The following is a 288,358-nucleotide window of genomic DNA, read 5'->3' on the forward strand; positions in this document are numbered from 1 at the left end:
TTTTTTTTAAGATCCTGACACTAGACTAAATGCAATTTTATCTGCAGATGACCTAACTCTGACTGCAGAGAATAAAGATGACCTTAAGATGGTGGAATATAAGTTGCAGCAGACAGCCGTAAACTTAATATTATCTGTGGATAAACCGAAGGTGGATGGCATTTCAGGGTGGACAGCCATAAAGATCTAAGACGGTCTCGAATATGAAAATCTTGGAGCAAGCAAAACATTTTATATATCCAGAATGCGACATCACTTACGAATATAACTATGACAATGATTACAAATTAAATAAATTCACTTCCATCGTAAAAAGTTTTCAGAATAAAGCCAGGAAACAAACCTAGCCGAAAATAAAACAATAGCAGTAACAATATTTACTTACGGAAGTGAATCATGGGTAACAGTAAGACACCAAGAAAGTAAAATACAGGCTCAAGAAATGAGGCTAAACGAAAATATAAACAATAATAGGAGCAAAATGAAAGTCAGATGTAGGCTGTATGGGTGGAGAAAGATTCGCGATGAAGGCTCTCAATTACAAACACATTGGAAGAAGAAATGTAGGAAGATCATACGAGAGATGGGGTACCGTAACAGGCTATATACCTAATACATGAGGTGGAGAAGAAGAAGGAGGAGGAGGAGGAGGAGGAGAAGGAGAGCGTGGGTGAGAAAGCATAGAGACTCAACGTGGTTGAGCGAATGCCGGGATGGTTCCTTCGAAAGGGCACGGCCGCTTTTCTTCTCCATCCTTCCCTAATCCGCTCTTGTACTCCGTCTCTAACGACCTCGTTGCCGATGGGACTTTAAACACTGATCTTCTTCTCCTCCTCCTCCAACGAGGTCGACTTTAAGGCCAGTTATCGCCAGGAAAGTGTACACGGCCGTTCAGAAGCTTTCTGATACGTGGCGGCGATATACTACATCTACATCTACATCTACATTTATACTCCGCAAGCCACCCAACGGTGTGTGGCGGAGGGCACTTTACGTACCACTGTCATTACCTCCCTTTCCTGTTCCAGTCGCGTATGGTTTGCGGGAATAACGACTGCCGGAAAGCCTCTGTGCGCGCTCGAATCTCTCTAATTCTACATTCGTGATCTCCTCGGGAGGTATAAGTAGGGGGAAGCAATATATTCGATACCTCATCCAGAAACGCACCCTCTCGAAACCGGGACAGCAAGCTACACCGCCATGCAGAGCGCCTCTCTTGCAGAGTCTGCCATTTGAGATTGCTAAACATCTCCGTAGCGCTATCACGCTTACCAAATAACCTTGTGACGGAACGGGCCACTCTTCTTTGGATCTTCTCTATCTCCTCTGTCAACCCGACCTGGTACGGATCCCACACTGATGAGCAATACTCAAGTATAGGTCGAACGAGTAATTTGTAAGCAACCTCCTTTGTTGATGAACTACATTTTCTAAGGACTCTCCCAATGAATCTCAACCTGGCATCCGCCTTACCAACAATTAATTTTGTATGGTCATTCCACTTCAAATCGTTCCGCACGCATACTCCCAGATATTTTACAGAAGTAACTGCTACCAGTGTTTGTTCCGCTATCATATAATCATACAATAAAGGATCCTTCTTTCTATGTATTCGAAATACATAACATTTGTCTATGTTTAGGGTCAGTTGCCACTCCCTGCACCAAGTGCCTATCCGCTGCAATTTTCTAATGCTGCAACTTCTCTGTATACTACAGCATCATCCGCGAAAAGCCGCATGGAATTTCCGACACTATCTACTAGATCATTTATATATATATTGTGAGAAGCAATGGTCCAATAACACTCCCCTGTGGCACGCCAGAGGTTACTTTAACGTCTGCTAAACATCTCCGTAACGCTATAACGCTTACCAAATAACCCTGTGACGAAACGCACCGCTCTTCTTTGGATCTTCTCTATCTCCTCTGTCAACCCGACCTGGTACGGATCTCACACTGATGAGCAATACTCAAGTATAGGTCGAACGAGTGATTTGTAAGCCACCTCCTTTGTTGATGGACTACATTTTCTAAGGACTCTCCCAATGAATCTCAACCTGGCATCCGCCTTACCAACGCGCCGCTTTTCTTTGGATCTTCTCTATCTCCTCTGTCAACCCGACAGACGCAGTTTTGCTCCGAAGGCACCCCTTCGCTGCAAGAACGGGACCTTACATTTTACACGAGGGGAGGAAGGTCGCAAAGTAATGTGAAGCTTTTTTACTTCTGACAAATATTCTTCATAGAGTTGGAGGGTACAACGCTAGGCAAGAGTCAGTAATTAACTTTATTTAACTCCCTAGGTACTCACAGGAAGAGATCCAGTCGGAATAGTAGTTGTTTTCTACATCTACATCCATACTCCGCAAGCAACCTGCGGGTGTGTGGCGGAGGGTACCTTGAGTACCTCTATCCGTTCTCCCTTCTATTCCAGTCTCGCATTGTTCGTGTAAAGAAAGATAGTCGGTATGCCTCTGTGTGGGCTCTAATCTCTCTCATTTTATCTTCATGGTCTCTTTGCGAGATATACGTAGGCGCGAGCAATATACTGCTTGACTCCTCGGTGAAGGTATGTTCTCGAAACTTCAATAAAAGCCCGTTCCAAGCTTCGGAGTCTCTCTTGCAGAGTCTTCCACTGGAGTTTGTCTATCATCTCCGTAACGATTTCGCAATTACTAAATGATCCTGAAACGAAGCGTGCTGCTCGGCGTTGGATCTTCTCTATCTCTTCTATCAACCCTATCTGGTACGGATTCCACACTGCTGAGCAGTATTCAAGCAGTGGGCGAACAAGCGTTCTGTACCTACTTCCTTTGTTTTCGGATTGCATTTCCTTAGGATTCTTCCAATGAATCTCAGTCTGGCATCTGCTTTACCGACGATCAGCTTTATATGATCATTCCATTTTAAATCACTCCTAATGCGTACTCCCAGATAATTTATATAATTAACTGCTTCCAGTTGCTGACCTGCTATATTGTAGGTAAATGATAAAGGATCTTTCTTTCTACGTATTCGCAGCACATTACACTTGTCTACATTGAGATTTAATTGCCATTCCCAGCACCATGCGTCAATTCGTTGCAGATCCTACTGCATTTCAGTACAATTTTCCATTGTTACAACCTCTCGATGTGCTACAGCATCATCCGTAAAAAGCCTCAGTGAACTTCCGGTATTATCCATAAGGTCATTTATATATATTGTGAATAGCAACGGTCCTACGACACTCCCCTACGGCACACCTGATATCACTCTTACTTCGGAAGACTTCCCTCCGTTGAGAATAACATGCTGCGTTCTGTTATCCAGGAACTCTTTTTCTCTTTAAACTAAGGGGGTGATTTGTGGTATTGCAGGGAGAAGGCATTGAGACCGGGCATCCGACGGAATCTTGTATGAGCTCCACAAAACCAACAACATTGCTGAAATACATATTGTGAAGTTAACCAAGACAAGAGCTGCAGAGAAGCTGCCAGACTCTCTCTCATGCACACTGCACAGAGGGCATCTTCAGCGCCGGTGAATCATCACAGAAGCTCCTGTCGCCATGTCTTGGTGTTAGCGGTGGCGACGCACCTCTGCAACTTGCTTCTAAATTTCCGAAGCGCTATCGCTTTGTGTTTGCGTTTTAGTGACAGTAACTAAAATTACTGAGGGCCGGTGGCCGTGATAAATAACGTTATGTGTTCTAACACTGGAGTGGCCGTGCGGTTCTAGACGCTGCAGTATGGAGCCGAGCGAACGCTACGGTCGCAGGTTCGAATCCTGCCTCGGGAATAGATGTGTATGATGTCTTTAGGTTAGTTAGGTTTAATTAGTTCTAAGTCCTAGGCGACTGATGACCTCAGAAGTTAAGTCGCATAGTTCTCAGAGCCATTTGAACAATTTTTTTGCTCTAACATTCAGTGAAATTTTGAGAATTATGAAATAAACTGTAAGACCCGCATGGCAGGACTAATATTTGACTCTTTCTGCTTTGGTGTCAGGTACAGTTATAATTATGGAAGTGCTTTGTACAGGGTGACTCCAAATAAAGGGAAATTTTTGAATGGGATTAATGAAGGAGCCTAATTACTTGGCACATACTTATTTATATCAATGTATAGTACAGAGTATGCCATTATTGAACGTCACAAGCATTTTTATTTCTTGAATATCACAACCGATAGATGAGCTCCCCATCGGGACACACACATTCCTGCAGCCTGCTAGGTACGTTATGCATGGGTCGCCCTATCATTTCAATGGGGATCTCGGAGATTTCTTCTCGTATTCTTGCTTCTAAGTTATTCGCAGGTAGCAGTTCGAGTACGGAAACTGCGCTCTAAATATGGTTCAACAAGAAAAAATAGCGCGCTTTCAGCTTAGGCGATTTTTGGAGGCCAAGCAATGTCATCGTGCATTGAAATGACAGTGCCGTTTCCCCGCCATGTTGAAAGCAACTGTTGGCAGGCAAATGGGACGGTTCTTGCACAACAAAACTTTCCATCATGGCAACATTCCGAAAAGACGATACAGTGGTTGCGCATCCATCAACATCTTCAAAGAAGTAGGGGCCTGTAACGTCACCCGATGACATGGCGCACCATTGAGTAACCTTGCTGCTTCGTAAAGGACGCACGTGTAGCTGACGTGGATTTTTCTGAGACCAAAAGCGAAAAATCTGTCTATTGACAAAGCCAGTGAGAACTTCGTCCAATATCGACAGGTTGTCAATGAAACTGTCATCGTCGTGCACTTTTGCTACGTTCGGCAAATTGTCTACACATTAGCATATCGTTAGGCTGAAGTTGCTGAACGATCTGCAGCTTATGCAGATGTAACTTTAAATCCACTTTTAGTATTAGTTGAACACTCGTAATTGTAGAGGTTCTGAGTGACGTCGAAGGAGCGCTGTGGGCTTCTTACGAAAGCGGTTGGCACAGCCTCGATATTGTCTCCTGTTCGATCGGTTCGGTGTTTACCTCCAGATTGCTTCTTTAATGCAGAACCCGTTGCTTTAAAATTGTGGACCTAGGTGTTGACTGAACGCGCTGAGGGAACTCGACCATTCCGTCAGATGTTGAAATTACACCATTCTTGTTATAGGCTTTTATTAAATGGCATGGCAGTGCGAGTAGCGTTCTATATGTCATCCGGCGCCACCTACCTCGCAGCGTTGCCACAAGTTTCAAAATTTCCCATTCTTTGAGTCACCCTACGCCTTCTATGGCTTTAGGAAGCTATCGCGCTCCACAGTGAATGGTTTCATATCAAAAGATAAATTTATTCTGATTGGCCCATCGGTCCGTAGCGAAAGCATGTGTTTTCCCCTTCTTCAACAGTGTTGCTTGTGCTTTTTGAAAACGACAAGCAGGTAGACGTCGTATGACTCCAGCTCTGAAGTCAGTGGAATGATACAGAATGCCAGGTAAATGTGTTTAAGTGGAGGCCGATTACCACGCAACTTGGGCAACATCAAAAAGGTGAAGTTGTGCGATTTATGCACCGATTCTACCTGCCAAGACGAAGCACGCTACGGTGCAAACTATCCTAGTTCTTTTCGTGAGACCAGAAAACAAGTATTTAGTCGTGTTGATGAGTTCTTCCGTCGCTGTTTGTTAGAGCATTTTTTCATTACCAGTTAAAACGCAAATTACTGATATTCTGTAATAAGAAATCGTTTTCACAATAGGTGATAAAGCCGACAACTGTAGATCTGAATAAGCGCGATTCATTTACGGAAGTCAATGAGTTACTGATTCCCACAAGCTTCCATATCCTTTCCAAGAAATCTTATGGAATTATTTAACGATAAAACCACGAGTGTAAGAAGGCAGGACTAAGATTTAACTGAATTTAAAGAAAAGTTATTAACTAACATGAACTCAGTGCCATCCCTATTCACAGCTCCATGCCAAAAGCTAGTTAGCAAAACGAACTTTGAAAGTAAGATCAAGACAATATTCAAACCAAAACAAGCAACTTCAGATTCAGTAGAAATTGTTAATAAAATTAAAGACTTACAGCTTCCACTGCATTCCTCTCCTTGGATATTTCTAGTTTATGTTCAAATATGCTTTTAGATAAGCACATGGACGTTCTAAAACAGTTATTCTTGTTCAGAGTTGGACAACATAAAATTATTTCCTCCCAAAATGGCTGTTTTGACCACAACTTGCATAAAAAATAAGCTTATACACCTCTTCTGCCCTCCCCCTAAAGTTGCTTCCATTGTTTGCAAGAAATGATTTTCTACCCCATACTGAGGTATACTACCACAGACAGCGCTCAAAGCTCTATCATCTTGCAATTACAAAATATTATATTCTGTTGAGAACACTACAGACCAGTATATTTTAATAGGAAAATTGAGACAGGTCTACTAGACAACTATGGGGTGTATAAATTACAGGCCTCGACTGCAGAAAGTTTTTGGAGTGGTGAGTTAGGCAGAAACATAAAAATTACTGAAGATAAGCTGAACATGAGTGTAGCTGGGGGTCTGAGAAGTCTGTGTCTATATTTTCTGAGCATGTACTGAATGAAAGTCACATCTCTATTTGGTAAAAAACGGGTGGAAACTTAGGAAACTTACTCTGCTGATAGCCCCTGAGATCAACAGACATCTGGCGAACAGTCCCCACTCGATTTTAAACGGTCATCCTGAGCTTACCATCTCCCCTCATTTGAACTTCACTCAACATCTCATTTCTCTACTCTTCCCACACTCTATGCCTCTCTTAATCATCAGTTTCATTTTGCATTTATTTTATTTTCAATGACTTAAGAGTCTATTGTTTTGTCATGCGCATTTCTTCTCTATGACTATGTGGAATTTCTTTATATTTGTGCAAAAATTTATATTATTTATATTTATAACACGTAGGGAGTTGCTATGTTAAAAATTATGATTTAGTTTCGATGTTTTCCATTTTGTCACGACTTGGCTGAAATATTAGTGTGACATACGTTGTAGCTTAAACAAAGACCAAATGCTTATTAATTTCTTTGATAAGTTGTAGCCAGATGTTGTCCGATCATGGCCTAGTAAGTCGAAAAGCATTTCACAAATTAACAAATAAATATTTCAGAAGCCGGCCGGGGTGACCGAGCGGTCCTAGGTTCTACAGTCTGGAACCGCGCGACCGCTACGGTCGCAGGTTCGAATCCTGCCTCGGGCATGGATGTGTGTGATGTCCTTAGGTTAGTTAGGTTTAAGTATTTCTAAGTTCTAGGGGACTGATGACCTCAGTAGTTAAGTCCCATAGTGCTCAGAGCCATTTGAACCAATATTTCAGAACATCAAGTGTTTGTGTTTTAATAAATACAGTCGATTCAATGACAGCAACGTTTATGCGTTATGGGAACTGCTTTCGTCAACGATCATCCGGAAAGAAACGCATTGTTCCGAAGGCCTCAGTAGGTCGAGCGTTAAGATGTCTAAGACGTCGGAAAAGTCCGCAACAAATGAGCCACCTAGGAAAATTCTTCCATCGTCAAAATGGCTACAACCACCAGATAGCCGGCTGCAGCAGAGACACAGCATTATATCACTCTTATGACCTCCAGCAAAAAGTCGAAGACTCATGACACCAGTGAAGACTTAGAACGCACCGTTTATGCAGTGTGAATCACCCCAAACACTTATGAAGTGGAAAGTACTTTGTGCTGTTTTCACAGAAGTGAAGTGTAACCTGGACGCACATTTGCAGCCGGCCACGGTGGTCTCGCGGTTCTAGGCGCGCAGTCCGGAACCGCGCGACTGCTACGGTCGCAGGTTCGAATCCTGCCTCGGGCATGGATGTGTGTGATGTCCTTAGGTTAGTTAGGTTTAAGTAGTTCTAAGTTCTAGGGGACTGATGACCACAGATGTTAAGTCCCATAGTGCTCAGAGCCCACATTTGCAGCTCACACATAGATTTTAATACTCATTGGAATGCGTATTTGTTTTATAAAATCACTTTTTTAAATTTAACAATGATCTTTAACTTTAACAAAATGAAAGTATATTAAATTTGAATGTCAATAGCGCTTTTTCGTGATTATGCTTTATGTAATCAACGAGCAGTCACAGTTTCAAAATACTGGTAGTCATTTGCTACCTGTGTCAGCACTAACGTAAGGGAAAAACGTGAACAAACGTTTGCTTTCGATTGTTCAGGAGAAAGAAAATTGGCCTTCAAAGTTGATGTTCATAATCCCGACCACTAGTTTCAATACATGCATCAACTCTGCTATGTATAGACTGATGCACATGTTCTGGCATTTCATCAGAAATTACAAAGCAGGCAGCAAAAATTCATCGTTTCATATCATCTGGTGCTGTCAGCATGTCTTTGTAAACACTGTCTTGTAGCTTTCCCCAGAGACGTGTGTTGTCGCATTCGGCTAGGAGGTAGCCGGTTCGAATCCACGTGTTGGAAGAAATGTCCACTGCCGGAACTGGGATGTACCCTCTACCTTCTCTCATCATACTACACAAACATGAAATCGCGCTATACACACTTCCATTACAGTTATGTACACTCAACGGATACACTTAAGCCACGACTGTCTCGGACCGCGACGAAAGGAGTAGTTGTGCTTGGTGAAATGAAACCCTTTCCCGTTGTTATGAATTAAAAAACATTTGCACATTACTGTCACATTAACATTTTTAGTCAACCTTAGTCTGGAAGTCGGAAGGGTCTTTCCACATATCACTCATGCTTTTAGTAGCTTAAGCGAATATAAAATGAGCTGGTATGCAAAACATAAGGATGGAAGTAACTACCGTGTGATGTGTCACTGGCAAGTAGCATAGCTTGATTAAACTTGGTCCGCACATGGAAAGAGCTGCTACAGTATAGCACAGAGGATAACTAAGGGAAATGTGGAATGAGACGAACAAAAATGACACTTTTATTCAAAGACAATAATTACATTGAAGTCATCGCGATTTATGATGGTCCCCTGGGCATTAAAAAAGCATGGGCATGGTTTTCTAAATAGGGTGTGTGATCTCCTATAGCTGAACTGCGAGAAAGGATCTTGTAGCCAGAAGCAGTGTTTTAATGTGGCAAGACGTCGATATTCCGTAACGAGCTCCCACGCTAGGCACGAGGTTGGCCTCATGGGGTTGGGTTGGGTTGGTTGGGGGAAGAGACCAAACAGCGAGGTAATCTGTCTATCGGATTAGGAAAGGACGGGGAAGGAAGTCGGAAGTGACCTGTCAAAGAAACCACCCAAGCATTTGCCTGGAGCGATTTAGGGAAATCACGCAAATCCTAAATCAGGATGGCCGGACAGGGATTGAACCGTTGTCCTTCCGAATGCGAATCCAGTATGCTAACTGTTGTGGTTGGCAGGAGAGCCAACCCTTGGTACTAAAGGACGCCGAAATGCACGCGTTTAGCTCACGCAGGCTGGCGTGAGGTCTGGAACAAGACAAGGGAGTTAGAATTGAGAAAAACGGACGTAGCTGGAAGAATACTTAACTTTAATCCATTAATGACGAACGTCGCTCTTGAAGGTACATGATTTACAATATCAGTAGAAACTGATCATGGCGCCTTGCTAGGTCGTAGGAAATAACGTAGCTGAAGGCTATGCTAACTATCGTCTCGGCAAATCAGAGCGGTGAAGTCAGTGAACCATCGCTAGCAAAGTCGGCTGTACAACTGGGACGAGTGCTAGGAAGTCTCTCTAAACCTGCCGTGTGGCGGCGCTCTGTCTGCAATCAGGATAGTGGCGACACGCGGGTCCGACGTATACTACCGGACCGTGGCCGATTTAAAGGCTACCACCTAGCAAGTGTGGTGTCTGGCTGTGACACCACACTAACCACTGCGCCACCTCGCCCACTGACGAGGTTGGTAAGGAGTTGTTGTGGTAGCACGTTGCATTCCTCTACCAGCGTTGTTGACCTTGTAGTCCCAAAGAGTCGAGCTGCTGGATGGTCGTTGATTCATATGGATGTGCTGCAATATGTTTTCCCACCGCACTCCATATGTGCTCGATGGGATTGAAGTCCTGGAACAGACAGATCATCCATTCGCCGAATATCCTCTCGTTCCAAGAGCTCCTCCGCCTATGCCGTTCGATACGGTCGCTCAATGCCATCCATAAAAATGAATTGAGGGCCGAATGCGCACCTGGAAAGACGCAGATGGGTAATCAGTGTAGTGTCATAACAACGTTGACCGGTGAGTTCACCGTGCTGAAGGATTTGGAGGTCAGTACGCCAAGGCAACATTATGCATTCCCACACCATAATATCTGGGCCACTAAAACGATCGATCATATTCGACAATGTTCCTAGCTGCATTATGTGTTCCCAACTCTCGCCATATAATGGTGCGTCCAGAATCACTAATCGGACTGCTCTCATTTGAGAAGAGTACGCAATCCTTTCCTGGCTGGTCCAGGCCCTATGCTCTTGGCTCCATTGCAAACGGTGCTACCAATTCGTGGATCTCAAACGAACACAGCGTAATCGTCGTCGGGCAAAGAGACCAAGCCCATGCAGTTGCCGTGCCTCTGATGATCGTGAGATTTAGTCCTGTTAAATGTGTTCGCAGTAGCACCCGCTGCCTCTTCTTGCCTGATGCACAAAGTAGTCTTCGTCTGCTGCTGTTCTTGACACTGGTCGACTGTATTCTCTCCTTTGAGCAACAGAACCTGTGGTTTGGAACGCTCCCCATGCACGTGAAACAACGCTGAGAACAATACCAAACTCCTGGGCCACACTCATTATTTCGTCCTTCTTCCAGTTTCCCTATGATTCTTCCCCTTGTAAAGTTATCCAGATGTACCCGTGCCATGTTGTACAGAACATCACCACAATGCGGCCGAGCGGTTCTACGGTCGCAGGTTCGAATCCCGCCTCGGGCATGGATGTGTGTAATGTCATTGGGTTAGTTAGTTTTAAGCAGTTCTAAGTTCTAGGGGACTGATTGTAAGTAGGTTGTTTAGGTGTTTTTATTGGTAACGCCACATAGCGCTCTGTATGAAAAATCACTGGCTGTGCTGTGTGCAGTCAGTGGCTGGTTGGCATTGTTGTAATACTCGCCATTGTAGCGTTGGGCAGTTGGCTGTTAGCGGCGCGTAGCGTTGTGCAGTTGGAGGTGAGCCGCCAACAGTGGTGGGCGTGGGAAGAGAGATGGCGGAGTTTTGAAATTTGTAAGCATGGATGTCATGAACTGCTATATATAGTATGACTATTAAGGCAAATACATTGTTTGTTCTCTATTAAAATCTTTCATTTGCTAACTATACCTATCAGTAGTTAGTGCCTTCCGTAGTTTGAATCTTTTATTTAGCTGGCAGTAGTGGTGCTCCCTGTATTGCAGTAGTTCGAGTAACCAAGATTTTTGTGAGGTAAGTGATTTGTGAAACGTATAGGTTAATGTTAGTCAGGTCCATTCTCTTGTAGGGATTACTGAAAGTCAGATTGCGTTGCGCTAAAAAATATTGTGTGTCAGTTTAAGTACAGTTATGTATAATTTTTCTAAGGGGACGTTTCATATGTCGACCCTTAGCTGAGGATACCTCACTGGAATCTTCTGATTTTTTCTTGTAATTTGTGTAATTAGTGTAGCTTTTGTACAGTAAAACAGTTGTGGCATGCATTTAGATTCGCACCAAGTATTTCGCAGCTGCGCTTGCAATTAACTAGATATTATTTTCAGTGCTACGTTAATGTGTTCTCTTATTTTGCTCTTCAAATTGTGGTTTTCTGTGTTGTTGTGTGAAATATTGTGACAATAATGGCGTGTGAAAAACGTAATACTAGGCTCCAAAGTAAACTGAGAAATGACGGTGAAGACGAAGGCAGTGTGTTAGCGCCACCATGTAATAAATTAACTAATGTTCAAAGTAGTAATTTGGTAATTGTGCATAGGGAAATGGAGCGGGCTGCAAATAATGGCGTAGGCAGTGAAACAATTAGTGAACAGGGAAGCATTATCGATCGATCGGTCGGCAACAGCTCGCCTCAGTATTCCGAAATGACAGGACACAATCTTGCAAACACTGTAGATTCAGGTTTTGCGTCCTCAGCGTTTTCTCAAATAAATCAAAACACATTTTCTGCTTTTCAAAATGCGAATATTGTCGGTACAAATGCACTGCCAAATAGCAGTGAGGAACATGTTTCAGACACCACTGCACTGTTATTACAGTTAATGCAACAAATGGGACAAAGGCTACAAAAGTTAGACACAACGCTTGAACAAAATCAGAAACAAATGGCACAAAATCTTCAAAAGTTAGACACAATGGAACAAAATCAGAGACAAACAGAGCAACAGTTAGACAAAATGGAACAAAAGCTTCAAAAGTTAGACTCAGTGGAACATACGCTTGAACAGACACGTGAAGAGTTAACTGCTGAGTTACATAAAATCGAATCGAAATGTCAAAAAGTCTGTAATGACGTAAAAACACAAATTTGTGAGCATTTTCAACCTACTTTTTCGCGGCATGAAAATGCATTACAGAATCACGAATCACCCATAAGAGAACTGCAAACTATTGTTCATGAAAATCATGAGACCTTGCAAGCTAAAATTGACCCAGTTGCATCTACCGATTCGGTTACGCAACTTGCAAAAACTCAGGAAAACTTAAAGGACACAGTAGATACTGTGAAAATTGGTTCAGAAAGACACATGGAGGAAATCAGTTCATTATCAGAGAAAGTAGTTGAACTTTCAGCTAAATAATTTATCTACGAAGGTAGACGATAATCTGAATGACACAAAACCGGTAGTCTTTAATGACACAGAAGAGTTCGAACAAATTAGGAAATTCAAACAAAATCAGAATCAAATTAATACGCAACCCCAAAGAGAAATCCGGGAAGTACAAGACCAGCTTACACAGGTAATACAAGAATTACGTATTTCAGAGGACACTCGCGCTCCAATAGGGGAAGAGGGACATAGAAATACGGAACAGCCACAAAATAATAACAAAGGGCACTTCGAAAATTATTAAAGAATTTGCAAGGTACGCCGAATTTTGAGATGGAACCGCCGAAACGATGTAACAATGACCGACATGCGACTCGCCGACATGATGATTTTGATTATAAGTTGTTCATTGCTACACGAAATTCAAAACATTTAAGAATTCTGGCAACGACATTCATCCACAAGCGTGGCTCCATCAATTCTCTCATTGTTTTCCTCCTAACTGGTCATTAGAGCACAGATTAGAATTTATGTGTGGCTACTTAGAGAATGAACCAGCTGTAAGAATGAGATCGGTCATTCACGATTGTCACTGTGAAGGAGAATTTTATCTTGCCCTCCTCTCAGGATATTGGTCTCAAGCTACACAAGACCGAGTAAAAAGATAGCATAATTATGATGAAACATTTCGAACAATCTGAATTTTCCAGTCTTGTCAAATATTTTGAAGACATGTTACATAAGAATCAGTATCTTTCAAACCCATACAGCCCCTCAGAACTCATCCGCATTTGCTTAATCAAATTGCCTGAACATTTACGACATATTATTTTGGCAGGACGTTGCAAAGAGGACATTGAAGCTTTTCAGGGACTCTTACAAGAATTAGAAATTGACACTGACAATCGCGGAACGCGAAAACAGGAACACAACAATTACAGATCACATCCGTCGTAATTCCGCGATGAAAGAAATAATAACTGGCCACGACAAGGCTATTCTTACAACGTAAATCATGACCAAAACAGACACCATCAGTATGACAACCGTTGGCAGAATAATAGTTACAGAGAAAGATCGCTTTTCCAGAGTAATGAATGTGACAGAGACAACCATAGAAACAGACAATATGGGAACCAAAATAATTATTATCAAGGGAGACAGAATAACTTCAGACGCAACGGTCCACCACGCAGTTACGATTCCTGGAGGAATTCTCCACTACATGACCGACAAACAATAAACTATGTAAACTACCGACAAAACGACAGACCTGAATTCCATCAGAACTGGCGAGCTTCAAACAGGTCAGGGCCCTCTCGGCAAGGTGAATTTGTAGAAGTTAGGTCTCCTAATCCCAATAACGACGCGCCCCAACGAAGGGACAGACGATGACTCTCACCGCAGGCAGCCACGTGCGCCGGCTGGCTCAGCGAAAAATAACATAGACGCTAACCTTGAGAAAAATTCCAGTATTCTTTACCGACGTATACCGCATGATAATTGCGTTCAAGTTGAAACTCTGAGTACTGTGAAGAGTAAAGGTTTACTCCACATTTCACATGTAAAACCGTTTATTGAGAGATAATCTGCTTTTTAACTTTGTCTTTGCCATAAAACTTTTCACTTCACATTTCTAGTATGCTTTGTCAGACTTAAGAAACTGTTAACATGGAACCATTTTTTAAAGTTAAATATCCACTCAAGAACCAATAGAACTTATTTTTAAACAGAAATTACGAATGCATTGTTATTGTGAACAGACCTCACAGTGTTATTGTGCGTGTACATTCTTGCTTGTTAGTTGCACGATTACGTAACGACCATAAGGCTTACATACTTAGAACATGTACTGGTACTGCTAATGAGCTTTTAATGCAACATTTTGGTTTACTTGAAAATACATTCTGGATTTAAAGTACTTTCTGTGAGATACCAGATGACACAGTGGTTAGTTTATGTGACAGCTACACGATTATATCACGACGCTACTAATGAGTGACAATTTACACTGTTGCTTTTGCGGTGTTTCTGTTTTATATCTGCACAGTTTTTCTGAATTCTTCTGGAAAGGAAAACATGTTCTAGTAGTAACTTTTGTGGTATAGCTACAATGAGGCAGCCTTTTCTGTAGCACAACAATACGTTACATTATAGTACTTTCTTGATCACGGTAAGATACGTAATAACTACGATATCTATACGGAAAGCATTTCACTTTCGTTTATGATGAGGTAAGTACATTGACTTCTGCAGAACTTTACTTACAGAGGACGATAACTACGACAGTTCCACAGAATTATCTTACAGCAAAACGCACGTTTAGCACTACAAGGCACGCATTTGAGTGATTAATTTGGTACTTAAACCATTTATTTTTCAAGATTGTTGAATTACAAAGAAAGTTTTTCGTGATACACTTCATTCCATTGCTGTAATCTGTAACACCTGAGGGTATAATTACATTAATCCTCAGGCGGATACACGCTTACTTTGTGTACCATGTGTTTGGCAAGCACAAGGAGCCCTAACTAATATGGTATTTGCTTATACAACTTGACACATCGGTACCATATCTCTCTAACACAGAATTACACAGCTATCTGATCATTTAACTGAGAGAGACAAATATTTATTTTACTACATCAGTGACAGATGTTTACGTAATTACACGGTTGGGTAACTTCACACTTATGAAATTAAATTTTGTCTGTACACTGTGAAATTTTCATATTTTTTCGGAACCATTGTGATACTATGAGAGCTTTGAAAGATGTATTTGGTATGGGATCATGATTTTTAAAGTACGTTTGAGGTAGATGACACTTTTGACATGAGGAGAGAATTTTTTTTTAGGTTTTGAAATTATTGGAGGAAGCTACGACGATTTTGAGAGTTGACTGAGGTGTTATAATGTTATTATTACGATGACTATGTGTATTATGCTGTTGCGGTATGTTTATGATCAATAAGCTGATGCTATATGAGTTATTTGATTATGCTACGTATCTGTTATGATGAAATATTGAAGAAGTGTCGACAAATAAGGTAAGGAATAATGAGTAGTGGTTAGGGACTCTGGTTTGTGAAAAAGGTTGTTGGAAACCAAGAATCGTACTTTAAGAGTTATGAAATGTATGTAAATGCGTGAATGTATTACAATGTCGACGAAAATTTTTTGGACACTTATATCAATAGGATTTTGTTTCTACAGATGTGTAACGCAAATTCTCGACCTGTGAAATATTTTTATATGAGACTGTCACTGTAGCGGAAACTGCTGTTGTAAATATTTCAGTAAGAAAGGTAAGTGACCACCTGCAGGTAATGCGTCGTGGGCACCCAGCTGCGTGACAGCCACCTGACAAAAGAAAGCCATTAGGTTAAAAAAAGAAGAGGCCATTATCCTCGCTATTGACATTCCTTTGTAGAAAGCATCGCAAAAACGACATGCTCATTACTTGGAAAGATACTTTCTTACATCTGCACACCTGATAATGACAAGCGTCTTTCTACGAGAGTTGAGACAATTTGTACTAACTTATGAAATGTCACATGACTATTGAATGATATTTTCATGCTTTGCCTTTCATAGTCGCTTATTTCATTTGATATCTGGTTTTCCAGTTGTGTTACATCATTGGTTTTATAAAATTAAATGCATTTGCAAATGTGAACACTTTCTGCCAACAGATCTATTAAATAACCATTTTATTATCCACGTTTTTCGAAAAAGGAGCACTTGGAAGGGAAAGAACAATAAGAAGGGATTAATAACAGTTACTGCATACTTAATTTTCTTTTCAACTACTTGGTAATATCTTTTGTAGAATTAGTTTTGTGGCGCACCACTTTAATGACATAGATATTAATATGTGAATAGACATTTCCTTTTTCTGCATTGTTGTCTTTACTGTAATATTTTTTCTGCTTGAGCTTTGTCATGTTTAGATATAAGTTATTGCATGTGCCGCTGCTGTTTGCCAGGCATAGTGTTACTAAATTTCACTTTGTATTACTCCGTTAAGCCAGTTTTACTAGGGATTTATTTTTCTTGTTTGCTGCACAGCGCCTTATATTAGTTGTAATATTGCAATTGCTTTACCAATTTCTATTTTTTGGGTCATTGCTGTTTGTGTTAATTTGTTTTGTGCTGCTGCATTGCCTCGTCCCTTAGTTTAGCATCTGAGCTCAGTAGATTTAAGTTAGCTTAAGAGGGGGTAGCCTATATAAAAGAATGAGTTGCGATGAATTGGAAGAAATGCACTGAGAGGTTATACAAAAAATGTACAGAAAGCAGGTATAGGTAGGATTTTCTTGGAAATACATGATGAGGTAAGATACTGGAAAATAAATAATGAGGTAAGAAATATGTGAACATATAAATACAAAAAGCATGCTTTGATAGGATTTTTTTGGTGGAAACAAATTTTGAAATAAGACGAAAGATCTATGGAATGAAGTTTTGGGTTGGACTGCAGTACCAAATGTTACCCTGAAAACAAACCCTGTCCCTTCCTTTTGTGTTATCCCACTATGTGTTTATGTACCCTTGTGTATTTATTTTCTTCCTGTCTCTGTGTAGTGTTTCATAGCATTTTTTCTCTTCTAATACTAAGCTACCTTCACTATGATGAGGAATACTGTTATCGTCAAATATAATTTGCATTAATAACATGTTATTTACTTCGTAAAGATGTTTACACATTATTTATTCTGTTTTGTTCTAATGCTCATGTGTGAAGTTGAGGTTTCAAATGTTATTCTGATCTTTTATGTATGTATTTATGTCATAATTTTTGTAACACTGATGTATTTGTTATTTCGATTCTTTTGTAAAGCCTGTATTACTGCAAATATTATCTGTACTATTATGTTCCTTAATGATATATTTTGTTCCTTTGTTATTGTATTCTCATGTTATAAAATTGTAATTGACACCAGTTCATCAAATTAAGTAACTTGTAAGTTACATTTCACTGCACACATTTCTGTTGATCGTAGTATATGGACAATATGTGAGAAGTAGGGACTAACAGTGTTTGCACATGTGTTAATAATTCAGCAAGGGACTGGATAACAGCATTGCTGGTTCTAAGGACATTTCAAAAAAAATTTTGTGAGTGCACAAGTCGTGGTTCATGAACTTGCTATATCCTCCGCAAGACTCTTCGATGGTGATTGTGCACCTGCACAGTCGCAACAGATGGCTGCTGGTCGTCTCTACAAGGACTATAGTGGGTCTGCATCTTTGATGGCCCACCAATACCATTATTTCTACAAGGACTGCACTGCGTCTGCACCTTTGATGACCCACCAATACCATTATCTCTACAAGGACTGCAGTGGGTTTGCACCTCTGGTGGCCCACCTATACTATACACTCTACCAGGACTACAGTGGGTCTGCTCTGTGATGACCTACCTACCAATTGTCTTCAACTTCGACTGACTCTGCTGTGGGTTTGCTCTGTTGTGGCCCATTACCTGTCTGCATGTCAAGAGTCAGCACTGCCTTTCTGTTGGAAGGACAACACTACTTCTTCAAGACTGCTTAGAAATCCGCTACTTCCGAGTGCATTTTCTTTTATTGCTCAGTCTTTGGAAAAAAAACACTGTTATTTTACTGTGATGAATCTCAGGACTGCCTTTATGGACTGTGAGAAAATTATAGCTTTTGACCAACATTGTATCAATAAGTGTGTGCATTTGATTTTTTTGTTGTTGTAATTGTGGAAAAATTTTAACAAATATGTATTGGCCAGTGCCCAAAACAATTTGCAAAATTTTTTGTGGGGAGCATGGAGGCTATGTAAGTAGGCTGTTTAGGTGATTTTATTGGTAACGCCACATAGCGCTCTGTATGAAAAATCACTGGCTGTGCTGTGTGCAGTCAGTGGCAATACAGCGAGCACCACTACTGCCAGCTAAATAAAAGATTCAAACTACGGAAGGCACTAACTATTGATAGGTATAGTTAGCAAATGAAAGATTTTAATAGAGAACAAACAATGTATTTACCTTAATAGTCATAATATATATAGCAGTTCCTGACATCCATTCTTACAAATTTCAAAACTCCGCTATCTCTCTCCCCACGTCCACCACTGCTGGCGGCTCACCTCCAACTGCACAACGCTACGTGCCGCTAACAGCCAACTGCCCAACGCTACAATGGCGAGTATTACAACAATGTCAACCAGCCACTGACTGCACACAGCACGGCCAGTGATTTTTCATACAGAGCGCTATGTGACGTTACTAATAAAAACACCTAAACAGCCTACTTACATGATGACCTCAGACGTTAAGTCCCATAGTGCTCAGGGCCATTTGAACCATTTGAACCACAATAAGCTGTGACTGCTCGCTGGCTGACACACACCGTCTTCTGCTGTTTCTTCAACTGCCTCGTGTTGCGCGGTCAACCCCATTTAGTGCTACAGCCATGCTGAACTCATGCCATGTGTCCTCCAAATTTCTGTGCGCGACTGAGAGACCTCTGGCAACATGCTCCCGCATTTTCATTCACTTCCACAGAGAAGTCAATATGTGGTATCAACGTTCGACACCACACTTTTTAGGGGTTGCAGTTATCGACCTCGGTCCGTATTAGTATCGTTGCACCCACGAGTCGCGACCAGCGCCGCTAACGCCGCTCCACGGCTTGTATCAAGTTTCTAGCGAACTCTCGTCCACTTTTGCTCGGGGTGTCAAGTAGTAAAGTAGCATTGCCTTCAGCTGATAGCAACCTCTAACAAGGGGCATAGTAACGTGTGGCTCAAGTGAGGCCTCAGTTGTTACCTGTTTATAATTATATGCATTCAGCCAAGAAGAATCCTTTACAACCAATTAAGTACAATATCTACTATTTTTTATCAACGACTTCTAATTATTTTAGTCGTTGCAGATCCAGACCATGCAGCCAGCACCTTATCGACGTTACTGACAAACCTGCTGTGATTTATATGTTTCTATTTGGCATTGGCCACCAGTCAACATTGGCGACGACTCGTTCGTCGCCATTATAACACAATATATTACTTTTCCACCTCGTCGTTAAGTTTTGCAGAGCAGCGTATTTTAATGACAAAATATCAGTATCTGAAGATTCCTGTGACTTATTCGAATGATTTTATTGTGCCATTTACACAAATGCTATGATATTTGCATGTAGAGGATAACTGTTTATTACCTTATCGAATTAACAGAACGCACAAACTGATATATAAATTCAAGGAACTGAAACGCTAACTACTGCAAGACTACTTAAGAATCACTAAAACATACGTTTTTATCACTGCATCATCAGTTCTAAATGCTACTTCTCAAGGTGATACACTCAACAAGAAGTGCAAAGGACCATAGCCACCGAAGAGTGACGTTCCAGATATATTGGAAATATATAAAGGAAATAGAACTGGATTTGTTTCGAACCCAAACTTTCCCAACAATTTCGACAGAAACACACCCAAGGAACACTAATTTTAAAGCCATTCCGTGGTTAGTACTCATTATACATAAGCGTGGTCCACGACTGTGTTTAATTGAGTATTTTAATAAGTCAGCTTCTTGCACAAAACTACGCCAAATATAAATGTGTTGTACACTTACATGGTAGTTACAAATATGGATACACATGTAATAATCTTGTTGCAGTTTTTACGAAAAATTATACGGTTTTGCAAAAGTAATTAAATTAATCAGCTCTTGATTCCAACATAAAATTCCGTATTTTACCTTCAAATTTCAAGTCTGCAAGAATCAATAAGATAGTAAAGCTCCATTAAAACATTCGCTTGCGAGAAAATTAACTGCAGCATATTAGTGTTCGATGTTCTTGGCTATTGATCCGACTGGCGTCGTCCCAATGTGATATTTCAACAAGCTGAGTTGCTGGCATCTTCAGGCCATCCTGATGTTCAACTGGGCGCAGTCTTATGCCTGTACCCCTTCCTTCACGCTATCGAACTCACGCTCATAAGTATCTGGTCGCGGCTCCGCTGGCGAGGTGCGATATGCGGTCCTATGTCGCCATCGTACGAGTCAGGAAGTGGGGCGTCTACGTGGTGTTATCCCAGTTCTTAAGATGGTGTGGTGTGAGAGGATCTTCGCACAGACCGTCGTAGTGACAGGAAACCGCTCATGGCTGGGCACCATGCATTACTCAAGAGAAGAACACGACAAGTGCCGTAAGTGCCGTAACCCAATTTCCCATAAACTTGGCTCAGTGGAAGAGGAACCAAAATAGGCGAACACGGTCTCGGCTTAACCGTAGATACTCTAGCGTTACTGAGAAAACGACGGTCAATGGTTCAAAATGGTTCAAATGGCTCTGAGCACTATGGGACTTAACTTCTGAGGTCATCAGTCCCCTAGAACTTAGAACTACTTAAACCTAACTAACTAAGGACATCACACATATCCATGCCCGAGGCACGATTCAAACCTGCGACCGTAGCGGTTGCGCGGTTCCAGACTGTAGCGCCTAGAACCGCTCGGTCACCCCGGCCGGCGACGGTCAATGTTTTCGACGCAATTTAGATGCGTTTTATCGCGCAATACGCTTAGCGAAAGTGGTGACATAGTGACTGGCATTACGACGTCTAAATTTTGCGTCCCGTTTTCGAAACCTGGTTACTGTTTTTATTTAATTTATTTTACTTTTTCATTTATATGCCCACGTCCGTAGAAGGTTATTAGACGAATATTTCTTATCAAGTAAGGGCATACAAGGGCGTTATATTAATTGTCCAAAAGATTTCACAAAAATGTCACAAATGAATAATACAGTGAAGAGCCAAAGAAAATGGTACACCTGCCTAATATCGTGTAGGGCCCCTGCGAGCACGCAGAACTGCCGCAGCACGATATGTCTGAGGCAGTGCTGGAGGGAATTGACACCATGAATCCTGAAATACTGTCCATAAATCCGTTAAGAGTGCGAGGGGGTGGGGATCTCTTCTGAACAGCAAGTTGCAAAGCTAAATAATGTTCATTTGTGGGGAGTTTGGTGGCCAATGGAAGCGTTTAAACTCAGAATAGTGTTCCTGAAGCCACCCTCTAGCAATTCTGGACGTGTGGGGTGTCGTGTTGTCCTGCTGGAATTGCCCAATTCCATCGGAATGCACAATGAACATGAATGGATGCAGGTGATCACACAGGATGCTTACGCGTGTGTCAGTCGGCCGCTGTGGCCGAGCGGCTCTAGGCGCTTCAGTCTGGGACCGCGCGACCGCCACGGTCGCATGTACGAATCCTGCCTAGGGCATGGATATGTGTCATGTCCTTAGGTTAGTTAGGTTTAAGTAGTTCTAAGTTCTAGGGCACCAATGACCTCAGATGTTCAGTCCCATAGTGCTCACAGCCATTTGAACCATTTTTTGAAGCTATGTCCCTTCGCTCGTACGCCGACTATAACACCACGTTCCTACTCACTTACAGCTTGATAATCTGCCATTGTAGTAGCAGTAGTTGATCTAACAACTGCGCCAGACATTTGTTGTCTTACAAAGGCGTTGCCGACCGCAGCGCCCGGTCTCGAACATGGGGTGCAAACGTGCGAATCGTGTCGCTAGCCACTGTGCTAGGCAGAAGTGAAGCAAATAGTTTATTTTACAAAGTACGTTTATATGCCTTCAATATAGTCTTTCTTGTTTTTCTTTGGCTCTGAGCACTATGGGACTTAACTTCTGATGTCATCAGTCCCCTAGAACTTAGAACTACTTAAACCTGACTAACCTAAGGACATCACACTCATCCATACCCGAGGCAGGATTCGAACCTGCGACCGTAGCAGTCGCGCTGTTCCAGACTGGAGCGCCTAGAAACGCTCTGCCACACTGGCCGGCCCAATATAGTCTTCATGCTTGTTTATGACAGCTTTACGACGTTTTGGCACCTTCTACATGCAATATAGGTTACCTTTATTATTGAGTTGCCTGATTACACTTGTCTCACTAGAAGATTTATCAACTATTTAAAAAAGTTTTCCACAGAGTATGGGAAACAATGGGAAACAAATCAAAATCTCCTGGGCCCATGTCAGGAGTGTATGGTGGCTGGGGAAGTACACTGAAGCGCCAAAGAAGCTGGTATAGGCATGCGTGTACAAATACAGAGATATGTAAACAGGTAGAACACGGCGCTGCGGTCGGCAACGCCTATGCAGGGTGCTACGAAAGGTACGGCCAAGCTTTCAGGAAACATTCCTCACACACAAGGAAAGAAATATCTTATGTGGACATGTGTCCGGAAACGCATACTTTCCATGTTAGAGCTCATTTTATTACTTCTCTTCAAATCACATTAATCATGGAATGGAAACACACAGCAACAGAACGTACCAGCGTGACTTCAAACACTTTGTTACAGGAAATGTTCAAAATGTCCTCCGTTAGCGAGGATACATACATCCAACCTCGGTCGCATGGAATCCCTGATGCGCTGATGCAGCCCTGGAGAATGGCGTATTGTATCACAACCGTCCACAATACGAGCACGAAGAGTCTCTACATTTGGTACCGGGGTTGCGAAGACAAGAGCTTTCAAATGCCCCCATAAATGAGAGTCAAGAGGGTTGAGGTCAGGAGAGCGTGGAGGCCACGGAATTGGTCCGCCTCTACCAACCCATCGGTCACCGAATCTGTTGTTGAGAAGCATACGAACACTTCGACTGAAATGTGCAGGAGCTCCATCGTGCATGAACCACATGTTGCGTCGTACTTGTAAAGGCACATGTTCTAGCAGCACAGGTAGAGTATCCCGTATGAAATCTTGATAACGTGCTCCATTAAGCGTAGGTGGAAGAACATGGGGCCCAATCAAGACATCACCAACAATGCCTGCCCAAACGCCCACAGAAAATCTGTGTTGATGACGTGATTGCACAATTGCGTGAGGATTCTCGTCAGCCCACACATGTTGATTGTGAAAATTTACAATTTGATCAAGTTGGAATGAAGCCTCATCCGTAAAGAGAACATTTGCACTGAAATGAGGATTGACACATTGTTGGATGAACCATTCGCAGAAGTGTACCCGTGGAGGCCAATCAGCTGCTGATAGTGCCTGCACACGCTGTACATGGTACGGAAACAACTGGTTAGCCAGTAGCACTCTCCATACAGTGATGTGGTCAACGTTACCTTGCACAGGAGCAACGTCTCTGACGCTGACATTAGGGTTATCGTCAACTGCACGAAGAATTGTATCGTCCATTGCAAGTGTCCTCGTCGTTCTAGGACTTCCCCAGTCGCGAGTCATAGGCTCGAATATTCCGTGCTCCCTAAGATGCCGATCAATTGCTTCGGGCCGGCCCTGGTGGCCGTGCAGTTCGAGGCGCTGTAGTCCGGAACCGCGGGACTGCTACGGTCGCAGGTTCGAATCCTGCCTCGGGCATGGATGTATGTGATGTCCTTAGGTTAGATAGGTTTAAGTAGTTCTAAGTTCTAGGGGACTGATGACCTAAGATGTTATGTCCCATAGTACTCAGAGCCCTTTGAACCATTTGAATTGCTTCGGACGTCTTCCTGTCGGGACACCTTCGTTCTGGAAATCTGTCTCGATACAAACGTACCGCACTACGGCTATTGCCCCGTGCTAATCCATACATCAAATGGGCATGTGCCAACTCCGCATTTGTGAACATTGGACTGACTGCAAAACCATGTTCGCGATGAACACTAACCTGTTGATGCTACGTACTGATGTGCTTCATGCTAGACTGTAGAGCAATGACTCGCATGTCAACACAAGCACCGAAGTCAACATTACCTTCCTTCAATTGGGCCAACTGGCGGTGAATCGAGGAAGTACAGTACATACTGACGAAACCAAAATGAGCTCTAACATGGAAATTAAGCGTTTCCGGACACATGTCCACATAGCATCTTTTCCTTATTTGTGTGTGAGGAATGTTTCCTGAAAGTTTGGCCGTACCTCTTTGTAACACCCTACATATTCAAAATAAGTCATGCAAGGATAGGTGTTTTCTTCTCTACAACATTTAACAATATTATTATTCTCAGACACATCCCTTAACCTGAAAAATTTGTGTTTAATTCCTGAACCACTGTTCCACCTACCATTGTTCTCAAAATATAGTCGAATCGCCACAAGATACGAAAACAGTTTTCGGACAAAAATGGTTCAATGTTGACACCTTTATTCCGCCATGCTAATTTCCGACTGTATCCGATCACATTCCTAACAATGTGAGGTTACTGCCAAGTTTCTCCTTAATAGTCTGTCTAAAACGAATTTCATTCTAAAAATGTCGCGTCTTCCGTGATGGAAGAAAGAGATGGTGTGGTCATCTGGGATATTCTGTATGCAGTACCCTGTATAAGACAACAAGTGTCTGGCACAGATGTTAGATCAGTTACTGCTGCTACAATGGCAGGTTATCAAGATTTAAGGGACTCTGAACGTGGTGTTATAGTTGGACCACAGCATCTCAGAGGTAGCGATGAAGTGGGGATTTTCTCGTACGACTATTTCACGAGTGTACCGTGAATATCAGGAATCCGGTGAAACATAATATATCGGACATCGCTGCGGCTGGAGAAAGATCCTGCAAGAACGGGACCAAGGACGACGGAAGAGAATCGTCGTTCGAAGTGACAGAAGTACAACCCTTACGCAGATTGCTCCACAAACCTTTGAACAATCTGTTGGACATCTGATACGTAGAATCAGCCATGTATTTCGTTCGAAAGACGGACAAACAAGCAATTAAGCAGGTGGTCATAAGCTTGGCCCGCCAGTGCATGTTTGACTCAAGGAAAGCAGGAGGCCTAAGGTTGACTCATTTGCTGTGCTGCTGAAAAACTCTTTTTATAACCGAAGTAAAGCTGCATCCCATGCTGCCTTTTGCTCTATGCATAAATAACTGAAAAGCGTACGTTTTGGACTCTCATGTTTTTTTGGCTAGGCAGCTGTTCTGAAACGATTACAGTTAATTGGTTGTCACTTAGGCACCTTGCTCGTCCCTAATTAGTTATCAAACTGGGAAAAGAGGAGCTGCAGTGTTACTTGAAGTTCGTGCCTCTTTTCGTTTCTGGCGAATATCCGCATCATTGTGAGTAAATCCTAGGTTAAAAGGCGTAGTATAAAAACAGAGTGGGCCAGGATTCGATACGGCATCCTTTCGGTTGCGCTCTACTACTAGACCATCAAATCAGATGCCAATCCGGTCACGCTTTCTACTAACGCAACGCACTGTTGCTCTTTCGAGTTATGGCCGCTGTTCGGTACTCTGCAGTGGGACCGTTTTCACAATTTAACTGAAATTCATCGTTACTCAGACAAATTGTACGAAATGTTTATAATTATAGACAAAAACCTTCTTCGTGAATCAGTGTAACTACTAGTGAAAACCGGATTCAAATCCCTACAGCAGTTCCTGAGAGTAGCCTGGACGTACAGACGGACGCTGGGAGGCGACTTCAGTTTATATATAGGGAGATACAGGCCTAAATAATGATCTGACGAACAAGGTGAGCAACAATCTGTGGCTGTTTGTTCATGACCTGCGGAATATGTGAAGTGTTGTCGTTGAGGGTTTGTAGGAGGATACAAAAGGACTTAGAAAAATTTCTAGTTGGTGTGATGAATGGCAGCTTGCTCCAAACGTAGAAAAATCTAACTTTATGCAGATGAGACGAAAAATAATCCCATAATGTTTAAGTATAGCGCTGGTAGTAGGTTGTTGAACACAATCACGTCAATTACATATCTCGGCGTAACGTTGCAAGGCTAACTGAAGTGAAACAATCACGTCAGGTTGGTAGTAAAGAAGGTCAATGGTTGACTTCGGCCTATTCGGAGAATTTCAGGTAAGTGTAGCTCAGCTGCAAGACAGACGGCAAACAGAACACTAGTGCGACCAATTCTTGAGTACTGTTCGGGTGTTTGGGATCCCAGTCAGGTCGAAGTAAAGGAAAATCAGTTTGGCGGCGTGCCGCTAGATTTGCTAGCGGCAGGTTCGATCAGCACAAAAGTACTACAGAGATGTTTCGTGAACTCAAACGGGAATTCCTGGAGGGAATTATTGAAGAACGTTAGGGAACCGGAATTTGAGTCCGACTGCAGAATGATTCTACTGCCGTCAACGTACATGTCAAGTAGGGATCACAAAGATAAGAGAAATCAGAGCGTGTACGGAGGCTTATGGAAAGTCATCTTTCCCTCGCTCTATTTGCCAGTGGAATAAGAAAGTACGAGGGCATTTCGAAAAGTACAGATACAATGGCTCGCAGTCCTCAAATAGAACATTTATTTAGAAAACGTCAGTTACATCTTATTACCTGGATTATTTGTAATTTTTCAACATAATCACCCCGTTATCGGTTACGAGCGCTGTGTGAGGCCGTGCGTTGTCATGAAGCAAGCGGACTCCACTTGCCAGCTTTCCCCTGCGTTTTTTTGAATTGCGCCACGAAGACGTTTCAAAGTGTGGCAGTGTGCAGCAGCATTAACTGTCGTTCCAGAAGGCATAAATTCCAACAGAAGAATGCCTTGTCTGTCCCAAAAAACAGAAGCCATGATTTTCTTCGCTGAAATCGACGTTTTGCCTTTCTTGGCTTTTGGTGAACCCGAATGGCGCCATTGCATTGATTGTTGCTTGGATTCAGGTGTATGGTGATAAACCCACGTCTCGTCACCTGTCACAATGTGATCAAGGAACTCATCATCTGCTTCAGCGTAGCGTGTGTGGAAGTAGAGTGCAAAGCCCATCATTTTCTTTTTGTGTGCTTCCGTTAACAGTTTTGGAACCCAGCGAGCACACAATTTCCTGTACCCTAATTTGACAGTCAAACCGTCATAAAGAGTTGTCATTGACACGTCCGGTATGATCTGAAGCAATTGTTTCAATGTGAGACGTCTACTCTCACGAATTGCTTCCTCCGTTCTCCGGAGAAGGGCATCAGAGATCACAGATGGCCGACCTGTTCTTTGTTCATCATGAACATCGGTCCTACCTTCAGAAAAATGACGACACCATTTCGTTACATTTTGTCGATTCATAATGTTCCCATAAACAGAAACAATTCCTTTATGAATATCCGCTGGTCGCTGACCTTTTGCACGAAGAAAACGTATAACGAAGCGCACTTGGCATTTGGCGGGATTCTGAATCGGCGCAGCCATTTTAAACACGACCTACTCCAACCAGAAGCAACGTCTCAACAGCCGAACGATCGCGAGTACAAAGCTAACGGTTCAAGGTTAATACCAGTGTTCCCAACTTGCTCGCCAAAACTCTACGGTTCCTCTGGCCTACGGTGTATCTTTACTTTCCGAAATACCCTCGTAAATGACTAATAGTGGTACATTGCAGCTTCCACCATCCATATAGATGTAGAAGCATAGTAGAAACTGTTTGTGTTGAGGCAGCGTGACTGACGACGTGCAAATAAACAGACTGTATTCACCCAGTCACACTTCGCGACTTCCAATAAACTGTATACACAGTCTCGAATCTTTATGAAACTTATTCTCGTTGATGTACCCCACAAAATGATGAAAGAAAAACATTTTCGTTGCTCATGCAGTAAATCTTCAACATCAGACATGGCGTTTTAATTTATTACTTCTTTACTATTAACTCTATTCGCTACATACTTTGCAAACAGTATCTACATGTCTCACAGAATGTATCTGAAAATTATGTCTTGTAAGACACATGGTTCAGGAGATACGACGTCATAAATATTAGGATGCGTGAAAAACTTGTTTTTGCTTAAAATAATCCAAACTATATTCATCCAGCGTTTCATAATGAGAGCGCTAGCGACTTCCAACAAACTTAAAGCATAATTTCAAACCTTTCCTAAAGTTCTTCTCGCTTTCATGTTTAAAGTCAGACGTTTGAAGCTACTTTATACACGGGAGTTCGATTCTTTAGAATCGGGAGTTCACTGGTAATAGTAAATCTAGGCAAATCAATTTCCTCTAACATTACTGATAAATTCCACGGTAACATTAGACAACTTGATCTGAAAACCGAAGTCGTATGATGTAAAATCAAATTAAGTTATTAACAATAAGACGGCACCAAAATACATTGATAGTGACACGTCCCAATTCCTTCGTTCTGTCGGTTGCACGATATCTATCGGTGGAAGGTGCGAATTTCGTATATACTGGAAACGGCATTACATGAGAAATTCAGTTCGTCACTGAACTGGATGTTTTCCCCGAGCTAGTTATCACAAATGGCCTTATGTATCCATCTACAGAAGTTCCTTGCTCGTCCAAAGCTACAAGGTTTTGGCGTTGGGATGACACGAATGGACATCTGTTTCCTTAATAGTGCCAGAAACAAAAGGCGAGACATCCACCCCGTATTTTTTGACAGGCATCTAATGTTTCATGGCCGGGGGAATAGGTGGACCTCTGTCTTACGCAGCACAACCTCTTTCTTTCCCAGACTTCCTGGTTCGCGGACATGTGAACGGTCGTATCTCCTCTTAATTCCTGCTCATAGCATTTGGGAGCCTTCTCTTCTTGGAACCTTTCTACATACAAACGACGCGCAGAGTCAGAATCGTTGTCTCCTAGGTCATACGTGAAGCGTGTGCCTGTTTGTCGACGCACGAGAACGCCTGTATGAGAGGCCTAGGCGGCAGTTCCTGGAAAGCTGAAGTTCTTCCGCTCGGGCTCGAGCCCAACAGTCAAGGAGCGTTTGTGGTAACGCGCCTAGCAAGTCTGCTGTTTCCAGACATGACACTCGCACAGCTCTTCCACAACAGAAATATCAAGCGCATTTTGCGACCAAAATTCTACGAAGCATTTGCAGAGTAATAACGGAAAGCTAGCTTTTGATTAGTTGTACTAAATGATACATATCTTTTAGATTTCTTCTGGCGTTGCATACAGAATATCCCAGATGGCCACACCATCTCTTTCTTCCATCACGGAAGACGCGACATTTTTAGAATGAAATTCGTTTTATACAGACTATTAAGGAGAAACTTGGCAGTAACCTCACATTGTTAGGAATGTGATCGGATACAGTCGGAAATTAGCATGGCGGAATAAAGGTGTCAACATTGAACCATTTTTGTCCGAAAACTGTTTTCGTATCTTGTGGCGATTCGACTATATTTTGAGAACAATGGTAGGTGGAACAGTGGTTCAGGAATTAAACACAAATTTTTCAGGTTAAGGGATGTGTCCGAGAATAATAATATTGTTAAATGTTGTAGAGAAGAAAACACCTTTCCTTGCATCACTTATTTTGAATATGTAGGGTGTTACAAAGAGGTACGGCCAAACTTTCAGGAAACTTTCCTCACACACAAATAAAGAAAAGATGTTATGTGGACATGTGTCCGGAAACGCTTAATTTCCATGTTAGAGCTCATTTTAGTTTCGTCAGTATGTAATGTACTTCCTCGATTCACCGCCAGTTGGCCCAATTGAAGGAAGGTAATGTTGACTTCGGTGCTTGTGTTGACATGCGACTCATTACTCTACAGTACTAGCATGAAGCACATCAGTACGTAGCATCAACAGGTTAGTGTTCATCACGAACATGGTTTTGCAGTCAGTCCAATGTTTACAAATGCGGAGTTGGCAGATGCCCATTTGATGTATGGATTAGCACAGGGCAATAGCCGTGGCGCGGTACGTTTGTATCGAGACAGATTTCCAGAACGAAGGTGTCCTGACAGGAAGACGTTCGAAGCAATTGATCGGCGTCTTAGGGAGCACGGAACATTCCAGCCTATGACTCGCGACTGGGGAAGACCTAGTACGACGAGAAAACCTGCAATGGACGAGGCAATTCTTCGTGCAGTTGACGATAACCGTAATGTCAGCGTCAGAGAAGTTGCTGCTGTACAAGGTAACCTTGACCACATCACTGTATGGAGAGTGCTACGGGAGAACCAGTTGTTTCCGTACCATGTACAGCGTGTGCAGGCAATATCAGCAGCTGATTGGCCTCCACGGGTTGAATTACAAACCCATCGATTTGCTGTAGAATTTTGGAACATATACTGTGTTCGAACATTATAAATTACCTCGAAGAAAACCATTTGTTGAGACACTATCAGTACAGACCCAGAAAATATTGCTCGCGTGCAACACAAGTAGCTCGTTATTCTCAAAAAGTAATGAGGGCTATCCACAGAGGATCTCAGATTAATTTCCTGTTTCTAGATTTCCAGAAGGCTTTTGATACAATTACTGACAACCAGCTTCTAATTAAATTGTGTGTCTATGGAGTATGTCTTAGTTGTGCAACTGGATTTCGTGATTTCCTCTCAGAGGGGTCACAGTCCCTAGTAAGTGTGACGGGAAGTCGTCGAGTAAAACAGAAGTAATATCTGGCGTTCGCCAAGGAAATGTTAGAGGCCCTCTGCTATTCCTGGTCTACAGAAACGGTTTAGGAAACAATCTGAGCAGCCCTCTTCGATTGTTTGCCCATGATGCTGTCATTTACCGTCTTCTAAAGACTTCACATGTTAAAACCAACTGCAGAATCGTTTAGATAAGATATGTGCATGGTTCGAAAAGTGGCAATTGACTCTAAATAATGAAAAGTGTGAAATGATCCTCATAGGTACTGAAAGGAATCCGCTAAATTTCAGTTACATGATAAATCGCACCAATCTAAAGGCTGTCAGACCAACTAACTATCTAAGGCCCATAAGGCTTACAGTAATGAACGTCTTAAATGGGAACCATCTCATAGATTATTTTGTGCAAAAAGCGATCCAACGACTGAGTTTTATTGATAGAACACAAAGAAGATGGACGAAATCCACTAAAGAGTCTGCCTACACTACGCTTGTCATTCCTCTGGTGGGACACTGCTGCGCAGTATGGGAGTTTTGCCACATTTAAGACGTTCATTACTGTAAGCCTTATGGGCCTTAGATAGTTAGTTGGTCTGACAGCCTTCAGATTGGTGCGATTCGTCGTTTAACTGAAATTTAGCGGATTCCTTTCAGTACCCATGAGGATGATTTCACACTTTTCATTATTTAGAGTCAATTGGCGCTTTACGGGCCATACACATATCTCATCTAAACGATTTTGCAGTTGGTTTTAACATGTGAAGTCTTTAGAAGAGGGTAAATGACAGCATCATCTGCAAACAATCGAAGAGGGCTGCTCACATTGTTTGCTAAATCGTTTCTGTAGATCAGGAATAGCAGAGGGCCTATAACGTTTCCTTGGCGAACGCCAGATGTTACTTCTGTTTTACTCGATGTTTTGTTTTTTGCATTATGTAGGTATCAAAAACAAACAACATCTTAACATGTTTTGTATAAATCCTCTCACTAACGTCATTTGGTATTTTTTCTGGAGTAATCCGTAATTCCGAAAGAGGAACTGGTTGGATAAAACCGAGCAATCAGCTTTCTCGGAAAATTTGAGTACGGGCAGTGTCAAAGACAGGGTACATTTCTATCCCATTTGAGATGCGGGCTGACACGTTCCACATAATTTCGATAGAAATACTGTAAACAAATTAAAGAACACGGCATTAAGTTATTAACTAACTAATTCTGTGTAACAGTATTTTTCACACTAGTTTCTATGTCGAGTCTTGGAAATATCCTTTTTTACCTCATAACCCTGACAACTTTCCCATTGAAAGTTCTGTCTACCTATAAGTTGGACTTACCTCAGTTTTCACACCACAGAGGTAAGAGACTTGACTCTTACTGAAGGATGACATTCAAATCCCCCGTTTGACCACAAAGATTTCGGTTTTTTGTGGTTTCTCTAAATCGCTTAGGGCAAACTCTGGGATAATCCGTTTGCAAAGGACATGGCGTATTTTCTTGCCAGCCTTCCCTACCCCTAACTTATTCTTCGTCTCCAATGACCTCGTCTTCGACCGAATGTTAAACCCTAATCATCCTTTCTTCCGTCAATCTTTAATGAGGACCTCGACTCCAGCCACAAATTACTTTAATGACTTCTTTTCTAGATAATCTATTGCGGCTTCTGTTCCGCATAAGATGCCTGCATCTGGAACCCTCATACATCACAAAAACTGTCGAATATCACGTTTCCAATAGCTGGATACTGCAAAAAACCCTTATATCATGTATGGCGTTCCAGCTTTGTATTCCAACTTCTTTGTTATGCGCATCCGCTCAGTGTTGTCCTTTCCCACTAAGTTTGCAACTGTAAAAGTACTCACTGCTGTGTTTTACAACCAATGCCAGTATTTTCCAAAGGCCTGCATTTCACCGTTCCTTCATGTTATACAGACTTCCCAGAGCCATTACCCATTTTCTTCTACCCCTTCTTGCTCAATATGCCATCGGTACCACATTCAGGGCTGTACACATCATTCTTCGAAAATCCCAACGATCCTCTTAACTAAAAAAATTCTGATAGTGGAAGAAATTTTCAAGACTGTTATCTGCCAGGCAAGGCAAGCAAAGATGGTGGCGTACAGTGCCCGACCATGGGACTTTGTAACAACGTTTACGTTTAAATCCTGTCTGCAGCAACTCAGGGAGTACGTTCATTGGTCAAGCACCTGTCGCCTAAGGACATGAAAGTCGGCAAATCCCTTGATGTTACTTGAGAGGAATATTCTGTGTGAGGACTAAATTTCACTCCCTCCATTCCTGTAATGCATTCACAGTCATCCATATATCACTGGCATAGCTACGGAAAGAAGAGACCTTATATCACAGTATTTCAGGGTGTTTAATGCCCTCAAATATCAGGGCTCTACCTTGAATTTAGAACTAATACCTAGGAAGGAATCCTTCTAAACCCCACCACTGTGGTTCTGTATGCCTCTGGCAACTTGCCGAATCAGTCTGTTCTGTTGCTTTTGGCGTAAACGGCTACACCACTACCTGCGTGACCAAGAACAATGAAGTACTGCATTACCATGATTAGCCTAGACGTGTGGATAGAGTGGTGCCGGTTGCTATCAATAAATCGATTCGAATCCTTAGTGCGAGGCACCCACTTCATCTGATCAACTCCATGCCGGTAAAACTTTGTTATTAAGACGACTTACTTCCTGACGGGATATGAATACTTCCACAGCGACAACGCACATGTTACTACACCCCTGTAAAGACAAGGCCGTACCGTGAGCAGGAGAGAGACATCTCGTGCCACGCTGTATGTAATGAGGCAATGTATGCCAATCAAGTTATCCAATATTATTTCGGCACAACGGATGAAGCGTCATGATGCTAAGGTCAACTACCTTGTTGTTGGCTTCTCTTAGTGCACCTCGTGTCATTTTGTCCGAGCTCCATCGCCAGACAGCTCAGCTGCTAGGGAAGCTGGATAATGTGGTGGTCCCATAAATAATAGGTAATGCAGTTCGTGAGCACCTCAAAAGGACTGCCGTTGTTGCGCTAAGGTGACAGTGTCCATCCAGCAGGAAGAGGCCACAGAGACCTACGTAATAATGTAGAAGACGTCTGCTCATCATCTGCCGCCATTACCTGTATGGAAGTGTGACAATATTACCCCGCACAATGCTGCAATTTGGCGTAGTATGTGCGTCCGACTTTCCTGTACTGGGGCTCCACACATTTTTGGATCCAGTGTCCGACAAGCGGAACTGCTGAATACGCTATATTTTTTGTTTCTTCGCCTTTAAGTCTGGAATTCTTGTAGATGCCAAAATACTCATCTGTTCAGCTCTTTTGATATGTAACTGGTTGGATGACAGTGAGAAACGTGACAGTTTTACTTACACAGGGTGTTAAAAAGTGTCGAATACTTTGAGAGGTGGTAGTACTCATCAAAACACGAAAAATAAGCCCAAGAAGCATGGACACAGAAATGCTTACTTTCTGAGATAAGTCCAATAGACATGGGGCCAGAAATGCATACTTTCTGTGATATACGCGGGTTTACACTAGGTGTTCAATGTGGTGTCCATTCATGACAATGCACCTTTTTGCCCTCCGGCGTAAGGAATGACGCACTCTTTGAAGTACACCCGGTTGTCGCTGTACCAGTTGGCATGCATTGAAGACGCGACCTGTAGTGTCCGCACATCGTTGATTGGCATGGCGTAGACCAATTCATTCAAGTGTCCCATTACCAAAAGTCTAAGGGATTGAGGTCTGCGGAGCGAGCTGGCCAAGGTGTGCCACCCCGCCCTACCCCCTGCACCACTCATTCCCCTCCCCTCCGACCAATCCAGCGATCCTCAAGTATCTATGTCAGACGGTCGCGTACATTGTGAAGAAAGTGTGCTGGTGCGCCACCGCTCATGAACCACATTTATATTCGCTGGTGCAATGGCAGAGCCTCCAGCATGGTAGGAAAGTCCAGATAATGCGCCCCAGTTAACCTATGTGGCAGCACGTGCGGCCCTATTAATCTACCGCCAAGTACGCCTGCCCACACGTTGATTGAGAATCGATGTTGATGCAATCTTTCCTGAATTGCGGGATTTCAATCTGCCCATACATGCTGATTATGAAAATTCACAACTCCATCTCTTGTGAACCCTGCCTCATCTGTCGCGCACACCTTCCTATAATCATCTGTTTACCTTGAAAGTGTGCGCTTCTGGACCCGTTATTTTTCTTGTTTCGATAAGTTTTACCACATCTCAAAGTATTCGACACCTTTCTTTGAACACCCTGTATACTTTACACAGTATGGCAGTGTCGTCAATAATGATGACTTAGTAATCACGTTAGCGCTGAGAGGTGCGACAGCTGCCTTTAGTGAACTGTACTGTTTCAGATGGATGACTGCCAGAAATTCTATGCAAACGAACGAACGTTGTGCACTCAAAGCAACGGAAATAAACCGCGCAAACAATGCGTCCGGTAGCCCAAGTTAAGCTCAAGTACTCTCTGGTTAGCATAAGAATGTATAAATATAAGATACAAAGAAATTGTATAAACGTACTAAATTTGCAACGAATATAAACTCTATATGTATGTATTTTTCCAGGTGTGCCTTTCTAATTGTTTATTTCACTTTCTGTACTAGATGTAGTTTAACATGCCTTCTAAAACATATGAATGTAAAATAAGTAGAATGCCTGGTTAGATGTAAGAGAGGGCCTGATGGCCCTAATCTTGCCAGGTTAAATAAATCAATAAATAAAATAAACAAAAAAATAAATAAACTACTGAAATAAAAGGAAATCAGAAGGCGTATGATAAGGAGCTTCAAAGCGATCTCGGCCCGATAAAGAAAACATAAAATTTAAGAGATTTTTCAAGTTAATTATCTGGTAATTCAAGACATTTAAATCAACTAACTTCCATTTTTTTAATTTGTTTGTCTAAACGAGCAAAATATGCAGCTATTTCAGTTTGAGAAGCATATAATGTCACTCTTCATCCATCAAGCCTTTTGTATAGGTTTGGAAATAAAAAATAATGTCTGGAAGACAAACAGGGTGGATTTGGGGCATTTCGAAGCGACACTGGTGCGACTTTGCAGCAAGGATCTGAGGTGTATGTGAGGATCCTTGACTGTGATGGAAGTTAATAAAGTATTTCCCAGTGATGGCTCTACCTTCATACAGTTGAACATAATTGATAGTGTCTTGAAAAGAGGTTGTAAGATGAACATCAACAAAAATAAAACATTAGTAATGAAATGTAGTCAAATTAAATAAGGTGATACTGAGGGAATTATGTTACGAACAAAGACATTAAAGTAGTAGATGAGCTTTAGTAAGTGGCAGAAAAATAACTGATAATGGCCGAAATAGAAAGGATATGAAATGTAGACTAGTAACTGCAAGAGAAGCGTTTCTGAAAATGAGAAATTTGTTAACATTTAATATAAAATTAAGTGTTACGAAGCTTTCTCACAAGGTATTTGTCTGGCGAGTAGCCTCATATGGAAGTGAAATATGGACATAAAACAGTACAGACAAGAACAGGATAGATGCTATTGGACATAATGATACAAGTAAGTGCTGAAGATTTGTTGTGTATGTCGACTGACTAATGGTGAAGCAGTGAAGCGAACTGTGGAGGAAAGAAATTTATTGCATAACTTAACTAAAAGAAGAGCCCAGTTGATAGGATACATCAGTAGGAGGGCAGGGCCAGTTCTGGATGGATAACGATCTTATCTCAGCATCACTGATAAGACAAGATGTTACATATCCGATGTCAGGTTACACCAGAGGCAAACACGAAAGGTACCTTCAACGTCGCTTCCTCCCCTCTCGCCTAGGCCTGCTCACTCACATCAGACACTGCCAGCTCTGGTACAGAACCAGTTATTACTGATTCAGTTCTGCCCACACACCTGAGCTAATTTTATGTGATACCTTCAAGGTCACCCCCACCCCACTATTTCTCACTAAATAGGAATCTAGCTCCTTTCCAAGTTTTAATGCTAGAGCAACTGTATGGGCTCATGTGAGGTCTATACACTGCAGTGAGAGAATCGGATTTGTTCAAAGGTAGAGTAGTTATTGAAAATAAGGACAAGAAATTTAGATACACGAGTTTTGTCAATCGACGCCTGAACCCTGCAGTGAGAGGAGCACCAGTGCCAAAGCAAACTAAAAAAAATGGAGTTGAATGTTCCAATAATTTACGAGGTAGGACACTTTGGAATTATACTAGGTATATAAATGAATGACATCATGGCATATTCTGCAAAATGGCGGTTAACATTAACATAATTTATGATATAGATACTTTAACAATACAGAGTATGGCTGAATAACTGCCCTACTGCTATAGCCCTACAAATAGAAAGTAGTATATATGCAAATATGTAACAATTCCACCAGATACACTATGGTCAATAAGCTGTTGTGAGAACACCTACATTTACCCTTCATGATTGATCTAATCTATAATACTGGCGCCGAGCGAGATGGCGCAGTGGTTAGACACTGGACTCGCATTCGCGAGGACAACGGTTCAATCCCGCATCCGGCCATCCTGATTTAGGTTTTCCGTGATTTCCCTAAATCACTCCAGGCAAATGCCAGGATGGTTCCTCTGAAAGGGCACGGCCGACTTCCTTCCCCATCCTTCCCTAATCAGATGAGACCGATGACCACGCTGTCTGGTCTCCTTCCCCAAACAACCAACCAACCTATGATACTGGCGGAATTAAAGCTGTGAGGACGGAACTTTAGAAGTGCTTGGGTAGCTCAGTTGGTAGAGCACTTGCCCGCGAATGGCAAAGGTCCCGAGTTCGACTCTGCACATAGTTTTAATCTGCCAGGAAGTTTCATACCAGCGCACACTCCGCTGTAGAGTGAAAATTTCATTCTAGTAATCTATAATTGCACTACTGGCCATTAAAATTGCTACACCAAGAAGAAATTCAGATGATAAACGGGTATTCATTGGACAAATATATTGCACTAGAACTGACATGTGATTACATTTTCACGCAATTTGGGGGCATAGGTCCTGAGAAATTAGTACCCAGAACAACCACCTCTGGCCGTAATAACGGACTTGATACGCCTGGGCACTGAGTCAGACAGAACTTGGATAGCGTGCACAGGTACAGCTGCCCATACAGCTTCAACACGATACCACAGTTCATCAACAGTAGTGACTGGCGTATTGGGACGAGTCAGTTGCTTGTCACCATTGACCAGACGTTTTAAGTAGGTGAGAGATCTGGAGAATGTGCTGGCCACTGCAGCAGTCGAACATTTTCTGTATCCAGAAAGGCCCGTACAGGACCTGCAACATGCGGTCGTGCATTATTCTGCTAAAATGTAGGGTTTCACAGAGATCGAATGAAGGGTAGAGCCACGGGTGGTAACACATCTGAAATGCAACGTCCACTGTTTTAAAGTGCCGTCAATGCGAACAAGAGGTGACCGAGACGTGTAACCAAAGGCACTCCAGACCACCACGCCGCGCGATAGGTCAGTATGGCGATGACGAATACACGCTTCCAATGTGCGTTCACCGCGATGTCGCCAAACACAGATGCGACCATCATGATGCTGAAAACAGAACCTGGATTCATCCAAAAAAATGACGTTTTGCCATTCGTGCACCCAGGTTCGTCGTTGAGTATACCATCGTAGGCGCTCCTGTCTGTGATGCAGCGTCAAGGGTAACCGCAGCCATGGTCTCCGAGCTGATAGTCCATGCTGCTGCAAACGTCACCGAACTGTTCGTGCAGATGGTTGTTGTCTTGCAAACGTCCCCATCTGTTGACTCAGGGATCGAGACGTGGCTGCACGATCCGTTACATCCATGCTGATAAGATGCCTGTCATTTCGACTACTAGTGATACGAGGCCGTTGGCATCCTGCACGGCGTTCCGTATTATGCTCCTGAACCCACCGATTCCATATTTTGCTCACAGTCATTGGATATCGACCAATGCGAGCAGCAATGTCGCGATACGATAAACCGCAATCGCGATAGGCTACAATCCGACCTTTATCAAAGTCGGAAACGTGATGGCACGCATTTCTCCTTCTTACACGAGGCATCACAACAACGTTTCACCAGGCAACGCCGGTCAACTGCTGTTTGTGTATGAGAAATCGGTTGGAAACTTTCCTCATGTCAGCACGTTGTAGGTGTCGCCACCGGCTACAACCTTGTGTGAATGCTCTGAAAAGCTAATCATTTGCATATCAGAGCATCTTCTTCCTGTCGGTTAAATTTCGCGTCTGTAGCACGTCAACTTCGTGGTGTAGCAATTTTAATGGCCAGTAGTGTATTTATCACTTCCACAACACGTTTTGGGAAATGGTTCGGATTTTTAAGTGCGTTTTTTCACGGCGTGTTACGGTTATTGCTCATTATCTTAATACTTTTAACCATGTTGGAATAGTAGATGTGGGATGTTCGTGATGTCAGTTTCACCTGTATGTCTGAGCCGTTACTGCTCTAAACATAGGAACACAACAAATGGGTAACACGAAAGAGGAATCAGTGGAAAGTCTTGACATCCAGAAACTTAACACAGTGACAGCCACACCCTTAGTGATGAATGTTTCACTGCGAAGCCACGCCAGGCTAGGCCAGGCACATGCTGCTAGGTGTGACGTTCCGCAGTGGCCACGAGCGGCCACACGGCGTCAAGCGTGCGGTAGGAATCGGAAATGAACTCCAAAGAGTCACATTAAATTCGCCTGTGAGTGCTCTGACTTCATCTGCAAACTCGCTATCTCCGTGTTCTCGGAGACTCGACTCGTCCATCACCGCTGCTGCCCATATATTAGGTGCGTATGTGCACTTCACAAGTGTAACTGTGGGCCATCGGCATTCTGCTACATACACAATCATTGGTACGGCGATAATTATATGCCAGTACAATGACAGATTTGCTAGCAGTGAATATTATTCTGTTTATTCATAGGTTTACATAGATGTATGCGTATACATTATTTGTATATACAACGTGAGGCATTTAAAACTGTTTTTGGAAATATCTGAAAAACTACAAATTGGATTTAAAAAAAGGTTGTCACAAAAGTAGTTCGTCCCAAAAGGGGACATCCAACGACACCACACTCGAACCACCTGTCCCAACACCCAGGGGACAGGAAGGGGTCAATTTTGAAATCTTAAATAGGAACCCCCATTTCTTATTGTCGATTCGGATTCTTTTGTAAAAAATGCGTTACTTTTTTATTTAACTTTTTTCCTTGCAAAATCAAACTGCGTTAAAAACCGTTGAAGAATGAAAATATCCCAAAAATATACATCAGATTGGGATCCCAGGAGGTTATGAAAGCAGTTAGTCTAAAATCTTTAACGAGAAACGAGTTTTTTACAGTGAAAGAACTTGACTCTCCAGCACGTCATACATCACTTTGTCTTCATTATTGGTGTAATTTCTTTCACAGATATCATTGTAATAGAAAGCAGTTGGAACTGTTCATTAGTTTGTTTATCAATGAATTGAAAACTAATTTTAGTGTTACTTGAGAACTGAGAAAGAAATTACACCGATAATGTGGACAAGGTAATGTATTATGTTCTGGAGAACCAAGTATTTTTTGCTATAAAAAAAACGATATTTCGTCAAAGGTTCTAGAATAACTACCTTTCTGACCTCCTGGGGTCATAATCTGATGTTTATTTTTTGAGATATTATCATTTTTTAAAGGTTTCAGACCGTTTTGATTTTTCTCGATCGCCATCTATCAAGCAACAAAAAATGGTTAATACAGAATTTCCTAGAGAACCTGAATCTGCAATAAAAAAAATGGGTGTTTCTATTTAAGATTTCAAAATTGACCTCGTCCCCGGCCTGGGATTGCGTATGGGAGTCTATTTTGGTGTCATTGGATATCCCCCTTTGGGACAAACAAATGTTATTGATTGGCGACTCCATGGGGTGTTCTGAGCACCACGACCAAATAGTGGATAGAACTGGAAGGAGAATCAGCATTGGTCGTATTTTTTTGTTTTATTGTCCGCAAAATCGATTTTCGGTCACTTAGTGACCATCCTCAGTGCTGTAATATACAATTAAAATTGGAAGGCACTGGTATCAACAAGCTTAGAGCGATCACATAAACTCAAAAAAATGTGATCGCTCTAAGCTTGTTGATACCAGTGCCTACCAATTTTAATTGAATATTACAGCACTGAGGATGGTCACTAAGTGACCTAAAATCAAATTTGCGGATAATAAAACAAAAAATACGACCAATGCTGATTCTCCTTCCAGTTACAAACAAATTTTATTACAACCTTTCTGTATATAGTCCAATTTGCTATCAGACCTTTCTGTCATCCCCTGTTCTCTCTACCCATTACCTCCTCCCCCTCTCTCTGTCCATCTCCTCGTCTCCCTTTTGTCCATTACCCCCTCTCCCTCTCGCTGTTCTCCTCCTCCTGTCCCCTCTCTCCGTCCATCTCCTTCTCTCTACTTTGTCCATTTACTCCTCGGCCTCTCCCAGTCCATCTCCTCCTTCCCCCTTCTCTCTCCATGTTATCATCCCTACCCCAGTAGCAGGTTGCTTACCCCTGAAGTATTTCTTACCAGTTAGTGAGTAATATATGTACCACATTTGCCAGAAATCGGTCCAGTGGTTTAGGAGAAGATGTGGAACATACATATGTACAGAATACAGAAACATCGCGCATCTTGGGTGCAGGGACATAAAACGATGCTGCTCTGTGCCCAGTTTTCTGACGCTGGAAGCGGAACGAATGACAATACATCCACTTGCTTTGCATCGGATGGAATTCGAATGTGTTTCGTCTATAGCGTTGACTGTGCCATCGAACTCAATCCAGACAAATTTGAATGTTTTTCGTCTGAAGCGTAGCACGAAACTTATTCTAGACATCACTCCTCTGATGGTACTCATTTGCAAGTGTGTATACTGCATTACTGAATTTTCCCCTTAAAAAGCAAAATACAGCTTCATTACATTCAATCTGATCCCAACAGTTGGTCATTTCGCCTTGTCAATGCTACTTCACAACTGCAACCTCGTGTACTCAACTTCCTTACGAAGTCACATCTAGTCTCCTGCACGCGTCGACGAGTATGCACCGCTAGCGTTCTCAGACTAGTCATACTCGTGGATCTACAACGGAAACGAAAGCAGACGGTATAGCACTGAAGTACCAGCAGCTCCTAGATTTGTAAGGCATGCAACCTGCAACATTCGCCTCGGACTCCCTCCGTTTCTGATCTGTAGCATTTGGTTCTGCTGTGGCCACTGTCAGCCACACGGCAGTCTTTGTGTTAAACCCGACGATCTTATTGTAGGAGGAGGAGAGCACAAACATGATTACATATCAAAACAGTTCACCCATCGTTACAAATCGCCTGCCAGGTACACGTAACAGTGTACACTGATAGGCCAAACAATATGACCAATGCCCACCGTGACGTTGGATGCTGCCTGGTGACGTTGTGGGCATGTGACACCATAACAAAAGTATGTAAGCGGAGCACACATGAACGGGAGATCACCCTAGTGATGACATGTGCTGCAAATGGGAAAAGCTATTGACATAAGCGACTTTGACAAAGGACAGAGCCTGTGAACAAGTATCTCGCAAACGGCGAAGCGGGTCGAATATTCAGGTGTTACTGTCGTTAGGATCTGTGGAAAGAGGTAGAAGGACAGTGAAAACACTACTACGTGCTACATGGTTGAATGTCCCCCGACCCTTCACAGAAAGTGAGGATCACAGACTTGTCTGCTGTCTAAAGTAGGATAGATGGTGATCTGTGGCATCTCTGCCAAAAGAGCTGGCGCACGCTCAAGTGTTTCGGAACACACCGTTCATCGTACATTGTTAAACATCGAGCTCCGCAGCAGACCACCCCGACGTGTTCACATGTTGACCCAATGACACCCTCATTTAAGTCTGAGCCGGCCGGAGTGGCTGTGTGGTTCTAGGCGCTTTAGTCTGCAACCGCGTGACCGCTGCGGTCGCAGGTTCGAATCCTGCCTCGGGCATGGATGTGTGTGGTGTCCTTAGGTTAGTTAAGTTTAAGTAGTTCTAAGTTCTAGGGGACTGATGACCACAGATGTGAAGTCCCATAGTGCTCAGAGCCATTTGAACCATTTACGTTTGCAGTGGGCACGGGACCATCGAGATTCGACCATCAATCATAGGAAATATGTGGGCTCTTCAGGTGAATCACATTTTTGCTCCACCAACTCCGTCATCGAGGTGAACGGTGGCTCAAAATGTGCTATGGGAGACATTCTCCTGCACTTGTATGTGATCTGTGGTAGGAATTGAAGACACGCTGACAGCTGCAAACCACCTGCATCCCTTTAAGACTATGTCTCCCCTGATGGCAGTGTCATCTTTCAGCTGTATGTCCATGTTTCGCAGCCAGAACTGTGCTAAATTGGTTTGAGAAACATTTTAGTGAACTCACATTGATGTCTCAGCGACCAGATTCACTTATGGAACCCATGCTGGTTGCTATTGGGTGCCATCACCGTATACGCAAATCAGCAGGCCATTATTTACGCGAATTACGTGACCTATGCGTCGTCATCTAACGCCACATACCTCCAAAAACCTACCAACAAATGTCAGTTCCCTTATATGAGAAGTCGGTGACGTACTTCGTTCCGAAGACGGACAAACAAGCTACTGAGCAGATGATCGTAATGTGTTGGCTCTTCAGTGTAGTTTACAAATGTATACGTGAACATGAGGCATATTTAACGTTCCTATAACAGTGGTCAGGCTGTCACATGACACAAGTGATGTCGGGCACGAGAGCTGCCAGTTACATCTACGAAAATGTGGAGTATTTTAACAGTAGCGCTATGCAGGAAACAAGACGCAAAATTAAATCTTTTTAATGCTCTCGCCTACAAGATAATGGAAATCGCAGAAAATTAACCACAGAGTAGTTCAAAATGGCTCTAAGCACTATGAGACTTAACATCTGAGGTCATCAGTCACTTAGAACTACTTAAACCTAAGTACATCACACACATCCATGCCCGAAGAAGGATTCGAACCTGCGACCGTAGCGGTCGCGCTGTTCCAGACTGAAGCGCCTAGAACCGCTCGGCCACATCGGCCGGCTACAGAGTAGTATAGTGATGGATGACTACTCCTCTCTGTGGTGATTATTTTAAGAACGACACCTTACTGGAACAATTCTCGATATTTAGAGAAACGTCTACTAAAATATTTTCAGATCACCTGCATACCGTGTCCGCTAGCTGCTCTGAAAAGATGCAACCTGCTAGCATTATCAAGGCTGCTTCCTGTCACCAACTACAAACTAATGTGACCAATTTAGGAAAGTATCTATATCGTTGAGAGGGCGATCTGCAGGGGAGTATTCGACCATTGGCCAGGGCAACACAGGGCGATGATTCCCTATCTCTCACTGCTGTGTAGAGTCCTTAGCCAAATGTTGATGGCTTGTGATCACTGCTAGGGTGTTGTTCGCTTGTCAAGAGGTAGTGCAGAAAAGCTACATTTCTCTATGCCTAGGTGTTGTAGTACAGTGGTAGGCTTGGCAGAGTCTCCTGTCACCATGGGGAGTTGATGATTTAGTACGTAGAAATGTTTTATTAGCTGCACTGCGGTCATTGCTCAGTCTTATTTGGATGGCGAGGACGTGTGTATACTTCGGATTTTCAGTTCTATGACAGGTACTATAGTGATATTATCGCTTTAACCTAATATGACATCACTGATTTTAATACTGGTGCTGATAATTGCTTACTGTGTACATTTAGTGATATATTGTAAGGGCACATACTTCGATTTTTTCCATAGTTATTTCAGTCTTATAGCAACGTCGCGCACTAATTATGCTGACTTGGAACCCAGCAACGTCATTTTTATTATGCTGGTGGTGAGGGCAATTGTTTTCACAGTGTAAATTAGTGATACCATACTGTGAATTTTTAGTTGTTATTTATAAGCCTATTAGTGATGTCTCACACACTGATAATGCTGGTAGAATGTAGACTTAGTACTTAGCAAGTGCATATTTGTTGTTAAATAAAGCATTGCAGAATCTGTTAAATTTTCAAGTGTCTCGTATTTACACTGCGGGTCAAAGATCATGAGACAGCGATATCAGTGTATACAGAGCACTGCAGTATCGCATACACAAGGAACAAGAGGGTAGTGCATTGGTAGAGCTGTCATTTGTACTCAGGTGATCCATGTGAAAAGGTGTCTGACGTGATTATGGTCGCACGGTGGGAATTAACAGACTCTGAACACGGAATGGTAGTTGGAGCTAGAAGCATGGGTCATTCCATTTCGGAAATCACTAGGGAATTCAGTACCCCAAGATCCATAGTGTCAAGAGCTGCTGAGAATACCAAATTTCGGGCATTACTTCTAACCACGGGCAACGCAGTGGCCGACGCTCTTCACTTAACGACCATATAAATCCATGTGGCACAAATGATGAATGTATCTGTTAGGACAGTGGGTTGTAATTTGGCGTTAATGGGCTATGACAGCAGACGTCTGACGCGAGTGCCTTTGCTAACAACGCAACATCGCTTGCAGTACCTGTTTGGTCTCATGTCCATATAAGCTGGACCGTATATGACTGGAAAACCGAGGCCTGGTCAGATGAGTCTTGATTTCCGTTGGTAAGAGCTGATGATAGTGTTGGAGTGGGGCACAGACCTCACAAAGCTATGGATCCAAGTTGTCAACAAGGTAATGGCTCCATAATGGTGTGAGCTATGTTTACATGGAATGGACTCGGTCCTTTGCTCCGCACAACCGATCACTGACTGTAAATGGTAATGTTCGGCTACTTCGAGATCATTTGCAGCCATTCACGGTCTCCATTTTACCAAACAACTATGGAGTTTTTTGCGAATGGCGATGCACCATGTCACTGGGTCACAACCGTTCGTGATTAGTTTGAAGAACATTCTCGACAATTCGAGCTTTTCTGCCCAGATTACCCAATGTGAATCCGTTGAACATTTATGGAACATAACCGAGAGGCCAGTTCATACACAAAATACTCCACTGGCAACACTTCACGATTATGGGTGGCTATAGAGGCAGCATGGCTCAGTATTTCTGTAGGGGACTTCCAACGACATTTTGAGTCCATGCCACACCGAGCTGCTGAACTACACAGGGCAAAAGGAGGTCCAACACGGTATTATTAGCTATCCCATGACTTTTGTCACCTCAGTGTATGTATGTGTTTTGGTATACTGGTTGAGGTCATGCTTTGTCATGCTTACAAAAGCCACCACATTATTAAATTATATTAACTCTGCCGATAGGAGAACACACCCATTTTAACACACACAGCAATAATGTAGCAGTGACGATACTGGATATTCAGCGAGAGTTTATTTGTTTAAATACCGTGTTCTGGTAGATTAATGGTACTCAGATGTCTTCTTCTTCTTTTTGTTCAGCCCAGTAACACTCGCTGACCCCTGCTGTCACTTCATGAGAATCCTCTCTCTATGGTGAACAGAACAAAAATCACGCCACCTACACAATTTCTCTAGAAATAAAAGTTGGAGGGGAGCTTAATTCTTATTGGTGCAGAGAGAAACTCAGGGGATGGGAGGATTCTAGTGTGCAGTAGGCACCTGGCAGTGTGTTTCACGTTGTGGCAGTCTCTCATCAACCATCTAAGAAACCAATAAACAGTAGTGGAGGGATGTGATCATTCATCACTGTGCTTCCAGGAGTGAATGGACTAACATTTTTCCATAATTTTACAGAATGTGTCAAGACACTGTATTTGCTTATGTATCTTAGAATAGCACACAGGCATTGGCATGGGGGGGGGGGGGGGGGGGGAGGAGGATTGGTCTAAAATGTAAATGGCGATGGGAGGTGGAGTGACTATGCCTTTGTTTTTAACAAACTCATGGGTCCACATCATCAGTGTAGACGTCAAGCTGGAGGTGCTGAAGCAACTTCCACTGTTCATGTACAAGGATTGTGCTCCACGATGCCTCCTGGTTGGTGCAGACAAATGTTGCATGCGTTAGTTGATGGCACAGTGTGAAGTGCATCTGCTCCTAGATACGCCTATGAAAAACGTCAGCAGCTTGTGCCTCTCCTGCCCATCTTTAAAGAAAACTCCAGGCTAACCTTACCAAAGTGATGGGAGCACAATTCGCTTAAAAGAGTAGATAGACTAACATTTTCTGCCATTTTTGCAGAACTTAAAATATAGAACATCTCGTAACTCATAAGAATCAAATTTAGAAACAGTGTCATACTTTATAACGAATATGTTGGAGTCGTCCACCTTACTGGACAAAATTTTCCACCATTTTGCAGAATACGCCACAACACCACAAAAGCAAAACGAGGATAATGGAATGTAGTCAAATTAAATCGGGTGATGCTGAGGGAATTAGATTAGGAAATGAGACACTTAAAGTAGTAAAGGAATTTTGCTATTTAGGAAGTAAAATAACTGATGATGGTCGAAGTAGAGAGGATATAAAATGTAGACTGGCAATGGCAAGCAAAGCGTTTCTGAAGAAGAGAAATTTGTTAACACCGAATATAGAAAGTATTTGTTTGGAGTGTAGCCATGTATGGAAGTGAAACATGGACGATAACTAGTTTGGACAAGAAGAGAATAGAAGCTTTCGAAATGTGGTGCTACAGAAGAATACTGAAGATAAGGTGGATAGATCACGTAACTAATGAGGAGGTATTGAATAGGATTGGGGAGAAGAGAAGTTTGTGGCACAACTTGACTAGAAGAAGGGATCGGTTGGTAGGACATGTTTTGAGGCATCAAGGGATCACAAATTTAGCATTGGAGGGCAGTGTGGAGGGTAAAAATCGTAGAGGGAGACCGAGAGATGAGTACACTAAGCAGATTCAGAAGGATGTAGGTTGCAGTAGGTACTGGGAGATGAAGAAGCTTGCACAAGATAGAGTAGCATGGAGAGCTGCATCAAACCAGTCTCAGGACTGAGGACAACAACAAAAACAACAACAACAATTAATATACACACAAACTGTAATGTCAAAGCATCTTGCGTGATAAATTGTGATAACATTCAACTCTATTTTTACAGTAGACTTGTGCTGGTTCTCCTCTCGCTACAGCATACAGACCTTGAACGACAAAATCCAAGTAACTGGATAAACAATAAATTAAATTTTTCTTAGTGTTATTGTTACTGTTATTATTATTATTATTATTATTTCTTTCTCTTCTCAGACGTTATGTCTGGTCAAAAATGGAAAGTGACGCGGGCCTTGATCAAGCTTGACTTCCTTTTAACTGTTCGGCATATGTTACATTGCATTTAGGAACTTTCGGGTAATTGAACATGTATCAATAATTACAGATTTCCGTAGTTGTATATATATGTTTGAATGTAGCTGTATTGCGTTGATGTACTGGTGGATATAGTGTGGTGTGACTCCTGTAGTTGATAGTATAATTGTTATGGTGTCAACTTTATCCTGATGCCACATGTCTTTGACTTCCTCAGCCTGCTGGATGTATTTTTCAATTTTTTCTCCTGTTTTCTTCTGTATATTTGCTGTATTGGGTATGTATATTTAGATTAGTTGTGTTAACTTTTTCTTCTTTTTATTGGTGAGTATGATGTCAGGTTTGTCATGTGGTGTTGTTTTATCTGTTATAATGGTTCTGTTCCAGTTTAATTTGTATTCATCATTCTCCAGTACATTTTGCGGTGCACACTTGTACGTAGAGACGTGTTGTTTTATTAGTTTATGTTGTATGGCAAGCTGTTGATGTATTATTTTTGCTACATTGTCATGTCTTCTGGGGTATTCTGTATTTACTAGTATTGTACATCCGCTTGTGATGTGATCTACTGTTTCTATTTGTTGTTTGCAAAGTCTGCATTTATCTGTTGTGGTATTGGGATTTTTAATAATATGCTTGCTGTAATATCTGGTGTTTATTGTTTGATCCTGTATTGCAACCATGAATCCTTCCGTCTCACTGTATATGTTGCCTTTCTTAGCCATGTGTTGGATGCGTCTTGATCCATGTGTGGCTGCGTTAGATGATACGGGTGCTTGCCGTGTAGTGTTTTCTTTATCCAATTTACTTTCTTCGTATCTGTTGATGTTATGTGTTCCAAAGGGTTGTGGAAGTGGTTATGAAATTGCAATGGTGTAGCCGATGTATTTATATGAGTGATTGCTTTGTGTACTTTGCTAGTTTCTGCTCGTTCTAGAAAGAATTTTCTTAAATTGTCTACCTGTCCATAATGTAGGTTTTTTATTTCGATAAATCCCCTTCCTCCTTCCTTTCTGCTTAATATGAATCTTTCTGTTGCTGAATGTATGTGATGTATTCTATATTTGTGGCATTGTGATCGTGTAAGTGTATTGAGTGCATCTAAGTCTGTGTTACTCCATTTCACTACTCCAAATGATTGGGCCAACATTGGTATAGCATAGGTATTTATTGCTTTTGTCTTGTTTCTTGCTGTCAATTCTGTTTTCAGTATTTTTGTTAGACTTCGTCTATATTTTTCTTTTAGTTCTTCTTTAATATTTGTATTATCTATTCCTATTTTTTGTCTGTATCGTAGATATTTATAGGCATCTGTTTTTTCCATTGCTTCTATGCAGTCGCTGTGGTTATCCAATATGTAATCTTCTTGTTTAGTGTGTTTTCCCTTGACTATGCTATTTTTCTTACATTTGTCTGTTCCAAAAGCCATTTTTATATCATTGCTGAATACTTCTGTTATCTTTAGTAATTGGTTGAGTTGTTGATTTGTTGCTGCCAGTAGTTTTAGATCATCCATGTATAGCAAATGTGTGATTTTGTGTTGGTATGTTCCAGTAATATTGTATCCATAATTTGTATTATTTAGCATGTTGGATAGTGGGTCCAGAGCAAGGCAGAACCAGAACCGGAGCCCTATTTTTTCCCGGGCCTCCATGGGGTTTATTATTATTATTATTATTATTATTATTATTATTATTATTATTATTATAAATAACAAATACCTACACCTAACCTATAAAAACGCGATTCTCTCTCTACAGTGTACAGATCTTGAATGATGTAGCACATGCAGTTGCTCTAGTATTAAAAGAGGTAGGGGAAGTTTGATTCCTATTGGTCCAGAGAGAAATGGTGGAGGGGCTGTGGGAAGGTATGACCCTAAATGTACCATATACAACTCGCTCAGGTGTGTTGGGAGGATTTTATGAGTGGACTGAACAAGTAAAAACTGGTTCAAAACCAGAACCAGCAAGCCTCAGGTTCATGGGCAGACATGAGGGGTAGGGGAGTGCAACAGTGACCTGGTGACCTTGAGTACACCTCGCCCAAGTGCCTCAGGTGTAACCTGAAATTGGATGTGTAATATTATACCTCCTTATCTTATCACTGACCTTGAGATACAATCGGACCTATTTTAAGACCAGCGCTGGACCCCTTTTCCATCCTGAAGCATGAAGGAATGGTCGTTTCGATAGTGGACGGAATTGCTGAAGGAGACTAAAGCTTAACTACAGTGAGCAGGTTCAAATGGATGCAGATTGCAGTAACTATGCAGAAATGAAGAGGCCTGTCCAGGACAGACTACATCTACATCTACATCTACATCCATACTCCACAAGCCACCTGACGCTGCGTGGCGGAGGGTACCTTGAGTACCTCTATCGGTTCTCCCTTTTATTCCAGTCTCGTATTGTTCTTGGAAAGAAAGATTGTCAGTATGCCTCTGTGAGGGCTCTAATCTCTCTGATTTTATCCTCATGGTCTCTTCGCGAGATATACGTAGGAGGGAGCAATATACTGCTTGACTCCTCGGTGAAGGTACGTTCTCGAAACTTGAGTACCTTTATCGGTTCTCCCTTTTATTCCAGTCTCGTATTGTTCTTGGAAAGAAAGATTGTCAGTACGCCTCTGTGAGGGCTCTAATCTCTCTGATTTTATCCTCATGGTCTCTTCGCGAGATATACGTAGGAGGGAGCAATATACTGCTTGACTCCACGGTGAAGGTACGTTCTCGAAACTTCAACAAAATCCCGTACCGAGCTACTGAGCGTCCCTCCTACAGAGTCTTCCACTGGAGTTTATCTATCATCTCCGCAACGCTTTCGCGATTGCTAAATGATCCTGTAACGAAGCGCGCTGCTCTGCGTTGTATCTTCTCACACATCCACCATACAACAGCCACATACCACAGCATCATCCGCAAAAGGCCTCAGTGAACTTCCGATGTCATTCGGAATTCTCTCCATTGAGAATGACATGTTGCGTTCTGTTATCTAGGAACTCTTCAATCCAATCACACTATTGCTCTGACAGTCCATATGCCCTTACTTTGTTCATTAAACGACTGTGGGGAACTGTATCGAACGCCTTGCGGAAGTCAAGAAATACGGCATCTACCTGGGAACCTGTGTCTATGGCCCTCTGAGTCTCGTGGACGAATAGCGCGAGCTGGGTTTCACACGATCGTCTTTTTCTAAACCCATGCTGATTCCTACAGAGTAGATTTCTAGTCTTCAGAAAAGTCGTTATACTCGAACATAATACGTGTTCCAAAATTCTACAACTGATCGACGTTAGAGATATAGGTCTATAGTTCTGTACATCTGTTCGACGTCCCTTCTTGAAAACTTCCTTTGGAACGCTACGCTCTTCTAGGGACCTACGGTACACCGCTGCAAGAAGGGGGCCAAGTTCCTATGCGTACTCTGTGTAAAATCGAACTGGTATCCCATCAGGTCTAGCGGCTTTTCCTCTTTGAGCGATTTTAATTGTTTCTCTATCCCTCTGTCGTCTGTTTCGATATCTTCCATTTTGTTATCTGTGCGACAATCTAGAGAAGGAACTTCAGTGCAGTCTTCCTCTGTGAAACAGCTTTGGAAAAAGACATTTAGTATTTCGGGGAGAGATGCATTAATTCAGCATTCGGACTTGGTTCATTTTCCCTTTCTTCGTTTACTGTTCTGACTGCTTCTTGACCTACAGTGAGTAAAAATGAATCCTAATTAAATCTGCTGTTGTGAAAGTCAGAGAAACTCACTGAAACTGACGTTAAAAATTTCTAAACAATTTTCACTCGAACGATTATTTTCCTACAGTTAACAGACGCGCATTCGTCGAGGGGAATTCTTTATTATACTCAGAACTTTATTCAATTGGGGCAATAGTCTGCCTTGGTGGCTGCACGGAAGATTGCTGACCGAAGTGGTCCGGGTTCCATTCCTGGCTGGGTCAGAGATTTTCTCTGCTTGGAGACTGGGTGTTGCGTAGTCCTTACGATCGCATCGTCGTGACTGACACTCCACTATTGAAGTGAATTTATGAACACATCCCGAAAGCCAATAAATTACCAAAAAATGCTATGGCAGTGTTGCCCTGTCGAATTTTAGCGAACTAGCGTACATGCCGTTATTGACCACTGAATCCGAAATACTTAATTTTTCCGTAATCTCATCGGTTCGAAAAGCTATTTTAGGCGTCCTTCAGCGCTCACCATTTTCTCTGGGTATGCGACCGTACTTAAATTCAGCAACTCACTTCTAAACCAGCGAAAAGAGGGAGAAACAGCCTTTAACTTCGGATGTAACTCTTTAATATTCTCTGAGAATGAAACGTTTCAAATTGAAGCACCTACCTCATCACGGCTCTCAGTTCAATTTTATAGATCTTTCATGACGGTCATGATTGTTACGCTAAGGTCAAAAACGAGTAACCGGACGTACGTCTCAAACGACACACGAGTTTCCTATAAAATATCATATTTTCTTGGACGTTAGGGCGGGCAAAATAGTACTATAGGTGGTATTCAGCAACAATGCAAGGGATGCTTTAATTTTGATAGAGTTATTTACTCCGTTACAAGTCGTTCAACATGGGACTTTGCCGAAAAATAATATCGTATTCCTAAAAAAAAAAATTCATTCTGCAGAACGATTTAAATTGGCGAATGTGAATGACAGTTTTCGGTCTCTTAGTCATAAATGTTACACAGAAATCGTAACTTCAACGCACTCGAAGTTAAATATCTCTCTCTCTCTCTCTCTCTTTCTCTCTCTCTCTCTCTCTCTCTCTCTCTCTCTCTCTCTCTCTCTCTCTCTCTCTCATTCATCCACCATACCCCCACCCCCCACCCCCCATACAGACAGACGGACAAACAGACAAACAAACAAACAAACAAACAAACACACACACACAAACACATACACACGACGTTTCTTTTCTGCCATGGATCTCTCCCAAAATTTACGTGTGGACCTATCGAGCTACTGATTTTCTCAGAGCATGAAAGAGAGGGAATTCCATTTCACAAATTTATTTTATCCATTTCAGCGAAGTGAGGTTGAAGTTTAATATCTCGTCGAAATAGTAAGCATTGTAAATGGAGAACTAACTTAATCTGAAAAGAATGCAAAAGGAAATTGCTTGTGAGCTCCTTAAAAAAACCATAGCAACCATTCACAAGCTGATTTTAGAAGACGGGAAAAGCTAATTTGATCGTGTTCCATTCAGTCCTTTCAAAGAGGAGCAGATTGAATTAGTATGGTGACAATACACACATACGTGGACTATTCGGAAAGTGAGGTCCGACTGGTCGCGAAATGGAAACCGCTGTGAAAGTCAAAAATGTTTTATTTGCCACAATTAGCCAAACCTTCCAGCTGTTTCTCTACGTAGTCGCCACTACGACTTAGAAATTTGTCATAGCGTTGTACTAACTTTACAATACCCGCGTCATAGAAGGCAGCAGCCTGTGATTTCCACCCATTCTCTACGCTGCTCTACAGCTCGTTGTCTGTACCAAAATGTTGTGTTCATTGGCAGCGGTTCATGTGAGCAGAGATGAAATCTAGGGGGAGCCAATTACGGGCTGTATTGTGGGTGAGCAAACACTTCCCATCGAAAACGCTGCAGGAGCATCTTTATTGCCCCTGCAGAATGCGGCCGAGAATTATTGTCATGAAGAAGGAAACTCATGACAGTTATGTTATGTGGGCTGCGTTTCATCGGGCGAAATCTCTCACCAGTCCCTCATACTTGGCAGGAGACACTTCGAAAATTGGTTCGATGCAACTCTCCACGTTAGCCTATCATGTACACGCCCCGTCACCTCTGCGATACTAATTTAACTTACACCCATTTCAGCATGCTAACTGCGTTCATCCCTTAGGCTCCCTCCACAAATTTTACCTCCCCAACGTCTTTTCATTACCAAATTGACAGTTTCTTCATGCCTAAGGATGTGTCCTATCAATCACTCTCTTCCTTTAGTCAAATTCTGCCATAAATTTCTTTTCTACCTGATTTGACACAGTACTTTTTTCGTTAGTGATCCGATCATCCCATAAGAACGTCAGCATTCTTCCACAGCACCAAATTTCAAAAGATTCATTTTTCTTCATCTTTGAACTGTTTGTTGTCTACGTTTTGCTTCTTTAAAGGAAAATCCAATTAATACGCAACAGGTATCCTAAATGAATTACATTTACTCTGTCAATGACCATTAGTACACTGCTGGCCACTGCAATTGCAACATCGTGACGGTGGCATGTAACAAATGTCAAATTCGGATGAAATGTCCTGGCATTTCAGCACAGCTGCACAAAGTAAGTAGAAGGAGCGTCATCTAGAAGATGGCACAGAGGATTTCTCATTCAAAAATCGCATCTGAAAGTTCTTTGTTTTGTGAGATCATCATGATATGTGCTGTGTAACACGGGGAATGTTTACCAGCATACGTCATATTTCAATAGCGGACCGATCATGGCCTACTGAGACAACTGTATATTATTCCACAATATTGCTGTTCACATTGGTCAGAATTCTACGAGTGTCATGCGAATACGGAGTTGATGAGTTCTAAAGGGCCCTATGCTCGATTTCAGGACCGGCTGGGGTGGCCGAGCGGTTCTAGGCGCTACAGTCTGGAACCGCGCGACCGCTACGGTCGCAGGTTCGAATCCTGCCTCGGGCATGAATGTGTCTGATGTCCTTAGGTTAGTTAGGTTTAAGTAGTTCTACGTTCTAGGGGACTGACGACCTAAGAAGTTAAATCCCATAGTGCTCAGAGCCATTTGAACCATTTCAGGGGGCAAAGCGACTAGCACCTGAGAGGGCAAGGCATATGGTTCACTCAGCTGTGCTAGATAGTACAGCCGTTACACCTGCCTTGAGTCAGAAAATGGGATTGTTAACAGCAAGACAAGTACCCACACAAACAGTGGGAGGTCTTTAGTAGCAGATGGTCTGTTCAAATGGTTCAAATGGCTCTGAGCACTATGCGACTTAACATCTGAGGTCATCAGTCCCCTAGAACTTATAACTACTTAAACCTAACTAACCTAAGGACATCACACACATCCATGGCCGAGTCAGGATTCGAACCTGCGACCGCAGCGGTCGCGCGGTTCTACACTGTAGCGCCTAGAAGCGCACGGCCACTCCGGCCGGCAGATGGTCTCTCAGCAAGGCGAGAATTGTTGTAGCTTCCGTTGACACACCACCAGAGAGAGAGAGAGAGAGAGAGAGAGAGAGAGAGAGAGAGAGAGAGAGAGAGAGATTTGTTGACAACAGTGTGCTGAACAGCAATGCTCACAAGAGTGGCAGCATGCGTCTTTCCCCCCCCCCCCCCCCTTCCCTCCCAGACGAGTTCCAGCTCTAGGTACAGCATAACGATGTAAGTATCCATCTGAGGAGGGTCCAACGAGAACGGACGTTACCAGATTGCATTTTTCCAAAATCTAATGTGATAGTATGGGGTGTCTTTACGTACAGAACGCGATCACCTCTGGTTCACTGATGACTGACTGGCTAAAAACAAGCCAACATTAAATTTGAGCAGCCAACAATTTGTTGGGTTGAGTCTCTTGTTTGCGATCGGCCCAATCGGCGGTGGCACCAGCTTGTGCTCGCCACGCTGCGTAAACAACCCTCCATGCCGCAGAACCACTTTGTTAAACAGGCGGCTACACAGGCGACCAGAATTAAATCTTGCCCTAGGTGTTATTCACGGCACAAACGCCAAGACTGCCCCTCCTGACAAGCTGTGTTATGCTTGTGGTAGGAAATCCGTATGTTTGCAATGGAAAAAAACATAAGACTTCAGTCCACTCACTAAAATCTAGTCACAAGACCCACGTTATTAATACAATATACTCAAAGTCTGCAACAGGCGATCACAAAACTAGCACGCGAGCAGTTTCTTCAGAGATACACAGGTTGAGCAAACTTTTTGTTCATTAACTTCTTTGTGGGAAACGTGTGAAATTTCAGTTGGACAAGGATGCTTCCATCACATTGCTAAATCGTCACACATGTAACTGTTAGACTCCCCAGGCCCGTTTAAAACTAGCACGCAACTGACGGCTTATAATGGACTACACATTCCCATTCTCGGAAAATATGCATCGCCTGCCATGTATTGCTTGCGTACGTCAACAGTGACTTTTATGGTGTTACAATTATGAGTGTGAGAACATATTTGATCTTGATTCATTTGATTGTTTGCCTTTAATGTTCAGGACAATGTGTTGTCTGTCTCTGCATTCAATGCAAAAGACAGTGTAGCTACATTGCTAAAACAACTCCCGGAACTCTTTTTCTGAAGGTTTAGGCAAGGGTAACAATGTTGTTGCACGTATTACTCTGAAAGACAATGGTCAGCGAAACTTTTGCCGGGCCAGAACTTTTCCCATTGCATAGGGGACAAAGTCGTGGGTGAACTTAAAGAATTCCAAGTTACTGCGCCCATATCAGCTAGTCAGTGGGCAGGTCCACTGGTTATGCTCCCCAAGCCTTCAGGTCGCATTCACCTCTGTGTTGACTTTAAGTCTACAGTCAACCTACAAACTGTAATTGATACTTATCCATTGCCATGCCAGAGGATCTCATGGACACATTAGGTGCTGGACGCTAGTTTCCAAAATTGATTTGCGCGACACGTATCTTCAAATACCGCTCAATGAAGAATCTCAAAAAGTTTGTGTCATTAATACTCATTTGGGCTTGTTTAAATATCTGCGTTTGCCTTTTCGTAGTGATTCTGCACCCGCCATTTTCCAATGGCATTTGGAACAGATGACTGCACAAGTGCCAAACTGTTCAAACTATTTGGACGATTTTGTCGCAGCAGGTCGTACACCTGAAGAATGTATTACAAATTTACGTCCTTTGTTTAGTGTATTATCTGAGGCAAGACTAAAGTGTAGACTGGACAAGTGTGATTCTTTTAATTTTTTTCTTTTTTAAACCTGATTTGCAGTATCTTGATCATGTCGAACAGTCAAGGTGTACGTCCTCTTCAGCTGCATTTTTAGCCATACACAATTTGCCAGTTCCTCGCAGTCTCACAGAATTACAGTCAGTTTTAGGGAAAATGAACTATTATATTCGGTTTATACCAAATGCTGCACAAATAGCGGTTTCATTGCATCGCTTGCGCTGCAAGAATGTTCCTTTTGTTTGGACAGGTGAGTAACAAGTAGCTTTTCAAAAACTTAAAGATGCATTGCTCAGTGATAGGTGCTTACTTCCCCTTGATCCTAACAAGCCAGTTGTATTGTAAGTTGACGCTTCCTCTTACGAAATCTGTGCAGTGCTTTCGCACAGAATTGGTGATAAAGACAGGCCTATTGCTTTCGCATCAAAGGTGTTGCCCAAAGCTTAGTGTAACTATCCACAAATTGAGAAAGAGGCTTTGGCTATTGGGTATGGTGTCACCAAATTTCACCACTATTTGTACGGCAGAAAATTCTACTTAGTAACGGATCACAAGCCTTTGCAGTCCTTGTTTCAACCGACGAAGCGGGTTCCTGTACGAACTGGCCAAAAATTGCAAGGATGGGCTTTGTTGTCTCAATACCCGTGCCAGATTGTGTATCGTTCGACAGCTCAACATGGTAATTCGGACGCACTTTCATGTCTTCCGATTGGCCTTGATACAGACTCTGACGCTTCTGCTGCATCTTTTTGTCACATCGATGCTCAGGAATCTGAATTGCTTCAATCTTTTCCGCTGAACTATAGGAAAATTGCACAGGCTACTGAAGTTGATTCAGATTTAAAAATTTAGCTAACATACATTCGCACATCTTGGCTTCGCTCCTTGCATAGCACGAAGAACACTGTAATGCGCCGATACTTTGCACGTTGGAACAGCCTCGCTGTACAGAAAGATGTGATTCTTGTTCGAATGACAGTGGCCAGTGACGTGTGTTGATTCCAAAAGCTCTGTAAAAAGAAGTGTTACAGTTGCTACACCTAGGACACTGGGAGATTGTTCATACGAATTAGTTAGCGCGTCGACACTGTACTTGGCAGGGTATGGACACCCAAATAGAACAGATGACGTCACAGTGTCACGCATGTGCGGAAAATCAGTCCACTCCACCTCAAAAATTCTCTACTTGGCCTAAGTCGCTATCACCATAGCAATGTGTGACTTTGCGGGACTTTTTTGGAACACTCGTTGGTTGATTGTGCTTGACTCCTATAACAGGTTTCCTTTTGCTGTGCCAATGCAATTGACAACGTCACGTTGCACAATTCAGGTGCTGTCATCGATTTTTTTTGCCTCGAAGGCTAGTGTCAGACAACAGTCCTCAGTTCACGTCAAATGAAGTTCAAACGTTCTGTGAATGCAGTGGCATATAGCATCTAACTAGTGCACCGTTCCATCCAAAGTCAAACGGCGAAACGGAACGTTTTGTCAGAACCTTCAAGCAGCTGATGGCAAACTTCGCTCCACACACACCAGGGATCAAGCAATGCAATTGTTTCTCGCCTCCTATCGTTCGCACCCACGAGATGACCATCGCCAGTGGAATTGCTTCAGGGCTGCCGCCATCGGACACTGCCCCACTCTCCTCAGCATCCGGCGCCAACAGAAGGCCGCAAGTATTGTTTCGCGACACATGATATTGCCTTTTACAGGTTTTTTAGCAGAAGCAGTCGGTGGGCGCGAGGCGAAATCGTCCATCGACTTGGCGTTTGCATGTACCTTATTTCAGGTCCAGATGGCTTGGAGCGCCGCCAAATGAACTTCGCCACTGTCATGTGCACGATGATCTTTCAGCGTCTCTTCCCCCAAATTCACTGATCCGGACAGCATGGCCACAGCAGCCACCAGAGGGTGTTATCATGACACCGCAGGACGACCCCATGGAGATGGCGCCTCCACTCGTCCTACCGAAGGAACTGGACCCGCCCACACGGCAGCAGTCGCCACCTTCATCTGGCTCGTGGCATCTGGAAGTGGACGCATACCCTTCTGGTCGTTTTCCGGGGTACGTTTCCACCAGAGTGGAGGCCGGATGGCGGAGTACGACTGGTACCTTGACGTCACCTGCAGCCACAACTTCTGGTCTAGCGATGCGCCCCCCCCCCCCCCCCTCCTGTTGTCACACTCCTTGTACGACGATAGTCCGTCGCTTTGATGTGTGTGTGTGGGGGGGGGGGGGGGGGGGGAGGGGGGGAATGTTCCGGCGTAACGACAAGCGCCAGCATGACGATCAAGAATGTAACCGCAGAGAAGGCTATGAGAACGTCCGCCAATGGTACACCAACTAGGACCACACCACGAGAGGGGTGGACTCTATCCAAAGAGAATATAAGCGCCGCTCCTGCCAGCCTCGGCCGGACAGTAGAAGACGCGCCTAACAGACCTGGACTAGAAACCACACTCTAGAAGAGAGGCACAACATGCCCCGTGATTAGTGATCCATGTGAACTTGTGTGAATTACTCGTATGGACATTGTATATAGCGAGAGACATTGATTATTTGCATCTCGCAAGCTGCTTGCAACACAGACTTAAGTATTGTTAATATACTTTATTGTAATAAAAACCATTAATATGATTTGCTTGAATTGTTGTATAGCTGTCCAAGAAAGCAGCATCTTTTAGGCGCCCTATAAGAGACGATTGGGCAGGACACTACAATTTCTACGATTAGAGATAACAACCAGGGCTGTCCCATGCTTCAAAATAATGTCTTAATCAAGGAACCTTGCAATTTCTGGATATTCAGCAGTTGCCAAAGCTTTGGTGACAGCATAGCACAGGGCAGTTGCAGCATGGTGGGGATTGAAGTGAAACGTGCACGCAACCGCGGACGAGATAGCACATGACACGCGCCGACTGTGAAATGGGGGGAGGGTCAGCGGAGCAGCGAAGCAGCAATGGGTAGTCACCATTGCGTAACACTGGCAGAGACTTCACATTTCATTCTGCAGTGGGAGGAATTTTCAGTTTCACAAGGTGCTTTTATCAAAAACAACAATCGTCCATCACATACATGATACGGCAGACGTCATTCATAATCAGCTTATAAATCTTTGTAAAGAGAGTGATAAGACGCAGCTGGCCATTTTTATCATATTGGTAAACAGTGGACTACAGGCTGAGAAGATCTTCCGGACGGGTTAATAGTAAGAAAGAACACACTTAGCAGCACAGACGAAAGTGTAGAAAATAAAGGTTACTAGTTTGTGTGTCTAGAGACAGCTCACCATCCACGTTGTAAATAAATGAGGACTCTTAACGCAACTGAATGAGAAAAAGGAAAAACTTCCAGTGTCCGAGGAAATCGGAGGAATTCTCTGCATGACTCGCCAGTAGGATCTATGTGCAAAGAATGTCACTTTGAAAAATTTAATGACTATAGATTGTACAATTAATAGTATACATCATCACGAACTTCAGCAATGCCAATTATAGAACTTTCTTGAAGATACCGACAGCAAGCAAAGAAGTCTGCCTTATTACAGTAAGGTGCACTTGCTTAATATGGGCTGGTAGTTACATCTTTTTTTTATGAGATAGATGTGTTTATACAAATGAGTGTATGTGTGTTCCTGTACTTAAAAATGATTTATGGAAAAGCGACCTTGCCTTACTGAGCGATACAATCAACTATACACATCTTAACAGTTCAATCATACAAGAATTCAAATTGAAATTATGTCTCAGGAACGAATCAATTTATTTCTACAAGCATTTTCCTCAGGGTTGATTTTCAAAATTACACTAAATCTGCAGGCGTCACATCAGTGTTGCAGTTCACCTACCTCTGTAAACAAATGTTTTCAACAAGAGGAACAATAACAAACGTTTGAGAAATTCGCTTCCAGATTGTACCCGAAAGTGCACGCGCGCGCGCACACATACAAACACACACACACTTTTGTAAAAGTGAAAACGAGCAAGAAGCTCGAGAGCTGATTAAAAATCTTTACATGTTAATGCCTGATTAGGAAATATGAACCCGCTGTATCATGAAACGTAACAGCATTACGTTTTTAGTTTATTTGTTTAAGGTATAGCAGTGAAACCTAGTTTTCAGTGACTTACACACTTTTGGTTGCAAAATTAATTAGCCTGAGAAATATGCTGTGTCTCCTCTCAAGTCTCCACAAAACTCCTCCTTCCTTTCCTGTGTTGTGCTGTGCTGCGACAGTGGAGGGGAGGGATTATGGCACTGCTCGCAGCCCTGTTTTCCCGATCTACTTGCAGAGCGCCATAGAGGTGAAGTGTTGTTGTGGGTGCCATAGTCAATGCAGACTATTGTCCAATGATTCCCATTTGTTGTTTTCAGGAACCTTCCCAAGAAGTCGAGATTCCGATGCGGGAGAATGGCGCCGTTGCATGACGAATTAGTCTCAGATGCCCCAGTGGCACTTGCTGCACAACTCCTGTCATTGATATTCCTTGCAGATGCACACTGTATCTAACGGATCAGTTGAATCCTGACCAGTGATAAGTGTCATCTTCACGAATCCCAGATGATCAGCTGTTGGAGCAACGTGGAAAAAACTTCAGGATAGCTGGCTATAGATGAGCTTGCATGACACAACCATTTGTGTCCCATTGGATCATTGTTTCTTTCATTAATTGGAATTCTCCGTTGGTCGATTCTTTCTCCAAGACCTGTATGGATTTCAGCAGTGTTAGATTTTCCTCTGTTCAGCTGCAATGGCTGAAGCTACATCCACAATGCTGTGCTCCAACACCCTTGCGTTAGCGTCGGTTTATATACACCACTGACATGGTACTCCTGAAGCCTCGGTATCAATCACCAGTCGATCCCATGGATCCTTCAGGCAATACAAAGAATGGTGGTACTCCGAGACAGTAAATGGTTTCCCAAATAAACACGGGCAGAATTTTGTTTATAGCCCAAACAACTGCAAGGCATTTTTTTCTCGCTTGTAGGGTAGTTCATTTCGGACTTTGAGAGTACTGTGCAAGCATAAGCTATCACCCTTTCGGCACCGTCCTGAATTTTCACTGGAAACGCCCGTATGTCATACCCACTAGCGTCTGTGTGAAGTTCTGACTCAGCATTCTCGTCATACATTGCTAGGACTTGAGAAGACGGTAGCACCTCCTTGCAGACGACCAATGGTCTTTCTTGCAGCTTGTATAAGGACAATTTGGCAAATAGCATGCATTCGCTACAGATGACCTTCATGAGGCGCCGGTAGTATAAGCACATTCAGAAAAAAACTTATCCAGAGTGTATACGCGGACAAGAAAGAAAATTTCTCGGGCTTTTTCCCGGTTAAAAGTATACTTTTTCCAGGATGAAAATACACTGGAAATATCTTAGATGTGTAGCAACATGTACGCATGCATATTTTCGTATCACGAAAGTATATATTTGAATTCCATCAAACACAGCACGCTAATTTCCGAGGCACTGAAATCGAGATTGCGATGCGATTTTGTAAATCAATCGTAGCTCATGTCACGTGATCTCGCTAGCCGGTGACAGCAGATATTCATAGCACAGGGCACGCGTTTTTTGTTTTGTGGTTTTAGGGCGCACAACTACAGTGGTCATTAGCGCCCAGACTAAATTATGAATGCGCTGCGAGACACAATGTTAAAACAGCAACTAAAAAGGACAACACTATAAAAGGCACATGAACAGGCAAGGGATTAAAAGAAAACAGCATAATCAAATGTCCTTAGACAGGTTCGTCAAGCGGATAAAACGAAGAACGCGAGCAGCTGCTCCCGGGTCATCCGCTAAAATTGCATCCAGAGTGCATGCCAGGCCAAGATCAATGCGCAGTGCATTACAATTCGGACAGAACGTTAAAATGTGGCCTACCGTCAGCAGTTGCCCACATGGGCGAAACGGCGCCGGGGCAGCCGTCAGCAGATGGCGATGGCTGAACCGGCAGTGTCCAATCCGTAACCGAGCCAAAACGACCTCCTCCCGCCGAGAAGGGCGTGAAGAGGTCGTCCACGCCGTGGGGAGAGGTTTCAAGGTCCGAAGCTTGTTTTCAGTGTCGACCAATCTGCATGCCACAGCGATAAAATGCGCTGACAAATGACCCTGCTAAAATCAGATGAAGCCGCACAACAAGAAGCTGTCCGAGGCTGGAGGACCGCAGCCTTGGCAGCGGCATCTGTAGCTTCGTTCCCAGGGATACCGACATGGCCAGGAACCCACATAAAGGTAACCGGAGAACCGTCGTATGCCAGCTGCTGAAGAGAGCGTTGGACCCAGTGCACGAAAGGGTGAACCGGATACGTATCACTGAGGCTCTGGATGGCGCTCAGGGAATCAGAGCAGATGACATAAGCAGAGTGTTGGTGGCGGCGTATGTAAAGAACAGCCTGATAGAGGGCAACTAGCTCAGCTGTGAAGACCGAACAATGGCCATGGAGCCGGTATTTGAAACTGTGTGCCCCGACAATAAAAGAACACCCGACACCGTCATTGGTCTTAGAGCCATCTGTATAAATGAAGATCGTATTAATGAGCTTCGAACGAAGTTCGACAAACCGCGAGCGGTATACCGAAGCTGGGGTAACCTCCTTTGGGAGCGAGCTGAGGTCAAGGTGAACGTGAACCTGAGCCTGGAGCCATGGTGGCGTTTGGCTCTCGCCCACTCTAAAGGTTGCAGGGAGTGGTAAATCAAGGTGCTGAAAGAGGCGACGAAAGCGAACTCCAGAGGGTAGCAGGGCAGATACATGCAACCCGTATTGACGGTCAAGAGAGTCATAAAAATAACAAATAAAGGAACGGTAAGACGGGTGGTCGGAGGGCACGTAATGTAGTCAGCCAATACCAATATCACTGTTAAGTAGCGCGAACCCACAAATAGGAAAATTTAATAGTTTAAATTAAAACAGGAAGTGTAGCTACAAGAAAAGCTAAGCTTTCATATACAATTTTGGTCTTTTTGCTTGTGTGACACTAAGATACATCACACAAAAGTGCAAGTAAAACTTTGAATTACGACATAAATGTCTGGTCTTCTGGTCTTGAAATTCTTCCAAGTGGCTGGTCCTCAAAGTGTTAAGCTTTAAATGAGAGTCAAGCACACGTAACATAATTCGTCTTGCGTAAAATGAAATTTACTTAGTAACTCTTTTCAAACCACCATTCGCAATACTATCACGCGACATGTTAGAATTCGTTTCAGCAGTTGTCCGAGAAGGCCAGAAAACAGGTTCACAGCTACGATGACGTAGGAAGTCCGTGTGTTCGTACATATACAGCATTACGCGATCTTACATTACCTCATAAACGAAACAGGCTCTCAGAGGATACCCTGAAAGCATCGGAATTTCGTAAACCTTATTAAAATGCATGATTCTGCTTAAAGTGCACATTCGTATGTCCAACTTCACAAAGTGGACCCCAACATGATATTAAGCTTTTCAGTGTGGTTTTCGGGTTGCTGTTGCTTTTTTTTTTTTTTTTTTTTTTTTTTTTTTTAGCACCAATACTCGTTCTTTATAGTCATATTTGTCAGATCGTGAAAGCGTGCACTTCAAATTTAGCAAACAGTTGAAACCAGCCAATAGAGTGGAACGAAACACTTCGTTACAAACAAATTGACTGCCTCTGCGGGAAGGATTAATAAAAGCCAAATTTCTTTACAAAATCGCCAAAAATAATTTCATTGTTATGCAAGGCTATTAAGGGTTGACTGCCAAAATCTTGGAAATGAAATAAGGTCAGAAAACATAGTAACAACATATTTTAGCCTTCCGTAATTGCGCGAATGTGTTTAATTCACGTTACAGCTCCCGGTCACAGAAATCAGTTTTATTTTCATTTGAGAAGAGAGCTGTAAACGAGAACGCGGGGAACGTGGAGACTACCCACTCCCCACTACAACTCAGACTGCTCTGCGCATGCGGGAATCTGCTTGTACGGGCGCGACAAAATTTTTTCGAGGTGGCATCTAGCTGCTTGTTGCTACTGCTGATGCAGCTAACAGCGACACTTCTTGTAGCCAGAAGCGGGAAAAGGTAATGCTCATATGTAGCTCAACTGCGCATACCCATGAGCCCGTTGGCAACAGCTCAAACGAACCGAGTGCAAACAATTGGAACGTTGCACTGTTGGGAAGGAGCTTCCTGTTATGACGTGTTGTGTAGTCTTAGTCTTAAAGCATTCTACACATTTTGCTGTTGGCAGACACTTCGGTGCACTATGTTTTATTGTTGTAAATGGCGCATTTCCTGTGCAACATAAGGTTTTTTTTGTCTCTCGCTTATGTTTTATTGCTGCAGTATCATTATTATCCGTTTTTACCAGTCAGAATAATAAGAATTTAACATAAAACAAATACAATGAAAAATTCCCGGAATTCTAAAACATTCCGAGGGTTTTACCGATTTTCTCGCGTATGAAACAATTCCAGGGTCTTTCCCGGTTGTCACGGGACGTTCACACACTTATCATATCACGTTGTGAAAAGGAGTAGAAAAATCTGTAGCTGTTCTTACGTTCTCTGGATCAGGACGGCCTCCGTAGTCATTAACTACATGCCCCTAGAGATTTATTTCCTGCCTGACAAAGAGGCACCTTTTCAGATTCAGGTAGCAGAGTGCACTCTTAACACACTTCAACATGGTTTGCAAGTGACGTAAATGTTGTTCTGATGTCTTTGGAAAAACAAAGTCACATAGATTGCAACGACAGGTTGTCTATCGAACACACTAAGGTGGCTGGAATGTTACAAGGTCCAAATGGGACAAGTTTGATTTCAGAGGTCATGAAGTGTTATGAACGCAGTCTTTTGACAGTCAGCCTTAATTTTCCAGTAGTTTGTCTTTATCTTCACGGACAAGAAATACTTTGTTCATTTCAAGCAATCTAGTGTGTCAATGCATAGCAATGGTTAGACATTTATTTTCGTGATTTTCTTCAGTCATCTGCAGTTGATGTAGAAATGTCATGTGGTTTTCGAAAAACACTCACCACCAAACAGCTTTGCGGGTATTTCATTGGGTGAGCAACAGTGTACCAAGACCGCTGTCAAATAGACATTAATTGTAGACTTAAAATCCCTGTACAAACAAAGCTTAAGTAGGCTTATGAATACCCACCAGAGTTGTAGCCCACTAGCTGGAATGACCATGTTCACTGATGTCCATACTGGCAGCCTGTCCAGCTTGTCCTTGACAGCAAGTCACAGAGCAAAAAAAATAGGCCGCGCAGTTCTAGGCGCTTCAGTCCGGAACCCCGCGACTGCTACGGTCACAAGTTCGAATCCTGCCTCGGGCATGAATGTGTGTGATGCCCTTAGGTTAGTTAGGTTTAAGTAGTTCTAAGTTCTAGGGGACTGATGACCTCAGATGTTAAGTCCCATAGTGCTCAAAGCCATTTTTGAGCCAAATAGGCTGAGCATGACAAAATCTTGGAACGGCCATAGGTTTAAGGGTAATGTGAGCCCCATAGTTTTTGTAGCAGCCAATCCAGACAAAAACATATCCGAATTCATGGCAGAAAATGTCCAAGTCTGGAACAGGATGGAGTCAGAAACGAGATGCACAGCATCCAACATCCGAAACCAAAAAAAAAAAAAACCGTGAATGTGTCAAGACCGAAAATGTTTTCCGAAGTTTCACTGTCGACAGCCAAAAATGTAATCGCTTTCATGACATGCAGATATTCACTGTCTATCATGAACTGGTTTTTAATAGGGATTGGCTGACTGCTGCAACTGAGTAAACAATGATTTGCAGTGACCCAAATGTGCAGCGCGATATACAAGGATGCAAGCAAAAATGTGGAAACCCCATAAAAAACACACTTTATGACCAGATTTTTTCCTAGCATATTTCTAACTTGTAGAATTCTTGGGTGTCCGGCCAGGTCACATCATAATTACTCCACAATATTTTGGTAAAAAGACTTGTTGCCATCCTCATGTGGTCCCTGAGGACTGCTGATCTGCTCCTGTCAGCATCCTATACGTGCTGGCCATTACCACTACACCACCGGACCCACTCCTATTGCTATCTGTGCAGTTGCTGTGGTGGATGGTAGCAGGGGTGGGGCTAGCAGTGCCCAACTCTGAACTTTGGTCTCCAGTCACTGCGCTATCACTGTCTGGTTCTTCCTCTAGGCTCAGTGCATGGTTCCACACGGCTCAACTGTAGGCTGAAATCTTTATTAATTAGACCATCTTGGACCTTGATTTCAAAGGTCCTTTCAATCATGCAATCCTAAGAGGGGGAAGAGTGCTTAAGTACTTTGGTAGTGGCGTTGTCCATAGTGTTGTCAGTTTTTATAATGTGTGAAAAATAGTAAAAGTTTTAATTTTAAGTAAGGATGAGGACAATGTCTACCTGCATACCCCTTTAAGCCTATCTTCTAGACACTTTTCCTATATTTCTGGAGAGAAAATTCAATGCAGCGAACTGCAAGCACAGAGGCCAAGTATCTGGAGCATTCTGAAACTGGCAATGTAGCGTTTGGCAGGACATATGACCACACAGCTACCACTACATTTCTAGCGAGGGTAGGTGCGATAGAGGTTGTCGCCTTATTCAGTTATGGTAAATTATTGAGCTTGGTGTTGTGTACTAGCATGTAGTCAACCTTATGCCTCCTGGAATCTTCTCTGAGCCTGCAAAATGACAACTCAGGTGAATTTTAACTCTCGCCCAACCCTGCACTGATTGAAGCCTACTCCAAATCTATCACTGATTCGACCACATGTAATGACATTCAAATGCGTTTTATGTGAAAACTTGCTCCCCTAATTCTTAAATTTGTGCATAACAACCACTGTACTCAGGATGTCTACCCATATATATAAAGTTGCAGGCACACTAGCCAGTCTCCTACTAACATGTCATTTATGTTAAGTATTTCTCCATCATAGTTCCGATAGCGTTACTATGGACAAGTTTCTTCATGGTTGTCTAATATCTCGTAACTTAAGTATATGAGAATAATATAATCATTCTATGATGGCCTGTTGCCTCTTTTCCACATCCGTTTCACCCTTACAATAGTAAAAGCACCTAATGTGAATATATTGTATAGTGCTGCAGTTCTATAATAACAGGGTGTTCTAGTGTGTTATCAGAATATTTGAGGAGGGATGCTTTGGCAGTTCAATGGCTCTTACAGGTTGTAAGATCGACTATACCCTAAATATTCTCTCAGCTTTGCTGAGCATTCATTTGGACGAGTCTGTCTCAAGAACATTATTCGTATAATGGCTGTTGGAGTGTGCTTTCAATCAGAAGTATCTGCAAGAAAAACACACACGCACACACGCGCACACACACACACACACACACACACACACACACACACACACACACACACAAAATCACTATCACTACAGGCAGGCAAACAGCAGGATAGTTCCTCAGGAAAGTGCACAGCGAATTTCCTTCCCCATCCTTTCATAATCTGAGCTTGTGCTCCATTCTAATTACTGCACTGTCAACAGGAAATTAAACTCTAATCTTACTTCCTTCTGACTCGACAGCTGGGCCAGATATTACAATAAAATCAGAGCAAATGTGCTCTACAAGTCTGCTAGGAGGAGAAATTGATCATACAGTTCCTTGCTTAGGTTTGAAGGCCAATGGACCAAGCAAAGAGTAACCCCACGTTGCCTGGAGATCACAGGTTAGATGAGGAGGTACAGAGTGGTAATACTCTCTTCACAGTTACTGTCATTCTACCATCAGCAGCGTTACTACAGAGAGTGTGTCCTTTCTTCGAGAAAGTAACCATTTAGTTCATGAGACCCACTTTCTTCAAAATGCTTTTCTTGCATACATGTGCATAATTGTGTGTTGTTCAGAAATTCTGTTCCTCCAAATGGCTCCTGAATCCAGTCATATTTAAAATGGGTATGGGACACTTGTATTGCCTAACTTACCCCTACCACTGTTCCATTCCAGACAGAAAACTTTTGTACTGACAGGAAAAATTAACAGAATATTCCAATGTTCCTTACACCGATCCACGCTTGTCATGCCAAAGCCTTAGCTATTTTAAGTTACTGTGGTTGTGCATCTGATAGCCTCTTTTTCTTTTCTTACTTTGTTGCTTCTTTAATCCCTTCTCCATTTATGTTGAAGGGTCCACTGGATAGGGTAAATGTTGAGTAGTTGTTTCCAGTTGACACTGATGACTTATTATTTATTCACCTTTACATGTTTAGGGAAAACTATTTCCACAGACAAGTGCACAAATTTGTTCTGAATGCTGCTACACTGACTTTTCTAACAACTATTAAGGTTGGGGGAAACAAAGAATTAAATGATTGAACTGTTAATATATTTAAACATGGGAGTTCAATACATTCTATTTTTAGTTCTTGTGCACCTGAACAAAATTTCCTCTATGTTGCCCAAATACTGCATCACACAGTAGTAAAATATCTTTACACAACCACTCGTCAGGAGTGCTGAAGTCGAAGGGCCCGAAGGCAGCAGAGTCGCCAGTGGCAGCATTGGGATTACAACCTTAGGCGACAGCTCATCCGTAGCTAAGAGACCACCACCAGACATAGAAAGGCGGTGACAGTGAAAAATAGTTACGCAAAGGTCAGAAGCCCTGCCCGGAGGCCTACTTGATCAACCATGCAGAATGAGGTGAACAGCTTGCCACAAAACTGGATCGGCAGCGACAGCAGCTGTGACCCAGAAGCCTGTAATAGGAAATGCTTCCACTGTATATTGCAGCTCAAGTGAAAACAAAAAAGTTCACTCTGATTAAAAGTAGGGTCTGTCCCCATTGGAAGCCAGGACAACACATCGGCATTAGCACATTGCGTGGGAAGCTGAAAATGTATTTCACAGTTTTAGTGAGACAGAAACAACGGCCAACATTTGAGTGGATGTGGTGCCTTATTGAGCAACAAAACAGTAGAATTAAACAACAAAATCAAGTGCTTTTGGTAAGTAATGTGGTGGAACGTAAGAGAGATACCAAAAAACACTGAACGTTTTGAGGGTATAAAGAATAGCAAGCACTTCCTTTTCAACTTGGGAGCAGTGCTACTGAGCAGAGTTGCATAAACCATCGTTAAGTTAGTTTAGTTCAGAATCATCCTCATATCCATGTGTGAGAACAGCTCCAAGTCCATACTGACGTGTCCATAGCCTAAAACCAGGCAGTGGCTAGGAACGAAAGTAGCCAAACAAGAAGCAGAATGTAATTTAGATTTCAAAAGTGTGAATGTGCACTTACAGGACGAAGTCCACTGAAAAGGAACCTTCATGTAGTGTAACTCATGGAGGGGATAGGCCAACATGGGCACACCCAGAATAAATCTGTGATAGTAAGCAATTTTACCTAAAAATGCTTTGAGTTCTTTGACTCTTGTAAGGTGAGGCATAGTTGTTACAGCAGTGACATGATGACATAAAAACTTAACACCATCCCAAGAAACCTCTAACTCCAAACACACAATGGATGGCTGAAAAAAGTGAGAGTTGACCGAGCTGCACTTCAACCCTGCGGTATGAAAGAGCATGAACAAGGGGCTTAAGTTACGTAAACGCTCTTCCGTGCATTCCAGTGAGTGGAGTTGGAAATCCTGATAGGGGGAAGTAAGATACATTCCAGTCGCCAATCCTACTTGTGGGTGGTTATCAGGAGGGAGACATCCCTTGTTTGCAAAGAGGACAGGGTACACAGGATGGTCAGGGAATCAGCGAATGGTGATATTGACTAAGAAACTAGGAGTTGGCTCCGTGGTATTTGTAGAAAGGGAATCCCCACTATTGCGAGGAGACTGTCAACAGGACTAGTGCGAAAGGCACTAACAGCCATACACACTCCACAATGGAGAACAGGGTCAGTATTTTCAGAGTGGAAGGAGCTGCTGAGCCATAAACCTAAACTAACATAATCTAGTCTGGACAAGACCATAGTGCGGTAAAGTTGCAGAAGAGTAGCATTGTCTGCACCCAAAGATACGTGGGCCAGGAGGTGGAGGGCATGGCGCTTGCGCATGCATGTAGTCACCCAAGAAGAGAGACGAGAACTCAGAACATACAGAATCTAACTGCTAGTAAGTAACATGGTCAGAAATGAGGTGCACAGTATCCGAAAGGGAAAAACCAAAGGCACTGAATGCATCATGACCGAACAAATTCGCGGTACCAGCATCATCCATGACTAAAAAAGCCAAGCTACGAACCACAGATTTATACATATTGGAAGCCATCATTTTCCCCACAATTGGACTATGTTGCTTCTTGTACCTCACCACCTGGAGATGACACCTGATATCCCAAATCCCCATAAGCTTGTGAGTTCAGTGAAGTTGCAGCTGTACCCACAACCATTTGTAATACGACCACTTTGTCCATCATTCACATTTTGATAAACAGTTCTTTATGATCATAAGCACTGGAGACAAAAAATTGACATCCATGTCCACATCGGCAAGAGGTGACTGGGAAGAGAGACAGATGCCATATGCTCTTTTTCCTACAGTTGTTGCTAGTTGCCCAGCACTTATGGCACACAGTCCTGTCGAGTTGTACGAAACGGAATGGGCAAAGTTGGGAGCATGGAGCGCTGGTGTTGCTGTTGTGGTGGTGGTGGTGGTGGTGGTGGTGGTTTGACACACAGCTGTGGGGAGGCTGCATTTATGACTGACACATCGCCGACTCCCCATAACTGATTAACACCCAACCACCAGGAAGAGGACACAATGCGACGATGTCACACTAAGCCTAAATCTGATCACCAATAGCATGAGATACATCGAAAGACTGAACCATATTTAATACTTCAGACAAAGAGGGATTCTCATACTGTAGTGCACGATGATGTACCTAGTGAGGAGCCAACCAAATTATGGTATCACAGACCATATATTCAGCACAGACACCATGATGACCGAGTTTGTGAAGTTCAGCTTCTCAAGCCTGGTAGGACTGGTGGGGCTGTTAATGACAACAATAGCACTCTACACACACATTGCATTGACATGCATGCATTTACTGTGATAACTGGACAACAACTTACACATTTTGTTGAACGAAAGCAACGCAGGTTCCTGGAGTGGGGCTAACTGGCACAACAACTAGAAGATCTGAGGAGAAATTCAAGAAAAGAGCAGTGAGGAAGTGTTGACAAAGTCAGTTCCCCTAAGCCTCCCAGTCTTCAACCACATTGCCTTATGGGGGTAAGGGTAGTGGGTACGACAACGGCATGGAAGACTGCATAGTCAATGCAGCTTGCAAGTTTACGATAACAACCGTAAGAGCTTGGACTGCACAAGGAGAGATTGGAGCACTGCCCCCATGGACAAAAGAACTGAAGGAACAACCAAATTGACTGAGTACACAGAAGTGAACACAACACTTGTCACCATTTGTATCATACAGTAGTACACCAACACCAGCATCGTCACCATGAACTAAAGTTTATTATTTTTGCATGTACAAGCAAAATAGGTTGAATACTTCAACACAGGAACAATATATGTACTGACACAAGCAGTTGCTGACAATAAGTATGAACACCATAAGAAAGCAAGTGCCTGCTGCATTGCACTTATAGAGAAGGGCTTTGGTAGATAGCAAGGTGGATGCCATGCCATGCTGTGTGCACGTCATGTGGCTCACCACAGACAGCTTCTGGTGGGCAGCATGCACAGATGCTGTTGACAGGTTATTTGAAGTGTAGTGTGCCAGTGGCCTAATGCTGCTGCGTGTATCCAAGTTTTAAATACCGAGTTATAACACTTTTTCCCCCTGTTTCCTTGCTATTTGTCCATTCTTTCTCAGGTGCATAAGATCATAGAAAGTTAGAATACCCCTTCTGTTATCGAGTTAACTGTACATATAAGTTACTATACAATGTTCAGAAACATTTTGAAATTAACATAGCAGTTTCATGATAAGATTTAGCATAAATGCTGACAACTCGTTTCATTTCATCATCATATGCAAATGCTCCCTGTCTACTGACACTAATTTCATTAGCAAGCACTACTGTGTTGTTGGAGGTAGTGTCATGAACACACTGGGGCCAAACAGCTCTAGTTAACAAGCTGGTGAAGTCAGTGAAACCTTCTGTCACTCTGAATTGATGGAAGCTCCCCTCCCCACCCAAAATTAACACTAACCCTTATATTTTCCCGTCCAGGGGACTCTACAATAACTGGATTCCATCTTATTCCTATTTCAAAAAGGTAAATATATATCCTGAGGTCTTCAGTACCTTTGCAGTACACTTTGATGGTCACATACATCATATGCACATCTTCTGGGTATGATGCCTGGATTGTCTGAATACCACCTTTAATTCACTTTACTGGACATAGATCTATAGTGACATGTAATAAAACAATAAACACTGTCACTAACATTAAATCAATGCTGAAAAACATTTTTATTTAAAAAAATATAAAAATAGCTCCACATTCATTTTCAGTACTATAAAATTCATTACATGATTTACTAAATCTGAACTTTAAAATATAAACTGGCACTGCATCCAAAGTGTAAAATGCTTCCGACACTGAACTGTGAACTATATTATTACAACAATTCCCGCAAATATAAATAGTGCCAATATTCAACAAGCACTGTTTGAGTTCCAAATATCAAATATAGCTAGAACTTCTTGATATTCCAACTCAATGCACAATAGCAGTTCCAATAAATGGAAACAGTCATTTCACAATATTCACCACATTTTCCTTGAAATTCATGTATCAGTCATTCTAGAATTTCTTGTGTAACTTGATTTTAAAATAATTGCCGATTATAATATACTGTAAGTTTCTGTTAAAAGACATTTTGCTGTGCATCATCAACTGCATTTACAAATACTTAATTGTCAGACTGGAATTTGGGTGGATGCCACTGGTGATGGTGCATTAATACTGGTCTGGCTTCTTTTTATGGAGCTCATAATGCGCAGCATGATACCTTTTAACAAATACTTACAAGCTGCAGAGTACCACACATGTAACAGTTTCAATGCCATTTTCTATTACAACCCAATTGTTAGGCATGTTTAAAATTTTAAAACTAGTGTACACCATTAAATACTAATTCCATAAACACTACACAAAGATGGCACATGATTAAAAATGCATTACAATGAACAGCAAAAATAGATCAATTCCTATTTTCACAACATGCATTACAAGTGGCTTCTTAGTTCCTTTGTGAGCTTTCATCTTCTTCTGACATAGGAAAAACCGAACCTGAAAAAGAAACATTAACAACTTGCTAAAACATTATTGCTTTATTGAACTGTATCACAAAAAGTTACAGTAAATATAGAACAAAGAACATCAATTCTGGAAGTACATGTAGCTTTGATGAATTCAAAATACACTGATGGGGAAAAAATGTTTCATTAATATTTCACATTACTGGAGCTGACCATTATGAAAACTAGCTGAGAATATGCACCTTTAAAAAAAATCACAAACCAAATAGGAGTTGAGAGACATGAACAAAATGTGGTATGCATGTTTCTACATCTGGAAGATGTCTATTCAAATTTGTGCCAATCACATAAAGAGTGGTGTTAGTAGTGCCACTATGAGGTTGCAATCAGGTTTGCTCTACCCACACACTACAACAGTCATGAGCATTAGTTACCGCCAAGATTGGACGTGCCGAGTTGATGTTAGTCAAGAATGCCTTCAAGATGACAAAGATGTCACTAGCAACACCTCACTCAGTTTGAACAAGGTCCTGCAGTACGGCTACAAGGCTGGCCGTTGCCAGGAGTCCTGATACCCCAGGAGGATAGGCATCTACTCCTTGGCATACGAGGGGAGTTAACGGCGCAGGCATCAGTAGAGCGATCCCTGTGTTGTCAGGGGGCTACAACCAATGGGGTACATGGCAGCCCCACCACAACGGACTGGCTACCGTGCTGGATGTTAGGTAACATGTGGTCCATGGTCGCCGTCGGTGCAGAAAGAGGCACTGCACAGTGCAAGGTGTAATCTGCACACTGAAACAGAGTCATGCGCAAGAGATGGTGAGCGGGCAGGACTGCAATTCAGTGACGAATAAGCTGGTGAAAGGTCTGATCGCAAGATGGACACAATGCACTAAGTAAGGCGCCCTTCCCCAATCGGCTCTCTCTTCGGAAGTATTTTGATATATGGAGGTCAAACTCTACAGGGGACCATCACAGAAGGCCGAAACTTTTGAGACTCCTTTTAGTCGCCTCTTACGACAGGCAGGAATACCGCGAGCCTATTCTAACCGCCGAACCCACAGGGGGAGAGTTGATGGTATTGAGAATGTACGATTGCAAGAAGACCAGGCTCCAGAAGCCCACTGGGCACTACCAAGAGAGATCATTGTGTTGTGTATGGCTCTGGCACATCGTACTACATCTGCAGCAGCTGTTTGAGTAACAGTTGGCACCCCAGAGACTTGATAATCTGCTTCAAATCATTTACTTCAAGGACAACACCAGCAATGACCAGTGAGAGCTCATTGGATGACAGGGTGGAGGATTGCTGTGTTTTCTGAAAGAAACTGGTTTTGCCTCAGGGCCAGTGATGGTCATGTCTCAATTAGGAGCGGGCCAGTGGGATACCTGGTTTGGAGTGCAAGGTACTGAACTGCAAGGTCATGAGCCCCTTAACCCTTTAAGTGGCAAATCGGAAGTGGTTGTCGAAGGAAGGAGGCGTAAAGCAACTTCTGGAATGTCAAATAAAAAACAGAGATAAAAGCCCGGGAAACAACAGTGCAGACAAGTTATTAAAAAATCTGTCAAGACAAGGCATTAAAACCAAAAAATTAGAGGGGGTCACCAAGGGAATCCTGGAGGGCGGCGGGGGGGGGGGGGGGATGTGGTTTGCCCCACCAACCCCTCTGGTGGTAAATGAGGCCAAAAAGCCCTACCTTACAGGGAGGAACAGAAACCACCAGATCAGTGGGGGGTCATCTGTTAGTAGCAGAGGGAGCATGTCAGGAACATTAAGATACTGCCTCAAAGCAGCCAAATTAGGGCAGCCGATGAGTAAGTGGGCAGCGGTCAGGTGGGCTCCGCATCGGCAGTGGGGGGGGTCCACATATCTGTGGATGTGGCCATGGGTCGGTTAAGTGTGGTCAATGCAGAGTCAACTGAGGACAGTGCATTCCCTCCAAGAAGCACAAAGGGAAGACTGCCATGTGGTCATGGTCTCCGTAACTGCCCTCAGTTTGGAAAGATCAGAGTTGACCATTCCGAGATTCAGACTTCCAACAATTGATGACGTATAAATGACTGAAGGTCTGGTTCTGCGACCCCCATTTCCAGAATCAGTATCCTGGTGTCCAGCTTGGCCAACCAGTCAGCTTCTTCATTTGCCCCGAAATCCCAACATGACCATTGATCCAAACAAAAACAACTGATCCCACAGCTTGATGGAGGCCAGAGACAAGATCCTGGATATCCATAACCAGAAGGTGAGTAGAGTAGCACTGGGCTATAGCCTGAAGGTTACTGAGAAAGTCACTACAGACTGGGATACTCTTGCCGATGCAAGGACAAAATGGCTGAGGGCTAATTTAATGGCGATCAATTCAGCAGTGAACACACTGCAGACGTCTGGCCTATTTGTCGCTGAATACCTCTTCTGAAACCAAATGTGTCCCCAGGACATCCAAGAACAGGCAGCAAGAAAATGTGGTGTCAATGGAACCTTTAGCACCAAAGACAACTTTGAGGCAAATCCGAAGTCATGGTACACACTAGGGGGGTAGATGTGATGTCTCCCTGACCAGAGGCGACAATGGACAAAGTTGCAGTTCTAAACATAGACAATGGAGGTGTGCACAGCAATTGTAAACCCAGTTCTGGGTCGCTGTTCTGGGAGGTGGAACTCCCTTCCATGGAAAAGGATACAGTAATTGGGATGTTCAGGGAAGTTAAAAACATGTATAGTGTAATTCAGCAGCTGTTGTTAGCACCTGACTGGTAATGGAGAGACTCCGGCCTTGATTAGTAGGCTGTTCACAGGGTTAGCTTGCAAGGCTCCTGTCACAATGTGTGTGTGTGTGTGTGTGTGTGTGTGTGTGTGTGAGAGAGAGAGAGAGAGAGAGAGAGAGAGAGAGAGAGGTTTACGGGCACTAAACAGCCCGGTCATCAGCGCCCAAGCACATAAAACGGGAACACATGTAGTGACGGGACTAAGACGAACAGCGATTAAGGAGAATGGCTAAAAGACGCTGACCTGACGCAGTTCCTAATCCCCACATACAGAGGCAAAACAAGAGGAGAAGGAACACACTAAAAAAGGAAAGGAAAGACAAGGAAAAGAGAACAGAAACCGAAGGGAAACAAGGAGGTAATCGTGACTGGCAGACCTCTTACCTAAAACCTGGGTGAGCCAGTTACCCAGCAGTACATTAAAACCCTCTCCCTAAAATCCGAGGCAATAAATTGGACAGGACACAAAACCGTAAGACCTTAACCACAGTCGTTGCGTCTTCTTGCAAAATAGAGGGCAAATCCGGTGGCAAGGAAACCACCGCCCTCTGGTCAGAGAATAAAAGACAGTCAAGTAAAATGTGATGGACAGTAATCTGGACGCCACAAGCACTGCAGATTGGGGGGTCCTCCCGCCGGAGTAAAAAACCATGTGTTAAAGGACTGTGGCCGATGCGGAGGCGAGTGAGGAGAACCTCATTCCGCCTGCATGACTGGTAGGACGTACGCCATGGTCGCATAGTGGCCTTGACCAGACACAGCTTATTGTCACCAACTGCCAGCCACTCCTCTTCCCATTGACGCATAACAAGAAAATGCAAAAGGGAGGTAACAGCATGAAGGGGGACGGCACATTCAACAACGTAAGAGAGAGAACACTCATCTTTGGCAGCCACATCTGCCAGTTTGTTTCCCCTAATACCCACGTGCCCCGGCACCCAGCAGAAGGAAACCTCCTTCCCCTGCCGTTGCAGGTGGAATACAGCATCATGGATGTTCTCGACGATCGTATCTGCTGGCTACAAGTGTTGCATGGTCTGAAGGGCACCCAGGGAGTCAGAACAGATGAGGAACTTAAGACTGGGAACACATCTCATCTGCTCCAATGCCCGCAAGATCGCAAACAATTCGGCATCAAAGATGGTAAACGCAGCAGGAAGCCGTAACTTGACGACTCGATCAGGGAAAACAACAGCACAACCAACAGAGTCCCCCTGTTTAGAGCCATCCGTAAATACAGGTACATGGTCCGGATGCTGGTGTAAAATAAGGAGGTAAAAAAAAAACGCTGGAGGGCAGCTCCTCCGGTACTCCGACAAGTCTAGAAAGATGCTGGGCCTCTGGAGCAACCAGGGAGGCAGGCGAGTAAAACCTTGTCGTTGGGGGGCCACACGCTCCACACCAAGGGACTCAAGCAAATGCTTGGCCCGAATCCCAAATGGTCTTGTTGCCCTGGGACGACTGGAAGAGAGACGTTCCTAGGCAGTCGGGCAATGGTAGGGTACGCAGGGGAGGTAGGACAGGCAAGGAAATGACACACCCGTCGCACCATGAAGAGTTTCTGCCGGATGGCGAGCGGCGATTCCCCTGCCTCACCACACAGGCTGGGGATGGGACTGGTACGGAAGGCACCCGTGGCCAGCCTGATACCCTCATGGTGTACTGCATCAAGAATCTTCAGATATGAAGGCCTTGCTGACCCATACACGGTGCAAGCATAGTCAAGACGCAATCGGACGAAAGCCCTATAAAACTGCAGCAGATGCGCCCGATCTGCTCCCCAGGACTGATGGCTCAGACACTTCAAAATATTCAGTGCCTTCAGGGCCCGCACCTTGAGGTCTTTAAGATGAGGCAACCACGACAACTTGGAATCAAAAGTGAGGCCCAGGAACCTCACAGTGTCTCTAAAAGGAAGAACGGTGTCCCTCAGACGCAATTCAGGGGAGGTAAAAGGACGCCGAGAACGATTAAAATGAACATACACACATTTGTCTGCAGAAAAGGTAAAACCCGTCTTCACAGTCCATGCCTCTAAGCACTTTATCGTAAGCTGCAACTGCCGACTAGCAGTGACAAGACTGGGGGAAGAACAGAAAACAGCAAAATCGACCACAAACAAGGAGCATTGGGCAGGACTCCGGATAGTGGACGTGATACTGTTAATAGCGACGGCAAAGAGGGTGACACTTAAAACACTGCCCTGAGGAACACCATTCTCCTGCATGTACAAATGAGACAGCACATTACCAACCCAATACCGAAAGAGGCGGTGAGAAAGAAAGGACCGAATGAAGACGGGGAGACGGCCACGAAAGCCCCACTCATGGAGTTGATTGAGGATAAGGCGGCACCAAGTAGTGTCATATGCCTTATTAATGTCAAAGAATATACCTAGACAATGCTGATTACGTAGGAAGGCCTGCTGGATGGCCGCCTCAAGCAGGGTCAAGTTGTCTATAGTTGAACGACATCTCCGAAATCCACACTGAGAGGGGCTAAGGAGCTGCCTGGTCTCGAGCAGCCAAACCAGGCGATGGTTGACCATGCGTTCCAACGTCTTCCCGACACAGCTCGTCAAAGCAATACTTTGATAACTACTGGGATGCGTTCGGTCCTTCCCTGGTTTGAGGAGGGGAATCAAAATCGCCTCCCTCCACGAGTCAGGGTACGTGCCGGATAACCATATCATATTAAAACAGTTTAGGAGAACTTCCTTGGATGGCAGCAACAAGTGCCGCAGCATGCTGTACCGGATTTGATCATGACCATGCGCAGTATCATGAGCCACAGACAGTGCCGAATCCAGTTCCCACATTGTGAAGGGGCAGTTGTAGGGTTCAGAATTTAGAGACCGGAAGTCCAAGTGACCCCTCTCGATGGCAGTGCGGTAGTGGCAGAAATCTGGATCATACTTAATAGTGATGGTAGAGTCTGCAAAATGCATGGCCAGTGTTTGGGCAATGTCTCTCTCATGCAGCAATGCCGTGACAGGTAGATGGCTGAGTTTCCCGGAAATCCTTCTGATGGCTTTCATAGAGCTAGTGGAGCGAGAGATGGAGTTCAAGAACGATTGGCATGACCGTCATTTGCTCTCTTTCATCACTCGCCGCGCTTTGGCCCTTGCCACCCGAAAGGCCACAAGATTGTCAGCTGAGGGACGGCACTTGAAGCAGCACAGAGCTGCACGGCGGACTCTGATGGCTGAGCAGCACTCAGTGGTCCACCAAGGGACAGGATGCCTCTTGGGATGACCGGATGACCGTGGGATTGACAATTCAGCAGCATGGGAGATCACAGCTGTAACATGGTCAACCCATTCATGGACACTGGCACGGTGTTCCAAAACAGCCAGTTGGCTGAAAAGTGTCCAGTCAGCTCTGCAGAGGTGCACTGGTAATGCCACAGCCTCATCCAGGAGGCGAATCCAAAGGGGGAAGTGGTCACTAGAATGGAGGTCAGCAGCAGCCTCCTACAGAGCAGAATCCGCGAGTGCTGGAGAGCAAAAGGAAAGGTCAATAGCCTATGACAACCCGGAAGCAGTACAGAAATGAGTGGGAGCACCAGAGTTGAGGATGCACAGTTCTTCAGACATCATGAGGCTTTCCAGAATGCGACCCCTGGGGCAAGTAGTCGGAGAGCCCCATAAGACATTATGAGCATTGAAGTCCCCCAGAAGAAGAAATGGGTGGGGGGAGTTGGCTAATAAGGTCTGTGAGAGCCTCAGAGTCTATTTCATCCTGAGGCGGTAAATAAACTGAAAAGACTGTGAGCCTCCGACCCACAAGAATGTCAACTGCAACTGCTTGCAAGTCGGTGACGAGAGGGAGCTCAGATGAGGGGTGCATGTCACGGACAAAAACCGCAACACCACCCTTTGCCCTTTCCCCCGTCAGACCATCTATTCGATATAGCCCCCTAAAAAAAGGAGCATCAGTGGCCCGAAAATGTGTCTCTTGGAGACATAAGCACAAAGGGCACTCTCATACAAGGAGTTGTAATTCGGCCACATGCGTCCTGAACCCATTCAGGTTCCACTGTAATATGGGAGCCAGTGATCAGAGTGGCTGAACTTTCACCCTGCCTCTGTGCTTTGGAGGAGAGCCCGTACTGGCCGGAGATTTATTCCTGGGGCGAGAAGATCGCCCACGGTCGACATCAATGTCCATAAGATCCGATGACGACCCACGGGAGATGTCAGACAGTACGATGGCCTCGTCATTGGACCGATCCTGACTAGTCTCCTCAGGTGGCAAAACCTTCACCTTCGGCGTCTTTGTCTTGGGGGGTTTAGAATGCACAGCCTTGTCAACAGTTGGAGCTTTACTCGCCTGAGCAGAAGGCGCCATATGGGGAGAGGCAGGAAGTACCCCAATGTCAGCAACCACGGCCTTGTCCGACGCAGCAAGGAGAGCCGCAGGTTGCAAAACAACTGCAGCAGCATAAGTGCACTGGCAAACGCTGGTATTAGTGCTAACACTAGCAACCTCCGTTTGCGTAGCAACAGTGGCCATTTGTACCGGTTTTTTCAGAGCGGAAGCGAAAGATGTTGAAAACACAGGAGGTTGCATGACCTTAAAGACCTTCTTGGCCTCACCATAGGGGATGAGCTTAGATGTTTTAATCTCCTGTACCTTCCGTTCTTCGGGATAGATGGGGCAGATCTGGCTCCAGACAGGGTAACTCCCAGAGCAATTCACGCACTTCACAGGCAATGAACAATCGGCTCCGTCATGGGCAGGCTGGCCACATTTACCACAAGTGGCTATCCCATTGCACCCCGACGTAGTATGCCCAAAGCGCTGACATTTAAAACAGCGCATTGGGTTGGGGAAATATGGCCGTACTGGCAAACTTAAGAAACCCGCTTTAACATGCTCTGGGAGTCTCGGGCAACTGAACATGAGAATAAACGAGTCAGATTTGACGAGTTCCCCATCGACTCGTTTCATAATATGCTGCACGTCAACAATACATTTGTCAGCCCACTCAGATTTTAACTCGTCTATGGGAATATCTACCAAGTCCCTACACGTCACAACACCCTTAATATAATTCAAAGTGGAGTGGAGCTCGGTCTCGATAGCGTACTCTCTTAGACAGGTTGCTTTCCGAAGGGAAGCAACTTGACGGGAACTAGAAGTCTCAACTAACAGAGTCCCATTGTGTCGCTTCACATATTTCAGTGTTCCTGCAATTCCCTCAAGACCCTTGTGGATGTTAAAGGGAGAAACCCTCTCAAAGCTACCCTCCTTCTGTTTAATAATCAAAAACACATTCTGATTATCAGCATGTGCTCCATTACGACAGTCTGTTAAATCTCTAGCAACACCAGGCGCTGGAGGACTCGCAGTGCATTGCCGCTTTTTCGATGGGGTGTGTTCTCCTACCAGTGGCCCACCCAAGCCACTGGTAGGGGGAAATGTAGAGGTCAAAGGGTCCATTGCAGTCCTACGAGCAGCTAGGGAACTAAAGGTCCGCTCAGACAGAGCCCCGCGTGCCTGAGTAAGCCTTATACAACTGGGGTGCGGCAGGTGCCCCAGAGGTTGCCCACTTGCGACTGTTCCACCCCAACAGCCATACATCTTCTAGGCGTGCAGCACACCGAAAGATTGAGGGGTTTTTATAGAGGTCGGCCTTCCTCGCAATCCAGGCGGTCAAGCCAAGATTACCATTCTCCGCAGCACACAACATTGCACCGCTGCACCGTACGGTGGTCGCTGAAGCATGTCCGAGGGTTACGATGACAGGAGACTGGCGGCGCTGACCAGTCCCCAGCTCAGGACCCCGGGGTTGCCAAGCCCGTACTCAGCAAGTGAATGCTGAGCCCTTGGGGGCTCCTGTCACAAGTTGGACTCCATAATGACGCATTATGTCCAGTATCCACAGTGCCAAGGATGATGCTGAACCATATGGAAGACTCCCACAGTCAATATGGGGCAGAATCAGGGCTTTGTAGAGCCACAAAGGGGTAGAGCGATCTGCACCCCAGCCAGTATTACTGAGGCAGCAAAGGGAATTGAGGTGTCGCCAGCTCTTTCACTTCTGTTGGCAAAGGTGGGGAAGCGACGTCAGCCAGGAATCGAAGACCAGTCACAGAAAGTGGTACATATAAACTAAAGGTAGTAATTGATCGTCTAGGTAAAGCTCTGGGTGTGTGCATGACACAAGTCTTGATAGCTAAAAATTGAAAGCCATGGGTGACAATTCATGACTGCACCACTTGTACGGCACCCTGAAGGCAATGATCGGTGACACCCATACTAGAGGAGCAATTATAAAAGCAAACATCATAGGCATACAAGGAGGGCGATACCAAAGACCCCACAGTCGCTGCAAGACCATTGATGACAGCCAAGAAGATAGGGACTCTCAGTACAGAGCCCTGGGGGACCTTGTTCTCTTGGATATCAGTACTGAGTGAAGCTCCAAATTGAATGCAGAGTGTATGGTGTGACAGGAAGTTCTTGAGAAAAATGCTGAGTGGACCCTGAGACCGTACTCATGAAACATAATAAGGATGTGATGATGCCATGTTCTGTCTTACGCCTTCCATAGATCGAAAGAAACATTGACGAGGTGCTGACGAAAAGCGAAGGTCATTCGCATGATGGACTACAGATGAACCAAATTATCAGCAGTGGGGGCAGTCTTTCCGAAAACTGCCATGAGACACAGCCAATAGGCCCCAAAACTCAAGCAGCCAACACAGCCACTTGCTCACCGTGCATTCGAGCAACTTGCACAGAATTTCATTAAGGCTGACTGGGCGATAAATGTCCATCTCTAGGGGGTCAGGGCCAGTTTCAGCACAGGAACTACCGTGCTTTCTCATCACAGAGGGGGCGAGTATGTGATGCTGACAGTGCACAGAGAGATGTTTCAGTATTTGATTGTGGATACGGTATGGCCCTCAGGTCATATCAGGGCAATAAGCTTGGGCACCGAAGTTCCCATTCACTGAATGGAGAATTATACAGCTACAGGTGGCTGGTAGTAATTGATAGGCACATTTACTCCACCTGCTGTTTAATGAGCCAGAAGGCTGGGTGGCAGTTCTCAGACGCAGATGCGTGGGCGTAATTCTCAGCAAAATGTTCAGCAACAGTGTCTGGATCAGAGTAAATGGTACCATCTACGAAAATACTTGGTACACCTGCAGGGGACTGGCAACTGTGAAGGTGTATGATATTTGGCCACAGTTGTGATGGAGAGGTACATGATCCAACGGTACAAACGTACAGTTACCAGAATTCTTGCTGTCATCGTTTTATGAGGCAACAGATGTGGGCACAGAGCCATTTAAAGGCAATGAGGTGCTCCAATGAAGGGTGCCATTTATGGTGGAGAGCTCACCTACGACCTCTAATGGCAGCAGCAATCTCTGGGGTACACCAAGGTGCTGTCTTCTGAACGGGGGATCCTGAGGAAACAAAGAGGGGATATCTTGGGTGGCAGCCAAAAGAATGGCTGGTGTCATACACTGAATAGCCACATCAATACTGAAACTTCCTGGCAGTTTAAAACTGTGTGCCCGACCGAGACTCGAACTCGGGACCTTTGCCCTTCGCGGGCAAGTGCTCTACCATCTGAGCTACCGAAGCACGACTCACGCCCGGTACTCACAGCTTTACTTCTGCCAGTATCTCGTCTCCTACCTTCCAAACTTTACAGAAGCTCTTCTGCGAACCTTGCAGAACTAGCACTCCTGAAAGAAAAGATCTAGTGGAGACATGGCTTAGCCACAGCCTGGTGGATGTTTCCAGAATGAGATTTTCACTCTGCAGCGGAGTGTGTGCTGATATGAAATTTCCTGGCAGATTAAAACTGTGTGCCCGACCGAGACTCGAACTCGGGACCTTTGCCTTTCGCGGTCAAGTGCTCAAGTGCTCTAGAGCACTTGCCCGCGAAAGGCAAAGGTCCCGAGTTCGAGTCTCGGTCGGGCACACAGTTTTAATCTGCCAGGAAATTTCATATCAGCGCACACTCCGCTGCACCTAGCGCGTCCAATATTTGTTGGAGACAACTTTAACCTGCCACGTATAGCCTGGGACCTCTATGGATTCATTAAAGGTGGTAGAAACAAACAGTTTTGTAAGGTCATTTTGAAGATGTTTTCCAAAAACTGTTTTGAGTAGCTGGTTGGGTAGACCACACGCGATGGAAATATTTTAAACCATGTAGCTACAAACAGGCCTGAGCTCATCAACAGTTGGTACAAAGATCATGTGATTATATCTTATTATCATTACTGTAGTTAATAAAACTGCCAAGAAGGCTATGCGAGCATTTCTCCTAGAAACAGCAGATAGGAAGTTGTTAGCACACCACTAGGACAATGAGTTGACATCATTTAGTTCCAGTACGATGAATGTAGAGGAATTATGGGCGAAGTTTAAACTGATTTTTAATTGCATTCTGAAGAAGTATGTGTCAAGCCAGTGGATTAAGGATGACTAAACCTACTGTGGTTTAATCCTGATATTACCATATTACCAGGTTTTTGTTTCACAGAGTACCACTGGTGTCGTAAAGACTCCAAGCAGTTTACATGGGAGAAATTGACAGTATTTTAATGAAATAACATAAAAATATTATTACAGCTCTTCTATGTAACAGTCAATTATAATTTCATAAATGTTGCATTTAAAACACAAAAAGAAATTAGATTGTGGGTCACATAATTCAGTGGAAAAAATGAATACATTTTTATCTGTTGTAAATATAAAACTGGACATAAAATCATTGGATACAACTGACTCGGAGGGAGACTGTCATATTTTGAAAACAATAGTTTTGGAAACAAGGGATACACATATTATGGGTGTGCTTATGGGATCACATTGACCTCTGTGATACTGGAAGGGTTAGTAACAGAATTCAGAAAATGCTGATGCAGCAGCAGACTATTGCACACTTTGTTCTGAAAGAACACACTAATGACAACAGGCAAAACTTAATGGAAATTAAGTGAATCTGTAAAACAACAATGCGTGAAGTATACAGCAACATCCACTATCATACCTTAGCAAAAAATATTGCCAAGAACCCAAGCAAAATCTAGTTCTACGTAACATCACTAAGTAGGTTGAAGGCTTCTATCCAGTCTGGTGCCACAATAGATGCCAGCAAATGGTAAGCTAAGGTTTTAAATTTTGCATTTAAGAAATCATTCACACAAGAAGATAATACAAACATACCATTGTTTGACCACCACACAGACTTTCATATAGAGGACACAGTAATAGGTATTGATGGAGCAGAGAAGTAACTACAAGACAACTAAGTCACTAGGTCCAAACTGAATCCCAATTTGGTTTTACAGAGGGTACTCTATGGCTACGACCCCTTACTTAGCTTGCATTTACTGCCAATTTCTTGCTCACTGCAATGTCCCAAGCTAAGGGAAAAAAAGTGCAGATGACTGCTGTACACAATGCTTGACAACTGCTATGGAACAGACACATTGTTGTATAGGAATAATAACAGGCAATGACAAATGACAGTGAACACAGTAAGTATATAACAGAGTTGGAGTGGTATATTTACTATAAAAAATGGGTACTTATTTCACCACAGGGGAAAGCAGGATAAAAGGCATAAATAATGTTCATTTTTGACACAGGTCAGATTCCCAACATGAAGGTTGATATTGATTTCTCAGTAAGGAATATGGCCTCCTCTGGCACTAATGCACATTTTGCACACAGACTACCAAACAGCTGAGAGATCATTGGGGATATTGCCCCACTCCACTCTCAAGGCAGTTTTCAGTTCTTACACAGTTCAGAGAGGGGATGTCCATTGAGGAATGTGTCTGCCAAGAACATCCCAGATATGTTCTACAGGGGCCATTCCATACATTCAATATCCTCACTTTCCGATGTGTTTGACACCACAGTGGTCCTGTGTGGACAGGCACTGTCATCCATAAACAAAGCTGGAACTTACCACACCCTAAAGAGGTGGACATGATCCAGAATAATCTCCCAGCAATACCACTGTGCTGTAATGGTACCTCGCACAATGATATGCAGAAATGTTCGGCTGTTATGCATAATGCCTGCCCACAATATAAAGCTGAGGTCATACCGATGATGTCCATGAGCATTCTGTGGTGTGTAATGTGTTCCCACCTCTCTCCACATTAACTAATAGCCAGAGTCATTAGCCACAGTGAAACAGAATTTGTTGGAGAACATCACTCTGGACTATTGCTGCTGACCCCAACCAACATGCTTCCTATGCCAATGAACTCTTTCTCGACAATGACGTGGCTGAAATGGGATACATTTAGCAGGCTTCCGAGCATATCAACCAGCCTGATTTAATCACCACAATATGGTTCTGACAAACACTTGTGTACTGGTTGCAGTCCTGCAGTGATCTGCCCATGAGTGAAATGTGTGTTCCTTTTCCCCACTAGGATATATGTCAATCCTCTTGCAGTGTGATGGTCCGTATACGACCACCGGCATACTTGCGCATAGCATTTCCACCTTCAGCAGCCTTTTTTAATCACAAGATGACACTTTTGGAAACACCCACTGCTTTGGGAACAATAGTGACATTCTTACCATCTTCAAGTCATCCAGCTGATCTTTTCCACAACCACCTTTGTCAAACACCTTACTGCGTTAACTGTCCAATGCATACAGTGTGTTCATGCCCAGACTTTGTTGCAGTTAACACATCCCGCCCTCTAGATTTCATTTTACTATGATTGGTCAGGTGTTCCACAGCAACTGTCACTTGTTTCGTAGCAATTAGTAATTTTTCCTTAGCAAGAGCCAGTTGTTCCTTCGCAAGTGTCGAGCAGTGTATAGGGTGTATCAAAACGAATTATCCGATTTGGCAAGTATATATTTCTGTAACTAATAAGCATGTACAACAAATTGTGGTTTTTGATGAATGGGAAACATAATTTTCCCCCCATACCTTTTCATGTGTGTTTAATATGGCCCCCTTGAAATACACGGCATATGTCAATGAGGTAGTCAAACTGTTCCCACACTGCAGAAAGCATGTCTTGAGTTACAACTTCCACAGCTGCTGTTATGCGATGTCTCAGTTCATTCATTGTTGTTGGTAATGGAGGCACAAAGTCTTTTATAAACCCCCACAAGAAATAATCATACACACCCAGGTCTGATGCTCTTAGAGGCCAGTAATATAAGGCTGAATCATTTGGTCCAATGCAACTGATCCACCGTTTAGTATCCTTTGATTTAAAATTTCCCGCACTTCCAGATACCAGTGTGACGGTGCCCCATCCTGTTGGTGAATGAAGTCATTTGTATCAGTCTCCAACTGTGGGAAAAGAAAGTTCTCATGCATTTCAAGATAAGGGTTTCGTGTAACAGTGTTTTTGGTAAAGAAAAATAGACCGTACACCTTTTCCCGTGAAACTGCACAAAACACATTAAATTTTGGAGAGTCCCTCTCATGTTGTACAACTTCATGTGGTTGTTCTGTACCCCATATTCTTGCATTATGACACTTCACCTTTCCACTTAACTGGAATGTTGCCTCGTCATTAAACACTAAGCGTAGAAGATAACTGTCATCCTCCATCTTTGCCAAGAACGAAATTACAGAACTGCACATGATGATATTTGTCACCTTCATGAAGAACTCACAGTAGCTGTATTTTGTATGGTTTCATGTGTAAACATCGACACAACACATGCCAGACTGACATCGGAGGCATGTTAAGCCACACGATGAACGGGTTTCTGCGGAGTCCTTGTGAAACTATGGCAGAAGTATTCAACGCCTGTGTCGGACACTCAGGGATCTCCCAGCGATTTGCTGTTACACATACAACCTGTTTCTCGCAATTGTTTATCCCATCATCTAATGCTCTGTCCTGTAGGAGGATCCACACCATACCTAGTACAAAAGTCATGCTGAACAGTTACTATGACCTGCACTGCGCAAAACGTAGAACCCAAAAAACCTTTTGTTGTCACGACACCATTTTTACAAGAACTGAAGTGGGCGCACACTGCTGCTACCTAGTGGGAACTATATGAAACTTTATAGTTTCGTCTTTTTAACAGTACGTTGTTCACGCACATATTTCAAACAACATAGTAGTTATGATTATTTCTTTTTCTTTTTTTAAAATCAGATGATTCTTTCTGATACACCCTGTACAAGAAAGGTAAAAGAATTAACCCACATAATTACAGACCAATATCCTTAACATGAGTTTGCTGCAGAATTCTTGAACATATCCTCAGTTTGAACATAATAAATTTCCTTGAGATGGGAAATTTTATGTCCAGAAATCAGCATTTATTTAGAAAGCATTACTCAAGTGAAACAGCTCGCCCTTTTTCTCACAATATCCTCCATACCATGGATTAAGGACAACAGGCATATTCCATATTCCTACATTTCTGGAAAGCATTTTACATGGTGCCTCACTGCAGACTTAATGAAGGTCCAATCATATGGAATAAGCTTTAAGACTTCATGAGTAACAGAACACAGTACACTGCCCTCATGAACACCCTTGTCTTATGGGAGACAAGGGTTTCATGAGTAGTACACTAGGGAAGTGTGCTAACACCACCCTTATTCTCTATACAGCCCTACATAAATGATCTGATGAACAGTGTGAACAGCAATACGTGGATGTACAGGAAGTTGTTGTCATTAAGGGACTTTCGGAGGATACAAGATGACTTAGAAAAAATTTCTAGGTTGTGTGTTCTAAATGTAGAAAAATGTAAGTTAATGGAGATGAGTAGGAAAAACAGTTCCATAATGTTCAAGTGCAGTATTGGTAGAGTGCTGGTTAACACTGTCACATCAATCTCATACAGATATCTCAGTGCAACAGTATCAAATGAACAGAAATGGAACGAGCTAGTCAGATTAGTAGTAAAGAAGACGAATGGTAGACTTTATTTATTACTTGTCTATTAGGGAGAACGCACACAGAACACTAACCTGATCTTTTCTTGAGTAATGCTCAAGTGTTTGGGATCTTCACCAGGTCAGATTAAAGGAAGACATCAAAGCAGTTCTGAAAGGAAATGGCCACTAATACAAGATACCCAGTACCATGTACCTCATGGTGGCTTGTGGAATATGTATGTAGATACAGATGATTGCAGATTACATACATAATGCAAAGCACACATTTTAAATAGTGAATAGCAAGCACCTAAGACTGACCCACAGTTAAGTCAGCACTAAAATCCTTCGTTAGTGAAAAACATTTGAAAGGAAACTGACTACTTTTTAACAATAAAGAAATATTCCCCCTTTAGAATCAACTAGCTGTAACAGAGTGCAAGGAAGAGTTAAAGTATCAAACACACACAACTCAGCTGCTGAATTAGTGAGTTGCAATTGTTAAATTATAGCACAACAACAATAATGAGCCCTCTGCAAATTATCTATGTAACAACAACAAATCAACAAATGAGCCAGCAAAGGAACATAAACAGCATAAGCATATCTTATTTGGACTAGGACACAGAACAACAGTGTGTGTTTGAGCCAACTACTCCATTCCTTATAAAGTAATGGTATGCAACAGATAAGTCTTATGCTCTATAGGACACACACACACACACACACACACACACACACACACACACACACACACACACCTTACCTTTCAGTTGCAAGAATGCTGGAGGAGACATTGACGATGCTCTCTCAAACTGACAATTAACAAAATCCAATTTTGATAGGAATCTGTTTGCCCTTGAAGGTCTTGCAATAGGTGACACACCTGTGGGTGATAAAATGTCACCCATTGGGGACCCATGGTGTCTTAACCTGACAGCAGCACACTGTTAACAGAATTAACACCATATCATTTAGTAAACATTATATTGTTATACATAATTTTTTTGGGTTAAGTGACGCACTTAATACTAAACATTTTGTATTTGTTCAAACTCTGGTAAGGAAAAAATGATTAGTTCTTTATCTTAACAAAGAATCCAATAATGTTCACATAAAACCATTTAATGTTAAGACACGAAGAAATTAAGAACACTAGAGCTGTGAATGGCCATTGATTTAAATCAATGCCTTCTGGGTCAAAGAAAGAACACTAATGGGACAGTCAATGTACGCAGAAGTTAACGTACAGATAAACCACAACATATTGCATATTATTTGCGTTATTACTAATGTCACTCTGCAAATAAAAGCATCTCCAGATAACCATTTGCCTGATGGTATCACTGTACAGGTTCAAATTTCCACTCTGCATCATGTCTTGAGGATGATGAGGATGATGATGATGATGATGATGATTGAAGCTCAACATGTGATCATCAGGGCAATCAATAGGGGAGATGCTCTCGTTCATAGGGTGAAACTATTAATACAGCAAATAATATGCAAACTGTATGGTTTAACTTCATATTAATTCTCAATGGTCGTTGTGTACCCTGAAGGCAATGACTGCATTTGCTAAGTACACTGAAATGCCTATAGGTGCCCATGAATGTTAAGAGATTAACATTTATAAATATGGAGCCACCCCTATCATGAAATACAATTTTGGGAAATGACTGAACAGTCAATACAAGCAGAAGGATCAGTTGTATTAACATACTAATCTGCATAGTTAAAATTACGAAGAGGCAGAAAGACATCCTTTAAGAGGCACAACTCCCAACACCATTAACACTAACACTTGAAACTGAAATTATGTTTAAGACACACAATGTGCATAGCAACAGAATAAACACACTGACGCCTTTTCAGTGGAAATTTATGGTAGTAGATAAAAACAGTACAAAGAAAAAAAGCACTCTCCAAAACAAACAGTATGAGTATTTGAAGCACATAACTTTTATTTCATTGTTTACAAACATAAAACATTAGTCATTTGACTATAGTACGATGTCAGACCACTGAAAACTGCACTAATTGGGTGAAATCATTTCAGCACATACCAAGAGAATTTGCTACCAAATATGAAGTAGTGGTTTAGTGAACTCTGCCACTATCAGTCAAGGGACTGTATCTTTACATTCCATTATCCAGATGCCACTAAAAGTAGGGTGTATTAGTAGCAGACTCATAAAAAGTTCTCATTCATTTGTGTGTACAACTAGCATAAGGGAACAAGAATAAAAGAAAAACCTTCAGCACATTTAATAAATACAATTTTCAATCTCCCAAAAATCTTGAAATGTATTTGCAGTTGTGAATACAAACCACCTCCAGCTATACATTTGAGTAACAACTACGAAAATCTGTAACCAAGGCTTTGTTAAGGAATTATTAGAGAACATGGACCTGAAAGCTAACACTTTAACTTTTGCACTTTATATTCTGATATACAAAGGTCACTCAATAAATAACACCAAATTTTTTCTCTGAAAATATTTAGTCTTAACAGTTAGAATTTGGTGATAATATCAACTAACATTTCTTTTACATGTATTATTTTTCTACATAGTCTCCTTCACATTTACAGCCTTATGCCAGCATTGTGTAAGAGCATGTATTCCCATTGTAGAAGCTGTTGTCCAGTTGGTTGGTTGGTTGGGTGTGGGATTGAAGGGACCAGACTGCTAAGGTCATTGGTCCCTTGTTCCACGATAAAATCACACGAAATAAAAACTGTCAGTCGTTAAAAACGGAGAACTGAGACAAGGGACGACACAATACAAGAAAGACAAAGACCAGACAAACGGAACTAAAATCACACCGAGTGTGAAGGTGGTTGGCCGACCATGAAAATAAGGAAAAGCCAGCCACCAAGTGACATTAAAACCCACAGTTTAAAACCACAGGCCAAAGGCCCAAGTCAATACAGAAAATAAAAGGACAAACACTCAAATCATACGATAAAAACCCCCTGCCCGAATAAAACTCAACACGAGGTCTGCCATAGCAACGTCATCACATAAAAGGGCAGGGAGGGTATCAGGCAGCGCAAACGTCTGCCCGAGTCCTGTTAAAAGCGGGCAGTCCACCAAAATGTGGACCACCGTCAGAGCTGCCCCGCAGCGACATAGCGGTGGGTCCTCCCGGCGCAACAAATGGCCGTGCGTCAGCCACGTGTGGCCAACGCGCAGCCGGCAGAGGACGACAGAGTCCTTCCGAGAGGCCCGCATGGAGGAGCGCCACACACCGGTCGTCTCCTTCACCGCCCGAAGTTTGTTGGGCGTGGGCAGGGTGCGCCACTCGTCACCCCAGGCACCAAGCACTTTCTGGCGCAAAAGCGACAGGAGATCACACTCCATAAGGCCGAGTTCCAGAGCCGGTGAACTCACTGCCTGTTTAGCCGGCGTGTCAACCCGCTCATTGCCCAGGATGCCGACATGACCTGGGGTCCAAACAAAGACCACGGAGCGGCCGCAACGGGCAAGAGCATGGAGCGACTCGTGGATGGCCATCACCAGACGGGAACAAGGAAAGCACTGGTCAAGAGCTCGTAAACCACTCAGGGAGTCACTAAAGATGACAAAGGACTCACCTGAGCGGGAGCGGATATACTCTAGGGCGCGATAGATGGCAACCAACTCGGCAGTGTATACACTGTTCCCGGGTGCCAGCGACCGTTGCTCACAATGATCCTCTAGAGTAAAAGCGTAACCAGTGCGACCAGAGACCATCGAACCGTCGGTATAGGCCACGGCACATCCGGGAAACTCGGCAAGGAGAGAAACAAAGGGGCGGCGGAGGGCCGGAGTAGGGACCGAGTCTTTCGGATCCTGTGCCAAATCCAGCCGAATGCATGGTCGGCGCACACACCAAGGGGGCAGACGGAGATTGGCCCGGAAAACAGGCGGGAGAGGAAAAATCTCAATCCCACACAGTAGAGCCCGGATGCGAACCGCGATCGTACACCCTGACCGGGGCCGCCTGTCTGGAAGATGGACGATCGAGAGCGGGAACAGGAGACGGTAGTTGGGATGCCCTGGCAAGCTACAAACGTGGGCAGCATAAGCGGCCAGAAGTCGGTCGCGCCGGATCCGCAATGGAGGAACACCAGCCTCCACAAGTAAGCTGTCAACAGGGCTTGTCCGAAATGCTCCTTCGGCGAGTCGGATCCCGCAGTGATGGATGGGATCCAGCAATTGCAATGCTGATGGCAATGCCGAACCATAAGCCACACACCCATAATCAAGGCGGGACTGGATCAGCGCTTGATACAGCCGGAGAAGGGTGGGCCGATCGGCACCCCATCCGGTGTGGCTAAGGCAACGGAGAGCGTTTAAATGCCGCCAGCATGTTTGTTTAAGCTGCCTAATATGAGGCAGCCAAGTCAACCGGGCATCAAATACCAGTCCCAAGAACCGATGCGTCTCTACCACAGCAAGAGGTTCACCGTCAAGGTAAAGGCGTGGCTCAGGGTGAACCGTGCAACGCCGGCAGAAATGCATAACGCAGGTCTTAGCGGCCAAAAACTGGAAGCCGTGCGCTACAGCCCACGACTGCGCCTTGCGGATAGCGCCCTGCAGCTGGCGCTCAGCAACTGCAATGCCAGCGGAGCTGTAGTAGAGGCAGAAGTCGTCTGCATACAACGAAGCTGCGACGGACGATCCCACCGCCTCAGCGAGCCCATTGATCGCAATTAAAAACAGGGAGACACTGAGGACAGACCCCTGTGGGACCCCGTTCTCCTGGACGCGGGAGGAACTATGGGACGCAGCAACTTGCACGCGGAAGGAACGAGACGACAGAAAATTCTGAATAAAAATCGGGAGCGGGCCCCTAAGACCCCACCCATGAAGTGTGGCCAGGATGTGATATCGCCAAGTCGTATCGTACGCCTTCCGCATGTCGAAGAAGACGGTAACCAGATGTTGGCGGCGTGCAAAGGCTGTACGGACGGCAGACTCTAGGGAGACCAGATTATCGACGGCAGAGCGGCCTTTACGGAACCCACCCTGAGACGGAGCCAGAAGGCCTCGAGACTCGAGGAGCCAACTCAACCTCCGGCTCACCATACATTCTAGCAACTTGCAAAGAACGTTGGTGAGGCTTATGGGGCGGTAGCTGTCCACCTCCAGCGGGTTCTTGCCAGGTTTCAACACGGGGAGGACGATGCTTTCTCGCCATTGAGACAGGAACACACCCTCAACCCATGTGCGGTTTAAAACATCTAGGAGGCGTCGCTGGCAATTCACAGAGAGGTGTTTCAGCATCTGGCTGTGGATGCGGTCTGGCCCAGGAGCCGTATCAGGGCAAGCAGATAGTGCACTCTGGAATTCCCAGTCGCTGAAAGGACCATTGTACGACTCCGCGTGGCGCGTGTGAAAGGAAAGCCTCCAACTTTCCAACCGCTCTTTCCGGGAGCGGAAGGCCAGTGGGTAATTCGTAGATGCGGAACACTGAGCAAAATGCGCTGCTAACCGGTCCGCAATCGTGTCTGAGTCAGGACACACCACTCCATTCAGCGAAAGCCCAGGGACGGAGACAGGCGGCCGATAGCCATGGAGTCGCCTAATCTTAGCCCAAACCTGCGATGCAGAGGTACGGACGCCAATGGTGGAAACATACCGTTCCCAGCACTCCTGCTTCCGTTGGCGAATAAGGCGTCGGGCACGGGCACGGAGCTGTTTAAAAACGATGAGGTTCTCCAAGGACGGGTGCCGCTTATGGCGTTGAAGAGCCTGCCGGCGATCTCTAATCGCCTCTGCAATCTCGGGCGCCCACCAAGGCACAGTCCTCCGCCGAGGGGACCCGGATGAACAGGGAATCGCAGATGCCGCCACAGACACGATGCCGGTGGTGACCGACTGAACCACCGCATCAATGGTGTCATGGGAAGGAGGTGCGATAGTGGCGAGAGAGGAGAACAAGCCCCAATCAGCCTTATTCAGAGCCCATCTGGAGGGGCGTTCAGAAGAGTGACGCTGTGGTAGTGACAGAAAGATGGGGAAATGGTCACTACCACATAAGTCGTCATGGACACTCCAGTGGATGGATGGTGAAAGTCTGGGGCTGCAGATAGAAAGGTCGATGGCCGAAAATGTGCCATGGACTACGCTGAAATGTGGCGGCTCTCCCGTGTTTAAGAGGCAGAGGTCAAGCTGCGAGAGAAGAGTCTCGACATCTCTACCCCGGCTAGTAATCGCGGCACTACCCCACAGGGGGTTATGGGCGTTAAGGTCGCCCAGTAACACAAAAGGAGGAGGCAGTTGTGCTATCAATGCAGCCAACACATGACGCGAGACATCACGATCTGGCGGAAGATACAAACTGCAGACAGTAATAGGCTAAGGCGTCCACATCCTTACAGCGACAGCCTCTAAAGGTGTGTGAAGAGGTACACATTCGCTGTAGACAGAGTTAAGGATGTAGACGCAGACTCCACCAGATACCCTCTCATAAGCTGCCCGGTTCTTGTAATAACCCCGATACCCACGTAGGGCAGGGGTCCGCATTGCCGGAAACCAAGTTTCCTGTAGGGCAATGCAGAGGAAAGGGTGACTGCTGATGAGTTGGCGAAGCTCAGCAAGGTGGTGGAAAAAAGCGCTGCAGTTCCACTGGAGTATCGCTTTGTCCATGTCCGAAAAAGGCGTGAAGGGACCGAGGAGACAGATCACGCCACTGGGTCACCTGCTGCCACCAATGGAGGACCAGTACAATCTGCTTCCATGGTGTCTGAGGGTCCGGCGAGATCCAGGTCCTCAGCGGACGCCCGGATCTCCACCTTATCCTCGGACGCAGAGCCTGTAGGGAGCAGTGGGGTGGATGCCACCGCGTGTTCCTTGGCCTTAGAGGTCTTCTTCTTCGTCTTGTCTCTCTGGTCCTTGGGTTTCATTGGCTGGGAGGGCTCCAGCGAGTCAGTCTCCGGGACGGAGGAGGAGCGGGAAGCCCTGCAACCAGCCGCTGGTCTGCTTTTCTTCCATTGGCTGACGTCACCCTTCCCAGAGGCGGAAACCTGGAAAGGAAGGGACCCAAGGGACCCTTTCCGTGCTATTCGAGCCGGGGAAGTTTGAGGCTTCCCCAGCTTAGAAGTGGGGACTGATGTCCCCGATGGTTGGGGGGTTGCTGCTCCTGAGGCAGGTAGTGCAGGAGCAGCAGGGAGTGAAGTGCCCCCCCACCATCAAGGGGGCAGGTGTAGCATTCCGGCTCTGAGAGGTGGCAGTCTGAGGGAGAGCTAATGGGGCCATAACAGTAGTAGCCGCGGCGTAAGAGGCAGTCATTCGAACAGGATGGAGGCGTTCGAACTTCCGCCTGGCCTCAGTGTATGTCAGGTGGTCCAGGGTCTTATACTCCATGATTTTGCACTCTTTCTGGAAGATCCTGCAGTCCGGCGAGCAAGGCGAGTGGTGCTCTCCGCAGTTTACACAGATGGGAGGCGGAGCACATGGAGTATTGGGATGTGATGGGCGTCCACAATCTCGACATGTGAGGCTGGAAGTACAGCGGGAAGACATATGCCCGAACTTCCAGCACTTAAAGCACCGCATCGGGGGAGGGATATATGGCTTGACGTCACAACGATAGACCATCACCTTGACCTTCTCAGGTAAAGTATCACCCTCGAAGGCCAAGATGAAGGCACCGGTGGCAACCTGCTTATCCCTTGGACCACGATGTACGCGCCGGACGAAGTGAACACCTCGCCGCTCTAAATTGGCGCGAAGCTCGTCATCGGACTGCAATAGAAGGTCCCGATGGAATATTATGCCCTGGACCATATTAAGACTCTTATGGGGCATGATTGTAACCGGAACATCCCCCAGCTTGTTACAATCGAGTAACCGGCGGGACTGGGCGGAAGACGCCGATTTGATCAAAATCGAGCCCGAGCGCATTTTGGACAAGCCCTCCACCTCCCCGAACTTGTCCTCTAAGTGCTCGACGAAGAACTGAGGCTTCATGGATGTAAAGGATTCACCATCAGCTCTCGTACACACCAGGTAGCGGGGCGAGTATGTTTCGCTGGCATCCTTAGTCTTTCTTTCCTCCCATGGTGTAGCCAGGGAGGGGAACGATTTGGGGTCATATGTAGTTGTGTTGTATTGAGCCCTGGAACGCTTAGAGACTGCTGGCGGCTGGCCGCCAGCAAGAGATGATGTACCACGCTTCATTGCGGGTCATCTGCCCTGATGCCACCTACTCCGACCAAGGGCCCTCCCCACGGGCGCCACCCAGCCTCAGCAATGACCACCTGGCAGGATGGCCATTGCCGGGAGTCCCAATGCCCCAAGGAGATAGGCATCTACTCCTTGGCATACGTGGGGAGTTAACGGCGCTGGCATCAGCAGAGCGATCCCTGTGTAGTCAGGGGGCTACAACCAACAGGGTACATGGCGGCCCCACCACAACGGACTGGCTACCGTGCTGGATTTCAGGTGATGTAGTCCAATATCGTCATTGGCGCATAAAGCGACACAGCATAGCAGACTGCAATAAACTGCACCCAAGAACAAATCCACGCCCAAGAGATGGTAGGTGAGCGGGACTGCTAAGCGATGACGACAAACCTGGCTAGAGATGGTAATGCATGATGGACACATCGCTCCTTGTAAGGCGCCCTTCCCCAATCGGCTCGCTCTTCGGAAAATTTAGAAGGATGGAGGTCAAACCCGTTAGGGGACCATCTCACAAGGCCAAAACGTTTGAGACTCCTTTTAGTCGCCTCTTACAACAGGCAGGAATACCGTGGGCCTATTCTTACCCCCGAACCCACAGGGGGGTGTTGTCCAGTGCTCATAGCCATGTTTTCACTGCATGAATTATGCTTTGATCATCTTCAAAGTAAATAACACACAGAGAATCAGTAAGTGGCCCAGACAGGTGAAAGTCCTATGGCACCATGTCTGGGCTATAGAGTATATGACTCAATACATCCAACAAAATTTGGTTGTATGTTACCACGTACTGAGAACTGTATGTGAGCATGCATTGCCACATTGAAGCAACATTTCTTTTATGTTCTTGTAAGACGGAACACATTTCAAACAGTTCTTGAGTTAGTTCAGCATCTTCCCATATGCCTCTCAATAAAGGCCAACACTTTTGGGCACATGCTGACACAAATGATCCAATTCAATGACTCCAAATGACTGTCAATGTGTCTTTGACAGCAGATGGAGCTGCTTTCAAATTATTCTTTATTGATGACTGCAGGTGATGCCAGTCCAGTGACTGCCTTTTTGTTTCCAGTTTAAAGTAGTGTACTAAAGTTTGGTCATTCATCACAATCCGTGACAGAAAGGCGTCTCCATACGTCAAACTGCTCCCACAGTTCTGATAAAATATTTTTTTCTATGGATACTGTGGTCTGCCGTGAACATTCATGGAACACATCTTGAGCCCACTTTTGAATATAGTGCAGACAAGGACAAACTGAGATGGGTCTGTCAGCGTGGAGTGCTAAAATGGAACTGCTGGTACTATCGACTGGTTTTGCTGGAACTGAACTGTTGATGTGGCTGGATGGAACTGCTGGTAATGCCAACATACTGCATACACATTTCCAAATTCCAATTCTCACCAATAGATGTAGCTCTAGTCAAATGAAAAAGTAAGTGAAAAGACATGAAACTTTTCAAAATCCTAGAAATGAGTCTCAAATTCAAGGACAACTCAAAATTCCACTCTGCTCCCATTGTTAAATGTGACAATTTGGATAAATGAACAGTGTGCCTATTCCCTACCTGTCTATTGCACAAAGAGTGTTTTATTTTGAACCTCTGAATGCAGTCATCTGTTTCTGAAACCTTTTTTTAACCCTGGAATGCTACATTCAGAACATTCAAATGGTAAATAAAGTCACAGAGGATGGTAGTATATCCGCCTGGCACTCATTTCCTCCACACCCAAGGTAGGCGGTGCGCATAGCCACCCTGCCAGGAGGATGTACATAAACAGCTCTCATGAACACCAAGATGTTATCCTTATATGGACTGGGCTGCTTACCCGATAGTTACACACCACCTCAACAGCATCTGGGGGTGCCAACCTCACTGACAGGCAGCATGCCTCTCCAGCAGAGAGCACCATCAGGAGGGCACTACTTTGTTACACCAGGTCACATTCCATTGTGGCACCACGTGGATCTCCATCTGTTCCCTACTACTTAGACCACTGCTGGCCCTTGCGGTGTCAGTCACACGATACTCCTCAAGTTGGCAGTACCAGCAGTTCCGTCCAGCCGCATCAGCAGTTCAGTCCCAGTGCAACCAGTCAGCAGTACCAGCAGTTTCATTTCAGTGCTCCATGCTGACAGATCCAGCTCTCTTCATCCAGGTCTGCACTACCAGCACGTCAGCCATAGCATGCTGGCAAAACAGACCCAGTAACATCCCAGGTCTTGATGCCGCCATCTACCATAACTCTAAGGTTCGCCGTATAGGCACATCACAGACAACATCATAAGACACATTTCTGTTGAACTGAGTTGTGTGTATAATCATCCAAGGACATTATAATTAGAGTTTTGGTTTTGTTAATAAAGTTATTCTTTTAGACATGCATTCGATCATTCCTAAGTATAACGATATATTAGATGGACAAATTGGATATCCACTGTTCAGTATTCGGTTCTGCAATAGGCTTACCACTCATGTCCATAAATCAGGGTGTATATGCGGACAAGGAAGAAAAATATCCAGATTTTTCCTGGATTTTCCGGTTAAAAATACACTTTCTCCCAGGTGAAAAAACACTTTTTTCCGTGTTAAGTGAGAGTATATTTTCCCATTATCAATCCTTTGAATGGTTAAGGGTTTACACATGGGCGTAGAATTTCCCGGCACTTCAGAAAACGAAACTCAGAGAAAAAGACACGTTTTGGAAATACCTTTTATGTGCAGCAACATGTATGTTGCGTATTTTCGTATTACGAAAGAATACATTGGTATTCCACCAAACACAGCATGTTACTTCCCGAATCATTGAAAATCAATATTGCGATGCGTTTCTGTAAGCCAGTCATAGCGCATCTCATGTGATCTCGGCAACCAATTACAACGGATGTTCAGAGCATGGGACACGTGATGCAGTCAGCCAACAGCAACATCACTGTTACGTAGCAGGAACACACGAACAGGGAAAGTTAATAGTTTAAATTAATATACATAGTGTTGCTACAAGAAAAGCAAAGCTTTTACATATAATATTGGTCTCTAAGGTTAATAAGCAGCAAGAGAAGCTAAGCTTTCGCATATAATGTTGATCTTTCTTGTGTGTGTTACACTTTAAGATATATCACTTCAGGGTTCAAAATCCTTCTAACTGGCTCGTCATCGAAGAGTTGACGTTTAAATCAGAGGCAAACACTCAGTGAGTTAATAAATTCACGGTACATTCTTGCGGTACATTCTTGAACATAGTTCAACTTACTTAAAAGGATATTTACTTTGAAAGTAACGTTTTTGAAACTACCATTCGCAGTATTTTCCTGCAAGCTATTAGAAATAGGTTCGTTTCAGCAGTTGCCAGAGAGTGCAAATAACAGGCGTCACTGTGCTTGTGCAGCTACCATGACGTAGGAAGAGCTTATGTACGTACGTGTAAAACATTGAAAGAACATACATTATGTCAAAAAAGGAATAAGACATCACAGGATACTCCAAGAGCATAGGAATTTCGTAAATCATGCTAAAATGTGCACATTTAAAGCGCATACTTAAAGTGCACATTCATATGTCCAGATTCCCAATGAAGAAGACCTTGACCTCACATTAAACCTTTCAGAATGGTTTTCGGGATGTAAATTTTCTTGGAGCACCAGTACTGTATTATATCATGTTTGGTTCTTTATTATGGCATAATGCCATATGTGCAACAAGATGAAAACGTGCACCTGAAATGCAGCGAACAGTTGAAACTAGCCATAACTGTGGAATTAAACATTTCGTTTCAAATACATTGACTGCCTCTGTGGAAAAGGTTAATCAGAGTCAAATTTCTTTGGCAAACAGACAAAAATAACTTCATTGCTCTGCATGGCGATTAATGCTCGACAGAAAGGTGGAAATAAAATAAAATCTGAAACTAATGACATCTTTCAGACTTCCGTAATTACGAGAATGTATTTTAATTCACTTGATAGCTCCCGGCCACAGATACCCGTTTTGTTTTCTTTTGACGCTAGAGTAAACTAAGGGGAAACCAAAAAATCACTAAATGTAAACATGGGTCACATGGAGACTACCCCCTATAACTCAGACTGCTCTGCGCATCAGCCTTGGATCTACAATATTTGCCAATTGGGTAAATACTAAAAGAAAAAAAAAAAAAAAAAAAAAAAAAAAAAAAAAAAAACACAAAAAAAATTAATTTTCAAAAATATGTTCATCTTGCAGTGAACAACTTTCTGAACAGTCTAAAACATAAAACATATGTTTTCGAGGAAATTTAAGACGTTATTTGGTCTCAAGTGTGCCAAAGTGCAGTGCCACGCCTCTCCATTAAGCAGTCTTCTATCACAGGTCACTGTAGTTCGCTCTGCGGAATCGAAACATGTATGTTTTGTACTGAATGCCATCAAACTATATTCAGGACAGTGGAAATTGAGACGTCCTGTGGTGCCTCTCCTACTCCCAGTCGGCCAATTTGACAGCCTGCAATAGCGGATGGGATTATTTGTAATTGGGAGAACAAGAACTCTCCAGAAAATTTGCACTCTTTATTGCCTATTAGCTAATAACTTTGTGTGACATAAAATAAATATAGGATACATAAAACCAATAAAGAAGAGAGAGAAGCAAGAAAGTACACGTTTCTTCAATCTCTAGTTCCTAGCATTTTTTTTCTCTCCAATCTTGCTACAGCTTTACATGGCATGCTCCCCTTTCTGCAAAAGAATCTATTACCTCATCAAAGCTCGTCAAACGATTTGCTACATGAAAAATCTAAATGTCGTTATCTAATACTGAAAAAGCTGTTAACACAAATAATACCCAAGACTGGTGTGGTTTCTCGATCTCATTACGTCTATTTTGTCACTGTCTGCTAGATAAAACAAAAAAGGTCTTTGAAATATTGGAGCAATTTTGTAAGACACATCAAATAAACGAGACTGTTTTGGCACAAATGGCAACATTTATAACACGACAGAATATAATTCACGAAGTGCCAATATCAAATGTCTATTAGTGCTACTACAAGCAAAAAGCTTTATGTTAGGAAACAGTTTCACATTTCATTCATACGCACCAGCTTCTCAAGCATGAGATGGAAAAGTAGTATCAAGAAATTTTTATATAAATTTAGAATCGTCTTATTCTTCCATAATTTGTGTGATGTCCCCATTTCTTCTCCTACCTCATTCTAACAATCAATCTTGTCATCACCAATTCTGCAGCTATTCCTACCATTGTCAAAATTTGTTCACTGATTAATTTCACTAACCCTGCCAGAATCACAGGTTTAGTTATCCCGTGATTGTTTTCTGGTTAGGCGTTATTACATGTTTGTACAACACATTTTCCGCATTACTTCCAGAAAAGAACTTAAGCAGCTGCTAGCTGGGGGACTATACAACTGGTCCTTACTAGTGTAACGACCTGGCCAAAAATTTTGTGTCAAAATTTCATTTTCTTGGGTACACCAAGAAGATTGTATGTAATCTTTCTCACCTGTTATTCCTGTCAGTCGTTTATTTCTGTTCTGGTAGTCTGAATCTATGGATTTCGCTAGTAATTATAACAACACTGACCATTCGCAAACCCGAGCAACCACATAATCAGACAGCAATTGGCATTCATCTGCTCGGCTTTAGTCCGCTCAGATCATACAGCCCTGTCCCCTTTTGTCTGCGGAAAGTTTATTTCTAGATGTGACCAGGATTCTCTTGACACAGACATCATGTACACAATGCACACTTTCAAAAATCAACTTATGATTAATTCAGAAATCAACTTAAAATGTGTTCAAAAATGTTCAAAAACCAACAGGAAACCGTTTCAAAATCATATGAATAAACGATAGACAAAAGTGCACTGGATGCTAGGCGCTTTATGAAACAAGTTTTTCCCCCCTCAAGAATATGAATTCAGCGCCCCCTTTTCCCGGTAGCATCTAGCTGCTTGCTGCGTCCGCCTGCACAGCTAACAGCCACACTCCTGTAGCCAGGAGTGGGAGAATCAACTACTCAAACACGATCATTAGAAGCAATTTGTTGTTATGAAGCACTTCATAGTCTTCCTAAAGCCTTTGACACATTTTGCTGTTGGCAGACGATTGCATTAGCACTGTGTGTCATTGTTCTGTATGGCGTATTTCCTTTGCAATTTAAGTTATTTTCATTTTTTTCGTGTCACGTGATCCCGCCAGCCAATGACAGCGGATATTCAGAGCGTAGGACACGCGATGTAGTCCGCTAATAGCATTATCACTGTTAAGTAACGCAGCACAAACACGAAAAGTTAATGTTTTAAATTAATATACATAGTGTTCCTACAAGAAAAGAAAAGCTTTCACGTACAGCATTGGTCTCTGAAGTTAATAAGTTGCAATAGAAGTTAAGTTTTCACATATAATGTTGATTTTTCTTGCCCGTGTTTCACTTTAAAATACATCACACAAATGTGCCAGTAAAATTTTTAGCCGAGTCCAGTGACTTGTTCTCAAAGTTTTCCACCAATAAATTAGCTACCGCAGAGGAGCGAGAGCTTCCCGTAGCACTATATCAATTTGCTCATAATAACGACACGATTGTCTGATCTGGGCTCGAAATACTTCTAAAGGTTCGTCATCAAACGCTCTGTGATTTAAGGAATTCATCGTACATTCTCACACAAAGTTCCACTTGCGAAAGAGGAAATTTGCTTTGAAAGTAACGTTTTTCAAACCACCATTCGCAACATTTTCCCGCAACCTGTTAGAAATAGGTTCCTTTCAGCAGTCTTCGGAGAGCGCCAGATAACAGGCGCCACCGCGCTTTGGCAGCTACAATGACGTAGGAAGCCCGTATGTTCGTATGTGTAACACACTAAAAGATCTTACATTATGTCATAAAAGAAAAGAGGCCGAAATATGGTTGTCTAATACTGTGTAAGCTGTTAATACAAATACTACCCATGACTGGTGTGGTTACGTTTATTTTGTCACTGCCTGCTAGATAAAACAAAATAGGTCTTTCTAACACTGCAGAAATTGTAACAAACACAAAATAAACGAGACTGTTTTTGCGCAAATAGTCATTTATATAACACGACAGAATATAACTCATGAAGACCATCATAAAATGCCTATTAGGTGTACTACAAGCACATAGTTTCACATTTCATTCATACGCCCCAGTTTCTCGAGCATGAGATCGAAAAGTAGTAGTACGACTTTTTTACTTAAATTTGGAATCGTCATATTCTTCCCTAATTGGTGTGATGTCCCCGTTTCTTCTCCTTCCTCGTTCTAACAAACAATCTTGTCATGACTAATTCTGGAACTATTCCTGCCTTTTTCAAAATTTAGTTGCCGGTTAACCTCACTAACCCTGCTAGAATCACCGGTTTTGTTATCCCCGATTATTCTCCGGTTAGGCGTTGTTATGTTCGTACAATCCACTTTCCACGTTACTTCCAGAATAGAAGTTAAGCGGCTGCTAGACGGGGACTGTACAACTGGCCCTTACTAGTGTAGCGATCTGGCCAAAAATTTACTGACAAAATTTCATTTTCTTGGATACACCGAGAAGATAATACATCATCATTCTTACCTGTTATTCCTGTTAGTCGTTTATTTCCACTCTGGTAGTCTGACTATGGATTTTGTAACTAATTATAACAAAGCTGATCATTCCAAACCCAATCAACCACATAATCAGACAGCGGTTCGCATTCACTCATTCGGCTTTACTCTGCTCCGCTCGTATAACCCGGTCTCCTTTTGCTTGCAGGAAAGTTTATTTCTAGATGCGACAAGGATTTCCCTGACAGACATCATGGACACTAAGCACGGATTCAAAAATTAACTTATGATTCATTCAGAAATCAACTTACAGAGTGTGTTCAAAAACCAATAGGGATGCGTTTCAAAATCACGAGTAATCGGTAGACCAACGTGCACTGGATGCTAGGCTCTTTGTGAAATATGATTTTTTTCTTTTCAAGAATATTAATTTGTCGACCCCTCCTCCCCCCGCAATTGTCCTTTGGGTCAAACACATCAGTTTGCCCCACCGCTCAACTGCGCATGCGCATGAGCCCGCTCGTAACTGCTATAACGAATCTAGTTAAACAGTTGTGACATCACGCTCATCAGAGACATTTTGTTGTTATGAAGCATTGCATAGTCTTCCTAATGCCTTTGACACATTTTGCTGTTGGCAAATGTTTGTATGAACACTGTGTTTTGTTGTTGTATATGGCACATTTCCTTTGCAATTTATGTTTTATTTTCATATTTTTTTCTCGTTCACGTTTTATTGTTGTAGTATTATTCTGCAGTAGCGGGATAGAGTAATATCCTTTGTTAGAGTATCGATTCTTACCAGTCAAGATTACAAAAATTTAACTGAAACCTAAAATAACGAAAAATTCCCGGGTTTTTCCCGGTTGTCCTGGGTCGTATACACCCGGCTCCATACATATACTTTCAGAAAGGACTTCCTGACACTTAAATCTATACTCAATGTTAAATTTCTCTTCGTCAGAAACACTTTCCTTGCCATTGCCAGTCTACATTTTATATCCTCTCTACTTCGACCATCATCAGTTATTTTGCCCCCCAAATAGCAGAACGCATTTACTACTTTAAGCATCTCATTTCCTCATCTAATTCTTGCATCATCACCTGATTTAATTTGACTACATTCCATTATCCTCGTTTTGCTTTTGTTGATGTTCATCTTATATCCTCCTTTCCAGACACTGTCCATTCCATTCAGCTGCTCTCCCAGGTGCTTTGCTATCTCTGACAGAATTACAATGTCATGACCGAACTTCAAAATTTTTATTTCTTCTCCATGGATGTTAATTCCTACTCCAAATTTTTCTGTTGTTTCCTTTACTGCTTGCTCAATATACAAATTGAATAACATCGGGGATAGGCTACAACCCTGTCTCACTCCCCTCCCAACCACTGCCTCCCTTTCACGCCCCTCGACTCTTGTAACTGCCATCTGGTTTGCATACAAATTGTAAATAGCTTTTCGCTTCCTGTATTTTACCCCTGGCACCTTCAAAATTTTAAAGAGAGTATTCCAGTCAACAGTGTCAAAAGCTTTCTCTAAGTCTACATATGCTGGAAATGTACATGTGCCTTTCCTTATTCTATTTTTTAAGATAAGTCATAGGGTCAGTATTGCCTCACATGTTCCATCATTTCTATGGAATCCAAACTGATCTTCCCCAAGATGGGCTTCCACCAGTTTTTCCATTTGTCTGTAAAGAATTTGTGTTAGTATTTTGCAGTTGTGGCTTATTAAAACTGATAGTTCGGTAATTTTCACATCTGTCAACACCTGCTTTCTTTGGGATTGGAATTATTACATTCTTCTTGAAGTCTGAGAGTATGTGCTCTGTTGAACTCTTCACGCAGTATCATATCTCCTACATCATCATCATCATCATCATCATCATCCATCATCATCATCATCTACATTCTCTTCCATTTCTATAATATTGTCCTCAAGAACATCGCCCTTGTATAGACCCTCTATATACTCCTTCCAACTTTCTGCTTTCCCTTCTTTGCTTAGAACTGGGTTTTCATCTGAGCTCTTGATATTCATGCAAGTGGTTCTCTTTTCTCCAAAGGTCTCTTTTAATATTCTTGTAGGCAATATCTATCTTACCCCTAGTGATATGCGCCTCTACATCCGTACATCTGTCCTCTAGCCATCCCTGCTTAGCCATTTTGCACTTCCTGTCGATCTCATTTTTGAGACGTTTGTATTCCTTTTTGCCTGCTTCATTTACTGCATTTTTATATTTTCCCCTTTCATCAGTTAAGTTCAATACTGTTACCCAAGGATTTCTAGCAGCCCTCGTCTTTTTACCTACTTTAGAGGACTGGATCTGATGGGACACCTACACAATTCTGCACAGAGTATGGGAAAGGCCTTTTTCCTCTTCTAGAAGGAATATATTATAGCAGCAACAAAATGTTACTAGAGATTGTAAAAATGTGGAAAACACATTTTCTAAAAGGGCCATTGAACCAACATCTACAAGTCTGTATCACTGACGTCAGTCAGTTATATAATTTGGAACAGATTTTACGCTCACATGTTATGACCTTTCTGTAGACTGAAATGTCCTCTGTAGCAATAAACATGGATCCTACAATCAATTATGTGAAGTCCAGCTCATCCTGTTCATCCAAGAGATCCAGAAAGCAGCAAAATATTTGCCTCCAGGACAACATGGTCCTTGACTTCCAGAAGGTGTCTGATAAAATTCCACAGTGTCACCAAATGACCAAAATACAAGCATATGGAATATCAAAACTGCTTTGTGATTGGATTGAAGTGCTCCTATTAAATATAGCACAGCACGTCATTTTTAACACAGAGAAACCTACAGATCTGAAAGTAGATTCAAATATACATCATGGGAATGATATAGCACCATTACTGTTCACAACGTATGTATTAATGACCTAGCTGGTAATACTGGCAGCTCCATGAAGCTGTTCACGGATGATGCTGTTGTATGCTGGTAAGTTACACCTCTATGAAACTATAACAAAATGTAGGAATACCTTCTTAGGCTCAACAGTTACTGCAGAGATCAGTAGTTGACCCTCAACATAAATGTAATGTATTGCACATAAATAGGCAAAAAGATCCTTTCTTGTATGGTTACATGATGGCTGAACAATCTCTGGAAGAAGTTACATCCACTCAATATTTGGGACTGAGTATAGAGCAATTCTCAAATGGAATCATGACATAAAACTAAACACAGTGAAGGCAAATGCGAGACTCACTGGAAGAATTCTCAACAAGTTTGGTCTACCCACAAGGGTGATCATTTAAAAACTCCTTGTTCAATGAATACTTTAATATTGCTTATCAATCTGGGCTCCACAACAAATAAAGAACATCCAAAGGATAGCAGTGCATTTCATCATACATTTGTCAAGTAAATGTGAGATAGTCACAGAGATGCTCATCCAATTCCTGTGGCAGATGCAACTAGAGATGCATTATGAATTTACTGTTAAAATTTCTGGAGCGTACATTCCCCGAAGAGTCACTCAATATACTGCATCCCCTTATGTGTACCACACAGGGAGATCAAAAAAGGTAAAATACACAGTGTCACACAAAAGCTCCCCATATACCGAATCAAGAACAGTTGCAACCATGAGTAATTCAAAAGCAGACACCCTTGGAGTAGTGAAGCAAATTAAATCACTTAATAAAAGCAAGTCTTCCAGTCCAGATTGTAGACCAGTTAGGTTCCTTTCAGAGTATGCTGATGCAGTAGCTCCATACTTACTAATCATATACAACTGCTCACTAGACAAAAGATCTGTACCCAAAGACTGGAAAGCTACACATATCACACCAATATTCAATGCCTTTCTTGAAGTCATCCACTAAATTACAGGCTATACAGCATAATTTTGGAACATATATTGTGTTTCAATGTTATGAATCATCCTGAAGAGAAAGATCTATTGACATATAGTTAACACGCATTTAGAAAAAAATGTTCTTGTGTAACACAGCTAGCTCTTTCCCATCATGAAGTGTTGAGTGCTACTGACAAGGTATTTGAAATTGATTCCATATTTCTATGTTTCCAGAAGGCTTTTGACACTGTACCACACAAGCGGCTTGTAGTAAAATTGAATCCTAATGGAATATCGTCTCAAATATGTGACTGGATCCATGATTTCCTGTCACAAGGGTCACACACTGTAGTAACTGATAGAAAGTCATTCGGTAAAACGAAAGTGATTTCTGGTGTTCCACAAGGTAGTGTTAGAGGCACTAAGCCGTTCCTTATCTATATAAACGATTTAGAAATAATCTGACCAGCTGCCTTAGGTTGTTTGCAGATGATGCTGTCATTTATCATCTAGTAAAGTCATCAGAAAATCAATACAAATCACAGAACTATCCAGGAAATATATCTGAATGGTGAAAAAATGGGAAATGACCCTAAATAATGAAAAGTTTGAGGTCATCCACATGTGTGCAAAAGGAATCCTTGCACAGTAAATCAGTCAAATCTAAAGGTCATAAATTCAACTAAATACCTAGCAATTACAATTACAAACATCTTAAATTGGAAAGAACACAAAGACTGTGTGTTATTGGCAGAATACTTAGAAAACATAGAAGATCTACTAGAGATTGCCTATTTTACACTTATCCATCCTCTTTTGAAGTGCTGCTATGCTGTCTGGGATCCTTACCAAATAGGATTAACAGAGTGGATCGAGGAAGTTCAAAGAAGAGCAGCACATTTTGTATTATCGTGAAATAGGGGAGAGTGTGTCACTGACATGATACAGGATTTTCGGTGGGCATCATTAACACAAAGGTGCTTTTCGTTGTGGCAGAATCTTCTCATTTTTGTTGACACCAACCTACATAGAGAGAAACTATCATCATAATAAAATAAGAAAAATCAGAGCACACATGGACAGACCCTCTGAAATCCACTTAAGTGTGATTTGCAAAGTATCCATGTAGATGTAGATGTAGATATCTCTCTCTCTCTCTCTCTCTGCGCACACCATTCAGTGGATCTGACCACTTTCTGATCTCCCAGCCACACACTCCCTCCCCCTCTTTCAAACTCGAGTTTCATGTGAGCTGTGAACTGAGCACATGAATGTGGTCCAAATGCCTTTAGAAATCTTTTTAACTCTAAGCCAACCAAGACTTTCAGTTTGGAATGTTTCTGTGTTTTCTTCATAATTTATTACAATAGACTTAACTGATCATTCAATTATGTTCGTATTGAATGGACACTTACAAGTGTAGCCACAGGCAAAAATGGCAGTCTGAGCCTCAAATATAGGCCAACAGTGTTGCTAAATGACCTGGTTGCAGTGGAAGTTACGTTTGTATGTTACCGAGTCTGTGGGGCAAACTAAGTGTTCAATCCACTTGTCACTGTGATTCACAGTCATAAAATTATAAATTTTTTTTGAAGGACGTCTTTACGCCAGTGACTGTTATAAGTTTTTAATACACTATTGCAATTTTGGTCTTAGGCCATTACCAAATGCTGCTGTAAAATACTTACAAAGTGACTTCAATAATGCATAAGTAATTTTAGATCTGTGGTGTGTGTACTGTAAGACCTTCGGTGCACACACCATCAGTTTAGTTGACTTGTCGCTCTAACGAAGTAGGCGAGTGTCAGCAATATGTCTCATGGTCTTATCGTGGCGTGTTTATCTTCTGCCATTAGGTCAGACAATAGAAATGCCACTTGCACGCTTAGAGTAGCAGATTGACGGTGGCCAACTTTAAACAGAACTTTATTAATTTTCACACATATTTATCACAATAATAAAAATCATAGATATTACATAACTTCATTCTGGATGCTGTTTACAATTGACAATCTAAAGTTCCTTTGTTCTTCATACATTAATCTTATTCTCACATATCTCTGATACTTGACAAAGTGCCTATACATTTCTCTTCATGGCTATGTACAGGAATATGATAATCTTATTAGGCGCAGACTGAAACTTGACTATAGACTAATGCAGACTAAGGCAAACTAAGGCAGACTGACTAATCGGAGGTCTGTACACTCGTTATAATACCTCGCACGTTCAGTTATCACTGCGTGAGTGTGATCCGTGAGGAGAAAAGGTTCTACGTTAGCAGCAATCTCATTGGCTGCATTACATATTAATACGCGGATCAGTGGAAGCAGAATTTGGTTCATCTCTAAGATAGTGCCATCTCTTAGTGCGGAGATGGACGAGCGCTGCACCTGCACTGTTGTGCTTAGCGGGGCGCGCTCTAGTGGGAAAGTTGTGTACGTGCTGACTACACAGAACTATGTACACAACAAGATGAATATGATTTCATACTGTTGGAAACAGGTGGAAAGCTACTTGTCCTCTGCATTCACAGAAAATTCTTGACATATGCAATACAAAAAAAATAAATTATTGCACAGTTTCTTCTCTCCTGTGTAACCCACAAATTGTATGCATGCCAAACCTTATTCTCAATTCGTAGTTTTGGTAAAGTAGGGGTGTTTTATTTGCAGCAAAATGAAATTATTCTTACACTTCAATAAGATACCAACCTGAGGTGTAAATGATGACCCACTCTGTGGAGGACTAGTATCATTTAACATTGACAGAGGGCTGCTACTATGTAATTGGGGAGATGAAGCACAATGTTCACTGAACAGTTGACGTTTCATCATAGACATCCTTATATCAGTGCAGATTTCCTGTGGGGAAAAATATGAAAATTTATGTTTATACCATAATTGTGAATTTACTCTCGCAGTGTATTAAATATTCAGTCACATTTCTTTTCAAGGGATGGAAACATTACACAACGGTAATTCATGTCAACTACCTAATTCTGCTCCTTCACCAAACTTTTCAAAACACGAACAGAGTGCTAATAAATTAACTGATAAAAATTTGATTAACAAGCTGACAAACAGAATGAAGGGCATATCAGAAATGTAATGGTAAATGGTACAGAATTTTAAAATTATTTACCCAAATCTTGGAGGTATCACTGAAGGGCTTCTGGTATTAATGACAGGAAAAGTAACAAAGATAACAACTGCATTACGTTACCTGTATTCAGCAACATTGCAACCTATTGTAAAATGAATAAGCTACTAGTCACTGTCAAAATTTATTTTCAGATGTGTTTTGGACACGTCTCTTCCTTCATTGTACTCTAATGTGTGCACATAATTAATAAATATGTAATTCTAATTTAATATATAAATGACTTTAATAGATAAAACATTTCTAGAAATAATTTACTACGAAAAGGGTCTTGTTTATCATGAAATAAAGCTGATGGGTTTTATGCAAATGAAGCAGTGTGTGGTTATTACACAGCATAAACTGTAAATATAACCTATTACTCACAGGTATGGAATGTATGCTCACCATATAGTTGAGGTATTAAACAGCAGGATACATATACTACACTAAACTTTCAAATTTTAAACTAAGCTTTCAACTCAGTCAGGTTGCAGCCTTACTGTGTGGTTATCTCTGTCTTATGCAGAAATTTCCAGTTTCATGTCAATACTTCAAAGAACAAGAAGACAGAGGAATCAAAGTCAGTGCAGCTATTTATCTCACAATGGTTTAGAAGGCACTCTTACTAAATTTTATTTTCTAATCTTACAGTAGTAAAAAATGATCACTATTAACAATAAATTCTAAAACTACAAAGATGAACACTTAAGAATGAAAAAAGTTGCAATTATATGAATTACAAATTTGTTACAAATTCTGTCATGTGCTAACTGCCGAATACAGAGAGGTAGTCTGCCAGCAATACAGACCATTTTTGTATGTTGCTGAATCGCATGCCTGTTGGTGACGCATCATTGAGGAATGAATGATCACAACAGTCCAGATGGCAACAGCAACAACGCAGGTCTCCTGGGGTCACATCATTGAAAACCAAACAACAGTCCAGGATGAAAACATCAGTGGCAACAGGTAGTCATCATGCGAAACTATGGCAGATGCTGTAGTGACCAGCAGCGTCTGTGTCATCAACAGGCATGCTTTTCAGCACCAGGAGAAGGCATGACAATCGCAGCACTACTCGCATCTGCAAGGTCACGTTAGCAAGTAGGCCGTGCCATTTAACTCCACTGCTGCAGTATTTATGGCAATGCATGGCCACAACCCCCAGATCAGTCACAGCCACTGAAACAGTTGTATTCAGCAACAGGTCCAAGACAGTGCAGCTGCCAACTCTGGACTGGGTCCAGCTTGCAATCTAGGACCACTTCACCTGCACCATCCTCTAGAGCAGCCACCTAGTCAACCACGAGCCTTCATCTTATTGACCTGGGCCTCTGGCTACTCTGGCCTCGGACTTTTTCTCCGTCTTCACCTGCACCATTCTCCTGAGCTACCAGCCACTCTACTGAAGCCTTAGCCTCATCAACCACGGTCTCTGATGACTCACGGCTTCGGACGTGGAATCGAACTATTGTAGACTTTATTACTGTGAACATCTGATAGCAGCCCAGCCTGTAGCCTGACAGCACATAGGCATTAGACTATGACTCTCATAGCAGATGCATACTTAGAAATAGTCATCAATTAACAAAATTATCATCAGACTGTAGTACAGCAAATTACATTCAGAAGTTGATTTTTGTGGTGTTCTATGACCAATTCAATGACAACCGATGTGGCTATGGCAGTGTCTTTATTTCCACTATTCCTAATAAAGGGTGTGTTACTTGCCTACTTGGGAGCTTTTTCTTTTTATGTGCACTGTTCCCAGTCACAAAATTAACTAGTCAACATGATCTGCAATGTAAATTTGAGAATTTACCATTTAGAAGAAAAACCATGCCCTAAAAAGAGAACAATTCTGGAAAAGTCACCTTTTCTACATTAAAGAGTTTTCTCCTTCCTCTCAGATTAGATTTATGTTTTCAGCTACACACACACACACACACACACACACACACACACACACACACACACACACACACACTTATTAATAGAGCCTTCACCTTCGTGATGGCATTTTATGAGTAACAATTCAACTAATGGGCCCTTGTGACAGCAGTTGTTACACACAGCTATATTTGCTGCAATAATAACCCTTTTGAGAATAAACACTCATTACATTATAAGGTAGCAAAAAAAGAAGAAACTTGGGCTGCAAAACTTGTTACTGAGCATGTCATTTTATGCAGGAACATGGCAGTTTTACATGATGTGCTTTGAACTATGGTTGCAAAAAATACTAGTAGAAGTTGGGCTTCAATTAGCACCTTTATGACACTACCAATCCTCAGCAAGAGACTGGGCAGCAGCCATTACCAAATGGTTTGGCACTTCAATATGCTTTGCACTGTTTGTTTTCTTATTCTGAAATGAAGAGAGTACTTCTGGTGCATCACAAGCTCAATTGTGACTTGCACAAATACAGAAGCAATTGTCACCCCCAAGGGCCCTGTGTCAGTTCTGCTTACACAAAACCACACAACAAGGGTCTTTGATGGAAGCACTGTGGGAGGGTGACAATGCTTTCCCCAACACAAATACACTAACCTCCGGTGATCTAAGTTCTGCTTTGATGATAAAATCTTCTCGGGTTGACAGCCGAGTCAATGTGTTGTTTTCCAGCAACATTTCAGGAAGTTTCTTACTTGCCATCTTCAGGCGAAGTGTCGGGTTCATGTCTTGTCTGGATCTTTATAGCCGCTGGACCACGGGCATCTCTACGTCCTCGGCGCCGGTCAGGCCAATTGGGTGCGAGCAGAATCGGCACAGCGGCACGTGGTGGGGAGGAGCCGCGCGCGACGGGTCCTGACATCTCGTCTCGGTGCAGCCTGTTTATTCCATCCACCACCACCAACCTGCCTCCATTGATGCGCTCTCGGCTCATTCTTGATAATGTGTTCCACGCACTGCTGAGTTGGAAGCAGCTATCTCGATTGACCATGTTATCACTGACCTGTATCTCCACTGCCTCTTTAATAATAGAGTCCCAGAAACCTTTCACTCTACAGTCTCTTGGTTTCTTCAAATTGAAATGTGTGTTTTTCACTGAGGCTGTGCTCCGCTACCGCGGATTTTTCTTTTTGTCTGAGGCGGACGCTTCTCAGATGTTCAGAGATGCGTGGTGTTATGCAACACTGTGTCTGTCCGATACATTGTTACCCACATTCACAGGAAATACTGTAGACACTCGGTGTTCTTAGACCCTTCATTGAATCCAGCATATTTCTAATTTTTGCTGGAGGATGGACGATGGTTTTTGTCTTGTTCTTCTCCAGTATCCTGGCAATCTTGGCCGTGGAAGGCCCTGCATATGGGAGGAACAGCAGACCTTTGTTGTTCTCTTCTTCCTGACGGTCCTCCTCCTTCTTCTTTCCCATCTTGAGAGCACATCTAATTCAAGTTTCTGCAGTGGAGATATGGGTCAGTGATAACCTGGTCAATCGGCATAGTGGCTTCCAACTCAGCAGCGCGTGGAACACAACATTATCAAGAATGAGACACGCGCAACGATGGAGGCAAGTTGGTGGCAGTGGATGGAATAAACAGGCCACACCGAGACGAGGCGTCAGGACCCGTCTCTCGTGGCTCCATAACATTATGAATTGACTTTTTCATGCCTACAAAGAATAAGTTGGTTTAGTTCTCTGTATTTCCTTTTTGATAAGAAGTCTCAGTGCCGGAACTGCCTCTTGTTCCTCATGTCCCCCTATCCTGTTATGGTGTCCTTAACATAAAAAGATCTGTCTTGAATATGGCATCTCTCTACATCTGACAGATTTAACATCTTTATTTTTATAGTTAAAACATGTTAGACCTCTGAATGGCATTAAAATACATTGCCTCTACCATGTGAGACACACAAGTACTCGGTTTCAAATACAAGGTTGTAAGCTTAAAAACAACAACATCTGGAATAAAAATTTATGTTTTTAATATCTACAGTCAGCAGACATCTTGATAAAAAAGAGCACTGTACAGGTTTGAACAACACAGGCCCTGTTCACTAGCAACTGAAATTAAAATCATTAATTAATAAACCTCACATTAACTGTAGTTCCTATCAAATTTATCTGATTAACAATAATAGTAAATCTTCTACCTTTAAACATGATTTCATGGATGTAATTACAACATTTGACAGATTCCCGAAGAAAGAAGAGAATAAAATCCATTTCTAATTCTGACTATTTTACGCAAGTAGTGCAGGGGGTGGGGGCGATTCTTACTTGTTTCCGTCACATGAAAGTGATTTAGAAGGCATTGTCCAATGGGATTAATTGTATGCCTTTGACTTCCCAAAACCCAAGAACAATTTCCATATGCCAGGATGAGGATTTTTAGAGCTTCATGTGGAGCTAACTAGAGAACAATTTGTCATTTTTTTACGTATAAAAACCACTGGCTGGAGTCAAAGTTTGCAAAAAATTCAAAATTATTGGATTTGCACTTTTTACATTCATCCATTAAGCAACCATAAAATGGAGACAGTAACAGGGTGAACATTCCTAATCATAGTTCACTGAAGCCAGGATATAACTTGTGTTACTTTTAAGATTTAAAGGTGAAGTATTTGTTATACGCTTAGTGGATCTCAGTGGCTTGTTGGAAAAGTGTCAAACTACGAATTGCATCATCACAATTTGGATCCCTGGCCATTCCTATGATTTTAATCTGTCACTTATCACTTTTTTCACCTCAAGCAATGTTTGTTGATGTGGAAAATACCGAGTTGCACCATTCTATCAATATTAAATTGTAGCTCCCTCTACGACTGGCTGAGTAATTCAATTCAAAGATCAAGAAAGGCAAAGGCATACCACCTCCAACATGACCATGCCTTGTAAATGACTGTGATGGTTGCATGAATCTTTGGTTGACAATCATTTCACTTTATTTAACGTTAGTCATAATTTAAGAGGATACCATAGGTACCAACAAGGAAGGTAAGGGCAGGTACTCTAAGCAAATTCATGTATATTTTCCACAATAAAGAAGAAATGATGAGCTACATGAAAATGGTTCAAAGGTTTCTGAGAGAGAGAGAGAGAGAGAGAGAGAGAGAGAGAGAGAGAAGGAGGGGAAAAAAGCTGTCATTGATGATGGATAGGAAGGATTTGCTGATGCCTTTTATGTTAATCAGTCTAAGAAACCATGGAAAATAGAGGGGTTGATGGCCAAATGGGGATTAGAAAATTTCCCCTGCCAACACCAAGTCTAGTGGCTTAACAGCCTAACTAGAAAGTTTAAGCTGGGACTGGGAATAATATGCACTCAAATTTTGCAACTCACATGAAATGTGTGATACAATTAGAAGGCTTTGATAGTTTAAAGAGGTGAGATGTAAGTTAAAATACTATTATAAACCAGGTTATTTACATTAATTTTTAGTGACATTCAGATTTAAAAAAAGCACAATCCAGATATACACATTAAAGCTTTTATTTTATGACTGATTTAGTTGCTCTAAAATAAGAATTTCTGCTGCCATAATGTAAATTCAGTAAAATTCATGCTCAACGTGTTCTAAAACTTATTCATCTCTAATAATGCTCTTCTCATAATTCCCCCAAGTTAACCTCTGAAAGACTTTTTGAAAATGTTAATGTGAGGGTGAAGCCAAAGCCCCATTCACCATCTACAACTATTCTGGTAGATGTGTGCTAGCTCTTTCTTCAGAAACCTAATGACATTTTATTTCTTTGCCTGTCAGTTTATCACATGATATATTTCATGAACTACCTATAAATGAAATCCTAATTAATCAAATAAATCATTTACTAGTGATCTTGGCTTTTTGAAGTTTTTATTCTGAGTTTATTACACTGCTGATCACCACTATTCTGGCAGACTGTCAGGAATGTATCCTAATTAATGCCTCTCATTTATGGCCACATTAACACCACAGATGATTATCTTTTCCATTAGACTTACAGATGAATAATACTATTTTCTTATAGCACTCGTCTTCAATACCATTATCAACACCTGCTTAAACACTTAATTTAGCAGTGACACTTTTAAATTCATTCCAAATTAAACTCTTAAGGAATTTATCTCCATCTACAGCTATATTCTACAGACCACCTTTTTCGAGGAGCATGGCAGAGGGTACATCCCATTATACAAATTATTAAGATTTCTTCCCGTTCCATTCCCATGTGGAGCACTGGAAGAATGATTGATTGAATGCTTCTGTGACTGCACTAATTATTCCAATCTTATCCTCAAAACCCTATGTGAGCGATATGTAGGGGATCGTAGTATATCACTAGAGTTATCATTTAAAGCCCGTTCTTGAAACTTTAATAGATTTTCTCTGGGTAGTTTTTGTCTATTTTGAAGAGTCTTCCAGTTCAGTTCCTTGAGAATCTCTGTGACACTCTCCCATGGATCAAACAAACCGAGGACCATTTGTTGTGGCTTCTCTGTATACGTTCACTATCCCCTGTTACTCGTATTTGGTACAGGTCTCCCACACACTTGAGCAATAGGCTCTGAATTGTCACATGAGTGATTTGTAAGCCATTTCCTTTGCAGATATATTGCACTTTCCCAGTATTCTACCAATAAACTAAAGTCTACCACCTGCTTTACCCACGAATTAGCATATGTGATCATTGATTTCATATCCCTTCGAAGTGTTACTCCCAATTGCCCAATTCTTATAGAGACTTATTATATTCATGACTCAGTAGTATCATCGTCATAGGATATTATGTTTTTTTACTCTTTTTTTGTTTTGTTTTGTGAAGTGCAAAATTTAACATTTATGAACATTTAAAGCAAGTTTCCAATCCACCATTTTGAAATGGTATTAAGATCTGATTAAATACTGATGCCACTTCTTTCAGACAGTACTTCATCACAGATAACTGTATAATCAGCAAAAAGCCTGATGTTACGATTAACACAGTCTGCATGGTCAATAATATACATCATGAACACCAGGGGTCTGGCCTCTTCTGCTGCCCTTGTATGTTAGAAAATTACTCATGTGGATTACATACTTTGTGTTGCAACAATTATTATTTATATCAGACAACCTTGAGTTTCTGAGCATTCTATGTAGATACTTCATGAAAGCAGTCAAACAGAAACCAAGGGGCTTGTAACTGTTAAAACAACTTACCTCAATGAACGTTTCATAAGTAGATAAGAGGGCTTCCATTGCTTCTGGCAGTCTTTTTGAGAGGCTCAGAACTGTCTGGGAACTACCTGTGAAAAACAATACTCAGAATAAATTGTTTATACTACAGTGTGCTACATGAATGTTTCAGAAAAATCAGAGAAAACAAAGTATACATAACAAGAATGAATTTGAACATACAATGAATCGAAAGTTATTGCCATTAACATGATAGTTCATCACGCATAGAAGTAATATTTATATTGCTGAGCAATAAAATTGTGAAACAATGAAGAATACCAAATAATGAAATTTTACTTGTCTGTGCAGTATAGTAGGTAGAATACATAATTTAGTCTGTAAGTGATCTGGGGGTTAACAGGGTGTGAAATTTAGTACACAGAGTTGAGACCTCCTGCAGCAACAATATTCCTCTAATCCAGCTGTGCATCAAGTCAGACATATCAGGGCAGCACCAGCAATAGGTGGTCTTATGTTATCTTGGTGAAAAATCATGGAGACTTCAAAGCTAAGTCACAATCCCTGCCTTAACAAATCATAAATGTTCTGGTTACTGTCCAAATTAACAGGTTTGCAAACAAAAGATGACAATGTTGCCTACCTAATGGCACCCTGTACCGTCACCCCAGGTGCTGAGCCAATATTATGATAATGATTGCATGCTGGCAACATTCATTCTCCTGCTGTATGTAGACCTGGGACTCATTTGAAAATATATTGTGCCACTCCTGTGTTCAGTGTTGTCATTGGACACACCAGCAATGGCCTGTCTCTCTTTGCTGCTGCATCAAAGGAAGCCACAATAATAGTCACTGTGCAGACAGCATGCAAAGAAAGTTACAACAGGGTTTAGTAATTCTGTGAAAGATATGGGAAGGCTTTCAGCACACTATATGAGGGACTGTTCATCACAGCAGATGCATCATTCCAAGTTCGCAGGACTGTACAGAATACATCTTTTGATGTGGAAGTAATGGTAGCTACAGAAGATATGGTACTGTTGGTTGCTGGTGGGTTTGATATATACATATCTAACTGAAGCAGATAGAGGGTGTTTCAAAAATGACCGGTATATTTGAAACGGCAATAAAAACTAAACGAGCAGTGATAGAAATACACAGTTTGTTGCAATATGCTTGGGACAACAGTACATTTTCAGGCGGACAAACTTTCGAAATTACAGTAGTTACAATTTTCAACAACAACAGATGGCGCTGCAAGTGATGTAAAGATATAGAAGACAACGCAGTCTGTGGGTGCGCCATTCTGTACGTCGTCTTTCTGCTGTAAGCGTGTGCTGTTCACAACGTGCAAGTGTGCTGTGGACAACATGGTTTATTCCTTAGAACAGAGGATTTTTCTGGTGTTGGAATTCCACCGCCTAGAACACAGTGTTGTTGCAACAAGACGAAGTTTTCAACGGAGGTTTAATGTAACCAAAGGACCGAAAAGCGATACAATAAAGGATCTGTTTGAAAAATTTCAACGGACTGGGAATGTGACGGAAGAACGTGCTGGAAAGGTAGGGCGACCGCGTACGGCAATCACAGAGGGCAACGCGCAGCTAGTGCAGCAGGTGATCCAACAGCAGCCTCGGGTTTCCGTTCGCCGTGTTGCAGCTGCGGTCCAAATGACGACAACGTCCACGTATCGTCTCATGCGCCAGAGTTTACACCTCTATCCATACAAAATTCAAACGCGGCAACCCATCAGCGCCGCTACCATTGCTGCACGAGAGACATTCGCTAACGATATAGTTCACAGGATTGATGACGGCGATATGCATGTGGGCAGCATTTGGTTTACTGACGAAGCTTTTTTTACCTGGACGGCTTCGTCAATAAACAGAACTGGCGCATATGGGGAACCGAAAAGCCCCATGTTGCAGTCCCATCGTTCCTGCATCCTCAAAAAGTACTGGTCTGGGCCGCCATTTCTTCCAAAGGAATCATTGGCCCATTTTTCAGATCCGAAACGATTACTGCATCACACTATCTGGACATTCTTCGTGAATTTGTGGCGGTACAAACTGCCTTAGACGACACTGCGAACACCTCATGGTTTGTGCAAGATGGTGCCCGGCCACATCGCACGGCCGACGTCTTTAATTTCCTGAATGAATATTTCGATGATCGTGTGATTGCTTTGGGCTATCCGAAACATACAGGAGGCGGCGTGGATTGGCCTCCCTAGTCGCCAGACATGAACCCCTGTGACTTCTTTCTGTGGGGACACTTGAAAGACCAGGTGTACCGCCAGAATCCAGAAACAATTGAACAGCTGAAGCAGTACATCTCATCTGCATGTGAAGCCATTCCGCCAGACACGTTGTCAAAGGTTTCGGGTAATTTCATTCAGAGACTACGCCATATTATTGCTACGCATGGTGGATATGTGGAAAATATCATACTATAGAGTTTCCCAGACCTCAGCGCCATCTGTTGTTGACAATTGTAACTACTGTAATTTCGAAAGTTTGTCTGCCTGAAACTGTATTGTTGTCCCAAGAATATTGCAACAAACGGTGTATTTCTATCGCTGCTCGTTTAGTTTGTATTGCCGTTTCAAATATACCGGTCATTTTTGAAACACCCTGTATCAATGCCAAGGGTGGTGGATCATTTGAGGCGAAGAAGAAAGAATAACTTGTGTCTTGGCTCTGAATCCATATTATGACCACAACCATTGCTACTACTCCATGCCTTCACTGTGCGATGATTTGGTATCTTTACTTTTAGTCCCCCATTTAAACAGCTGTTTGCTCAGCAAAACATCTGGGTGAAACATTTTCTTTAAAACTTAAGATTTTGTTCAGACAGAAAATCTTAAATGAAATTGATCATTCACACAGAATTTAAATACCTGAAGCACGTAGTATTGTTTGAAGAGGGATGCTAGTAGACCAGAGGCACAATTCACAACTTGTACCCATTGAAACATCAAACAACATAGTGCTCCGAGTATGTTACAAGTAGAAAGCGGCAATTTGCTTCACGACTGAAGCTTATCTTTCTGATAATTGTATGAAAATCATGTTTATGCCATAAAATGAAACTGTTCTAGAGCCATACAACAGTTATTAATTTGTATGAAAAAGTAAACATGAATCTGAAGGTTGGTTTGAATGCTATGCTGCTTTACAAGGCACGATTCTTTTTGAGGTGGGATGCCATTGCCTTCCTCCAACCTTTGAACTGGCTCACCCAGCCAGTGACAGGAGCACCTACAGTTTAAGAGTAACTCCAAACCACTTGTCATCTCAGCATTTGTCACACTGACAAACAGTGCCAGAGGTAAAAAAGTGATAAGGGACAGAGTAAAATCCTAAGAGTGAGTGCAAAATGAACCCATGACGTTTGGGCTAATCTGTATACAAATTCATGAAACTCATCAATATCTGTTTCTCCATATTCCTTGTTGAATAAAACTTATCTAACAAGGAACAGAAAGAGTAGAAATATGCATGCACAATAAATGGAATATTAGCAGACTCATGTGTTATGCATCAATAAGAACAACACTATAAAATAAAAGATATTCAAGGCTTTATTAACTGTTAAAAATAATATCCATTAAAGTATGGTACATCCAAGACCTTCGACCTGTTAACTTTTATATGTCGAAGTGCACTGTGGTTCTCTCCTTTACAAGCCTTCAAGTCTGTATTTAACTCTAGCTCAAGAAAGGATTACTGCAGAAGCTATGGAGTTTTTCCTTTCTTTTTGTAAATGCCTGTTGACAACTCTACTCTTATGCTTCTTGGTGAGATGTCTCCTTTAATCCAAGAGTATTTACATTCTACTAGAACCTTCCTACAACACTTATACAAGTCCTTATTGTGATTTAATATCACAAAAACCTTGATAAAGGTAAACAAAAATGAGAAACATATTAGAGGAAATACTGTACTAAGAGGATAGCTGCTTCTAAACAACTCCACACTAATGGATGGAAAACACTGCAAATTCTGGATTTTTTAAAAAAAATTAGCAGTTGATAGGACTGGTAAGTGCTACACCAAGATGTACAATTTATGTAAAAGCACACATTTTAAGTTAGACTCAGAATTTCTGAATTACGCATCAAAATCATTTCTCAAAATTTTTACTGGTCAAGTCAAATCCAACAATCCAGTAATTTAATCAAACAAAGCTCAATCCACAGCTTTTATTTCATGTAAGGTCTACATATCAAAGTCTATCATACATTACATCTCAAAAACCCTCTACAGCATTGGTAAGCAATGTGCACTGCAATGAAACCCACAGATTGTGTCATAGTAAAAGTGTAACACGGAAGTTGGACAGAAAGAAAGTATCAAAATTTTTATGGATTAGCATCCAAGGCTACTTATATGAAAAGCACAAGATATTTTTAAGACGACTAATAAAGAATATTAGCTGGTACTGGTGGTTCTCATCAAAATTGTGGAAGATAATAAAACTCTGCAGTATCTGTATAGTATCATTGCATTCAGACTGGTTATCTTTTTACCAGATGCGACTACACCATGCCATCCACCATAAAACATTTTTTGTACATACTGCAGCAGTTATAAGATGAACTATAACAAATGAACAACGTTCAGCAGGTCTCCGAAGATTGAAGATCTAGCCAGAGACTGTGCAGCCTGCCATCACAGCTAAGTACTCTTGTGCCAGGCTGTGGGTGTTAAATGCAGAGGACTGTATTTTGTCAGTGGCACAAGATGCACATTATACACACAGCCAGCTGCATGCTTCTGCAGTGAGCAGCCAGATGTATTTTCAAGATGAAATTGATGCAGAGGCCACAATTTTTGCAGCATAATGTCACGATGTCCAGTCTTCTGCAGAGCCTGAAAATATTCTTGTACCATGCACAATATAGCAAGTAAAGTCAAAACAACGTGGTATTATACAAAGAGGATAATATCTTGTTATACTGAACTTTATAGATAAATATAGTTGTAGTACTGTTTTTCAACAGCAAAATACTTTTTTTAACTCCATTTAGATATAAAAATAGTACAGTGATAAAGCGTAAGTAGGTATTGATACAGTTCTATGCAGAAAAAGAGTCTGCCTCTCAAGAAATTTTATTATGATGCTGCTGCACCCTCGTTGTTGCTCATATTCATTGCACCTGATAAGCATATTGCAATGCTTCAATTTTAAGCCTTGGAGAATGAATTAAGTGACCACTGTCAGCTTCCTGCATTTTTCAGCTTTAATATTATGGGGTTCACATTTTGTTCGCAGACCAGAGCTCATGGAGGGGTGGGTTTTTTCCCCCCCAAATTCAGCCTGGTTTAACCTGTCTGTTCGAATATGAGCTTGGGAGCACCCACCTGCCCATGGGGCATCACCTCTCAGTGGTGGACTGTGGTTGTATTGTCATTTATTGTATGGGGACAATGATGTGGCAACCAACTGTACAAGTGAAGGAGCCAGACAGGGTGTGACATTACATGGAACTGCAGCTGCACTCCATATCCCACCTCGGGATCAGCTGTTTGTGAAATCACTAATGTGACTAGACAGTGTAGAATTAATGTGACTACCTGTCAAAAGCCAGAATAACCCCCTTTTGCAGAGCTGACTGCTGCGAGACATGTAGGGAGAGAGTTATCAACAGGCATGTCAAGCCACCCCAACTCCAGTGCTGTGGCCAGCTGCACTAGGTTTCTCGCCTGAGGATCCAAGATGCAAACAACCTGATTGAGGCAGTCCCACAGATTCTTGAATTGGTTTAAATCCGGAGAGTTTGGTGGCCAGAAGAGTACAGTAAACTCATTTTGATGCTCTTTGAACCATGCATGTTCACTGTGAGCTGTGTGACACATTACATTGTCCTGCTGGTAGAGGTCATCATGGCGAGCACAAACTGCATGTAGGGGGTGAACATTGTCAATAAGGATAGATGCATATTCTGCTGATCCACTGTGCCTTCCAGAATGATGAACTGCTACAAAAACATTGTCCAGGCCATAAAGCTCCCTCCAGATATCAGGGTGTTTGCTTTCAACATTTCACACCATACACAGCAAAGGCATCTGTCCAATACAGCATAGATTGTGATTCATCTGAGAAGGCACTTGTTGTCACTGAGGGGACATCCAGTTGGTATTGGCGAGCAAACTCCAGAATTTGTTGCCAATGAACAGTAGCCAGCACAGGTGCATGAACCAGGTGCCTGCTACGGAGGCCCATACAGAGTAACAATCGCTGAATAGTCATTTTGCTGAACAGTTGTTTAGGACACACAGTCGGTAGCTCGTCAGTTCATCTGGGTGGTCAGTTGCTCAAAAGTTGCCCCTCTATTCGCCTGTACACATCTCTGCAACAATCATTCACCAATATCACTTATGGTCTATGGTGCACCACAGGTACCTCACTGCCAGTTTTGGATAGTGCCATTTTGCCATTTACAGTATACTTTTTACCATGGCAGCATGTGAACAATTCACAACTAGTCATTTCAGAAATGCTTCCACCCTTGGTCTGAAAGGCTATTATCATGCCCTTTTGGATGGTAGATAAATCGCACTGTTTCCACATTTCAACTACAACTGCACTAGTTTTTGCATCCCCCTACACACACTACATATCATACACTGCTAGCACTGCCGCCCGCCACCAGTAAATGATTATTACAAGTTGATGTCTAACATACGCGGTGGTCATGTTAATGTGGCAGGACCATGTCTTTACATTTCATTTCTATGTGAAATTGGTCATAACTTCAAATTGAACATCATAAAAATGTAACACCTGGAAAGGGATGATATGGCTGTGTGGAAGTGGCAAGCAGAACAAAATAACATGCAACCTTTGCAGAACTACCAATTCATTTATTTTTTATTTTTTGGTGAGGCAAGTGGCATTGTATCAAGGTGATATCATGTTTGTTGCAGCAATGCACAACAAACTCTCATTGTAGGATCCTGAAGCAATGAATTCTGCATATTTTGTTGTTGTTATCCTCTTCATTGCAGAGAAGAGCTAGTCACCACAGTATATTCAGCCCAACATGCTCATGAACCCAGCTGTATTCTTATGTGGATTTGTGAATGTTTCTGTCTTTACATTTTGTGAAGAATGAGACAAATTCAAGCAACTGTAGTACCTGTAGTTGCAAAATGTTGACTTTTTTAAAGTCTAACTGCATTATAGGCAGCACATCAAAATGTTATGTAGCATATGGTACTGAACTAATGGGTATTACAACAAACTATCAAGAAGATACAAAGTGTTAGGATGAAAGTAACATATGCCTCAAGTGCCTACACAACAATGCCATCAAAACTGTTAACTTGGGACGGGACAGGAAAATTCTGCACAAATGATGAAGTAAAAAATAACATGTAATCTGTGATATTTAGCTACATAATGTGAAAGCAGTATTTTTATGAAGTGTCACAAAATTTTGCATATTTCCCTGTACCTGTGTAAAAATATGGTAAAACTGGAGGGGGGGGGGGGGAGGAATGGGATGAGGGGAGGGGGGCACAGTGTATTAATATTGGTAACTAATAGTTTTTTAACACTCATATTTGACTGACTATTTTTCTCAACTTTGTAGAATCTGGATTGGTTTCTTGCACAAAGAACTATGGCTCTAAACGCAACATCAAATGAGAATACCCTACTTGCAGAGATCTCTGTTCCAGTAACAATTTGTCACAGACATATTTTCTGACACTTTCGCACAATGTATGGTTAAAAACATTTAATGCAGTGCCTCAGCCTACATATTTTTGTAGCACAAAAGCATATTTATGAGAAGCATCAAACATCACTTTAGTCATGTAAACACACAAATCAACAGTGTCTGATTGCCTTTCAACCTAACCCAGATCCCAGTGTAGGCAATAGGTCAGCATCACCACAAGCAGCAGCCATAAAACAGAAAAACTAATATTTAATAAATAATGAAATAAACATTCTAAGTTTCTAAACCAGAAACACGTTTGCATGACGTCACGTGTTCTGTGCTCTGATTGGCATAGATGCAAACTGTAAGGTGTCATATTAATGTCCGTACTTGTAAAGTTTAAGTGCCGTATCTGATGAGTTTCTGATGTATATTCCACCCTACAAAAATGTGCAGTTTAACTGATGCACCACACTAATGAACTCCCCAAACTGTGGCTTTCTGGAGCAACTTGTTACGCAAAAATATAGATAAAACCATTACCTACATTCCAGGTTCAAAGTGAAGATTGCTTCATTTTTGGGTTTAATATAAATACTGAAAAAACGTCAAATCTCATTGATGAAATGAGAAAACAACAGACCTCAAGATTAGAGATAAATATTACTACCACACAAATAGTTTAAATCAAACAATGGAAAATCCAGGATGGAATGTAACAATATAATGAAAAGGATAGTTGCTATTCACCATATAGTGAAGAGGCTGAGTCACAGAAAGGCATAACAAAAAGACTGTCAGATAATTAGCTTTCTGCCAACAAGACCTTTGCCACTGTCATCACGTATGTGCAAAATGCGTACGCAGGAGTGCGTTCATGTGCGTGTGCTTGCATGTATGTTGTCAATTTTTGATGAAAGGCCTTGTTGGCCGAAAGCTAACCTTTTTTGTTCTGCCTTCCTGCAACTCAGCATCTCTACTATAAGGAAATGGTTTAGATTTAGACAATGTAAAATTAGAACTGGAAGTGACTCAGTTTATGTTTTTGTTGTGCAGTTCATCTTCTGCAACAGTAATGTGCAAAAAGTTCATGAATTTGAATTGCAGCATCGAAAATCCTTCAATTGGTTAATCCAGTTACCACGAATGCATGTATGGGCTTACTGCCTTTTAGTTTCAGCAGCTGTGGATTCATTTGATTTTACTGTCCACTAGTACATAAACAGTGCAAACACTGAATTGCTTCTGCAATACATTCAGTAATCTCAACATCTGTTTCACTGATCCTGAAGAATACTTACCATATAGTAAGCAGTGTGTGGAATGCATTATCAACTAAATAATATGCTCAACAAAGCTGTGCACTGAATTGTTTCTTTTTGCATTGCTGACTATTTCAAGTTCTGGGTAATGCCTCATTTAAATAAGTTTGCAGCACAAACCTTGTCTCATCTACCAAAATATGAAACAGGGATGCCTGTACTAGGCAATGGCTTCAAATGCAGATTACTTTTCCATCAATGAATTCATTGATAAAATGATGAACTCTCAAAAAATAGCACTTTAACTGTGATGCAAATAACATCCTATACCAACTACCCTTATAAGAATGAGCAGGGGGAAAAATAGAAAGCAAATCAGTTTTATTACAGTACTATGATGAAGTGTTTTCCTCCTACACATACGAGTCAGTTCAGATATCCTTAACATTCTGAAACTTCTTAAGAGAGTTGTTCACCTCTGTTATAAGAGTGGATAAAGGCTTTGGCTGTAGAACATTAAAAATTGCTGAGTCTATTTGTTTCACAATTTCAGAGAGATTCCAATGTACCAATTAATAAGAAAAACTATTGTCTTGTGACTGCCAATTGGAGAAAAACATAAAATTATTCTAATAAAACTAACAGAAAACCATGCCATGGGCCACCATGCAAAGCCGCATTCTGTCTTATTGACAAATACAGAAGCTTCAGTGATGTTCACTTTTGACAAGTGCAAAAAGAGAAAAATTACACTTTCCGATTTTCCTTCTTTTGTAGTTACAGTTCTATAGCTAAATGGTAGTTTCTAATGCTAGCCTGTGTACATTACAGTCTGATCAGATTTCAATGCACAATATATTCTATCAAAATGTCTACAACTGATTTCAGCAGAAACAACTGACAACAGGAAGTTCACACTTCTAAAATTAACTGTAATTTTCAAACAAAAACATCGTATACATTACAGTAGGACTAATTTGACATTTCTTCACTTACTTTCAAGTGTTTTAACACTTCTGAGATTCATTTCCTGGTCATCAGTCTGAGTACCTTGTGAGTGTCTGCCACATTCTGTATCACACACTCTGCATGTAGCTAACTTCAGAAGCTGAAAATCAAAAACCACTGTTAACAGAACAGTAAAGAATGGTGCATTCTGCAGTTACTACCCTACTACTTTTTACATACATTGCTCATAGTTTATGTAAGACTTTGCAACAATGTGAAAATGGAGTTGACTGCAAAGTTGCACACGAGTTAACTTACCTGAACGCCATAATTTGCAGAGCAGAAACATGCATCTAAAAAAAAAAAAAGAGTAAAATACTACACTACTGGTGCAGATCTTCAAGTCAGTACCAGGTCAATACAGTTAATATGCACAAAATATAAACAGTAGCACTCAAGTTTTAAATCATTTCTTCTTTTCTTCTAAATTGATAGACATATCAGTCAGAAAAAAGGGTCAGAACTGTTGCACTTATCTGAAGACTATTCAGTTAGCAATTCCTGGGGAAAAAATAATACTGTGTTAGGGCTGCCAACACATATGACACTCAATTATGTAGTTAACAAGAATCAGAATGCCATTAACAGTAAGTACCAAAAAGCCCATCAAGTACTGAACTTATTATATAATAAAAAAATCAAGTCTTGATTGTAAAACAGAATATAATATAATTTATCAGCGGTGACAAGTTTCAATCTATACAGATTTGCAGACCATAACATAACTGAAAATTTAACTTTGGTTTTCTTAGAGAGATATCATAAGTCAATGGTATACAGCAAAGAGACATACATTACAATAAAATTCAAAGTATTTTTACTCTTCAGTGATCCATAGAGGCACTGAACAGAACTGAACTGTATGCTGGAAGGCACATTGATCAACTGCTGAATACCGTAAAAGTGCTACAAAATATTCATCAACCACCTAACACATGACTAAAAAAGGCACCAATGAGAATAAATTACAATGATATCATATATAGTTACATCAAGAAATAACACTGAGTAAATTAAAAAGTTGAACATTTTTAAGTAAGACAAAACACATCAATACTAATTGTGTTGTTATACATTAAACACATCTTAACAATATAACATAATTAACAAAAAGGACAACCAATAGAAAAAGGTTACTGTAACCACAACTACTGCCTGTGGCCAATACATGAAAATAATGAACACTGGAGTCTTTGTAAAGGAAACGAGAAATCAATACAAAGATGTAACGAAACAATGGCAGCAGTCACCAGACAAATGGCCTCAGACCACCGATGAAACCTGTCTATGGCACAGCAGTCACACATCCACATACACAGTGACAACAGGAGCTGTCAGTTGTCAAGGAGATGAAAGCATCAATATATGGCAATATACTGCCCACTGCCACGGAGATAGCCAGCCTGAAGCTTAACAAGAGAAGATATTTTGCCTCTAGATGACATCGGTCACCATAGGGATGAAAGGTATCAAATTATTGACATGGCATGCTAATATAGATCCATTTATAGTGAAATACCATACCAAAGGGCTAGCTATAAACAGCAATATTGCATATAAATGTTTAAAAACTCGTGAGAAAGGAAAATTAAATTTAAAATTCATTGACAACGCCAGTAATATAATTCGCAAAATTTAAAATAGAAGATGTGTAAGACTAGAAAAAATATTTAAGTTCAAAGCATAGTATACGAAATAAAATATTTGATTATTTCCTCTTCTATGCTATGAGGTTACAGATTTTTTTAAGTCTCATTTTTCCTTTTATTGCACTTTTTGTCAATTATATTACTGGCTTTTGTAAATTAACTTTTAAATTTAATTTTCCTTTTTCATCAGTTATTAAATAATAATATAAAATGTTACCAGCTTACAGCTGGCCATAAGGTATAATATTTTACTAGAAATGGACCCACATAAGTACGACATGTCATCAATTTACATCTTTCATCCCCATTGCGACAGATGGCATCTAGTGCCAAAATATCATACCCAAAGACATACATTTCTTGTTTAACATCGAGCCCGCTATTTTCATGGCAACTTTTGTTGTATCGGCATACATCGATGCTTTCGCCTCCATGGTGACTGATGGTGTCCCTTATCAGTGCATCTCTGGACTGATTTCCGCACTGTCACAGGCACATTTCATCATTGAAGTTGAAACCACTCATCTCCATGGTGACTGGTGGAATTGTTTGGATACATCTTTGCATTAATTTCCAGTTCCCTACAGTCACTGATCAAGGCTACGGTCTATTATTTTCACATATTGCCCACAGATGGCAGTTCTGGTCACTGTAACCATTTTCTACTGGTTGTCCTATTTATTCCTTCCACTACATTATTTAAATGTGTTTAATGCATAACACAATGAATACTGATGTGTTTCACCTCATTTATATTTCCCAGCCTTTTAATTTACTCAATATTATTTATCAGTGTAATTCTGTATGATACCATCACATTTTCTTCTCACTAAGATCTTCTGTGATCATGAGCTAAATGGTGGGTGGAGCTTCACCTTTTTACTCTATCCAGCAGTCGATAAATGTGCCTCCTGGAATACAGTTCAGCTCTGCTCTGCACGTCTGTAGATCATGGAAGAGTACAAATGTCTTCAATTTCATTTTAATGTATATTGCCTTTTCTGTATACTGTTAATACAAGGGTTATTATACAAGTACGGTACGATTGGTCGCAAAATGGAAACCATTTTGAAAATCAAAACTGTTTTATTTGTACCAGTTAACTACACCTTCCAGCTCCTCACCTACACTGAGTCACCATTCCAACTTACAAGTGAATGGTCCAATAAGACATGTTGAAACCTACCCTGACATTGTTTACAGAGGAAGAAGACAACGAAAGAAATGCATTGCCAAAATTTTAGCTGCTAAGGGGCACTGCAAGTATTTTGTAAAAAATGTTGAAGTTACACAATTTTGCCAGTTGAGGAACAACTTATAACAGCGGTTTGTACAGCCCTGCCCAGCTAGTGTGCGACTTGGCGAATCACTGACACAGCGCTGCACAGCAGAATTATCCAGAGTTCACAGACACCAATTTTAAGCACCTAAAGTCTGGTTTACAATGGAGCAAATGGAAGGGAACACGTGTGAATGAGCATTTGCAGAAAATTTGCTGCCATTCACTTGTATACGGGTAGAATCGTTTATACTACAGGAAATGGAAGATAACACGAGGTAGCAAACATTGCCTATGAATGCTGTGTTAGTTTTTAGTTTATGGAGCTAATATTCGGCATACACGATACAACTCAATCTTGTAAGAGCCACAATGTGAAATGTTGCTATTCAGTGAGGATTATTTTCATGGCGAGTATAGTGTTCTTGACAGAGTATGCAAAATGGCGCAGGGAAACAAGAATTTAAATGTCTCAATTTGTATGAAAGCGTGACATGGGTGGATATTGTGCACTTTACACAGAATTGCATCTCCATCTCTCCTTAGCACTGGTCCAAAATTTTCCTCATATGTAGGTTGCCATTTTTCCCTGGCTTCTTATTACCATTGAGGCGAAATTTATAAACAGAACACTAATTACTGATGTTGAACATCATCTCAAGAGGTGACACAGCTAGTGTTTCCACTACGCGTGTAAGGTCTAACGGTCATATTCTTCTTTTTATTACTCCTTTAAAAAAAGAGAGAGAAAAGAAAGGTCTAGTGGCAAACTGCATGCTTCTGATCCAGAGAGTGCAGGATTAAATCCCATTTAGCCCACAACTTTTTCCCTATGATTTTGAACCAAGCATTAACTTTTCACAGATGTTTTAGTGGCCATGAAAGACATGTGGTTTGAATTCCACATTACCTGCAGGTCTCCATTTTCTAACTGGGGAAGCTTAGGGACACGTAAGTAACATCCAGTAACATCAGTGGCATCCAGTTGAAAAACCTGCAAGAGGCCTACCGGGTAGACCAGACAGAATTCTCTTTTGCTTGTGCTTGTTAGCTTATTTGCTCCAGTGAAAACCTGGCTTAAAGTATACAAACATTCTTTTGGAATAACTTAATATCAACAGTTCAATTCTTGCACATGTAATTCTAATAAAAGTGGCTAGTAGAGAAAATAAAATTATGGCTGTTTTTTTTGTCCATCAATGAGGACTTGTAATTTGTCGAAATCAAATGTGTCATGCAGTACTACATTTTATAACAATTCCTGTAGGCCATTCCTTACAATAATGTTTGAATGTTGTACGTTTGACTATCAGTGAAACAGTTCTTTTTTTATACCCTGTAGACGTCACAAAAATGTAAAGTGTCTATTGAATGACAGAAACAAACATTTTTCTTGCACCAGGCACACCGGACAAAGGAAAAATTGATGCAGCCAGGCACTTCACAGTAACCACTAGTTTTATTTAGACAGAACTGGGATGGTGTCAGAAATTGTCCTGGCCATTGTTCTGCGTATTGCGCTGCATACCAGGCATACTTTGTCAAATTCAAAAAGCATGGTGAAGAAAACTGGTAATACACAAATGACTGGAACTTACGAATACTCTTCTGCTGATAAACCTGAAATGAGATAGAGGTATCAAAAATTATGCTGTCTGATAATTTCCTGAAAAATGCTTTCAACTGGAAAAAAAATCTTTATCAAGAGGTTGAACCACACTAGTAGTTCCAGGCAGAATCCACATTACATCTACAGATTTTTCGTTGTCATCCACAAAAACAGAGGCATCGTTCTGTCCAGACCATGAATCCAACAAAACCAATGAATTAGTTTCTGTGGCTGGTAGGAATACCTTTCCAATGAAATGTTGAAAATATTTCTTTCCAATTTTTCCAGATTTTGATACGCCGATTACAAGATTTTTGCCCCTAGGTTCCTGTAAGATGTGTGTTCTAAAAAGAGGCCTGATGGCCAGTACTTCAGTGTAACACTCCTTCAGTCCACGTCTTCTGCGGGTATAATCTGCTTCAGTACTCTTTAAGGAACTTATGTACTGGTCCTTGTGTTTTATTATTGTATTATTTATTACAATACCTTGTAATGCCTACATTAAAGGTTATATATGTCTAGTTAATAGTTCTTGTCACTTTCTGGAATAAATCTAGCAGTGTAGTGTAATTTTTGGTACTAATTTGCCTTGTAGTTCTTGAAGACAGACTTACAGCTGCAGAAACAGTAAACCACTCATACTTATCACTGGCATTATCGTATATGATTTGTCACTGCATTCATAGATTGGGCAATTGACTCTGCTCGTTATGCATGCTCAGTTGCTACGGCGCCAGTAGGGATGTACATTTCTACCGCCGGCTGGCACACTACAAATCTGGCAATTTTCAGGTATTTTTTTAATACTTGGAGTACCTCTTAGCAGCTAAAATTTTGACAGTGCATTTCTTTCATTTTCTTCCTGCATCAAAAATTTCAGGGTAGGTTTCGACATGTCTTATTGGACCATTCCCTTGTTAGACATTTGACATAGCATTGTACCAACTTTCCAATACCCTTGTCATACAAGGCAGCCACCTGCACTTTTCACAAATTTTCTATGTTGGTCTGCAGCTCATTGTCTATGTCAAAATGTTGTCTTCACAGCCAGCAGCTCATGTGAGCAGAGACAAGACGCTACGGGAGTGTCTTCACTGCATCTGCAGTAAGGAGCTGAGAATTTCTCAACAACAAGGACACAGTTACATTATGTGGTCTGCATAAAATCAGGCACAATCTCTCAGCAGGCACTCATACTTGGCAAGAGACTATTTTCTAGGCATCTTTACACACTCACTGTGCACTCAGGATGAAGGAGCAGTGTTATGCGATCAACAGACCTACTACAGACACTGCCTAGCAGATCTGTACAAAGCTTCATCATACCTTCACTGTGGTTTCCATTTTGCAACTTATCAGACCTTAATACACAAACTGCCCTCATATGTTTAATAGTTCCTGATCTCCCTCTAAGAAAATTTACGTTAAATTTTCTGAGACACCTTAAGCTCTGAAGATAATCTGTACAGACTGAAACTGGTCAAAACTAATAAATTATGTTCTATTTCGTGATAAAGACTGAATTTTTCAATTATAATTATATTTAGTTTGCAGTTACTCCAAATATGTTACAAAAATCATTAACTTCTTAAAGAAGCTTATTATTACATAAATTTATTTCTAATAGCTTGTCTGCCCTACCACCTATTCCATTTTCATTTGTCTGATTTTCAAGACCAATTACATAATAACATGATTAAAATGAAAGACTGTTATATTGAGTGGTTTATGATGACCTACAAAGCTCCCACTGTTCAATGTGCATGCCACAATTAAAGACTGCCTTTGTGAGTCTCTCTGGACCACACTGCTTACAGTACGTATTAGCAAAATAGTAACAAACTAAAAATTGGAGGCATTCCTTCATCCCTATTTACCACTCTGAAGAAACAATGAGTGGTCAAGGCAAGCCTGTTGTGGTATCGATACTTCCGATGCCACAGCGTAGGTGCATGCTCGTAGGTTGGCACTACCAAGAGCGGATAAACTACGCCAACCACAGCTCCTCCTAATCGATGCTGTGCAGCTCAACAAGCACCGCTCTGCTTTCTGCCCCATTTCATCAAAAGCAGACAGCCTGGATACATCGCTTCAACTTCTGAGTGTGTGCTTGCTATTGAGACTTTGTACTACTTACAATTGGAATACGGCTTCGAACCTACGTGCTCATCATCGCAAAGTTATGTAACCATTTATTAACTTGTTTTTTGCCTATAGTAAACATCTTTAATTTTAAACACAGTACCGAAGTGCTCCTGCTCCTACTCGCTTCCTTCATTCAGCCTATTTTGAAGATCACAGGAGCAGACCCAAGTGTCACCTCCCAGCCAGTATACAAAAGAATTGGCATCGAGGATAATTTTTTCTCCTCTTACCTATGTTTTTTGCTCAGTACTGCATTAGCTTTTTTGTGATATCTCAGTACGACTGTGTGAGTGTTCGCTTTCACCCTTCGCTATAAGACATTATTTTGTGTCAACGATGGCTTCGCCACAGGAACAGCCTCCTCTGTCCAACCTTGTACGGTTTCAGGCTCAGCAAATGATGCAGCTGCTTGCTAATGTAAATGGATTGGTCTCACTACAAACTGCAGCTCCTACGGCGCCCCCACCTGTACCACAAACGTCTCCTACGGTGCCGTCATTTAATGCCTTCAATCCTGACACTGAACACTGGCCAGTATACACTGACCAGCTCGAGGCACACTTCGCAGCATACAACATACCACGTACAGAGCGGCTAGCCTTTTTCAATGCCAACGCGGGTATAGTGTTATACCGTGTGCTCGTAAAATTGATCCGCCAAGAGACTAAAACTTATGCAGAAGTGACTGATGCATTGAAATCCCACTTACGTGACAGTGTAAATGTGGTAGCCACATGCTACAAATTCTTTCATCTCTGGCGAGGTCCTACTCGGTCTAATAAATCTTGGTTAGTGGACCTTCAGGGACTAACATCTGATTGTGACTTTAATTGTTCATGTGGACTCTCTTATGCAGATATGATTAGATACACTATTGCACAGAATGTGGCAGACCACTGCATCCACAAGCAAATCTTACGATTTAAAACCCCGTCTTTGCAGGAAGTAGTAGACTTGCTAGACATACAAGATACATTAGATATGGCTAATTAAGTGTTCGACGTGACCCGGGGTACTGTTAGCACAGCATGGCCCTCCCACCGGGCCCCACCAAGAGTGCCGCACTGCACTGTGCTGCTCACATCCGAGTAAACAAGTTTCCAACCAGGAACCCACTAAGAAACTGGAATCTAGCCTGAACTGTTTTCGTGCCCACCCACGAAACAGTTGCCCATCTCGTCAAGCACAGTGTTATTTTTGTAATAAGAAAGGACATATGCAAGCTGTGTGTAGTAAGATAAACATATTCACAACCTGTTTCCCATTCACGTGATTCGTGTGGGCGTCACCGCAATAGAAACTGCCGTGATCATGATTCACATCATCAACCTGTGGATGTTAATGCCATTTTTTCAAGGCCGCCTGCTTCACGTGCTTCTACAGCTCTTCGTGTGAATAAACCAGTTTTGCCAGATGCTTCCTCTCACACTCAGCATGATGCGAGGAAACTTTCTGTGAATTTGAACATTTGTGGACGTTCTGTTCAGATGCAGATGGACACTGGTGCATCTGTTTCTTTTCTGAACAGATCAACATATGACTTGCTTCATTCGCGCCCGCTTTGTCGTTCACATTCCACACTGACTGCATTTACTGGACAAGAAATCTCAATGCTTGGCATTGTCGTTTGCAAGTCACATTTAGTGCAATGATGAAAACAGTGTCTTTCCATGAGATCCACTCTAGTGATGCTACGAACATTTTTGGCATGGACGCGTTTGAACTTTTTGGCCTCGCAATTCAGGACAATGTACTTTGCATCAACACTAGTGACCATGCAGACAGTGTTGCCGCACTGTGCGATGATTTTGCTGGACTCTTTTCTGATGGCCTTGGTTGTGGCACAGACTTTGCAGCGTATGTCGTAGTTAAAGACAATGCCATGCCTATTTTCCGGCGCGGACGCCCAGTACCGCATGCACTGCGTGACATCGTTGCTGCTAAACTTGAGCATTTGCAAGACAGTGGTGTCATTGAACATGTTTCTGCTTCGCAATGAGCTTCACCTGTAGTGTGTGTGATGAAACCAAACAGTCGTCTCCGTATTTGTGCTAAGTCTACAGTAAATCCCCAGACAGTGGTCGCTACGTTTTCCTGAAGACATTTTTGATAAGCTTGATGCGGGAAAATTCTTTTCCACGATTGACTTGCAGGATGCATACTTTCAAATTCTGCTCAACAAACAGTTGCAGCTTTATTTTGTGGTCAACACTCACCTTGAATTGTTCAAGTTTCACCGACTACCATTCAGTAGTCCTTCGGCTCCTGCTATTTTTCAAGCTAACTTGCAGCAGTTATGTGCCACTGTCCCTGGTGGTTCAAATTATCTGGATGATGTTATGTCAGGTCGAATCCCTGACAATGCAGAATTGGCGTGCCTTATTTACTGTACTTTAGCAGGAAGGACTCAAGTGTAACAGACAAGTACAATTTTTTTTCCAACTGAGATTCAGTATTTAGGACATATGATTAACAGACAGGGTATCCACCCCTCACCATCACATCTCTGTGCGATTAGGGACTTGCCAGCACCCAAGAACTTGAAAGAACTTCAGTCTGTGTTTGGCAAAATTACCTATTATGTTTACATTCGGTTTATACCAAATGCAGTGCAGATTGCAGCGCCTTTGCATCGCCTTAGGCGTGAGAATGTTCCTTTTGTTTGGTCTTTGGAATGTGATGCTTCTTTCCACAAGCTCAAATCTTCTCTGTTGAGTGAACACTGTGCGATTCCTTTTGATCCCTCCAAATCAGTTGTTTTGGCTGTTGATGCATCTTCTCATGGCATTGGAGCAGTTCTCTCGCACCGCATTAATTCTGTCGATCGCTTTTGGGTCTAGATTGCTCAATTCTGCCCGGCAAAACTATTCTCAATTCAAGAAAGCAGCTTTAGTTATTGTATATGGAGTGACAAAGTTTCATGGTTTTTTGTACGGTCTTAAGTTCTATTTGGTCACCAACCATAAGCCTCTGACATCGTCATTTCACCAGTCAAAGCCAGTTCTAGCCCGTACTGCAAAAAAGTTGCAACATTAGTCTTTGTTTTTGTCTAACTACAATTATGCCTGAGGCTCAGCATGGCAATGCCAATGCTTTGTCTCACCTCAGTCCTGACAAGTTTGATTCTCCAGAACTGTCATGCACGTTCACGTTCATCGATTCGCAAGATAAGGAATTAGTTGATTGTTTTCCAGTGGATTTTCGTCGCATTGCTTCTGCAACAGATTCTTTTGCAGTATATTTGTACTCAATGGACTCCATCTGCTATGTAGATTACTGATCCCCTTGTTTAATGTTACTGTGTGCAAAGTCACAACTTTGCTGTACACCAAGGTGTTATTTTGTTACGAACTGACAATAATGAGTCTCATGCGGTTGTACGAAGCTGTGTCAAATGAAAACATTAAACTTGTAATAACAAATCGAAATTTAGCGCAGTTATCCCATAAGTTGGTAAGCGTGCTACAAACAGCGTGCAGAATGACCTGTAGGTGGAAGCATAATGCAGATGCACACATACCATCGCACTATCAGTATAAAGATGGCCGCCCCACTTGCGGCTTGCACTGGCAGCGTTCTGCTATTCGGTTTTTGCGTAGTGAAGGTGTGAAACGTATTGACATTCATCAACGAATGAGGTTCAGTACGGTGATGCAGCAGCAAGTCTACGAATGGAGTAGGAAGTTCGCAAATGGTGCACAAAGAGTTGTGACTCCACAGAACATTGCAGCAGTTGAAGCCATAGTGAAGGAAAACCTCTAAGTGACACTGAATGACATTGGAGCACGTTTACAGAGTAGTCATGGGTCAGCACACCACATTGTGCATGATGTGCTCCAGTTTCACAAAGTGTCTGCAAGATGGGTGCCATGGCAGCTGACTCCTGAAATGACAAAATGATGTGCTGATGCTTGTGAAGAACTTCAGCACTCTTAACAAGAAGGTGATGGCTTTCTTGCAAGAATCGTTTCTGGAAACGAAACCTGGGTTCACGTCCACCAACTGGAAACGAAAAGAGCGAACAAGGAATGGCGCCATTCCTCATCACCAAAACCAAAGTAGTTTCGAACAGAACCATCAGCAGCCAAGGTTATGCTGACTCTCTTTTGGGACAAAAAAGGCGTCATTTTGGAGCATTACATGCCTTGAGAGACCACTGTCACCAGTACATCACACACAGATCTCCTAAAAAATCATCTGTGGCCTGCAATCAAATGAAAGCGACGTGGATTGCTGTCAGCAGGTGTCCTTTTGCAACATGACAATGCAAGGCCCCACACTTCCCGTACAACCGTTGCAACAATCACAGACCTGCTTTTTGAGTGTCTTCCTCATCCACCATATTCACCAGACCTTGCCCCCAAGTGATTTCCGTACGTTTGGACCACTCAAACACGCAATGGGAGGAAAAAGTTCCGTTGTGATGAAGAGGTACACGACGCGATGCACGAGTGATTGCGTGGTCTATCAAAAGAATTTTTTTCTAAAGGAATTTATGCACTTTGTAAGTGCTGGAGAACTTGCATTGAGTGTGGGGGAGATTATGTTGAAAAGTGATACAGCTTTGTACCACTTCTGCACAATAAATAAAATTTAAAAAATATTTTAGGTTTTGATTTGACTCAATCTCGTACCTCGTTCATTGCAGCTGGAAATCCTCCACTTACTGCATGCTAGTCATTGGGGTCTAGTGCGGATGAAGCAATTAGCGTGTCGTCACAGCACTTGGGTCGGCATTGATAAACAAATTGAGAATTTGCTTGCTAACTGTCACTCTTGCGCGGAGCATCAATCTGCTCCCCGTCAGCGCTTCTTTGCGTGGCTGACTCCTCCTGCACCTTGGCAGCGCGTTCATATTGATTTTGCGGGTCCTTTCTGGGACACCCGCTGGTTGATAGTTATTGATGCATACTACAACTTCCCTCTTGTTGTACCTATGTCTTCTACTACATCTGCCAGTACTGTTCGAGCTTTGAAATATCTTTTTTGAACTGAGGGTCTTCCTGAAGTTATTGTCTCTGACAATGGCTGCCAATTTGTGTACTCGTTTGAAGTGTTCTGTGCTGCTAATGGCATTCGCCATCTGACCTCAGCCCCATTACATCCCCAGTCGAATGGTGAGGCTGACGCTTTGTGTGTACGTTTAAGTCTCAGATGACCAAGTTGCAAGCCACCCACTCGCACAAGAGATTTCCTTGGTTCCTATTGCTCCCAGCCGCACGGTGCCCGTTCCCCAGCAGAACTGCTACATGGCCGCGCCCACCAGCTGCTGCGCACTCCCACTGCTCTGCCTCGTTCTGGTTTGGCACCACATGCTTTGGTGTTCTGTCACGTTCTCTGTGGCAGGCAACGCTGAAAGAAGGGTGGATTCTTTGCCATCTTGGCCACGCCTCATTTGTCATTTCTGGCCCCTCTGGAACTGTCACGCAACAACGGAACCAGATCCGTTGTGCCATCCTCTGCTTTCTGCCACTGGTTTTTTTGCGGCAGAATTGGATGCTTTGTGGCTTCCGCTGCCACAGCCCATGACTCCACTGACGGCATCTGTGGCGCGGGCACCATTGCCTGCTCCGCCAGTCCAGTCTGCAGCATCGGGCAGGCACCTCTGGCCACCGCCGCGGCCCCACAACTGACCGCCGTCACTGCCGTGTTCCTCCGCAGTGCCAGAGCCAATGGATGCTGCGGCTGCCATCACACCACCGCCACCCATGGAGGTTGTTGCTCCGCCTCCTCATCCGAGTATACCCAGTGGCGGTGTGGGTCACGGGCAGGCTTTGAATGGGACATTTTCCTTGCTCCCTTGGGAGCAATTCGGAGACACAGGTGGGCAACGTGTCCCAGCAGTTCTGCTGTCCGCCCCCTCAGTTGCACCACCCCTGGGTCCCTCCACCTGCCGTCGGAAGCACTACTCTGCGACGGTGCACCGTTTCAGGGGGGAGTGGTGTAGTATTGATAGTTCCGATGGTACAGCATAGATGCATGCTCGTAGGTTGGCACTACAAGAGCAGACTAACTACACCGACCACAGCTCCCTCTAGCTGACACTGTGGAGCTCAAAAAGTGCCACTCTGCTTTCTGTCCCATTTCATCAAGAGCAGATGACCTGGATACATCATCGCTTCAACTTCAGAGTGTTTGCTTACTATTGAGACTTTGTAGTACTTACAACAGGGGGGGAGGGGGGTGTTTTTGGGGGGGGGGGGGCGGTGGGGAGACCAGACAGTGAGGTCATCAGTCTCATCGGATTAGGGAAGGACAGGGGATGGAAGTTGGCCATGCCCTTTCAAAGAAATCATCCCAGCATTTGCCTGGAGCGATTTAGGGAAATCAAGGAAAACCTAAATAAGGATGGCCGGACGCAGGATTGAACTGTCGTCCTCCTGAATGCAACTTACAACGGGAATACTGTTTCGAACCTACATGCTCATCATCGCAAAGTTATGTAACCATTTATAAACTTGTTTTTGCCTTTAGTAAACATCTTTAATTTTAAACACAATACCAATGTGCTTTACCTCTCCTGCTCCTACTTGCTTCCTTCATTCCACCTATTTTACAGATCACAGGAACAGACCCACGCACCGCCTTCCAAGCAGGATACAAAACCTGTAACTTCAGTTGCCATCTAAAATAGTTCCCACATTCTGAATAATCTAACTGTTATGCCTTATAACTGTACAGAGAAGATAATATATTTGAATTTTTACCACTGATATTCTTAAACAAATAAATCATCTATTTGAAGACAAGTTAATAATATTACATTAATTTTGAGACTTATGTCCCAATTCAGTGACATATTTCAACAATCGCATCTTACTTTCAGCTACAGTTACTAACCTCTCATCAATGTATGATGCTATAAAAAAGTCTTACGGTCAATTGTATGAACATTGCTGACTGGATATGATATTGAGCCCTAGTTCAGAAATTGAACTCTGTTAAGGAATCTGTTCTGTTATGTAACCTAAACATGAATTCACGAAGTTCAAAATTTACCTCAATCAGCACAAATGAAGCTTGACAACACCACCAAAATTAGCTACAGTCATGATTATCGCACTTTAACCGCAGGCACTAATCACACATAGTAGATACATATTATTAATTACTGAAAATCAATTTTATTCCACTGCAAATGACATGAACTGATGTGTCGTTTTTCTTAACAGCTACTCTACTCTCATTATTACCTATTGCATGTGCACCACATTTTTCATTTTAAACTTTACAGCTATTGCCTAAGCTATCAAAAATATCAAAGCACAAATTTTCAGGGCTACCTGTTTGGGGCCAAGAGAAAATATTTTATACTTTAAGTCTGTTTTAAAAATATGCTTTATTAAAGTTTTTATTTTAATAATTATTTTCTGCTTTTTACTGTTGTGTGTGTGAAATTTTTCAACTGATTTAAAAAAAAATTCACAAGATTAAAAGAGAGAGATAAATTTCAAGTTTATTTCAGTTTCCTGACAGCTGAGCTAACCAATATATTGCTTTTTCCTATGTATATCTCACAGGAAAACCATGAAGGTAAAAAAATTAGAGAATCGAGCTCATTCTTACCACGAACAATTTGTAACGAACAGAAAGAGGAGGAAATAGCAGTGGAATACAAAATACCCTTTGCCACGTACCAGACAGGAAAGTGATTTAGTATTACACTGCCATCTAGTTCTGAGCTGTGTAGAAAGTTTGGAGTCTCTGGGTCATCAGGAAGTTAGTTAGAAACAAATTGCAAAATTTGTTCTGAACGTACCAACATACGTGAAAATGATTTAACAAAAACATGTTAAAATGCCTTTCCCCAAACTAAACCATCCTCCCCTCATTATTTTCAGGTAGGAAAAGCTTCTGGAAACACACAAGAGTGCAACTATAGCCAACGTAGATCACTCAAAGCAATGCAAATCTGATAAAGATGTACTCTGTCACATCTCCATACTCTGTGGCTAAAATTTTAGCAGTTTTAAAGTTATTCATTTGAAATCCTGTAACAGTAATCTCACTATCAAATGGGATACCCACAAATTTTACGAACTGTTCCAAATTGAGTACACTTATTCAAAATTCAGGTAGATTAAAGATTTAATAATCAAAATCAGAGATTTCTGCAGGAAAGATTCTAAATAATACAACCAATCTATTCACTATTAATCAAAATAACACATTTCAGTTACACTACTAGACAAGAGTTGTAAAATACAAACACATTTCACAAAGAAGTGTCTTTCTACAGAGTTCCTCCTCATACACAATTTATCACTTAGAGATAATTGCAAATACAGTCCTAAAGTAATTGCAATTACAGTCCTACTAAAAACAGACAAGCAGGACACAGTCTTCTTACACGTTTGATGACACCCCCTAACCAAGTGTGTATCAGAATACACTTTTGCACAGGAAACGTATGAAAATGGGGAATCAGCTGCAAACACCTATTACTTATGGATCTCTCATACTGGTCAAATTTCCTGACAGATTAAAACCATCTGCCAGACAAAGACTCTAACCTAGAAACTGGCGATTTGTGGGCAATGCTCTTGCTAAACTGTTCAGGCCCAATTCATGATTGGAACCCTGTGAAAAGTGATAAGCAAGGCAATGGTTTTGTCACAACCTCAGTTGTTCAATCTGGTTCCAACCTAATACACAAGGGATAACTGTTTCCCCAAATTTACATTTTATGCTATAGAATCTAATCACTGTTTAGTTACATGCACCAGGAGAAAAAGAAAATGACCTAGGAGTGTTATTAGTAATACACATCTAGTACAAACAAATCATTTAAGTTGTCACTTACATTTACAGAGGACTTTAGTATTATTTTATGTGTATTTGCATTTGTACATATATCTGACCAGGCAAATCTACAGTCAAGGCAGAGTTAATTCAAATTCCAACATGTATTTTAAAAATAACCAAAATGCTTGCATGCAGATTCATTGTACATGTACAACAGCAGCAAAATAATTGAGGAGCAAAACACTGTCCACAAATTACGAAAGTTAGCAGTTTTCTGTGTAGACCTACCTCATTTTCATCTTGCTTTCTGTATGAAGCTAAGGCTGCCTCAACTTCCCCAGGTAGATTTGGAGGGAATGTGATGTTTGTTTGTGCCCAAGCTTAAAGCAAGACAAAAAAAATATCCATTATTCATTGAAGATATGAAAGCATCCACATGGGGTAAAAATCACATACAGTTTTGTCACAACATGACTTCAATGAACCAGGAAATTAGCAAAAGTTGTATCTGGAACAAAAGGTAATTTAACTTTTAAACACGAACAGGATTTTATTTAAGTGTTTTTACACAACCTTATTACTCTGGAATTTTGCGTCCACTGGATCATATACCCTTTCTTACTTCTCATTAAAGCATCTAACTAGCTTTTTCACCAAGAACTGCCTGTTCTGTGTGTCAGTGAAGCAATCAACAGGACTGTCTCATCATACTGGTATTTCATAAGCCCTGAACTCTCTTTCCATTAGTCTGACAATTCTGAAGTGTTGATTTCATTCCCCACTGACAATTCCCAAATTTTCAGGGAAAAAACTGAGGTGACTCCTCGTCAAGCAATGTAATTAGCTGAATTTTTCCAGCATGGTGGTTACACCCTTTTTGTTTCTGAAGAATTTAATAACACCATCCCTGAATAATATCACAGCTTTGTAGCTTGACTCTCACTTAAGTCATTTTAATTCAAAATCTTACACATGGCTGCCATTTAGCAACTGTATAAATTTGGGGAAAAAACAGCCAATCAGTTGCAAACCAAAGGTTTATTTAGCCCTTGACCTAGGTTTCAATATTTCTAAACATATCTTCAGAAGAAGTGGGCCTTGTTATATCACATGGTGGTAAATTGCATTAGCTGAAGCTGAGCGGCTGTTGTCATATATAAAAATGATATAAAAAAAAAAAAAAAAATGCCATGAATTAAAACAGCAGCCAGCTTACATTCAGCTTATGTCAGAATAAATGCATAAATGTATTTGCTCACTGGTAAAGGCATTTATTTATAACAGTAGTCCAAAGAATAAAATATCTGCATAACCTAAATATTCACCACATCAGAGACAAAGACCTTCATTCCATTAAAGATATGGTCTTGGGGAAATCAGATGATTCGTTTTCAAATAGGCCATAGTTACGATAATAAGCACCTTTCACTGATAAAATTTCTCACTGTAGGTCAATGTTGTCATTTAATCGTCAGCACGTACAGTCGTTGACAAAATCACCTGGTAACTGGCCATCTGCTGCAGAGGCTAAGTCCAAGTAGTTCACTTAAGGTGGCCAATGCAGTTAATCACCCCTCAGAATTCTAATTACGGCAATATGCATAATCTTGCAACACTGTAGACTGTGGAAGTGTCTGGAGGAAATCTTGTCCTTTCCTTGAGAAGCCGACAGGCTGTAACTGCTCATGGTGGTAAATGTCGTGCAATGTAGCAATGAAATCATGAGATCGAATCCACTCCATTCCATTCCACTTTTTTTTTTTTGCGTTAGTCACATTTTGATTGTCTGCGGAAGTAGTCAGTCTGATGGAGCTCAAAAGTAATTCCCTTCACACACTAACTCACCTGTAATACTAGAAATCTCCACAACAATTCCACCACACAGGTCACAGACGTTTCAAGACGAAGTTTACACATGGGAGTTTCTTCACCCTACAGCTGCCCTCCGTAGCTAGCGACCAGCCGCACTCCGCTTGTCAACTTCATCAGGCGTCGTACGACCAGGTGGACGCAGTGCTATGATTGTGTTTATCTGTCATTTTCCGATTTGAAGTTCTTTCATCTTGCAGTTACATATTGGATTTTGCAAGCGCGAAACTTATGAACATTGTTCAAGAGTTGTGAAATAGAGTTCAAAGTGGAAAAGTCTTAACATCTGAAACATATAGTTTGTTCTGGGTTTAACAGAGGTGTGAGGGCAGCAAGGCAGGTCAAGTATACTTTCACTGTGGGTGGAGCATGTGCTTTTGGGCAAAACATGTCAGCAAAGGATTTTACTGTTTCAAGAAATATCGTTCATTGTCATGACTCATTTTCTACATTCAGGAAGTCTCATTAACAAACATACATGATGAACCGTGACCATTTAACTGTAGGACAACAGTGAAAATAAAAGGTAGGACTATTAATGCATTTTAGATCAAACGTATCAAACGTCGTCATTTCACTCATTGAGAATTCCTAAGCAGTATTGTTACTGGTGTCTAGTTATGATGTCTTTATGTTAACTTCGTAAGTGAAATTGATGGTTGGGCCATAAGAAAAGACATCTCCTTGAGGAAAGGGCAGTGTGACATAACATTTTTCAGCAGGTGTCTCAATAAGGATGTCATGCACTACAAAACCCTCTCCCGGGTCGCATCTATCGCAGCTGGTGTTTGTTGCTTATCATGGTAACCTTACGACAAAAATTTATTTTAACAGAACAGAAAGTACTGTAACACTAGCATGTCCATAACAGCACGAATGAATAAGATATTACTCATTCTCAACTTCAAAACAGCATGTTTTTGTTTGCTGTCATATGTTAAACAGAAACAGTATACAAATTTGGCATTTCATAGTTATAATTTATTTACTGACTTTGGATCTGAATGCCTTTGCTCTGTCACTAAAAGGCTACAAATTCTTGTCTTCAGCGAGACTGGAACCACGACCCAAAGCAGCCCTCTCTTCAAAAGCAAACATGCCTCTATCTTGCCACAATACTCAGATGAGAATCAGCAGGTTGTAATATGACAGCACAGATGGACAGACAGATAAAGTACTTGCAGAGACTATCTCTACATGCTGCTAATTCACGATGCTAAACTCCCACTATGTCAGACTGTAGCTCAGGCTTATTTTCAGCTCATGAAAGAGTTACTCAGCAGTGGGTGAATAGAATCCACACCCTGGTAACCAACACAAAACACAGGCCCATAGTAAACTAGTTCATTGCAGTGAAACGCCACATGCCCGTGTCTTTCTGGCAGTGTCTTTTTTTTTCCCTTCTTTTGCAGTAGACTGTCACCTCAGTTTGGAAGTGATAAACAACTGTTATAGTCTACCACACCATAACTCTCACCCACTCCCTCCCTTCCCAACCACAACAGCCATGGATGCAAGGTTCCGAACTGCCTTGCTGTCTTCACCCAGAGCAAACAATATACATCGAATGTTAATATTTTTTCCACTTGCAGCTCTATTTTATAACTCCTGAAAAACATTCATGTTTCGAGTGTGCAAAATCCAATGTGTAACAGCACAATAAAAACTTCAAATCAGAAAATGACAGATAAACATAATCATAGCACTGCACTAAGAGAAATTATGTGCCTTTCATAAACAATTGCTTCCCAAAAAACAGCTCTACAAAAACATCTCTCATGGATTACTTGCTTGGGGAAGACAGGAAGCAAATACGTCTGGACATTTGTTTTGCTTTACAGTAATATTGTTTCATTCACTGATTTCTCAGTGAAGAACAAAAAGGAAAGCTAGAAGATTGGGGGCTTATTGCCCCACTGACAACAAGGTCTTCCAATGCACAAGCAGGAATAGGATTGGGAAGCAGGATATTATCTGTGCCCTTTTAAAATATACCATTCTAGCATTTTCCTAAAGCGATTTGGGCAAACCATGTGAAACAATATGGCTGGTCAGATGGATATTTCAGCTTCAGTCCTTCCATAAGGAAGGTCTGTCTGCGAGTCTGGGGACTTAAACAGTACAGTAATTTATTTCTCCAAGGATTTTTTATGGTGACACAGGAGATTCATACATGGAACAAACATATGAATTTACACGTGTCTAATGAGAATAGGACACCTCACTCAGCACAAAGAATAGCTCTGTAATCTTAATTTTTGTTACCGCATAAAAGCCTTCCACTATCAGAAATCCACAACATTCAACACAGCCAAAATATACAATAATAGCACTTATGCTAAGGTTTTCCCCTTTAAGTTTTTCATTCAGTGTTCCTCAAAACAAAAGAACACAGTACCATTAACAAACCATAAAAAGACAAAATTTATCTCACATTGAATACAGGTTTTACAAAGTGTCAGTCGAATACAGTACAAGTACCAAAATCAGAATTTTATGAAGAAACATCAGTTGCAATAAAAACCTTTTGTGAAACATAAAAGCTGTGTACCAACCAGACTTCTAATCTGGAACCCAGCCTGCCAAGTAAGTGTCCTGCTCAGTTTTGATCTGTCAGAATGTTTCAAAACAGAGTACATTCCACTGCAGAGTGAATGACTCATTCTGGACCCATGAAACTTTGCATTATAACCAACCAAATCAAGGCTCAGTATGTTCCAGGGTGTTGCAACTAAGCAACTTTGATGAAAACTCAAAATTTAAAGCTAACCAGAACTGAAAAACAATGATGAAGCATTTCCTAGCTGGCAGTGTTCCAGACATTCCTGGTAACCAGAATGGGCAATGAAGAATGCACATCCACTGTGTTGCAAGAAAGGCTAGGACATGCCACATAAAATGTTTGGGGAGCAGCTTTGATAATATAGTAACACGAACATACTGAAAAAAGTGGATAATTTAAGCCTCTTTACCTTCTGCTACAAGCACTCAAAATTCTTACACAAGGGAGCAGTGAAAGTGAGAACTGTAGAGTCAAATAACTGAGGTCTCCACACTGTCTTTTATGTGTGCTTCCTCCTGGCATGTGATCATTTCACAAGCAGCAGCCTATGCCCACAGGAATGAATCCCGAGTCTTACGAGCTGACATATAAGATACATTGTATAAGTGCCCAATACTACTGTTGAGATACTACATATTTAAAGTTGATAGCAGAACAAAAGGGTCTACAATGCAGAATACTAAACCCAATAACTAACTTGGGAAAAGGCTGGCCTACTTGTGCTAAAACTTCACAAATCCTGCATATGAGAAGGGTCCAGTAATCCAAACAATGGAAAGAAGAGAGGCTTTAAAGACATGTAGCATATTTTATTTATGGGTGAAAGGCAAACAAATTGCATTTCATTAAAGTAACATACATATTATTCAACACCCACTGATCTTAGTCATCAGACAATACTGTAGCAGAATTTCAGTCTTAGAATTACTATTGAACCTTCCTATTTTTAGTATCATCCTCATGGACATCAAATGAATGCTAACATTTCTTCCACTATTTTCCCTCTGGGACAAATTTATTACCATGATAACAAGTTTCCATTAGTCATGTGCATGTAAATTTTCTTTGAACCACCTGAAGTACAATATCGCATGCTGCTTCTGTCATAGTTCTGCAGATTCAACAGGGATTCTCTGTCACAAAAAAAATTCTTACACTTTATACACAATACCCTTCATTTGAGTCCCAGTATCTTGGAAATGAGCGATATTAAAGCAAAAACAAACTGAACAGAATGCAGCGAACAAATATCAGAAAAATCAACTGTACCAAACAGTAGACACACAAAAGACAATCATTCACAACAGCATCACAGTTTTACTGATGGCATATGTGTGAATCAGGCACTTGCACACCATATACAAAAGAATATGGTAGTCATCACTTCCCCAGCAGAAAATACACTGTGGCTGCACATATTAAGTTATCAGTTAAGCTAAATGCTTCTCACCACCTGTAATAGAAGAGGGAAAGAGTGGGAGAACAGTTATTTGCACTACAGCCATCATTTTCACTGTTCCTTAGCACTGTTGCCAATATTGTCTAAGACATCCAATAAAGCCATCTACTTCTCAGACTACAATATAAACATCAGATAAGGAGAGGCATTTTTTTATCTAGTAATCTGGAGATCTGGATTCTGGAGACCACTGTGTACAGCAAGATTTTGCTTTGTCATTATGGATTGACAGTAGCTCAGTGACTGAGTAGATATGGTACAGGCAACAAATCCAAAGATTTGGGTTCAATCCCATGTCAAGTCTTACACCTTTCCTGTCACTGCTTTCACCTTTGACAATGCATTGTGTATGTGAAAAATGCTAACTAGCTGCCTAGTTTCAATTCCACATGATGGAAGACCCGTATCGTCCAACAGGGCCCCCCCACACAGACACTCATGACTATGCCATTTAGAGTCCATGCAGATGCCATCTCATGAACCAGACACATGTGTATTTAAGATGCTGGTCAGATTCATCCTGTACCTGCATGCCAGTACATTTTGATAACGTGCATGCAACGGAAATGCAGCAATGCATGGCATGTGACATTCTCACACAGGATCTTCTCAGTTACCTACAGTATGAAATGACTGTTGTGCACCCTCTCACAGATTCTTGCCAGGAACCTGTAGTATGTGATGTGACCATGAGATTCCCAATGCTGGATGAAGAAAGAAACTGAAGAAAATTTGTGACAGAAAGTTAAGTGGAAGGTCTCTCTCTTATATTTTTGTACAATCTTTGTTGTACTATGATTTGCTTTTCTTTACCATTGATCAAGAGCTGCCAGTGTGAGGTATGCTTCTGTGGGTGAGGGTAAATCTCTTGCTGAGTGAGAATGATGAATATGGTATTGATCAAAAAGAAACTGATGAAGTCAATGAGTATACAACTGATGGTGGGGTAGTCTTTGATGATATCCAATATCATATCACATTGTTCATTCTTTAATAGTTTCAATAGTTACTTTGGTAACTGTCTCATAACTAATCAAAGGGATAAGATTGTGACAATACCTGTACTTATACCCACAGAACCACATTATCTTTTATTTATGTTCATACTGGTAACTGGAGTACCTACTGCTGCAATAGTGGTTATAAAGTGTGTTCAGTTCATGGAAAATGACAGCAACTAATCCATACACAATGCACGATTTTGGAAGTGATGGAACTTCACACAGTTGCACATACTTGGGTGCGAGTTGCACCATTTACATATGGCTCACTCTTGCATGCTGTGTAACACACAGCTAAGAACTTGTACCTAAACTTCTCTCTACGTGCCTGAATGTTACAGTGCAGTCAAGTCAAGCACAAATGAAGATGTGTCTCACTCAGTTTCATTGTTAAAACTGTTCATCTGAGGGGCCTCTAAAGCCTAGTAAAACACTGTTGTGTACTACCTGAACTATACACCAGACACAGACTTACTTAGTGGACTATGAAAAGGTAGCTATCAATAATCCTTTGGATCTCAAGGTGGATTCAGTGAGTTTTGCAACTACTGAGTTAGGGCAATCTCAGCACGTAAGGTTATGCCAGGGTAATTGCAGAAGTCAAAGGCACACACTTTCCATTATACTCCAAAAATCAACACCTGACCACATCCACAAAATTCACTATTTTGGTTTATACATGTCACATAGTATTGCACATTTACTAGGCATACAGATTTCTTTAAGGGGGCTGGACGTCAAATGGGTCGACTTGGAGCACGAGAGGCACCACAGGGCATTTTAATTTCCACTGTGTATTCTTTCACAAATAAATTCTTACAACTTTGTCAGCATGACCAGGAAGGATTCAAGATTAACATTCATAGCGATGAAAGTTTAAAAACATAACCAAATAATTTTTTTAAAAAGTGAAATTTCATAATTTTTTCACTTACTATTGGCCGCATTTGTTGCTTTAGGTACACTTTTCTTCATAAGTAAGAGAGATTCTTTGATGAATTTTGCACAGCATATAAACCATACTTACAGGTGTATCAAACTCTAGAATTTATTTAATTTATGGAAAAATGAATGAGCTGTTACATTTTTAACTTCATGTTTAAAAGAAATTCAAATTTTATAATTATTTATCTCAACTTTTACCACAAATTTTAATAGATTTGGAAAATTCTAGAGTTCTGCATTAAGGAGTTTGTGTTTAACAAGCAGTGCAAAATTCGTGGAAGAATCTCTCTTACTTATGAAGAAAAGTGAACCTATAGCAACAAATAAAGCGAATAGTAAGTGAAAAAATTATAAAATTTCACATGTAAAAAAAAATATTTCCTCATGTTTTTGAGCTTTTACTGCTACGAGTGTGAACCCTGAATCCTTCCTGGTCATGCTGACAAAGTTTTATGAATTTATTTGTAAAAGTATAGACAGTGGAATTTAAAATGTTCTATGGTGTCTCTCCTGCTCCAAGTCGGCCTGTTTGACGTCCTACCCACCTTAAGATATAGGCATTCTGTCACACAGTAAAAGCCCCTCTGAAGACCCCTTTCCCAGTATCTATGAACTGTGGATTCATACCAAAGTAGCCTGGCTGGAGATGCTCCAGAACCATTCAGGTAAATCCCTCTGTACGGAAGATATAAAACAGTTCGTATGACCTTGCAAAAGCAACTGATTGTATTGATCTGAACAAGTACAAACAAGCATCTGATTATATTGATCTGAAGAAGTACAAACCAGTCAGTTTGTTACTATGGATCACAATCAAAATCCAGTGACACATCAATCAAAAGCACATCCAATTAAACTTGCAATAAAATTTCTGATCACTTTTCAAGATATTACAATAAATGATGCATCTTCATCAATAACTGTTAAGCAGGTTGAGGAAAAGCAAAATGCACACATGCAAAGCTGCTGTAATTTTTCTTATTTTGGTGATAGTGTCCACATTATCTTCTTCTGTAAGATTGTTGACTATTTTCTCTATAATTAATGAAAACAAACATTTGGGCAAAAAATATTAACTGCATATGCATGTGCAGTAGCGGTAACATGCAGTCCATGTGCTCCTGTAGCCTGTAGACAACTTTTTTTTTTGTGTGGTTTTAGGGCGCACAACTACAATGGTCATTAGCGCCCTGACTAATTTAGGAACGTACCGCAAGGCACAAGGTTAAAACAGCAACTAAAAGGGACAACACTATAAAAGATGTATTAACAGACAGATGATTAAAAAACTACAGCATAATCAAACAATCTTAGACAGGTGTGTCAAGTTGATAAAACGAAGAACGCGAGCAGCAGCTCCTGGGTCATCCGCTAAAATGGCATCCAGAGTACATGGCAGGCCAAGATCAAGACGCAGCGTAGTAAAATCTGGACAGGACGTTAAAATGTGGCGGACCGTCAGCAATTGCCCACATGGACAGAAAGGCGCTGGTGCTGCCGTCAGCAGATGGCGATGGCTGAACTGGCAGTGTCCAATTCGTAGCCGGGCCAAAACGACCTCCTCCCGCCGAGAAGGGCGTGAGCAGGACGTCCAAGCTACGGGAAGAGGTTTCAAGGCCCGAAGCTTGTTGTCCCTAAGTGCAGCCCAATCGGCATGCCACAGCGAAAAAATGCACCGACAAATGATTGTGCTACAATCTGATGAAGGGACACAACAAGAAGCCGTCCGAGGCTGGAGGACCGCAGCCTTGGCCGCGGCATCTGCAGCTTCGTTCCCAGGGATACCGACATGGCCAGGAAACCACATAAAGGTAACCGGAGAACCGTCGTATGCCAGCTGCTGAAGAGAGCATTGGATCCGGTGCACGAAAGGGTGAACCAGATACGGATCACTGAGGCTCTGGATGGCACTCAGAGAATCGGAGCAGATAACATAAGCAGAATGTCGGTGGCGGCAGACATAAAGAACAGCCTGGTAGAAGGCAAAGAGCTCAGCTGTGAAGACCGAACAATGGCCATGTAGCCGGTATTTGAAACTTTGTGCACCAACAATAAAAGAACACCCGACCCCGTCATTGGTCTTAGAGCCATCTGTATAAATGAAGGTCATATTAGTGAACTTCGAACGAAGTTCGACAAAACGGAAGTGGTATACTGAACTGGGGGTAACCTCCTTTGGGAGCGAGCGGAGGTCAAGGTGAACGCGAACCTGAGCCTGGAGCCAAGGTGGCGTGTGGCTCTCGCCCACTCTAAAGGTTGCAGGGAGTGAAAAATCAAGGTGTTGAAGGAGACGACGAAAGCGAACTCCAGGGGGTAGCAGGGCAGAGACATACAACCCGTATTGATGGTCGAGAGAGTCGTCAAAAAAGGAACGATACAATGGGTGGTCGGGCATTGACAGAAGCCGACAGGCGTAACGACAAAGCACAATATCGCGCCGGTAGGTGAGTGGCAATTCACCGGCTTCAGCATGAAGACTCTCGATGGGACTAGTATAAAAAGCTCCGATCGCAAGCCGTAAACCCCGATGTTGTATGGAGTTGAGGCGGCGTAAGATTGACGGCTGTGCAGAGGAGTATACGAAGCTCCCATAATCCAGCTTGGAGCAGACCATCAACCGATTTAGGTGAAGTAGGACGGTTCGATCCGCTCCCCACGACATACCACTGAGAACACGGAGGACATTTAGAGAACGGGTACAACGGGCAGTCAAATATGACACATGTGGAGACCAGCTAAGTTTCCTGTCAAATGTAAGACCTAAAAATTTTGTTGTCTCCACGAATGGGAGAGCAACGGGGCCGAGTCGTAAGGACGGTGGGAGAAACTCTTTGTAGCGCCAGAAGTTAATACAGACTGTTTTCTCAGCAGAAAAACGGAAGTCATTGGCGACACTCCAGGAGTAAAGACGGTCAAGAGAACGCTGAAGAGAGTGCTCCAGGAAACATGTACGCTACGCGCTGCAATAGATGGTAAAATCGTCCACGAAAAGGGAGCCTGATACATCATCTGGGAGGCAATCCATTATTGGATTGATTGCTATGGCGAAGAGAGCGACGCTCAAAACGGAGCCCTGTGGCACCCCATTTTCCTGGCGAAAGGTGTCTGACAGGACAGAACTCACACGTACCCTGAACTGTCGATCCATTAAAAAGGAACGAATAAAAAGAGGGAGGCGAACCCGAAAGCCCCATGTATGCATGGTGCGGAGAATGCCCACCCTCCAACAGGTGTCTTAAGCCTTCTCCAAATCAAAGAACACAGTCACGGTCGGGCGCTTCCGCAAGAAGTTATTCATAATGAAGGTCGACAGGGTACCCAGATGGTCGACAGCATAGCGGCGCCTACGAAATCCACATTCTACATTGGTAAGTAGGCGTCGAGATTCGAGCAGCCAAACCAACCGAGAGTTAATCATTCGCTCCATCACCTTAGAGACACAGCTGGTAAGCGAGATGGGTCGATAACTGGAAGGCAAGTGCTTGTCCTTCCCCGGCTTAGGAATCGGTACAACAATAGACTCGCGCCAGCATGCGGGAACATGTCCCTCAATCCAGATGCGATTGTAAGTACGAAGAAGGAAACCTTTACCCGCAGGAGAAAGGTTCTTCAGCATCTGAATATGAATAGAATCAGGTCCCGGAGCGGAGGACCGTGACCGGGCAAGTGCATTTTCGAGTTCCCGCATGGTGAATGGGGCATTGTAGTTTTCACAATTCGAGGAGTGGAAATTAGGTGGCCGAGCCTCCTCTGCCTGTTTTCGGGGGAGGAAGGCAGGGGGGTAATGAGTGGAGCTCGAAACCTCTGCGAAAAAGCGGCCGAAGGCATTGGAGACATCCTCAGGGGCCACAAGGACGTCATTCGCGACCGTCAAGCCAGAAACTGGTGAGTGGACCTTAGTGACAGATAGCCGGCGCAGGCTACCCCATACAACAGAAGAAGGAGTAAAACTGTTGAAGGTGCTTGTGAAAGCAGCCCAACTGGCTTTCTTGCTTTCTTTAAAAATACGACGACACTGCGCACGTAATCGTTTGTAATTGATACAATTCGCCACTGTAGGGTGGCGTTTAAAGGTGCGTAATGCACGTCGACAAGCACGTAAGGCATCTCTACATGCTGCGGTCCACCAGGGGACCGGTACGCGGCGTGGTGAAGTAGTGTGAGGGATGGAATATTCAGCAGCAGTGAGAATGACTTCCGTCAGGTGTGCGGCCTGACTATCGCAGCTTGTGAAGGCTTGATCCTGAAAGGTCGCCCTGGAAGTGAAGAGCCCCCAGTCTGCTTTGGAGATGTTCCAACTAGTTGAGCACGGAGAGGGGGTATGATGCAGGAGATGGATAACACACGGGAAGTGGTCGCTCGAATATGTATCAGAAAGCGCATACCACTCAAACCGGTGTGCAAGTTGGGTAGTACATATGGAGAGGTCTAAATGGGAATAGGTGTGAGAGGTGTCTGAAAGGAAAGTAGGGGCGCCAGTATTGAGGCAGACAAGATTGAGCTGGTTGAAAATGTCTGCTAACAGGGAGCCCCTCGGACAGGATGCTAGAGAGCCCCAAAGAGGATGGTGAGCATTGAAGTCTCCAGTTAACAAAAATGGTGCAGGGAGCTGAGCAATAATTTGCAGCATGTCTGCCCTGGTAACGGCAGACGACGATGGAGTGTAAACGGTACAGATGGAAAATGTAAAATTGGGGAGAGTAATGCGGACGGCAACTGCCTGCAGGCCAGTGTGCAATGTGATGGGATCATAGTAGATATCATCCCGGACCAGCAACATAACCCCTCCATGAGCCAGAATACCTGCCACAGGGGTAAGTCAAAACGCTCAGAGGTGTAGTGTGCCAAGGCAATTTGATCGCATGGGCGTAGCTTCGTTTCCTGGAGGGCTACGACGAGCGGACGGTGCGAGCGGAGCAGCAATTTCAAGTCCTCTCGGTTGGAACGAATGCTGCGAATATTCCAGTGAATAAGTGCCATCGTGAGAAGAAGAAGATGCAAGAAGGGGTCATCTAGAAGGCCGCTGAGGGTCCGGCTTCGAGCGAGCACTGCCGCCGCTAGCAGGAGGCGGACAGTCATCGTCCATTTGTTCTATAGGTTCATCGGCCATCTTGTGAAGATGGCCGGAAGGGGGGGCTTCCTCCGCTGGTGAACGGCCAGATGTTCGGCTACCAGCGGTGCGGCCAGGCGAAATGGATGACGGCCTGGGGCGGCAACCGCTAGGGGGCGCAGGAGGAGAAATGCGCCGCGGCGGGGAAGGAGAACTGTGCTTCCTATGAGCCTTCTTGGAAGGCCGTTTTGTGGAAGGATTGGTCGATGGCTGAGGGTTCGAGGTACATAGAAGGTCTGCACGAGACGGTTCTTTCTTGAAGGCCCGTGCTTCTGACTTCTGGGTCTTCATCCTGGCAGAAGCTGATAAAAGTGCTTGTGTCGGAGGAGCGACAGGAGGAAGAGGAGACGTCGACCGGGCGATCTTAGCACTGGCCGAACGGACGACCGTAGTGCTGAAGGTCAGATCGCATGTCTGCGTCGCCACCTCCCTGGTAGTCCGAGGAGAGGCGAGGACAGTACTGTACTTCCCCGCTGGGAGCAACATGGGCTTCCTGCTAGCGAATAGCTTGCGAGCAGCCGAGGTGGAGACTCTCTCTTTGACCCGAATTTCTTGGATACAACGTTCTTCCTCGTAGACGGGACAGTCGCGGGAGGACGCTGCATGGTCACCGCGACAGTTCACACAACGAGGAGACGGAGGTGGACAGTCACCCTCATGGGCATCCCTGCCACAAGTCACACATGTAGCCGCATTGGAACAAGAATGGCGAGTGTGATTGAAATGCTGACACTGGTAGCAGCGGGTAGGTGTCGGGACATAGGGGCGAACAGAAATAACCTCGTAGCCCGCCTTGATGCCTGACGGCAGCTGAACACTGTCAAAGGTCAAGAAAAGTGTCCGGGTAGGTACAAGGTCATTTTTGACCTTTTTCATGACCCTATGGACAGCCGTCACGCCCTGCTCAGCGAGGAAAGACAATCTCCTCGTCAGTCAATCCGTCGAGTGATCTAGTATAGACCACTCCACAAGACGAATTCAAAGTGCGGTGAGCCTCCACCCGGACAGGGAACGTGTACAGGAGTGTGGCCCGAAGCAGTTTTTGTGCCTGAAAGGCGCTCTCAGTTTCTAGTAACAAGGTACCATTACGCAACCTGGTACAAGACTTGACAGATCCGGCTATGGCATCTACGCCCTTCTGGATAACGAAAGGGTTGACAGAGGAAAAATCCTTTCCGTCCTCAGATCGAGAAACTACGAGGAACTGTGGGGCAGGCGGTAGTACTTTTGTCACTGGTGGCTGGTCAAGTTTCCGTTTGTGGGCGGAAGTCGAGAGAGAAGAAGAAGAGAAATCCATTGCGGAGGAATCCCCCACGATTGCCAGCGTCTCCGATGGCGTGCTCCTTCCTTGTGGGGACCCTCTCAGAGGGCACTCCCGCCTTAGGTAATTGTTCACACCTCCCGAGAAACGGACAGAGGGACCAATCGGCATGGTCGGAAGGTGTCAGCTCAGGCAATCACCCCTCCCTGGGCCTGGCCTTTACCAGGGGGTACGTGTGTGCCTTACTTGTCTACCCAGGGCGAGGAATTACGCGTTACCCCGTCACCGGCTACGCGTGCGAACGCGTGGGTCGGCCTTCAGGCACACACAGGGAGGGAGGAAGGAAGAAGAGGAAAAAGAAAGGAGAGAGGGAAAGAAAGGACATACTGTCTCGAACGCCGAAGCGGAGACCAGAGAAGGAGAAGAAGGCAAGGAGAAGAGTAAGTAAGACAGTGAAATGGAGAGAAACAAAGAAAGGAACCAACCAAAGGAAGGAAGAAACCAACCAAAGGAAGGAAGAAACCAGAAGAAGTGAAAAACCAAAATGAACGCAAATATAGGTCGTGAAACCGTCCGTCTCCGGGCGCAGGCGCTAACTACCCCCTTGAGGGGGAGGGACTCCTTTTAGTCGCCTCTTACGACAGGCGGGAATACCTCGGGCCTATTCTAACCCCCGGACTCGCAGGGGGGAGACAACTGTTTAAACAACTAGGCATAAAAACAAGAATCTCTGATACTCACCAATATGAAACACATTATTATACTAAAATAAACATGATAACTCAAAACTCTCACTGAACCACTTACCTGATATCTACTTGAAACAAACTTTTTAAAATTACTGATTTTAGTGTATGAATTTTTCTAATTCTCTTCCTATTCAGTTTTTTGTTTTCTCAAGGTAGCCAGAATAAACACATAAAAAACATTTAAAAACTGAGACAAGCTTGTTCTGTGAATAAGAAATGAAGATATGCTTACTGGTACTAAGATTAATATCATGTTGAAGAGTTGATGGGTCACAGGTATATGGCAAAGATATATCCTCATCATCCCGCTCCTCTTCTGGATTTAATAAAAATGAATTTACCACTTTGTCAGGTGTGACAAAGAGATCTTTAGATTCATCTTCAAAAAACCTGAAAAGCAAATTAATCTTCATTAGGGCTGTTTAATGTAAATAATGAGCGAATATTTTCTGCAGCAAAACATTTTCTGACAGCTTAGCTGAGAGCACTTCACTGAGTAACTTTGTGAGGTGACAAGGACCTGCCTGTGGTGGACTCAGCAATTTGATATCAGTTTTAAATTATCTTTATCTCTAATACAACACAATACATTTAATTTACCATGCCCTGTGCCATTCATGCAATTTAAAATGTCGTATCCACATAAAATATGGTTTCACTATAAGAATGGTCTGTATCTTCACACACTGTATCTGCACCCACTCTCTCTTTCAGGGGGCGGGGGGGGGGGGGGGGGGGGGGGGGCCTTGACTCAAACTGCTTAGATGATATGGTCATCCTGTATACCTCATTTCAGAGCAACAAACGAGACTGCTGTAACAGTCCTGTATGTTACTGGCTGGTATTCCTTCATGGCTGATCATGTATGTGAGGAATGTGGAGATAAAGAACAGAACATATATGCTTCTGTGTAAAGTGAAGCAGCTCAAGCATCTGCAGAACCTTGGCAAGACTTCCAGCTTCCTAGGACACGGGCTGCTTCCGACTAAAAATGTGACGCCCACATTTGGCCAGGCTGGATATGAGGGACTTTTTGGAGCAGACTAGATGACAGTAGTTGTAGTAGAGATACTGTTGTTTATTGGTAGGTTGAACGTGAATATGTTTTATGAAGATCAATGAAGTGAAGGCAACACACACGAAAGTAGCTCACTGTACCAAGGAGGACATGGTGAAATTAGTGGGACAGAAAGTGTTGATTTTCTGGAAGAATGAGGTTAGTGTCTGAACCTTGGAGACAAGCCTTAAGGATGTCATGAATGGACCTGGGCTATTGAGAGGCTTAAAAATGCTAAGTGCTTAGTGTGGCTGTATCTGCAGAACAAGGTCTCATGCAAAAATTGGTACCTCACGACAGCACCACAAGTAAAGACATTCACTGACAAACTTAGCAATGGATTGGAGACATCAGTGCACACACACACACACACACACACACACACACACACACACACACACACACACAAGTGTTTCCTCATGCCACTGCAGTCAGAAAGTAAGTTCAAGCACAGTGCCACTCCTTCCAGTCTCTATGTAACCAATGTAATCAGCAATTGCTTGTAATCATCATTAACAATGACAGTATTGTCAGAGAAAAGATCTCGCTCCGTGCCAATATAAGACTTATTTTGAATTTATATCCAGTTAAAGACAATTGCACCCTGATGTGACACTTCCATTCTACAATGACAAAGTTTTAAATGTGATATGTATCAGTGAAATTATCTAATATATGTCATCTGTATGGACATTAATTGTTTCAAAGTTAAGTATTTACCGTGACCAAGTTTTAATAAATTACTAATAATTTGTATGTGGTGGTGGTGTATCTGCTGGACCACCTCCTGAAGAGATTTATATTGCTACAATACAGCATAATGGTGACACTGAAGGGATCACATTTCTTCAGTGAATAGACTTCCTGCACCTGCACCTGCACCTGCACCTGCCTCGTGGCTCATCAGGAACAGCTAATTCTGGTGCCATGCACATTTTCAACACTCTCTCTCTCTCTCTCTCTCTCTCTCTCTCTCTCTCTCTCTCTCTCTTTCAGTGTAACCTCCAAAAGTTTCAGGTGCAGCAGACTGAATGCCTGCTGCTCAGTCCAACAACTAATTACACTGCTGCTGTACCGAGCAGCTCCACAACCGGTTGCTGCTCCCAAGTTATGCCACTTTAACAGTAAAGACTAGGACTGGACTGAATATTGGACACAGCTGGAGGCCCACATCACAGCTTACAACATTAAAGGTATGGCACACATCAATTTTTTTTTTTTTTCTGTGAATGGCAGGAGCCGATATGTACAGACTGTCTCTTATGTTGTGCCCAGAGTCTTGTCCCAAAAACATTGTTTACAACAACCTCATTTGTAAGCTTGATGGGCATTTTGATGTTCAAATTCATGTATCGGCAGTGAAATTTAAACTCTTTCATCTAAAGAAGCAGCAATCTTTAAAACAGTGGATTGCTAACTTAAAGGGCTAACAAGACATAAGTTCCAGTGTTCTTGTGGATTAAGCTGTAGTGATGGTTTTATATAGTGCAATCGGTTACGTCTTCCTTTGTCTGTTGTGTGGTTCTTTAGTGGATGCATGACCAGGAACAGATGCTTTTCATGAACAGAGAATTCAGATATTAACTTATTCTACACTTAATATCAAAAAGTAATGAAGAACATAACCTTGTTGCAGTATCAGTTTCTAACAGTAGATTTGAACGTAGAAATATATACAGATACAAAGGATTGTAAATCTGTCACTTTTCAATACAATGTTTATTCAAATGTCAAGCCCTGGTCACTATGAAAGTCTGTAAATGTTATTCAACTGGTAAACACAAAATGAGGTCAGTGCATGAATGTCCGAACTTGAGTACACCCTCTGCTAGAACTCCAGAGAAGGGATGCTCGCATCTCATTAACAGCTGTCTGATCATTCATGGCAGTGCCCTCGTGCCATGGTGGCGGCTGTGGGAAACACTGCAGCATAATTGGCGGCAGGCATATTAGAAATTGCAGTCGACCAGATAATGGCCGATACCGCACAATCATGCAAAATGTGTTGCACGCGTACATTCACGATGCTATTCTCAAATTACTAGATCCGGATCTGAAAACAGTTTTGTCTAAGATTGGTGTACACAACTGAAGTTAATTCTGAGTCTCCATCTATTTGTCTTGTTCAGAGTGTACAAGTGACACAATCTAAAGCGAATGTAAAACTGTATAAAAACAAGGATCAGGCGCACCAGAACCATATGAGGAAATCTTGTCCTCGCTGTTTTTCTAGACATGATAAACAAGGTCATTCTTGTCATAATTCAAAGTGTCTCCAGGGTGGTAAGCATGATCATATACAGGCCATATGTTTACTGCATTGCGATTCACAGTGGTTCAAATGGCTCTGAGCACTATGTGACTTAACATCTATGGTCATCAGTCCCCTAGAACTTAGAACTACTTAAATTTAACTAACCTAAGGACATCACACAACACCCAGCCATCACGAGACAGAGAAAATCCCTGACCCTGCCAGGAATCAAACCCAGGAATTCACAGTGCCAGTCTATCATGAGGCAACAGTGTAGCTCTCAGCAAGTACATGTCGTTGAGTCCAGACAACCATGGATGGCACCTACTCAGGCAGAATATTTCCGCTCTGTAGAAGACTCCTGCTGTAGTCTACAGACAGATGAACAAGTTGTTTTTCCAGTCAATGGTGGCTCAGAAGACAAGGTTTCAATAAGACACAGGAGCATCAGTTTCTCTCACCAATAAGGACACTTATGAAATAATTGATAGCCCATATTTACAGAAACTGATAAATGTTTGGTTTGCATATAACGGATATAAAATACCAGTACTTGACATTTGCAGTTTGCCGTAAGTTTTGGTGAAGTTACAAAATGTTTCATTTCATGTACTATGTTCTAGAAACAGCGCAAACTTTTTTTTTTTTGTTTAGGCTTGTCTCACTTGTTCAATATGTGTGTACAAGACTGTGTTACAACTCAGTATTTCAGTGCCTCACACTGTTTCTGACTTGTGTAGAAAGTACAGTGAACAGTTTGAACCAGGATTAGGAAGACTTAAGGATTTTGATGCACACATTACTGTTAAACATTCCACAGCCAGGATTTTTTCATGCTAGACCTGTCTCCCATGCAATACGGGAGCAGGCTGCTCACAAACTGCAATGTTGGAAAGACAATGGGGTGATATAACCTGTTTCTGCAAGTCAATGGGCATCCCCATTGGTCATTCTCAAAAAGCCATCATGACATTTATACTCGTGTACTGATTTCAAAGCCACAGAAAACCCACAGACTGTTGTGGATTCACTTCCTCTTCCACTACGAGAGGAATCAATGGACAGGGCAGATTCTTTTTCAAGACTGATTTACATGAGGCATACTTGCAGACAAGCAGTCCAAGCAATGTTTTGTGATCAACACTCACCTGAGTTTGTTCCAGTTTGAAAAACTACTGTTTGGAAGCACCTCAGCTGCTACTGTATTTCAGTGGTTCACAGACAAATTAATAGCCGAAGTCCCTTCATGTACAAACTATCTGGACAACATTGTTGTCACCATATTACATGCCTCCTGAACATGTCACAAATTTAGACTGTTTGTTTCAAGTTCTTTCTGCAGCTAGCAAAAGTGTAACAAGGAAATGAATAACTTTAATACTTAGGACATGTTATAAATGCACATGGTATTCACCTGCTATTGTCTGTGAATAAAGATCTCCCAGTGCCCTGTAATGTGAAGGAGCTCCACTCTTTTATACAGAAGATTATATATTACATTAAGTTTATTGCAAAAGCTGAGCAAATTGCAGCTTTGCTAAACCGGCTGCAATGGAAAGGTGTTCTTTTGTGGCCACAACAACTTTGGGACCCATTCAGCAGTTAAAGGATGCATTGTTAAGTCTATGTCATCATCGTCATCTGATTCATTTTGATCTAGTTAAGCCTGTTGTGTTAGCTATGCATGCATCACCTTACAGGACTGGAATTGTGCTCTCCCATAGAATTGGTTCATCTGATAAACCCATTGCTTTTGCCTCGAAAACTCTCAACAAAGTATAGTGAAATTATAGTTAATTTGAAAAAGAGCCTCTCTCCATTATTTATGTTGTTACCACGTTTCACCAATATTTGTACAGTCAGATGTTCTAACTGATTGCAGATAATCGGCCTTTAACAATTTTGTTCAATCCTTGCAAGCCTCTCCCACCATAGACAGTACAAAAACTGCAACATTGGGCACTGTTACTGTGTAAATTATCAATACAAGTTGTTATAAATGCCCACTACACAACATACAGTGATTGCTCGTCTTCATTACTAGTCTGTACCAACATGGCATTTGCATCTTCTGAGGAGTCATGTTATCAAACTGACACTCAGAATTTTGAAATTCTTTAAAATTTTCCTCTCGACTTTCAGCATAATGTTGGACCAACTGCTTGTGACCCAGCTCTTCAAGTTATTTTGCAATATGTCTGCCATGGGTGGCCACACAGTTTGAAAGAAAGGTGAAGGCTGTACCCACAGATGGAATAGTTTACAGTGCATTGAAGTCTGCCTCCCCTCCCCAGCACTTTAGAGAGAAGACCCAAAAGTAAACAAAATTTCAGAACCCATCTAACACTGGCATCATTGTCAGACAGGATTGTGGACAGATTTCCAGCAAAACCAATGGCTGTTTATGTACCACACATGTAGCCAAAATATGCTGAATCAAACGTGGCACATCACAAATTTCACAGAGTGGCGGATCATCCTGCTGGAGGAGGGAACTGTTAAAAGGCTTTGTCCTACGTGCAGTCTGGTGAGTAGCACTTCCTTCCATTGGTGAGATTGGCATGACGTCCGTCATCATGCCTGCGTGGTCAATTTGAGTGACTGCACTTTGTTCTCCACCACCTCCAAACATTCAGTTTCCCAATTATGCATGATCAACTGTCAGATAATGAGATGATGGACTGCATGGGTATGGCATATTGACAAACACCATCCCTGCATACTACTTTGGCTGCTTTGTTGAATATGTCATTTCTCTGTACCCTGATGTGTCTAGGTACCCAGCAAAAGACCAACACCTCGTCAGTGTATTGTAGATGAGGTAAGAGGTCATGAACAAGCTGAATAAACTGGTCTACTGGATACATCTGGTGGACCACTTCTAGCGCACTGAGCGAGTCAGAATAGACTAGAAGCCTTGTATTGTAATGTCTGTGAATCCATTCCAATGCCGCCATAATACCAGCATCATAGTATGTAGACTGTTATGGAAGTTGCACTTTGAAAACAACTCATCGAAATCAACTGAGGGCATTCTGTTGGTGAGATCCATCCATAAAACAAAGACAAAGAGTGTACTTAAAATTGAAGTAAACAAGAGTTGTAAAAACTTAATATTGAGTACAATTTCTCTCCTACAGCATTAAGCTCAAAATCACTTTCGGCCTCTAAAGGCACCAATTTGTTCCATCCTTGGCAATGCATTCAGAGGACTGATATAAGCAATTCCTTGAAACTATCAAGTAGCACATATCCTAAATGGTTTGGTTGCATGGGACTGATTCCTAGACAGCCACTCAAAGGTGTTGGATTGCTGCACTGAATGCCAATGACAGACCATGTTGAGATTTTCAGGGCCTGTTGAGTCAGATAGAGGCATGGTGAAATCCAGAACAGTAGTTCACCTGCCTCTGCACACAGACTCTAAACTGTGCTGGTACGATAGGGTCCATTTGATATTCGAATGGCCTCATGATGGACAGTGTCTAAAATCTTGAGGTAGGAAAAACAGGCTGAACCACAGACCACACTGCCAAAACCAAAATGTGATCTGAGAAATCCCCTATGAAGCTGCAGGAGACAAGACCTGTCAGCTCACTTTGCCTTTCCACTACGGCATTTCAAAATATTCAATGATTTGAAGTAGGCGTTTCAGGTGGCAGGACACAATTACCTAAAAACGTAAAATATTATGAGCTCTGGTTGCTTAAAACTTCAATGAGTGTGGTTAAAATTAACACTCTTAGTCTTCTCTGGTTGCCCAAGCTTCCAGCCTCCTGATGGTCATCTGTAGTTATCTCATTGTCTTCGTAATACTGGAGGAAGGGTAGAACATTGCTAAGTCATCCACAAACAAAAAGCATTTAACAGGGCTTTGAACAACAGAAGATATTTCATTAATAGCAATTGCAAACCATATAACTGAGTACATTGCCTTGGAGGACCCCATTCTCCTGAACGCAGCAATCTGACATGGCATCACCAACGTGATATCAAAGCATGTAGTCCCCACTCATGAAGCTGGTGAAGGACGCTTTATCTCTAAGTCGTGACACACTGTTTCAAGGTCAAGAAATACACCTGCCAAATAGTTTCGGCATAAGAAAAATTCCTGTATTGCAATTTCCAGTAGAATTAAGTTATCAAGGACTGAACAGTAACACCTGTAATTGCACCAAGAATGGTACAGGTAACTTTGAGATTCGAGGAGTTCTTAAAACCTACATCTAATTACAGTCTACAAATAAAACATAAAACTGTAGTGCCTATCTGCAACTCTGCACCTTCACTATATGATGAGTAGCAACTATCCTTTTCATAATATTGTTGAATAGAGCATAAAATGCTCATCACATACAGTGGCATAAAACAATATCTAGATTAAATATACAGAACCATACTACTGTGCACCTATAATCAAGTAACAGAATGCTTAAAACATACCAAATAAGTCTCTTGTAGCAAAAAAAAGTCAGCGACTATGGAATGCCACCTTACCACATAAATTGTACTCCCAAAAGAAACTTCTTATCCAGATTAAAAGCTATTGTCAAATCACAGTTGACTGTCATTCATAGTTTACTACTGAAAACTGACGCACCGGTAGCATAACACCTGTCATCAACATTAGGTGTCAGTTTTTGATGTGTACAAATTTACATTATTGACAGAACAGTCCCTATCGCCAGTCAATTTATTTATATACCTTAAATGACTTTGTTGTCTAAATGTAAAACCCAGAATAAAATTACAATGATAAAGCTTCCAACCACTTTTATACAGCATTACTACTTTTTTATAAATTACTCTGGTATCAAATAACAGTGGCCACACAACACTGACCTAATGAAAATGAATGTAAAATTTTCTTTTCTTTTTCACCTATTCTTATTTGAATCACACAGTCTAATCAGTAAGTCACTAAAAAGCGATTATTAACACACTGTCACATATGGAAGTCTTGAAACTCAAACTGATCACTAGACCCGTAAGACCTCTGCCATATTGGACTTCTTTTGTGAAACCAGCAAAAGATCCATCATATTTTAAAGTCCGACTGTTCATTAAGCAGCTTATCTGGCTCTTATTCTTGCTCTCATACATCTCAAGTTCCTCTAAAATTTCAAACTTTTAAGCCTTTAGGGGCAGTAGTCTATTTCTTCATTGTCTTCTTTATGCTACCAGCTACGTAATCCTCATTATGTAAATGCTGGACAAAAGCTATCCTGTTATCAAAATTAGCATGCTCCTTGAACCTAGCTGTGAAGTATCTACCTGTTTGGCTGGATTACAATTTATCGCTTCTATTGATTGAAATGTGGAATCTGCGATAAAATTTACATCAGCCAGATGGGTATATGTTTCAAAAGCCAAGATCAGAGAGCATATTGATTCTGCTAACAGGATGGCTTTTGGTCAACATTTGGGTAATGAGGGTCGCATCGACAGTAGCATAGAGAAGATGGAGATATTGCAAGTTGCCCTTAAAGATTGAAATTTTAGAGGAACTTGGGATTTATAAGAACAAGTTAAAGGGGCTCGATAACTTGCTTAATGAACAGTCAGACTTTAAATACAATGGGTATTTTGCTCTCCCTCTCCCTTTTTTTCAAAACAGTAGGCTATCATGGCCAACATTTTCTGGGTGTACTGATCAGTTTGGATTGCGTATGACAGTGTACGTATAGTTAAGGCTTTTTAGTGACTTACTGAGGAGAATACGAATCAAGTAAAGATCAGTTTAAGTTCCACTGCAACAAAGAAGGCTATGGATGCCAAAGGCTAGCGATGATTGTCCCAAGAGGTAGAGGGAACATTAAATGGTGCTCGGCTCTCCAGTTGATCCATTTGGGTATCAATATCCTCGAAAGTAAAATCACAATCAAATAGGGAGAATACTCATCAATCCAAAAGTTTAGCTGCTACTTTCTTCGATTTCAAAGAACTTTTTGTGTGGAGCACGCACCACCGGGTAAACACAGGACATGTCGGACGACAGACCAACGACAACTGACAGCAACCGACAATGAGTGACACAACAAGGAAGAGAAACAACAGAGGCTTGTGGAAACCACAACACCAAACGTAAATCCACTCGGAACCAGAGGCATGCAAATGTTAACAACGAGCAACAACCAGAACGCATTACCGCCGAGATAGAAACGAAATCCAGAGCGCGTACCAGACTGACTGGACTAGGGCTGAGCGGGTCCCTATATATGAAACTGGAGGGAGCGGCTATTGGCCGCTGTCTGCACATGGCATAGCGGTGGCGCCCTCGCTGCGCGAGAGTCGCTGCGCAGAATAGCCGCTGCGGAAGCTGAGCCCTCTATGGGCTGACCACATCCATTTGTTCTGGCTCGTGTTCGACTTCCGCAGCAGAAGGTACTAGACTAGGTTTTCCAGTGACCCTGTTTCTCTTTTTATTAACAGTCATCTTCATATCTGTGGTAGATTATTTCTTCATGCATGGTCCACTGCTGTGAAATATTTACTGCTTATGGTGGTTCTTGTAGGTATCAGCAACAATGGTTTTTGTATGTATCAGCAACAGTATCATAAAGAGCCCGTTCAATTGCGTACATTTAGCTACATGTACAACGCATTGTTGAATTTGAAATATTAATAACATAAAATTAGACTGCACAATTCTTAGTATTGTAGAAGGGGTCTTTCATATTTAGCAAATTGTTCTTAATGACATATATACCTTGTACTAATTACATGCAGGAGTTTAAGCTTCTTGTTTTTAAAGATACAAAATGTGCAATGAAAAGAATGAGCATATCCTCCAGGTCTCTAACCTATGGAACACTGTTTTTTGTAAACTAAATTTCTCTAAATGAGGACTTTCTGGATATTTCATTGAGCTTATGATAAAGTTTGTTTGCTGATGTGCTTTCAGAGGTAGCCTTTTGCTTAACCAACTTCAGTTTGATTTTGTTGTCGACTTTGTAAGAGTGCACATTTGTGATTCATGTAGAAGAGGTGTCTTCCTGCCCAATAGACAAAATATACATGGGCATATCACTTCAAATCTTCTGAAAAAAAGTTTCCAACTACATAATATTATTTTCTTTGATGAATTCCTCACTTTTGTGTATGTAGCCATATGCTTGCATTGTCACTAAAACATTGTCTTTGCATCTGCTTTAGGCCTTATTGCTTGGCTGCTGCTTCCTATTCGTATCTTCCCTATGCTGATCTTGAGGTAATTTACTGTTTTTTTAACATTCCATTTCTAACAATTTATTCCTATCATGGCCCAACACAATTTTTGCATTTGTATGAAGTCTTTCTACATCAGATCTATTTCTCTGTAGCTTCTATTATTTGTTATATAGTGTTCTGCTTACTTCGTTTGCATTGCAATGAATTAGTTTCTCACTATATGTGTTACACGTCTTAAAACCTAGTAAATAATATAAATTATTTTGACTACAATCCACATACAAGGACACATACTACTGGCTACTGTTAAATGTAAGGTTAGCAGTTGTTTGTTTCACATGTGTGTTACTTTATGCAACTTTTCTCCTTGTTTATCCACAGATGTTCTGCTTTTTGTTTGATTAATTTTTTAGAAGCTAATTTCACTATTATGTAGTATGCAATGAGATTACAGTAACAACACTATTTATTGTACTGGATGATTCAAAAAGAATGAACAGATTTCAATTGTTATTCCTGACAAACTATGAAAGATAGAAACCACCTGTCACTGGATAGAGGAAGGTTCAAACTTTTGTGTTTGCACAGACAATATATTGTACACTCAACATCAGCATCATGGCTTGCTCAAGAAACATTGAAATGGTAGTCCATTTCATTCCACATGCCAATCAACACGTCCATGTTTAAAAACTTAACTTCCAACAATTCGATTTCTCAGCTCCTTAAGAGTAGCTGCCATGGGTGGGACAAAGACACTTATGTAACCCTACAGAAAAAAATAAAATAATAACAGAAAGTGTGAGGTCTACTGACCTGGGAGGCCAAAAGCAATGAACAAGATCTTGTTGTCTACATCTTCCAATCAAACATTGCGGGGTGGTGGTGTTAGGATATTGCTGCACCTCAAGGTGAAAGTGAGGGAGGGCATTGTTTTACACAAAAATGGAATCACTAGAATCTTCATGAAGTTGTGGAAACAACCAATTTTGCGATACGTCCAGGTATGAAATTAATGTCACAGTTTACTCCACAAAAAGAAAGAAGTTCAGAAACTCTGTGGACAGAAATGACACAAAACACATTCAGTTTCAGCGAGTCCCTCATGTTCAACGATGATCCAGGATTTTCTGACCTCCAAATTCTTACATTATGACAGTTTACTTTACCCGTTAGATGAAAAGTCTATTTGTCCATAAAGATGAGTCATTCGGAAAAAGTGCTCCCTGCCATATTCTAGATAACTGAAATGCAAAATTTGCACCTTCTGTTAAGGTCACCAGGACCCAATTGCTGCAGTAACTGCAACTTGTAAGGCTTCATACGCAGGCATCATTTCAATTCACACCACATCATTGTTTGAGGGAGTTGAAGCTCCTGGCTTGCATACCTTGTGGACTTCCGACAGCTGTGTGTAAACACATCTCAGATACGCTGGGCATTTTCACCAAACATGCGTGGCCGACCAGTCCTATTCCCTTTGCAGATGCAGCCAACTTCTAACAATTTTGTATGCCAGTCATAAATCTACTTTTACAGAGGTAGCTTCTTGCTGAATTGATGGTGGAACGCTTGTTGCAATTGGGCAATGACATGACTTCATACAAATTCAAATGCATAAATTGATTCTTCTTGTGGTGTATTCACCATGTCGCTACAAAAAAATAACAGCACAGCTGTGTCAAAACTTTGAACCTTCCCCTATCCAGTAACATGCACAACGTATTTCTATCTTTTATAGTTTGTCTGTAATCAACAATTGAAATCTTTTTTGTATCAACTGGTATTTAAAATATGGGATAATAATGACTATACCGACGGCCTCAGCAGTTTAGTTCCATAGGAACTTAGCACAAATTTCCAATAATGACTATGTTGAAACAACTTTGACATATGTGCAAATTATATTTATAAAAAGATCTTCTGATAGTACCTGTACCATCTCTGTACTAAAGATTTCACTGTTAAGCTAAAGAAACTGAAAATTATGGTTTAACGTCCTGTTGAGGTTATTAAACACAAAGCAGAAATTCAGATAGGGCAAGGATGGAGAAGGAAATCAGTCATGTCCTTTGAAACAAAATAAAAAGCAGAAGCAAAATTATTGGCATTTGAAAGAAGATTAGGATTTAACAGCCCACTGACAGAGTCAATAGAGACTGAGCACACGTTTAAATTGGGGAAGGATGGGGAAGAAATCAGCTACTTCCATTTCAAAGCAACCGTCACAGCATTTGCCTGGCAATTTATGGAAATCACAGAAAATGAAAACCCGGATGGCTGAGCGGGGATTTGAAACACTGTTCACTCGAATGCGTGTCAAGCCTTTCCACTGTATGACCTTTCTCAAACTGGGATTAAAATTTTGAAGAAAAAAAGAATACTATTTCTATTCAGACAATGACCACAGTCATCAATACTGCAAATCCAAGGGAGGATTACAAATTACAGTTACTTGTACCTTTCCTTCAGAATTAGTTTTTCTTATACATCACCACAATTTCAGCACACTATCTTGAAACACTCAACAGCCCCACTTTAATTAGTACTGAAATTAACAAATTAATCACATTTGTTACTCTGTTTTTCCTCCAACTAGCTCCCCTATTTCTCCAGCATGTACGTTTTAGGCTTCAAGGATTTCGGTCGCTTTGATACTGTCGCTGAAATCTTATTTTAACAATGCATTTTTCACAAAAAGATATTTAATTTTCTTTATAAGGTTTTAATCTACGTTGCACATGGTACTTCTTAATACACCACTATAAAATAATCTCTCCATTTCATACACAGATGGTTCCTGAGAATTTTTTTAGGGCTCTAGAAGCTGTAAGTAATATAATATGTTCTCCTGTTCTCATACATTCTCTAATACAGCACTATCTAGGAGACTGGGAGATGTTTATTTACTGAACTCTGAACTGGTCCTATGCAGTGACTTTCTATTTCTTATCATTGAGTATGCTTCAGTTCCCTGATGTGTCTCATCATTTCCACACATTCAAGCAAGAATTCCTATATATGTCACTAACATTTTGAAAGGAATCTCTCCACAATCAAACTACAGTTTCCCAGTAACCTTAGGAAAGGTACGTAATGGTTTCATTTCATTTCATCTTACATCAGGGTGGCCAAGGATTTGGCTCCCGAGCCATGCCCTGGCACGAGTGCCACAGAGTTAAACCAGGCTGGCATATTTCCCCCACCACCACACTACGCTGTCTGGCAGTGTGGAGGGGGAAGAAGGGGCAACTGCAAATGTGCCGCATTTGAATGGTAGTGCAGCTGCACAACATATCACTTAATTTTATATTTCATACTTCTCAATAACACAGACCAAAAACAAAACAAATCTTCAGAATTACTTGATTGTTTTTGAAGCACTGAAGACATGTTCTAATTTTTATCTGGCTCAAGCTGTAGGTGTATGGGCAGATGCAGACAATTTCACAGATTTTCGAACTCAGGTTGCCATATAATCAGGACGTATTTAGTTTTGTAATCAAAGAAACTTCTTTCACACAAATGTTGATTGAAATATTGTAGCACTTTTGGAACCCCATCATGGAAATGCGGAAACTCTACCTTAGGAAAGCAATTTGTATATCCTAGATTGTTTTAACATTAAAGGTATTTGCTTTGAAACAGTAATTGCGTTTGAGATCAAGCAGTTACTTCTGCACATGCTTACTTTCAAATGACATGGTAAATGGTCCTGCAAACAGTTTGAAAATGTAAGATTGGCAGTGTTCTCAAAACGTTTAGGAAACTATCTTTCTAATTCTTTCAAGGCCACAATAAATTATTCAAACCTCGCATCTTCTTTAATGCCAGTGAGCTTAGGGAACTGGACTGCCTTTGTCAAATCTTCTCTCTTCTACAAAAATATTTTCTTTTTAAATGCATCCCCATCAAATCAGAAATAAGTTACCTTGCCATGTCTTCTGTAAGCAGTGTTCAGTCAAGCTGACTTAAAATGCGAGGTGTGCAATCCATTCCATATGTTCTAATTTTCATTACTGCACTCTTTTGTCATTCATAAATTCAACAATAGTAAGTTTTAAATTGAAAAATTATTCCAAACATGCCCCTTGACTTGACAAATGTACAGTGCAGTGATATATGAAGCTTCCATGCTTTTTGTTCAGTTTCACTGAAAACTGACTGTAACTGACAATGGAATAATATGTGCGAATTCCGAAATTTTACTGTTCGTATCACCAATTTCTTTACGTGCTTCACAAGTGCAAATCTAGCACAAAGTGTTTCTTGATGTAGAGAACAATAAATACCATTTGTCAATCATTGCAATTTTTGGTTGTTTCATTGTCAACTAAATCTTTAAATTCTTTCTGCACAATATTGATTGTAATGTAGTTTCTTAGTAAATATACAACATCCACCGCTTATGCAAATTGAGAATTCTCATCCCACTCTTCCGTCACTGTTATTCATTTTTAAAGGACTGTGATGACGAATGACTAGACTCTCTTTTTGTGCAAACAGCCACTGGACGTGTGAATGTCCTCATACCACAAACAATAGCGAAGGGTAAACAGCACTGAGACCTCGATTCTGCCAAACACTGGCCCACCCAAGGCCTGCACATTCAGTCCGCATTAAGTTCGGCAAGCTGTGGCTGGCCCTGTCTTACAATGTTATTCCTATCTATTTATGCAACACCACTGACTATTTTGAAGTAGTGGTTCAGTCTCAGGCTACTAAATATTTACACTTAGTATGTAGGCATGCTATTCCTATTTTGTGTTAAAGGTTTTCCTGTCTATTCCACTGTTATTTATGTACTGTTCCATTTTTACTTTTTCATTGCATTACTGCCACACTCTCAAGTATGTTACTTTCTGTATGTTTCTACTTCAGTCTAGACATGTCACTTCTCTTCCAATGTTGTTTGCAAACATTGTAACTTCTTTGGTGATAATACTCAGTAAATGTCTGAAGATGGCCTTCTAAGCCGAAAACCGGTTAACAATAAAAGTAATATTGTAGAAAAAAAGCAAACAGGTGCTTTTCATTTATAATAATGTTGTTCTACTAAGAACTGAGAGAATATTCTGTTAAAATGACAGCTAAATCGGTCAAGTCTTTGTGCTTATGCTGTAATGCTGTTCAACAGAAAATGTTTGGTGCCCAACGATTATGCAGTGGAGTAACAGGTGAAAATTACCCTCCTCCTCCTCGAAAAAGCACTGAGATTCCACTCATTTTCAAACACTTGTGACAAATATGTCACCAGACTGATTCTTTGTGTATCTCCCACAGCAATAGCTACTGCACCTTTGAACTTCATTTAAATCAAGAGCAAATAGCAAGAGAGAAACAGCACTGCCACTATAATTATCCTGAATTGAATGTTGTGCTAACCAAAAAATGTTGCACCAAATGCCAGAAGAAACATTGTAGTATTGCACTGTTAAATTTAAATGATATGCCAAGAAGGGATGAGCAACATTGAGATGGACTTAAGAAAGGCCTTTGATTGTGTAAATCATGGAATTCTTTTAGATAAGCTAAATCATTATGGTTTGAGGGGAGCAATGCACAAATGGTTTAATTCATACTTAACTGGAAGAATGCAGAAAGTTGAAATAAGTGGTTCATGTAATGTTAAAACAACAGCTGATTCCTCAAACTGGGGGCTATCAAGTACGGGGTCCCACAGGGTTTGGTCTTAGGTCCTTTACTGTTCTTGATATACATTAATGACTTACCATTCCATATTGAAGAAGATGCAAAGTTAGTTCTTTTTGCTGATGATACAAGTATAGTAATAACATCCAAAAACCAAGAACTAAGTGATGTAATTGTAAATGATGTTTTTCACAAAATTATTAAGTGGTTCTCAGCAAATGGACTCTCTTTAAATTTTGATAAAACACAGTATATACAGTTCCGTACAGTAAATGGCACAACTCCAGTAATAAATATAGACTTTGAACAGAAGTCTGTAGTTAAGGTAGAATTTGTAAAAATTTGTAAAAATTTGTAAAAATAAAGTACTAACAAAATGTCAATTTTCAAAATTTTTAGATGTGTCCATTGAGGAGAGGTTAAACTGGAAGCAACACATTTATGGTCTGCTGAAACGTCCAGTTCAGCTACGTATGCTATTAGGGTTATTGCAAATTTTGGTGATAAGAATCTCAGTAAATTAGCTTACTATGCCTACTTTCATTCACTGCTTTCGTATGGCATCATATTCTGGGGTAATTCATCGTTGAGTAGAAAAGTATTCATTGCTCAAAAACGTGTAATCAGAATAATTGCTGGAGCCCACCCACGGTCATCCTGCAGACATCTATTTAAGGATCTAGGGATCCTCACAGTATATATATTCACTTATGAAATTTGTTGTTAATAATCCAACCCAGTTCAAAAGCAATAGCAGTGTGCATAGCTATAACACCAGAAAGGATGATCTTCACTATGCAGGCTTAAATCTGACTTTGGCACAGAAAGGGGTAAATTTTGCTGCCACAAAATTCTTTGGTCACCTACCAAACAGCATTAAAAGACTGACAGATAGTCAACCAACATTTAAAAATAAATTAAAAGAATTTCTAGATGACAACTCCTCCTACTCATTGGCTGAATTTTTAGATATAAATTGAGGGAGGGGTAAAAAAAAAGGAACCTAACTTAAACATTAGTGTCATGCAATATTTTGTGTAATGTAATATCGTGTACAGACATCTTTCATTAACCTGACACGTTCCACATCATTACGAAGTGTCGTATTCATGATCTATGGAACAAGTATTAATCTAATCTAATCTGCTAAAAATATCTGCTATGGTCTAGTACTTGTGTTCTTGATGTCACTGCAGCTGCTTTCATTTTGAGCTTCTATGACCTTCTGTACAATCTAGATAAACCTTCATCTCCACAGACTGATGACTACACCCACAAGTTAACCACATTAAGAAGTCAGTAGAAGTGCCTTTCAGTATGTGTAGTAGCTTCTTTGTTTCTAGAGATGGCTACTTGTTCTCTCTCTCTCTCTCTCTCTCTCTCTCTCTCTCTCTCTCTCTCTCTCTCTCACGCATGTGACGGGACGGGAGAGGACAGGAGTGAGGACTGGTTATTGAAAGAAACTATTAAACTTTGATAAGCCAAGACAAAACACGAAGTTAATACTTTGAAATGGCTTCTTGAGCTGCTTTTTCAGTCTCAGGATCCAATGTTTCATCAAAAATTACGCTCTCACTTTCATCAAAATCACAGGATTTCAATGATGAGATATCAGTTTCTCTGTTGACATCAGCTCTCGTTTTTCCCTGAAAAAGTTAATTTAGTTAATTAGCTAATTTCCTTGTATGCTTTCATTAACTTACTCTATATAAATTATATGACTCACAGTGCTTTTGAAAAGAGAAGGGCTGCATACTGGATATCTCAGCCTGTCCACATAGCTGATATAGAATGGGTTTCTAATGGAACGATCAAATGAGGTTCTTGAAAAATCCTCTGAGGAACAGCCAGTAACTTCTGCACATCCACTGTCTTCTGAAGGACTGCTCAGGTCTTTAGTTTGTGAATATTTATTCATCTCTTGGACCATGCCAAACCTAAAAGTAATCAACTATTAGCATTCCATAATATTTTAGGACTCTTGTCAGTTAAGACAACATACACTCAAACAAAATAAAAATGAATAAAAAGAATAACAGCCATTCTTAATTGGGAAACACAAATTCAAAGTGAAATCTTTGATATACATATTTTTTCATATTTACTAATAAACTATTTACCAAGATGTGGACATCAGGAGCTTTGAAAAACAATATGAGAAATGGATGCCAATAAAATGCTTATTTATAATGAAGAACCTGCAGCTGTCAACACATTGTGTATCTGATGCCACTGACACAATAACCATTTGCTTCATTACACATGCGTATCACAGTGGCAATGAGAAATTCTAAATACCTTATTTCATACTGGAAGGCAATACTTTGCCTTCAGACAGTTTCAATTGATTTACGGATAAGTAAGATAGATTTTTTCAATGTAAGATGAAAGAGAGACCGAAATTTGATATTAAGCTAAGGCATCTTCGATACTTTTTAAGTGACTGGAAGACATAATTCATCTATCACAATCAAATTCAAGCTGTCATAAATGAAACTAAGAAGCTTGTAATAATACGCAAATAATTGTTGGGTTAGCAATCAGACTTCACATTGATGCAGGGAAGGAGCAGAGCCTATCAAAAAAAGAAGTGTAATTTCATCTACATTTAAAAACAACAAACAAGCTCGAGCAGCTAAAACTGAATGTAACTGATTTTAAGATAAAGAAAGAGTTTATGTTTTTGAACCCACAGTCATGCTTATATATACAGTGAATGTCTGAAGGTTAATGAATCTATGGAATATAAAAGCATATGTCACACCTTAAGAGATATTAATTGACCAAAAGCTAAACATTTACTTGAAACAATATGTTAGTACATTAAATACCCACAAAATCATCCTTCCCAGACTAGATATTGCTGGTTTGGGCTACGCTCTTCCCTTCCTCATTATTAATGTGGCACCACAATGAGCTGACTGAAACATTGTGGAATGGAAAAATATGCACACTTGCCATGTGTAACATGTGGATACGCATCCTTTTCAGTGTATCAGCACAGTAGTAGTCCAAAACCAAAAGCGACAGTAATCACAGTATTGAGAACTTTGCTATGAGCTGTTCCATTCCATTGCATTTTAATGATTTCATAGAAACTTTAAATTTCATCTGCAATGACGAATAAGGGAAATGTATGACCCATAACCCCACCCTCAAGCAACCACTCAGTAAATCAAAATATTCATTAAAGGCTAAGAAGACAGGAGGAACCAGTTGTGTGGAACATAGGCAACGTATCAAATACCGCAGTTCAAGACACAAGTTCATGACTTGTAGAAAATAAACTTGTACTACAGCACACGAAGACTCAGTTTTTACAGTTTTTAAGACACAATTCAACTAAAACTGAAATTTGGTTATACAGAACGGGCATACGATCAGTGAGTCTGAAAAACTCAAATTTCCATGTTGCAAATAGACAGTAAGCTGTTGTAGAGAGCCAAAGTTCAGAATATTATTCAGTAACTTAATGCTGCTCTATATTTATTGTTAGAACTGTGTCAAATAAATGGTAGTCCAATACAAAAATTAATCTCTTTGCTTGTTTTCATTTGATTATGACATATGGTATTATATTCTGGAATAGCTCTTCCATTCACAAAGGGTATTTTTGGCTCAGATACAGGTAGTTTGAGCAATATGTGGTGTAAGCTCGTGAGCCTCTTGTCGACTCCTGTTCAGAAGTCTGGGAATTCTGTCATTGGCCTCTCAACATGTATTTTCTTTAATGTCATTTGTTGTTAATAATATTAGCTTGTTCCCAAGAGTTAGTAGCTTTCACACAGTTAATACTAGTCAGGAATGCCATCTGCATTTGAATCACACCTCCATGACTCTTGTAGAAACGCATGCAGCATTCTGCTGCGTCCATCTTCATTAAGTTGTCATATGAACTATCAAGTCTTTAATTCTGCCAATATTATGCGAAGGAAAGTTGCCACTCACCATATAGCGGAGACACTGAGTCACAGATAGGCACAACAAAAAGACACTCACAATTATAGCTTTCGGCCGTTAAGACCTTCACACACACACACACACACACACACACACACACACACACGACTACAGTCTCAGGCAACTGAAACCACACTGTGAGCAGCAGCACCAGTGCATTACGGGAGTGGCAATTGGGTGGCAGTAGGGAGGAGGAGGCTGGAGCAGGGAGGGGGGAGGGATAGTATGGTGGACGCAGTGGACAGCAAAGTGCTGCAGGTTAGACTGAGGGCAGGGGAGAGGTCGGGGAGGGGGAGGGGGGGTAGCTGAAAGGAAATGAACTGAAAAGACTGGTTGGTTGGAGGTTGGTTTGTTTAAAGGCGGGACAAGGGACCAAACTACAAGGTCATTGGTCCCTTGTTCCCAATAAAACAATGCCACAACTGTGAGAATAAAATGGACGAAATATATAACACAAAACGGAAGGAAAGGAAAAGCCATAAGAATGAAGGGAAGGCAACAAACACTAAAAGCAACAAAAGAGGACAAGAAAAAAACAGACGCTAGAAACAGACGAGAGTAAAACATGAAAGCAGATTACAGTGGCTGGCCAACCACGAGAATAAAAAGGGAAAGCGAACAACTCTGCAAATAATAAAACCTCCACCCTAAAAGCAGTAAAGTGGAGGAGAAAGAGGGACAAAGGACATGCACTAAAACCTACATAGAAGTATAAAACCTACTCTCATGCATAAAATGTGAAACTGAAGCTGCTGTGGAGGAATTGTCGCCCAACACCGAAGGCAGGGTGCTATGAAAGTTAAGTCTGCCGCAGAGCGGCTAAAAGTGGGCAGTCCAGCAAGAGGTGGATGACTGTCATTTGGGAGCTATAGCGACACTGAGGTGGGACCTCGCGATGGAGTACGTAACCATGCATTAGCCACGTATGGCCGATGTGGAGTCGGCAGAGAACAACTTATTCCCTGCGAGAGGCCTGCATGGAAGACTTCCACACATCCATAGTCTCCTTAATGACACGCAGTTTGCTGTCCGTGTTGTTATGCCACTCCGTCTCCCAAAGCCGGAAAACCCTGCGGTGTAAGACAGAATGCAGGTCAGCTTCGGAGATGCCTATCTCCAGAGGCGGTTTCTGCATTGCCTGTTTGGTCAGCCTGTCAGCAAGTTTGTTGCCGGGGATTCCGACGTGTCCTGGGGTCCACACAAACACCACGGAACGGCGGGACAGTTCCAGGGCATAGATGGACTCCTGAATGGATGCTACCAGAGAGTGGCAAGGGTAGCACTAGTTGATAGCTTGTAGGCTGCTCAACAAGTCAGTACACAGGAGACATGACTCGCCAGGGCATGAGTGGATGTACAAAAGAGCACGAGGTATGGCCACCAGCTCTGGAGTGAAGACACTTCAGCCAACTGGCTAGGAGTGCAGCTGAATATGTCATCCACGAATAATGTGAAGCCTATGTGACCATCAGTCATTGAGCCGTCAGTGTAAACCACTTCAGAGTCCCGGAACACGTCAAGAATCAAGAGGAAGTAATAGCAGAGAGCGGCGAGGTTAACGGAGTCCTTAGGGCCATGGAAAGGTCCAGTCGAAGCTGTGGCTGAGGCACACACCATGGAAGCATATGTGAACAGACCGCAAGTAGAGGTGGTAAAGGGAAGGACTCCAGACTAGAGAGAAGGGACCGCACACAAACCGCAATTGTTAGCCCCGGCTGGGCCGCCGATGTGGGAGATGGACTGCTGCAGGCTGGAAAAAGAGACGGTAATTCAGATGTTCAGGGCAACTAGGAATGTGTGCTGCATAACTGGTGAGCAGTTGCACACGTCTCATCTGCAATGGAGGGACACCAGCCTCCACCAATACGCTGGTCACTGGACTCTAATCTAACCCCACAGTGGTGCACAGGGTCGAGTAAATGCAATGCTGAATGCCCTGCTGAAACACAAACCAGACTCCCATAGTCAATTCGGGATTGGGCAAGGGCTCTGTAGAGCTGCAGCAGCGTGCAGTGACCTGCCCCCAATTGGTGTTGCTCAGGCAACGGAGGGCATTGAGATGCTGCCAGCACCTCTGCTTAAGCTGATGAAGATGAGGAAGCCAAGTCAATCAAGTGATTAAAACCAGTCCTAGGAATTGATATGTCTCCACTACAGTGAGTGGATCGTCATTAAGGTAAAGTGTGGGTTCCGGATGAATGGTACGACGCCGACAGAAGTGCATGACACACAACTTTGTGGCTGAAAACTGGAAGCCGTGTGCTACAGCCCATGACTGCACCTTTTGGCTGACTCCCTGGACGTGCCGCTCAGCAACAACAGTACTGGAGCAGCAGTATGAAAAGCAGAAGTCATCTACATAAAGAGAAGGTGAGATGGAGGGCCCGACAGCTGCTGCTAACCCATTAATGCCCACTAAAAATAGAGACACACTCAATACAAAGCCCTGCGGGACTCCATTCTCCTGGATATGGATGGAACTATGGGAGTCACCAACTCGGACACAGAAAGTACGGAGTGACAGGAAGTTTTGGATAAAAATCAGGAATGGACCTCGGAGACCCCACTCATACAATGGGGCAAGGATATGACGTTGCCAAGTCGTGTCGTATGCCTTACATAAGCCAGAAAAAGACCGCAATCAGGTGCTGCCGTCTGGAAAAGGCTGTTCGGATGGCAGACTCGATTATCAGTGGTAGAGTGACCCTGGTGGAAGCTGCCCTGACATGGAGCCAACAAGCCACGTGACTTCAGGACCCAACCCAACTGCCGACATACCATACATTCCAGCAGCTTATAAAGAACATTGGGGAGGCTGATGGGCCGATAGCTATCCACATAGGCAGGTTTTTACTAAGTTTGAGCACCGCAATGATGGTGGTGTTCTGTCATTGTGATGGAAAGATGCCATCACACCAGATCCAGTTGAAGATGATGAGAAGGTGTTGCTTGTAGTCAGATGAGACACGTTTAATGCAGTCAGACCCAGGAGCTGTGTTGGGGCAATGTGCAAGGGCACTGAGCAGCTCCCACTCTGTAAATGGGGCATTATAGGATTCGCTGCAGCGTGTAGTGAATGACAGGATGTTCCCTTCCAGCCGCCGTTTGAGTGTGCGAAAGGCTGGAGGGTAATTCTCCAATGCAGAGGCTCGAGCAAATTGCTCGGCAATTAAATTTGCGTCGGTACATAACTCACCACTTATGGTAACACTGGGGAGAGCTGTTGGGGTCTGGGAAAGGTGGCGTGTGGCACCCAATGGTGGAGACTTATCTCTCCCAACACTCCTTCTTCTGTTGTTTGATAAGATGGCGAACACGGGCACGGAGCCGTTTAAAGGCTATGAGGTGTTCCAGGGAAGGTTGCCGATTATGCCACTGTAGAGCTCACCGACGCTCCTTAATTGCTTCAGCGACTTCCGGCGACCACCAAGGCCTGCCTTACACCTCTGGCACCCTAAAGAGCGAGGTATCGCATTTTCTGCCACAGAAATAATTGTTGTAGTCACCTGTTCAAACATCACATCAACGTCACCATGTTGGGGAGATTCAGCGGTGACAGCAGAGGTGAAAGTTCTCCAGTTTGCCTTGTTCAAGGCCCATCTGGGCACATGTCCGTGTGCCTGATGCTGGGGCAGTGACAGGAAGATGCGGAAGTCGTCACTACCGCACAGGTCGTCATGTGCTCTCCAGTGGATAGATGGGGGAAGTCCTGGGCTGCAAACTGATAATTCAATGGCCGAGTAACTACCATGAGCCACACTGAAATGTGTGGCAGCCCCTGTAATCAAGATACAGAGGTCACATTGCAACAGTGAAGTTTCACATCTCTGCCTTGGCCAGTAAGCATGGTACCACCCAACAAGGGGTTATGGGCATTAATATCTCCCAGAAGTAGGAAAGGTTTAGGGAATTGATCAATCAGTGCAGCTAATACATTCAGGGTTACTGCACCCTCTGGATGATGATATACATTGTAGACAGTTATTTCCTGCGCCGCCCTTATTCTGACAGCCACAGCTTCAAGAGGGGTTTGAAGGAGCACAGGTTCACTACAGACCGAGTTTAGGACATAAACGCAAACTCCACCTGACAATTATAATCATTACGGTTCCTGTAATATCCATTATAGCCACGGAAGGCAGGGGTCCACATTGCTGGGAACCAGGTTTCCTGGAGGGCAATGTAGATAGCAGGTGTAAAGCTTAACAGTTGCCATAGCTCAGCCAGGCGGTGGAAAAACTGTCACAATTCCACTGGAGGATGAAATCTTGAGACTGAGAAGGCATGGAACATTCAGTGAGGCAGTTTACACCTCAGAGTCACCTGCTGCCACAGCTTTATTGCCTGAGCAGTCTACATCCAGTGTGTCTCAGGGTTTGGCAAGATCTAGGTCCTCAGAGGACGCCAAAATCTCCACCCTATCCTCAGCCGCAGAGCTTGTAGGTAGCGGTGGTGTGGGTGCCACTGCAATTTCCTTGATCTTAGGGGTTTTCTTTTTGGATTTCTCTCACTGCTCCTTCGGTTTTCCTGACTGGTAGGACTTCACTGGCCCAGTCTATGGGACTGAGGATGAGCATGAAGTCCTACAAGCAGCTGGCTTTGGGCTCTTCAGCCACTGGCAGGAGTCATCTTTCCCATTAGAAGAAACCTGGGAAGGGAGTAACCCAAGGGACTCCTTCCTAGCTAGAGAAGCCAAAGAAAACTTACGCTTCTGCAGCTTAGAAGTGGGAGCAGACGTCCACCATGGTTGGGTGGGTGGGTGGGGGGTGTGTTACTTCCTAAGTAGGTGGTGCAGGAGCAACAGGGAGGGAAATGCCGCCGCCCCCCCCCCCCCCCACCATCAAGGGGGCAGGTGTAGTCTTCCGGCTCTGAGAGGTGACCTGGGTTGGCAGAGCTGATGGTGCTAGAACTGTTGTAGCGGTGGCGCAAGACGATGTCGTACACACAGGATGCACGCTTTCAAGATGTCCTCACCCAAGATGAAGAATGAGCAGGACTGCAATGCGACGACAAGAAAGTGGGCTAAAGATACAATGCATGATGGACACGATGCACCTTGTCAGGCGCCCTTCCCCAATTGGCATGCTCTTCGGAAGAATTTTGAAGAATGGAGGTCAAACCCGACAGAGGACCATCAAATAAAGGCCGAAACTTGTGAAACTCCTTTTAGTTGCCTCATACGACAGGCAGGAATACCTCAGGCCTATTCTAACCCCCGGACCCGCAGCGGGGTGAAAAGACTGGATCTGCTGGTGGAATGACAGCTGTATAGTGCTGGAATGGGAACAGGGAATGGGCTGGATGGGTGAGGACAGTGACTAACGAAGGTTTAGGCCAGGAGGGTTAAGTGAACATAGGATGTATTACAGGGAAAGTTCCCACCAGCACAATTCTGAAAAGCTGGTGTTGGGGTGGGTGGGGGGACGTTTAGCTGCAACAAACAGGGGCACTACTTTTTGTTTACTTCTGTTCAAGGTAAGATTACTATCGACTGTACAGTAACAAAAAAGAGTGTTAAATTTTCTGGTTTGGTAAAGTTGCATAGTATTTCCTGTTTTCGGGCATAATTTTTTCATGAATGAGTTTTTTATTGGTTTATTCAATAATCTATCAATTTATTTTAGTTATATTCGCATAGTGTACCATGAATAAGAAGTGCTCGGTTTGTTATAGGATTTTTGACTCTGGAGTGTGGGGTGATGATTGCTGTAGCTTTTCCCCACAGAGGGAACTGCAATGGTCTGAGAAATAGGGAAATAAATGAGGCTCTGCAGTGGCATTGCTGGGCATGCAGTAGAGAGCAGAAGATAGTGAAACAGGAGGAGAAGATAGCAGTTCCTCTATTTCAACTAGACTAGGCAAGGAATGATTTAAACACATTGTGGAGGGATATGGGTAAAGAGCAACAGAAAATGGCTACTGCTAACAGAAGGAACAGACAAGACATTTGCAGACAGTATTAAAGTTAATGTGGAGAACACATCTGACCTGTTGCCGCAGTTAGAAACAGAGGAGCCTCACGGAGATGAAGCTGTTGTACGCGCACAATGAACTTCCATAAAGCATTTGAGATATAAAAAGGGAGGAAAATTTGGAAAGCAAAAAAGTGTTGTTACATAGTTTACTTAGTACAGATGTTGGCCAACTGTTACATGATGCTTTAAGTCCGAAGTATCAAGCCACAAACTTTTTTAAACCTAGTGCTGATCTTGTCAAGTGATAGAGGATACTGGACCATTACATGTACACTTTACAAAGGAAGATACCATGTCACTGCAGGAGAACCATGTAATAGTATTGACAGAGATTCTTAATTACACTATGGAGAGTGAGCTGATTAAATTCGAGTCAGCAATGAAGCATAACAGAGTGCAATTTGCGTCTGTTTTGGGACACAACAATCAACATTACTTTAACTCTTTCATCAGGACAGTTAATTTGGGTTGGTTGGTTGGTTGGTTGATTGGGGGTTAAGAGGCTAAATAGGAAGTTCATGTGTACCTCAATCCAGGGGTAATTCATCAGGAACTACTGACACTTGCTAAGTACATGTTCTGATTATGAAAGTATGTCGGAGCACTCAGACTGAGACACTGAAGGTAATACTGATGCCAAGAGCTAAAAAGGAATTCACAAAGAAGTGTATGGAAAGGGCTGTTACAAAGGTCTGAGCAGACAAGGGATCTTCCAGGGCTCATCCAATTGTGAGAAATGCCCTACCCCGGCAACTGACTAATGGTTATTGCATAGGAGACCAAGAGTTGGTACCGTTTGAACTGAAGAGGAAATATCCCCGATTCATCAAGAAAACTGTCTATGCAACACGTCCAGAAGGTGCCAGTGGCCAAACGAACTCTATTACGGTGGACTGGGCCCAAAAATTTCTAAGCCAAAGGCCCCACCGAGCCATAAATCTGGCAACCATAGTCCAGCTGGAATGAGACCTCTGTGGCATGATCAGGAGCCATTACTGCATTTTGATTCATAGGCTATGATAAAGGCACCTATATCTATTCTGTTAGCCTTGGAGACGTTTGACAAAAAGTATACCTTACCACTCAAGATCAGTCCATAGTAGCTCCTCAACTATTTAGAGCATAAGGTCTCAGTGGAAGATGATTTCTTGGACCACAGCGCGGGGTACAAGGTCCACATGCTCAAAGCTGTAGATCATGTAGGAGAAGAGGCTTTAATCAATAGTGCTCCATTGCGCACTTTTCTTAATGACTCAACTTCTCCAAATTTATCTAATAAGTTCCACAAAAATAATGGCTTTGTCACAGCAAACATATCTCAAACAGTTCAAGTACATACTTAAGTATTGGATGAATTGTTTCACTCCTCGATGTCTGGCTTGTTCTCTTTCCATGGGGTAGCTGGGGTTGGGGGGGGGGGGGGGAGGGTAGGGGGGGTGGATAAGTAGCAGGCTTGTGATTGTCCACCATAAAGTTTAAATTCCTGTCTGAAAATATGGATGGATCCGAATGTTCATTGTTCTGCTGTACTTTAATACGTTTCATGTGTGAAACATCCATCCTGATGCTATCCCTATCGAGGGCTCTTCACATGGGTGCCACCCAGCCACAGCAAAGGCCATCTGGCATGATACACATTGCTGGAAGTCCTGATTCTGCAGGAAGACAAACTTTTACTCCTTTACCTGTGTAGGAACCTACCAGATCAGGCATCAACTGTGTGATCCCTGTATTGTCAGGCGGCTAAACCAAAAGGATACATAACGACCCCTAACATGTCAGATTGGCTATCATGTTGGCTTTGAGGTGCAAATAACAACCTATGCAGTTGGTTCGTACTATAGAAAAATTTGGGAAATTAAGGTCAAATCTAGGAAAAAAGCATCTTTATGCGATCAATGGTCATACTGGAGACACTGCACAACACATCTGTGCAAAGCTTCATCAGGTTTTCACTGTGGTGTCTATTTCGCGACCAATCAGAACTTACTTTCTGAACAACCCCATAATAATAAGAGGCAACCTCACTGGTCATGTAGGATGAGTAAGAAAAAGGTACCACCAATATCATGGTGGAAACAGATATGGTACAGTCAGTGAGGATGGGATACAGATTCTGGATTTTGCTCAAGCACATGAGCTTATGGTGGCCAACACATTCTTCAAGAAGAACCATACACATCTGATAACCTATACAAGTGGGGTGCTCAAGACTCAATTTGACCATCTGCTTACAAGATGCAACCTGAAGCTAGTAAATGACGTAGAAGTCATCGACTTAGAATCAATTGCCGCAGCATCAGCCTCTTGCCATGGACCTCAAGTTGAATATCCACAACAAAAATCATCCTCAAATCACTGGAGTGCAGAGAATCAAAGCTCAGCTCACCACTGCTCTTACAGCCATCAACATAGACACAGACCAGCCAGTATCAGGCACATGGGACAGCATTACCAGCCAAGCTCACTGTGCAGTAAATAACATTCTTAGCAGGACAAAACCAGGCAAACATGCAATCAATAAAGAAGTATGGTGGTGGAATTAAGATGGGTGAACAGCTATGAGGGAGAAGAAGACTTTTAAACTACTGCTCCAGTCCCACACTAATGAAGATCTGCAATGCTACAAGATGCAAAAACTGGCTGCCAAGAGAGCAGTTGCAGCAGCCAAATCATCTTACTACTATCGTGTGCACAATGAACTAGATAAACCTGAAGAAGTAAATAAAATTTATTACCTCGCCAAAGCATGCCACCAAGCAACCCAGGACAGTGGTCATGTCAAACACAAAGGACGAAAACCATTAACTCCTTCAAGACCATCTCAACATTCTCTGCAGATGGAGCGATCACTTCTCCAAAATCAGCAATGAGGAATGTGACCATTCTCCAATACTCAGTGCTGAACCGTTTGGTTGATCTGTACTACCAATCACCATCCAGGAGGTCAAGGAAGTGGTCAAGAAGATGAAGAATGGGAAGACTACTGGCCCTCATGACATACCAGCTAAAGTATAGAAGATCCTTGGCCACAAATGTGCCTCAATTCTTACTTCCTTCGACAGAATCATTGATGATGATGATGATGATGATGATGATGATGATGATGATGATGATGATGATGATACAATCCCAGCAGTCTAGACAACTAGCAATCTGGAAGAGAAAAGGTGATGTGACAGAATGCTCACAGTATTGACAAATTCAACTGCTTTGTGTCATCATGATGATCATTGAGCAGGTTACAGGCACCAGGCTTCAGGCAATTGTTTCTATCACCCCAAATAAATGCACATTTATCAAAGCAGAACCACAGATGCCATGAATGCCACTCATTTCCTTATTGAGAAACACCTTGAGAAGATATTCATAAAACATTCCTAGATCTGGAAAGGCTTCTGACCACGTCCCATATCACCTTATGTAGCATGCTTTAAGATCTCAATGTCCCTGAAGCTTATGTCCGATGGGTCCAATTGCTGTATCAAAATGTCTCCAGCAATGTCTGATGTGCAGTGGGAACATCACTCCCTTTTACTATCAATGTCGGAGTACATCAAGGTTCAGCACTGTCACCTCAACTGCTTAGCTTTTGTATGGACACTGTGACATACGACCTACAGCCACCCCACCCTTGGTTTTACTGACAAGCAAGCACTGTGAAGACCTCCAGGAACAGATGCAGCAATGGAACCAATGACTTCGTAAATCTGGTCTTCGGCTGAATATCAAAAAGACAGAATATATGGAGTGTGGTATTCAACTGATGGGACCATCAAAGTCGGTGGACAAGACCTGAAGAAAGAGGAGCAATTCAAGAAAGTCTCCCAGACGTTTGTGCCCATGTTAAGACAACCTGGATTAAATGGCAACATGTGACTGGCATCATGTGTGATCGCCGTATACCTTTATGCCTGAAGTCAAAGGCTTATAGGACTATAGTACACCCAGTCACACTTTACAGGTCGGAGTGTTGGCCAACGACAGCTACGCATGAGCACACTCACCACGTGATGGAAATGCGTATGCTTCAGTGGTCCCTTGGACTTACCCGATTTGACAATGCAACAAATGTCTACGTTCTTTTGGTGACTTGCAGTTGCACCCATCTCTGACAAACTACAGAAAAGCAGGTTAAGATGGTACGGACATATCACACACAGTAAAGAAGACTCTTGTGGCAAGAACAGCTATGCACCAGGTCGTAAATGACCTACGACCTCGTGGCAGACCCAAGGATATGGAATTCATCAATACCACCTATGAAGATAGCCTTAGCAGACCCAAATGGAGGCATGTGCGTCAACAAGTGGACCCTGCTAGCACGGGATAAATGCTAAGAAGAAGAAGATTTATTTTTATTTTACCTGTCTAGTTCCATAGGACCCAACTGAGTAGAGGCAAATCTTCGTGGTCATGGAATGAGTCCATACATGAAATTGCAGTTCGTGCAACTGTTTCAGCGTCATGGTCGGCCTCATCTTAATGCTGTTGTTAGGCGTGTCAACATGGGGTTGGAGAAGGCACTGATGGCAGAGGGAATGGCTCACATTGCAGTGGTGCCAGCAGAGTCTATCAACAGATCGGTTTTGCTAGGCATGGCCTGCACCTCTATAGGTATGAAACAGGGAGGCTGGCAAAGCTTATAGGTGACCGTGTAATGGGCAGTGGTGGGATCACTAACAGGAAAATTCCTGCAGTAGTTTGGTGTTATAGCTACACCCTTTTTAAACTGAAGTCAGTTGATAGTTATCTATGTTTAAAGGAAGTCCCTCTAACAAATGAATCACCTTCAAAGGGGCAGCAGGTATCCAGGTAGTGGTGGAATTAGCTTATTTCATCGAAATACAAGAGGTATTAGCAATAAAGTTAGTGAATTGCTTATAGATGTTGACTTTGACAATACTGGTATATCTGAGAACCACTTAAATAATTTGACAATTCAGAGGCATCCTTTACCAGAATACAGATTGGCTGGCTGTTTTTCAAGGAGTGAGGGAGTGGCCATGTACATAAAAAACAGTATTCTGTTTGAGTCCATAGCTGTGTCATGGCACTGCACTGAACAGATATTTTAATGTTGTGCAGGGGCAGTTGAATTTAGTGAAACTGAACTTCTCATTGTTGTTGTTAATAGGTCCCCTAACTCTGACTTCAGATCATTTCTGCTCATACTATAGAAGGTTCTTGTTTCACTTTATAGGAAGTACAAAAAATTAGTTACATGTGGTGACTTCCATATGAATTTTGTATGAGATTGTGCAAGAAAAAGGATGCTGGAAGATCTCTAATTCATATGATCTGACACACACACACACACACACACACACACAGTTTTTTTTTTTTTTTTGCCAACCAGGGTGCAGGGAACAGCAGCACAGCCACAGACAATATTTTTATTCATTCTTCGTTACTAGATGCACATTCTGTTAGTAAAAGGGTGAATGGCCTTTCAGACCATGATACACAAATTTTAACTTTTTTTTACACAAACAAATATTATATATAATAACAAATTATGTAGAAAAGCTAATCCAATAGCAACAGTTTTTAATCTTATTTAAGGGACAAGAGTGGCAGATGTTTGTAGCACCAATAACATACACAACAAATTTAATGCTTTCCTTACACATTTCTCATGCTCTTTGAAAGTTGCTTTCTATTTTAACATTCTGAACAGGGTACTAGCAGTAAAAGGCAGCTGGGGGTGGCTGACTACTGGGATAATGATATCATGTGGCACAAAGTGGGAATTATATCAAAATGTTATACGTAGTCAAAATCGAGCTACAGCAGCCTATTACAAACAGTATAGTAAGGTACTTAAAAGTGTTACCAGGAAGGCAAAGAGTATGTGGTAGGCAAATAGAACAGTTAATTCACAGGATAAAATTAAAACCATATGGTCAGTTGTGAAGGAAGTGTCTGGTCAGCAGCACAAGGTCAACAATATAAAGTCAGTTCATAGTAAAATTGTTTCTGTATATCAGATATATGTACAGTATTTAACTCTCACTTTCTGAGAGTTCCTGGTGAATTAAATAAAAACATAGTTTCTACAGGGAATCATATACCTCTTGGAAAATGCCTTTCCGAGGCTGATGTCTGAAATACTCCTCTGTGATACTGACAAGGGTGTGATTCAGTCAATAATTAAATCACTGAAGAGTAAGGACTCATGGATATGATGACGTACTTAGAAGAATATTGAAGTATTGTGGTACACATGTTAGCCCTGTACTTAGGCATATTTGTAATTTTTCTTTTAATGATGGTCACTTTCCTGAACGATTAAAGTATTCAGTAGTAAAGCTGCTTCATAAAAAGGAAGAAACGAATAATGCAGACAATTTTAGACCTATTTCTATGCCATTAGTGTTTGCTGGAGTTATTGAAAAGACTGTATGTAAGAGTTGTGGTTGGAAGGAGAGCCAACCGTATTGCTAAAGGAGGCCGAAATGCACGCGTCTCAGCTCACGCAGGCTGGCATGAGGTCTGGAACATGACAAGGGAATTACAATTGAGAAAAACGGACGTAGCTGGTGGAATACTTAACTTTAATCCATTAATGACGAACGTCGCTCTTGACGGTACATGATTTACAATATCAATAGAAACTGATCATGGTGCCTTGCTAGGTCGTAGCAAATAACGTAGCTGAAGGCTATGCTAAATATCGTCTCGGCAAAATGAGAGCGTAGAAGTCAGTGAACCATCGCTAGCAAAGTCGGCTGTACAACTGGGGCGAGTGCTAGGAAGTCTCTCTAGACCTGCCCTGCGGCGGCACTCGGTCTGCAATCACTGATAACGGTGATACGCGGGTCCGACGTATACTACCAGACCGCGGCCAATTTAAAGGCTACCACCTAGCAAGTGTGGTGTTTGGCGGTGACACCACAGTAAGGATAATTGATCATTTTATTTCATGTAGTTTGCTGTCAACTGCACAGTTCTGTTTTAGAAGTGGTTCAACAACTGAAAATGCTATATTCTCTTTTCTCTCTGAGGGACTGGATGGATTAAACAAAACGTTTCCAATGCTAGGTATCTTTATTTATTTATTTAATGTGGGTGTTTGTGCTGATCACAAAATATTGCTCCAGAAGTTGGACCATTATGGAATACGGGGAATAGTTCACAATTAGTTTACCTCTTACTTTAACAACAGACAGCAAAAGGTCATTATCTACAGAGTTCAGAATGGCTATGATGTGGGGTCTGAGTGGGGCACAGTCAACTGAGGGTGGGGATGCCCCTGGGGCCACTCCTGTTCCTTATTTAAATAAATGATATGCTCTCTAATCTTACAAGTAATTCTAAAATGTTTCTGATGACACTAGCTTGGTAGTGAAGGATGTGTGCAACACTGGCACTGTTTCAAATAGTGCAGTTCATGACAAGTTCATGACTTGTAGAAAATAAACTAACACTAAATCACAGTAAGACTCAGTTTTTACAGTTTCTAACATATAATTCAACAAAACCCAAAGTCTTAGAAGTAATACACGCACTTTCAAATCCTAACTGAAGAGTTTCCTCATGGGTCACCTCTCCTATTCTGTCGAGGAGTTTCTCGAAAAATTAATCTGATTCCTGTGTTATATTGTTGATTGTATTTACATAAACTTATGGCTTGTCTTTTTTGGGTTCATAAACCTTTTATTTTATCTGTTATTACTTTTATGTTGTAATTTCACATACTGAGATTTGCTCCTCAATTTGGTCCTACAGAACTAGATGTGTAAAATAAATTTAAAAAATGAAATGTAGAGAAATCATATACATATGACAAGCTGCGTGTCTATACTACCATATCAACAGAACAACACAGGTATTGGCTTCATTTTTGCAAGAGCTCTGACAGATTATAAGGAGCGATCCAGAAGTAAATTCTACAGTTTAGATTTGAAAGTGCATGGATTACTGCTAATATTTTTAGTTCTTAGCCTGTTGAAAATGGATGCAGTAAAATGTTGCATGCCCTTCTGCACAAGAGTCAAGGAGATACGATCTAAACGCAGATCGGATTTATGCCTAGTATTAACAGAGTGCAGAGTGAAAGCTTTTAACTATTGTGAATATAAGTTCATACTGTTTACAATAAATGACATTAAAGAAAATATATATTATTGGGAGATCAATGCCAGAATGCCCAGATTCTGAAACAGGAGTCGACAAGAGGTTCATGAACTTATACTACATACTCCTCAAACTACCTATTCCTTAGACAAAAATACTTTTTGTGAATGGAAGAGTAACCCCAGAATACAATACCATGTGTCATAAGTAAATGAAAATAAACAATCAAGACTAAGTTTCATGTTGGACTATCACTTATTTCATACATTGTGTACATGTCTCCAGCCACCTGGCAAGCAATGAAAACCATGTTTGAAAACAGTTTTCCTCTGAAAGTAATACAATTTAACAGAAGTTCACAATAAAATCAGGGATTACCCAAAGAATAATTTTCTCCTGTACGAAAAAAAGGAACACTACATTTAAGCCAGAAACAGCTCTAATGTTTATGATGTAGCTCATTACAGGAAATACGTCAGAATAATAAGCAAAGTAATTCAGATATCTAAGCAAATGCACTATGAGAAGAAGATAGCGACATAAGGCAACTAAATAAAAACAGTATGGGATATAGTGGAGGAGGCGACTGGTAAAACTATAGTGGAAGAGGAACCGATAGCTTTAAGCATGGATGATACACTGCAAACAGGTGTGTATAGTGTGGCAAATCTCTTTAGCAAGTAAATCTCTGATGCTAAAAGCAAAGGATAGGCAGGATCAGTAAATAATGCCCTACAATACCTGAGATTAGTCTTTACTAATAAATTCAGTTACATTTTCTTCGCCAAAAGAAATAGCATCCACACTAAAATCTTTAAAATCCGAGCATTCTAGTGGTTATGATGAAACATCAACAAAGCTAATTAACCCTTTTGCTGCAGTGGCTGTGTATACACATCCTGCTGCACCATTTCCCCATGTGCTGTGGTTAGTGTACATTTGTCACTTGGATTCTCCTACAGTGCTATGGACTTCTGTATGCTTCCTGAACCACTGACCTCTCACTGCTATGAATGAGTGACATCCATGTATCTGTGAACAAAAAAGTTTTGAGTATTTATCATTCAACACATGTGCCTCACTAGATGCTATAATTTGCAAAAAACTTTGTTTTGATATCTTGAATCATTTATGAGATATGAGGATTGTTATTACCATGTGATCTGTTATGTGTAATGAAGTGAAAGGCTGCACTGCAAGTGACCATCAGTTGGATATGAAACCCAATAACTTTAAAATAAAACGAGATATCATTCTGCTCTCAATTTAAAATTAAGTTTTGATATCTTATCTACATTTCATTCCCTGCAATGTATGAGCTAAAATAAACCATACGCAAAGTTTACACAGTGTGTATCTACCTTTCCAAACTCTTTAAAACTGGGTGCAATGTTTCACTTAATTTGATGCAGCACAGTATTTATGTTGAATAATGAGAAGAAATTCAGTACTGTATCAAATAAATTAATTTGCTCGACTGATTAATTGTGAGAGGTTATCGGACCAAACAGCGAGGTCATCATTCCCGCGATTCCAAAGTTAGTCACAGGAGAAAGACGGTCCGCCAAAAATGGACGGATCCAGTCAGAGGCATCAATTATACCATAATAAACATTAACAGGGTTGCCTCAAGTTTTCCAAGTGAAATTCCCTGATTTCCAGAGAAGTTTTAGCATTTTTCCCTGACAAACTGAGATCTCAAGGGTAAGTTAAGACGTAAGTTGACAATCTGTCTTGTGCAGCTACAATACAAGAAACAATAGTGCAAACACGGAAATAATTAAAAAACTTGCAAGCAGGTGGCGTTTCCTGATGCGAGCAAAAATCTTCAGTACTAACATCAATATCTTTCATAATGAACTGTTTTTAGATGGAGAAAGCAAGCCAAATGGTATATGTGTTTCATGAAGACCAATGATGTTATTTTATTTCAATAAAACAAAACACATTTGGTGACAAAAATATGCATTTCCTTGGAGTCACAAGACAGATTTAAAATACCTTCACAACTTCAGAAATACCCTCAGAAACAAGTATGTCTCTTCTTTCAAGAGTATAAGGGGGGAAGAATTGTGTACACTAACACTGTAGGTGACTGCCTGTAAAGTGTCGGTTCTGCTATGTTTGTTACTGTCGGTTATTACCCACTGTGGTATATCAATTATTTTATAAGTATTTTGCAATTTTTCTATCGAGAAATACGTAAGTACATAGCGTACAAACCATCATTGTCCAACAATTATCTTCTTGTTATTGTCCATATTTTTTAACATATAAACTACTTCTGAAGTTCCAAAAGGTACTAGAACAAATACATTGTCTAAGAATGCCACACTGTACAATTTACTCGTGGTGAGACAGTCACTATTCCTGAAATCCATCACCCATGGCCTCTCGCCTGCTGAGGGTCACTGCAGTCCTGGCTGCAAGGATAAATCATGCAAATCCGCTGCATTACACCACACACAGACAGACCTGACCTATGGGCAGGTTGGTGATACTAGATACAGTGGTCAAGGCCTGCACATTAATGGAAACTGAATGGCTTCAGATCAGCACACCCGATCCATTACAGATACCTGCAGAAACGGCCTGCGGTTTTGGCCTGTCACAGAAATCCATTCATGTGGCCAGCTATTCATGAGCCACAGATAGCATGTTGATGAAATGAGACCCCGGTGATCAATCATCCAACATGTAACTTGTTCAAATACTCTGAGAATCAATAATAATGAGGATAGGTAGCAACTCACTGTAAAGATGATTGCTGAGCTGCAGATAAGTATGTAGAAAAGACAATCACACTCTCACAACCAAATTTTCAGCCATGGCTTTTGTCAGAAAATGAGAGCACACACACAATCACTCAGACAACTCATGCACATTTGACCGCCACCTCCGGCCACAGTGTCTACAGTCTCTGAGAATCAGATCCAAACAAACACCACTCATGCTTCCCTGCATCTCGTCAGCAGCTGCTAAGCTAGCGGCAAGAAGTGGTGGCAGCACTGACTGCAAGCTGAAGGGAGTGGTAGGGAGGAGAGAAGCAGTAGTAATGAGGGAGTAGGGAAGTGGCGCACGTGCTCAGCAGCACCCAGCCAGTGACAATGCATGACACCTCAGTAAACAACCTTTTCACCTACTGAAACAAAAGTGAGATTTTTCCATTTTTTTTTTCAAGTTTCCCTTATATTCCCCTGATGCATTTGAAATTCCCTGCTATTCCCTGATTTCCAGAACCTATGGCAACCATGATTAAACACATGCAGTAAGAGGTGTAAAAGGTGAGACCAAATTTAAAAGGGTCATAGACAGAGAAGACTGGAAAAGAAGTCTCAACCACAACCAGCCTGCCTCTGCTCAAAGACAGCCTGCACCCCAAGATGTGTGGGCCAGGAGGCAGAGAGCATTAAGCTTCCCCATACATGCAGTCTTTAGGTGGCAAATGCGGGACACCCATGTCAGCTTGTTATCAAAAATTAGGCCCAAGAAACTGGATTGCTACAACACAGAAGAGTTGGTCGACTAAATGAAGTTCTGGATTGGGATGTACGGTGGGTTGATGACAAAAATGCATGACCTGCATTTTGAAGGGGGAAAACTGGAAACCATGGGAGGTGGCCCACACACAGGCCCATTGGATGGCACCTTGATCCGGAGCACAGCAGATGCTATTGAATGGGAGCTACACCGGATGCAAAAATGTCGACGTACAATGCCTGGGTAACCAGAGGCCCAACAGAGGTCACAAGTCTATTGATGGCAATGAGGAAGAGTGTGACACTTAGCACAGAACCCTGTGGGATACTGTTCTCTTGAATCCTAGGGGTGCTGAGTAAAGTGCCACTAGAACCTGGAAGAGCCGGTGAAATAAAAGTCGGAAGGGGACCAAGGAACCCCCAGTCGTGGAGAGTAAGTGAAATAAGATGGCGCCAAGCCATGTCGTACACCTTATGTAGGTAAAAAAAAAGAGCATGACAAGGTGCCAGCAGTGAGTAAAAGCCTGCCGAATAGCTCATGCCAATCTGAGTAAATGGTCAGTTTGAGATTGTCCTGACCGGAAGCCACAGTGATACGGGGGGGGGGGGGGGGGGGGGGGGGGGGAGGGGGGGGGGGGGGAGAAGGCCTAAAGATTCAAGTTTCCAACATAATCTGAAGCTGGCCATTCTCTCTAGCAGTTTACAAACGCTAATTGGACAGTAGCTGTCTAGAGTCTGGGTTCTTCCTGGGCTTAAGGGTGGGGATAAGTATACTGTCTCACCATTGTGACGGAAAAACACCCCTGAGCCAAATGCAGTTGAAGACCCTGAGGAGGAGTTGCCTCTGGGGAAGGTCAAAGTGTTCGATCATGAAGAGGTTGGTTGGTTTAAAAGAGGGGGGATGCCGGGGGGGGGGGGGGGGGGGGCCCAAACAGCGAGGTCATGGGTCCCTTGGTACAATAAAATAATTCCACAAGGGAAAAAAGAAAAGAAAGGAGACATACAGCACAATAACAGAAGAAAGGAAAAACCAGAAAACGATTAAAGGACAACCAACACTACTATGGACAAAACAGGGAAAAAAACCACAGAGAAGCAAGAAACAGGTACAAGAGGTAAAAACAAGAGAGCAGTGACCGTGGCTGGCCGACCACGAGAAAAAAAAGGAAATGCCAGCCACTCTGTGACACATTAAAACATCCACCCTAAAAGCATTAGAATGGAGAACACAAAGAAAGGACATGTGCTAAAACTTATACAGAATGATAAAACCCACCATCACATACAAAATATAAGACTAAATTAGCCGCTGAGGCTTTGTCAGCTAAAATTAATGGCAATTGGTCCGGTAACTGAAGAGTCTGTCGCAAGACAGCCAAAGGAGGACAGCTCACCAAGATATGGGCCACTGTCAGCTGGGTGCTGCACCAACACTGAGGTGGATCATCACAGCACAGGAGGTAGCCGTTTGTCACCCAAGTGTGGTCAATGCAGAGCTGGCACAGAACCACAGAGTCCCTGTGTGAGGCCTGCATGGAGGACTATCATACATTCGTAATCTCCTTAATGGCAAGCGGCTTTTAGTGCATGCTGAGGTGATATCATTTTGTCTCCCAAAACTGCAAAACCTTGCAGCATAGTACTGACACACGTCGGTTGCAGAGAAGCCAATCTCCGTAAGCAGTTTATGCATAGCCTGTTTGCCCAGATTGTCAGCAAGTTCGTTGCCTGGGATTCCAAAGTGACCTGGGGTCCAGACAAACACCACTGAATGACTGGACCATTCCAGGGCATGAATGGACACCTGGGTGGTCGCTACCGATGGATGACGAGGGTAGCACTGGTAGACAGCTTGTAGGCTGCTAAAGAAGTCGGTACACAAATGAAACGACTCCCCAGGGCATGAACGGATGTGCTCAAGAGCACGAGATACAGCCACCAGCTCAGCAGTGAAAACACTGCAGCCATTGGGCAAGGAATGCTGTTCAATATGTCCTCCATAGACATATGCGAATCCGACATGAGCATCAGCCATTGAGCTGTCGGTTAAACCACTTTGTGCCTCAGTACATGTCAAGAATTGAGAGGAAGTGGCAGTGGAGAACCGTGGCCTTAACAGAGTCCTTAGGACCATGTGAAAGGTCCACGCAAAGCAAATGGCCAAGGTGTACACCATGGAGGTGTACATGAATGGACCTCAAGTATTGGTGGTAAAGGACTCCAGTTTGGAAAGAAGGGTTCGGACACCAATTGGAAGCCCTGGCCTGGGTCGCCAATGTGGAAGATGAACCACAGTGGGTGGGCAAATGAGATGGTGATTCACATGTGCAGGAGAACTACGAACGGGTGCAAAGTAAGTGGCCAACAGTTGTGCTGCCAACTCTGCAATGGAGGGACTCTGACCTCCACAAGGACGCTGGTCACCAGACTCGTACTAAAAGCTCCTGTCACTAGGCAAATGCTACAGTGGTGCACTGGGTCGAGTAAACACAACACTGAGGGCACCACCAGACAGACTCCCATAGTAAAGGCGAGGGCATTGAGATGCTGCCAGAACTTCTGCTTAAGCTGACGAAGGTGAGGAAGGCAAGTCAACCAGGGGTCAAAAACCAGCAGTAAGAATTGATATGTCTCCATGCCTCCACTACAGTGAGTAGACAGTCATTAAGGCAAAATTCTGATTCTGGATGAATGGTATGACGCCGAAAAGTGCATAACACACGTCTTTGCAGCCGAAAACTGGAACCTATGAGCTAGAGCCCAAGACTGCACATTGTGGATGGCTCCCTGTAGTCGCTGCTCAGCAACACCAGTACTGGTGGAGCAATACGAAATGCAGAAGGTGTCTGCATACAGAGAAGATGAGACAGATGGCCTGACAGGACACGAAAAGTACGAAGCGACAGGGAGTTTTGGATAAAAATTGGGAACGGGCCTCGGAAACCCCACTGCTATAATGTGGCAAGGATATGATGTTACCAGGTGATGACATACGATTTTTCTAAATCAAAAAAAGACGGCAACCACGGATTGGTGTAGGGAAAAGGGTGTTCGGATGGCAAACTCAAGGGACACAAGATTACCAGCGGTAGAGCAACCCTTGCGGAAGCCACCCTGACATGGAACCAGTGGGCCACATGACTCAAGGACCCAACCCAACTGCCAACACACCATATCTTCCAGTAGCTTACAAAGAACGTTGGTGAGGCTGATGGGCCAATAGCTATACGCATGAAGCAGGTTTTCAGCGGGTTTGAGCACCGGAATGATGGTGCTGTCCTGCCATTGCAATGGAAGGACGCCATCGCACCAGATCCGGTTGAAAATGACAAGGAGATGTCGCATGTAGTCTGATGAGAGATGTTTAATCATCTGACTGTGGATTCAATCTGGTCCAGGAGCTGTGTCGGCGCAATATGCAAGGCACTGAGGAGTTCCCACTCAGTAAATGGGGTGTTATAGGATTCACTGTGGCATGTAGTGAACGAGAGGATTTTACCTTCCAGCTGGTCTTTGAGAGTGTGAAAGGCTGGCGGGTTATTCTCAAACACAGAGACTTGAGCTTAGTGCTCGGCAATTGCGTTTGCGTCCGTAGATAACACACAATTTATGTTAAGATTGTGTGGGCCTTGTCTAAAGCACACCTGGGCAGGCATACTTGGGCCTGACACTAGGGCAGTGACAGGATGATGACTACCACACAGGTTGTCATGTGCTCTCCAGTGGACAGATGGAAGAAGTCCTGGGCTAAAAATTGATAAATCAACGGCCGAATAACTACCATGAGCCACACTGAAATGTGTGGTGGCCACAGTCTTTAAGAGGCATAGGTTGAATTGAGACAGTAAAGTTTCGACATCTCTGCCTCGGCCAGTAAGCACAGTGCCACCCAACAAGGTGTTATGGGCATTAATATCTCCCAAAAGTAGAAAGGTTTAGGGAGTTTATCAATCACTGCAACTAATACTTTCAGGGATACTGCAACATCTGAAGGAAGATATACATTGCAGACAGTTATTTCCTGTGCCGCCCTTATTCTGACAGCCACAGCTTCAAGAGGGGTTTGAAGGGAGCACAGGTTCACTACAGAAAGTTTAAGACATGAACGCAAACTCCACCTGACACACTATTAAAGTCACTACGGTTCCTGTAGTATCCCTTATAGCTGCAGAGAGCAGGGCACTGCTGGAAACCAGGTTTCCTGGAAGGCAATGCAGAAATCAGGTGTAAAGCTTAACATTTATCATAGCGCAGCCAGGCAGCGAAAAAACTGCCGCAATTTCACTGGACGATGATGTCATCATGGGATTGAGAAGGCATGCAGAATTCAATGAGGCAGTTTACGCCTCAGGGTCACCTGCTGCCACCAACTTTTTCCCTGACCAGTCTATACCCATTTTGGATGAGGGTTCGGCGAGCCTAGGTCCTCAGTGGATGCCAGAATCTCCACCTCATCCGCAGATGCAGAGCTTGAGGGTAGCAGTGATGTGGGTGCCACCGCAATTCACTTGGTCTTGGGGACCTTCTTTTTAAATTTCTCTCCCTGCTCCTTGGGTTTCCCTGGGTGGGAGGACTTCACTGATTCAGTCTCCGGGACTGAGGATGAGCATGAAGCCCTACAATCAGCTGCTTTTGGGCTCTTCAGCCACTGGCGGGTGTCATCTTTACCACTAGCAAAAACCTGGGAAGGGAGTGACCAAACAGACCCTTTCCTAGGGAGAGGAGACTACGACTTGCGCTTCTCCGCCTCAGAAGTTGGGATTGATATCCCCAATGGTTGGGGGGCTGTTGCTGCCGAAGTAGGTGGTGTAGGAGTGACAGGTAGGGAAGTGCGCCTAACCATCAAGCGGGCAGGTGTAGTCTTCTGGTCCTGAGAGGTGACAGGAATGCGAGGAACTGATGGGGTGACAACTGTTCTTGTAGCAGCAGCATAAAGGAGGTCATAGCCACATGATGTAGGCACTCAAATTTCCTCTTAGCCTCAGTGTAGGTTAGTCGGTCCATGGTCTTATATTCCATGATTTTCCCCCTCTGTAAAATCCTGCAGTCTGGCGAGCAAGGCGAATGATGCTCTACACAGATGGGAGATGGGGTACATGGAGTATTGGGATGCCCATAATCTCGGCCTGTGACACTGCAAGTGCAGCGGGTAGATATGGCCGAACTTCCAGCACTTAATGTATCACGTCCTCTTCAAAGCCGAGTGTCACATATGCCTTCAACCAGACAATAGTCGGAGATGTGTTTGGAGGCCACCTGGTCAGGCTAAATGCCTTAGACAAACTGTCCAGCAAGTGCAGCAAGGTGGAGATTATCTGCTGTTTTGAGGTGGCATTATGTGGGGCCGACGTATGCCGCTGGTGGTCATGGAAGGCGCTTTAACAGCTGTATGATACGTGAATGCTTTCCTCCAACCGATAGTGCAACCATTTCGGCAGCATATTGGTGAGGCAATAGTTTTCATGGAGGACAATTCGCGTCCCCATCGTGCACATCTTGTGAATGATTTCCTTCAGGATAACGACATTGCTCAACTGGAATGGCCAGCATGTTCTCTAGACATGAACCCTATTGAACATGCCTGGGATAGATTGGAAAGGGCTGTCTATGGATGACGTGACCCACCTACCACTCGGAGGGATCTACACCAAATCGCCGTTGAGGAGTGGGACAATCTGGACCAACAGTGCCTTGATGAACTTTTAGATAGTATGCCACGACGAATGCAGGCATGCACCAATGCACGAGGATGTGCTGCTATTTATAATAACAGAAACAGTAACTTTTAATGAAGTTCAGTACAGTCACCTGCATCTTCATTGCACTCTTTCCTTGTATAAGTGAAAGTCAACTCCGAAAACACAACATTCTGCAATACCAATGAAGACTGGGGTTCTGACCACTCATTTAGGATTTTCTCCCTGATGTAAATGTTCACACTTTATTACACTGACAAAAGCAGTAGGCCCTTTAATTAATGTAATTCCCTTTGAGCATATAATATCGGACATAAATAACAATTCAATATCACACACAGACCACTCACTGACATGGGTGAATGAAGTAGGAATGTAACAGACATTTCTTAAAGTCACGACACCCATTTGTCTTGCACTCCTTTATACGGCTGCCATCAAACCATGGACTAGTAAAAAAGTTTAAAAATCAGCACTTCCAGTTTCACAAACTGACAGTCAATTTACATCACCATATGCACCCATTTTCAGAAAATTCCTGTCATTCTAATAAGGAAAAAAATTACATCCATTGTCTCATAATACAATCTTTCCACATTAGCTTCCAATAAAATTGACTAATAAGGGCACTACACTGATGCCGAATCTCACAATTGTTCCCAACATATGCACAATATATTCTGAAATATACCTGCTGCTTAAAAAAGAATAATTGATATGAGGACTTTCATAAGTACACACAATTACTACATCACACAATTTTAATTACATTACTACATCTAGCTTACACTTTTCCAAGACGACTTACATAAAATACAGGGCAATTCAAAAAATATTTAGAAACTGACATGGCACATCAGGGACACAACCAGGATCACATAGGAAAGGGGGGCGGGGTCGCAAAAGCCACACAAAGGGGGCGCTGTGGTCACAAGAGGGCACTGCTGTATAAATATGGGCGGAGTGCGCAGAGACCACTCTGTCCACACCATGGAGTAACATAGTTACATACATGTACTGTGAAATGATTGAGATGCGTTCAATTTATGGCGCAGCCAAGTGCAATGGACCAGAAGTTGTGCAATTGTACCGTGAAAAATGTCTCAACAGAAAGGTGCCGTTCCACAATTATTCACCACTGTGCATCGCCAACTGTGCAAAACCAGCTGATTCCATGTGCACAAGCTGGATGCTCGTTGGCAGCAGAAGGTATCGTTCTCTAAAGGGTGCAGCATAATCCATCAATAAGGACATGAGACGCATCCTGTGCTACAAATATCCCCCAACCCTTCATCTGGTGCACTGTACTAGCGAAGGACAGCATCCGTTTCATTTTCTGTACACCCAGGCATTGTAACTGGGGGACTACGACAAGCACAGAGGGTTTGCACAATGGTTTCTGCAGGAATCCACTGCAAACAAAAGCTTCACCAGACGCTACATGTACGAAAGCCTCACAATGCTAATTTACCCTTAATGTGTGGTCTGCCATTGTCAGACTGTTTGACAGGGCCGTACATTCTCCCAGATTGACTTTATGGTCGCAGCTATGTCTTATTACTGTGAGAGGTTCCGCTGGACACGCTGAATGATGTCCACATTACTATTCATTACCGTATTTGATTTCAGCACAACAGAGCGCGAGTGCATTTCAGCAAATAAGTGAGGGCACATCTGCAGGCAACCTTTCCTGGCGACTAGATTGGTTGCAGTGGGCCTGTCACATGGCCACTACAATCACTATCTGTCCCCAACAGATTTTTTCTTGTGAGGATATCTGAGGGAATTTTGCTTGAAAAGCCTTTTACATCACTGGAGGACCTAGTGGGCAGGATTGCTGCAGCAGCAGGATGTCTTCGGGCTACACCACGTATCTTTGAGAGGGTACACTGTTCAATGCATCATCATCATCATCATCATCATCATCATCATCATCATCATCATCATCATCATCATCATCATCATCATCATCATCAGGCGAGTGTCTGTGCATCTGGACAAAACTTTTGAGCATTTCCTGTAATGGGCATCCATCTGAAGGCTGTGACCAAATAACCGCAATGTAATTTGGCAGTCCCAGATGGCCTTTACAACATCCGGTTCCTATGTGACTACTGATCCTTGTTGTATGCTAGACATGCCATCTCAGTTTGTAAACATTTCTTTGAATCACCCTGTATAATATATAGTGTGAGAGACTCATTTAATCCTGCAGTCTGTGAAGTTCCCCCTCTTCAACAGTGGCATCTTTTGGCTAGATTAACTAATGTTTTAATTTAAACAATATTCAAAAGTTAACTAATTCTGGGATCCAAAGTTAAAACTCTCCACAGTAACATAGGCAATACTAAGTTCCTGATTTATGAAATTATCAACTAACTATCTGTTGCTAAATGTAAGTCATAGTAGTCATTGAGAAAACCAGTTCTGCGTTGATGGCTAAGTTAAAGCAGTATATGTAGATAGTGAAACATAGAACCAAGTACATGAGAGTTGAGAAGAAACACAGAAAGTTAAGATAAGCATCTCTAAATGACATACATCCACATAAAATGTGTGTTCAACTTCACCACTATACACAACTTTGAGAAAATCTGGCTTTTATGGTATACACCTCCGTAGTTTAATACGGATTAGAGATTCTACCTATATTTCTCTTAACTCAGAGAAAATTTGCAAGGCCAGCACTCAATGCTATTCATACTTAATGTCACACAACCATAGAAGTCTGCTGTGCCAACTGGCAAATTTGTGTTTGGTACATCTACATTAAAGTCATTAAAGAAACAGCAGGTATTGAACGTCTGTTATCCAACAGCATTAAGTGACTGGCCACAGATGTACCACATTTATGTTCCTTCAGTTTCACATAATCGTTATCTTCCCTCTAATGTGGAGCGACATGGAACAGTAATCCTGATGTTTGGTGTTATTAATAGCAACAAGAAAGCGCTTATGGTAAGGTGTACGTATCAAGCACATGTGATAATTTTCTTGTTAGACAACCAGTAGTAAATTCAAGCTTCTGAATCTTTAGAATTTAAGTATTCTTACAGCACTTTAGCAACCTGGAACCCCAGTGCAATTTTAATCGCAAATGAGTCAAAGGACCAAGTAGCACTGCAATTTTAACCAGGAAGAGATGACACTGGGTGACTAATTTATGTGCCTATCCTGGGAGCTGAATTATTAATAAACAGCGCTCATAGTGAATAATGTATGAGCAAATTTGTTTCAGGTCCATTTATGTCAACTATAGATTAGTTCTGATTTAAATTATTTCGAAAGGCAGTTTGTTTCTGTCCTGAATAAGCTACACACAAACACCAAACACACACACACACAAACACACACACAAAAGTATTCACTGATGAGGAATACTAACTAGTGAAAGATAACAAGTTGATGTACCAGCAAAAGCATCTTCTAGTATGACATATCACAAGAGAGGGAAATGAGTGAAATACACAGTGTGTTATCAAACACAGTCAAACACCACAAAGAAATGCAAGACCTACTGACATAATAGTATTACCAATCAAATGGAATACAATGGAAACATCAGCCATTTTTAAACACTGTTCAAATGCCAGAAGGTGCCATTCTCTAACAAAGAGTACACTTTGGCTTCCATCATCAGGGTCCCAACATGGAGCATGTAGCTGTGTAAGGTGAGGAATTTCTAAATAAAGCCATACTTAAATTAAAGCATAGGCACAAACATAAATATATTGCTTGTCAGGCCCACTGCTTCACAATCACCAAAACTGCAAGACACAAAAAACTGAGTGCCTTAAATTAGCAACTTCAGTAACATCCTACAATTTTGCAGTCATGAAGAAGAGTTGCCATTTTTTATTCAAAATTAAGTTTGTTCATCATCTGGTCTTTACTGCTCATGTAACTACCCGAGGATAGTATTCTGCAAACAATATGTCACAAAAGCCTGAAAAGCACTCTTCTGCCAAATAAGCAGAGGGAGTAACAGTGTAGTCTCTGCCTATCGAACACTTTTCAGATTTTGCAAATCAGTCAGTTATGTTACAAGTACAAATCTTATGAAAAACCATAGGCAGAAACAGATTAAACACAACAGTAACAAATGTCCATTAATATTTGTGGAGGAGATCTGCAATAATTGTTTAACGTCTTGAGAAACCTAATAATTCAATTTGAGAACTGCTAAATATTTCACTATATTTTGCATTTTATGGTAATGAACCATTTTTACTGCAACAATTCAAAACTTCTCATCAGACAATGACAGATTTTCAATTTAAACTGTTAATCTACAATAAGCTTTTTCTTTCTTGGGCAGTAAAAACAGGACATACCATGTCTGTAAGCCAATGTCTCAATATGTAGCATCAACTGTGTTTGTGAATTTTTAAGTTTAGCACATTTTCAACAAGTAGATACTGAAATTACTGTACTACCTTGCTTCTTTCTTATCTTCAGAAATGCAAGCAAATGAAGATTTCCCTTGTGGCAAACTATCATTACTTTATGTAATATATGGTTGTTGCTAATAAGAACTATGTTTCACTGAACCATCACCAAGGACCTGGAATAAACAAAAATCATTTACACAAAATAAGCAATTCAAAAAACCCATCATGATTACATTTATTGCACTTCATTATAACAACATAGTGCATAAATCACAAAATGTGCAACACTCCCTGCCAGAAATTATTTACCTAGATGTATTTCAAGTGTTACATTAGCACTGCCCACTCATTCACAATTTCAAGTTACTTTAAATATGCTAACAATTCAGCAATTATTGTCATGCAGTCATCAGAATCATGTGACAAGCAGGAGAGTATGGTTGTCAATGAATGCCAGCACTCAATACTGAAAGGTTTAGTGCACAAAATATGATAGGCTCATTAACGGATCTAAACTACCACCTACACAAAGATTGTTCCTTTTTAAGAGCAAAACTGAATTTCCTCAAACAACCAAATGTCTGTCAATGTTAACATTCAAAAATCTTGCAGAGCGCATAAATATAAAATGACAAATACTGGAAACGGATAAGAACTCAAATTAGAACTTGAACACTGCTAAATGTAGCTGGATGAAGCACTAGCTGTGGTATATTGTTCCTCCTGAAAAATAGCAATCTACTGCTTCAGAAGATTTTTCTGAATTCAGTACTGAATTCTGGCCCTGAATCTTGTCAAGGTACCACTGTGTATGATGTATTTGAGAATTCTCCCACTTTGGTCATGTTGACACATCCACATCGCCAGTACGATGCTCGAAATTTAGAGCCTCCCACTGAGGTTTCATAATCACCTTGTTTGTTTTAAAGACCATTACATGGGAAATCTTCATAAGCAATCTACACCTCAGGACCAATAGGGCTTAATACAGATGAAACAGATGACATCTCTATACTTGTGTTTTCTTAACATAGGATTGTAACACTGTGTTCACACACAACATCCAAACCAAATGACACAATATTCAGTATAGATTATAATTTTTTTCTGAAAGCTCAACTAGCCCAACAGGGGCGTAAAACACTCACCTGAAGACAGCTGAATGGCTGTCAGCCAAAATATCAAGGTGTAACAGCACAAGTCAAAGTCAGGGCCCAGTGCTGTTTCCAGGGCATTTGTCACAGTAAGTCACTGAAGCATTCTGACGTACTGGCTGTTTCCTGGAAAACGACCCAGTTTTCCTGACAGTGATCGAACTTCAGCAAGTGTCAATATACTTTAAGTAAATGGCAACCCTCATCCCCCACATTAGCAATGACTTCGCTGGACTGAAAATATGCGGCAGCCCTTGTCTTCCGCATTAACAAATCCACTATCGCCATACATATAACTCCACGTTAGCAGATCAGGTCATTGGCATGACAAGGCCATACACAACACCCACTGCATGTCAGTCTTTGCTGCAGGGTTGATGAAATTTTCCCTACTCAATTACCATCAACGTAGCTGAGCTGCTAACCAACAACCACTGCCCGACAGTTTTGCCACCTGGTGGCCAGTGCTCTGCCACTACCAACACATGAGTACCCACCTGGACAGTTCCGCTCTCTTCCACTGGGCTGGTTTGAATTGCAGACATGGTGCACTATTTTTTGTGATTGAAAGTAAAAAGCTTTAACAACAAATTGGCTGCAAACAGTGCCTGCATCTCCACTCGTCACCAGTGAGCTATTCACACACTCCATTCATCCAGATTCCTGTTACAGTGATAAAATGTCAGTGTCATCTGGCTGTAATCCCAGAATGTCATGGAATACCCGTCACGCTGAGAAAACTTTAAAAATAAATTCCAATCTGGTAAAATGATACAACAGCAGGTGGAGTTAGCGTCTGACGCATCAAGCATCTACCTTAAGCATTCCTGTAATGAATGGCTCACCTGCCGACAACCATCAGCAAAGACCTGGGCAACAATGTTCGCATCCCATGCTAAAAAGGTCTCCAATATATATATATAAACCCACAGTCAAGTATAAAACTAAATTAGCCAATGAGGCGATGTCAGCTAAAAATAATGGCGAAGAGTCCAGTAATTGAAGAGTCCATCGCAGGGCAGCAAAATAACGACAGCACAATAAGGTACGGCCCACTGTCAGCCGGGCACCACACTGACACTGAGGTGGGTCATCACGGCCCAGCAGGTAGTCGTGTGTCACCCAAGCGTGGCCTATGCAGAGCCGGCAGAAAACCACAGAGTCCCTGCGAGAGGCCAGCATGGAGGACTACCATACATTAATCGTCTCTTTAATGGCATGCAGTTTGTTGTGTGTGCTGAGGTGATACCATTTCGTCTCCCAAATCCGCAAATCCTTATGGCATGGTACTGAACGCAGGTCAGTAGCAGAGCACCCGATGCCCATAAGCAGTTTCCGCGTAGCCCATTTGGTCAGCCTGTCTGCAAGTTCGTTGCCTGGGATTCCGACGTGACCAGGGGTCCAGAAAAACACCACTGAATGACTGGACCATTTCAGGGCATAGATGGACTCCTGGATGGTTGCTACCAAACGATGATGAGGGTAGCACTGGTTGATAGCTTGTAGGCTGCTCAAGGAGTCAGTACACAGAAGAAACGACTCCCCAGGGCATGAACGGATGTGCTCAACAACACGATATATAGCCTCCAGCTCAGCAGTGAAAACTCTGCAGCCCTCGGGCAAGGAATGCTGTTCAATATGTCCTCCATGGACATCCATGAAGCCAACACAAGCATCAGCCATCGAGCCATTGGTGGAAACCACTTCGTGGCCACGGTACATGCCAAGAATCTAGAGGATGGTTGGTTGGTTTAGAGGCGGGAGAAGGGACGAAACTATGAGGTCATAAGAAAGGATAAGCCACAAGAACGAAGGGAAGGCAACAAACACTAAAAGCAACAAAAGAGGACAAGAAAACAACAGAAAGGCACTAGCAACAGAAGAGAGTGAAACATGAAAGCAAATCAGAGTGGCTAGCCAACCACGAGAGTAAAAAGGGAAAGCCAGTCACTATGCAGTACAATAAAACCTCCACCCTAAAAGCACTAGAGTGGAGGACACAGAGGGACAAAGACATGCGCTAAAACTTAGATACAAGTATAAAACCCACTCTCAAGGATAAAACGTAAAACTAAAGCTGCTGTGAGGCTTTGTCGCCCAACACCAAAGGTAGGATGCTGGGAAAGTTAAAAGTCTGCTGCAGAGTGGCTAAAAGTGGGAAGCCCAGCAAGAGGTGGACAACAGTCATTTGGTAGCCACAGCAACACTGAGATGGGTCGTCGCGACGGAGTAGGTAACCACGCGTTAGCCACGTATGTCCAATGATGAGCTGGCACAGGACAACTGATTCCCTGCAAGAGGCCTGCATAGAAGACTTCCACACATTCACAGTTTCCTTAATGAAACACAGTTTGTTGTGCGTGCTGCTATGCCATTCCGTCTCCCAAAGCCAGAAAACCCTGCAGTGTAATACAGAACGCGGGTCAGCTTCGGAGATGCCTACATCTACTTCATAACTCTGCAATTCACATTTAAGTGTTTGGCAGAGGGTTCATCGAACCACAATCATACTACCTCTCTACCATACCACTCCCGAACAGCGGGCAGGAAAAACAAACACCTAAACCTTTCTGTTCGAGCTATCTCCAGAAGCGGTTTCCACATCGCCTGTTTGGCCAGCCTGTCGGCAAGTTCGCTGCCGGGGATTCCGACGTGTCCTGGGGTCCACACAAACACCACAGAATGGCAGGACTGGTCCAGGGCATATATGGACTCCTGAATGGACGCTACCAGAGGGTGACGAGGGTAACACTGGTCGATAGCTTGTAGGCCGCTCAATGAGTCAGTACACAGGAGAAATGACTCGCCAGGGGATGAGTGGATATACTCAAGGGCACGAGATATGGCTGCCAGCTTTGCAGTGAAAACACTGCAGCCAACTAGCAACGAGTGCTGCTCAGTATGTCCTCCATGAACATATGCAAAGCCACGTGACCATCAGCAATTGAGCCGTCAGTGTAAACCATGAAAAAGATCCAGATGAAGCCGCGGCCTAAGTCTACACCCTGGAGGTGTAGGTAAATGGACCTCAAGTATAGGTGGTAAAGGCAAGGACTCCAGTTCAGAAAGAAGGGATCGGACACCAACAGCAATTGGAAGCCCTGACCTGCTCCGCCAATGCGAGAGATTAACAATCATGGATGGGAAAATGAGATGGTGATTCGGATGCGCAGGAAAACTATGAACATGTGCAACATAACTGGCTAGAATTTGTGGATGCCTAACCTGCAATGGAGGGACTCCATCCTGCACAAGGACACTGGGCACTGGACTTGTCCTAAAAGCTCCTGTTGCTAGGCGAACGCGACAGTGGTGCACTGGGTCAAGTAAACGCAATGCTGAAGGGGCCGCCGAACCATAAACCAGACTACCATACTCAAGGTGTGATTGAACAAGGGCTCTGTAGAGCTGCAACAGCTTAGACCGATCTGCACCCCAATTGGTGTTACTCAGGCAGGAGTGGGCATTGAGGCACTGCCAGCACTTTCACTTAAGCTTACAAAGGTGAGGAAGCCAAGTCAATCGGGTGTCGAAAACCAGTCTTAAGAATTGATATGACTGCACCTTGTGGATGGCTCCCTGTAGGCACTGCTCAGCAATATAAGTACTGGTGGAACAGTACAAAATGCAGAAGTCGTCTTCATACGGAGAAGGTGAAATGGACGGCCCTACAGCTGCTGCTAGAACATTAATGACAACTAAAAATAAACACTTGATAAGGTCCTACTCAAGTCTGGATTTAGCGTTAAGTATGAGTGGGGGGGCTAGGCCCATTTCCGGGGGATTGAGCAATACATGTTCCTACAGAGATAGCGAGTGGTGTGCTTCATAATAGGGAACACTCTCAACCCACATATGCCCCCAACATACAGGATACAGGATCACGATTGGGTGCAGAATATCGGAAACCAATGTAGGCCCTGCAATGATCATAATACAGGCTTTTCTTGTCTTCCCAAACCTTAAGTCGGAAGGATTTATATAATAGGATATAACAAAATTATGGCCACTACGCAATCACACCAACAAACAGGGCACAATTCTCAATAATGATACCTGAATTCTCAGACTTTTATACAAAGATTGAAACAGTACGTATGTACATAAAACTAGAAAAATGTAATCAACCAAGTCCCAAGCCCAGAGAACAACTGCTAGTGGCTGTAAAACATTTGGTAATAATAGTATTTTCAACTGTATGCTCATTGAACACTCAACGGCGCCCTGTCGAAAAGCTCTTCTTGTTGCTTGCCATTAAACAAATTGCCATTCAACAGTAAACATTAACAACAACAGGAATATCAACAGCACTCTGCTGAAAAGTAGCAATCTTACCAAGAGTATTTAATAATCACAGAACAATGACGTATTTGGTTGTAACAGTAATTTCAGTAATTTCTACTGTATGCTCACTGAACACTCAACGGCCTTCTGTCGAAGGGCTCTTCTTAGTGCTTGGCGTTAAACAAATTGTCATTCAATGGTATTGAGGAGATCCTCGTGGATGTGGAACATGTCACTTTTTTTTAAAAAAAAAAAAGCTGAAACAACAATACTAATAGTATAAATATATGCAACACATCATTTGTGTCTATTAAAAAATTTGTCAATGGAGTAAAGGAGTTGACCACTAATAAGCCTTTCAGGCTCCTTTTAAACTGATCTTTATTTGTAACTAAATTTTTTATGTTTGCTGGCAAATTATTGAAGATGAGTGTTCCTGAGTAGTGGACCCCTTTTTGAACTAAAGTAAGTGCTTTTAAGTCCTTGTGCAGATCATTTTTGTTCCTGGTATTGTATGTTTGTTGGAAAAAGAGAGATATTATTTAGGACAAATTTCATTAAGGAGTAAATATACTGAGAGGCAGTAGTTAGTATACCCAGTTCTTTGAAGAGGTTTCTACAAGACGACCGTGAGTTTACTCCACAAACAATACGTATTACACGCTTTTGAACTCTGAAAACTCTTGTTTGACTTGAAGAGTTACCCCAAAATATTATACCATATGACATTATGGAATGAAAGTAGGCAAAGTATGCAAGCTTTTTCACTTTTATGTTGCCTATGTCTGCTAACACTCGAACTGCAAATACAGATTTGTTAAAGTGTTTCTGCAGTTCTGTGGTGTGCTCCTCCCAACTGAATTTATTATCAAGTTGTAATCCCAGGAATTTAAGACTGTCAACCTCTTCTATCTGCTCTTCTTCATACTTTATGCATATCCTGGGTGGAAATCTCTTACAGGTTCTGAAATGCATGTAGTGAGACTTTTCAAAGTTTAATGTCAATGAATTGGCTTTAAGCCATTTATTAATATCCATGAAAATATCATTAGCAGATCTTTCTAGAACTACACTCGACATATTATTTATTGCAATACTTGTGTCATCTGCAAACAAAACGAACTCTGCTTCTGGCAGTGTAACTGATGAGAGATCATTAATGTACACAAGAAAAAGCAATGGCCCTAAGATGGATCCTTGTGGGACACCACATGTAATTTCTTCCCATTCTGATGATGACTGATGACTTAATTCACTAGTCCCTTGCACTGACACCCTTTGTTTCCTGTTAGCGAGGTATGACTTGAACCATTTTGCAGCACTGCCCGTGACACCATAGAATTCTAATTTATTTAAAAGGATGTTGTGGTTTACACAATCGGATGCCTTTGACAAATCACAGAAAACACCTGCTGCTTGTAACTTGTTATTTAATGAATTAAGTACAGTTTCACTGTAGGTGTAAATAGCCTTTTCGATATCAGAACCCTTCAGAAATCCAAACTGTGTTCTTGATAATATGTTACTTGTGGTCAGATGGTTGAGAAGCTGCCTGTACGTTACTTTTTCTAAAATTTTTGAGAACGCTGGCAAAAGTGAAATTGGTCTGTAGTTTGATGGCATCTCTTTATCCCCTTTCTTGAATAGAGGCTTAACATCTGCATATTTCAGTCAGTCAGGAAATGTTCCAGTTATAATTGACTGGTTACACAAGTAACTTAGAATTGTACTAAACTCACAACAACATGTCTTAATTAACTTTGTTGATATTTCATCATAACCACAAGAATGCTTTGTTTTTAAAGATTTTATTATGGAAGTTATTTCTTTTGGTGAAGTGAGTGACATATTCATGTACCTGAAGCTATTTGTAAAGGCTAGTTTCAGATATTCAAGTGCATTATTTACTGATCCTGACAATCCCATTCTATCAGTAACGGATATAAAGTACTTGTTAAATAGATTTGCCACACTATGCCCATCAGTTACTAATGTGTCATCTACCCTTAGTGCTATTTGCTCCTGTTCCTTTCTGATTCTACCAGTCTCCTCTTTCACTATATCCCATTTTGTTTTTATTTTTTTCCCTAACATTGTTATCTTCTTCTCGTAGTGTATTTGTTTAGATGTCTGAATTACTTTTTTTAATATCTTACAGTATTCCTTGTATTTAGCTAAATCATCAGCATTGGAGCTATTCTTGGTCGACAGATACATTTTCGTTTTTGTCTTACAGGAAATCTTTATTCCTTGTGTGATCCACGGTTTTATTAGAGACTTCTGTTTAATTTGAGTAACTTTTAGAGGAAAACAGTTTTCAAACATGGTACTGACATTGTTCATGAATGTGTTATATTTTTCATTCATGTCATGAGCACTATAGACATCTTTCCAGTTCATATCTTTGAGCAGTTTTCTAAAACACTCAATTTTTGGTTGATTGAATACCCTAAAGTTCTCAGATTTAGTAGTCTTGGTATTCTGTTTAGAATTTACATCTAAAACAAGGAGCTGCATGTCATGATCTGACAGTCCATTTATTACAGGTTTTATGATATGATTTTGTTCCTTTGATTTGTCTATAAAAATGTTATCAATGGCTGTCCTTGAGGATTTAGTGATCCTAGTTGGAAAGTTTACAGTGTGGTTTAGATAGAAAGACAACATTACTAACTGCAGTAAATGTTTACTGGAAGATTTAATTAGAAAATCTGTATTAAAGTCACCAGCAATCAAAATTTCTTTGTTTCTTACTGTTAAATAACCCAAAAGAGCTTCTAGATGATTTATGAATAGATTATAATTTCCTGCAGGTGCTCAGTAAATATTTACTATTATATAGGCTCTTTTATGGAACTCTACTTCTGTTGCACATCCTTCTAGATGCTGCTCTAAACAGAATTTATTAATGTCAATGTTCTTGAATTTATGGCAGTTTTTAATAAATGTGGCAACTCCTCCTCCATCCATATCTACTCTACAGAAGTAGAAAGCTAGCTTAAATCCTGAAATGTCTAACATATCTATACCAGTGGTCACTCGATGTTCAGAGAGGCAGATTATGTCAATTTGGTTAGATGAATTCATTTTATCGATACAAATGAGTAGTTCATCAACTTTATTTCTGAGTCGCGGAATGTTCTGGTGTAATAAAGATAACTGATACTGCATACTAATGGGGTTATAACTGCTTTGGTGAATATGAACTGGCAGTTTCTGATTACTTTCTGTTAAACATTGATTAAATGGAGACTGTATGCTAAAATCTGACTCCTGTTCATTGTTTTCTCAAACTGAGTGTGTCTGCCAATCTCAACTCTTTTTCTATCCCCCTTCCCTATCCTAAAAAAGGCATCCCTCTGACACCTGTGACCACTGGTATTTTACCACTTGTGACAGCGTCCCCCTTTAAGTTTCCTGCAATCAAGCCAGACAGTTTTCCCTTCCCTTTCCTATTGAGGTGAAGGCCATGCCTAGTGTAGTCCCACCTATCAATAGCATCCACAGGAATCAAACCAATATGGGACCCTATATCCGTCCTAAGCAGCCACTCCAACTCCAAGTTCACCCTCCCTACAGAAGAGTTCAAATGAGGACAATCATGGCGTCTCAACACAGACACAAACCCAACACTCGTATGCTTCGTTGCTGATGCTATCTTCACCAGGTCACTCTCTATGGTATATTCAGAGTCTCTATCAATGCTGTTTACTGGACCACCCACTATAGCCACGGCATCCTCCTTTGTGAAATCCTTGCATAAAGAACCTATATCCTCTGTTACCTGACCAACAGTGAGCGTCACTCTACCAGGAGGCAATCTCGCCGATGCAACCTTGAGGACAGCAAAATAAATAGCAAACAACTGGCACATACTAGCAACCATGAGTTTAGTCTGCATGAGGCAGCTTCGAACACCAATGGCCACAGGTTCACAGACCAAAGGCCACAGTTAAACCACCACGTCCTCTTCAACGTGGCGGGGGAGGGGGGGGGGGGGGGGGGGGGAGGGGGTTACAATGCATAAGGAAAGAGCAGTCTTAACACAAGAAGCCGGGAACTCGATAATACAAATGGCAGAACATCATGCCTCAAAACACACCGCCTCACCGCTCTTCTGGATGAGTCGCAAAACAAACTGCAACGAGGCATGGCTTCCCACATCAAAACAGCTCACCGTATGATACAATCCAAATCGCGAAACACAGCCATCCACGCAGGCCACCTACCACCAACTGCCCAAACACTAGTATGTCCTCTCTCTACAAAAGCCGCCAGCATTCACACGCTAAGCACCATGACGCTCTCTGGCAATGGAGCACGAATCAACACTCAATACAGAGCCCTGCGGAACCCCAGTCCCCTGGGTATTGGGGGAACTACGGCAGGCATCATCTTGGATATGGAAAGTATGAAGGGACAGGGAATTATGGATAAAAATCGGGAGCAGGCCTCTGAGACCCCACTCCCATAATGCTGCAAGGATACGATGTCGCCAGGTGGTGTCACACTCTTTTCGTAAATCAAAGGAGATGGCAACCAGGTGTTGGTGTTTGGAAAAGACTGTTCAGATGGCACACTCGAGGGACACAAGATTACCAGTGTTAGAGTAACCCTGGCGGAAACTGCCCTGACATGGAGCCAGTAGGCCACGTGACTCCACAACCCTACCAACAGCCAACACACCATACATTCCATCAGCTAACAAAGAACATTGGTGATGCTGATGGGCTGATAGCTATCCACATCAAGCAGGTTTTTACAGCGTTCGAGCACCGGAATGATGGTGCCCTACCGCCATTGCAATGGAAAGATGCCATTGCATCTAATCCGGTTGAAGACAATGAGGAGATGTCGCATGTAGTCAGATGAGAGATGTTTAATCATCTGACTGTGGATCAGATCTGGCCCAGGAGGTGTGTTGGGACAATGTTAAAGGGCACTGAGGAGTGAGGTGTTATAGGATTCACTGTGGCATGTAGTGAACGAGATGACTTTCCCTCGAAGCCACCGTTTGAGAGTGCAAAAGGTTGGGGGATAATTCTCCCACACAGAGGCTCGAGCACAGTGCTCAGCAAAGTGCTCGGCAATTGTGTTTGTGTCTGTAGATAACACACCATTTATATTAACACTGGGAACACCTGGTGGGGTCTGGTACCCGAAAAAACATTTGACATTTGCCCAGACTTGGGAAGGTGACAGATGGCACCCAATAGTCAAGACATATCTCTCCCAACACTCCTGCTTCTGTCGTTTGTTAAGTTAGCAAATGCGTGCAGAGGCTATGAGGTGCTCCAGGGAAGGGTACCGCTGTAGAGCTTGCCAACACTCTTCAATTGCTTCATCGACTTCCGGCGACCACGAAGGGATTGCCTTTCGCAGGGGATCCGTGTTTTCTGCCACAGAAATGATGGTTCATCTACTCAATCATCACATCAATGTTACCGCATGGGGGAGATTCAACGGTGACAGCAGATGTGAGAGTTTTCCAGTCCACCTTGTCTAAAATCCACCTGGGCAAGCATCTGTGGGGAGTAATGCCGGGGCAGTGACAGGAAGGTGGGGAAGTCGTCACTACCACACACGTCGTCATGTGCTCTCCAGTGGATAGATGGGTGAAGTCCTGGGCCGTAAATTGATAAATCAATGGCCGAGTAACTACCATGAGCCACACTGAAATGTGTGGCAGCCACGGTATTTAAGAGGTAGAGGTTGAACTGAGACAGTAAAGTTTCGACATCTCTACCTTGGCCAGTAAGCACAGTGCCACCCCACAAGGGGTTATGGGCATTAATATCTCCCAAAAATAGGAAATGTTTAGGGAGTTTATCAATCAGTGCAGCTAATACATTCAGGGATACTGCACCATCTGGAGAAAGATACACATTGCAGACAGTTATTTCCGGCGATGTCCTTATTCTGACAGCCATAGGTTCAAGAGAGTTTTGAAGGCACACAGGTTCACTACAGACAGTTTAGGACACAAACGCAAACTCCACCTGACACACTATTATATTCGCAACGGTTCCTGCAGTATCCCTTATAGCCGCAGAGGGCAGGGGTCCGCATTGCTGGGAACCGGGTTTCCTGGGAGGCAATGCAGAAAGCAGGTGTAAAGCTTAACAGTTACCATAGCTCAGCCAGGCAGTGGAAAAAACCGCTGCAATTTCACTGGAGAATGATATCATGAGATTGGGAAGGCATGTAAAATTCAATGAGGCAGTTTACGCCTCAGGGTCACCTGCTGCCACCGACTTTTTGCCTGAGCAGTCTATATCCATTTTGACTGAGGGTCCGGCAAGATCTAGGTCCTCAGCGGACGCCAGAATCTTCACCTCATCCGCAGATGCAGAGCTTGTAGGTGGCGGTGGAGTGGGTGCCACAGCAATTCCCTTGGTCTTTTTGGATTTCTCTCACTGCTCCTTGGGTTTCCCTGGGTGGGAGGACTTCACCGATTCAGTCTCCAGGACTACACTTCTCCGGCTCAGAAGTGGGGACTGATATCCCCGATGGTTGGGGAGATGGGGAGGGGGGGGTTGCCCCAACGTAGGCGGTGATACAGCAACAGGGAGGGAAGTGCCACACCCACACCATCAAGGGGGCAGGTGTACTCTTCTGGTTCTGAGAGGTGACACGAATACGAGGAACTCATGGGGTGACAATTGTTCTCGTAGCGGCAGCTTAAGAAGAGGTCAAAGACACAGGATGTAGGTGCTCAAATTTCCTATTAGTCTCAGTGTAGGTCAGTTGGTCCAGGGTCTTAAATTCCATGATTTTCCTCTCTTTCTGTAAAATCCTGCAGTCTGGTGAGCAACGTGAATTATGCTCTCCACAGTTGACACAGATGGGAGGCTGGGCACCTGTAGTACTGGGATGTTATGGATGTCCACAATCTCAACATGTGACACTGTAAGTAGAGCGGGGAGACATATGGTCAAACTTCCAGCACTTAAAGCACCGCATCAGGAGAGGGGCTTGACATCACAGTGGTAGACCATCACCCTGTCCTCCTCGAGCAATGTGTCACCCTCGAAGGCCAAGATGAAGGCACGGTGGCAACTTTATCATCCCTCGGACCCCTATGGACGTGCCAGACGAAACGAACACCTCGCTGCTCTAAATTGGTGCGCAGCTCGTCGTCAGACTGCTAAAGAAGGTCCCTGTGGAATATAATACCCTGGACCATATTTAAGCTCTTATGGGATGTGATGGTAACAGAAACAGCGCCCCATTTGTCACATGCCAGTAATGCCCGTGACTGGGTACAGGATGCTGTTTTTTTATAAAAGACAGACCCAGAGAGCATTTTGGAAAAGCCCTCCACCCCCCAAAACTAGTCCTCCAAATGCTTCACAAAAAACTGAGGCATCATGGACATGAAAGATTCCCCATCAACTCTCATACAGACGAGGTACCGCGGCAAATAAGCTTCACTGTCATCCTTAGTCTGGCATTCTTACCATGGTGTGGCCATGGTGGGCAACGATTTGGAGTCATATTTCTTAGCACTGATGTTAGGCTTCGCCTGATTAGAGACTGGGGGCGGTGGCCCACCAGCAAGAGATGATGTACTACGCTTCATGGCGTGCCATCCACCCTTATGCCACCCACTCCGACCAGGGGCCCTCCCCACAGGCGCCATCCAGCCTCAGGAAGGGCCACCTGGCAGGATGGCCTTTGCCAGGAGTCCCAATGTCCCAGAAAGAAGGGCATCTACTCCATGGCATACATGGGAAGTTAACAGTGCAGGCATCAGCAGAGCGATCCCTGTGTTTTCAGGGGCAACAACCAACAGGATACATGGCGGCCTCACAACAACCCACAACGGACTGGCTACCATGCTGGATATGAGGCGCTACGAAGTCCATACTCATTGTCGGCACAGAAAGCGCCACTGCATAGTGTAAGGTGGAAAAAGCACCCAAAAAGGTGTCCTTGCCCAAGAGATGGAAAATGAATGGAACTGAAATGTGACAACGAGAAAGTGGGCTAAAGATCTCAATGCATGATGGACATGTTGCATCATGTAAGGCACCCTTCCCGAATTGGCTCACTCTTCGGGAAAATTTAGAAAGATGGAGGTCAAACCCGTCAGAGGACCATCACATAAAAGCCGAAACATGTGAGACTTCTTTCAGTCACCTCTTATGACACGCAGGAATACCTACCACCTATTCTAACCCTCAGACCCGCATGGGGGAAAACTGGGTCTAGAATGCAGTATGTGAAACAAATTAAAGCAATAATATCTTGTGACAGGTTTCTCTCTCAAGTTTCACAATCACTGCTTAAAGTTAAAAAAAAAGCCACAAACATTTTAATTATCCTGAGATTTTATATACAGTGGCCTGGTAACTCCCTTACTGAAACATCACCTCAGTCACCCACTAGCTCTGGGTTCAGTCACCAGACTACTAGATTTTTTTTATCTAATTTTAAAACAACATTCAAATTCAGCAGTAATATGTACACATTAAATATACCACCTCAAACAAATCTTCATTTCAACAATAAGCCCCTCAAAACTAGATCAAAGAAACACAATGGAAAACAACTATAAATTACCACATAGCCCAACTATTTTAAAACAAGCTCATCGGTTTGCTTTACTTTTACACATCAATTAACCTATCTCCCAACATTCTTACATCCTGAGCAACAAAGTTGCAACTATCTCAATTGGCGCTGTTGAGTATATTGAAAGTACACATAAAGAAACAATGATCATTTTTCAATGGCACTGATGAGCCAAAACATCATGACTACTGTACACCACAAGATTCAATGCCACAGTGCAGCAGGGATGGATGGGGCATTCATTCTACCAATGATATGGGATGGAAATAAGGAAATTCAATGATTTAAGTGGCTTCAATAAATGGCAGATTGTTATGGCTCAGCACTTGGGAATGAGTTATCTCTGAAACAGCGAACTGGTTAGCTGTTCGCATGCTACTATCTCAAGTATTTATGGAAAGTGAGTGAAGGATGGTAAAATCACGAATAGGTGATAAGGTTTTGGATGTGTAAGTCTCATCACAGAAAGTGGAGGTTGGAGTCTTGCTTCAGGATAGGGGACAATTTGTGACAGATCTAGTGCCAGTATAATGCCAGTGCATGCACAAATGTTCTGGAGCATACAATTCAGTGCACACTGTTGGACATAAGGCCCACAGTATAACCCTTACATGTTCCCATGTTACCCAATGGCATCATCAGTTTCAACATCAGTGGGCATGAGATCTTAGAGAATTAACTGTGGAGTAATGGAAACTTGTTACCTCATCAGGTGCTACATGTTTCTTGTTACACCATGCCAATGATCATCTCCAGGTACAAAATCATCAAAGTGTACAACTGGTTTCAACATACAAAGCCACACGGATACCAGTCATTGGAGATAGTATTATGCAATAGAGGGCATTTATTTAAGCTTCCATGGGCTTGTGGTACTGATTAAAGGCACCATGGCAGCTGGCGAATAAGTGAACATTACTGCACACCTTCATCGCTTCATGCTTGATGTCTTCTCCAATGACAATGACATTTTCCAGCAGGATAAAAGTCCGCATCACATGGCCAGAAACACTACAGTGGTTTGAGGAGCACAATACTGAACTCATTTTGACATCTTTACCACCAAATTCATCTGATCTTAGCCCAATGGAACACATTGGGGATGCTATCAGGCACGAACACACACACAAACAAGAAGCCGATAATTTATGGGATTTTTGTGACCTGTGTATACAAATCTGTTGCTACATATCTCTGGACTTTTAAAATTCATGCCACACAGAATCAGTCCTATATTACATTTCTAAAGTAGGCTAACACATTATTAAACAGGTAGTCGTCATGCTTTGGCCCATCAGTGAATAATGCCAAGAATAAATAGTCCAACATTTATTTTCCACACCATCACACATGCACACAGAAAGTGGACACATGGTGACTTTTTTTCTATACAGGTATACACCAACCAATTTTATTAATTTCTTGCCCAATTTCCTTTTTTACCATTTCTGCTGTGCCTGCCCAGAACTGTTAACTTTCATAGTTAATTCAAGAACAGTTTCATTTCCTGCAGCCTTTTCATTTGCTGGATGAAGGAATCCCTAATAAACAACAGTTTGGTCACCTTTTGTTTGTCTGTATAGTTCTGCAACCTAACACCAATTACTTCCTCAGTTTTCTTTTGTTTAGCTTTAAATATTTATCACTTAAATGTATGTTCTACTAATCGTTTACTTCACGCTTTACATTCAAACTGGAAAGTATTTTCAACACAATTGACAATGCTGAAACTCAAAACTACGTAGAAATTCTAACATGATAGGTTGTAAGGAGGAGTTGTGGGAACATTGCAACATAGAATGATGCACACATTTTAAAACTGAGTTAGAGCAGCATCCCAAATACCAATAAAACTTTACTGGTGAAAATTCCAAGCAGTGTGGGTCAACGCATTCAGAATAATTTTAGCCATTATGTGTAATTCTTTACATTTTGAAATTCAGCACCACATACACGGCTTTGTAAGAGAGTGGCGTGTATTCCATTTCTCATTTCAGTACCAGAACTAATTAAAAAAGCTACAGGAAGCTAATACTGAAATATCTGCTCTAGTCAGTTACTGAAGCACAATGGGCACTTTTGCTCTCATTCCCTGTGCTTATGGTCAATCATGGAGACCTGTATCTATGAGAGGAACAGTGCAGCAGACAAATTTAGATTCTTTCTCAAGATGTTAACTGATCCAATCTCAGGCCAACATAATTAAAATTTTCAACACTTTTCTAAATTGGTTATGAGTAATACCTTACTACTGCACAGAGTGTCACTGTCAATCCCTTCAACCTAATCATATGATTTTTTTATATAACATATTACATCTTAATATTGATATGAATATACTGGAGGGAAACATTCCACGTGGGAAAAATGTATCTAAAAACAAAGATGATGTGACTTACCAAACAAAAGTGCCGGCAGGTCGATAGACACACAAACATCACACAAAATTCAAGCCTTCGCAACCCATGCTTGCTTCGTCAGGAAAAAGGGAAGGAGAAGAAAAGATGAAAGGATGTGGGTAAGGAGTCATTCCAATCCCAGGAGCAGAAAGACCCACCTTAGGGAGAAAAAAAGGACAGGCGCGCGCGCGCACACACACACACACACACACACACACACACACACACACACACACACTCACTCACTCACTCACTCACTCACTCACTCACTCACTCACTCACTCTCCCCTTACCCTCTCCCTTAAAACCCACAGCCGTTCATCTTTCCCTCTCCTTCCCTCTTTCCTGACGAAGCAACCATGGATTGCGAAAGCTTGAATTATGTGTGATGTTTGTGTTGGTTTGTGTGTCTATCGACCTGCCAGCACTTTTGTTTCCTAAGTCACATCATCTTTGTTTTTCGATATATATTACATCTTAAATTTTATTTCAGTTTGAATGACTCATTCAGTCCATTATGATTCTTGGTACAGTAACTTAAAATCATTTAAGTATTAATTTTTCTTTTCAGCAATTTAAGTAGAGCATATACCTTCATTTAGCTCATATTTCCAGAAAGTACAAAACATTTTAAGCTGAGTCAGATCTTTGCAACAGTAGTTAGTTTACATATACTTACAAATAGGCCTAATTAATTTTTTTCGGTAATTTAATTGGCTTTTTCTTACTGAAGCATGATTTTTATTACAAGCAAAAAGTGCCCGACTTGCTGTAGAACTGTTTGTTCTGGGGTCTGGTGTGATGGGTGCTGTAGTTTTCTTTTCCACTGTGGAGACTGTAGTGCATTGGGAATTGGAGAAGTAAATGAAGTTTTTCAGTGGTTTTCCGGGATATGTAGCTGACACAGGAAGATGAAACAGGAGGGGAAAATGCAGCTCTTCAGGCTAAATTAAGAAGGCAAGGAAAGATACGGTCAGGTTGAGGAGGAAGAAGGGTAAAGGGAGCTGTGAAGAGGCAAAAGGTAACAGAAAGAAAAGGCTTAGACCTTCTGACAGCTTTGTTGTGAAAGTGATAAATAAGTTTGACCTGTTACACCAGTTAGAAACTGTCAAGTCTTTGAGAGAGGTAGGTGAAGACAGGGCACAACATACTTTCAGCAGTAAATTGGGGAGTAAGAATGTGGTGGAATCAGTAAATAAAAAAAAGTTTTGTTGTTAGGTAGTCCTCATGCTAGAGGTGTTGGACAATTTTTCAGGATAAACTACAATCACAATATCAGGTCACCAACTTTTTAAACCTAGTGCTGGTCTGGAGCAGGTGACAAGAGGATTTAGGATCACTTGGCAAAGACTTCACCAAGGAAGACCCATGCTTATAGTGGATGGGCCGGGTAATAGTTTGACAGAGATCCTGGGTATAATATGGAATATGACCTGGACAACTGCATCGGCATCATGACATGCCATTGTTGTTGACGCCATGACCGACCTCATCTGACCTCGGCCAGGAGAGTTAATCTGGAGCTGTGATGGCTGCTTATGTCAGGTACAAAGTCACATATTGAAATGTTTCCATTGATTCTGCTAGTAGATGGGATTATAATAGATATGGCCTTCACCTCAACAGGAGTGGGATGGGTAAACTGACTAGGCTAATAGCAAAAAACTTAAGGGGGAGTAGGCACTGTTACTAATAATAAAACACCAGTGGTTACAAAGCTTAGAAATGCGACTTTTCTGCGTATGAAGAATAAAAAGGGACCAAGAGTTAAGAGGGATTAACAAACTTTCAGTTAGAGAAAGAAACCAAACAACTTAATTTTGGCATATTGCATCAGCACAAACATCTGTTGGTTGAACATTTTCAGCAATCAGTAGAAATTTTATTTCCACCAATTCTATTTCAGTCAATGTGCAATGCCGTTCTATTTAACAGAAAAATACAAAGAAATTGTGGTTGCTGGTGGTGGTGATATTTGGTTTGTGGGGCACTCAACTTTGCAGTCATACAATGTCCCAATGTTTACACAGTCCAATTTTTACACAATCCAATCTATCCACTGTCACAAACGATGATGATGATAACACAAACACCCATACCCCGGGCAGAGAAAATCCCCAACCCGGCCGGTAATCGCACCCAGGACCCTGTGATCTAGAGGCAGCAACACCAGACTCTACTGTAGACCTCTAGAAGAGTATAGCATTCCAAAAGATTGGAAAAGGGCACAGGTCATCCCCGTTTTCAAGAAGGGACGGGACATCGAACAGATGTGCAGAACTATATACTTATATCTCTAACGTCAATCAGTTGTAGAATTTTGGAACACTTATTATGTTCAAGTATAATGACTTATTTGGAGGCTAAAAATCTACTCTGTAGGAATCAGCATGGGTTTCGAAAAAGACGATCTTGTGAAATCCAGCTCGCGCTATTCATCCACGAGACTCAGAGGGCCGTAGACATGGGTTCTCAGGTAGATGCCGTGTTCCTTGACTTCCGCAAGTTGTTTGATACAGTTCCCCACAGTCGTTTAATGAACAAAGTATGAGAATATGGACTATCAGACCAATTGTGTGATTGGATTGAAGAGTTCCTAGATAACAGAACACAGCATGTCATTCTGAATAGAGAGAAGTCTTCCGAAGTAAGAGTGATTTCAGGTGTGCCACAGGGGAGTGTCGTAGGACCGTTGCTATTCACAATATATATAAATGACCTTGTGGATAACACCGGAAGTTCACTGAGGCTTCTTGCGGATGATGCTGTAATATATCGAGAGGTTGTAACAATGGAAAATTGTACTGAAATGCAGGAGGATCTGCAACGAACTGACGCATGGTGCAGGGAATGGCAATTGAATCTCAATGTAGACAAGTGTAATGTGCTGTGAATACATGGAAAGAAAGATCGTTTATCATTTACCTACAATATAGCAGGCCATCAACTGGAAGCAGTTAATTCCATAAATTATCTGGGAGTAGGCATTAGGAGTGATTTAAAATGGAATGACTATATAAAATTAATCATCGGTAATGCCAGAGTGAGATTCATTGGAAGAATCCTAAGAACATGCAGTCCGAAAACAAAGGAAGTAGGTTACAGTACACTTGTTCGCCCACTGCTTGAATACTGCTCACCAGTGTGGGATCCGTACCAGATAGGGGGAGAGGGGGAGAGGAACCCAGTAGTCCACAAGAAATCAGACACAGTAGACTATGATTCAGAGTGAAAATCAAGATACTGATTGAAACCAATTTTTTAATTTTTTTTCAGTAGTACAGTGTAAGTACAAATAGTATCTACAGGCTAAATTAATTTTAAACCTGAATATTTTTCTCTTTTTTATGAAGCAGTACCCCAAGACTTGGCCTCATTGAAGCTGTAAAAAGTTACATTTATAGTACAATTTATTTCCCCTAATAACTCTCACCTAACTTTCTAGCAACTTTTTCAACAAGGTTACCCAACAACTAAAGAAGCACTGTTGCAAAACCTTTCCCAATACACAATATTAACTTTAAATTTTTTATAGGTGTCCCTTATCAATTAATCTTTAAAATGCCTGGGTATTTATCCTGGGCATTTGCCCCAATTTATAAATGTACAAGTATTTTACACCGTTAGTCTTGAAATAAACTTGAAAAATCACTAGCAACTGAATTATTATTTATTCTATAAATACATTCCTCAGCTACATATGTTCACCCGATCAAATATTTTCTATCTTACGTACCTTAGTCTCCCAAGGATCTCAAAAATGTTGAGGAATTCTCACAGTATCACGTCTCACATCTAATCTTCATCTACTTTCTCTTCCCTTTCTGTAATACTGTCTTCATGTTTGTTTTCCCTGTACAGCCCATCTGTATATTCCTCCCATCTTTTAGCCTTTTCCCCTTTGCTTAGTACATGCTTGCCACCTGAGCATACACGTACCTCTTTCTTTCTCCAAAATGTGTAATTTTCCTATATACAGCTTCTCCATTTCCCAGTCATACATGCTTTTACAGCTTCACATTTATCCTCTCTCCATTCCTGGTTTTCTATTTTGTACTTTCTGTCAATCTCATTATTTTGACTTCTTCACAGCCCTTTGCCTTTTTCATTTTTGTATTTTGAATTCATGCTAACTGAACAGAATATATTGGGCCCTGGAATTTTGCTTGTTTGAACCTCTACTGCCTTAATATATCACCTATAAAAGCTACATGTTTGTCTTCTATTTTATTCTAATGTAATTAAATAGATTTGGTCAGTTCACATCTTTCCCCAAAGAAATGTTTTGCAGTCTCTGTCTAACCACTACACATTTCAGAAACTCGTCTTGTTGAGAACAAAGCTGAGAGCCATGGTTGCATTATAATTCTTGGACACTGAAACAGTAACCACACACACATATATATAGTTTAAACAAGTTTATTCAAATTTAATCATTACCAGTTAGAGTTTCTTGCCTTCCTGCTGAAACTTTGTTTTGTAGGCTTTATTGCTTGTGTGGAGTGGTGCATATTTCAGTTCAGTCCATTTGCCATATGTTTCTGTTACATGTTCTAATAATACTAAAGCTTCTTGAATACTAATGCTCTTGTTACTTATGTGGAGCTCAGGCACACTTTTTTTATGTTGAACATGTGCACTACCATAAAACTTGGGACAGAGTGCATTAACAAGTTCTGCAAGAATTTAACAGCACTGAAACACTGCAACTACCAAAATATGGAAATTTTAAAATGTAGGTCTATAACAAATACATGACAAATTTGCCACACAGAAATGTAAACTACTGCATAAAACAAATTATTACAAAACATGGCCCCAACAGGAAAGCAAAAAGTGTCTGTAAGAGCCATTTGAAATTGGATTTGTTAGAAATTCAAATAAACTTGTTTACACCATACTTGCAGCTAGCTGTTGTTTCATATTACAAACCTAATAAATATATATCAGAAACCTTCCTGTTCTCTAGGTTTCTTCCACATATACAATCTGCTGTCGTTATTCTTAAATCAAATATTAGTAATAACTAAACTGTGCTCTGTACAAAATTCTACCAGCTGCCTCTTTTGTTCCTTAGACTCTAGCACATGTTGCTTCCCTATGTTTACTCTTCTTTCTTGGCTTACTTTCAAATTCCGGTCAACCATCAAAAATTTTTGTCGCCCTTAACTTTCACTTCACAGTTTTTCAATCTCTTCTTCACCTGCATAGTTAGCATGCTGCTATGATGGGAACTGGCTTTATGTGTAACCTGACTATGATAATGTTAGTATGGTGTCACAGCTTACCTAAATTCCAATTCTCTTATTCATTATTAGACCTACTCCTGCATTATCCCTATCTGATTTAGTGTTTATAGCCCAGCACTCACCTGACCAGAAGTCCTGTTCTCCCTGAAACAGCACTTCACTATTTCCCACAATAATTTCAACCCAATCACTTACACTTCCCAAATTCTCTGATGTATCTACTCCATTAAGCGATCCACATACTTCTTCATTGAATGTCAGTTTTGCTTTTTTTATATCATCATCCTGATTAGGTCCCACACAGAGACGTGAATGGGGATTATTTTACCTCCAGGATATCTGACCCAAGAGGACACTGTCAACATGAAGCTATACAGAACAGCTGCATGTCCTTGGGAAACATAACAGCTGCATTTCCCCCTACTTTCAGTCATTCCCGATACCAGCAAGACAAGCTCATGTCAATGTTATAGGACCAGATCAGAAAAACATCCATATTGTTGCTTGTCAATAACTAAAAATATTGCTGTTCCTCTTCAGGATGCATATGTTAGTATCGTATTTCCACATATACTCACTTGACAATGTTGCACTTACAGTGTCATTCTCTACCACTGATACACCATGGAAGCCATGCCATGAAGATCCTTGGTCCAATTTGGTAATGGGGGTTAGTGGGAATATGAATACTTTCACTCCTGAAAATGTTCTTAATGGTTCTTTCAGTTGGTACTGAATTTGTCGAAAATAGTGCATAAAGTGTTCCATAACATATCTTTATCTACGTCTATACTCTGCAAACCATCATGATGTGTATAGTAGATGGTACATCCCACTGTACCAGTTATTAGGGATTCTTCCTGTTCCATTCACATATGGAGCATGGGAAGAATGATTGATTGACTGCCTCAGTTTGTGCACTAATTACTCTAATTGTATCCCCACAGTCCATGTGAGTGATACATAGGGGGTTGTAGTGTATCCCTAGAGAAATCATTTAAAGCCGGTTCTTGAAACATTGTTAATAGACTTTCTCAGGATAGTTTATGTCTGTCTGCAAGAATTCATGAGCCTGCCACTTCATTTCCTTCAGTGTCTCTGTGATACTCTCCCACGGAGTAAACAAACCTGTGACCATTTGTACTGCCCTTCTCTGTACATGTTCAATATTGCCTGTTAGTCCTATTTGGCGTGGGTCCCACACACTTGAATAATATTCTCGCATGGGTTGCATGAGTGATTTAAGCAATCTCCTTTGCAGATTGATTGCACTTCCCCTGTATTCTATCAAGAAACCAAAGTCTACCACCAGCTCTACCCATGACTGGGCCTATGTGATCATTCTATTTTGTATCGCTACAGAGTGTTACATCCAGGTACTTGGATGAGTTGGCCGATTCCAATAGTGACTTATTGATATTATAGTCATAGAATACTTCATTTTCTGTTTTGTGATGTACACACTTGTAACACTGTTGAACATTTAAAGCAAGTTCCCCATCTTTGCACCACTTTGAAATCTTGCCAAGACCTGACTGAATATTTATGCTGCTCCTGTCAGACAGTACTTCATGTCATATCACTGCATCGTCTTTTAAAAGCCTGATATTACTATTAATATTGTCTGAAAGGCCATTAATATACAACATGAACAGCAAGGGCTCCAAACACTTCCCTGGGTTACACCTGAAGTTACTTCTACATTTGACGATAACTCTCCATCCAAGACAACATGCTGTGTCCTCCGTACCAAAATGTCCTAAATCCAGTCACAAATTTGACCTGATACACCATATGATTGTTCTTTTGACAATACAAATACGTAAAATATGGAGTCAAATGCTGTTTGGAAATCAAGAAACACTGCATCTACCTGGTGGCCCTGATTCCAAGCTTTCAGTATATCATGAGAGAAAAGTGTGAATTTGGTTTCACATGAGCAATGTTTTCGAAAATCTTGCCAATTGGCATGGAGGAGATCATTCTGTTCAAGATATCTCATTATCTTTGAGCTCAGAATACGTTCTAAGATTCTACAACAAATCAATGTCAAAGGATATTTGACAGTAATTTTGTGGATCACTCTTACTACCCTTCCTGCAGACAGGTGTGACTTGTGCCTTTTTCCAAGAACTGGGCATGGTGTTTTGTCTGAGGGAACTAATACAGTAGATTATAGTGGCAAGTTCAAGAAGGCTGTTTAGGACCACATCTGCAAAAATTTTGATATCCTCACAAAAGGAGATTTTGTCACCTACCAAGTTGGTGCAAATAGCATTCCTACTGGTTCGTGAAAAGGTCAAAGTACCAAATTCAAATGGTTCACAGAAGGAAAAATATAAGCCTACTTATGGAACTTATGTAGTGAAATCCTGTTGCACTTTCTCATAGTTTATGTATATGATATGTGTCAAAATACTCAGAGACTTGTACATTATCAAACACAGTTTACAAATTTACCTCACAATTTTAGTTTATATTGCAAAAAGTGTGTTAAATATGGCACAGACATGGACATCAAGAGAACTATTGATCAGTCTGTTACCACAATCTTTATTTCACTTTTATGTTCATTAGTTCTGCCAACTCACAACCACATTATCAGTTTTCAAACTGACAGATGTCTTTTTATGCTCCTGAGCTCCCTGTCACAATATCCAAGATGTCACAGGTGATCCACTATTACCTAACTAAAATATACACTAGCAAGTGTATAAATAATATTATGGGGGTGGTATGTGGTGATGTGTGTTAAGACTAAGCTCAGTCATAAGGTTATTAGCTGAAAGACGTGTCCCCAGAATGTGTTACTTTGGTATTAGCATACATATTTTACTATCATAAATCATGCCACAAAGTTAGTTTTAGAAAATCTTCACCATGCAAACTGGAGAGTGTGAGCGCCACAGTTTGTCTAGGAAAAATTTTAACCATTAAATGTAGCATAAACATTCACACCACTATGACTAACATTCCCACATTTCCCTATATTCTGCCAATCCCATACCCCCATGTTACTTAGTCTCACTGATACACCTTCAAAAATTTGTTTAATGCTATGTTTTGATTTCTAATACAAGTATACTAGGAGAGTAACTTTTTTACTAGCAGTTATGGGTACCCAAACTATCTTTCTGCAAATAACGGGTATCTTCACATAATTAAGGAGACGCCTCAGCCCATCGTAAAGGTATCGCAAAAACGTCTTCCAATATAACTACAAAGATGCCCCTTAACAGATAGCAAAAAAAAACTTCGAACATTGACTTGTGAGATTTGTGATGAAACGAGTGAAGAAAAAAGATATCCTTGCGCTTCACCATAAAACTGCAAGCAATTTCCGAAGTGACGCTCAATAATATTTATCTTCGGATGAGGAAACAAAACCAAAGCAAATAACTGAATGAGCGATATACATTTGATGTGTCACCCGAAGCTTGGTGCCCGCCAGTACTACTGTAGACCAAATTTCGACTCCCTACACTGTACTAATACGTCCACATGGAACAGCCGACTCTCATCAGTGTTCATCAACTCGCAGCTCATCAAGATCCATAGCTTCCACAACGAGCAATAAAAAAATATAGTAGTATTCCAAGACCAGAGCATCAGGACTGTAGTTCGTCTCCAAGTATGTAAATCAACATTTCTGGCGTTAAATAAACATCCAACTGGTTACGAAACAATAGGGATGTAAAACAGAATGCAATACGCAAATCGTTAGTTACATGAACATTTATAGGAAAATATAGATGCTTTGCCTCCGTATTGTACTCAATAACGTATTTTTCACCGGTCTGTACGAGGAACGTACATTACACTTATCCCCGATTTATAAACAGAAACAAAAATGGGGTGCACAGATACACAGCCACTCACATTCGCGTTTTCCGATGATGATGAGTAACATAATACGTCAACTCTTCGAAACACATTTCCTTTCAATTTCATAGCATTCCCCGCCACAACACAGAGCATGCGCAACGCAACTAATATGATCAAAGATAAACTATTGATGGGGGTGTATGTGTTTTGTCGTTAACGCGAAACAGCTTCGGTACAACGTAGTATATGCATAAGGAACTTTACTAAAGTAAAGTACATCATTATTCAGTGACTGAATCAGTACTGTTCGATCATGAAATGAATACCTAAACGCTGGTCAACAAATAATTCAATAAAATGAAGCCAGGAATCCAAATAAAACTAAATTGACGCCACAGTGGGAAGACATTTAACAATTGCAACATGATTAACATGTTCTGTGCAGCCTGCTATCCAGAAAAAGCACCAACACTTTTGCTGATGTTTGCACACGAAATTTAAAAGTTCCCAGGCCTATCGAATTTGTAGGGATTGTTTAGTGTTTTCATGTAAAGAAAACTACAAAGATTTTGATGGTGACAAATTGAGACCTTTCTTCAGCAACCATACAAATAGTAGATCAGCAGCATTATTCATCCGTGAGGAACACAATTCCAGACTGATAGATGCTGTAAAAAGCAGACATCACTGCAAATTGTAGCACATGAATGGTGAAGCCAAATATGTTTTCCAAATCTGCTATAAATAAGGCATGCAAGAGGAGACTTTGAATAGCTCCTTGAGGTACTCCTTACCACACTAATAAAGGTGCATATAAACACTTGTCTTCCTTTCTAATGTAAAGAAACAGAGCCTACTGTATAACAGGTGTAAAATAAAGTATAGGACTATATGTAGATTGTAGAGAGATGCTGAATGAAATGCGTTTGGCTGTTAAGGGAGGAATGTGTGACGCTTTCAGTGATTACTGTAGCAGGATATTGACAAATCATATTTAACAAAACCCAAAGAAATCCTACTCTTACGTAAAAGTTGTTAGTGGCACCAAAGTTAGTGTCCAGACCCTAGGAAATGAGGCAGGAAATGAAATTGAGGATAACAAAGAAAAATTTGAAATGCTCAACGCCGTTTTCAAATGTTCCTTTACAAAGGAAAACACAGAAGAATTGCCCCAGTTTAATTCTTATACAACTGAAAAGGTAAATAAAATAAGTATTAATGTCAGTGCTGCTGAGAAACAGCTGAAGTCATTAAGACTGAACAAAGCTCCAAGGCCGAGGGAATCCCTATCAGATTCTATACTGAATTTGTGGCTGAGTAAGCCCGTCTTCTAATTATAATCTATGGTAGATCCTTCGAACAAAAAACCGTACCTACTTCTTGGAAAAAAGCACAGGTCACGCTCGTCTACAAGAAGAGTAGTCGAAGTGATCCACAAAACTACCATCCTTATCCTTGACTTTGTTTTCTAATTGAATCTTGGAACATATTCTGAGCTCAAACATAATGAGCTATCTTGCACAGAATGACCTCCTCAGTGGCAACAAGAATCGATTCCGAAAACATCACTCAGTGAAATCCAACTCACACTTTTCTCACATGACATATTGGGTCAAGGCAGTTAGGTAGGTGCGGTGTTTCTTGATTTGTGAAAAGCTTTTGACTCAGTGCAACACCTACGCTTATTGTCAAAAGAACGATCTTATGGTGTATCACGTCAAATTTGTGACTGGATTGAAGACTTTTTGGTAAGGAGGACACAGCATGTTATCTTGGGCGGAGGGTCATTGTCAAGTGTAGAAGTTACTTCAGGTGTAACCCAGGGAAGTGTTTGGAGCCCTTGCTGTTCATTTTGTATATTAATGGCCTTTCAGACAATATTAATAGTAATATCAGGCTTTTAAAAGACGATGCAGTGATATGACATGAAGTACTGTCTGACAGGAGCAGCATAAATATTCAGTCAGGTCTTGGCAAGATTTCAAAGTGGTGCAAAGATTGGGAACTTGCTTTAAACGTTCAGCAATGTAAAATTGGGTACATCACAAAACAGAAAAAACGAAGTATCCTATGACTATAATATCAATGAGTCATCATTGGAATCGGCCAACTCATCCAAATACCTGGATGTAACACTCTGTGGGGGTCTGAAACTGAATGATCACATAGCCTCATTTGTCAGTAAAATGGGTAGTATTGGTATAATCAGTCAACAAAGGAGATTGCACACAAATAACTCATCTGAGCATTTCTAGAATATTGCTGAAGTGTGTGGGACCTGTACCAAATACTGTTAACAGGAGATACTCAACGTATAGAGAGAAGGGCGGCATTAATGATCATAGGTTTGTTAGATCTGTTTTAGAGAGTCACAGAGATACTCAAGGAATTAAACTGGAAGATTCTTGACGATACATGTAAACTATCCTGAGAAATTCTATTAACAGAGTTTCAAGAACCAGCTTTAAATGACTCTAAGAATATACTAAAATCTTCCACATATCGCTCACATAGGGTTCATATGGATAATATTAGAATAATTACTGCAGACATAGAGGGATTCAAATAATAATTCTTCCTGCTTTCCATACGTGGATGGAGCAAGAAGAAACCCTAATAACTGGTACAATGGGACATGCCCTAAACCATGCACACCATGGTACTTCGCAAAGTATATGCATAGATGTAGATGTAGAAACGGTTCTATGCTGTAAATAAGTTTGAAGAAAATTAAGACAACAACTAAGTGGTCTTACGTCTACAAGAGTAAGTAAAGGTCAACAGAGTGATTTGCTCTCGATATATCGAAGGATAAAGTTTTAATATAATCTTTCTCATCGAAAACTTTTTCAGTCTCCATTGCGAGTGTGGTGTCACCGCCAGACACCACACTTGCTAGGCGGTAGCCTTTAAATCGACCGCAGTCTGTTAGTATACGTCGGACCCGGGTTTCACCACTATCAGTGATTGCAGACCGAGCGCCGCCACACGGCAGGTCTAGTCTAGAGAGACTCCCTAGCTCTCGCCCCATTTGGACAGCCGACTTTGCTAACGATGGTTCACTGTCTACATACGCTCTCATTTGACGAGACGACAGTTTAGCATAGCCTTCAGCTACGTCATTTGCTACGACCTAGCAAGGCGCCATATTCAGTTACTATTCTGAACAGATAATATTGTGAATCATGTACCGTCAAGAGCGACGTTCATCATTGATGGATTAAAGTTAATTATGAAACTAATTACGTCCGCTTTCTGAATTCTAATTCCTTGTCATGTTCCAGACCTCACGTCAGTCCTTCCCTCCTCACGCCAGCCTGCGTGAGCTAAAACACGTGCATTTCGGCCTCCATTCGTAACACTGTGTTGGCTCGTCTGGCAACACAACAGTGAGGATACCAAACACCTTTCCGAAAGCCATACTGTGACACGCAAAATTTTACTATGTTTCAACCACTTCTCGAAATGTGATTTGAAAAGGTGTTCAAAAATCTTTGCTAAGCACGATGACAGTGCTATTGAATGATACGAATCTGCAGTTGAAGCATCTTTACTGGGCTTTAGTACAAATGCAATAATTTGTGTGGTCCATTCTAGAGGAATTTCGCTTTCTACCGATATTCTATTACAGAATTGCAACAGTATGTCTTTTGCTGCTACTGGTAAGTTGGATATCATAGGGTAATATTCCCAGTGCTGTATTATTTGGACTTTTAAATACCAGTACCATTTCTAATTCTAGGATTGTAAAAGGTTTTGTCAATGATTCACCAGATGGCTGTGCTTCTTTGTAAAAGCTTTTTTAAACTGTAATGGTTCCCATTCTGCTGATGGAGGCGTAACAATATCTGCGAAGTCTCACAGCCAATTTTTATAGGTTTTGGTAGTAGACATTTGTTGTTGATTCTTGTTATCATTGCGTAGACCTTTGAGAGAGGGGCGTTTCTTGCAGACCTTTCACAATATTTTTTCAGGAAGCTGCCCTTTGGAGCTTAAGGAATCGTTCAGCTTTCACACCTACTTTCTCATAGTTGCAAGAATGTTCCCACGCATTATTATGCTTGTGTTGTGTAAATGCTAATTTACATTTACACGTGAACACTCAGTATTCCACCACAATGCAGATCGAAATTTCAGATTTCTTGCCGCCTTCGTCTGAGGAATGGAGGTTGACACTACTGCACTGACCATATTTACAAATTAAGTATAGAAACTATGGCATTCTTCTGATAGGTAAAATGTAATACATCCTATGTTAAAGTTTGCTTTTCCTTGCATTCCATCTCGATTTTGGTTCGTAGATAACATCTTTGGGGAATTATGTACTGATATTTCAATTGGCAAGTGACTGGAACCTATAGGATATGAGCTAACTTTCAACACAAATGTGTCTTTCAGGATTGCTAAACCAGTAGATAAATCAACAACAGCCAAGTTTCTCTTGTGTGGCATAGCAAACAGTATCAGAGACTCATCGTTTAGTATGAATAAATTAAATTCAGCCGTTGCTTCCAAAATGGCTTCTCTCTATATGTTATTGATTTTGCAGCTCCATAAGGAATTATGAGCATTAAAGTCTCCATGTACTAAAATTGGTGGGTTTAACTAATTAAATAGTGAGTATCATTTTATTATTGGTACTTTAGATCTCAACAGACAATACATTGGCATTATAGTTAAAACTTTTGATGATATATGCACTTTTGCTGCTGATGATGATGAGGTCCCATGATGATGACGTCCCATACTCCGAGGAGGAGGTGGGAGACCCGCACCATTGTACTAGGCAAGATTCTAGCGGGGATGGTTTGCCATTGCCTTCCTCCGACCGTAATGGGAATGAATGATGATGATGAAGACGACACAACAACACCCAGTCATCACAAGACGGAAAACATCCCTGACCCCGCCGGGAATCGAAACCGGGACCCTGTGCGTGGGTAGCGAGAACACTACCACAAGACCACGAACTGCAGACACTTTTGTTGCTACCACATGAAAATTATATGTAGTGGCAAAATCTATATACTGTATTGCAAAATCCACAGAGTACATTATTAATGGAGCTATGCTTCCTTTTCCGTCATTTCTATCTGGGTAGAGAACATTACTATCACAGATGATGCGTTTCCCATCAACAATCATATGAAGCATCATATTGTGAACAACAACCTTGGAGGTCAATAAAGAAAATTTTTTACGACAGACTTTCAAGAGCAAGACGGATTGTGGAAAATGCTTTCAAAATACATTCTTCCTTGTTCTGGATGCTAAGAAAGCCTATATTACTACAGCCTGAGAAAGCCCAAATTGTAGTATGACTTGTATACACCTTCATAACTTGAAACGTCCCCTTTGAAAAATTATACAAGACTGAGCTTAAACTGACACACAATATTTTTAGCGCAACGCAGTCTGACTACAAAGAATGGCCCTGACTAACATTAACCTATACATTTCACAAATCACTTACCTCACAAAAATCTTGGTTACTCGAACTACTGCAATACAGCGAGTGTCACTACTGCCAGCTAAATAAATGATTCAAACTACGGAAGGCACTAACTACTGATAGGCATAGTTAGAAAATGAAAGATTTTAATAGAGAACAAACAATGTATTTACCTTAATATCATCAAAAGTCATAATATATGTAGCAGTTCATGACATCCAGTCTTACAAATTTCAAAACTCCGCCATTTCTCTCCCCACATCCACCACTGCTGGCGGCTCACCTCCAACTGCGCAACGCTACGCGCTGTTAACATCCAGCTGCCCAGCACTACAATGGCGAGTATTACAACAATGCCAACCAACCACTGACTGCACACAGCACAGCCAGTGATTTTTATACAGAGCACTACGTGGCGTTACCAATATAAAACACCTAAACAGCCTACTTCCATAGCCCCCATTCTCCCCACAAAAAAAATTTAAAAATTGTTTTGGGCACTGGCCAATACAGATTTGAAATTTTTTTTCATAATTATGATTACAATAACAAAGAAATCAAATGCACACACTTATTGATACAATGTTGGTCAAAAGCTATAATTTTCTCACAGGCCATAAAGACAGTCCTGATCATTCATTACAATAAAATTGCAGTGTTTTTTTTCCTCAAAGTTTGAGCAGCAAAAGAAAGTGCACACGGAAGTAGTGGATTTCCATGCAGTCTTGAAGAAGTAATGTTGTCCTTCCAACGGAAAGACAATGCTGACTCTTGACATGCTGACAGGTAATGGGCCACAACAGAGCAAACCCACCGCAGGGTCAGTCGAAGTTTTGAAGAATATTGGTAGGCAGGTCGTCACAGAGCAGACCCACTGTAGTCCTGGTAGAGATTACAGGATTGGTGGGCCACCAGAGGTACACACCCACTGTAGTCCTTGTAGAAATAATGGTATTCGTGGGCCATCAAAGGTGTAAACCCTATGTAGTTCATGTAGAGACGGCCAGCAGCCATCTGTTGTGACTGTGCAGGTGCACAATCACCATCTAAGAGTCTTGCGGAGAATATAGCAAGTGCATAAACCACCACTTGTGCACTCATAAAGTTTTGGATTTATCCTTAGAACCAGCAATGCTGTAAACCAGTCCCTTGCTGAATTGTCAACACATGTGCAAACACTATCAGTCCCTACTTCTCACATATTGTCCATATACTATGACCAACAGAAACGTGTGCAGTGAAATGTAACTTACAAGTTACTTAATTTGATGAACTGGTGTCAATTACAATTTTATAACATAAGAATACAATAACAAAGGTACAAAATACATCATTAAAGAACATAACAATATAGATAACATATGTAGTAACACAGGCTTTACAAAAGAATAGAAATAAATATGTACATCAGTGTTACAAGAATTATGACATAAGTACATACATAAAAGATCAGAATAACTTTTGAAACATCAACTTCACACATAAGCATTAAAACAAAACAGAATAATTAATGTCTAAACATCTTTACAAAGAAAATAACATAGTATTTGAAAAATTCTACAACTTAACTCTCATCAGATAAACACATAAAGGCAGGAAGAACACAAATACCGAAGGGTACACAAACATATAGTGGGATAACACAAGGAAAGGACAGGGTTTGTTTTACTGCAGTATTCTGCAAACAAAACTTTCTTTACTTCTCGGAAATCTCTCTTCCTTCTTCATTATTTCCAAAGAGTCCTATCTATACCTGCTTTCAGTACTTTTTTTGTATAACTTCTCAACGCATTTCTTCCAATTCATCATAACTCGTTCTCTTATATAGTCTACCCCCTCTTAAGCTAACTTAAATCCACTAAGCTCAGATGCTAAACTAAGGGATGAGGCAATGCAGCAACACAAAACAATTAACACAAACAGCAACAACAAAAATGGAAATTGTCAAAGCAAGCAGCAGCAAATGCAATAACTTATATCTAAGCATGGCAAAGCTCAAGCAGAAAAAATATTACAGTAAAAACGGCCATGTTAAAAACCTATATCACATCTTAACACTAGAGTGATGCATCACAAAAACTTACTCTGCAAGAAAGTTACCAAGTCGTTAAAAAAATTAATTATACAATCCCTGTGAGGGGAAATGTTTATTTGTGTTCATTCTTTTTTACGAAAGTACATCATAAAACTATTCTTTACTGGGTCTGTAGACAGAAAATAGTTATATTATTACATGTATTAAATTTTATTTTAACCAATGCTGCAGTGCAGGAAGAAACTAGATATTAAACAAAATGAGCAAATATATATATAAAGCAACATATGAAACGTCATTCACTAGGAAAATGGCGGCTCCAAAGGCAAAAAAAATCTCTCAACTAGAAAGACAATAGATGTAAAATGTTTCTCATCGTTTCATTAGGCATTTCAGTAAATATCATAAATTAAGAGCTCCACAGTATAATCATATGTTCTCAAGTTTGAGCGTGTTGCGATGCTTTCTACGAAGAAATGTCAATAGCGAGGATAATGGCCTTTTTTTCCTGTGCCTCTGAAAGGCACACACTAATGGCTTGTTTCCAGGTGGCTGTCGCTCAAGTGGGTGCCCACGACGCATTACATGCAGATGGTCACTTAACTTTCTTACCGAAATATTTATGACAGCAGTTTACGCTACAGTGGCAGTCTCATATAAAAAATTTCACAGATCAAGAATCTGCGTTACAAATCTGTAGAAACAAAATCCTATTGATATAACAGTGTCCAAAAAATTTTCATCGGCATTGTAATACATTCACGCATGTACATACATTTCATAACTCTTAAAGTACGATTCTTGGTTCCCAACAACCTTTTTCACAAACCAGATTCCCTAACCACTACTCATTATTCCTTGCTTTATTACACATATACATATTCGTAGACACTTCTTCAATATTTCATTATAATAAATATGTAGCATAATCAAATTCCTCATATAGCATCAGTTTATTGATCATAAACATACCGCAACAGCGTAATACACATCGTCATCATAACATCATAAAATCTCAGCCAAATCTCAAAATCGTCGTAGCTTCCTCAATAATTTCAAAACCTAAAAAAAATTCTCTGCTCATTTCAATGGTGTCATTTACCTCAAACATACTTTAAAAATCATGATCCCATACCAAATACGACATTCAGAGTTCTCATAGTATCGCAATGGATCAGAAAAAATATGAACAGTTCACAAAGTACAGACAAATACAATTTCTTAAGTGTGAAGTTATCCAACTATGTAATTACGTAAACATCTGTCACTGACATAGTAAAAAAAAATGTTTCTTTCTCTGTTATATGATTAGATAGCTGTGTAATTCTGTGTTAGAGGAATATGGTACCGAAGTGTAAAGTTGTATAAGCAAATACCATATTAGCTAGGGCTCCTTGTACTTGCCAGACACATGGTACACAAAGTAAGCGTGTACTCCCCTGAGGATTAATGTAATTATACCCTCAGGTGTTACAGATTACAGCAATGGAATGAAATGTATCACGAAAAACCTTTGTAATTCAAAAATCTTAAAAAATAAATGGTAAAGTACAAAATTAATCACTCAAATGCTTGTCCTGTAGAGCTAAATGTGCGTCTTGTTGTAAGATAATTGTGTGGAAGTGTCGTAGTTATCGTCCTCTGTAAGAAAAGTTCTGCTGAAGTCAATGTACGTCCCTTGTAATAAACAAAGTGAATTGCTTTGCGTATAGATATCTTAGTTATTACGCTTATTGCCGTGATGAAGGAAGTGCTGTGCTGTAACGTATTGTTGTGCTACGGAAAAGGCTGCTCATTGTAGCTATACCACAAAAGTTTCTACTAAAACATGTTTTACTTTCCAGAATAATTCAGAAAAACTGTGCAGATATAAAACAGATACATCGCAAAAGCAACATTGTAAATTGTCACTCATTAGTAGCGTCGTTATAAAATCGTGTAGTTGTCACATAAACTAACGACTGTGTCATCTGGTATCTCCCAGAAAGTACTTTAAATCCAGAATGTATTTTCAAGTAAACCAAAATGTTGCATTAAAATCTCATTAGCAGTACCAGTATATGTCCTAAGTATGTAAGCCTTATAGTCGTTACGTAATCGTGCAACTAACAAGCAAGAATGTACAAATACAACACCGTGTCGTCTGTTCACTATAACAATGCATTCGTAATTTCTGTTTAAAAATGTTCCCTAGGTTCTAGACTGGATATTTAACTTCAAACATTGTTGCATGTTAACAATTTCTTAAGTTTGACAAAGCATACTAGAAATGTGAAGTGAAAAGTTTTATGGGAAAGACAAAGTTAAAAAGCAGATTATCTTTCAATAAACGGTTTTACATGTGAAATGTGGTGTAAACCTTTACTCTTCCTAGTACGCAGAGTTTCAACTTCAACGCAATTATCATGTGGTATACGTCGGATTCTGTAAGGTCCATTGTAAACTAGAAAGAATTTGTCTCTCAAGTGTTTCTTCTTAGGTGACAATGAATGAGATTTAATGAGAACTTTCTGACCAATATATAATTTCTTTGCATTTGCTTTGTCGTGTAGTTTTCTCCTTTTGTCTGCTCCAGATTTAATATTTTTAATAGCTAAATCAATTATGTCTTTGTGTCGAAGTTTACGTGTATTCGGAAAAGGTACAAGCTGTCTGATTCTGTTCGGTGCTACTTCATTCTTTAGTACAAGAGTAGGTGGTAATGCAGTGGAGTCGTGAGGCATTTCATTCAGCACGTTTTTGAAATAAGTGTAAATATCTGTCCCAATGCTGATGCTTTCTGTGACAATAAAGTCTGCAAAGCTTATTGATTTCTTTCATAATCCGTTCAGACGGGTTACAATGTGGTGAGTACAATGAAATAAAAAACAGGTTTGATTTTATGATTCCGAAGCATGCGTGGCCAAACAGCAGATTTGAATTGCAGTCCGTTATCTGAAATTACTTTACTAACGTGTCCAAGTTCACGTGAGAAAATTTTAACAAAGGCGTTGGATATAGACCGTCCAGTGGCTTTACATAACGGAGTGAAAGAAACAAATTTTGAAGTAAGTTCAACAGCGACTAGAATGTACGAAAATCCATTCGATGTTCTGACAAGGGGTCCCAAGAGATCAACAACAGCAAATTCTTTTAATTTAGAAGGAATGATAGGAAACAGCGGAGAATGATGTGAGATAGTAGATGGTTTCGCCTTTTGGCAAAGTTTACAAATAGACAAGACTCTTCGAATTCTCTTTTCCATATTGTTAAAATAACAAGTCGTCCGAAGAATATGAAAACATTTTCGTGGACCAAAATGTGCGTAGCTGAAATGAGTGTACCAAATGAGCTTATTAACAGAATGGTCTGGAATGCAGAGTACCCATAGCTTGTCATCAACAGTGCAGCGTTTGAAGAGTATGTTGTTTCTAACCAGATAATAATGCCGAATCTGAGTGTGCGGCTTTTCATGCCATTTACTTTTGATGCCTTTCCAAATCGGATCTTTATCTTGTTCATGAGCAATGTCCTTTAAAGATGTGGTGATGAAGTTTTCAAAGGCGACTTTCTGAATGTAAAGAATACTGAAATTTTTCTCGAGGTTGCCTTCTGTGTTACTTTTCTCAAGCCCAGCCGGTGCGCGTGACAGTGCGTCCGCAACAATGTTCTCCTTGCCGGGAATGTAGACTATTGTGAAGTGGAATTCTTGCAGGAACAATGCCCAACGTTTTAACCTGTCATGATTTAATTTTTGAAGACACAAGAAACTGTAATGCACGATGATCACTGTATACTTTTACATGCTTACCAGAAAGAAAGAAACGGAATTTGTTAAATGCCCAAACAATAGCTAAAGCTTCTAATTCAGTAACGGAATAATTTTTTTCAGATTTTGTTAGCACTCGGGTAGCAAAAGCAATGGTTTTCTGAACAATGGTTTTCTATGGCTTCTTGAAATAAATGGGCACCAAGACCGACTTTAGAAGAATCCGTGCTAAGGCAAAAGTCTTGTGAGAGATCTGGATGATTCCAGAATGAGATTTTCACTCTGCAGCGGAGTGTGCGCTGATATGAAACTTCCTGGCAGATTAAAACTGTGTGCCCGAGCGAGACTCGAACTCGGGACCTTTGCCGTTCGCGGGCAAGTGCTCTACCAACTGAGCTACCGAAGCACGACTCACGTCCGGTACTCACAGCTTTACTTCTGCCAGTATCCGTCTCCTACCTTCCAAACTTTACAGAAGCTCTTCTGCGAACCTTGCAGAACTAGCACTCCTGAAAGAAAGGATACTGCGGAGACATGGCTTAGCCACAGCCTGGGGGATGTTTCCAGAATGAGATTTTCACTCTGCAGCGGAGTGTGCGCTGATATGAAACTTCCTGGCAGATTAAAACTGTGTGCCCGACCGAGACTCGAACTCGGGACCTTTGCCGTTCGCGGGCAAGTGCTCTACCAACTGAGCTACCGAAGCACGACGTCAGTCGGGCACACAGTTTTAATCTGCCAGGAAGTTTCAGATCTGGATGAGCTAGTATTGGCGCGTTAAGTAGCGATTCTTTCAAAGAATTGAATTCCAACTGTGCTTGTTCGTCCCAGTTCCAAATAGTATTTTTTCCAGTGAGAGAACAAAGTTTTGGTGTAACTAGAATTTGCATATTCAGAAAACGACGGTAAAAATTTACGAGACCTAGAAAACTGCGGACTTGTCTTTTTGTGGATGGAACTGGAATGGCTCTGATTGCTTCTAACTTTTCAGGATCCGGCTGAATGCCTTCAGAAGAAATAATAGGTCCCAAAAACCTCACCTTTGACCTACCGAATTCAGACTTTTCCAAGTTAACTGTAATTCCAGATTCTGCAAAAATACTTAACAAACTGTTGATGATGCTGTTATGTTGTTCCCATGAGGCTTGTGCTATTAGAATATCACCCACATATAAGGTGATGTGACGTTTTAAGAAACCAGGTAATATGGAATTTAGCCCACGAATGAACGCTGCCGAAGAAATGTTCAAACCAAAAGGAAGCTTCCGAAATTGATAATAAACGCCGAAACAAAGAAAAGCTGTGTAGTTTCCACATTCTGGATGAAGTTCGATCTGATAGAAGCTGGATTTGAGATCAATGGAAGACAACACTTTTACACCATTAAAATTTCGAAGAAGTTCTTCCATCGTCTGCGGCCTGTCTGTTTCAGGAATGATGATAGTATTGATTTGTCTCGAATCTAAGACAAGCCTGATCGATCCATTTTTCTTCTCAACAACATGTAATGGATTGTTGTATGAGCTTACTGCAGGCTCAATAATGCCCTAGTTACGCATAGATTGTATTTCTGTTCTAACATGGTCCCTATAATGCGCCGGAATTACGTATGGTCTAACACAAAATTTAGTATGTTCACGAACACGAAATTGTTATTGAAATCCCTTGATTGGTTCTGTTTTGTGAGTAAAAACTGTGGAATGTGCTTGTAAAATCTCAAAAAGGTCTTTCCTATCAGTGTCATTACAATTCTCAATCATTCGAATTTTATTCTGAATTAACTCATTAGTATCAAATATGTCGTCGATATCATCCCTGTCAGTACTTGCAGAGTGATTTTTAGTGTCTAGTTCCGTAGAAAATTCCTAACTCTTGTCTAACAGAAGGTAAAGCCGATTAATTTCCTCGTCATGGTTTGATAGCCAATCTTCAAATTTCAAAGCTATTGACTTACCTTCTTTCTCTAAACTTATTTCAGCATCGTGAAAGTTTAAGATTGTTTTGTATTCATTCAAAAAGTCTACTCCCAATATAATTTCCGTCGACAATAATGGAACAATGAGAAAGTTCATAGAGGAGCTGTGGCTTTGATAAAAGAATTCTAAGTTGGTTTGTTGGCGTACATCTACAATTTTTCCAACGATTGCACCTTGTAATTTAATCTTACGTAACGGAAGTGTGGGGCAATCGTTCGATTTGTTGCATTTGCTAAAGGCTGTTTCACTAATTACTGAAATGGGACTGCCAGAGTCAACTACTGCTGTAAATTTTACGTCATTTACTGTAATTTGAATCACAGGATATGCAATGTTGTTATGTTTTACGTCGTGTTCCTGGAGTAAGATGTCCCTAATGTCTTCCATATTTACGTAATTACTAACTACGGCAACTGCGTCGTCAGTTTCATACGTACGTTTTGTGGCTACCAGCGGTATGAGTCATTGCCTATTGTCTCTTTGTTGCCGCTCGTCGTTCTTGGGATTTGGAGACCTAACTTCTACAAATTCACCTTGTCGAGAGGTCCCTGCTCTGTTTGAATCCCGCCAGTTCTGATGCAATTCAGGTCTGTCGTTACGATCATATCGTCTGTCGTCATGTCGGTAGATTCCATAGTTTCTTTCTTGTCAGTCACGTGGTGGAGAATTTCTCCCTGAATCGTAACTGCGCGCTGGACTGTTGCGTCTAAAGTTACTCTGTCTCCCCTGATAATATTTATTTTGGTTCCCATATTGTCTGTTTCTCTGATTGTCTCTGTGATAGTCATTACCGCGGAGAGGTGATCTTTCCCTGTAATTATTACTACTCTGCCAACGGTTGTCATACGGGTGGTGTCTGTTTTGGTCACGATTTGTGTTGTGAGAATAGCCTTGTCGTGTCTAGTTATTATTTCTTTCATCGCGGAATTCCGACGGATGTGACCTGTAATTGTTGTGTTCCTGTTTTCGCGTTCCGCGATTGTCAGTGTCAATTTCTAATTCTTGTAAGAGTCCCTGAAAAGCTTCAATGTCGTCCTTGCAACGTCCTGCCAAAATAATATGCCTTAAATGTTCAGGTAATTTGATTAAGCAAATGCGGATGAGTTCTGAGGAGCTGTATGGATTTGACAGGTGCTGATTCTTGTGCCACATGTCTTCAAAATATTTCACAAGACTGGAAAATTCAGATTGTTCGAAATGTTTCATCATTATGATGCCATGTTTTACTCGGTCTTGTGTGGCTTGAGACCAATATGCTGAGAGGAAGGCATGGTAAAATTCTCCTTCACTGTGGCAATCGTGAATGGCCGATCGCATTCTTACAGCTGGTTCATTCTCTAAGTGGCCACACATAAATTCTAATTGTGCTCTAATGACCAGTTGGAGGGGGGGGGGGGGGGGAGCAATGAGAGAATTGATGAAGCCACGCTTGTGGATGAATGTCGTTGCCAGAATTCTTAAATGCTTTGAATTTACGTGTAGTAATGAACAGCTTATAGTCAAAATCATCATGTCGGCGAGTCGCATGTCGGTCATTGTTACGTCGTTTCGGCGGTTCCATCTCAAAATTCGGTGTACTTTGCCAATTTCTTTCATAATTTCCGAAGTGCCCTGTATTATTATTTTGTGGCTGTCCCGTATTTCTATGTCCCTCTTCCTGTATTGGGGCGCGAGTGTCCTCTGAAATACGTAATTCTTGTATTACCTGTGTCACCTGATCTTGTACTTCCCGGATTTCTCTTTGGTGTTGCGTATGAATTTGATTCAGATTTTGTTTCAATTTCCTAATTTGTTCGCACTCTTCTGCGTCATTAAAGACTACCGGTTTTGTGTCATTCAGATTATCATCTACCTTCGAAGATAAATTATTTAGCTGATCCGAAAGTTCAACTACGTTCTCTGATAATGAACTAATTTCCTCCATGTGTCTTTCTGAACCAATTTTCAGAGTATCTACTGTGTCCTTTAAGTTTTCTTGAGTTTTTGCAAGTTGCGTAACCGAATCGGTAGATGCAACTGAGTCAATTTTAGCTTGCAAGGTCTCATGATTTTCATGAACAATAGTTTGCAGTTCTTTTATGGCTGCTTCGTGATTCTGTAATGCATTTTCATGTCGCGAAAAAATAGGTTGGAAATGCTCACAAATTTGTGTTTTTACGTCATTACAGACTTTTTGACATTTCGATTCGATTTTATGTAATTCAGTAGTTAAATCTTCACGTGTTTGTTCAAGCGTATGTTCCACTGAGTCTAACTTTTGAAGCTTTTGTTCCATTGCGTCTAACTTTTGAAGATTTTGTTCCATTGTGTCTAACTTTGGCTGTGTTTGTCTCTGATTTTGTTCCATTGTGTCTAACTTTTGAAGCTTTTGTCCCATTTGTTGCATTAATTGTATTAACAATGCACTGGTGTCTGAAACATGTTCCTCAGTGCTATTCGGCAATGCATTTGAACCGGCAATATTCGCAGTTAGAGAAACAGAAAATGTGTCTTGACTTATTTGAGAAAACGGTGAGAACGCAAAACCTGAATCTACAGTATTTTCAAGATTGTGTCCTGTCATTTCGGATTTCTGAGGCAAGCTGTTGACGACCGGTCGATCGATAATGCTTTCCTGTTCACTAATTGTTTTACTGTCTACACCATTGTTTGCAGCCCCCTCCATTTCCCAATGTACAATTACCAAATTACTACTTTGAACATTAGTTAATTCATTACTCGGTGGCGCTAACACACTGCTTTCGTCTTCACTGTCATTTCTGTTTAAATTGGAGCCTAGTATTACGTTTTTCACACGCCATTATTGTCACAATATTTCAGAGGATAACACAGAAAAGCACAATTTGAAGAGCAAAAATAAGAGAACACATTAAGGTAGCACTGAAAATAATATCTCGTTAATTGCAATCGCAGCTGCGAAATACTTGGTGCAAATCTACATGCATGCCACAACTGTTTTACTGTACAACAATGAAATCTACAACTACAAAGGAAATTCTCTCTATAATTACGCGCTAGCAATAAACAAAAGCTACACTAATTACACAAATTACAAGAAAAAAATCTGAAGATTCCAGTGAGGTATCCTCGGCTAAGGGTCGACATATGAAACGTCCCCTTTGAAAAATTATATAAGACTGTGCTTAAACTGACACACAATATTTTTAGCGCAACGCAATCTGACTACAAAGAATGGCCCTGACTAACATTAACCTATACATTTCACAAATCACTTACCTCACAAAAATCTTGGTTACTCGAACTACTGCAATACAGCGAGTGTCACTACTGCCAGCTAAATAAATGATTCAAACTACGGAAGGCACTAACTACTGATAGGCATAGTTAGAAAATGAAAGATTTTAATAGAGAACAAACAATGTATTTACCTTAATATCATCAAAAGTCATAATATATGTAGCAGTTCATGACATCCAGTCTTACAAATTTCAAAACTCCGCCATTTCTCTCCCCACATCCACCACTGCTGGCGGCTCACCTCCAACTGCGCAACGCTACGCGCTGTTAACATCCAGCTGCCCAGCACTACAATGGCGAGTATTACAACAATGCCAACCAACCACTGACTGCACACAGCACAGCCAGTGATTTTCATACAGAGCGCTACGTGGCGTTACCAATATAAAACACCTAAACAGCCTACTTACAAACTTCCTGCGAAATACTTTTGCTGACTGACAAATTTATGCAACTGTAGGAACAGTAGAACATGAGGAGTAAGAACACTTAGCGCCAGAAACTTGGAGAAATGAGATCACTCCTCCTGCAATGTTTACAGGATTAAGAAACATTTGACAGCGTCCAAAGCAGACTGCCCAAGACATAGATTAATTCACTGGTTATTTCACGTCCAAAGATGCCACAGCAAGGTGATTATCAAAAGCTTATGAAAGAATTTCTTTTTTTTCAGCTGATAGCTGGAAAAAAAATCAATCTACCCCAGGAATGTTCGATAGGGTTCATGTCTGGAGAACATGCTGGCTACTCTAGTCGAGCGATGTCGTTATCCTGAAGGAAGTCATTCACAAAATGTGCCGATGGGGGCGAATGCCTCGCCAATATGCTGCCTATATGGTTGCACTATCGGTCGGAGGATAGCATTCACTTATCGTACAATCGCTACGGCGCCTTCCATGACCACCAGTGGCATACGTCGGCTCCACATAATGACACCCCAAAACAACAGGGAACCTCCATCTTGCTGCACTCGCTGGATAGTGTGTCTAAGGCGTTCAGCCTGACCGGGTTGCCTCTAAAGGCGTATCAAGCGATTGTCTGGTTGAAGGCATAGGCGACACTCATCGGTGAGGAGAACGTGATGCTAATCCTGAGCGGTCCATCTGGCATGTTGTTGGACCCATCTGCACTGTGTTGCATGGTGTCGTGGTTGCAAAGATGGACGTCACGAGTGACGTTGCGCATCATGCAGCCTATTGTGCACAGTCTGAGTCGTTAACACGATGTCCTGTGGCTGCACAAAAAGTATTATTCAACATGGTGGCGTTGCTGTCAGGGTTCCTCCAAGCCATAATCCATAGGCAGCTGTCATACACTGCAGTAGTAGCCCTTGGGCGGCCTGAGCGAGGCATGTCATCGACAGTTCCTGTCTCTCTGTATCTCCTCCATGTCCGAATAACATCGTTTTGGTCCAATCCCAGACGCCTGGACGCTTTCCTAGCTGAGAACCCTTCCTGGTACAAAGTAACAATGTGGACGCGATCGAACCGCGGTACTGACCGTCTAGGCATGGTTGAACTACAAACAACACAAGCCGTGTACCTCGTTCCTAGTGGAATGACTGTAATTGATCGGCTGTCGGACCCCCTCTGTCTAATAGGCTCTGCTCATGCATGGTTGTTTATATCTTTGGGCGAGTTTAGTGACATCTCTGAACAATCAAAGGAACTGTGTCTGTGATACGACATCCACAGTCAACGCTTCACTTCAGGAGTTCTGGGAACTGGGGTGATGCAAGTGTTCTTTTGATATGTGTATAAGGGACAGTACAAGCATTGAGACCCCTTTAATCCACATAAATTTACCATGATCTATCTTTTTTCTTCGCCATCTGCAGTGGCGATGCCCGTGCGTTATGTGATCTTGACACCGCCCCATTTCATTAAATACAACTTCAGTTGAGTGCAGTTTCTCGGGACGAAAACCTTTACGCTGATTAAACACAGGTTGCTCATGAATAGTTCTTATGTGAAGAGTAGTAGAAAACCGCACTTTACCCTAAGACACAATGGAGTCCGTCAGCGCCGGGAACTCCTGCAGGAGCATCTGACCAAGGCCGTCCTCCGTCAGTGGTGTGTCTCTGGAGGGGGACGAAGGGGAAAGGAAAGAGCTCAGTCCCAAGACAGCCACCGTGTCATGCAGGCGCCATAATACCTTGATTGTTTCTTTCAACCATTTTCCAGTGCCTGCCACATTCAGTCTCAAATGAACATTGTTCTTATGTAGTACTATAATGACTTTCTTAGCGTATAATTCGTTGATCTCACAAATTTTTGCGTGAAGCATCAAGCGCTTTTCACATAACTCAGCAAGCTCACGACTGTCACGTGATCAGGAATCGCAAGCTTCTCGGTAATGCACCTATGTGCATTCCGCATTCAGACAAGATAGGAGCACTCCGTCTTCAGGCCACGAGTGGCCTACCGGGACCATCCGACCGCCGTGTCATCCTCGGTGGAGGATGCGGAGAGGAGGGGCATGGGGTCAGCACACCGCTCTCAGTTGTAAGATGATATTCTTGACCGAAGCCGCTATTATTCGGTCGAGTAGCTCCTCAATTGGCATCACGAGGCTGAGTGCACCCCGAAGAATGGCAACAGCGCATGGCGCCCTGGATGGTCACCTGTCCAAGTGCCGACCACGCCCGACAGCGCTTAACTTCAGTGATCTCATGGGAACCGGTGTATCCACTGCGGCAAGGCCGTTGCCAAGACAAGAAAGGAGACAGATGTAAATCGTCTGGAGCGGTAGTCAAGGAAAGCTTCGATATTTTTACGCAGCCGATATGAGCAGCATTCTGCAGTGCAGGCTCGGTAGGTCAAGAGCTTGACATACATAAGTATTCTTATCAGACAACAGAGCACTAAATTAGGTACCATCGGACAATGCTCGAGAAAATCTATGCACGCGATTGATCCAGAAACATCAGCAAACACAAACGTCCAAGTAGAATGAAACCTGTCATCAAATACCAATCTCAGCGCCTTCTTCCGAAACGTCATAATGCACGAATCGTTAGCAGTTGCCGGTGGATCGGCAAAATTCACCTTTTCTCTCTGGAACCACACTAAAATGTTCAAATGGGTCTGAAATCTTATGGGACTTAACTGCTAAGGTCATCAGTCCCTAAGCTTACACACTACTTAACCTAAATTATCCTAAGGACAAACACACGCACCCATGCCGAAGGGAGCACTCGAATCTCCGCCGGGACCACCTGTACAGTCCATGACTGCAGCGCCCTAGACTACTCCGCTAATCCTGCGCGGCTAACCACACTAATTTCCGAACCAGTATCTACTGGGAAACGATCTGCTGGCGCTTTGTCTGTGATTAATAATCTTTCGGAGCTATCAGCTGCCCATACTGTAGCTATCTTGTTGAATGGTTGGCTGGCTGTAGAATCTGGAAGAGCACTTGAGCCTTCTTGCGTATACACAGGGACTGGTGTAATGTCTCGTAGTTTTGCCAAAACGCTCGAGGTACCAGCACCGGCATCTGTGGCGTGTGGGAGAGGCACATTTGTCACTACCGTCGTAGCCTCCCTTCCTTGAAAGCCGTAAATTAAGCCTGAACATTTCGTTGATCAGTTTGTCAAACCACTCAACGCATGTTGTTGATAATTCTTCCGGGTCATATGGCCATGTTCCATGGAATACTCAGGACTCAACAGGACCAGCCATAACTCTGAGGATGTCCAGCGTAGTATTGGACGAAACGTTAGGAATAGAAGTATTCCATGGACCAGTGCCATATGACCCGGAAGAATTATCAACAACAGTACCATCCGATCGTGAAAACCTTCATTGTATCACTCAACGCATATTGTGAAATGAGCGAGTCTGGGCCCACTGCAGTCGTCACTGCTTGCATGCATGATTGGGGGCCATCATCCATAACCTTACTCATGGCGGCGCACGAATTACCGTTTAAACAGGCAATCGCCGCAGCATCCGCCTTATGTGCCATTTCATCCACAGAGAGTTCAGGAAAGCAGAGAGAACAGCTTTCACATTATTAGACAGGGGATGGAGACGAAACAGCTTCAATGATTGTTCTGACAACAATTCTTTTCCCGTCAGCAGAACATATGACTGAAGCATCTGGGATGGGGAAACACCACCACAAAACTGTCTGTCCACAATCCGTTAAAGTCGCGATTTCGGCGGTAAAAGAAAACGCTACAGCACAATTTCTTTAAATACCATATCCAATTGTTGAGTCAGAATATCGCCAAGTTGTTCATTTACACTTAATTACACTGGGAAATAGTCAAAGTAAACTGCTCTCTATCTGAGACAATGCCATGCAGCCGGAAATTGCTTCCACCCACTTAAGTCAAAGTTTTGCTCTTGTATGCCAGAAGGGCGCAATTTTTATGTTGCAGACTAAGTTAACAATGTTATTGTTTGAACCGGTGCTGGGAACAACAGCAGTTGGTGACAGACAACACTACTAGCTGACGGCAAACTTGACATTCCGTCTTCAAAGTGTTGCTGTGAGAATCTGTTGCTTAGTGTATGCAGCATGACAACTAAAAGAAAGAATCACCATTCAGTTTGGGGTTACCACTTTAGGGGATGCCAGTATCACATCATTTAAGACACAAGTTTTTTAATATCGACACTTCATTATACTCTTATCTTTCCACACCATACAACAACATGAGGTCTAGAACACATTAAAACAACGAGAGAGAGCAAAGAACATCATAATAAAAAAAGTGTAAAAGGCAAAGATTACTTGCACACTCTTAGGTCAATGCTTGTTTGTATCTTAACGACTGTTCTCAACTTCATCAATTCCCAATACATCTGCCACAGTAGTAAATGAAAGGATAATGGCGTGGATGAGCTATACAGACAAGAGCCAGAAGCAATGTAACACTAGAATTAGGGTACTGGAGCGCTAAGAAACATTTTACTCAAAGCTTCTAGGAGTTTGGATAAATTATCATTTAAGATGGGAAAAATTTGAACTACTTAAAAAAAACTAAGTGAATAATGTTATGTTTTAAGTATGCTTAGGATTTACTGTAACATTGAAAGAGTATTATATGCTCACTATGACGCTTTATATGCTTACTATGGCGATGTCCATAGCCTGATGTTCCGAAGAAAAGGAAGATTTGCGAAACAACCATTTCAAATACAAAAACGAGGAAAATGGCTAATGACTGAAAAATCAATACAGAATCATGTAGGGACATTTTTAAAGAATTTAAAATTTTTACTCTTTCAGGATACTGATGGTGCTTTCAATTTATCCAGGCCCCATATCCTTAATTTACTACTTTGCTGCAATTTATTCAGATTTAATCTGCAGCTTATAATCAATAGATTATGGTCAGAGATCACATCTGCCCCTACAAAGTTTCACAGTTTGAAATATGGTTTCGAAACCTCTGGCTCAGCATTATACAGTGTGTGTGTGTGTGTGTGTGTGTGTGTGTGTGTGTGTGTGTGTGAGAGAGAGAGAGAGAGAGAGAGAGAGAGAGAGAGAGAGAGAGAGAGAGAGATAAGAGAGAGAGGATACAGGGTGTTCAGAGAAGGTACTTTTCTCTGTAGCTAACAAAATTATAGGGGCAAGAAAATTTACTTAAATGCAACACTATACTCTTCCTGCAGAGTTATGAACATAGTTTATTAATTCCCTTTCCAGAGAGTTACAGCAAGATGTTATAACTTTGTAAATAGAACACTAGTTTTATAATATAGCTGAGGTATTTGAACCTAATATGTACAAATCAAATTAAATGAAACTTCTATCAGTTTTAGTAGACAGCATGTTGTGGGTGTAGTTGCAGATATTTCTACTGATGACTGAGGACAGTGTACTGGACAATGTTACATCACTGTTTACTTCATTTGCATTCTAGTAATTATATCTACTATGAGTAGTATATTTTTAGGTTGTTTAATACCCACAAGTAATTGTGGCACATGCAATCCATTAATGTTCATTTTCCCCTGGGGAGCAGGTCAGGTTCTCAAGTGTGATGCATGGACACATGGGGTAGTTACAACTATGCAGAAAACTTCAGGTAATATATATATATATATATATATATATATATATATGATGTCCCACATAAAACTGATACACCTCACACCCGAGATTCAAGTAACAGTGAACTAGCTAAAAAAGGATAAATAATTGTAACGTTAAGTGGACTAAACTTCTTAGTATAGATTCAACATTTTGCATCTACATGTCAACATTTCAACACCTGACCTGCTGCCCAGGGGAGAATAAACATTAGCAGCTTGCTCTTGCCACATGTACTTGGAAGGACTAGCCAACCTAAAAACATACAACTCGTAATGGCTATAATTATTAATTATAATATAATTATAATTATTAATTATTAGCATATAGTATCTGCAGTAATTCATATTACACCTTGTATACTCACAGGGTTTCAGAATGTCCGGAAACCTACAATCATTTGATAACATATTGTTAGCATGACAACTTTCACAAATAATTTACTAGGTGTGACCCAGTGCATCACTTATTTTACATTTGCATTCATTAATAACCAAAGAAATTGCTCGTGTACTCATTGACATGTTTTTTTTTTTGACATGACGCAGTACAGCCTTTTCCACTTCAAGTATGGAGTGTCCCCTTGGAGCACTACAGTCACATCTGCTGACGAAGAAGGTAACCCTTTCTTGAAGAAGTTGCGTAATTGTGGCGAAAAGGGCTTGCGATGGAGTTGGATGTTGTAGATCACAATCTTGATAAAAGCAATGAACAGCTCTTCCATTAATGTGAGCTTCACCATATAGAAGGATCATGTTCTATATTCTACAAATGTGTACTCAACCATGTTGCTCTAATACTCACAGACATGTGAATGAGGTTTGAACCAGGTCATAGAGGTAGGATAGAAATCAAATGACATCAGCCATTCTGATGTAAGTACCCACCAATACAACTATGCCATTTCATATCTACCTAGCAAACATGCTTTCAAATGGCTGTAGCATGGAAACAGTACGTTTCTGGATATGAGCTTGTATTTAAAATATTATGTACTCAGTACCTCTTCAAGTTCTAGAAATCTGTAACAGGGATTTCTGAACACCCTACACACACACACACACACACACACACACACACACACACACACACAAACACACAAACACACACATCCCTTATATCAATTCAGACACATAATTTCATTTGCATATTCATTCTCACTCTATAAGTGTTTGTGGATGATTAAGACAAACTTTTGTTTCCATGCTCTGTTACCTAATTCTGTGTATTGTACACTTCTTTGAACTGATTTGTTCATAGCATTGTGCAAAACGATCAAAAGGTAAGTAATTATTATTAATATTAAGTATGAAAAGAATGTACCAAATTGGTCTAAAAATACTGAGAAAAGAAAAGAACTAATTTAGGGGCACGAAAATATTCCCCCTTCCTATCAACATGACTAACTGAAACAACAGAAAAGGAAGACTCAAGAATTAACATCTTTGTGTCATAGCCTGACACTAAGTAGACAAGTCAGTGCCACAAATCACATAGCATATGGAAATCAAAATCACTGGATTGTCAAGGTCAGAAAATGCGGCAGAGAGCTGACATTATAACTGCAGGTAATGGGTACCCAAATCAGCACTGGCGAACAAATCCAGAGTAGTCTTACACGTCAACACACAATCAAACTGACTTCCAAATCAAAGGTCATATCTAAAAAGCGAGACGCCAATGTATTCAAGAATCAGTGTGTAGAGGCTCCAGTAACGTGATAAACTGGCGATTCACTCACCAAGCCAAGTATTTTTCTCCTGTAGAGGGCCAATAGCCACTTCCATGTGACAGGTTCACAGTGACCTCTCTGGATCCTTACTATTGCCACAGTCCTCTGAGTTGGTCTCCATATCACTGGAGTGGTTGGATACTAGATCCCCTTCTTTAACCTGCCCATTGGAGAGGTAATACTGTGGTTGGGGGGGAGGGGGGTGAGAACTACCAGAATCAGTGACATAAGTTGGCAGGGACATGGGACTTGCTTCCAACAGCTCAGTAACAATTGGTGTCTTGGGCAGGGTCTTAGGGACTTGTTCTTCTGGTGGCGATAGGGCTTCCACAATTGGAGGCAGTGGTTTGATCACTATAACTCCCCTTAGCTAATTGCCTGTGGTCTCAGCCTGGCGTGGCTATAGGTTTGTTAGAGGTCATACCCATGTCCTACCACAGCTGGAGGCAAGCAGCTTTAGTGGACAGTGTCTGGAAGTCTTGCTGGAGCGTTCTGGACCTCAATTGGCTGGGAGGAATAGCCAGTAGCAAAGAAAGCCTAGCGTGATTTATTGGAAAATGACGATGTCATGTCAGGATGTAATAACAGTTGTTGTAGTTACAACTGTTCTTGTTTAGCTGCTACTTCAAACAATGAATGATCCCTATGACCAGTAATGACTACTAGAGTCGATCCTACTGTACAGTCTTTTTGGAGATCCCAGACCAGAGAGCCTGTATTGTAGTACAGGTGTGGCTATGAGGACTGGGTCCACTGGGCTGAGTGCAGGATATATAGAAAAAGGAAACTCATGCAGCATTTTGACTGAGAAATGGCTGTGTATGAGGATAAATCTATACAAAGCAAGGAAGCATGTCACCATTTCCTCAAAAGTCTTCATTATAAATATTGTCATTGTTTGGGCCTTGAAAGTACACACCAATTTCTCTGTTTCAGGATTTGACGAAAGTAACAGAGCTCAGCTGAAGTGAACTGTGGGTCATTGTCAGATATAATGGCTTGCAGCGCCCTTTCTAAGGTGAATTTTATAGCTAGTGCCTGGATTATAGCAGCTGATCATATTGATGATATCTAGACAATGTATGGGAAGTACGACAGAGCAAAGGTAATGTGCTTAGAGTCCCATGGCTTATCAAGAATAGGTCATGGAGGGGATGCCACACTGTGCTCGAGTAATCTCATGAGAATTCTTGGCAGGCCTGAACCACACTCTCCATACCAGCACCAGTCTTCAGCCAATTTTTCAAGGTGAATTTCCAATATCCTCATCCTAGATGTCACCAAGTGTGTCTTGTGTATTAGGCTGTGACAGTGAAACTTGAGCATAGCTGGGATCACAACCCAGTTGTAGGATTCTTCTGTGGCCATCACACATACTCCCTGATTAACATTTAGTCTGTGCTGAATCTAAAATGTCTCTAAGTGCTCTGGCGAACTTAAACATGTGTAACATACTTCTTTGCAGACCGTAGGTCTTGATCTGTGAATCTCCTGCACTACCACGAAGAATTTGTAAAGTATGACATTAATGTTTTTATCGGGCAGGAAACAGTGGACTGGTAGCGGATTTTATAATGAGAAATGCTTAAAAACAGCGCTTATCACTGTATTTCGTTTGCTGTCTAGTCTGATAGGTTTTCTTGTGGGTGAAAAACGAAATTAGAGGTTTATTATCAATGTCAAATTCGAATTTTGTTTCTGATTCCTTGATACTGTAAAAAATAGTAAGTGCCACCATTTTTGTTTAGCCCTAATTCATCTGCGCTTCTGCTAATTTTCCATGCCTTCATGGACTTACATGAAACTATAAAATTCTTCCCAAATTTTGAAGTGTATATCACCAGGGTAAAACGTTTCCTGCACAGCATTCAGTTTGAATTTGCTGTACTAATCAATCGTGTCTAAGAATGACTGGAGTTCCTTCAAATTTTTGGGTACAGAACATTTGTCATTCGTTTTGGTCTGAGCTGATGTGGGCCTGACACCATCTTAGATCAGTGTGCAGCTGTGGTACTAAACACTTAGTTGTACCCACTGTTAAATAGCTGTTTTAAATTGTTTAACTGTTACTCCCTGATAGACCCAGTGATTATAATGTCATAGAAATACTCTGCTGTTCGTGGTAGCCCCTGTATAAGCTACTCTAAGCATTTTTGAAATGTTGTAAGAGCGCTCACAACAATAAAAGGAAAACTTATTATATTGTTTTAAACTTTAAGGCATACTGATTACCATAAAACGCTTTGATTCTGCATTTAAAAGTAATGCCACCTAAGTGCCTACTCAATCTATTTCAGAATTAACTGGCTTCCTGATGACTTAACAAGTAGATCTTCAGGGCGAAGAATTAAATAAACATCTGCATTTGATTGAGCATCAATAGATGCTTTAAAATAGCCGCAAACTCATATTGTACCCTTATGTTTTTCACTCACCACCATGGGCGCCAGTCATTGGATAGATATGATAAGTGTCAGGTCACGTTAAATCTCTAAATCACTTTAACTGCTTATATCATAGCAAAAAGCATGGGTTGAGCCCAAAAAGTGAAGAACAGCGATAGGTTTTAATGATATAGTGCTTCATTGGTTGGACGAAAAATTCTTACCGGCAAGGAACACTTCGAGTATTAGGAAGGCAGAGAAGTCTGAGTGAGCCAAATATGGAGAACAGAAGGATGTTTCATCACTTAATAGCACATATCTCTCAATTTTTCGCGTTGCCACAACACAATTGTGTATTGTCTTAATGAAAGGCGATTTTTTCCTTCTGCAAGCCAGGTGCGTTTTCTCGTATTTTATGTACAGAACCTTTTTTTCTTACCTCAATTCATTTGTTTATAGACGAAATCAGCTCGTCTCCCCTTCTGCGCAGCAAAATGCTCTATGACCATTTCATTGAAATTTGGCCGATTCAATAATTCTTTTTCTAGGGAACACATTGCAAGCGCACAAAGTCTGTCCTCAATCATAGTGTTGCGCATGAATGTTTTCACTCGCTTTAACGTAGAGAAGCAGCGTTCTGCCTCTCCGGTCGTCATAGGGAAGGTTACTACTATTTGCAGAAGTTTTACACTTTCAGGAAAAGCTTTAGCCAGATTGATATCGTAAAGGAAGTTCAACAAGGTCACAGCACCTGACGCCTTCATAAAATCTTTTCGGCTGTACACGTTCAGCTCATGACGTAGATCTGAATACTGTAAATTGAACAAATTAACAGCTATTTTAAGCTCTTTTTCCGGAAAAAAGTTTCTTGTTTTGCAGACAACGATGGATCAAATAGCTGTGCAATCGATAAGTGATCATTGAAACTGAATCCTTCTCTGATCTGAGTTGTGATGAGGTCGCAAACGTTTCGTCCACACACTATTCTTGATTCTGTGAAACGTCCCTGTTTTGCAGTTGGTTCTAAGTGTTCCCAGTGATCGTCAGTTTCAATTGCTGGACAGAATCTGCAAAGTGCGATACATATTCAACAGTTTTCACTGCATCAAAAAAAATGGTTCAAATTGCTCTGAGCACGATAGGACTTAACATCTGAGGTCATCGGTCCGCTAGAACTTAGAACTACTTAAACCTAACTAACCTAAGTACATCACACACACCCATGGCCGAGGCAGGAATCGAACCTGCGACCGTAGCAGTCTCGCGGTTCCAGACTGAAGCGCCTAGAACCGCTCGGCGCACATTGCATCAATATTCCTCTGCTGCAGTTGATTAAAGAGACTGTCACAATGAGGAATGAGTATATTAAAAAAATTTAACCAGAAGAGGAAATCTTCGTCTTGCAGGAAACCCTTCAGTCCCATGGCCTTGTTTATTGACTTGTAATCACTGGCATCGTCATCAATAATTCTTTCTAGGCGCTCAACAATTTCCTTTTGGAATTTGTACACAGTGGTTACGCTCCGTGCCTTAAAATTCCATCTGATGAACTGAGGACAGGTAGGAATTCGCTTCTTCACTACTTCGTCAAGAATGACTTTATGACCAAAAGACCGGGAAAAAAAGGTGGAAAATCCTTCCAAGTTGCTAAAGAAGATCCGCACTTGTTTATTGCCCGTCACACAACGTTCAACAATTAAATTTAACAGATGGGCGTAACAGTGAATAAAGTGAGCATTCCTGTACATTTCTCTAATTCTAGTTTGAACTCCACTTTTATGGCCACTCATAACAGGAGCATCGTCGTAACACTGAGCTATCAGTTTTTCAGGTGTTTTATATAAAATCATTTTCTCTAGCTCGCAGAGAACAGCTGCAATTACATCGTCTGCACTGTCACTTTTTGGGCGTACAAAGGAAATAAATCTTTCATTTATTTGTCCCAGTAGCTCATAGCGAATTAATAGGACCAATTGTGGCAAATTTGCACAGTCAGTAGTTTCATCAACTTCTGTTGCGAGAAAGTTTGCCTTCGACAGTTCACTCCTGATGAGATTGAGGCATACCTCATTAATTGATTCCAGGAGTTCATTTTGAATTGTCTTCGATAGGCCTAAGAAAACGCGGTTTTATGATTTCTCAATGTGCTGCTTAAAGACGCAGTCCAGTTCTGCCATAAGACTAATCCTCGACAAATTCCTGGGTTTTTGGAATCTTCTGTTTCATCGTGGCCCCTTAAGGCAAGCTTGAATTTGCCGCAAAATTTAAAACAGTCTATCAGTTTACCCAGAATAGACCGATTTTTTGATACATTTCCATTATATATCTTTATATCAAGGCGGTAAGCACTGTCTACTTGGCACATGATGTCCTCTTTCCCTAGCTTTGAAAACTCAATGAAACCATTTAAATGTTTTTCGTTGGAATTATGTTTTTTCACCTTTGCGTGAAAATTCTTTAAGTCAGTGATACCAGTTTCAGTCCTGGCACTATCAATACTATTTGTAGTAAGACAGGTGAAACAGAAAAATGCATTTTCACTTCACAACCACACAACCACCCAGCTGCAACGTACATTGCATTATTACAACTGCGTTTGTATCCTTACCTAGATTTGCACTGTTTCTGTTCTTGATTGATCGTTAGATCGGGTCTGGGTGCACCAAGTTCTTTCACTTTCATCCTATGGCCGTGTTCCAAGTTGCACACTGAATTCATATTGCGCTCGTTTCACACTCGCGGTATGTCGCAGATATTCACAAGCAAGTAAAACTCACTAAAATCTTGCAAAATACACTCCGAAAAATAAACTTGCAAATATCACACGGTATCAACAAAAGCAGTCAGCATCAGCAAGCAAGGCAAGTAAAGTAACGGGACAAATTTCGCGCGCTTTGTCCTCTAATCACTTATGAAACTCTCGCTAGATGGCAGTACTGTTATGTTACTGTAGTCTAGTGCACTCTGTCGGGATGTTTGCAAAACTTATTCTAAATGTGGATAAAATAGCCAATGGCAGAAACAAAACAACTCTGTAAAACATTATCAAAACAATAATACTAAACGTCGATTAATGACGCATCGAAGCGTAGTAGAGATGTGCAGAGACAGAGATTGGATAGCGAAGTTTCGGCCACTCTACATTCCTTTATTACGTAGATAGTGGAACGTGAAAAATGTGTGGTGGTTGGTATGACACCCTTAGGCTGCAAGCTCTGAGCCTTCGGGTCGTCCATAAAGAGCAGTACTATGTATAAGCCACGCCCCCAAACCGCTTCTACATGCCGCTTACGGACGTTCCAAGGCGCAGCCTAAACACTACTAACCGTTCGGAAAACATCTATTGATACAAACAGTTCCAAAAACGTTGATCGTCGTTATTTTAATCGGAATGGGAAATACGCGAAATTTGTCCTGATAATTTAAATTATCCAATACGTTCCTGCGAAATTTACTTTAACATACATCTTGGGGCGGCTCCGTCTCCGAGCCTTTAATTACGAGCCGCGCCTGCTTGCGACTTACAGTATAGTCCATGGGATATGAGCATCCTCCTACAGTACAGGTGATGAAACCTTAAACTGCTCTGTGCAGTTGATCAATACCTCCATATTTAATAAGATTGTCACATGTGCTCGATGCTTGCATCCATGCAGTATTTGTTTTCGATATATGGGAGGAGAGAGATGCTGTAAAAATGTTTCGAGTTCTCTATCGGATGAAGTTAGTGGAGCTTTAATAGTTGGTAATTTTGCTCTGTTGGATAGTGCAGAATAACGAAGATAGCACGTTCGGAAGATAGATGTGAATGGACGCGGATCTGTAGTATTCGTATATAGTTTGTGGACGCACAACAGTGCAATAACAGAAATCCTTGTCCTTCTCCCACTTCCCGTTTCCGTCAAATGGTCAAAAGCCAGTCGTGTCGCAGTAACAGAGCTTAGCCTGTTTCTACATGGATTGCAGAAGGTGGTAGATATAGATTCCTTTGACTCCTACTCAGTCCCAACTTAAATTGGAACGATCACATGCATAAAGCTGGAGAAACGGCAGCAGTTGCAATATGCATGGGTGCTACCTAAATTTTGGAATTTTACTGTAGCAGATAGACTCGTTTCGAGATATGAGAGTGCCAGAAATATGATTCACTGCAAACATTAAAGGATTTCCGATAGGATCCAATGCAGGTATGTGATTGAATGGAAAGACTTGATTCCAAATCCCAGACAGCATTTCTAGTGGATAACCGGCCGGTGTGGCCGTGCGGTTCTAAGCGCTTCAGTTTGGAACCGGGTGACCGCTACGGTCGCAGGTTCGAATCCTGCCTCGGGCATGGATGTGTGTGATGTCCTTAGGTTAGTTAGGTTTAAGTAGTTCTAAGTTCTAGGGGACTGATGACCACAGATGTTAAGTTCCATAGTGCTCAGAGCCATTAGACCCATTTTTCTAGTGGATAGCGTAACACTAGAGACCTGAAAAGCTAGTGTACATTTCCTACAAGCTCAATCAGCAAACCATCTACTACCGTTTGTTATCCCTCTCAATCAACCTTCACCTATAACCCAGTGGATATATCGCAGAACTTCTGACATAGCATCAAGACGGAATGCATTACAAATACTGGAGAAATATCTAGCGACGGCAGCATGACGGAGTTGCAAATACCGGTATCATATCACGTTCCTTAGCCAAATAACTTTCAAAATTCGGTAATTTTATTATGATGTTGCACCGTTGGCGACCTGTAACCGTACTGTTGGTCTGATACTATACACTCCAGCGATCACCATCTATACTCAGTGTCACGGTATATGTTTGGAAAAAAACCACTTCATTCAGAGGTAAAGCCTAAAGCCGTACATAGATTTAGAAAGGCAGTATAGCTTTTAACATAGATACTTGTATGCACCTGTAGAACCAAGACCGCTTGTGATGTTAATATGGTTTGTGTTTTTTTTAAGATCTGGCAGTTTGTGAGACGATTACGCCTCTCTAAGACACAGTAGTACAACTAGCAAGAAAACTTATGAGACATGTCCACCCATCGCTGACTTTCGGTCAGTATTATTTAGCATCTCCGGCGATCAGTTACTGGCGAAGTATTGTACTTAGTAGTAGGGCGTGCATGATAGGTTCACCATGAGCATCAGGCTTATACAGTATGTGTTTGTGTTCCGACATGTACCAAGGAAATGACTGTGATAGCAAGTCATAAGAATGGTATAGATATTTCTATTTCCAAAGCCACAGCTGTCAGCAGGGTGTATTTCCGATACTTCACTCATTGTCGAATGTCGTTCAATTGAGACTGCGATCGGAACATTTAATTGTAAGCATAGCGATCAGATATATATGAGGCCAGTTTTTTTCCTAGAACGATTCTGCCTATGTGTGCAGTGCCGGTGACCTGTGGCGGGAATGATTCACGTTTCCTGTTAATGGCAGGAGCTGTCCGAATGGAGAGGTGTGTTGGGAGTGTAGGACTGTAGCTGACTTAATCATATAGTCCTCTAGATGGCCGAATAGCTAACTAATATTTAGTATGTATTGTGTAGCTTTCGTGATCACGTGGAAATTTGAGGAGATTCAAAATGGCATGTGTTTGAGGTGGGCCATTATTCCCACCCATGTAAATTGTTCAGTTCATTGCTTCTTCACATTTCGCGGCTTTATTTAGTTGAGAGAACACTGATTTGGTGTGTGCATCTACCAGGTGAAATACACGTTTGCTGGTTCTCTAGACATGAGAAACACTGTAGTTGACTTTGTGAATTATAGGGGTGACTTAGAATCTGTTACATCACTGACTGGAAATATCAGTTTCCTCTATTTTTTTCGAGTTTTTTCATGTAAAGGTCTTTGCAGACAGGATAAGTTTCTAGTTACTCTGTGGTTTGCAGCACGCTCCATCTCGCTAAACTTGCGGGTTTCTAGAGAAATAATTTCCAGTCTAACTATGCGAGCATTAATGCTTGAACAAATGAAGAAGAAGAGTACGGTCCTGCAAATAAATATTTCGCACAACGCATGGAAACATCTGTCACAGCTCCAGCCCCACAAGAGACAACTGCCTCCGATCCAGCATGCTGAGAACCTGGGCTAGAGGGTCCTGCATCGTACTGGCCTCCATCGTACGCACCTTCCATTGGGCAACACAGAAGAGACACTCCAGCATCAGTGCAAGAACAGATGGCTAACTGCGTTGGCGTGGATATTGTTGATGAGGAGATACCTACCTCCAGTGCACCGCCACCTTTACTATTCGCCTCATGCTATTTGTTAATGGTTAACCGTTCAAAACGTCTTCATGTAGGGATTGAAGTTTCACAACACGGTAGCTTGTCAACTGCTGTGTGCCGCTGCTGTATCTGCGCTGAGTCAGAGAAGTGTTGTGTTACTGCCAGCTCTTGCTGCGGTCGGTCTGGCAATGATGGCCATCATGAATATGTTGGACTTGATCTCGCCCCCAGTGTCACAGGGTGAGGAAGTCCCTTACTAATAGTTCAGCAGAGGTGGGGATGGCTGGATCCCCTGCAATACAGTTCCAAGAGTGCTGAGTTGCCCGAGTACCTAGACACTGATTAGTGAACTCGAGGCCAGTCGATGGTGGAGATAGCAGTATCATCGACATTGTGCTGACCAGCACAGAATGGACGTGACATTACTGCTCAGCTCTTCCACACCTACATGCTATGCATGCTAAAGTGTCTTTTTTTGTATTACTGTTATTATTTACGAAAAACCCAATCCCTTCACTACAGAATATAAATGCAATTGCTTAAAAGGGGGAGTTGGAATAAATTTGCTATCTTATTGTACAGCAGCTAATTATTTACAGTTTCTACAAGAATAGATGCATTTACACACATCTGAATTTTTGTGTGTCCTACCAATTTCACGCCAATTTTTACAACCAAACTGTCAATTTTACAGCCAATTTTCTGTCTATTTTACGACCAGTTTGCCAATTTTTACAGCCAATTTGCCATTAATTATGGTTGTTGGATGATTCTTATTGGTCGTCCCGTCTCATTACTGTGACTAAACTGTTACAATTTCTCAAAAAGATCTGATGGCATTAATTTGTTATCTTAACATCTGGTAGTTAATTATTTACAAACATCTGCATTTTGATCTATTCTATCAATTTCATGCCAGTTTGTGTGAGCAATGTTACAGTCATTTTACCAATTTATTATGGTCCCTACTGGTCGTTTTTAAAGCACAACCTGCATGGGACTACATTGTAAAAGGGAGGGGGGAGAAAGATGTGTGGGGGATATTTTTTTTTCATCATCTCAAAACTCCTGGCAAGTAGGAGCTTACAAACCGAATTTAAAAGCAATGCCATGCTTTGTAATAGCTACTGAAAATTTCTTTTTTGTGTTCTGGCATGTGAATTCCATAAACGCATATGATACGTTTTGTAAAAATCTGTACACTGACTCACACCACCTGAGATGCACATTCACAGTACTCCAAGTGGTCGAGCTAACACACAACAAGTTCCTAAATGTTGATTCCTGAATGTGAATGCACTCCTCAGTAGTACAGGTGCTATGTATCTTAACTGTTCTGTCAGCACATGCTGTGTGGTTGCCTAGAAACACAGGAGACGTTTGACCACTGAACAATGCACGTATATCAGAGAAATTCGGACACAATACATGCCATTCGTTTGTGAGAGCATTAGATCCAAATCACTATACTGAACATTTTCAGTTTTTTATCACTTTGTTGAACCCATGAGTGAGGATAAACCTATAACCATTCGTTTACTACCACAAGCACTTAGAATGTATATTATACAGAATAACATCACCCTAATAGGCGGGGTGTGCGATGGTAGCAGTCGGACGAGTGGTGCTGATGATGGTGATAATGAGAATTCAATATCTGGTAACAGTTTCTGTGTACCAAATGGCCAATGACCGTGATACTGCTCCTGGTCTGTATACGCCAGCTGCATTTCCTGAAGTATCTGCTGCTGTGATGGAGGTATAGAATAATCTGGTAAATTAGGAAAACTGCCTGTAGACTGCTGCTGCATTTTCGCTGAGTTCCATTGCACTGAAGTAAAAAAAGAACATATGAATGACAAAAATATTAATAACTGATGGAGAATTACATACTTTCAGTTTTCTTCTGCTTTTTCAACGTAGTGGCTGTTCCCCATTGATGGGGTTTCATAGTAACCCTTTCATAGTGAACCTTTGCAATGTTCACGAATCATGACGAAAAAAGTACACTATCGAAAAATTAATTGCTGTGGAGGCTAATAGGGTTTGCAGCTAAAAAGAAATTTCATCTTCACAACCGGATTTTGATTTGAAAATCAACTAGTTTTTTTTGTGGGTCAGCTATTGCGCCAGGATTTTTGTGTCAACAAAACAAGCTGCCAGCTAATCGATGAAACTTATTGTACTGTGTGCATAAACTGGGGCTGCGGGAGATTGTTCTGAATCCTGCTGAGAGACAAAACAATGAATCAGGACGCTCAATAATAATTCGAAATGGGACAGTTCCTGGCTTGGTTGCAGCAGATGTCCAGTACCACATCAAATGCATGAAGGTCCTGCACAGCAATGCATAGCTGGTAGGAAAAAAACAATACAACGAGGTCCATATGACGCCAATGAAACTGGTGGTGCTAGGAAGCAAATTTTCAACTACCTCAGTGGAAATGATGAGGAGTGTCAATTTTCCCTTCGAAGAACAGAGCCAGAGGGATTACAACCCTTATGCAAAAATGTGAAAGCTCAACTGCTGAAGAAGTATGGAAGAGATACTGTATATTGATTGCCTCATCTGTGAAGAAATCAACTCTTGTTTGTTTCAAAAACTCTGGGTACAAAATTCTTGCTCGAAGGTGGTATCAGTCTAAAAGGCCATCTATTGAGGAAGAGAGCCGATGTGTGGTTGAAATAGTAGCAGATATTTTTGTTTAAGATATTCGCTTGGAGGTTTATGACACAATGGAATATTCGCCACCAGACCAGTATTTTGCAGAGAACGAAGTTTTTACCCTAATGCTTTCCAAAATTTTGTTATTCGACTAGTGATGAAGAAGCGACGAAACTTGAATAAATGGAAGGCAAGAAGTGTGGCCATAGCACGTAGCATGGTGGCAGCTACCAGACCCAGCTCTTGCTTACCACCATTGCAAGCATCTGCCTGCATTAATCTACAAGATGAGTGGCCTTCAGAAAGTAGTTGGTGTACTGTCTGCATGAGGATAAAGTGTGTCCTACACAGAAAAAGTACGTTTTGAGGTGTCAGCAATGATGGCAAAGGGACTGGAATTTGACCAATCTACGTCATTTCACTTTGTTCAAATGGTTCAAATGGCTCTGAGCACTATGGGACTCAACTGCTGTGGTCATTAGTCCCCTAGAACTTAGAACTACTTAAACCTAACTAACCTAAGGACATCACACACATCCATGCCCGAGGCAGGATTCGAACCTGCGACCGTGGCAATTTCAGTTTGTCTTCGATAAGGTAAGCCATATTTCATTATTGTTGTTATAATTTCTCGTTGTGAAATATCACGATCTCATTATTGTAACAAATATTGTACATTGGCTTCAAGACTAATTACTTACTTATTATCTGGCATGAAACTACTACTTAGCTCACACATATTTTCATTTTGCAGATGAATCAAATAAAGGCGAGGGCAGTGGATCGCGAAATGTGAAGAAGATGAAACTTCTCTCAGTTTTCTTTAAAATTATTATATCGATGCTCTAATATTATGATAATTGTTATTATTGTTTCCAGATGCAAAATGAAGAAAAACTATTATGTCAATTACGTAAGTTATTTGAGCTACCTTTAACTGTAAGCGTGATGAAAGCTTTCACTTTGCCGTTTGAAAGGACGTCATGGCATACTGGGACATAAGGAGGTGGGTTTTGGTGTTGGAGACTGAAAGTACGCTAATTTCAACATGTGCTGATGAAAAAAGTAATTGAACCCTATTTTGTGGAAAATTTTATCCTCTTTATTTCCCTAAATAGTCAACTTCGCCGAAGATTGCATCGTTTCTTCCGTTTTTGACCCATTAACGGGCCGAAATTTTGAACTTCAAAAATTCGTGTTCAGCACACTTTAAAAAATATATAAAGCTTGTCAAAAACCTTCTAAAAACGTTCCACTAATAATCACCATTTGACTGGACTATAAATGCTAGCAGAATAATGCTATTCAACAATACATACAGTTTGACTGTAAGTGGCCGTAATCATGTGAATGCAGGCCTAGTACACAAAAGCAAATATGATGTGGTGATTGAGACAGACAACGTTCAATGTCTTGGTACTAGAGTGCAGGATGCATGGTGCGAATGGGTCTACTTGTGTGGCATGATAGTTCATTGAGAGACAGCCCATTGCATACTCCTTTTTACATTAATACGTTTAAGGGTGAGGCATCTATCGTCAGAATGTTCGGAGAGGCAGTGATTGGGCTAAAATCTGAAGGTGCAGTCATATACAATAAACATATAAATTTGGGGAACTTAAACAACCTATACAATGCTTTACTGATTGCAGCAGACCAACTGAACTGCTGGCATCCTTATTTTAGAACTGAATACTGTGATTTTATTGATTATTTGCATGTGCACAGGGTGAATGTTATGAATTAGAACAATGTATAAACGCCTGTGTTAATCCAAAACCAAAACACGCATATGAAAAATATATAAGCATAAAATCCATGGAGACTGAATTTACTAAAGGAATGTCTATGTATGTAATTGCACCTATGGACCAGAATAGAGTTGAGGCAGCATTCAAGCCATATAGAAAAGAATTATGTGGACAATGCTATAAAATTGAGTGACTGTATACATGTTTACACATCGTTGGAAAAAAAATTGCAACACCAAAAAATACATAATATAGACTAATGAAGTTTTGGGAATAGATTTCTCTAGGTGATTAACTCTGAAAAACCATAGGTTAATGCAAGTGTGAGATAAGCCATAGCAAATATGAAATGCTGGTACATTAATAACTGTGTAATGAGAAGTCATACATGCATTGTGTCGTATAGGTGCCGGATGTTCGTTTCTGGGATGGGGCTCCATGTTTGTTGCACTTGGTTGGCCAATAGAGGGACGGTTAATGCTGTATGTTGATGACATTGGGGTTGTCGTCTGATGACGTCCCATATGTGTTTGATTAGAGACAGAGCTGGTGATCGAGAAGGCCAGGGCAACATGTCAACACTTTGTAGAGTATGTTGTGCTACAGCAATGGTAGGTGGGCGAGCGTTATCCTGTTGAAAAATACCCCCAGGAATGTTGTTCATGAATGGCAGTACAACAGGTTGAATCACCAGACTGACATACAAATTTGCTGTCAGTGTGAATAGGATAACCACTAGAGTGCTTCCACTGTCATACGAAATTGCACCTAAGACCATAGCTCCAAGAGTAGCCAATATGTTTAGCACACAGGTACACTACTGGCCATTAAAATTGCTACACCAAGAAGAAATGCAGATGATGCCCATCATTAGACAAATGTATTATACTAGGACTGACATGTTATTACATTTTCACGTAATTTGGGTGCATAGATCCTGAGAAATCAGGACCTAGAACAACCACCTCTGGCCCCAACAACCGCCTTGATACGTCTGGGCATTGAGTCAAACAGAGCTTGGATGGCGTGTACAGGTATAGCTGCCCATACAGCTTCAACACGATACCACAGTTCATCAAGAGTAGTGACTGGCGTATTGTGGCGAGCCAGTTGCTCGGCCACCATTAACCAGAGGTTTTCAATTGGTGAGAGATCTGGAGAATGTGCTGGCCAGGGCAGCAGCAGAACATTTTCTGTATCCAGAAAGGCCCGTACAACATGTTGCGTTGATCGACTCAATCAGATAATGCATCTTCTTTCCATTCTGTTGCATTGCCCTCATTTGTTGAACAATAGTCCTCTTGCCTGCAGTCATATGCTCCTTCGTTATCATGCCCCTCCATTCTTGACGCAGAGAGATGTGAGTACACTCCTTTGGTAGATGTTCACAACAAATAGATTTCACTGCTCAATGAAAGCATCTTGTCAGTTGAAATCATGACATAAATACATATGTATAGACATCGAAGAAATGGCGACCCTCACGCAATCGAATTATTAAAAAAATTAAAATGCTCGAATGATTGGAGGGAGGGGGGGAGGGAGGCGAGGGCGAGCTTGCACTCCATAGGCAAATAGCGTGATAACGTTGTCGAGTGCTACCGCGCTGAGGGGGGAGGGAATTCTGGGAATGCTGATACTGACGTCAGCGATTCCAGGAATGCTGAGTTTGCTGTTCCTGTGCCGGCAGTGATCTTCCACGCACATCACCTCCCCTGTTCTCCTTGCTGGCCAAATAGTGGTGAAAAATATTGCAACACCAGGTTTCAAACTAGTCACGACAGGGTCAGGCGCAACTGCGCATGACTAGTTATGGAGGAGTCTGGACCTAACTTGTTTGTACTGCCCACCAGAGTAATAAGCACGTTCAGGATTGGCAACACAAAAGACATCTGATAAGGTTCAAATGGCTCTGAGCACAATGGGACTCGACATCTGACGTCATCAGTCCCCTAGAACTTAACTACTTAAACCTAACCAACATAAGGACGACACACACATCCATGCTCGAGGCAGGATTCGAACCTGCGACCGTAGCGGTCGCGCGGTTCCAGACTGAAGCGCCTAGAACCGCTCGGCCACTCTGGCCGGCCATCTGACAAGGGATTGCCATTGGTTCCTTCATGGAAGGAAGGAACATAGGGGTTTTGTGTCCTGTTCACGATGAGGTCATTTGAAACGGGGCACAAACTGAGATTGGGAGAAGGATGGGGAATAAATCGTCTATGGCTTTTTCGAAGGAACCATTCCAGCAGTTGCTTCAAACAATTTATGGAAACTACGGAAAACCTAAATCTGGATGGCCAGAATGGAATGTGAACCACCATCCTCCAGAATGTGAGTCTAGTATATTTCCCCTGCGCTATGTTCAAAAATGTTCAAATGTGTATGAAATCTTATGGAACTTAACTGCTAAGGTCATCAGTCCCCAAGCTCTTGTACTACTTAACTTAAATTATTCTAAGGACAAGCACAAACACCCATGCCCGAGGGAGGACTCGAACCTCCGCCGGGACCAGCCGCACATTCCATGACTGCAGCGCCTTAGACCGCTCGGCTAATCCCGTGCGGCCCCCCTGCGCTATCTCGGTCGTTGAGATGCACACATGCCTCAGCTGCCTTGTAGATAACAGGGATCTCTGTCAGTTCTCTTGGATTGTAACAGCAATTGCAGCAGATTTGTTGCCAAGTGCCCGCTGGACTACACCAATGAATCAGCAATAATATCATCGAAAATTGTCACTTCGCTTTTGGAACAATAATCCACTTTACACACAGAAGTACGTCAGCCAATCTGACGCCACTGGACAAACTGGCATCATTAAGGAAAGAACAAAGTCGGACCATTGAAATACGAAGAAATTTCGCAACGGGGGAAAGGACGCTGGTGGACGCTTGAGATACTACGAAACTGACTTTGGATGGATGACGCATACGTGTTCGTCACTTTGGTGTTCCTGCAGTAGCTAGCTGCATCCCCGACTACTAATCTGTGCTACGAAGTGCACACTGGTTCCCGTATATAACTTTGTGTTCTGCCTTACGGCAGGTCTTGCCATGGGGGAAGACTCGTCAGAGAGATCCACCGCATGGGTGTCTAGGGAAGTGATTCCAGTGGTGGTTTCTCGTTGCTTTCCACTGATGATGATGAAATGATAATGAGGACAACACAACACCCAGTCCCTGAGCGGAGAAAATCTCCGACCCAGCCGGGAATTGACTCCGGCCCCTTGGCGTGACAGACCGCCGCGCTGACCACTCAGCTGTGGGGGCGGACGGTTTTCATATATACATCCTAAGGGGAAAAAAAAGAACGACGCACCACGAAGAAATTATCCGTGCTACGAAATACACACTGGTTTCCGTATATACACTCTATAAAATCAAAGAAAAAAAGAAAAAAGAAAAAAACGACACACCACGAAGGAATTATCCGAATGGGACATAAACCAGTAAACGTGATATACAGACAGGTAAATAATTACAATTTCAGAAAAACTGGGTGTTTTATTCAAGACTGAGAGCTTCGCAAATTGAGCAAGTCAGAAAAACGTTAGTCCATCTTTGTCCCTTATGCAGGAAGTTATTCGGCTTTGCACAGATTGACAGAGTTGTTAGCTTTCCGCCTGAGGGATGTCGTAGCAAATTCAGCCCAATTGACGCGTTAGATCGTCAAAATCCCGAGTTGGTTGGAGGGCCCTGACCATAAAACTCCAAACGTTCTCCACAGGGGAGAGATCTGGCGACCTTGCTTGCCAAAATAGGATTTGGCAGGCATGAAAACAAGCAGTAGAAACTCGTCGGGTGCGCGCGGGCATTATCGTGCTGAAATTTAAGTCCAGAATGACTTGCCATAAACGGCAACGAAACGGGCGCATAATATCGTCGACGTACCTCTGTTCTGTAAGGGTGCCACGAATGACAACCAAGGGAGAATGTGCCTGACACTACTGCAGACGGGCTTGTCGGTGAACAATGGTCAGTCATAGTCGTCGGCCGCGCGGGATTAGCCGAGCGGTCTAGGCGCTGCAAAAAAAAAAGTTCAAAATGGCTCTGAGCACTACGAGACTTAACATCTGAGGTCATCAGTCCCCTAGAACTTAGAACTACTTACACCTAACTAACGTAAGGAAATCACACACATCGATGGCCGAGGCAGGATTCGAGCCTGCGACCGTAGCAGTCGCTACAGCGCCTAGAACCGCTGGGCGCTGCAATCATGGACTGTGCGGCTGGTCCCGGCTGAGGTTCAAGTCCTCCCTCGGGCATGGGTGTGTGTGTTTGTCCTTAGGATAATTTAGGTTAAGTAGTGCGTAAGCTTAGGTACTGATGACCTTAGCAGTTAAGTGCCATAAGATTTCACACACATTTGAACATTTGTGACAGTCGTCGCCAGCGGCGCTGTTTGCGCACTCCCCCCCCCCCCCCCTCTCCTTCTGTGAGCCGCCTATTAATGCTCCTCGTGGTTACTGAAACACCAGTTCCTTGCACGTCGGTCTGATTATAATCATGACTCCGCAGTTCAGAGTTCCTCTCTGACGACTACTCGGTCCTCAAGTTCTGTCGTCTCCTTTGGTGGATCGGTTCCTTCTTTACGCTGTGTTTGGTCATGGTTTATCCACACCTGTCAACATCATCTAATAGTGTCATCTCTCCTACTGAAATGTCGAGCTAAACACCGATTACTCAAGCCGGTTTTCTTGAACTCAGCTACACGTCCTCTCCAAAGTGCTGACGTCTGTGTATACTGCTCACGCGTCTGTCTGCGAGGCACCGTTACCGTCCACCTGAGTACACGGAATGAAATTCGCTAAGACTTTACGCCCCTGATTACTATCCTGGGTAGCTGTACGGTGAAACTGCGCTGCAGCGTGACGGACTCATCCATAATCCGCCGAAGTTTCCAAGATGCTACTCTGGGCGGGTGTAAAATAAATGTGCGTGACGGAAAATAATAAACGCTGAAATGAAGATTTGGCCCTGTCTGAACACCCCCTGAAGCAGATCTTAGGATGAATGATGAAGGCAACTAATCCTACTAAATGATAAACGTTGTCCCTGCTTATATACACGGTTTTACAAAAAGGTACGGCCAAACTTTCAGGAAACATTCCTCACACACAAAGAAAGAAAATATGTTATTTGGACTTGTGTCCGGAAGCGCTTACTTTCCATGTTAGAGCTCATTGTATTACTTCTCTTCAAATCACATTAATCATGGAATGGAAACACACAGCAACAGAACGTACCAGCGTGACTTCAAACACTTTATTACAGGAAATGTTCAAAATGTCCTCCGTTAGCGAGGATACATGCATCCACCCTCCGTCGCATGGAATCCCTGATGCGCTGATGCAGCCCTGGAGAATGGCGTATTGTATCACAGCCGTCCACAATACTAGCACGAAGAGTCTCTACATTTGGTACCGGAGTTGCGTAGACAAGAGCTTTCAAATGCCCCCATAAATGAAAGTCAAGAGGGTTGAGGTCAGGAGAGCGTGGAGGCCATGGAATTGGTCCGCCTCTACCAATCCCAATCCTTCGGTCACTGAATCTGTTATTGAGAAGCGTACGAACACTTCGACTGCAATGTACAGGAGCTCCATCGTGCATGAACCACATGTTGTGTCGTACTTGTAAAGGCACATGTTCTAGCAGCACAGGTAGCGTAACCCGTATGAAATCATAACGTTCTCCATTGAGCGTAGGTGGACGAAATAAAAATGAGCCCTAACATGGAAATTAAGCGTTTCCGAACACATGTCCACATAACATCTTTTCTTTATTTGTGTGTGAGGAATGTTTCCTGAAAGTTTGGCCGTACTTTTTTGTAACACCCTGTATTTATTGTAGGTTGAAAAAAAAAACCTTTATATTACAAAGTTTACATTTCCTAAGTAAAATTACTGATAAATTGCCCAACTGTGTGATCTAATATCAATAACGCGAAATGACTGACATCATCTACGGACCAAACACTAGAAGACACTACTTTCAAAGATGATGAACGGTTGTGTGGAACCTCAGTGGAAATAAACTAACGTGATCACAGATGTTTAGCTTTTATAGCCATAATAAGCCGAAACAATTTGCCATATCACCATATGTATTGCGCCTGTGCGTCGAAGTGACGGTTCTCGTACTTGTCTGCGACGATGGAAGAACTCCAGCCACAAATAACACTAGGACGGCAGAAGGCCGTCCTCTGACTAATATACTCCAAAACTGTCTTCTCCTCTCTGTGTTCTACAGACGAGAAACTCGAACTCCCAACAACAAGGACGGAGTTCAGGTAACGTCTCAACGTAAGTATGGGCAGAGGAAGCGCTCTCAATTAGTGAACACTGCGTACTCAACGATGACTTCCAACCTGGAGGTGAAGTCCAGAATCGTATAGGTTCGCAACAGTGCAGTGCCTAAGCGTTCTAACTATAAACTCTCCTGAGAGCAAAGACAACAAGTCCGTCTGTACCAACAAAGCTGATATCGAGCGACCGTCTCACCCGGGTGCTCACAACGGAAGACCTCGGAAACCACGCAATATTCTCCCTGTCTACAGATTCTTCCGAACTCCGACCAACCATATTTTAATCTTTTGTCGTCCAGTGCGGAAAGTTTGCGAGGAAAAACCTACACTCGTACAATGGTACGCTTCTGAGTAAAAATACTTGGAAATAACCCAGCCTGCGTGGTTTCCGAGGTGACACTTGCTCGTTCCTCTCAGCTGCGTCCAAGATCTCGTAGTTTCCGAAGTATAATACTTCCCGTCCGGATACAACACCGGCCGGACGCGACGCAATTGTGCCCCAGCGCTCATGTGTCACGACGTCCGTCTAGCTACTTCCTGTGTTTAAGCAGGACCAACACCTTTGCGGGACTTCCACCCAGAGCTTGAGTTCTGCCTGCCGTTTCATCTCCATTGCTGTTCCAAAGACACACCGTCACCTTTCGTGCAATAAGCGTTAACAATTATTTAAAAGGTGTACGTGACAATGTCAGTCTCCTTTATATCTTCATATACAGGGTGGTCAGAAAATGTGTGAAATGCTTGTAGGTATGTTACAGGGCAGGTTGTACTGAGATATAAATGTTAAGAATGAATTCGATACGTTGTGCCGTTCCCGAGTTATTTAGCATTGAAGTTAGCCAATCAGATCGTCAAGCGCGTAAATTCAAGTTTCAGCTAATGAGGCAAGGCACTCATTGGGCAACACCGCCCCTGGCAGGCCGCTTGAATGCGAGCGCACGACGCTCCAATTGGCTAAATTCTATGCTAAATAACTCGGAAATGGAGCAGCGTATCGAATTTCCTTCTTAACATTTATGTCTCAGTACAACCTGCCCTGTAACATCCCTACAAGCATTTCACACATTTTCTGACCACCCTGTATACGATGTACAGCCTATCACGTGATACCTAATTGTGTTTGTAGGTGTCCGCAGCTCGTGGTCGTGCGGTAGCGTTCTCGCTTCCCGCTCCCGGGTTCCCGGCCTCGATTCCCGGCGGGGTCAGGGATTTTCGCTGTCTCGTGGTGACTGGGTGTTGTATGATGTCCTTAGGTTAGTTAGGTTTAAGTAGTTCTAAGTTCTGGGGGACTGATGACCATAGATGTTAAGTACCATAGTGCTCACAAGGGAACCTCCCCATCGCAGCCCCCTCAGATTTAGCTATAAGTTGGTACAGTGGATAGGCCTTGAAAAACTGAACACAGATCAATCGGAAAAACAGGAAGAAGTTGTGTGGAACTATGAAAACAATCAACAAAATATACAAACTGAGTACTCCATGCGCATGATATGCAACACCAAGGATAATGCGAGCTCAGGAGCGCCGTGGTCCCGTGGTTAGCGTTAGCAGCTGCGGAACGAGATGTCCTCGGTTCAAATCTTCCCTCGAGTGATCCAAGACATGCTCAATGCAGCAGTCGTTGACATTGTCTTTCTCCAAGAATTCTTCGTCGCCGATTTCCCGGGTATGTATGGTTATACAGCTCATGTGTCCCACGCCTCGCCAACTAACAGTGGTGTCGCCATTCTCCTCAGAGAGGGCCTCGAGGTGGACGAAGTCCGATATCTCCCCGACGCTAGAGGAATGACCGTAACGGTGCAGAGCGTCCGGTTTATCAATGTGTACGCCCCTTCCGGAACGAATCGCCGTCGTGAGCGATCGCTCTTCTTCGCAGAAGGAATAGCACCGCTTTTTCAGGGCAGGCACGATCACTTGATATTAGGGGGCGATTTCAATTGCACCCAAGCACCTAAGGATCAGCTGCCACGCCATTCACCGTGTCCCGAACTTGGGACACTCATCGGCGATCTCCAGCTGGTAGATACGTGGCAACATGTCCGAGGAAATAGACCGGAATACACCCATTTCACGAGTCACTCGTCTAGTCGCATCGATAGGATTTACGTCTCCCGTTCTCTCGCGGCAACGGTGAGTGACGCGGAGGTGTGGCCAGTAGCCTTTTCTGATCACGAGGCCTATATATGTGCCGTCACCCTTCGTCGCCAACGGGTGTGGCGCAGCCGACATCCCTGGAAATTAAACCTTGCTCATCTCGCTTCTCCGGATTGTCGACGCGCCATCGAAGACACGTGGAGTTAGTGGGTCCGCCGCCTCCCAACGTATCCTACGTCGATTAGTTGGTGGTTAAACTGCGCCAAGCCGGCCCTACGGCGAACCTTTATTACGTATGGTCATGAGACTGCTGATTGGAGGCGGCAGACCCTTGATTTTTATTTCACCGTCCTTCGCGAATGCGCCTCCTTGCCACCCACACCGGAACGACAGTCGACAGTTCAGCGTGCGAAAGCACAGATCGTAGCCCATATGCGCCGACACCTCGAAGGGACGATCGGCCGAGCACGAACACAAGACAGACTCGCAACGGAACGACCAACGATGTACCACGTCATCCGAGAATGTACGCTGCGAAGACGGGCGCTGATACATGCCATCACCACTGAGGACGGCCGTCATCACACCACACAACGCGATATTGCTGCAGCCTTCTACTACCATTACGCACGACTTTATTCTGCTCAATGTTCCGACCCGACGACGGTAACAGCAGTCTCACTACTGGTTTACGGCATTGTCCCACAGGATTTACAAACTGAATTATTGGACGACATTACGGAAGACGAAGTTATCGGTAAAGGAGCGGCTCCTGGCCCCTACGGGCTCCCTGTGGAGTTTTACAGAACTTTCAAGCATTTACTGGCTCACAAGTCAACAGACATCTGTCGGGAGCTTATGTCCCCCGCGGTGCCGCTCCCTGCGACCTTCGTAGACGGAATAATTATACCGGTTCACAAACCTAAAGGTGGGGCTCGCATACAAGATTACCGCCCGCCAACACTCGTCAACTGCGACATGAAGATATTCACCAGACTATTAGCAAACTGTCTACGACCGACCCTACCTTACGTCATCTCGCCAGATCAGACTTCCCTAGGGAGTATCAACAACATCCACACAGCACTGTGTCGATACCGTGACTTAATAGCCCTAGCCAGGGCACGCCGCATCCCGGGAGCGCTGGCATCACTAGATTTTAGCCAGGCTTTTGATCGAGTGCATCACGGGTACCTAACGTCCGTTCTGCAGCACATGCAGTACCCACAACAATTCACAGACGTCGTGATGCGCCTCCTCCGAGGGGTGACTTCCAAAGTGCTCGTTAACGGACGTCTCTCGCAGTCCCTCCCGATTCTCCGCTCCGTGCGTCAAGGCTGCCCCTTGTCGACTCCTGGAAATAGAAAAAAGAACACATTGACACCGGTGTGTCAGACCCACCATACTTGCTCCGGACACTGCGAGAGGGCTGTACAAGCAATGATCACACGCACGGCACAGCGGACACACCAGGAACCGCGGTGTTGGCCGTCGAATGGCGCTAGCTGCGCAGCATTTGTGCACCGCCGCCGTCAGTGTCAGCCAGTTTGCCGTGGCATACGGAGCTCCATCGCAGTCTTTAACACTGGTAGCATGCCGCGACAGCGTGGACGTGAACCGTATGTGCAGTTGACGGCCTTTGAGCGAGGGCGTATAGTGGGCATGCGGGAGGCCGGGTGGACGTACATCGAAGTTGCCGCCAGTGGTCGGCGGAAGGTGCACGTGCCCGTCGACCTGGGACCGGACCACAGCGACGCACGGATGCACACCAAGACCGTAGGATCCTACGCAGTGCCGTAGGGGACCGCACCGCCACTTCCCAGCAAATTAGGGACACTGTTGCTCCTGGGGTATCGGCGACGACCATTCGCAACCGTCTCCATGAAGCTGGGCTACGGTCCCGCACACCGTTAGGCCGTCTTCCGCTCACGCCCCAACATCGTGCAGCCCGCCTCCAGTGGTGTCGCGACAGGCGTGAATGGAGGGACGAATGGAGACGTGTCGTCTTCAGAGATGAGAGTCGCTTCTGCCTTGGTGCCAATGATGGTCGTATGCGTGTTTGGCGCCGTGCAGGTGAGCGCCACAATCAGGACTTCATACGACCGAGGCACACAGGGCCAACACCCGGCATCATGGTGTGGGGAGCGATCTCCTACACTGGCCGTACACCTCTGGTGATCGTCGAGGGGACACTGAATGGTGCACGGTACATCCAAAACGTCATCGAACCCATCGTTCTACCATTCCTAGACCGGCAAGGGAACTTGCTGTTCCAACAGGACAATGCACGTCCGCATCTATCCCGTGCCACCCAACGTGCTCTAGAAGGTGTAACTCAACTACCCTGGCCAGCAACATATCCGACTCTGTCCCCCACTTAGCATGTTTGGGACTGGATGAAGCGTCGTCTCACGCGGTCTGCACGTCCAGCACGAACGCTGGTCCAACTGAGGCGCCAGGTGGAAATGGCATGGCAAGCCGTTCCACAGGACTACATCCAGCATGTCTACGATCGTCTCCATGGGAGAATAGCAGCCTGCATTGCTGCGAAAGGTGGATATACACTGTACTAGTGCCGACATTGTGCATGCTCTGTTGCCTGTGTCTATGTGCCTGTGGTTCTGTCAGTGTGATCATGTGATGTATCTGACCCCAGGAATGTGTCAACAAAGTTTCCCCTTCCTGGGACAATGAATTCAAGGTGTTCTTATTTCAATTTCCAGGAGTGTATATGCTCTGGCACTGGAACCGCTCCTCTGTGGCCTCCGTCAACGCCTCACCGGTCTTACCCTACGTGATGTCACATTTCGCTGTACAGCATATGCAGACGACCTGGTTCTCGTGTTCCGCAATCGCGACGATGTCAACAGAGCACTAGCATGGATTACCACGTACGGTGTGGCTTCCGGCAGCTGTCTCAACGTCGCCAAATCGGCCGCCATGTCCATAGGAGACGGGTTGACCTCAGCGTGTGTCGAACCCCTACAGCTTCGTGGCACTATCAAATGTCTCGGAATAGAGTTTCACGACGACATACGGCGCACTGCGGCTTTTAACTACCGCCGCTTATTACAACAAATTCGGGTCCAGATCTTTAACCTTCGTCTGCGGACCCTCGACATTCTCCAAAGGACACAATTCGTCAATGTTTACCTCGCATCGCGCCTTCCACACATAGCGCGTGTTCTCCCAATACCGTTACTGATGGCTCGACGTCTATTAGCGGCATTCGGAGCCTACGTCAGTACAGGCATGCTCTTCGAAGTCAGTTATGAGTCACTGACCCTTCCCCCGGAAAGGGGAGGTCTTGGTCTAGTCCATGTCCACGACAGAGCTGTGGCCCTCTATGTCAGCTCACACATCAAGCTGTGGCGCCATCACCCGGAAAGTTTGACAGGTTTGCTGTTGCAGTCCTTAGCTTCGCCCTGCCTTATGCCCCCACTGACGACTCAAGACATGCCCCTACCCTTCTACTACTTCGGGAACTTTTACGTTGAACACAGCTATGTCCGTATCGCAGTACCACCGACGAAACAGGCGTCGGCGCGGGATATATATCATGTCCTACAGCAGAGGCGTCCACCAAACATCGTGGAGACCAAAAGCCCTCAGGTTAATTGGAAAGTGGTGTGGAAGACGATTCACGCGGTACCAATGGACACAACCGTCCGATCCACATGGTACATCACAGTCAATGGTAAACAGATCACCCGATCACGCCTCCACAAGATCAACATGGCGGAATCGCCTCTCTGCGTAGACTGCGGGACGCCAGACACGGACAAACACCGTCTCACATGTGGCGCGGCAGAAGACGTATGGCGCTTGGTGCGACAAATTTTGTCGTATTTTCTACGAGTGACTCCGGAACACATTACACCTCGGTTTCTACTATTTCCGGATCAACAGTATTTCCCCCGCGCTAAGACCAACGCTGTCACGTGGATCCGTGCGCATGGAACTACCTACAAGAACGTCATTGCAAGATCGTACGGAACTTAAAGTACAGGCAGTATTTTTCTAATTACTTAGGGAGTGCCCTACGCGACCCTCCACGCAGCTGGATCATTAACAGGTAGGAGAAGATACCCATTGAGTGAGTTGACATGACTAAGTTCGATTCTCGATGGAACAACATGATATACGTGAAGACGTACCTGGATGATGAAGCGTAAGGAGAGTAGCGATACACCCTTCTGCATCCTGTATGAAGCACTTTTTTTTCGTTTTCCCCATATACATTACCTCGGTGTAGGAACGTGCCGAGATATTGTTTTCTTTTTCTCAGAGCACGATGCGGTGCTAGATACATTTATTTTTCTTGTGGTATAAAGTAAAACCACATTAAGAATGTATTAAAAACAGTAAATAAAAATAAATAAGTAAATAATAATTCCCACAAAAGATTTCCCCTTCCCATCTCTGATTCCTTGACGGACGGGGGGACACTGCGACCAGGCCTCGGATTACGACCCCTGATCGCTCTGCCTTCCCGGCTCTCCCCCACCTCCTTTAAAAAAAATAACAAAAAATTAAAAGTTTACTTTTTTTATTTTCAGACAATTAAAAAAATGTCCTTGGTTCAAGTCTTCCCTCCAGTAAAAAGCTTAATTTTTTTATTTTCAGAAAAAAATAAAAAAATAAAAAGGGACTGATGACCAAAAAAGAAAAAAAAGAAAAAAGTGAAAAGTTTACTTTTTTATTTTAGCAAAGTTATGATCTGTCCGTTCGTTCATTGACGTCTCTGTTCAGTGTAATAAGTATAGTGTCTGTGTTTTGCGACCGTGAGCTGGATTCATATTGCCCACAGAATACATCTCACGTATTTAATGCACTCTCGTCCAAAGTAGCGAACAGTCATCTGCCAGCCAGGGAGCCTCGTTAGCAGAAATACTCTCTCTTCCGTGGGCTGTAGTCGACTGACGTCGTGCGTTTCGATTTTTGTTTAGGCGTAGCGTCACCATACTACGGCGCAGTTACCTCGCGTCGGACGGACGGACAGATAATAATTGTCTGGAAATAAAAAGTTAAACTTTTCACTCGAGGGAAGACTTGAACCAAGCACCTCTCATGCCAGAGCTACTAACGCTAACCACGGGACCACGGCGCTCCTGAGGTTACACTCTCCTTGATGTTGCCTATCTTTTGCGTGGACTACTTAGTTTGTATATTTTGCTTATTTTTTTCATACGTCCACACAACTTCTTCCTGTTTTCTCGATTGATCTGTGTTTAGGTTTTCAAGGCCTATCCACTGTGCCCACTTATAACTAAATCTGAGGGGAGTGCGATGGGGAGGTTCCCTTGTCAGAGCCATTTTTGTGTTTGTAGGTCACCGCAAAGTGTGTGGATGGGTGCTTTTAAGGTGCGAAATTATAGCAACCTTACAAGTTTAATGTTTTGCATTTTACGGTGATACCTGTATGAATATCAATTTGTGACCAATTTGCATAACTCCTTCATGGTGTGTTGTTCTCTTTTGTCTTAAAATGTAGATTAGCCGAGCAACGTGTCTCCTGGTAGTGATGGCAGCACAGTGCTGTGATGTGGTTAAGATACCCGTTTAAGGTATCTGAATTATTGTTGTTGTTGTTGTTGTGGCAGAATACGGAAAGGGTCATAACCCGATCTCCCAAATACTTCGCTCAGTGGAAGAGGTGTCAAAATAAGCGAACACGTGTCTTCGCTTATTCGTAGATACTCCTCCGTTTCCGAGAAAATGACGGTCAACGTTCTGGAGGTACTGTATGTCCGTTTTAGTGATGAAACAATGTAACTAAAGCGGTGGTATGGCGGCTAGCACCGAGGCTTCACACTTTTTGCGCTCCGTATTCGAAAACCCGATTACTGTTTTTAATTTTGTTTTTCGTTTCTCTCCTCATGTTCATAGAAGATTACTACACGGACGTTTCCCACTGTATATTGAACTACCGTTGTCTTTATTCGTCTACTAATTGCACGTCTCGTGAATTAAACAAAAAAATAAGTAAATCATGAGAAAACTATTTGAAATCGCATTCGGTGATATTCCTGTAGTGTATTTTGAGTCGTAATCAATTGCACTCGACACGTCGTTCGTAAAGGGCTGTATTGTCAGATGTGAAAATAAATGAGGGAGTAGCATAAGCAGTTGTTTTAGGGCCATTATTGTTCTCGATATATGCAAGGTGTTTGCTTTAACTCGAGACAACTAAATATCTTGAAAACTACACATCATAGGAAAAAAATTTAAAAAAATGTTCGACATTAAATGAAGATGAGGTTCCATGCTCTGAGGAGCGTAGGGAACGATGCGGGAGACCCGCAGCGCCGACTAGGCAAGGTCGTAGTGAAGGTGGTTTGCCATTGCCTTCTACCGACCGTAATGGAGACGAATGATGATGATGGCAACAACACAACACCTAGTCGTCTCGAGACAGGGAAAATTCCCACCGGGAATCGAACCCGGGCGCCCCTGCTCAGGAAGAGAGAATGCTACTGCAAGTCCACGAACTGCGGAGTCGAGGTGAAAAGTTAATATTAATGAAGGTTACATCTGTATGTAGTACAACTGACCACCTCTTAATCAGCCATTCTGCGTGGACGGGGTCAACTTTGTCCTCTCAAATGGGAACCCCCCCCCCCTTTTTATTGTATATTCGGATTCTATGTCAAAAATACGTACGGTTTACTCAAACCATTGTTTTCCATTATTAGTAGACGGCAAGGTAATCGACAAACATCAAGTGCACCTGTTTTTGCAATTAAGAACCGATGAATTTTATTCTACATTTCGTTTACGATATAAATGTAAACCTTTGTGTTATAACGGTTGATATTTATGTTCGAAATTTAGTTAAGTGTTGCAAATTTGATTGTGCTGTACAATATGGTTAGCGGTTTCAGTGTCTGGTTAGGAACTACATTTAGCATTATCCAGGAACAACGACGTGAATGTAATAGTTTTCCTATCGGAATGCTTGATATGGGTGAGTCTCCTTGCCTCTCACCACTCGGGCGTATAAGACGTTTATGAGGTTTGTATCCTCGGCTCAGGGTCTCCCTTGGTGTTTGTCAGAATTATTGCGGGCATTGGGTCCATGAGGTACAGAGATACGCGAGCTACAAGTTTTTAGCCATCACCACTTTATTTCTATGAAGACATTTATAAGAACGTGCTCGCTACGCCGATCCATCGTAACTGTGTCTGACGTTCTACCACGAACAAGTACAGATTTGTCAATACTCCACTGTGAGTCGAAAAAGACATAATTCCACGTCGGAACGACGCGCGTTGGAAACTGTTCCGCTTGTGCAGGCGGCCAGCGACTCGACGCGACTACTGCGTATGTGAGGCGCTCTGCGGCCGGCGTATACTGGCACCACACCTCGTCAGCATTCCACAATAACGCCAGCTCGCAATCGTACCCGCACGTGGCTGCTGCGTCCAAGCCTGTGACCCTTACAGCTGCTTGGTTTCGCTGAGTCCCCTTGCCTCTCACAGTAATTATAATTCACAATGCTTTTAAGTTGTGCACATGCACTCAAATGGGAATCTGAGCAGGGAAGGCTACGTCGTTTTCGAGAAACACTATTGAAAAACTTTGGAGAACCGGCATTTGAAGCTGACCGCCGAACTATTCTACTGCTGCCAATACACCGGGTGATCAAAAAGTCAGTATAAATTTGAAAACTTAATAAACCACGGAATAATGTAGATAGAGAGGTAAAAATTGACACACGTGCTTGGAATGACAGGGGGTTTTATTAGAACAAAAAAAAAGTATTGCTAGACGCACGAAAGATCTCTTGGTGATGATTGTGTGCTCATCCGCCACTTTCGTCATGCTTGGCCTCCCAGGTCCCCGGACCTCAGGCCGTGCGATTATTGGCTTTGGGGTTACCTGAAGTCGCAAGTGTATCGCGATCGACCGACATCTCTAGGGATGCTGAAAGACAACATCCGACGCCAATGCCTCACCATAACTCCGGACATGCTTCACAGTGCTGTTCACAACATTATTCCTCGACTACAGCTATAGTTGAGGAATGATGCTGGACATATTGAGCATTTTCTGTAAAGAACACCATCTTTGCTTTACCTTACATTGTTATGTTAATTATTGCTATTCTGGTCAGATGAAGCGTCATCTGTCGGACATTTTTTGGACGTTTGTATTTTTTTGGTTCTAATAAAACCCCATGTCATTCCAAGAATGTTTGTCAATTTGTACCTCTCTATGTACATTAATACGTGATTTATTCAGTTTTCAAATTTATACTGACTTTTTGATCACCAGGTCATTGCGCGTAAGGACCACGAAGATAAGATTCGAGTAAGTAGGGATCATACGGAAGCATATAGATAGTCGTTTTTCCCTCGCTCTGTTTGCGAATGGAACATTAAAGAAATTGACTAGTAGTGGCACAGCGTACCCTCCGCCACGCACCGTACCGGGGCTTGCAGATTATCTACTTGTATGCAGATGTAGATTAATTCCACGCACGAATTAATAAGTAAATGCATCGAAATGGAACGTTGCCAGTTTGGGCATTTATTGCGAATTACAGTTACGGTGAGAGGCAAGGGGACTCAGCGACATCAGGCACCTTATTGGCGAGAGGCAATAAAATTGGGGGAGGGGGCGGTGAGGGGGGGGGGGGGCGGAGGCTCGCATTTGAAAATATAAAGCTGACCCCGGTCATGCAGTGCAACTTCACTCGGGCTTGTACACAACCTTTTATCATGACTCGTCTGCAAAAGGGGTTCGGTTGTGCACAGTTGCAGTCGCGCCCTATATTGAATAAATAGCCAGCCTAAGTACAGCAGAGAATGAATCCAAGTATTTGTCTAAATTACGATCGTTCACAAATGATTAACACCGACAACAGTTTAGAATGAAAACGTTTTTATTTTACTAAATCACATCCACAAAACAAACTGTGATACTATGTCGGCAGCCCTTAGCCGCACCGACCTTACCGCACCGACGGACCACGCTTAAAAGACCTCCACCTTTGTCCCCTATCCTCTGTCCGGTCACGTGACACTACATTACTCAAATTTATTATTTCTAAACATGGCCATCATGCATTAACAATGTTACAATATTAAAATACGTAAAACCAAATACCTTATATTATTTTGTAGACAATCATCAGATTATTTACATATTTAAGAGCACTCCACTTTTTGGCAGTTTCACCACTCTTCTTTTGTTTAATCACGTCTTTGCCTAAAAGGTGTGGCACACGAAACACACATTTTGT

At 42.2% G+C, this 288,358-nt stretch overlaps 1 protein-coding gene and 1 pseudogene across 6 annotated transcripts; both read right to left on the reverse strand.

Moving 5' to 3' along the window:
* Positions 1-73,633: 73,633 nt before the first annotated feature.
* On the reverse strand, positions 73,634-233,575 carry LOC126299140 (uncharacterized). Of its 6 annotated transcripts, none has more exons than XM_049990903.1 (12): positions 233,476-233,562; positions 207,979-208,106; positions 195,366-195,399; positions 178,080-178,290; positions 177,860-177,999; positions 160,453-160,610; positions 145,552-145,643; positions 129,825-129,936; positions 119,914-119,999; positions 112,352-112,501; positions 90,847-91,027; positions 73,634-74,475 (listed from the first exon to the last, which is right to left on the reverse strand). In XM_049990903.1, exons 2-12 carry the CDS (start codon positions 208,040-208,042, stop codon positions 74,426-74,428), a joined length of 1,278 nt encoding a protein of 425 aa, XP_049846860.1. In that variant the 5' UTR covers positions 208,043-208,106; positions 233,476-233,562; the 3' UTR covers positions 73,634-74,425. The 6 variants fall into 6 exon arrangements, with proteins under 6 accessions (XP_049846860.1, XP_049846859.1, XP_049846864.1 ...); XM_049990902.1 differs by lacking the exon at positions 233,476-233,562 and adding an exon at positions 209,082-209,171; XM_049990907.1 differs by lacking the exons at positions 112,352-112,501; positions 233,476-233,562 and adding an exon at positions 209,082-209,173.
* Positions 233,576-252,481: 18,906 nt separating this feature from the next.
* On the reverse strand, positions 252,482-252,599 carry LOC126299969 (5S ribosomal RNA; annotated as a pseudogene).
* Positions 252,600-288,358: the final 35,759 nt, after the last annotated feature.

The sequence above is a fragment of the Schistocerca gregaria genome, chromosome X (genome assembly GCF_023897955.1).
Source record: "Schistocerca gregaria isolate iqSchGreg1 chromosome X, iqSchGreg1.2, whole genome shotgun sequence".
Classification (NCBI taxonomy): domain Eukaryota; kingdom Metazoa; phylum Arthropoda; class Insecta; order Orthoptera; family Acrididae; genus Schistocerca; species Schistocerca gregaria.

Bases quoted from the DNA above. Each gene is read 5' to 3' on its own strand.
- LOC126299140 (XM_049990903.1), bottom strand. From the start codon at position 208,042: ATGATAGTTTGCCACAAGGGAAATCTTCATTTGCTTGCATTTCTGAAG. The intron at 160,611-177,859 runs GTATTAACTTCG...TTTGCTTTTCAG, and splicing joins GCTCAAGAAGCCATTTCAAA to GTTTTTTGAAGATGAATCTA. The intron at 145,644-160,452 runs GTAAGCATATCT...TCTTGCTTTAAG, and splicing joins TGATATTAATCTTAGTACCA to CTTGGGCACAAACAAACATC.